The sequence below is a fragment of the Drosophila navojoa genome, chromosome 3 (genome assembly GCF_054131105.1).
Source record: "Drosophila navojoa isolate 15081-1374.11 chromosome 3, UAZ_NAV_1.0, whole genome shotgun sequence".
NCBI lineage: Eukaryota > Metazoa > Arthropoda > Insecta > Diptera > Drosophilidae > Drosophila > Drosophila navojoa.
Window position 1 is genome coordinate 8,863,277 of NC_142891.1, and position 226,288 is coordinate 9,089,564.

The following is a 226,288-nucleotide window of genomic DNA, read 5'->3' on the forward strand; positions in this document are numbered from 1 at the left end:
TTATATATTTGCTCTATTTTATTTATTTACAACTCGAATTTGACCTTCTGTTGCTGGCAGCTGTACGTTTATAGCTTGACCAGGACGTGTTAATCTGCCACACCAAGGATTTAGTAGCACCCGCTACCCACTAGCCGCTACCCTCTAACCTATCCCGGCCGCACTTAAGGCAAAACTTTGCACAGTCAACCGCAAAAACACAACACACAGATCGATTTTCTGTCTTGTGCATTTTCTTAACAACACTTTTCCTTTTTCCCCATATAGTTGTTGTTGCTGTTGCACTTTGCGTTCGTACTCTCCATCTTTTCGCTCTGGACTCTGCACATTGCAATTGGGCTGGGGCTTGCCAATGCCATTGTTTGACTTGGGCTAATACGAGCTGAGCTGAGCTGCCTTTGCCATGGCCGTTGGCAGCCTTTGCCTTCGTCTGTCTCTCGGCCACTGCATCCTTCAGCTGCTCTTCTCTAAGAATACAACTGAGATTTCCGAGACGTCCAGCACGTTCGATTCGAACGGTGGCTCGGTCCGAAATGTACCAAGATTAAATATTTGCACGGTCAAAATCATCGACAGCTCAGGGAGCTCTGACAGCACATGGAATATGCAACTAATCATCTGATGTCTACAATGTGCCCCACCATAAATATTTCACATGCTCTCATGTAAAGGCCCTTGATGCATTCTGTGCAAATATTCAAGCAATGTGTGTGTGTGAGTGTGTGTCAGTGTGTCCGTGTGCGAGTGTGTGTTTCAGAGTAGCCCTTGAGTATTTGATCGACTTTGTCCAAGGGCTTTTTACAACATTTATTTTCGTAGTTCCTGTATTAACACTAATGAATAGCAATGCCAACTTGATCTACAATTAGTGTTCCGAAATGATACAACAATGTTAAGGAAGTGACAAAACTAAAAATGAATTCTCATTCTCGTGCAGTGAGTCGTTCAGTAAACATCTAGTGAAAAGTTCTCTAAAAAATTATAAAATTTTATTTAATTTTTTTTTATTGTGAAAAAGTAAAAAGTGAATTTTTTTTCTTGTGAATTGTGAAGTGCTGCAAAAAAAAAAAAAAGAAGGAAAAACAAGCGATGCATAACAAAAGCTAAGTGAAATTTCTTTATTTTATATTGATATTTCTATAACATATTTAACAAATCCCATACGAAACTTTCTAGAATTTCTCATAACCTTAAAACAAATTCTCATTTTGCCAACTGAAATCTTTATCGCACTTCAAGAAACTTTATGCAATAACTATTCAAGTTTTATGTGACTTTTTTTGGGGTACTTTCTGGCAAAAAAAAAAAAACTTTTTCCAATGCAATTGCTTATTGCAGGCACTTAAACCATCGAATGGTGTCTCACAATGTCGTCGGCGAGTCTGCATGATTTAAAAGCTGATTTAGTTAGCAGATTTAATTGTGCTGCTAGCCCAAAAGAAAACTATAAGCTGATTAAATAAGTGTGTGTGAGAGAGAGAGAACGAAAAAGAGAAAGGAAAGAAGGGAGCGTAGTCCTAGTTAAACGGCCCATTAAACAAGCTGCACACGGCATTTAGTTTTTGCCGCAGGCCTAATTGGCCTCATTATGTGTACAGAAATTGCGTTGCTCATTTGCGATTAACCTCACGTAGGGCATAACTAAAAAAAAAAAATGAAAGTGGAAGCATTTAACCATACACAAAAAGGAATTATTGAATAGCTGCAGAGTTCATACACTAGCAGGGGAAGTATGTGCTGGATTTTGGCAAACAAACGAAATTACTTTTAAAAATTCTCCCCAAAGTCAATTTTCATTTTTTTGACAGCGGTTTCATGACATTCAATTGTAGGCCTACCATATGTCAAAATTCTTCTAGAACTTTGAATGAATTGAAAGCATACGGAAATTTATAAAATTAATAAATCATAAATAAAATTAAATTGAAATTTATAATACAAATTATAAAAAATTAAACGAATTAAAAAATGATCAATAATAATTTATAATAAAAGTTCCGAAAGTATTTACATTATATAAAAATATATTTATAATTTTTTTTTTTATATATTATTTTTTATTTTAAATATTTTTATATTTTCAATTAAATTAAGTATTTTTTATTTTTAGCTATTTAAACAATATTTAAATATATTTTATTTAAGTTCAAAATTAAAATGCAAAACTTATTAACAACCAATAATAATTGTAAAAAATATAATATTTGTAAAACAATAAAATATTTAAAAAAAATTTATATTCACACCAGACATTTTTCGCGCTGTGTCCCATCAGTAGGATTTTTTAAGAGTATAAAAAAGAGCTAATTCATTTTTTCTTCTACAAATCAAGACCAAATTATGCATGATATCATCTCCCATAGACAGTCAGTGGCATTGCTGATTTTGTTCAACAATTTTTGCACACATACACACACTGCCGGCGGCATTATCTTTTGTGTGCTTTTATCAGACCCGACATTTAGAGGAATTCAGCGCACGGCATTAACCGCATTTGTATTCTGCCAAAGAACCAGCTAATTTCGCGTTGAGTTGAATATATGTACATACACATAGCCGCAGGTAAAGCAATACCAACAGGAGAACAGGAGGGAAAAAAAAGAAGAAAGAAATTATGTATAATATGATGAGTGAGAGAGAGGGAAGAAGTGAAGCCAATTGGTACCAGTGAAGTATTAATTACCTTTGCCAAAGGCGCATAGAAAGAGTAAGAGTGTTGATAAACGGGAGCAGATGTTGCCAGTGGCAATCAACAGTGTTAATAAATACTCCACATATCGGGCTGCTCTTTTTTAGGTTGTCTTCTAGCAAGTCATTTATAAAAAGACTTGAATTTTCAGTATACATACATATAATTTGCAAAAAGGAAAACCAAGCTCTGTTATAAGCTTTTCCATTTTCAATAAGCATTTTTGCTTTTGTCGCATTGTTCAGCACTGCTTCATTAATGTTAATGTCAGCCCTTTTAAAGCGCGCTGCGTTTCGTTAAGACTCGCCGGGCCAGCTAGCCCAAGGTGGTCTATTAAATTTGTATATATTAATATCAGTAACCAAACTCATTTTCCATAGCTCTCTGAAGCGGCCAACATTTTCTTTTATGCTTGGTAAAAATGTTTGCCTTTTGAGATTATGAATAGCTAAGCTAATCCTCCAGCTGTGCTGTGTTTAGCAGCTTAGCATGTGAATGTATGAGTTCTGTAATATACATATGTATGTATGTATACATGAATGTAGAGGAGCAGCATTTTAAATGGAAAAATAATGTTTAGTATTTTCAATGCTGTTTAGTATTTTTCAGCACTACTTAGTATTGTTACAATTTCGTTTTCCTTTCAACTTTTTTTTATCGATGAAAAGATATCCGAAAACATTTTATAAATTTCATTGCAAAATTTTTATAACAATGTTTTTTTTACGGTTTACTTTTAGTAATAAAGACAAATTTTCTTATTTATCATTTTATATTCGAGCTGTATAAACAATACTAATATTATTTAATATTTATATTATTTATTATTTCCATATTATTATTATAACATTTATTTTTAATTTTAATTTTTTGTATTTTTTTTAGCTGTAATAATTTTTTGTTATATTTATTTAAATTAAATTATTTTATATACATAATTTTATTTTGCTTTGTTTTATTAAATTATATTTTTAATTTTGAGTTTTATTTATTTTAACATTAGTTTTTATTCAATATTATCCACCCTTCTATGATGTTCCATTTCCTTTCTCTTGCGTTAATGAAATACAAATTTATACATATATTCAGAAGGCTCAACCCTAGCTTAGCATTCTCCATTTATTAAAATTTTTCAACTAGCATAAATAACGGGTGAGAGAATTTATGCAATCATTTTTGGCATTTAAGAAGCATTTTGTCAACAACGAAACGAAAAGTGTGTGTGTGAGAGAGAGAGAGAGAGAGAGAAGAAAAAATTATAAGCAAATGCGATTTAACATATTAAAGCCATAAAACGCTTTGGGCCGCGCTTGCGTTGTATGCCCCGCCGGGCGGGCGGTATATGCAACATTCGGTGGCAGCAAACGCCAACCGGAGCCGCGCGAAAAGCAGAGCTCATGCTGACATTGTTTATAAGATTAAAAACAGCGCAGCCAACGCAACAGTAAAATAAAAAAAAAAAAAAAAGAAGTGTAGTAAAATGTCTGGCTGGCTGACTGCCTGGCGGACTTTTCACTCAAGTCTGCCTGGCCTTCCTCCTCCTCCTCCTCCTGCCCCACCCATTCCCGCTACTCAAAAAACTTGCTATAGAAATATGTCACAGCATGTGAAAGTGAGAGACAGCGACAAAAAAAAAAATTAAACCGAGGTGTAATATCCTGCTTGACAAACACAACAACAACAGAACAATGTGTTGCGAGCACAGGATGCCAAAAACATATATATATATATATATATATCAAGCCATGGCAAATGCGAACGCACTGCAGGTGGTCGCTACCCAGGCAGGCAGCTCCTTTGCACTTTCTTTTGCCATTTCTAGTGCGCTTTATTAAAAAATACTGAATATATATAGAGCATGATTACGGATGCTTGTTGACCAAACTGTCAAATTGGCAGATCGCAAGCGACGCAGCTGCCATCAATCTCCAGCAGTTGACTAGCCAAAGCGAATCGACTTGGCCACAGGACATTTGCTCATTTGTTTAGACGATTCGTGTCTGTCAATATGCCAAATTGTGTTCGCACCACAAGCAACCAGCAGCCAGCAGCCCTACTGAGGCCTGACTGAGCATTCGATTGTCTTGCATTTGCTGCCTCTAATCAGGCATTGGGCATGGGGCTAACTAATGCGTGAGAATTGCAACAATTGAAGCGAGTTTTCTTTATCAGATCTGTTCATTAGGCTTTGCTGCACTTTCTACAACATTTTCATTTGGCAACAAAATACGTTACTTGCCTCAACAAGTGCAAGAAATTATTATATTTATTGCGAAGTACAACTTTCTGGCAACACTGTAAAATATGTGAAGCCTGGTCACACCTAATTTTAGGCCTTCGGCTTTGTGTCTTTAAGCTATTGCTGTCGCTATGAAATCGCAATACATGCAGTCAGTCACAAAAGTATTCGTCTCTAGGGGTCCCACATATACAATATAAACAACATATCTGCTTCTTTTACAAATGCTTAAATAAAATTTCCAATTTGTTGTCTCTTTTTACTCTTTCACAAATGTTTAAATCAAATCTCCCACAATATTCTATCCATCTACTTAAAATTCTCTTTAATTTTGCCAATTATTTTATGCTGTTAATCAACTTTAATGTTCCTTTTTAAAAAGTGAACCTCAGCAAAGATAATTTCGACTACAAATCGAATATTTCGGCAATTCTTTTTCGCAAATATCAAAAAAAGCTTATCTACAGGCAAACCGTAAAAAATAGGAAAACAAACTCTCAATAAATAATATAAACTTTTAATGCCGAATGCATCACAGTGTTGGGCATACAAATCCGCTTATACTAGCAGCCGCCAGAGCTGAGGGAAGGCAAAACTATGAGAGGAGAGAGGAGGAGGGTAACAGCCAGTCGTCAATCCAGGCAGAGCGAGCGAGCGAGCGGGTTGCATCAGCAGGAAGTCAGCTAGTCGGCGAGCAACAATTCAAGCAGCCTTGGCAAAAGCCATCCAGTCCATTCACACATTCATTCATTCAGGTCTGTCTGTCTGTCTGTCCGTCAGTCAGTCGTCACTTCATGTGCTCGCTCGAAATGAAAAAGAATGATGCAAGTCGTAAGTGACGGTGGGTAAAATTGCAAAAATATGAACGACGCCGACGCCAAATGATTCGTTCAGCTAGTTCAGATGCTTCAGCCAGTGCTTGCTTCTCTTAGCGTTGATTCTTCACTAGCAACAGCAACAACATCAACAGCAACAACAGGAGCAAACAGCACGTTGACTGTCATATTAATGCCACGTTGAGGCAAATTTAGCGGCGAGTGTTTGTCACTCTTGAAGTCGCTGGCGAATTGCCGTTGCGCTTTGATTGAATTTCCCTTTGAGGCGCCAATAAGCTAATTTGTCGCTTAGCAGCACTCAAATTTGATTTAAAAAGTAAACTATTTATTGCTCAACTATTTAGATACTTTGTGCAGCTAAAGCAGATTGTTGATGCAGTCAGAAAGTAGTTTTTGTTGTCTAAGATATTTATTATTGTCTAAAGGTGCAAATAAAATGATGTTAGCAGTCTTAATATAACAATAAAAAACAAAATAAAAAATCAGAATATAAAAAAAAAGTTTAGTAACTAAATATATTATTAAGAATTTAGATATGTATTTTTTTTTTTTTTTTGAAAATAAGTTAACTTAACTAAAAAAATAATAATAAAAAAAAAATAAAAACATTTATAAAATATATTTAAAAAAATATATAAAAAATACAAACAAAAATAGTTATAAATATATTAAAAAATATATAAAAAATATAAACAAATAATAAAAATAAAAATAATAATAAAAAATAAAAAATTGAAATAAAATAAACAACATGTTAAACAAGAAATATATTACATTTTTAATTAAAAATTATTAAAAACATTCGAAATAGATTTTAAGTTTCATAAAGAGAAAAACAAAAATAAATAAAATAATTGATAGATAAAATAAAACATAACATAAATCTTCGTGTGAACTTTGACTAAATATAAATATGTACTATTTTTATTTACAAATAAATAACTAAGCATATCCACTTTCGTTCATATTTCCCATGCCATTGATGCCCTATCAAAACAACACACTCTAATGGGTATACAATTGGATAATCATGTTTATGGCCCTCAGTTGCGAAGGCATATTTTAAAAAGATTTAATGCACATTCAGTTTGTTCAATTGCACAGATTTGCATTTGCCTCGCATTCGCATTCGTTTTCGCATTGAATTAATCATGCACTCTCTCCCACGCCCACTCATTTCCGTTTTGGCAATCGTTAAAACTCAGTTATCGACTGCAGTCGCACAGCTACAACAATTTTCCACTCAGTCCCGTGCGCTATTCATTTAGTATGGCTTGGCTTCCGTTTACTTGAGCTAACATTAAAAAGAAGGCAAACATTTTTGAGTTAATATGCAAAGAGACAGAGAGAAAGTGAATCAAAGCGAAAATGCAAATTAAATTTCTCACATTTTGTTGTGCATGTTTTTTTAGTCTACCTCTCTCTCGCTCTTCCTCCCTTTTCTCTCATATGAGACAACATTTATTCCCCTGTGGGTAATGAGATTTAAAGGCATCTCTCAAAGGGCAGACATAAATAAATTGCATTGAGAATGCTGCAGTTGCAGCAGGAAGCAGCAAGAAAAAAAAAATACCTACAAATTTGTGCACTCAAATATTAAATGGAAATTCTCAATTGTGCAACATGCTCTCAGTTACACATAATATATGTATATTTCAGTCGGAGAAGCATTTAAGTAGCATATCAACTGTATGACATGATGCAGTTGAATTATGGACAAGAAGCTAGCAATACGAGAAAAGCAAAATAATTGTCTCTGCATTTCCTTTCATTCAGCTCAACTATTTAAAAAGCATTTTTGAATTTTAAATAAATTAGTATTTAAAAGAGAAAGGCAACTGAAACGAAAATACGTTGTAATGGGAATTATTTCATTACAAACTGTAAATCCTCTTAACAACAATTATAACGAATAGTAATCAAATATTAACTGAACTGGAAGACGAAAAGAAACAGAGAGAACGCTGCATAAAATAAAAAACTTAACTGCATTCTCTGCAATAAATGCAGCAGAACCTTCACTTTTATTTGTATATTTATTTAAAAATATTCTTAACATTTATATTCTTAATTTTTTCCTCTATCTTACATCAATTTCAATTTCAATCGATCAACTGCAAGAACTTGCACCAATTTCTCATCAATTTGATTGCATTTACAGTTTCCATCCGAATGTTTGTATGTGTTTGCCCCTCCCGCTCCCGTTTTTCGTTATCCAAACATTACTGTCCAAATATATAAACTAATTTGCGTGTTGGTTTTGTCACGCGTTTGCATCCATCAACGTGGAAAACTGTCAAAATTTTGGACACAAGTACTAACATACATACATATAGAGAGAGAGAGAGAGAGAGGGAGGAGGAGGCGTGCTAGCTTGAGCTGCAAAGAGCAGAAAAATATTTTTCCACTGCATTAGAGCCAAACATAGCGAAAATAGCGTAGCCAAAGCCAATGTCAGACATGTGAATGTCGCGCGCTCTGACCAACAGCAGGAGCAGGAGTAGCAGGAGTAGCAGGAGCAGGAGTAGCAGGAGCAGCAGCAGGAAGCTGATGCACTAATTACAAACATGTCAGCAGTGGCTGGCTGGTCGGGTCACGGCTATAGGTAGTTGAGCGGAAAGTGAAGAGAGGCGGGTTGGGGGAGTAGATGTCGGATTCCACTCATCATAATCAACGCGATGCTGCAAACTTGACTTCATTTCGCTGGCAACTTTTGGCCTGATGGCACATCAGCGGCTTTTGCACTGGTCCAGTTGTAATTTGGCAGCACATTTTGCCAACATGAAATTTGATTTTGACACAAACACAGACACAGACTCAGACACACACACACGTTAGACAGCCGGCAGTGTGTTAGATAATTATGATGCATGTGCCGAGTGAGGAGGAGAGAGAACTTACGTATAGACGCTTGGTTCGTTGAACCTTTCTGGCTTGACACAGCCATAATACAATGGCCAAGCAGCTGCCTTTTGTTTGACAAGCTCGCCAAAAAGGACACAGAACAATTGTAGTTTAGAATTTATTAAGTGCTTCCTGCTGAGGCAGTCAAGACGATGAGCCACGATGCCAGGATGCACTTACAACTGTTGCCACAGGCTTTTAACTCCATGCATATCACACGCCTCCCGGCTGCCGCCTCCACCTACCGGCTCTCCCTTGGCCACATCTTCGTATCCTATCTATGGATACTTTGTTTTGTACGTGTTTGTCCATTTATGCTGCTCATATTTTAGCCAAAGTTCGTCCTCTTCCTGTCATGTTGCTAGCTGTGTGTCGTGTCTATGTATGTGTGTACTACAAAGTGCACTTAATGCAAATGCCTAGTCTTTTAATTGAGCTGCTCTTGCGTGATAGATAGACCTCTGGCATTACAAGTTCTATCCCACATGAATCTCCCTGCCTTCTGTCCACATTTCGTCGCCCAAACTTGGCTGCATTGACATAATTTAATTAAATTTCATGCTCAATCACCGATAATTTGTTATTTAAAAATTATTATAATTGATAAATTTGTGGAATCTGTGCGTCAGCAATGACATTCACTATAAATATTATTGAGGGCAGTTAAGAGCTAATATGTAAAACTTGTGATTAGCTTCGAATATCATTTAACTTGATAATCAATGGTTTCATTCACTGACAGATAAATTGCTTGGCTAATTGAATAAATGCAATTGAAATATCAATCCCAATATTAGCCAATAAATAAGCAAGTGACAATCGGTTGTAGCCGACTTGCAGATATCCTACTAAACAGGGATTTTTTGGTTTACGAAAATGGTTTTTAGTGAGGTATGCTAAGAAATAATTTGTAAAGGTCGAATGAATGCATTTAAAATTAATTCCAATCTTATTTAATGAAGCAGTAAAAGCTTTGAATATATTCTTTGATTTCTTCATATGCTTAAAGAAAGCTCACTCTCTATCGGGTATGCTCTATTTGACAATGAACATCATGTCGATCGTTATAATATGACTCACAAGTTAAGAAATCAGTTAACCAGAGCTAGCATTCTTTTATACTAGAAGAGGAAAGAGAGCTCATCTGGCCAAATGCTACCGATATTAGCCTCCCTCTAGAGTGTGCAGAAGTCGGTAGAAGGTCTAATTTGCTCCGATAAAAGCAATGAACCTCTAGCTCACAGTCACTTTTTACTATATTTCTTCGTTTTGACTTTATTTGTCTCTGAGATCAAAGGATTCTTCGCCAACCCCAACCACACAGATCAGCTGCATAGACAACTTTCTCTTTTTCTATATTCAAAATCAGCAGATAGTCAATTTGCTTGTTATCCTTTTTGTCTCTAGCTACCCTTTGGCATTGCTTGGGAAGTATTCTACTATGCCGTTAATCTGCAATAGAAGCCCATAAGGGTATTTGGAAATACTGATATTAAATCCACTATCAGCTGATGCTCCTGGTCAAGAATATAAATATATAGAAAAAATTACATATTTTATATTCCCACAATAAATATGTAATGAAATACAAAATATTTAATTAACACTTCTAAAAAACTATTCGCGTCTAAACTAAATGTTTATTCGCTAATCATCACAAAATTAAAAAGAAAATGTATGCATGGCAAATATAATAAATGAAATTATAGGCACATTGACATACATTTTGAAACTTAGCGTGTGAAAACAAGAGTTTTCAATTAAAATACAAAATTGAAATTAATTGCAATTTTTGTATTACAAGCGAGTGTGTGTATGTGTGTGTGTGTGTAGCCAAATTGTTTGGCAATTTGTTCATTTTTCGATTCATTTTTTCACTGTTAACGAGCGATGGAGAGCAGCACAACTACGCAAACACTCAATCAAATACACTCGCAAGGCAACACTTGTGCATTCTCTCACCTAATTAGTTGTCATTTTGCAATGGAAATTCGTTGTTGTTGTTGTTGTTGGATGGACAACAACATTTTTGCCCTACAGCTAAAAAAAAAAAACAACAACTGCAGCAGCAGCAGCAGCCTTTGGGCTCACACAAATTTGCATGACGTTTTGTATTTAAATATTTATGAAAACTATTCATGACAAAAGTTGTAGCCCTCGTTTCCGTCTGGTTTGTTTTCATTTCACAGTTTTCTTTGCCTATTTTGCATATATTTGTGTCGTCTTTCTCTCTCTGTATATGTGTGCGACTGTGTGTGTGTGAACCATGTTAAATTAGTTTAGAAATTGTTGCCGCAATAAATATATTTGCATTTTCGTCGCTCCAACAATCTGTGAATCTATGGCATATGCATACAATATGTTTTTGCTGACCCAACTCATTGTGTGAAGCTTGTAATTATGTTCAAGTCTTTCTGTATGTTACATGTGTGTGTGTGTGTGTGTGTGTGTGTGTGTATTGGCCAGGAGACTGCATTTCAGTTCCTTAAGGGTCGGCGTTCCAGCAGCCAAATTGCTAACATTTTTGAAATTAATATAAAACTTCAAATCAACTGTTTGAAATCTGCTTTTCGGGCTGTGGGAAATGTCAAATTAAATATAAGAATGTATGCAACTAAGCATATAATCCCCTGCCTTTGGTAGTTCATATCTTGTGGTCTTTTCATCCGATCTACAAGTGGAATGCCTTGTTCGACGCATATTTATTCATAGTATCAAATTACATCCAAAAATAGCCCCTGACTGTTGAATCTTCGGACGAATGCATACCAAACCAAAACATATAAAAATACCGAAAAAATACTGAAAAAATACTGACTTAATAGTTCATATCTTGTGGACTTCTTATTTTCAAGGTATTCCCCTAGTTTGACGAATATTTATCAAATTACATTCAAAAATACTGAAAAAATACTCTGGGTAGTTTATATTTTACAAAAATATCCCTAGACCTTTGAAGTTTCGGACGAATGCACATAACCGAAAAATACCAAAAAATATTAAAAATGACCAAACAATAACTTTGCAATGGCACTTACTCTTGTATTCGTCACCTGGTTTTCGAACGATATATTATTATATGAATTCTGTTAAAAAAAAAATTAATAAAAAATAATCACTCAATAACTGAAAAAAAAATAATAACAATAATTATATTATAATTATAAATTTATGATCATAATTAAATTATAAATAAAAGATTTGTTCATTGAACTCTTTTATTTAGATCTTCTATTTGATTATTTAATAACTGCCTCGACATTTTTATGAAGTATCACTGCATTTGAAGCATTTACCAAACTCCAACTTTAACTCCCGTTTGCCCTATCGAAATTTCGCATTTTCACAAACTCAAGTGCCACAAGGTTGGATCACAAAGCTCCCACTCGTAAATGCGCTCCATTAAATGCATCATTTCGAAATAGTTGCCACGCAATCACAGCTACAATCGAGTGCGTCCTGCCTCAACGCCTTGATGCTGCTGCTCCTGCTGCTCCTTCTGCTCCTTCTACTCCTCCTGCTGCTGCGTGGTATGCAACAAGTTCCCATTTTTCCTGCGCTCCTTATGCAATTATTTTCGCACAAAAGTTTACACGCAACTTTGACTTTTGCCTTCGTGAGAACAGTGAAGTGTTCTCTCCACTATATTTTTTGTTGGCTTCTTTTATGTATGCGCGTATCCATTTCACGTGCTGCTTGCCCGCAGGCAAGCGTTTGCCAACGGATTTGTCACGTGCCATTTGCGGGATTGTTTTCACGCTGCTTTCTGTAAATCCAGCACACCTACCCAAAAAAGGAGCTAAGCTACGCGAACATTATATACATATATATTATGTATGTATGTGCATAGGAATGCAGTGGAATTTAAATTATTATGCCCGCCACGTGATAATACTTCCGTTGAGCGTGCATTTCTGCATTTATAGTTGCCTAAGAGAATTCTAAGCAGCACTCAAAAATAAATTAATAATTTTCAAGCAATTATAAATCAATATAATGATGTATTGCTTCTTAAGTGATAGTTAATATGCTTAAATTCATAAATTACTAATAAATTATAAATTTGATTACGCTTTAAGTCAATATAAAAGTATTTACTTCTTAAATTATAAATAAAAGGCTTAAATTAATAAATTTTTAATTATTAATGAATTACAAATTATTATAAATTAATATAAAGATCCTTCATAAATAACAAATTTAATTACGCTATTAATTATAAAAATATATTTAGTAATTCATTATAATATTTTATTTTCGACATTCTCGACTAAAATCCCTTATACTAGAAAGAAACGTTTGCCATTGTTGGCTGCATAATGCATATTTAATTTTACTGTTAAATATTGCATGAATTAGCAACAAAAGTATCAGATCAGAAATAGGCTCTGCTATTCAATGTATTTATAAATTCAATTTTATTTAATTAAATACAATGCATAAACAGAAATATTAGTTGCTCTTTTACAAACCAGAACCCCTTAAGTAACTTTCCTATAATTTGGTAAAAAGCCACAACACCGCTCACAATTCACCTCTAGCACGTCGATAAAGCAGTTGTTCAAGCTCCCCTTTCTGATTCCAAAGTTTCAACACGCAGAACTCACCACATGTTCAACCCCGCCACTTCAAGGAACTCACCACAAATTGAGTCTAGCAAACTCAATAAACTCACCACCTACTCTGCCCCTTACTTTGGAGTCTCGGCTCTTTGCCGGCAAGCACCTGTTGCATGCCTAGAGTATAATTTTCACCTCTGCCGTAATACGAATGAGGAAAGTTTGTTCGGCTCCCTCCCGCCCTCCTGCTGCCCTTCGGCTGAGCAAACATGCGCAAAGAGTGTGCATTAAGCCGATTCGCGTCTCATTTTCGGCCAACAAATTTATTTGCTCGATGCGATTTTTGACCTAACTGCATTAATAGCAAATACCAAATCGGATGGATATGCTTTATAGAATGTCCTTCATATGAAATCAACAATTATGAGAGCCTAAGACGAAATAGATTTGTTATTAATATTAATTTAATTAATTAATTTTTAATGTTGTTTACTGCATATGCATTTCTTTTATTAGTTTGCATCATATTTTTGTTTGTAAATATTCAACTATTTATATCAATATGTTTATTATTCCGTTGCCTTTTAATTATATTTGCTTCCTTCATTTGTTTATGTTTTATTCGCAAGGATTTAACTGCATTCAAGTTTCAGCTGTGTTCAGACACAAAAAATCTGAACTAATTATTATATAATTTTAATAATTAACTTAAAAATAAAAACTTAACATCTTTAATTTTTTAATAATTTATAAAAATACCTGCTGTTTCTATTTTATTCTTTTAATCATATTAAGAGCAAGGAAAAGGTTAGAGTGGATTTTTTTCAGTTATTATTATATTTATATACAAATGTTTTTCTTTTACTTTTCGCAGAACAAAACTCAAATTCTCCCATTTGATTACTACTATGTCTTTACGCACTCACGCACACTAACTAATTTAAGGCCATTTGAGCATCATTTTCTGCAAAGTTTTCTCTTTCAAGCAATTTTCGTTCATTTAGTAAAAAGTTTACTCAAATCTGTTTTTTAATGCAATTTTTGGTTTTTTGCTGCCAAACTAATGCAATAACATTCAATGGTCAAATACAGTTATTGTCGCTAGCTATTGTTGTTGTTGTTTTTAATTTTTTGTTTGTCTCATTCATTGGTTTTCCGTTATTGAGCTGGCGTTTTTTCCACGTTGTTTACTTTTGTGACTTGTTTTTCGTAAATTTTTATAGAGTACATAAAAGCTTTTGGCCGGAATTCTCTTGGCCAAATACGGTCATTCCCATATATGCTATTGGGATTATTTCAATTATTTTTTTGTCTTTTTATATATTTGTATAATTCGCATTTAAATACGAAATGGGCGGCAGCTGCCTCTGCTGCATTCTTTGCTTTTTTGTTCCTGTTTGTCAATGTTTCCATTTGGCAATTAATGGAAATATTGTTTGGAATATACCTTTAAACAAAACCATATCAAATTTAATTTTGTCAATTGCGTTTTTGCCTCTTCTTCTTTTTCTCTTTTTTTTTGTAATTTTTTGGTGGTTTCGATTTTTATTTTTATATGTTTTTTAGCCCATTACAAAGTTATTGGTTTGTGGCATTTTCAATTAATGTCATTGCGTGTTTTCAATTTGTTTAAATCCAATTTGCAATGTTAAGCAAATGTGTTTGCGGTTTTTATTTAGCTCGATTTTCCTTTTGCGTTTCGCTATTTAAATAGCTTTGGTTGACATTAAAAACAAAAATGAAAATAGAATTGAACGTAAATGAATATTAATATTCATAGAGTTCATAAAGTTTATTGGCTGGCTTTATTATGAGCTTGTGGCCGCAGTCCAAGTGGAATGGTCTTAATCAACGCAATTAATGTTGTCTACATAAAAAGATTCTTCACCAATAAATAGAATTAATAGTTTTCTGAAGATATTCCATTTGATTTTAAATTAAATCCAGCCGGGGCACAAATTTATTTTACAATGAATAATAGATAATATAATTTTGCTTCAGTAGTCTTTCATCATTATTACAGTTGAAAATGAGAAAAAAAAATAATGTACTGCGATTATATAATTATTATACCAGATTATATAATTATATATATATATTATAATTATTATTATTATACCTTCCAAAAGACTTTATAAGAAAGTAAATATATTATCTAACTAATCTTAAAGTTGTTTTTAATGCACTTTAATGACTTTAAAAGTAAAATCACCCTTTCTATAATATTCGCATCTTGGAACTATATTTAAGTTTTATTATACATTGAAAAAGTTTCCAACAACTTTGTAAAGCTCTTTGTCATCTTAAGTTGAGTTTCATTACTATAAACGGTAATTGTTCTATTAAGAACTGAAGCTGGATTCAAATTCTTTGAGACTTTTCTTACTTGTTTAGTAAGAGGTTAAAAGTTCAACTGAGCCAATAATTATGCTTAATAATGATGCCTACTTGATGATTAAAGCTTGATTTAATGAGCTTTAAAACTCTTTTGCTTAGAGATTGCTCTCTTTCTATAAGCTTTATAGCATAAGATCATGAATAAATCAAGCAAAAAATCATGACAAATATTTTATAAAATTCTAGTATAACAGCTTTTCATTTGGCATTTTTGTCAACTTTATAAATAGGTACCAAATACATCTGCTTCGCCTTTTCTTAGGCTTTTGCTTAAGCAACTAAAAGAAACCGCTCCACTTTCTAAATTATTTTCCTTTATTTATACGACTTTTCAATTGTCTAAGCTCTTGCTTAATGAACTAAAAAGATTCTTACTCTCATACCCAGACAGCTTTCCATATATTCATATTCACCTTCTTTATTCTACGACCTTTCCTTAATTTAAGTTTCGACCTTGTTTTGAAAGCAACGCAGCTAAAATAACTAACCAAATATCTGTGTCTCGCTTGTTACACTAATTAATTAACCTACTAGCCCAAAGCTCGCTATCCTGCGCCCTTCGTCTGCCAATTAAAAACGCAATAAATCATCGAACGTTAGGCAAATTTTAGGTGCACATCGAATTATTCAAGTAAAGCCAAAAGAAATGGAAAACTATTGAAAAGCTCGCGCAACAGCAGCGGGTGGACGGAGCTAGATATATATACATACATATGTATAATGGGTCGACTCGCTGTTCAGTCTGAAAGGCGCGCCGCCGCCGCAGCCAGTGTTGTAATCGTGATCATAATAATCCTAATAATAATAATGGCCATTAGGGAAACGTTGAACCGGCAAACCATTTTGGCCATTGAATACAAGTCGTGCGGAAATTATTCATTATAAATGTGGAGTACACGCCGACTGTGGGCGGGAATGGGAGAGAGAGAGAGAGAGAGAGAGAGAGGGCCCTGTGGGTGTGTCAGGTGAGGGCCAAGTGCTTGGGTGCTTGGAAACCTGCAGCCAAAAAGCCAGCAAATCAATTCACAAAAACGTGAGCAACGATTCGCCTTGAATGCATTGCATAAGCCTGGCCCGAGAGTGAGACAGAGACAGAGTGCGAGGGAAGAGTTGGAGTAGGAGTTGGAAAGAGGTCGAATTGTGGGCCACGTGCTTTTTGTATTTGCTTGCGGCATGCAAAACTATTTGCGGAATTCGAACGGCTGACGATTCGAGTAGCGAAATGCGTGTCTATATCGTATTACATGCAAATGCATACACATATATACGATATTTAGATATTGTATTTCTCTGCTAGCTTAATGAATTTAGTTCGGCGTGCGCCTGCTGACAAGCGCAACGAAATAAACCGAATTAAATGGCTAACAACATTGGGACAGCTTTAAGCTGTGCGAGCGGGATGGCGATAGGTAGATGCTGATGATGAGTTTGGGCAACAGTTTAGCAAATTATACGCGCAGCATAAGTCAGGATTATCACTTCAGCAGGAAGCAGAAGGATGCAGTCAAGTGAGAGCGGCGCGCGGAAAAGCGCACAAGTTAAAGAAATAAAGCAAAGCCAGGCAAAACGAAAGAAAAGAACATGAATAAAATGAAAAAAAAAAGGAAATAGAAAATAAAATAAAATTCCACACTAAATCGTTGTAAGCGTGTTAAACGAGAGAAATGACCAGCTACGCCCACTTTTCATCCTTCTTACATGATAGCTTGTGTGTGTGTGTGTGTAGTCGAAGGACATGCTTAGTTCTTCGTTATCATCATCATCATCAGGCAGGCCTCGGCTAGCCTCACTTCATCCAAAGGCCACTTGTCAATGGGAGTGCCCATTGTGCGAAGCTGTTGCTCAAAGTTATTTTCTTCTTTTTGTTCACATCCCTCTCTGGATTTTTCTTTGCTTTCCATTTTCATTTCCTCCCATTTTCATGCGCTTTTGATATCATACTTATTTCTCTTCTATTTGCCTATCATTATCTGTTTAATGTCTAAAATGCTTACTTCATTTTAAGCATATTGTTGTCCCTTCTTTTAGGAATGCTCAACATTTTTCTTCCTTCTCTGCTCCTCTTTTTCTCTGCTTTTTTTTGTGCCTTTTGCTATTTAAAGTTTCCTTTTCAATTGGTATTTAATCTATATAATAAAAGTGAATTTTGCCTTTTTGATATTTTTATGCTCACTTTTAATTAAATTTGTATTTAAATATTTCATTTAGCTTTTTATTCGTCTTTTGATAAATATCAGAACTTCATAGATGAGACATAAACATTTTTATCAAATTGTTTTCTGAAGGCAAGGCATTTTTTAGGGCGCCTGTATTTATTTTTGTGACCTTAAAAGTTTTTTAAATTTATTCCACAAAAGTATATGAATATTAATAATAATTATTTTTATTTTTAATTTTATTTTAAATTTATTCCACAAATGTATATAAATATTAATAATAATTATTTTGAATAAATAATTTGGTGTTGCCATGAGAAGTATTATCACCTGCTATAGCTATTTCTTAAAATAAAAAATTCCCTTTTTTATGAGCAATATGCTTTGAGAATCATATTCAAGTATAGATTCAATAGGCTTCTTTTATTTATTTTTGTTATCCACCCAAAACTAAGAAGTATGATTACAATATATGCCACGGATTTTCCTTTTCATAGCTTCTACTCAACTTAAGAAACAATTTTAATCTACTATAATTATTATGAGAAAAAACTTATAGTCAATTATATATATTTTTAAAGCATTGCTTTTGCAGATATTCCTGTATTTCCTATTAGCTATCTCCAGCATTTATAGCTCCTATCTTTAGTCTTTTAGCTTGCTTCAGACTCTGTCTGAAATTATACATAAAATGCTAGCTGCCCCTCTAGCGTTGCCCTGCCCTCGCCTGATTGTGATCGCATTTACTGGCAACTCCACCCTCTGGCAGCTCTTCCCTGCCCCTCCCTTTCCACCTGCCCGATAAACAGTGCAACTGTATTGCGATTGTGAGTGGCAGGAAACTTTGTAGCTGGCTTTTTATGCCCACAATAACCGCAACAAAAAAACTTTTTAGTCCACTTGACTCAAAATGCGCTTTACAGGTGCCACACACCTAACTGATTGAAAAAGGGGCTAGAAGAGCAGGAGGAGGGAGGAGGGAGGAGGTCGGTCGAGCGATCTGACCGGGCAATGTGCAGCACACAGTTCAATTGAATTCAAAGTGTTTTTGCACTTAAAAGTTTCAACTTTAATCCTTCAATAATATTATGGGTAAAGTGCAAAGTTTAAGCTGCACGAACCACCAGTGGCAGCAGCCCCAACAGCCCCCTAGCAGCAGCAGCAGCTGATGACCGCCTCCTGCACTCTCCTCAACCCTCTTTTCACCTCACCTGTCGGGCAGTCAGTCAACCAGCTCTCAATTATAGGCAAAACGCATCGAATTGTGGCCTGTGGCCATGGAAAAGGCGCGCACACAAATTGCCGCGCGGCTCATTGGCCAAGTTTAGAGCCGCTTTTAGCGTAATTTGCATTATTAAATCCCTTACATGAGGCCGGCACAATTGCCCTGTACTAACGCATTCCATTCGGTGTGTAGGCTCAGACAATAAGCCATATTTCGGCACACAAGGCTAAGCACACTTAACCCATTTAAGGCATTTCAATTTACAGCAATTCTCATTGCATATATCCGCCTCCTGCTGCTCCTGCTGCTGCTGCTGCTTCTCCTGCTGCTGCTGCTGCTTCTCCTGCTGCTGCTTGCTGTTAACATTTTTGTTTATTTGCATTTCCATTCTATGGCATAATTAGTTAATTGACATCAATTGCTGCCTCGCGGTTTCTTCCATGGCTCACCTCGGTGGTTTTCATGTACTATATACATATTGGTTTTACATATATGCATATATATGTACCTACATATATATTGCTCATTTGTCAAAAAGTGATTTGAAGGTTGACTGCGCTCATTTTGTAAGCATTTTGACTGTTGACTTTTGTGGCTTTGAAGCTCAAGCTTCAGCCGAATTTTCTAGTTGAATTGGCAACTTTAAACAATTAATTTATGCTGCAGGAGTACTGCCTAATACATATTGATTCAATAATATTGATTCATACATATTGATTCACTAAATAGAAAACTCCGCAGTTCCTTCAATCTTCAAAAGCTTGGTTGCTAATAATTATAATATTATATGATATTATACGCAAAAATGCTAGTAATAATAACTTATCCCTTAATTTATACTTTCTTATATTTATACTATTGGAGATAAAACAGATTAAACCAAAAATACAATAGATCAATGAATATATGAAGATATATTACTAAAGTAATAAAAATAAAATGGCAGATGCTTGAAATAATAAAATTAAACAAGAGTGAAATCTCTTGGAAATCTAGGGAAGAGTTCATATTCTTATTCAATCTCATTTCAGGTCTCCAACTTTAAATGGTGGTGACAAGGGATAATTTCATATTCCAGCTCATTCCAATCAAATGCATTCTCATGCAATTCATTCCAATGCAATCCAATGCTACGCTTCTATTTATACACAGTAAATTTGAGATCCCTTTCTTCGAAGGGCAACTAAGAAAAAGTTCATATTCCAATTCATTCTAATCCAATCCAATTTATTCCATTTCATTTCAATCCATTCTTCTTTATGCATATTAAATTTGAGGTTCAGTTATTAATAATTCAAGTAAAATTATCTAATACGACTAGCTTATCACCCTGATCAAGTATACATACAATATGGGGTCTGCCACGCCTATTCTACCTTTTACTTTTCATTCCCCAACAAAATTGTGTTCTAATTTCTCAGTTTCCCTGATTTTAATGGAACAATTGAAATGGAATTTTATAAAATTACTCACCTTTGAAAATGATTGAACAGCTATTGGATTTTATATATCCGAGAGGTAGAAAAATATCTGTAAAAAAAAAGTGGAAGTAGAATTAATACTTTATTTCATTTTGAGTAGCCATAAAATTGGTATAAGATCGCAGTTCTTTGTTTTTTTATCATTTATGATTAATTTATCTATTACTTATATTCATAAATATTGTGTAAGCCCTCTATGAATATACTCCATCAGCTCTTCTAAGCAAAGTTTATGATTAATCAACTTGATTTAGATCCTCTTTCGCCCTTTTCTTTATTGAATAAAGAGAGTTTCCCATAGTTTCACTTGGCAATTTCAGCACTTCTCTGTCAGCTCATTCACATTTTTAACCAAATTGAAGTCAATTAGTTAAGCACTTTATGAATAAACTGAAGCAATAGTAGAGTAGACTGACAGAAGCAGGCAGAGCGCAGGCTGGCGGGAAAGCATTTCTGGGCCAGGGCTAGCTCAGTTACCACAATTGTGGGACTGGCTGAGGCAACAGCAACAACAACAATAGCAACAACATTTTCTGGTTGCAGCAAAGTTGTTTTCACGCATCCAAGTCCAGACTTTGGCTAGAATAGCAAGCAAATTGACAGCTTTGTTTCAGGCAACTGCCTTTGGGCTAAGGTGTAGTGCTGCTGCTGCAGCTGCTGCTAGTTGTGCATTTGTGTTTGTGTATGTGTGTGAGTGTCTGTTGTGTGTTTGTGTCTGGCTAATCAAATGCTTTGCTTTGAGCTACTGTTTACGGTTACGGTTACCTCAACTAAACCAAATGTAAGCTGATATTTCACTTGCTCCTCGGGGTCGGCCTAAAAGCAGAAGGAGGGAGGCAGCACAGCAGTCTTTGGTTTTGCTTCTGCCTCCTGCTATCTCTTCGATGCTTCTTCGATTGCTGCTGCTCTTACTGTCCGGGGCTAATCAAAAAGCAAAAATGCTAAAATCTTCTTTGTCATCATATGTCTAACACCCGCCGCCCGTTAGCACTCGCAAAAGCCTTGCAAATTTGCATAGGCGTTGATTTTGGGCGGTAACACGCACAAGGACGAACAACGCACGCACAGCGTTTATATACATAGAGGTGTGTATCGGTGTGTGTGTGTGTGCCTTGATGCTGGGCGCATCAATCAAAGGATTACATATCGAAAGTGGAAAAAACGAAGAAGATAAACGAAAAACACCAAAGCCTCTCGATTGTGAAAAAGAAAGCGAGAAAGAGAGGGAGAGAGAAGGGAGATGGGTGTCGGAACAAGAGACTCTGCTATGGCATGCCATTTGAATGCAAAATAGAGCACATGCTATATAGCTAACATATATAGCTGCACGTTCTGATAACATGTCAAAAGTTGCTCATGTACATGAAATTTAAAGCATTCTCTTTGCATATGAAAGCTGCTTCTGTGGCCGCTGCCGCTGCCGCTGCCGCTGCTTCTGCTTCTGCCTCTGCCTCCATTGTGATACATCAATCACCGAAAAAATGGAGAAACCTCCCGCTGAGCTAATGAGTGTTGGCAGTTGTCAAGTGGTTGTGCGAGGGCGTGGGCGGGGGCGGGGCGGTGTCGTGCAGGTATTGTTGTTAACATGCCGCACGCAAAAAAAAAAAAAAAAAAAACCGCAATAAAATTGAGCGTTGAAGCATTAATTAAAATGTTGACATGTGATGCAGAAAAAAAAAGAGATTCATATAAAAATATATTTTTATACATAAAAAATATATATTTTTATTTATATTTATACAGACAAATAACAATTTTGTGATGAAATAACATTTGCTTTTGAAAAGCTCCCAAATATAGCCATAAATAAATTGTATAATAAATCGGATTTTCGAAGGAGAGAGCAACTGCATCTGAAATATGCAAATAAACCTGATGCTGGCAGTAAAAATATGCGATCAACGTGAGTTGAAAGCCAAAATACGAAAATACAAATGAGATGAGAGAGACGAGAGAGCAGCCATGAAAAAATGATAATTAAGAAAAAGTTGAATATATATAATTTATATATTTATATACAGAATAGATAGCGTAAAGTAAATAAGTTATATAGAATATACATATATAGACTAAAGTAAATTGAATATGTGGAGAAATTAACTAGTACAAAGAAAAATCGTAGATCATAAGAATAAGTAATAAGATAAATATCCTTTTTAATGGTAACCAAATATATAATAAATAAATCAATCAATAAATAAAGAAGTAAATAAATAAATAAATAAATAAATGAATAAATGAATAAATAAATGAATAAATTAAATTAATAAATAAATGAATAAATTAAATTAATAAATAAATAAATACATAAATCAATGAATAAATGAATAAATAAATACATATATAAATAAATAAATGAATAAATTAATAAATGAATAAAATAATAAATGAATAAATAAATAAATGAAGAAATAAATGAATAAATGAATAAATAAATGAACAAATTAATTAATTTATTCAAAAATAAATAAATAAATAAATAAAAATGAATGAATAATAAATAAATTAATAAATAAATTAATAAATAAATAATAATAGATAAATAAATGAATAAAGAATTAAATACTAAATAAATTAAATTTAAAAAAATAATAAATAAATAATTAAATGCTTAAATATCCCTTTTTCTTGCTGATCGAATGGTAATATATAAATAAAAAATATAACTAAATATGAATAGATGGATAGATTAATAGCTAAATAGATAAATAATGTAACAAACGACTGCTTCAAGATAAATATCTTTTAAATATGCGAAAAATATAATAGATACAAAATATAATAAATATTCATGTTTAAATTCCTTTAATTCCTCCTATCATCCCGCCATTTAATTTACGAATATCCTTTTTGCGAGCAGATTAAATATAATAAATAAATAAATATATTATATATATATATATATATATATATATATATATATATATATATATATATATATATATATATATATATATGTATATGTGCATAACAAATAATAGATAAATTTAAATAATATTTTTGATATATGCGAATCAAATATAATAAATGTTTTATTTTTATGTCTTAAATTCCTCATTAATATTGTCCTCCTATTATAAGCAAAATATCCCTTATCCAAATATAAATAAAGTAATAAATTTTTGATTCAAGACTAATATGCTTATATATAGTGGATAAATATAATCATATCTTACATCTATGGATAAAATATAAGACATATCCTCATATCTCAATTCTCAATTCCTCATCAATATCCTCCCATCTAAGTTACAAGATAAATATGCATTAGCCCTGCAGAGATCAAATTCAATAAATTCAAATGGAGTTCATCTCTTTTGCTAACAATCGAATTACAATTTATCTTCCCAATTATTGAAAACGTTTTCGACCACAATTCGTTAGTGACAAATTCGTGCGGTGTGTGTGTGTGTGTGTGTGTGAACGTAATTATTTTCAATGTAGAGTCCGTTGTATGCATGGCAACCAATATTGTAGCAGCACTTCTAGAGACCCCCCCTTCCCCCCTCGCCCCCTCCACAGAGCATACGTCCAAATGTTTCGGGGCAGCAGTTGCCAGACGCCCGCACACATACTACAGTCGCATTAATCTTGTAATTAATTAAACCAAAGTCCAACCATAAGCACAAAAAGTGACTACTTAAGCCATTTTGTCTCGAAAGCTAACACATGGCTCACGCACACACACACACACACGCACAGAGAGAGAAAGTCAGATGGCAGTTGGGCAGTCAAGTAAGTGGCATATGGACAAGCGTGTGGGGCATTAACATTGGCCACACACGCGGCACATTTACTGAGTGACAAGCCGTTGCCCCCTCCTGACGGCCTTCTCCCCTTCCACCGCTCACTCAATGCCCAGTCCAAAAAGCAAATGAAACATTTACGGAGCGGAAACGGAAACAGCGGCCTGAACCGTGTGCGTGTGTGTGTGTGTGTATTTGTCGTTAAATGTAATGGAGGGGAGGAGCGAGAGAGAGAGAGCGAGAAAGAGAGAGAGAGAGAGAGAAGAGGGAGAAAGCCTTCATATCCAGCACATGGCCATAGCAGAGGCAAGCCGAGACTATTGTTTGCAGTCTCGAGTGTGCCACCTGTTGTTGTTATTGTTATTGTTGTTGTATAATTGTTATACACAATTAGAGGTCGTGAATGAGACTTGAGAAAGAGAAAGGAAGGGAATGAGAGGTGAGTGAATAACTAATTAAGGCAAACAAAACTGAAAACAAGTCAATTTATGTAGCAAAAATAAAAAAAATAAAAAGAAATTACATGCGTGCTCTTGGCAATTGATGCATTCAATTAGGTATAAATTAACACGTGTGTGTGTGTGCATTTACCTGGTGACTGAACTAATCATTACAGATAATTCGAATTGATATATTGAGAGACGGGGTATGAGTGGGCTAGCGAATTCTGAGAGTTTTTTTTAGACAATATTGTTCACATGTCTAATAATTATCATGGATACAATAAAAATATGTGCTTTGAATAAAATTTAAATATATATAAATACACATAATCAAATAGGTAATATACTAACAAATATTTTTCTATTCAACATTTCCTCTAAAACAATAGTATGAATCTTTTGAGCAATGTACTCGATGTATTTAAATTAAATTGATGAATAAGTCAAATAATTAAGTTAATTAAAAAAATAATTAGAAAAAATTACTATTATTATTGATATAAATAATTATTATTATCAATATTATAATTATTATTTTTATTATTATTATTATTAATATTATTATTATTATTTTTTTTTTTTATTATTATTATTATTAATGATAAGTATCAATATTATTATTAATTATTATTTTTAATATTATTATTATAGTATATATGGCGATTACATTAGAAATTTTTTTATATTTTTGTATCGTTATTTAAAATTTTAATATTTTATTTCTATATCCATATAACGGCTCTACAATCATATTTAAGATATAAGTTCTTCATTTTCGACCGTAGTCAAAACAAAAACAACAAATTAAACATCGCGCATCGCATCCGTATTGTAATTACAATAACAAAGGCTCCCACAACAACTACAACAACAACAGCAACAACAACTCCACTCTTTACCTTCACATGTCCATGTTCAACGTTGAGCTTCATTTGCATATGTCTCTCATTTTTGCTCTTTCTTGTTTTTCGTTTTTTCGTAGTCTGTTCTTTTCTTTGCTTTTCTGCTGTTTTTGCTGCGGCCTACAGCATGACCGACACGCCCCTGTTACTTTACGCCCTGCCCGCACTTTTATTTATCTTTTGTTCGCTGCGCACTTAACATGCAACATGTAAAATGCATTCAAGTTGCATTCGTTACGCCCATTGGCACTGAAGTTACCGTAGTTTCTGCATATGGCTTAAATATCGGTAGTACATATATTAATTTAATCGAATATTGAGATTGCAATTTTTTAATTAATTAATTAAAATTAATTAAAAAACTAATTGGAGATCTGTTATTATTTAAAAAAAACAAAATTACAATATATTTTGTTAAAGTAAATTAGTTTTCCGATGATTTTCAATCAGGTATTGAAAAGAAAAGCTTTTTAGTAAAATTTAGCTGATACGTAGCTTGTTTTTTTAATAATGTGAAAATTATAAATTTTTTTAAATATTATTCACTATCATTAAGTACGGTTTTAATTGAGATTATTTACTTTAAAAGAGTTTGTAAAAATATTAAATAAATAAGTTAGTAATGCTCGATTATAATATAAAAATTATATTTATAATATTTAAAATCAATTTATCTGAATTAAGCATTTATATAAAAATGTTTAATAACTCAAAAAATATTTAATTTAAAATTTAAAAAATAATAATAAGTACTATACAAATACGTAATGTTAAATATACATATATAAAAAACTATTTTTTTAAGTATTTTTTTTAATATTTGCTTATATTTATAGTAAATACAAAGTACACTCTAAAATATATACTACATATTAAATTTCAGTTGCTGTGTGATTTAATTAAATAATTTTCTACCGACACATTTTTTTTTTTTTTTAAATAATATATGTTCACTATACAATTTTCACTGCACGCTCTTTTATTATTTGCTGTCATATTTAACGCATTTCTTTGTTGCTCTTAATTAAAAAACTTTTGGAAAAATATATATAAATATTTTAAAACCTGTTTTTTTCTTGTCCTAGAGTAATAAATACTATACTCAAAGCCACTATGTGATTGATTTTAATATATTAAGTTTCAGTTTGCTGTGAGCAATTATTTTTTACCAACATTTTTTGCTTTTAATATACAATCAATATGTGTGTATATGTGTGTGTTTCATTATTTGCTGTCATATTCAACGCGCATTTCTTTGTTACGATCATCCATTGAAATCAATTGCAGGTGCACGTCCATCACGGGCGTTAATATTTTGCTGTCGGAAATTAACACACTTTCCGTTTCCGCTGTGTGGCGCTCACACACACACACACACATACACAACATTCACACGCACGCACACATACAAACACTGGTATAATTTATTCATATTCGGCAGCCATTTCCTTCTGGCCTACAGTTTTTCTTACCTCAGCAATGGCGCATTTTCTTTGGTTTTCGTTTTTTCTTTAGCTGCCGCTGCGAAATGTGCTAAATAAAAATTAATGACTGCCGGAAGCGAATTGTAATCAACGGGCCGAGCGGTCAGTCGAGCGTGGCAGTAATAAAAATACAACAACAACAACAACAATGGCAAGCATAAATGGCCAACAACAAAGCCAACTGGACGTTCATGGCCAAAAGTCTGCGAGCTTTTCGGCTGATTTTTCTTCTCTTTTTCGCTTTATTTGCGCTCGCTTTCAGCCGCCATACTTAATATGCGCCTGTATGTGTGTGTGTGTGTGTGTGTCAATCAATTTGCGTCTTTATTTGGCCGCCACTTATGAAATTTTAACCCGCTGCCGCTGAGTTTTTCTTATGTTTAACAACGATTTGCAAATAATCAATCAAATTTAACAAATCGATTTTGAGCGTTCGAGAGATTATGACAATACCAGCAACAGCAACAGCAACAGCAGCAGCTGCTGCTGACAGCCATTTTGTTGTTGCTGGGCGCCTTTGTTGTTGTCTTCACCAGCTGGTTAAGCAACAGATTGAGTAGAGCATCCAATCACCTGCTGCGCCTCTCAGTCCCCTACCCCAGCAGCCGTCTCAGCTCAACTTTCTATTCAGGCAAACACGTCTGTTGTCTGCCCTCTGATGCTGACGCAAAACTCTCCAGGCATTGTTCTCGAGGTTATTGCAAATTCTTAGGGGCGACCTGCTCGAAACGAAATTGCATGTGTCCAGCGCTTGCTTATCAGAGAATGAGCGTAAAGAGATTTTATGATTGCTTTTAAATGCACCAAATTCTCCGTTTCTCCTTTGCGTCGAGTGCTTCGTAGCTAGCACACACACGCACACACACACAATGGTGTATATGTACACTTGCAAAGGGTATTACAGCTTGAGGCGAAAGAGCGGTGCTCACACTTCTGCTTAGTCATTACTCTTACAATCCACAAAGGTCTCTTTGTGAAGCTGCTAAATTATCACTTTGTGAACACTCAAACCAAGAGAACATAATGAAAGAAAGCGCTGCGAAACACGAGTTCGCCGCAAACGTATTTCACTCAATCCAAATCACTACAAAACTTTGGACTCACAATGCATGCTATATTCTATGTAATTGCATGCACTGCTTAGTTACCACTCATTGATTGAGTGTACGAAGCTGCAGTCCCATGCAGAATATTTTTTGCTCAGATTACTTAGCTGCCACAGCATAACAATAAATCCCTTTCCCTTTCATATTTGGCAGTATTTACTTACTTCATAAAGGCTTCATATTCATATTCGCACACACGCACGCAAACGATTAAAAATATCAACGATTACACAGAACAAACGCGCACAGACTAAATCGCTTTATTAAGGCTTTGGCTAATTCACGCTCTTAAGCTGCACTGCTTGTTCCCATTCTTGCCTTTGACTCTCAGTTAAATTTACAACTGCTGTTGCTGTGCTTTCTCTTCTTCACTCACAGCTGAGTTATTGTTGCTCTTCCCTTTGCACTCAAAACAGTGCTCGCTTTGCAAATTCCAATCACTTCATTAACGGTGTTTACTCTCTTGAGCTATTGCGTGTTATTCCTTTTGCTCGCTCATCGCCTTGCTTGGCTTGAGGATCTAAACTGGTATTGAATGCATATTATGCGCTCTCCTGTGGATTCTATTGTGTAGCTTGTTTTTGTTGCTGAGTGAATCGTAAGTCTGTAAGGCATCTAGCGCAAGAGCGCGTGCTTTTGTATGTGTGTAATTATGCATGTGTGTGTCGATGTGTACGTGTATGTTATTCTCCACACAACTTTGTTAAATGCTGCTCTTGCAGATGAAATTTCATTATTTTCAGATGATGTACTTATTTTGAAAATAAATGTTTTTCGGATCATTTGAAAAAAACCTGTACATTTAAAAAACATCTGTATATAATTATTGTTGTGTATGTATATTGGCTTTCTCCAAACCTGGCTTTCTCCATTCCATTCCACACCTGGCCTTTACAGGTGAGCTGCGCAACACGTGTCTGCCTTTGGTTTAAGCTCTCAGCCCGCAACAACACATTCGTATTATGCAGATTCGGATTTGCGCGAACAAGCGAAATCAATTCAAACTGTCATATAAAGACACGTACATATATGTATGTGTATATATATAAAACAAATTCAAGCCCTTCAAATGTTTTCATTGCCTAAAACTATTTGTAATGTTGCATAATGTGCTAAAGGATTTGCCAAAAAAAAAAAAAATGGTTTTTATTTGGCTTTAAATGCTAAGAGAGAAATAACTTTGTCAGCTTTAACTGTTAAAAGTTCATGCAAATAAAAGAAGCACTATTTACGAAAATTTACAATATTCAAAATATAATATTTATAATAAAAAATAGTATATTTTATAATTGATATAAAGTATTTTAAGTGTTCTCTGCTTTTCAGCATAGTGCAGTTTATTATCCTTAATATTTACAGATGTAAATTTCTATATTTGATAGCCACTTAAAATATTAAAATTTTCTACATTATTTATGTTCATATTTCGCCGTAGAATCGACCATTTTTTTACGCCTACACAATGCCTTTGTTTTGTGGCACAGGAAATCAAACTTGAATATGTCAACAAATTTACATCTTTAATGCAATCACTGCCACGCCCACCACAACAACGCCTCAAAAATCAGTGCCAGAAAGCAATCAACAAAATATCAACAATTTTTCGTTGTGCTTTTGCGTTGGCGCAAACAAAAAGCGCAAACCAGCCGAGAAAAATGAAGTCAAGAGTGAGTAAGAGAGATAGATAGAGAAGAGGGGAGGGTGAGCAGAGGGCAGTGCTAGCTCAAAGGACAGTTTTACACGGTACCAGCGGCCACGCCTCCCGCCCTCGCCTGCCCCTGGGCAACCCAACTGTGACACTCGACGCAGCAAACCATGAATATTTTAGTAAACGTCGCGCTTTGACTTTGAATCTCACACAGCTGGCAGAGTGTGAGCGAGAGAGGGAGATAGAGGGAGCAGCTGGTGTGTAGCTCTGCAGAGAAAAGGGTTACGCAGCATTCTCGACAATTTACGCCATTTTCGAAAAAAAAAAAAAAAACAGAAGAAAAAAGTTTTGGTTTTTTATTCGCGCGCTGCCCAGGCCAGATTTTAGTTTTCAGTTTTTCGAAAAATGTGCAAAGTTTTGCGGGTGTCGACAAGGTCTCTCGGCCATGCTGCTGTGGGCGGCTTGTTGGCATTGGGGGCGTGGCGGGGCGTGGCGTTTGAATTACGTTATTGCCTAGAAGTATGCTTTGGTGTTTTGCGGTTGAAAAAGTTTCAATTGCGTGGGTCGTCGACGCCGACGTCGACGTCGACGCCGTCCACGTCCACAGCGGTCCTTAGCTGCGTTCGCACATTTTATTAAATAAATTGCAGCAGGAGGACATTCGCTCCTTGTCATTTTGTTATTCACAAAAAAAAATAGAGGGGAATATGAAATATCAAAAAGGGTTCCCCCCCCCCCAGCATTTCCCAAGTGCCGAAGTGTTAAATAAACAAAGCGCTGCGTGGCACACCGAGTAAACAAATTGAAAAGTTTAACCTCCTCGTGCACTGAGAGTTTATTATAATATGGAATACTGAATTCGCAGACATAAAATGTATTCAATATGCGATGAACAAACATTTGAATCGGGGTGAAGAAATCAGATGAATTAAATGGATTTGATGTGAAATACATTAGATAAAAGAGGATATCTTTTAGAAATATTCGTAATAAAAAACATAAGTGGATCTTTTCAATCAGAAATAATCTGCAAAAAATTTAAATATTGTATTTAATTTAAATATTATATTTTAAATATAAATGAACATGGACTACAAGCTTTTATACTTAAGTCAATTAATATAAGAATTTAATCGCTTAATAAATTAAAATCTCTTAAATGTGATGAGCCGTTTCAGCCAAGTCAATTAAGCCAATTAGATCAAAAGAAATACTTAAATAAAAACTCTGTATAATATCTTAAGCAAAAAATGCACCTCAAATACACAGACGTACACACAGACACACACAGACGTACACGCAGACGCACACACAGACACACACACAGCCCACACGTGCTTTCGATATTTTCTTCGAAATCTTTTGCTCCTCTGATTCCATGTGAAATCAAATACAACAGTATGAGGGGAGACACAAAGAGAGAAAGAAAGAGCGAGAGAGTGAGCGAAAAAAAGAAACCCATATAACAAAGCAGGCTGTTAAACAATTCAATTAGGCCAACAACAAAACAAAAAACCGTAAATTGGCAAAAAAAAAGTACAGATAAAACGCAGACATAACAAGAAAAGGAGAAAGAGAGAGAGAGAGAGAGTGAGACGACAGTGAAGCAGCTGAAATGAACTAGTTGAAAATTATCTGAACATTTCGTGCAAATGGAAGCAGAAAACTCAGTTTTGCCGCAGTCAACTGTTTTTATTATTATTTTTATCTAGGCCTCTGTGTGGCTGCATACTAACAGCAGGCATTTAACTAATTACAATAATTAATTAGGACTAACAACTGGAAGGCGGCAAATGGAATGCAGCCAGGGCAACTTCACGTTGCAAGAGTCGAAGCAAACCAAGTTGTTTGGCAGACAGAGGCATAATGCACAGACACACACACACACACACGCTCATTTACAGGCAACAGACACGCACACGTGTGTCTGCGAGCCAGACAAAATCTGGCGATAATCCCAAGGCATATGTACATAAGTCTGCATTAAAGCTTATGCTAAATGCTGTTGATGGTGTGTATGTTTTTTAGAATGTATTTAAAATTACCATACAATGGGTGTACACATGTATGTACATACATATGTATGTATGTGCTGTTCCAGTTGCACCACAATAACATCTTGGATCGTTTAGTTGCGCACACAATCTGCACTGCTCGCACCTTGCCTATTCTTCTACCTCAGCCAAATGAAATCGAAATAAGAGCTACCTATCTCTTTCCTGTCTGCGAGTGTATATTCATGCGCTCAATTCGTAAAAGCTTCATGGAATTCTAAGCAGCAACAGCAGCCGCTTACGTTGCTCGGTTAACACTCAAACTGAAACAACAAAATGAAAGAAAGAGCAGCAAAACACTAATTCGCCGCAAACATAATATTTACGTCACAACTAAGGTGTTACTCTGCTCCTTGCACTAACAACTGAGCTGCTGCTCTCCTTGCACTTATAACACTGCTCGCTTTGCAATGCCGCTATTAACAGTGTTCACTCTCTTTAGCTGTCAGGTGCTACTTCGTTTTGCTCTCTTAACGCCTCTGCTCAATTTATCTTAGCGATCTAAGTTGTGTTCCACGCCGTGATGCTCTCTTCTGTGGATTCTAATTTATTGTTTAATGTCGTAACTAAGAGCGGCGTAAGGCTATAGGGCTTGCAAGTATTCGTGCATTTAGATTCATTTCTTACAAATAAATTTTGTGAGTAAGCTTTGAAACTTTAAACTTTAAGCTTTAATCGATATTCAATGCCCGCGCAGATTTTCACTATTTGTTTTTTATTTTTGTAACAAGCAGCAGAAATCAAGGCAATTGCATATAAAATGTAAAGCATAGTAAAGTAGTTGGAAAATAATATAAAACATCAGTAAACAATCTGCATTTCTTAGACGCAGACGTAGACGCAGACGCCGATTGCTGGGACGAACGGACACAGACATAGACAATGAATAAAGCATTGCCAAAGAAGGATACGCAAAGGCAAAGTCACGAATGGGTGCATCGTAGCGTAGCATGTGTGTGTGAGTGTGTGTGTGTGGCTGGTATGGATGCATGTGTGTGTATGCTAAACACATGAGTGAGCCAGCGAGAGAGAGAGAGAGAGAGAGAGAGTCTTGAGACTGCACTGATAAATAATAAATCTAAGACATACGCAGAGTGTGGAATCTATCGTTGTTTCAATCTACATATAATACGTATGTATGTATATATGTATATGGCCTTAAGCTAAGAGAACTAAATGTATATGTATGTATGTATGTGTATATAATAAAATATATAAATTCTTGAGCCTTTAGATGTTCGGTATTTATAACTTTATTTTAATTATTATTTTTTTAGCTTTATGTTGTAATAATAAATTTTTTCATATATGTATGTATATATATTTAATACTTTATATCTATAGAATATATATTTATATAGGATCATTTATAAGTGTATATATACATGTGTATATATAGTTGTTCCTATATGTATATATGTATGTGACATGCTTGTAATGGCTGTTTTATGTTTGCTTTGTGGTCTGTCGATAAGCAAAAGGCGACAAAACTGAAACAGCAAAACTTTTGCCTCCAGCCATGTCGAATGCATGCCAAAAGTCCTACTGCAGCTTCATCTGGGATAGCCCAAAACTATATGCCGAATGGGCTATGCTGCAGTAAGGTAAAACTATTTAACTTACAACAAATATTTAACTTCAATTATCTACAGTTGATAAATGTTTGTGATATTTTCCTTTGCTAAAGTAAATAAATATCAATAGATATGTATATTAATTGTATAAATGTACGTATTTGGCATAAATTTATAACCGATAAATATCGATATTCAACTTCAATCTTGCAAGCCTATGCAATTAAAATGTATGATCACAAGAGATGTTGCTCTAGGGACTATTGCAAGAACACTTACATTTGATCTTTCAACCGATAAATATCGATATTAAGTTTCTCTGATATAAGCAATAAATTTCGATTTCTCGACTGCATAGTAAAGAAACTTCAGGCATTATTACAGGGTATCTACGTCGTGTGCCCCCTCTCAATAAATTGTCACCCTTTTGGCCTGTTATTATTATTGTTGCAATGCGATAGTTGTTATTGTTGGCGGCTTGTTTTGACACAAAGCAGCGTAAAGCTTGGCCCGTAAAACTTTTCGCTGCTCCCAACTTTTGGCAGCACGCATAGCGAACGAATCCTTTGCACTTTGACAGTGTGTGAGTGTCTGTGTGTGTGTGACTGTGAGTGAGTGTGAGATTGCAGAACGTGTGCATAATTTGACTAAAAAGAGCGAGAGAGAGAGAGAGTGCGAAAAAGAGTGAGAGGGAAGAGACAGCGTGTGATTGAGAGAGATAGACCCAGTGAGCGAGACAGAGAGAGAGAGAGAGCGGCTAGAGTCTGTCCAGCCCAGTGACCACAAAAACTGCCAGCCAGTCTAGGCCCCTGGCCAGTCAACCTCCTGGGCTCCCACTTTGGGCTCGTCGTCCTTTATGCATTTTGCTTATAATTAAGCCTCGTCCTGAACAGCAGCGGCAGCCGCTGCGTGGTTGGCAATAAGTGTTGGCATGTGGTTAGTGTTGTTGCAATTTGTTGGGCAGTTTGTGCTGCGCATTTTTTGCAGCTTAATTTGCACAATTAACGTGGCAATAAACTTGATGCGCAAACATTTAAGGGATTACAGCAAAGACGACTCTCAAGGACCCAAAGTAATTTGAACGAGTTAATAATTGTCATTAATTTAAGCAGCCATTGTTAAAGACTGTTCTAGATTCTTGATTTTGGATATCACTTGACGTAAATCTAGGAAACACATAGTACGAATAAATGAATGAATTTTGTAAATTTTGCTACTGACAAATGGTTAGACGGAGTACATGATAAAGGAGCATTGACTGATGAAAGGAGATGATATGAGATCAATGGGGCTGTAAATTAGTCAGACAACGCCGAGAGACAGCCTGAAAGAGAGATTGATAAGGAAGACGAATTATATGAAACACAAGACGTAAGACAGCTCAGAATGAGAGAGAGAGAGAGAGAGAGAGGGGGGGATAGAAACACAGAATGACAATGATACAAAAATCGGAATGCGAGAGAACACAGAATGAGATAGAAAACAGAGAGTAATATTCAAATAAGAATGAAAGCGAGAATGGGAGAGATCTTATTAAAGCGAGGAAGAGGGAACAAGATTAGGAAATGTACTGAAAAATAAAACGAGAGTGAAAACTGACTACGGAAAACAAAGTCAGAGATTGAAGGAATCATAGTGTAAGGTTGGAGACGATTGGAAAGTTGTGAATAAGAGAGAGAGAGAGAGAGAGAGTGAGAGAACCAAGGTGAACTAAGGGGGATAAAGAGGCAAAGAACGATTCATGTGGAGAAGGCTGGAACGGCTGGATGGAAAATGAATGAGAATGAGAGGTGAATGACGTGAAAGTGAGAGAGTGAGCGAAAGAGAAGTGAGGCAAAAGCTGAACAGAGAGAAGAAAGCAAGGGATCGTGAGCGAATGCGAGGACAAGGAATAGACAGCACCAGAGATCGTAAGAATGAAATGGAATGAGAGAGAGAGAGAGAGAGAAAGAGAGAAAGAGAGAACGAGTGAACTAAGGGGGATAAAGGAAAATTAATGAGAATGAGACGTGAATGACGTGAATGACGTGTAAGTGAGAGAGTGAGCAGAGAGAAGTGAGAAAGTTGAACAGAGGGAAGAAAGCAAAGGATCGTGAGCGAATGCGAGGACAAGGAATAGACAGCACCAGAGATCGTAAGAATGAAATGGAGAGAGATAGAGAGATAGAGAGAGAGAGAGAGAGAGAGAGAGAGAGAGATATAGAGAGGAGGCGAGTGAATGCAACTGAGAATGAGTAAAAGTGAAAGATAAACGAATGATGAACTGCAAATGAGAGAGACTTAGGTTCAATTTAATGTGACCAAATGCCGAGTTAATCATGAACTAAGCCCAAGAAACGCGTAGAGATAGCTTGTCATGCTGTGGGGCTTTGTGGAAGTCGGGGACAAGCCAAGGGTTTACTATGGCTCATTTCACACAGAAATTGTGCGGCAACGAAAATGGCCAAAGGATAATCACAAAGGCAATGAGCCGAGCCATGCAGAGACAACGCACACGCACACACACACACACATGTGTGAGTAATATTTTTCTATGGTTTTTCACTTATTTGTCGGGTTTCTTCTACAATTTATTTGCAGCTTGTGCAATAAATTGATTTTTGATTAATTAAAATATTTATTTCGCTGGGCAATTAAATGATCAATGTTATTTATGAGCGAGCCTGCCATCTTAGCAGCGGCCGTCGTAATAGCCGCAGGAGATGCGTTAAATGTGCATTTATGTACGGCCGGAATTACGCATACGCAGCGTGGGCAGCCTCAGAGAGAGAGAGAGAGAGAGAGAGGATGTCCGGCGTGTGTGTGTGGGGGGGGGGACACATTAATAAATTTCCAAGTGTTTGAATTCCCGTACATGGTTTATTTTATGGCTGCCTCAGCCTTACCACGCACATGTGTGCAGTGCGCGCAAAGTAGCCCGGATATATAACTGGCGGTAAGATATTGTTGTCGTACTGCCGTGCGTGTGTGTGTGTGTGAGTGGCCATAAAACACTCGAGAGAGTTATGTGTCCTTCTACTGGCACTCGGTCGCCAGCCAGCTAAATGCATTGGTATGCGTTGCGTAACGAAAAACAATTAGCTCTGCGGCCAGGAACGAACAAGAAAACCAAAAAGAAGCAAACGAAAACAAGTTGAAATAAAAATCAAGCAAAAAAACCAAACAACGGCCGGAAACACGAGAGTCGCAGCTAAAGTTTTATATGACTTGTTTTCGTGTCTCTCTCTCTGTCTGTGTGTGTGTGTGTGTGTGTGTGTGTGTGGGCCTTATCACTTTTATACTTTGTTAGCCAGCTGCCCCCGTTGAGTGATTGCAGCTTGGCAATCGAGTCCACGGATGACGACGACAACAATGTTCCATCGAGCCAGCCGCACGCACGTCGCTCATAAGAGTTCGCTTCACTTTGGCCAGGGACTCAATTAATTGAAGTTTTATTGCCTGATTGAATTTGGCTATATGTACGTGTGTGTGTGTGTGTGTTTGTGTTGGTGCAATTGGCCCACAATAAAAGTGGAATCAAATTGATTGATTGTTAACGTGCTTGAGAAAAAGTTACCCAAATGCGTTAGTTATCAAAATGTTTTATATGTGAATGCGGCGATGCTTGACCAGAAAATAAAGTTAATAAAGTTCGAGCGGCATGTGAAGAGGGGCGTGGCAACAAGTTGTACAGCCAATTGAAACATATTCGTTTCATTATCATTGGCGGTATATAATTACTTTTGAATATAGGCAGAAAGAAAATTAATTGAAATGTTTTTAATATTGTTCTGTGTGCTTTTATATTTATTGGAGAGATTACATAATGCATAAAATTATTGTTAATTAGCAATTAAATTATTTATAATACATATATATATTTTTTTTAAATATGCTGAATATATGTATTTATATTTCTTAGAACATTTTATCTGCCTATATATATATATATATTTATATTAATATTATTTATTTATTTCATAAAATTATTGTTAATTAGCAATTAACTTATTAATAATAAATATATATATTTTCAAATATGCTGGATATATCTATATTTCAATATATCTATATTCTCTATATATATTATTACATATATATTATTATACATATATAATAATTTTGTTTTATTTTTTTGTATATATAATTTAATTATACATACATATATGCATACATATTTATATTAAAATAATTATTTTTATTCGTCATCAATGCTCATTAATTGTATTTCATGTGCTCTTCCACTAAAAAAAAAATTCCAGATTTATGCGTTGTCTTTAAATAATTAAATAAAATTATTTATTTATAATTTCTTTTATATTAAATTTATTCAGTTTACGATTCCGCTCTCTAGAAATTTATTGAAATTCTTTCAATTGTTGATTCAATTAAGCTATAATTTCATTACATTTCATTTTATTTTCCTTTCGTTCTTTCTGCATTTTTCAGTGCTTTGACCGTAATTGAATCTTCAATAATTCTTTTGATTTATCAATTTATTTTTATTTATTTATTTTTTTTTTTTTTTTTTTTTTTTTTTTTTCAATGAAATACTATTTAAGAACTTAAACCTTATATAATTTTTAATTAATCCTATTGAATTTCATTTACTAAATTTTATTGTTTTATATCGACGAATTTCGCATCAAATGAAACCGACTTAATATAGGAATTGCAGCAATTGATAAGTCAAATACACTTTGATTTGCTTTAATATATTAACAAAAAAAATAATAATAATAATAATAAAATAATGTTCAGATTCAAAATTTGTTTAAGGCTATCCATATAAATATTTTTTTTTTATAATATCTAAATCACAGCAAGAATGATGTATATGTATATCAATCTATCGAATAATTCATAATTTAGGTCAACCTGATTTCAGTTATCTAGTTACATATGTAGTGGGGAGGGCGAATAACTGTAATTGCCCAACTGTGATCAAGTGCTGTCCCAATTATGTTTTTTTTTTTAGGTATAAGACTTGGGGGTCTTTCTTTAAACTAAGCACTTGAACTTCATTCCCCCTATTCATTTCATAATTTTTTCCTCGCCATGTTAGTTATATATGTAGATATGTATGTATATTTATATACCAAATGTGTCTCATTAATGTTTCACACTTAATCCCATCGTCTCCGACTGTCTGTCACCTCGAGAATATTTAACAAGAGTGTGTGTCCTTGGCTTAGCTTCTATTGCTCGCTCAGCAGCTATCTATCTATATTTCATTTCCTATAAACCCATGAGATGGCATGCAGCAGTCGGAGCAACCGCAGCGTGAGCCATGACAAGCAGAAGTAGCTGGCAATGGCCGTAATATAGTAAATACCAAACTAAGTAATCCTTTAATACCTTTTAGTTGCAGCAGCTCCAGTGCCGGCAACTGCATTTCGAATACCTTATTTACTTTATAGCCAAGGCAGAGCTCGAGCCATAGCAAAGCTATTTTAGTCGCTTACCTACCTTTCCAGCTGACTTTAATCAGTGGCATTCTTCGATAGAGTCCTGCAGCGTGCAATCGTCCTGCTGCTCCTGCACTCAATTCGTTTTCTTTATTTTCGCAGCCAGACGGAAGTCATGTGTGCCGGTTGCGCACATCCTTTATGTGCGCTCAAAAGGAGCACATATTTAAACACACACACCCAGACATTCCTGAAATATATATATATAATCTCTCTCTATATATATATATATATATAGGGTGGATAATCGCTTTACAATCAGACAGGAAGCTATTGCAAGCATGATTGTTTCCGCGAAACGTGTTTGCCGCTGCTCCTGCCGCTGCCGCTCCTGCTGCTGCAAATATTCTTCGAAATGAGATACAATTCAAGGAAATCTACTTTCAACAAGTCCAGGTTTTTAGGCAGTCTGGGTGGGACAGGTCAAGTCCGCTGGGTGTAGGGTATATCCGCACTTGTGCACTTCCTAGGAAATGTTTACGTTCCGAAGCGGTGAAATAATATATAAATTTGTCCTTGAATTGAAATGTTTTTGACAATTAATTTTAGGGAAAATTTTGCGTCTTTACAAAATTTTCATTAGAGATCAGGATATTCTATTTAAATATATAAATATGTATGCATGTATGTATATCACAACTAATTTACCCCTTAACTTCTATTGGCACATCTTACTATATTGCACAGTTTCTCCTATATCATCTTAAATACTTTACTTAGATTATTTATTTATTTTAGTAAAATATAAATTAAATAAATAAAATTTATACCAAAAACAAATAAATGGAATTGCAATTTACCAAATTCAGCAGAAATGTAAATAAAAACTCGAATAAACTTTTCAGCTGCACTCGTGCATCATTTTTATAAATAAGCATATATCATTTATCCCATCAGCTAAGCTGAGTCTGTCCTTTACTTATCAATTTAATAAAATAAATATATTCATATATTCATTATATTTTAGACATCTTCTACTTGTTCTATAAAGCTGATCTATTGGTTTCTTGGGTTCTTTATTAATTCATTGTGACTTTAGCTAAATATAATAATGATGGCCCACAGTTCTCTTGCCAAATATGACATATCATACATATAATATATAAAATTATGAAAATACTATTAGCATTAATATAGCTGTATTAATCATTTTTACATATATTACAAAGCATATATATTAATGCACAGATTTCTTAGTTAGTATATATTTAGCCTTTAGCCAAGCTCCATGTTTTCTTCAGCTGGGATCCTTGTAGTTAATAGGTTTCTATCTATATGTATATTTTATCTATATGAATAGATTTTACCCAATGGAACTTCGTATACTATATATTCTAGGCTTCTATAATCACATAGTTTAATCGGATATTACTAACATTAAACGTATATAAGTACATGTCTTACATAATTCTATCACGAATAGTAGTTCTTTAGATATACTTTGGGATGACTTTAGTAGTAATTCCTTTAAAAAACAGTGCATCTGTCATTTATAGTTGTAGCTCTTGCCTATTTCACTAAAAGCAATTTAAGCAATCATAGAGTTTATAAGGAATCCACATCGCTCAAATGAATCATTCAGCTTAACGTCTTCTGACCTTAGACTCAACATCTTATCTTAAGGCTAAACATCCACTCTGCCAATTTCGTGTGCCATGTAAAAGGCCATTTGAAACAAGTGCACAGCTCAACAGAGGGAGCAAATGAGAAAGAGAGAGAGATAGAGCAGGGGGCAGACCACAAATAAATTACCCTGGCACGTTGAAGATTTGTTAATAAAGATAAATTTACTTATCGTTTATCTTGATTATGCAAAATGCCTAAGTGAAAATTCAAAGAACAGGCGAATGGCCGTCGGGTCACACCTTCCTCCTTTGCTGGGGGAAAATTCAGCTGCGCCTAAAAACTTTTCCATTTCCTTCATTTCCCATGCCACGAGAGCCCCGTTTGTTTCATTTGTGTAATAGGAGGAACAGTGGCTGGAGCGGGCGCCATAAGGTGGTGGCCCCCGTCCACCATCAACCATGTATATAAACAAAATACATATTTCAATGTTTTATAATAAATTAAATAACTTGTCGGTCGATCTTGAGCATCGGCCAAAAAAGCGGACATTCTTTGGGCAACTGCAAAGCGAAGCCAACACAATGTTTGCCAACAGCCGTAAAGCAGTCGGCAGGAGGGGAGAGAGAGACAGTGAGAGAAGGGAGTGGACTATGCTAGAGGCATGTCGTCTAGTAGAGGCCAGTCAAAATGAAGTCTGGCAACAGGACTCCAACTGCTGGCGCCCCAACAGCGCCTCCTGCTTACAGCTGCTGATTAAGTCTTTAGTCTTTTGGTAGTTTTAGTTTTTGAGAAGATTTTTCGCAAGCCCTGCGACAATTTGGGCACAGTGGGCATGGCAGAGGTTTTTTAATGTGACATTCATGAGGAACCTACAGCAGTTTCTCTACTTTCATTAGGTTCCACAAGACTTAATCAGTTTCAAAGGTCTACCTAGGTTCCACATGCTGGCTAGACTCCAGAAATGTGTCTAGATTTGACTAAATTTAACTGTATTCCACATAATTAACTAGGCTCCACAGCTGTTCCACGAACGTGTCTAGATTTGACATTTTAGTTTGTTCCACAAATGTAACTAGGTTCCAGCTGTCTCTAGCTTCCACAAGAGAAGTTAAATTCCATAATAAATGCCAGTTACGGCAATTATTACTAGGATCCAGAAGTGATACTAGGATCCACAAGCGCTAATAAGATTCACATGTATTGCTGGGATTCAGAAGTATTATCCGAATACACACGTGTTACTGGGATACACAAGTGTTACCGGGATCCACAAGTTTTAATAGCGGTTCACAAGTGTTTTTGAAATCCACAAGTTTTTTTGGAGTCCACATATGTCATTGGAATCCTCTTGTGTTATAGGGATTCACAAGTCTTATTTTGTTCCACAAATACTAGTGGAATGCATAAGTGTTTATTTGGTATTATTTGGTATGTTACAAATTTTACTAGACTCTTACAAGACTCCACAAAGGTTCCTTGTTCCATGCTTTCACAAGCATAAAATTTCTTCAATCTAAATCTGATTGGATTCCACAAGCCTAATTATATTCCAAAATAATATCTAGAATCCACAAATGTGATCAAAGACTCGTACAGTTACAACAAAGCAATCTCAAATCTTAATTTGCCCATTAAGTAATCATTAAGATTTTAAGAAAGATAAATAATAAATAAGGAATTAGGATAGAGATAAATACTTCCATGCATTAACATCCTTCAAATATCTAAGCAGATTCCCATTAAGCAAATTCCGATCACACTTTTTCTTCCAGGAAACTCCAAATTTTCCCCAGTGGAGTAAAATACAACAAAAACAAAAGAATTTTAAAATAATTTACTGTGCTCTCTGTGTGTGTACAACAAAGAAAACAAAAATACGATAAAGAAGAGAAACTGTTTATACATTTATTATGCAATTTTATGGCCAAAAAACCAAGTGCAAATAGTTTGCGGACTTTGGAGCCAAGAGTATATGTGTAGCCCTCTACAGAGGTGGGTGGGGCTAGACCCCAAAAGCCAACAACTCAATCAACATGGCAACTGGACAGAGCAAAGTTCGACTTAACGATTAAGATGTGAATGGGTGTGTGAGTGTGTGTGTGTGTGTGTGCTGGGTGTGGCTGTATTGGTCATTTAGAGGCTGTGTAGACCCGTTTGGGGTTCACTCTCGTCTTGCTTTAAAATTTGCTGTCGACTGTTGTTTGGCAAAGGTTTTTATTTATTGGCATATAAACCACAAATGGCAAACATGCCAAGATGCCAACACGCACGGTAGGACTGAGAGAGAGAGAGAGAGAGAGGAGGTACACAGTTAGCAGAGAGCAAGGGAGACAGCATACATAAATATTTCATGTCCTGACTTTCAATTTCTAGTTGACCTGGCTTTGTGCTCGCCAGCTTCTTTCCCAGCCATTCCATTCGATTTGTTTGTTTGTTTCGAATGAGAAACCACTTGATTTCGATATGTTTTATTTATGCGCACGATTATTATTTTGCTTTTTCCCAGCATATATATATGTATGTATGTATGTGTGTGTGTGCATAAAGATGTTCTGCTTTCACCTAAAGGCATTTTATCATATAATCCCAATTCCTGTTGCTTGCTTGGCTCATTGGTTTTCGGTTTTGATGCGGGTTCATTGTATCCCCGGAGAGTATTTTGTGCATGAATTGTAGTTCTTTTCCACCTCCTCCTCCTTCTTCTTCTTCTTCTTCTATTTTTCTCGTGTTTTTAAACCATTTTATTATCGTATTTATTGCTCATCATGTTTACTAGCATATTTGATAAGCGGCATAATATTAAATCGCTTTTAACTTCTACATGACTTGTCTTTGCTTTCAGCTTATTGATTTGACCCACATTTATGACAAAAACACACACACACACAAAGAGAAATAAAGATATTCAATTGCACTTAATCAAGTGCTTTAACAAATGAGTATTCCCTTAGATTAAATTATCAATAGAGAATTGAAATCTCGGTTTTAAATTCAATTATATTCATTTTTGCCCAAAGCTTCCATTTTATTTGGCTTTAACAAAAAGCTTGAATCGTTTTACGATTCGGATTAAATATTTAAAGAATTTATTTAGTTAGTGAGAAATTAAAAACTTTTCATTGTTTATAAACTATTATGTATACAATTTCAACTATCCAATTATAATTGATTATTAATTGGGGTTTAATGAAAGCCTTAAATTGCTTTATTTATTTTTGTAATGATGAAAAATAAAACAATTATTCCACTTAAATATGTCGCAGTGGGTAAAGTCTTCGTGCCACAGAGTATAATTTTATTAGGGAACCCTGGGACAAATCCAGAAACTTTAAGTCTTGAGCAAAAAAAATTAAAAATTCTGGAAATAATTTATATATTTCTATTTAACATTATAGATTATATATTGCAATAACATTTATTTCTCTCAGCGCTCCTTTTTTCTTTCATTCAGAGCGCATTCAATCACGAAGTAAAAAAATCTTAGTTGAATTGGGTCTACATTGGACTCTAAGCTAAGCCGAACAAAGCTCCCTACTCTTTATAGTCCTAAACGCCTCCACTTTTGATCTTCTCATACCATTGCCATTTCGTTTCATTTCAGCGTCAGTCATCAAAGAGCTCAGCCGTCTGTTTCATTTTCATTATTTCCCCCACCTTTTAGCAAAGATCTCCCGGCTGGATTTTAAGCTTTGCATCCTCACTAGGCTATGAAATATTACTAAAGTTAAATTCCTCTACGCTCTTTAAGGAGCATTTCGGTTGAATTGAAAAGAACAGCATATTTTATTATTGGGCAATTCTATTAAATATCCCTCTGTTTAGTTTGTATTATTTCGCACTTGCTGTGTGTTTATAATATCAACTCTAGTGCTCTAGTGTTTATAATATCATTTGCTGCTGTTGAATTGCCTTCATAAAAAATGATTAATGCAATCATATTAATAATAATCCATTAGAGGTCTCAAAATTCATATTCTTTGAATTTGAATTTTTATTTCAGACAGTTGACTTATTATTTGAGACAATTGCGACTAACATAAAAGTAAATAAAGTGACTATGCTTACATTCATATTGCTTAGCTAGAAACTAATAAAAAAAAAATGTATATGAACATTTTATTTTATTTATTAGACATCATAAACTTAAGCCTTCTGCTTTATATATCGTATATAAATTATAAATTAAGTTACTGATATTCCTATTCCAAGTTCCAATAGTATTTAATTTATAACATGTTGCCTCCTACATCTCGGAGTTTCCAATAAAAAAAATTGAGCTGGTCGCCTATCTATGGCTTCACTTAGAGGAAGTATTTACTATTAATCTCCTCAGCTGCAACTGTGAGCGAGCACAGGCAGAGCCCGACAATTCAATCCCTCTTATAGATGCCATACACATCTTAACAAAAATTCTTTTTCAGATAAATTTCAATTCCAAACTCGCATCAAAAGTATTTCAGGCTCTCACCGTCTCCTGCCAAAACGCTCTCGTCGAAAACTTTTCACGAGTGAGTCTGTTTGCTATCTGCTTTAAGCTGTTGCCACTTTTATGACTCTTGACGCGTATACGAAATTAGCCAAGTTTGTGTGTCCAGACGTGGCTGGAAGCAACATATGGCCAAGTTTATTTACTCATCGTGCGAAAGACGGGAAATAATAGCTAATAAAGCCAGCAATAAATGAAACTAATGTGATTACGTATACGCCCTGTTATATGCAAAAATAATTACACATACGCCACGTTGTGCTGGCCAAGTTTTTATGCATATCTTATCTGATGGCAAAAATTGAAATTGAAATTTAATTTGATTTCTTGTTACGCATAAATTGTGAATTGTTTATATTTGTATTCAATTTTTTTTATTTCTTCCTTTTTTTTGCTTACTCCGATTTATGTATATATAAAAATTGGATATATATATTTATATTTTCTGCACTGCAAATGCATTTCGTTTTAATTATGCAAATTGAATTCCAGTCAGGCATAAATATGCCTCACTGACTGAGGCAAAGTCTTGTGCCTGCTCTCACTCTAACTCTCTCTCTCTCTCTAGCTATCTCTGCTGGGTCAGTTGATTTGCATTTACTTTTGAATTTTTATTATTAAATTAGCACTTATGCAAATGTTTTCTTGGAAAATGTTCCATTTGATGTTGACTCTAAAAATTTGCCACATAAACTTAGTTTTCATCACTTTTTGCACATAGAAGGAGGGGGAGAGCGAGAGAGTGAGGTTATCAAATGCATTAGCAGCCGCATGAATATGCATAAAAATGTTCGAGTGCTGCACGCTCAACCAAACACACATTGCCAATTGAAATGGAATGCGGCATAAATGATGAGTGTGTGAGTGTTCCTGAATCGTCTCCATTAAATCTAAGCTTAAATTCATATCCAAGTTTTTAGCTGCCAAGCTTCACTGTCAGCTACTTTTAGGCTCTCAGCAACAACGACGGCTGCAGTCGAAAAAAAAAAAAAAACATTTTTGTTGTTCTAAAAGAAGGTCACAAAGTACCAACTGTGTCTAGCCTCAATCTGTGTGTGTATTTGTGTGTGTGTGTTTGCCTGTAGACCAACTCAATTGACATTTTTGTCTGCAGATAAAAAAAAAAACAGAACTTCATCTGTCCAGGACTATTTTTATTATTATTATTGCCTGGCAATAATTTTACAAAAATGAACTCAAATTGTCCTTTAGCTCGTGGGCTCCTGCATTTACCATTCGAGTCTGCTAAATAACTCTTAATTGCAACGTATTGAAGTTAACTTTTTAGGCTGCTCAAATCGTTGCGCAATTAGCAACTTTTTGTGTTTGCCTCAACTGAAATAGTTTGTCATATTCAGAAATGATTTACTTGTGTATGGGGGGGAGGCACACTCATTATATAAACAAGACAGGCAAGAGACATTTGCCGGCAGTTATGTTGATTTTTTTTTTTTTTTTTTTTTTTTTAATTACCTTATTTCATGTTTGTATAAACTGTAAACTATTCAAATTAGCAGAAAGTTTAGCAAACTCAATTTAAGTTGCAATAGCGGCCAACGAAATGATAATGAGCTTTGTTATTAAATCTTAACCAAAGCGCATTTTCCTATAGACCATTATGCTTACATTTTTGCTATGGCAAATAACTATTAATTTACAATTTTAGCTTGCTCATTTTCAATTAAATAAATTCATATTGCACCAGCAAAATAAAATAAAATTTTCTTCATTTAAAATGTTTATCTGATATCATTTTAATCTTATATCTTAACTTCCCACATTTTTATTCTCATATTTTATACTTATTTATTGATATATATTTATGATATTTATTGATTTATTGTGTAGATTTAACTATAAAAATATTTATTAAAAATGTTAATATATTTTATTAATAATTAACAATGATTATATAATATTTATAATATTATTATTATTATTATTATTATTAATATTATTATTAATATTATTATTAATATTATTATTTATGTATATTTATTTATTTAATTTTATTTGTATCAAAATGTCATATTAATTTATTTATTCCATAATCAAGGCACAGAGTATATGCTCCCCAGGCATTGCTCCCAAATGCGTATTTTATATTAAATATACATTTTCAATTGAATTTCTTTATCATAACAAAGCCAGACTTTATTATTGATAAACATTTAGTCTCTTTTCGTTTGCCACAAATTGTTACTTTCGGCTTTTGCTGCTTTTGAAGCATTTATCGAATTTATCATTACGTATAATTAATTTAATTGTTAATATATTATGGAAAGCACAAAAGCTCAATGGTGTGTGCACCAAATCTCTCATTAATTCTCTCACTCGCTATCTGTCTCTGTCTGTCTTTGCTATATATTGCTGTCTCTCTTTAGCTTCATTTGGCGCCAGCTTTTGTTTACTCGTATTACAGGTATTTAGTTCCCACTAAGAACAGCCCCCGACTCTATCGATTATATATATGTATATATGTATATATACATATATATCTATTCATGTTCATAAAGTTGGAAATTAACTTTTGGCCGAATGTGTTGTGCGAGTAATTTGAATGCATTGCATTTAATGCTATTATATTGCATAATTAAACCACTTGGCCTTTGATTAATGATGCAGATTAAATGGAAGGCCATAATTCTGTTTGAGTTTTAGTTAGTTTTGTTTAAATTATTTATTAGATTTTACTTTTCATTTAATGACCCCAGCCCAGCCACCCAAAGCGCTCTAAACATGAAAAGTCATTTTAATTAAAATTAATATCAAACGAAGTGCATTTTACTTAATTGAAAAAAATAATTTTATACGGCTCAGATGTGAGGGGCTAGATCTAATTGAATAGAATAAATATTTTCTTTTTTTATAAAGGCGTATATATATATATAAATCTAAATGAATAGAATAATGCCTTTTTTATAGAGGCGTATATATATTGTACTTTAAATTTTATCTGTTTTTAAATGCTTTGTGTGTGTGTTAGATAGGGAATGGTTTTTTAGTTTTATTCACCAAGCCGAATTCAGTTTTTTGGTTTCGGTCTCAAGATTTGCGCCATTCCAAACTATTCTATAATGCCGAATAAATAATTATTTGTGTTAAGATTTTCTCCATTTTAGACCATACCATAATGGTTTATATAATCAATTATATATCCAAATAATTGCTGTACAAAATGTTCTAAATATATATAAAATATTTATATTAGAATTCTTCTTAGCTTTCAGCAAAAACAAAATCGATTTCTTTTATCTTTTCCCACTGTCATAATTATTTTTACATTAATAATATTAGTATTTCTTAGCTTCTTCAATCAGTGTCTTTTTATAAATAAAGTTGCATTTCCCTCAAGCTAACATTATCACAGCTTCTTTAAAATGGCATTAAAATGTAATAATTTCAATTCAATAAGTAAATATATTTTAACAGAAAATTAAAACAAACAAAAAATTAATAAAAATGAAAGAAAATGTTTAAGTAATTATTTTTGAAGCTAGATTTCTTCTTAGAAATCTTCCAAGTCCCACACAACTTTATATATGCCATATTGCCTAAAGTCTTCAATCTTTTCAAGCTGATCCTTTTCATAGGCGCAGCATCTCAACTCAGCTAAATTCAAATTGAAATTCAAATGAAAAGTTTCAGCTTTGTTACGCACAATCTAAACTTTTGGCAGCTGACAACTGGCAGAGAGACAGACGGCAGCTTATCAAATTATTATTTGCATGGCTCGTGTTAGCCTTCAACGTTAATTAATAAATTTAGAACAGCTTCACTCCGCTTGAGTTCTCGAGTGAAACAATTCAAATATTCAATTGAAATCGACGCAAATAGATCTGAAGTCAGATTTGACCAAATGCAATTAGCTGTCCCTGGTCAGAGTCTCTGGTTAATGGTCCGGGCTCTGTGTGTACATTTTGGCTTTTGGCGGAATTTTGGTTAGCATGCATAAATCATGAAACCAAAAGCTGAAATTTACACAAGAGAGATACGTGCGTGTGAGTGTGGGAGTGCGTGTGTGTGTGTGTGAAAATGGAACATTTATAATGGCATAGAAATTGCTTGACACACACGCAGCAGCAACAGTCAGAGGGGGACGACGGGGAAGGGTTAAGAGGGGTACTAAATGTGTGCTCCTCTCGGACTACACGCATAAATCTCAGCACAATTTTGGAAATCTCATTGACAATTGGAAATGTGACCAAAATCGTGCATTTCCCTAATATGCTCCCACTTGCCCCATAGCCCCCTCTCTTTCTCTCTGCGCAAATTGAAAATACATTTTACACAATTACAAATTGCATTGCAATTGATTTATCACGCACAAACGCACGAAGGTCACGCTTGCCACATAAATTTTGGACACACCAGCCTGGCAGTTGGAATCTCTGAGCCCCCGCACATACACACACACACACACCCTCCAGAGAGAGAGCAGGCACCGTCAAGACAAGAGCAGCCTTAAATGGCCTGGCTGCAATTTGCCAAAGTTTTCGAGCCTCTCACATTCGTTTTGGGTGCGCCTTTAGCGTCCCCTCCCTTCGCCTCCTGAGCATATTCTTGTTAAGCCTTTGCCTTAATGCGCTTAGCACTCTTTGATAAAAAGTAAATCCCACCGTAGAGTTACAGATATCAGGGAATCACTTCGCACGCAAACATTTTATCAGGCTGCATTAAATTGCATAAAATATATGCGAAAAAGTTAGCCAAGTCCCCTCTCCCACCTCCCCTGCGTCGTCTGCTGGCCATAAAGCAGTCCGATCCGAATGCCTACGTGACTTACATTGGACATGGGACTGACTCTCTTGTTGCTGAATTTAGCCTGACCACTGCTGGCATTTCTTCAAGAATGCGACGCAATTCAATTTCACGTTTTTTCTTTACATTTTATCCGCGTTCCGCAAATCAATTTCAATCTAATTTCTCTGTAGAAGATTAATTCCTGCAAATGGAAAGATCTGATTTTGTTGCTGGTAGGGATATGCATATATATAGAATGAATGTATTGTATGAATATATTGAATGAATATATCGAATGAATTTTTACGACATATTCATATACTACCATATACTAAATACTGTTATATAAATACTGAATACTAATAAACTTAAGATTTATTTCTAGTTGTATAATTACTAAAGACTGTGCTTAATACTAATTATTAGCAAACTTATGTACATATATTATTATTATCAAATACTGTTACATAATGCCTTATAGGCTAAATTTTTTTATTTATTCTTAAAAATACTATACATAGTATTAAAAATACTTAATACTAACAATACATACTGCTAACTACTATTATGAATAATACCTACTACTACTAACAAACTTAAACTTAGTTTTTACTAATTTCTATTTCCTTTTTTTCCAAATCCCTTTCTATAATAATTATTATAATTATTATCACACTAAAATTCAAGAAAGACGTACCGTACCTGACAATTCTGTATTAGTATATTAATGTTATATTTGCATGTTTGTATGTTACTTTTATTATTTATTTATTTTATTATTATATTTATTATTATTTCATATTTTTTCGTCGTTTCTAAATTATAAGCAAACATTTCATAAGAGCTTCTTAATAAATGGAAGCAAATCCGGTTTAATGCAACCTAAGCGGAAATTCATTGTGGGAACACCCAAAACATTCACAGTTCCATGTTAATGCAATTAACTCATGCTTCGTATATGCGAGTTAGAGGGGTGTCTTGACACACTCATGAAACTGGTCGCAGTTTCCCTTAACTTGTACTCTATTGTGTTTAAATACGATAGTTAATTTGTAAATGTGTATTCATTTTTATAAAAGTAAAGGCGCGAAAGGTTCTTTCCTATATGTTATTCATGTTTTTGATTACCAATTGATTTCTATCCATCCTTCTTTCCTTTGCTTTCCTTTCCTTAATTCTATATCCCTCTTATTTCCTTTTCTTTCCTTTCTTTAATTCTATATCCCTATTTCTATTTACCTATAGTTTTATCTCATTTGTAAAAATCCTGAATTCTATCCATCCCAATTTTCGTCTACTTTAACTACAATATTTTTCAATTTCTATCTATATATCTCTATATTCACCTCCTTTGCATTTATTTACCCTTAATTTACATCCTCACTTCCTCTCAATCTGTGATTGCTTCTTTATATCAGCTATCTAATTTATTTATCCATATTAGGGTATTTCAGTTTCGAATTAGGTTTGACAATTTACTTGCCATGTCCCGTTGTCGTTCTATGCGTTTATATCTTACTTATGTATGTACATATGTGCATTCGGTTGTGTGTGTGCTTGTCTTGTGTACATATGTAGTCGCATCTACGCCTGTAAATAAATGATAATCGCTGGGGTCTGTCGCTGCATGACTATGACTCAACTGCACAGAAAAGCTGAACGGAACTGTTCTGGTCTGTTCAGCACTGTGCTGTCCATCTGTCCAACTGACTACTTTGGCTGATTGTTGTGTGCTGCGGACAGCAGCAGCAGCAGCAATAGCAGCAACAGCCAATGCAACGACAACAACTACAGCAGCAATGGAGGAGTTAGTCTACATAAATGACATTTTATTTAGTACGTGTTGCATGCTGCAAATACCTTTTGTGAGAAAAAATGTTGTTTATTATTGTAAAATATTTTTGCTCGCCTGGGAATTTGTGATATGGTATATATATATAGGGGTGTGTCTTATGCACAAAGGGAATACCGCTATTCAATTTAAATAGAAAGCAATCAACAAAGCATCGATAAGGGCCTTATACACAATATGCTTTCACTGCCCATAAAGATATATAAATATTGATATGGTATTCTTATTATAATGGATAATAAATAACTTTTAATGTGCACCGCAGACTTGTAAAAGGTAATTTAATTACGTATACCGAAAATTTCATTTATATCAATAAATGCTGTTTTAATGAGAAATAATCGGAAAATTGTCAGGCGTATATTAACAATAACAGCTCACATATACATATATACATATATATTTATATAAATATATATATGAACCCACATAGACAAACATGTGCACCCACAACAGCCATCCACACCGACTGTTATACAAGTTCAATTGAATTGAGGTCATATTCATGAGTTTTACACTTTTTTGCCATTGGCATTTCGACTATAATAAACCATATGTGAAAATTGTATTTATGCATGCATATTTTATTTTTAATTTTTGAATTTAATAAGCTAGCTTATACATATACATATTTTTTATGTATTAATTATAATTGTTCTGTTTATTAATATTAACTTTTATATTAATATTTAATTTTATATTTTTTTATGTCACTCTGTTTTTTTTTTATAATATATCTTTATTATATTGTTAAGAATATTTGTGCTTAATTACATGATTTATTAATATTATTTTATATTATTATATTATTTTTTTTTTTTTTTTCAATTTATTTTATTTATTTTTTATCAATTCTGTTTTTAAATTTTATTATTAAAGTTTAATTTGGTTTTTATTTTGTTACTGTTTTACTTAAAAATAAATTATGAAATAATATTTTTTATATTTCTTTCTTTAATTAATCATGTTATTTTTCTGATATTTAATAATTATAATGTATTTTTATATATTTTTTGTTTCTTTTGACTTTTTTCATTTACTTTATTTAAATATTATAATAACATTTTTTAACTGAACTATATTTACTTTTTATTTATTTTTAATTTTTAATTTCATTTTAATTTTTTTAGGTACACATTTCTTTTAGTTTTATTTTTTATATTTTGTATTTACATTTTTTTATGTATTTATTTCTTTTTGTTTTATTTTATTTATAATTTTTTTTATTATTATTATTTTTTTTTTTTTATTATTTTAATTCTTTTATTTGTTTCTTTAGTAATTTATGACTTTGGCATTAACTGCCATCTGTTGTAAGTTTTTGGTATCATTCATCTAGATTGCTGGGTTTTGGCAGCCTTAGCTCAACTGGGTGACTGTAGTATCATCCCACTCCTAGCTTTTCACCATAAAGCTTCGTGAAAGCTCATGTAGCTTAAATCCTTTTTAAGAACCTGTCTAACAGTGGCGTCCAAAATATTGGAGCCAGCAGGTTTAAGGCATCTGTTTAAATATTATGCTGAATATATTTTGAAATGTGTTAAATTTATAAAATTAATTTTTATTTGCAGACAAATGTATGTAACTATAGTTTTAATGTTCTACAAGATTTTTTTTATTATATATTGATGTATTATAGCTGATTGTATTTTGTTTAAAAAGTTTCTTTTTACGTTTTCTTTAATATTTAATATATGAAATATTATTTTCTTTCATTTCTTATTTAATTAAGCTTTCGTAGTTTTTGTTTGCTTTTCTATATTTTATTGAAAAAATTGTGTGCCACCAACAGAATCAACATTTGACATCACAATTATTGACTCAGTTGTTGTTTTTATATTGAATGCATGTGTGCGTGTGTGTGGTGTTTTTGTCTGTGTGGAGAGGCAATCGCTATTGTTGTTGCTGGCTTAGTTTGTGGTATCAATTGCATAATGCATGAGCATCAGCCACTAATACATACACACTCTGGCAGCAGCTCTGCTGTGTAAGCATATGAATATTCATGCATTCACACACACACACACACAAACACTCACTCATACACTCAATAAAACACACCTTCCTTAGAACTAACCTGCCATGTGCTGACAATAGTGCCAATCGTCGCATGAATGTCTCTGCGAATTGCATAGAGCCCTGATACGTCTCTCTCGAATGGCTGTAGCTAGTGACCAGCATTTAAGTGGATTTAGGTCCTTTTAGTACTTTATACACATACATATGCGAGCACTCTCCCTCGCAGTATGTATAGCCGCATTTAGTAGAATATTTGCTTTGGTCTTGTCTTTTGCGTTTGCCTTCGCCCTTCGCCTTCATTGTTGACATTTTAATTAGTTACATAATGACAGTTACTTAGTATAGCTCGACACGTTTTTCTTGCGTTCCACTTTGGAACCCCTTTCTTTCTTTCTCGTGTGCCTTAGCTTTCTCGAAGGTGAAAGGCATCACTGCTGCTCGGATGACAAAGAGCTGCGCCTTTTCGAGTAATTTCTATGACTAATGAAGTGAATACTACATGAGTGAGCGCAGTTAGCTCTGCCTGTTGCTGTGGAATGAAAATTCACTTTTGTGTAATTGCAATATTTATGCTAAGAAATTAGATGACAAGTTTCATGTCATTTATTACAAAGTCTTGGCAAGTAGCTATGTGGGAGGCTGTAGTCATATATTATTATTTATAGAGCTAAAGCCAGTCTTAGACATTACAAATTTATATCTGTAGTATTATGACAATATTTTTATATGATAATATTATTATGCCATACACACTAAGCAATATACTTGCTCTGAGGCAGTTTATTTTAGTTTGAACCTTAGATAATATCACACAACATACTCTCTCCATGGGCATAGTATACTTAAATATTCTCCTTCTCTATTGGTGCTATTGTTTACATCACTTGTGTCTTCATCTTATTAGCATTAACTTATTAATGATAATTAACTTTTATATTCATTTAATGATTTAAGTTTATATACATACAACCATAAATGTCGCTCATTATGGCATCTTTTAGTTGAGATTAAAATAATTCTCAATCAATTAGCATCAGCATTTTATTAAAGTAACTTTTTTGTATTCCTATGGCAATTACAAGGCTTTGCTTCGTTTATTCGTTAAACTATACACTAAAATATCCACTCTTGGCCCCTCTTCCTTACTGGCTTCCTCTACCTCTCTTGTTCCCTCTCACTCCCACTCACTCTCATTATCTCCCTTTCACTTTCACTATCCCTCCCTTTTTCCTTATCCCTGCTGCACCCTTTCATCCCTATCACTTCTCCTAGCCCTCCCACTCACTTCCACGATCCTCCCCGCTCACTCCCCAATATCCTACTCTCTCTCTCTCTTATTTTCCCTATCTTCCCCTTGCTCACTCCTATCCCCCACTCTCTTTCTCTTTATCCCTCTCACTCTCACTCCCACTGCCCCTTTCCTCTTCGTCTCTCTCACTATCTCTCTTTCTCCCCCTTCTCTTTATCCCTGCTATCTGCCTCTATCCCTCGTTCCGTATCCTCCTTCCCCCCTGTTCCATCACTTCCTCTCGCTCTCTCATCCCTCGCTTCCCCTTTCACCCACTCTCTCTGTCTCACTGCCGTTTTTTCTACCTCTCTCTTTCCAACTTAAACGAATGTCATTTAACATTTCTTGATATCGTCACGATTTCCAAATTTTCCGCCAGCCGACAAAAAAGTCGAATATCATTTAGCCCGCTGCACGAGTTGCTATCGTGACTTTACTGGTTTTTATGCCCATGTTTTTCAGAGTTCTGCCACCTTTTTTCTCTTGTTGGTTTTTCTCTGCATAGCCAACCGCCAACATCCAAGTTTTCTGAGGCAAAAAATTGAAATAATAGTCGTTACTGTGACTGGGCGCAACTGCGTGAGTGGTTGGCAGAGCATATCCATAAATCATACAACGCCCATCATCCGTCAAGGCCACTCGCCTGCCTAGTCCTGCTCTGTCAGCTTGGCCAAGCCGAGCGACGTCTAGATGCCAAAAGGTTTTTGTCAACGTCCCGTCATGTCAATGGAAATTAATTGCAGCAGCAACGACTCGAAACTGAAGCTTAAAGCCAAGGGCAGAGCTGAGCATAAGCAACTGGGCGTATACTTAATTTCAGTTAGCAAGCAATATTTTTGCGGCTCATTAAATTTAATTTAGTTATCTACAGATTTTCTAGCCAACAAAGCAATTATCGATTTCGAACAACAATTGCTATTTATAGCCTGACCTGTTTGGCAGCCAGCACGCTTTACTTTGCATAAACTTTGAACATTTAACCCAAAACTGAAAAGCAATTCATTTAAGCTCAAGTATTTCGACCAAAAATACAAGAGAGAAATCCCATACAAAAGAGCCTCAGCAAATTAATTGAAGATGCTGCCAACGCAGTTTTCATTGAAAAGATAAATTACGGAAAGTGCCAGAGACAAAGATTGCCAGATGTGAAAAGAAGAAAAGCGAATGTCACACAGATTATTTAATACTCTTGTTGATAAGCCGAGATTAGGGCATCAAATAAATTATTTCATTTAGTACCCAACTGCCGAGATTAGCTAATTTAATAATGCCCTGAAAGAAGAGAGAGCAAGTGAATTTCTTATACAATTATATATGACATTCGATGTAAGGATTTAGCTTATTTGATGAACTATAACTCTACTGTTACTTAAGATTTATTTATAAGATTAAAAATTACTCAAAAATTCTAATACTATGTATTTTACATCTTATATATGTACCTATATACGCCACACTCCAACAGGACCTATAATTCTTTGTAATATTTAGATATGATGAAACATAATATGAAAATATGATAATGATATATGATGTATAAATGATATGATATAAAATATATGCTATGATATGTTATTTGAAATTAATATGTGATCTAATGATATGATGTATGATGAATAAAATGACAATAAATGAGAATATGTTATGGCGATATAAGAATATGGTAGATGATGGAATATATATGAATATGGAATATATATGAATATGATTATATGATATAGATATGATGTAATATGCTGTACTAACATGGTCTCGTATAATGCGAACGATATATGTATGATGTTATGATATGATATGTAGATATGTGAATGATTTGGCAACTCTCTCAAATGAAAATACTAAGTTAATAATACACCCAATTATCTTGATATACATCAAATTAGGAGAGCAATTATATACAAGTAGTATAATTATTATGAAGAAACTACGATCTAACATTGGGAAAATTCAATCACTATGCCGTAACAATGACAATAGAGATAATACTTATCATCTTAAGCATGACTTTAAATTTTAAAACCAGCCCTATTCATCAAATTATATTGGAGTATTTCATTTCCTATTTTATGTCTTTAATCAATCTTTCAAATATGCGAAAATCATATACCTTTTTCAAGAAATTTTTAAATCTACGCAAAAATACGATACATATAGATTATACAGATTTTTATGCTAATTATTCCATGTATATATAATTTTGTCTACATCCTCTGCCAAACAATTTTGATTCCCCGGCAAACCCAGTTTCACTCTACAAAAAAGAGAAATTGTAAAAATTCGAGGCAAATTCAAAAGCTCTCACGCCTAATTAAAAAGAATGCGAAACTTGGCCCGATTTAATGGATAGAAAGCCAACATTAAGGTCAATTCGTAATTTGGCAATGAATAAAGATGCTACCACGCCCTCCGCCCTCTGCTGACCACCTTCCTCTCCCACTGACCGCTCTATAACAAGCCGTTAGAATACGCTGCCAATGCCAATGCAGAGGCCAAAGTTGATGCCGAAACAATTATGGATTAGCATTTCAGGCAATTTCTGTGGATTCAAACAACGCACAGCTTGTGGCCAAAAGTAGCTTAAAGCTGCTCGAAAATGTGGCTCAAATCACAAATGAAATTTGTTCTGCCCTAAGCCAGCAGCCCGCAGAGCTGATGAGCATTAAGTGCCTTAAGCTGACTTTCTTGTTGCTGGCCCAAAAAACATAAAAGTTAATTAACATGAGTGCGTGACTAATTAAGTAGCGTAAAGAGTGAAGGGCTTATGAAATATGGAAAGAGTTTTGCCAGTCAAAAGTTATTCGAGATGTTCTTTCGAACACTTTAAAATTTTAATTTTAATTTATTGATGAAAAGTTTGCGAAGTGGAATGTGGAATTTAAATTAGTTGTTATAGATAGAACCCATTGAGGGAGCCTTGCGTGTGAAGTGTTCGACATTTGAGTATGAATGTTTTGATTCGACTTACATTAAGCCCAAGTCACATTTGGTATTGAAGAAAAACGTTTCAGCCTTTGATTCAATTTGCTTTAATTATATTAGTTCCTTTGATGCTCTTATTTTAGCTGCTAGTTTAAAAATATTAATGATATCACTTTATGAAAGCAAGTCTTCCTTTCACAAGGGCTCCGACACCAATGCATTCATGAGCTTAAGAGATCAAAAGACAAAGGGAACGACAGAGACGAGAGGTATAGACTGTTGAGTTTCATCAACATTTTACCTATACTACCACTACTCCAGCTCCATATAAATACTTACTGGGTAGATCTTGAGTAAGGCTCACAATCAATGGCCTAAACTGTTGCTCGTCGTCCAATATATTTACCAATACTACTCTACCTAGTCGAGTATCATATAATAATGCCTCGCTTTTCGGGATCAATACGTTTATACAGGGGTTTTCGGTATTAAAGTCAACATATACATACATCATAATCAATTAAATAGATTATAGGAGAAATATGTATGCTATCATACACTAATTTAATCACCTATATTAAATATTTGTACATTTTTATGAATATGCCGATGATATTCAAAAATATTTTTCCTTGCACCCTTAGCTTTAAATTAAATTCTGGCACATCTATAATATCTTTTACTATTAAAACATTTCCAGATGCTCACTATATTCACATCTACTATTCAATTTATTTACAAATGCAGAGTAATATTTTCTATATACCTTATAACATATTCTCAATTCTTAATATACTACATGAATATTATTATTAATAATTAAAGCATTAGCGTATTTATAAACTTTTAGCCGCATTAGATATTCAGTCTCTTCTTAATCTATTCAGTATTTTACAGCATTAGCATTGCATAAAATGTTTATACATTATAACTTGCATCTCATTTAAAATCACTTCACGTTTCAAGCTCATGTATTACCCAATACATTTACATGTTTATGCATGCTTAAAAGTTGTATTTGTCATTTCAATAATTAAATATCGCTCGACTCTAAAACAAATTTGCGGTTTTCATTTTATAATAAACGTATCAATGACATAACTGATTTATTTGATTTATTATTGTTGTTTTCTGCGAATGACCCAATTGCAAATTAGCCAAATGTATAAATTAATTAATGAGGACATATCCGATTTACCTTACTCAAACGGCGACAGCTTATGCATGTGTGTTGCGTGTGTGTGTGGGTGTGTGTGTTTGTTTTGTTTGTGTGTGTGCATAAATATGGTATAACAACAATGTGTCAGCGACAGAGCTTTTCATGCCCATGTGTGTGTGTGTGTGCGTTTGCGGGAGACACGAAAAAGGATACAAGGACACACGTAAAAGTGGCCATAATTTACGGCCATAAGCACAGCAAATGGGCACAAGTTCATAAATTATCGTCAAGCGGCGAAGGATATGCAGGAGGAGGACGAGCAGCAGGACTCGCCCAGCCGCCACGTTAGCTCGTTGCAAATTTATGTAGTACGAAGTGCTCTGCACTCTTTTCTCTTGTTAACTGATATGCAATTAAACATTGCGGGCGCTGATGAGTGTGATGCGAAAGTTTGTTCGCTCTGGCAACTCGTCGCTGTCAGAGCTCATGTCAGAGGACATGCACCGTGCCTTGTCACATATAATATAATAGAAAAACGGAAACTTTTTTCGACACATAACGAGGTTGTTTGGTCGTCGTCCCCCCCGCAGCACATTTTCCCCAACTCTCTCTCTCTCTCTCTGGTCGCTTCGATTGTTTCCGCTGACTGGGCACGTTCACGTTTTTGCGCCATCGACAGCAACATTTCGGCTCGCTCGCGGCGACTTGCGGTCGATCCTGATCGAATGCTGGGCCATTGTCCTGACCGGCCCTGTTCAGCCCTCTGCCACACATGAAACAGCGTCAGCCAACTGTAAATAACAAGCACAGGCGACGGGGGAGGGGCATGGTCAACATGACGACGACACCAACAGCACAATTGTGTGTCCTCTCCTGTCTTCTCATAAATTGATTCAGTTCAGCTCTCAAAGGACTCGATTGCAATTCAATGCCAAGCACGAGCCCCTAAAAATATCAACGGAATGCCATTGTGCAATAAACGTGTAAAATATTCATGTCAAAAAATTGTCACACAAGAGCAAACATATACGCACACACACACACACAATTAAACTTTTGGCACTGGGCCAATGCTACAAACTGGCAAACGGCATTTGACGCGGCTGTCAGGATCTTTACAATTTTTTTTCGGTTATTCTTGTTGTTGTTGTTGTTGTTGGTGACCGTTGCCAAGAGCAGCGCGAAAGTGAAATGAAAAATGGGTAACAGCTCAAGCAATTGATGGGCATTCGCCTATGCCAACGACAGGGTGTTCCATAAGGGAATACTCGAAAAGCTTCTTGAATTGTGAAGTACTCTTTCAGTGCACTGAATACAGGGTGCTCTGTGTTAAATAATTGTAGAGAAATTGTGATAAAATGTACTATGGCTCATTCGAGAGTTTAGTAGATATTTAAAATAGTATAGTCTGTGCTTAGTATGTTAAAAATAATTTATACATAAATATGGAGAACTTTGTAGATTCGCAACCTTGAATTATATTTTACCTACTCAAGTATTTATTTATATATTTATTTTGTATTTTATTAATATTTATATATATTTCATATAATATATTTTATTTCTTTTCTATTAAATCAAAATTTATATTTATTTAAATTTTAGGTTATTTATGTTAAATAATATTAAAATTGATAGTTAATTATTTACTTATTTATTTTGATCAACTTTATATTATATTTTTCATATAAATATCTTATTTTTTTTATATAATATTAACATTTATATTTACTCATTTATTTATTAATATTGAATCCTAAAATTATTTTATTATTTATTTATATTATTTTACTTAAATATTTTATTTGTAAAATTATTTTAATTTTGTCTAATATTTTTTAATGTATTATTATCATTAAATTATAATTACTTATTTATTTATTAATATTGAATCTTAAAATATTTTACTTAAATACTTAAATATTTTATTTGCTATTTTTTTTTTTAATTTTGTCTAAAATTTTTTAATGTATTATTATAATTAAATTATTGTTTTATTTACTATAAGCCAATTATCTCATAATTATTTTCCTTTTATTAACTTTATATATTTATTATTAAATATCCATTTCAATCTGAACTTTTTCTGTTTTATGAAACCTTCTCGAAATAAAAACACCCTCTATGGCTAGCCAATGCATTTTCAGTTTTATTTTCGTATCATTTTCCTGATTATCAATTCCATTTTCATTCGTTCACTCAAACAAACGCAAGTTCATATAACTGTTGTTTTTGTTTTTCGACTGGAAAATATTGTCCCGAATTGCCCTCAGGGGAGCGAGCGCACAGCATGAAATTCGAAAGAAAAAACAAAGAAATATGCTGTAAAAAACTTTGCAGTTGCTAGAAACTTTTTACTATGATATGCGAGACATTTCGATGCGATTCGATTCGATTCCATTCGATTGGGTCTTGCTGCGGTCTGTCAATAGCTAAAGTTTGTGTGCTGCCCCACAGCAGTTCCGCCTGAATAGTTGAGGCTATGCTTTGGCGACTAATTAGTAATTCAGTTAACCAAATATGGGTGGTTAACTGTAATTACGCGGCGTGCCCAGCAGCAGCAGCAGCCGCAGTAGCAGTAGCAGTAGCAGCATCAAAGCATGTCAGTTACACGCGCTGCCAAGTGCGCCACACTTATGTCCCTATGTCTGTCGCATTATCAGATGTGGCCCAGTCCGTCCAGCGACACGCGGCTCATAAATTTCATGCAAATGAAATGCACACGGAGCAACTTTATGGGGTGAACAAAATATACAGAGAGAGAGAGAGGCAGAGGGAGAGGGAGAGAGAGAGGCTCAACCTCTTTTGTGATACGAGGCGGACCAAAAAGTTTCACGACATGTCTTTATAGCGCACCCAACCACACCCTGACAAACACACACACGCACACACACACAATCTTTGTGGCAGTTGCGTGTTTTGGCGTCTGCCACAAATTATGCTCATTATCATGTAGAGCAGCAGCAGCAGCAGCAGCAGGTCGTGCGCCTCGCTTGGCTTGGGCAAGGGCTTCTGCTTCAGCTTCAGCTTGGTCTTGGGCTGCCCTCAAAAGTATGCTATGCGAAATAAAAATGCCAGCTCGTAATTAAGCCTACCTCGGCACCAGCTAAAACATGGCAACAGAGGCGATAAAACGAATTTAAAATACCCTTGGGGCCCATACGCACAGCAGATTGAATTTGAAATTAAATAACGAACTTTAAATACCCTTGGGCATATAGAAAGATTGAGATATTTGCCACCCTTTTATTGTAAAAATAAGTTTAAATACCTCGGGGAATGTGTAGCGCTATGTAGTATAAAAGAAACTTTGTCTAGGGAGAAATCTTAAAGCAAGAACAGGAAAGAAATTTAATGAAGTTTAAATGATTAAGGAATAATAATTCCTCGACTTCACTTTCCATATTCCCTAACAAATTCAGAGCTCCTCAACTGTATACACTTTCCCAATGCCACTGACAGGTGATGTTTGTGTGGTTTGCTTTGTACTCTGCCAACTGCAGGCGACTGCACTAAAAAGTGTCCTTCATCATGTGATCCTTGTGCAGCTGATTGTTGTAGTTTTGTGTTTCGTGCTGTTTAAGAGTAAAACGCTGTTGAGTTCATTAAAAATTTGACTAAGTACGTTGTCATACTGCTCATCATGAGCCTCAGTGTCACAATCATCATTCGCCTCGCTGCGTACACCTCGTCGAGCCACTTCGTTCTTCTACTCTAACATGTCTTCATAGTGCCAGTGACAATGCCAGTGCCGACAGCAGAGCAGCCTACTTGAACTGTGCATATACGAGTGGCATCTACACACATACATACATACAAATATTTATATATGTTTGTGTACTTTCGTTTATCGCATTAAGCTTTCAGCGTCGCATAGAAATATGAAAATGATTTCGCCACGAATTGACGCCAAAATATGGCCGCAGCCTAATTTGGATTTATGAAGCATTAACAGCAATGGCAACAAAACAGGAAACGGAAATACATAAATTATTCAGCGTATTAAATGAGCTTAACGGTAATTCATAGCACTTAAATTGCGATACTCAATAGCAATTGATATTAAATGCTAATTGAAAATATACTTTCAAGCCCACTCGTGATTTCAGCCCCCTTCGAATGCTATCAATATTTTTGCTATGTTAAAATATGCATGAAGTGGGGGAGACGACAAAAATTCCATTAATTACATGTGCATGCTAGCTTTTTTAATATTTATAGACATTATTAATTAAAACACAATCAATTCAAAGCAATTCTATATAAATACATATATAAAATATTATTATATATAGTAAAAAGACTGTCAAATAAAAAATATAGATATAAAATAAATTACTTCTATATCGAATCAAATAAATAACTATAAAAATTAAAGTCATATTGAAACTGTTCAATTTTTAATAATAAAGTAATATATTTTTATTTAATATTGTAATATAATAAAATTAATATTGTAATATAATAAGTTAATTTTAGTGAATAAATGAAGGAAATAAGTGAATGTGCTGCAATAATATGATATATGTGCTACAATATGAAGTGAAGAGAGATTATATTGATTGTTTGAGTGACTGCATGATATATGAATAGATCAAAAAGTTTTGCTAAAATAATATTACTGAATAAATATTATATTCTATATTATATTCTATATTATATCTTAAAAAAAACCAAATATTAATAAATCAATTAAAAAATATATTTATCGTTGGAAAGAAGAAAAGTATTTAATATTTATATGATTAAAATGTTATAGAAATTTATTTTATAAACTATTTATAATTTAGATGCATTCAGGACTTATTTATACACTTTAAATAATATTAAATAATTAATTAAATGAAAAAAATTAATGTTTAATAAATAATAAAAAAAAAATGGCAACTCAATAAAACCGCCAAGCCAAAAGATAATATCAAAATATTATTGAATGAAAGCCACATAAAAAATGCTGACAATAATATTTTATAGCAATTCGTGTGCTCACGCTGCTCTCTCTCTGTCACTCTCTCTCTCTCTCTCTCTCCAGAGAGAGAGCCTGCTTCTCAGCACAGCATATACGCGCTCTGTTATGAATATGCGGCGCAAAGCGTAGCAGGCAATAGGTAGAAGAAGCAGCAGCAGGCAATGGAATGCCGTTGTATGTGGTGCTACGAAATCCCTCATGTGAAAATCAATAGAGGATACCGCTGAACAGCTGAGCCGCCGCCTGGCCGACAATGTAAACAGACGAAAGAGCGAGAGAGCAGAGAACGAGAGAGCAGTAGAGTATGAGAGAGTGTAACTATAAATAGGGCAAGAGTTGCACGTTCTCTCTCTCTCTCTCGCTCTCTGGGTCTGGGGAAAATTTCGTGACAGTATTTAGTAAAATTTTTGCGTTTTTCCACTTTAGTCAAACGCAGCTCTTCAACGTTGGCGGTAGCCGAATATCAAGCGGATCAACCTCGGCACACCACAACACACTAACACACATTAACACATACACACATACACAGACACACACATATATATGTATATCATATAAATAAATATATATATACACACACACATAGCAACGCGCCGCGACAGTGTGTGCCATATGTGTAATCAAAACGTAGCCCCGCCGCAACTAAGAGCAAAAGTTTATATATAGAAAATTTCAACGCGCACAGCTGAGGGAAAACTAAATTCGTTGTGCAGCTGAAAATAAATTTTGAACGGAAAACGAGCAACAAACAACAACAACAACAAGACAACATCTAGCACAATTTATACAAAACGTGAATTTCTCGTAACTAGATTTTCAACTTAATTCCTGCAATATTTCGCAAATATTACGCATACGCCGCGTGTGCTGGAAAAGTATTTAACTGACGTAAAAAAAAAAAGAAAGAAAGAAAGAAAGAAAATAACGTGTGGCGCCAGCGTCGGCGTCGCTGCTGACGTCGCGACTCCACCCAAAATTGTATACCAAATTTGGTAGCAAATGCAGTGAGTTAGTTAGTAACGCTGAGTGGAGTGAGTGCGTGTGTGCGAGTGAGTGTCTCTGAGTGTGTATTTCGGTTGTGCACAACCACAGCCAAGGAGTAACACAACAAATACACGTTTGAAACATGCCAGCAAAATGTTTGGTACATGCGAAAAGTTGATGACACATTTTGCTGTCATTTTGACCGCATTTCTGGCCGCTCAGCCTCTGTTATTGCTGCTCATTTGCGGTCCCCCAGCGACGCGGCATGCCGGCCCCGCCTCTTCCACATTTATGGTGCACGCCTCTGCCGCGGATGAAGCGTAAGTGGCAAAAGCCAAAAATTTGTTTATCAAAATTTTGATAGATATTCTTTTCGAGTTATATATATTTATTTTTGTTACCAAGTTTTATTAAATGGATAAGTCCATAAGTCCATTAAAGGGCGTGTTAGCCATCATCTTCATCATTATCATTATCATCATCAGCAACATCGTCTCTCTCTCAGCCTCGCCCTCGTCGCTCGTTAATTTTTCGTACATTTTATGCTGATTTTTTTTGTTCGCTGTTTTTTGTTGCTTTTGTTTTTGTTTTTGTTTTTGGCAGCCACCTCACGTTTCTTATTGGGAATGCGCTGCGTGTCAAGCGTTCGGCATGTGGGCTTTAGGAATTCCTCTTAGGGTATGCAGCGCACATCCTTATGTTAATGACAATTTATTGCTCTTATCGCAAATATTGAGACACTCGCAGAAGCTTAATGCATATGATTTTCAGCCTGACATATAATTTTGGGTTTGAGGCTGAAGTGGATTTTTATATGCGCTCTCCCTCATCACTGAGTCACAGAAAAATGGAATTTTGGCGTCGTTTCTAGAGAAGCGCATATTTACTTTAGCGCTTAACAAAGAAATATGCGAAACACTTCAAAAAATAAAAACAATTTGTTGAGTTTCCCTTCCAGTGGAAAATAAAATGAAATTGCCTGCCAGAGTACTTGAGTTAATAAATAAAGCTTAAATGGAAGCTTTACTTGGAGTTGAGGCATCGCAATTGCTAGAGAAATATGTGAACGTTGAAGACATTCGTAGATATTTAAAAGAAATCTTGTAAGAGACTTGCACTTAACAGATTTGGGTAGTCTCTGAAGGACATGAGCAGCTTACATTATTATGACATATTATAGAAATCTTGCAGTCTAAACTTATACCAAATATATTTAATCTTACACTCGCATGCTTCAATCATTGCCTAGAATCCATAAACAAATTTTTAATCTTATTTAAAATAAATCAAATGAGAATAGTCCATGGCCCTTCAGCTTTTACGAATATGACATTCAAGCTGACTTGAGTATGGCTACAATAATTTCTATTCCTATAATATAATATAATTCCTATCATTTCTATCCCTATAAAATAATAGTAAATAATGTTTATCATATATATAACGTCATATACCTTATATGACATACAGTCAACATAGCTTCTTTGCATTCTTAAACTTTGCCCGTTAAAAAACTGTTGCGGCTTATAAATTTGATTTTCATGAGCACAAACTTTCATTTCAACCAAAACTTTGTTTCAACTTGTACTTCAAATAACGTCTACAGACAATGTTTAGCTATTTCCCATATTTTAATATTAAATTGATCAAATATTTGCAATATAATATGATACGATTTCTTAATCAATACTAGCATTCCATTCTAAACTAACCCATGTACGACATCCAGTAAAAATTATTTTGCAATAAGTTGAATTCTATTTCTTCACTATACAAAATTGCATAAAATTTCACTTATTATTTGATAATTATTATTACTATTTAATTCATTTTTTAGCTTAAGAGATCTACAATTTTTCGTTGTCAAAGTTTCCAGATTTTAGTGTGAATAAGAATAGAAATCTCTGTATCTAAAGGCCTTTATATAGCATATGTAAATAAACTACTATACTATAAATTAAACTTTTATTAATTATCTGAATTCTTTTACTAACATAACTAACTTAACTTAAAGTTCTATATCATATCGTCATTAGCTTAATTCAAATACTGTAGTTAACGCAATTGCATAATAATTCAACCTAATAGTCATATAATTTTTAAGTCAGTTATTTAAGCTTAAAATTGTTTAACTTTATCAAAGTAGCTTGATAGTAGATAATAAATAATATATGCAAATATGTATATTTATATATATATATATATACATATATATATTTAAAATATATATTCTATTGGCATCTACACTAACGTAAGCACTGTATATAAACATTAAAGCACATCAAAAAAAGTTAAAAATGATATTTAAATATATACCAAATAACATTTTCATATTCACAACAAACTTGGCTAAGTCTAGCCTTAATATGCAGTATTTTTAGGACAGACGACATTGCAAAATAAGTTCACTTATTATAGCTCATTGCCATGTTAATATAGTAACTGACTTTAACCTCGTGTTAATCCCCTATATATATATACATACAATTTTAATATATACCTCATGTTATTATTTTATTCCTCATTTTAATGTCCCTCGTAGCGCCTTAATAGGTCGCCTAGAACTCATTGTAATATTTTGGTTCCCCCGTTTTTTCTGCTTTTTAGCCCATTGCGTGCTTTAGGCGCTTTTGTCTTTTGTTTCCAATTTTCATTTTAGCGCTCGCATGGTTGTGCGCTTATGTGTATGTGTATGTGTATGTGCGTGTGTGTGTGTGTGCGTGTTCTTGTATGTGTTTGAGTGTGCGTCAACGTATTTGCCCACAATTTCGGCAGCTGCCGTCGACCTTTTAGCTACTTATTGCCCCAGCTTTCATTTTATTTTGTTTTTTATCTTACGCACTTTTCATAAGTCACATAAAAGAATTATTTGTCTGACATGCTGACTCTGGGGAGGACGCCGCAGCAGCGGGCAGGTACCTCAAACATCTTTATACGCGTTATGCATATTTTATTAGGGAGGGCATTTCGTCTAACTTGCTGCTGCCTGCCAAAAAAGAGTCGGCGTTCTATTAATTTGATGCCATCAAAAGGCGAAGGCAAAGGCCAACAGCGAAGGCGTGTCACTTGTTCTAAATGGACAAGCAAATACAATTAGTAGTGGGTAAATGTAATTAAATCAAATAGTCAATAGAATTAACATTGTTTAAATATTACAGTTTGACATGCACTGACCACAGAGTTGCCTTAGCTAATTCGATATATTCCAAAAAGTTCAGGGAGGAAAAAAAACAATATACGTTCTAATTACTTAGCAATTTATGCATTTAGCCAGATTACTAAAATGAACATTTTTGGGGCTTGCCAAATGCTCTATGATATCATCGTGGCGAATACAAAGCGAAAAGGTATATATGTATATACAGAATTCGTTTATATGTTTGTTTATATATATATATATTTTTTTTTAATTTTTAATTTAATCAGCTCAAGTTGGGCATCATAATTTAGAGCTTGACAGTTCTTTTTAATATTTAAAAATTAAACGGAAATTTTGGTTACAAAAAGAAGGAAATTAATACATATAAAATATATATGGTATATACGCTGCCATATCCGAACTAAGCAGCTTTTTGTCATGCCTATTGAATGGACATTCTATTTTAATTATTAACGATTTGAATTTGGCTACACAGTAGCTGAGCAAACAAAGCGATCTTTTGAATTTTATGGAGTATTTCGTCTGCTAATTACATTTTTTATAGATAAATATCCACATTTTTTAGTTTCAGCTAAATTTTACTTTGTCAAAATACTTTAAAATGACCAAGAATATAATTTAAATTTTATTCTCAAATTTTACTTTTTTAAATTATATTTAGAAATTGTACGTTTCATTTTATATATTTATCGTCGATTTCTGTGTATTTAGAAACGGAGGCCGCTTACTTTTAAATACTTTTCTTCTTTATTCCATTTCTCTTAACGAAACAAAATGTAATAGATCTAGGAAGCTCGCTTATCTTATCTTATTTCAGAAACGCATTCGGCTATTCACATAATATGAGCTGTTTATTATTATTTATTTTATATATTTAGTTTTTGTTTTGTATCATGTAAACTTCTATATTTAAACTATATATTTTACTACTTGCTTGTTTGTCCCTCTCCCAAGTAGATTCTCATCAGCCATGTAAGAAATTCCCTATCTAGCCTTATTTTCACTTTCCATTCATTGTTATATCCACGTTTTCCCACGCTTGAATCTATTTATCAAAATAAAGAAATCCGCACGAAAAGAAGCCACATAAATCTATTTCTCGACTTGTCTCTCAATCAATCCCAGGCCAAACAAATTTCAAGTTCTAACAAAATTTATTGCCGGCAAATGCACAAAATGTGGCTTTAATGTGGCTAAGTGGCAAAATACTATATAATTTATGTGTTCGTGGAATATCGAATGCAATATTTTATGCGCTGCTTCTTTTTTTCGCACTGAAGCATTGCGCACACATTAATAGACAATGACCATAAAAAAAATCAATGTAAATTTGCAAAGAAAAAAACCCAGAAAAAAAGACATAAAAATGAAACAAACAAAATATATACAAATAAATATATACAGATATACATATATTTATGTGTAAAATTCAAGCGAAATACAAAGGCGAAAAATTGGCTAGCCCAACTAGCGAGAATTTACGCCCACAACGCCCACGAGCCAGACAAGAGTCGTCCGATTCAGTGCAGATAAGGGCTGAGTTTATTCAGCATAAACAAAAAAAAAAAAAGAAAAGAAAAAAAAAACTATGTGTGAGCTCAGCTGGCCACAAAGGAATGTTGCAAATTTAATTGAACAACTCCAAAAAGAAACACAACAACAGGAACAACAATGGCAACAATACAGCTACAACAATAAGCAAACAACAACAATTAAACTTGAGCTGGGAGCGTTCGGCGGCACTTGAACTATGTCAAAGGCAAAGCGGCAAAGGCGCCAATGGGTGGCACCCACCACAGCATAGAAAGAGAACGACGAAAGACAGAGACAGTAGTGAGGCGAGCATAGAGGAGGGATAGAATTGAAAGCTCTCAAGTTTCAGTAGATATAGAGACGAAGAAGTTTTGGCCTGGGCTATGCGCATGAGAATGATTGAAACAAATTACTTTCACAGCTCAGACAGTTGTCTTGCCTTTGCAGAAATACACCAATAAGTAGTGCAGAGCGCCTTTCTATGCGATTCTCAGAATCAATACTTAAGTAACTCAAGTAGCACAGAAGATTTTGGTTAGTTAAATATAATAGTTAAGAAGGAGCACGTTGTTGATGGTGTAAAGTTGCTGTGTTATTGAATACGTTTTCTCTTAGTGTCTATTTCGATCGCAATTTCGGGCTTGCCCTACCCTAACTCTGCTTTGATACTAAAATAAAGAGGGATTTGACTATTCCGATACATTTTACATCAATTTCATTTGGCGCTACTTAAAAGTTATCTCTGCCTATTTTTCATAGTTGTTTATTGTTACTAATATCAATATCTCATATGTATTTATCACTTCTCTACCATTCTCGTCTCTTATATTTATTTTTTGCTAACGCTTTTTCTGCTCATGTCTCAATTCAAGTTGTAAAAGCCGTTTAGTTATGTTTCTCCTATTTCTACACCTATAATATCTTCAACCCTCTCTTGCTCGATCCCTCATTTCTCTTTCTAAGTCTCTCATGCATATTATTGTCTGTCCTATTTAACTTTCTTTTCCTCTTACTCTCCCAAGTCCTTTTCTATTTTACTCACACGCTTAAAAGTATTGTCTTTCTATGTGATTCTCATCAATCAAACTTTTTACTTTAGTTGTATAGTGTGTGATATTGTTCAAACTCTTAAATATTTTAAGCATAAATGATCTTTTGTATGATCTTTGTATAAGATGTACCTTAATATATCTGCTATAAACATTTGTTTTAATGGTATTTCTAACAATTGTGTTATTTTAATGAATCATTTTTACAAAATAAATTTTGCAACTGTTAATATTTAAAAATACTTGAAGAATCTTCTATATATATTATATAGTGATTATGGTAGTCTTAATTGCTGCGTTCAACTAATATAATTGCTTTTATAGCGCTCACATTTATTTAAGAGCATATTCCATTTAAGAGCTTTTTAAAATTAAGAGCTTTTAGCGAAAGTATGCGCGCGCATTGGCTGGGCACTTGTTGATTTCACACACACACGCACACGCACGCACCCTCTCTCTCTCACTCACACACACACATAAGCAAATGCCAAGCACAGCTGTTTCTGTTCGCTGACACCGTCGCCGCGTTGACTGCGCTGCTGCTTAGGCTGGCTTTGCTTGGGCTACTTTCCTTAACACACCGACACACACACACCCACACCAATACACACGCAGCCGTATGAACACCTTTTTAGCCGTGCTCGTTACCAACACACTCGTGTCTGACATGTGAGCTAATTAAATTAGTGGCCTTGTTGTACTTGTACGTCGACAGGTGGTTGACATTTCTTTTCGGTCCATTTGTGTGACGATTGCCTGTTGGCGTTGCCAGACTGTTGCAATTTTAAAGAAAGCGGGAGGAATTTATTTACATACATAGTATATATATTTATATTTATATATATAAATAAAGAAATAGATAATATAATATACAAAAAATAAACGAGAACTGAATAATATAAAAAAATTAATAAATTAGCTAGAGTTTTTATTGTAGGATTTTCCTGTAATATAAGCCTAAGGCTTAGTGGAAAAAGTTTATGAAATAATATTTGCCAGAAAGATCCCAGTCAAGAATTAAGAATAAATAATTTATTTTTCTTTAATTTCCAACCCATTTTCACCTATATAAGCTCCCACATTATGGTAGAGCAGCTTTCGTTCTTCAGTTCGTATATTATTTCTTAAATATTATCAATACACAAAGAAATTTCATTTAGTTTTCTAATGCGTTCCGCATTTTTTCTTTTGTGTTTTGCAGCGTTGGCAAATGGGCGACCCAGTTTGGAGACGAGCTATTCCTGCTGGCCCAGAAGATAACCAAATCGCAGCAGATTAAAGAGAAATACAAGGAATACAATGCTCGAGTTGAGCTCAAAAATGGCAGCGAACTAATTAAATCGATAACAGCGAATGTGGGCAAAATGTTGGCGCGCAAAATGGATGCCGTGCGCTGCATACAGGAGAAGGCCGAGAGTGTCAATGAGAACTTCGAATTCAATCTGACCTATGCGGAGACTAACTTCACCTACTACTCGAGCAAGTACTCGCCATTCAATGGCAATAGCTCCGAGGAGCTGGAGTCCAATGTTAAGGAGTATGAGTATATGTATCGCGAGATGATGCTAAATCCGGACACACATTTCTACAATATTTCCGTGGACACGGAGCACAGTTCGGTGCATGTGCCCTCAAATGTTTGGGATCGTGCGCCGAATGTGCTAAAGACGATTCAGTGGTCTGAGTATCTAGACGAGGTCTTCCGCCAGAACTATCAGTCCGATCCGGCTCTGTCTTGGCAATATTTTGGCTCCGATACGGGCATATTGCGTCATTATCCCGCCGCACAGTGGTACGATTCGCGTGCGAATAAACTGGACGCCGATACGTATGATTGCCGCAAACGGTCGTGGTACATAGAGACGGCCACCTGTTCCAAGGATATTGTCATCTTGCTGGACCATTCGGGCTCAATGACAGGACATCGCCATCATGTGGCCAAGTTCACAATACGCAGCATATTGGATACGTTCTCCAATAACGATTTCTTCACCATTTTCCGCTATTCGAACGATGTACAGGGCATTATACCCTGTTTCAAGGACGCTCTGGTACAGGCGACACCCGAAAATATCGATGTCTTCAATACGGCCATAGCCGAACTGGACGATCCCGAGGGCTATGCGAATCTAACGCTGGCCTACGAGCACGCCTTTCAAATACTACGCAACTATTATATCAATCGAAGGTGCAACGAGACCTCCACCTGCAACCAGGCCATAATGCTGGTCACCGATGGCGTGGCGGGCAATACGACCGATATTTTCGAGAAGTACAACTGGGGCAACGGAGAGAACGGCACCTCACGCATGAATGTGCGCATCTTTACCTATCTACTGGGCAAGGAGGTGACCAAGGTGCGCGAGATTCAATGGATGGCCTGCTTGAATCGTGGCTACTATTCGCATGTGCAAACACTGGATGAAGTCCACGAGGAAGTGCTCAAATATGTCGATGTCATAGCTACGCCTCTCGTGCTGCAGAATGAGCAGCATCCGCCCACCTGGACGCATGCATTTACGGATAAAACGGTAAGCATTATTGAGTAAGAAGAGAACCCGGCTTGACAAAGAATTCCCTCTTTGCAGTATGATCCTTTGAATTCGAATGAGCGACGACCGCGTCTTATGATAGCCGTTGGTGTGCCAGCCTTTGATCGCTCCTATCGGCACGAGAACAGCACTAAAAGACGGGCACGTCTCCTGGGTGTAGCCGGCACAGATGTGCCCGTCGAGGACATAGACAAATTGACGTTGCCCTACAAGGTAGGTGTCACAGGAAGTTATTTGCTGAATCATATTGAAATAACTATTCATTAACTCCAGCTGGGCGTTAATGGCTATTCATTTGTGGTGTCCAACAATGGCTACGTACTACTGCATCCGGATCTGCGGCCTCTTGGTGTAAGCTGCCCCCATCCAAACCAAAATCTTCATTTATTAACAAATTTATATATCTATTTGCAGTCCAACAACAAAATGAATCCCAACTATAATAGCATTGACTTTACCGAAGTGGAGCATTTGTTTGAGGATCAGAATCCCCGAGAGCCGGGTGAATCCATTCTAAACATACGCAGCTCCATGGTCCATAACGAAGCCAAGGAATTTAAAAATATTCCGGTCAAGTTCCATTATGACAAAATGCGTCGTGTGTCGGAGGAGAAACAGGATTATTTCTTTGCTCCATTACCCAATACACCTTTCACTTTGGGCATTGTTATGCCAAGTGACTATGGCAAGACTTGGATCAAGGTGGGCGACGAGGTGGACAAGAACAAGCACATGAAGGTCAACATATCCGATTTCTTCATTGGCGAAAACTGGAAAGTGCATCCGGATTGGTAAGTGGCAAAATAATTCAAAGTCTTACTTTGGTAGATCTAAAAGTATAACCTTTGCAGGGTCTATTGCAAGTATCACTATCTGGAGGGTCACGAATTCAAAACACCTGAAGCGGAGCTGCGCGAGTTTTTGGAAAAGATGATGAAACCCGATTGGAAATGGCCCGAACAATATGCCGAGGACGAATCCGATTGGGATGACAAGGACGACTGTAAGTATTTTAAGAAGTCAATCTAGAATCGCTTTTAATCCCTCTACAATTTCAGTAAACTGTGGTCGCAAAACGCTCAGCGACGATGCCTACTACTGCAACAAGGAGCTAGTCCATTTGCTCATTTTCGATGCCAAGGTGACCAATTTCAGTTACGGCGTATGGAAGTTCGAGAACGAACAGGAGCGTCAGCTCATTGAACGCTTTGGTGCCACATTGAGGTTTGTGGCCACCATGAGCGGGCTGACACGCTGGCAGTTCATCTTTGGCGAGGTGGAAGTGGATACGGATCGGGAATTTGGCGATTATCATACAACAGCCATCGATGAGACCTGGTACAAGAGCGCCATACTGCAGCATCATCAGGATAATACCGAAAGCTTTGTTTACTCGGTCAAACACTACAACGATCCGCTCGAAGACAGCGATCTCAAGGTGACCGCCTCGCATGCCATCTTTCCCCGAGATGGCGGCAAAGAGGCGCCCGCCTGTGTCGTCGGTTTCCAGTTCTCGCATGCGCGCATGTGGGAACGCTTCTTTAACATAACAGCCGTGGACAATGTGAGTGCAGGCGAAACCTAATCCAATAAATTTGTTTTTAATATTCTATTTATACACCCATCAACAGTGCAACAATTGCCTGCCCATCTGCACGGATGATGACGTCGATTGCGTTGTCATCGATAACAATGCGTACATTGTCGTCGGCCAAAACATAAATACGACCGGGAAATTCTTTGGCGAAATCCATGGCGATGTCATGGCCGCCATGGTTCAGAAGGGCATCTTCAAAAGCATCGAGGTCTATGACTACCAGGAGCTATGTAAAGTAGAGCCAACCACACTCAGCGATGGAAACAGTTTGCTGCATGTGAGTTTTAAGGGGTTAGAAGATGATGAAACTTTGCTGAAAACCCGGCTTAACTAGCAATAAATTGGGTCTGTCGGGCTGAGTTGGCTATCGAAGCAGACTGGCATTTAGACCAGAACTGACATTAAGACTAGGTTGGCTGTCGGACTAGATTAGCTGTCGTGCTACGTTGGCTGTCGGACTGCATTGGCTTTTGGTTGGATGTCGAACTAGACCAAACATTATGATTCAGTTGGCTTTTGGCTAGTGGACTAGACCAGACATTAAAATTTAGTTGGCTGTTGGACTAGGACTAGGCTGGCTGTCGGACTCGAATGGCTCTCGGAGTACATTGGCTCCTCAGTTCGAATTGGATGTTGGACTAGATTGGGTTTGGATTAAAATGGAAGTCAGATAGATTAGACTGAAATTCGAACTTGGTTGGCTGTCGGACTGCGCTGGCTGTTGGATTAGACTAGCTAATTCAAACTTGATTTTCCAAGTTACTATCGGACTATGTAGAAATTGCAATATTCCTATTTATGTCACTCATTACAGCCACTGCAACTACTGGGCCTAGTCTGGAAGTGGCTTATAGCGCATCTCTTCTTGACCTACCAGAGAGTTCAATGGTGGGTGGACGGAGCGCCGTGTAAGTTAACACAATTAAAATCAAGGAAAATTTCAATTAACATATGACTGCCATTGTCGATTAGTTTTGGAGTACTTGGACACTATTGAGGATGAGTATGTGGCCGTGGGCGACATTAATTCGGCATCGGCGGCTAAGCCCAAGGACGATGGTGACGATGGTGAGGCGATATTTCAAGAGCCCGAACCGGAACCGATCTACAAGCCGTGTGACATGCGCTCTACCCTGTACGCCCTGCAGCCCTCGGCATTGGTGGGCATCAATGATTCTATAAATGTGTCATCAACGCGTCCGTTCCATATCAAGAAAATACCCAACTCGAATCTGGTGATGGTGGTGGTCAATGTGCTGATGCCATCGCGCAGTATACGCCTAACCACCGAGCCGCAGCGTATAACTGAGTATGAGGAGGAATTTCCCTGCTACAAACTAAATATGAGTTTCTACGATAGGCGACGCATCGAGGAGTGTTTCACGGAGCACGAGGATGTGAGTGGAAGATAAAACCCATTAAATATCGATAATTTTATAACATTTTTTCTTTTTTTTTTTTCAGGAGGAACTTTTCACCTACTGCGGCAAAGCCTCGCGGCTGGGTCTGACGCTTCAGCTGCTGCCGCTGACCATAATTTTGATGTTTTACTTGACGCGCTGCTTTATGCGGGTTTAGTTTATACAATCTATATATATACACTAATGCGATCTGTTTGTTTTTAGATTGTAAACTATTGTGTAGTACAATTCTAGTCGAAGTTTAACAACCAAAGAAAAAAAACCAAAGCACAATCTTAAACAAGTTTAGCAACAGCCGAAACAAAAACAATTTCAACTTTTAGACTTAAAATATACGCCAAATGTTAAGGAAAACGAGAGTACGAAAAGGAGAGATATGTGTTTCTAGCAGCTCCTAAATAATATTTCTTAATTTCAATTCTTTACGAAAAAAAAAACTTTAGAATGATATTTATGTTTTATACTAGCAAAAAAAAAAGCCCACGTTTCATTAACTATTTTGGATAGTTTAAGCAAATGGTAAATACCTAATGCCAAATATTAACTAAAACTATGAAAGAGAAAAGTGTGAATGTAAACAAAAATAATTCAAATGACAATTATTTTTGTAATTTTATAAAATTAGTTGATTTTTTATAAAAGCGCGATGAAATGTAAACTTAAATGAAACACGAACAGATACACAAAATACACTATTTCGTCCCTTGGCCCAACCGAAAAATATATATATATACACTTATATATATGTATATAGTCTTTTGCAAAATTCATTAGCTTTTTCGTAAACAATCAAACGGATTTTTTAATGATCAATATTATATGATAATATATTGTATACTAGTATATATGATGCGTGGTGTATTCAATGTTTATATAGATATTTTGTTAACGGCTATTCAAAGTTTATATATGTTTTTTGTATATGTATTGTAATAATGTACCAAGTATTTGTTACGATTTTATCGTATTTGGTTTTCTCTTTTTTGAATAATGAAATAATATGCACTAAAATCTAATGTTAGCTTCGGTCTAGTCGAAGATCTAAATACCCTTGCAGTTGGAACTAAGTTGGATTATATATAGAGTTATATACATAGATATACATATATACAGAACTATAGACAAAGTGATCCGATTAAGTATATCTAAACCCATCAGGAAGGAAAGTTAGCTAAAAATTTATGATTTATATAGAATTCGTCTCGATATAGAACCCTAGTCTTACTGCAGGGGAATTTCTCTTATATAGGACCACCTGAAAAGTATGCAATACTTATTTCAAGAACCTCAGTTAACTTTGCACACTAACTATACCGATTTTTGTTAGCTAAGCAAAATTTAACATTTACACGAGCAAGAACTACAAACAAAAAAATACCAAACAAAAAACACAAGAACAACTAAAATACCAACCTAATTGCCTTTGTATCGTATTTGAAACATTTGATGAATTTATGCATAGGAAAGTAAAAATTTTGATGGTAGAGAGAGAGAGCAGCGTACGAAAGTACGAAAAAGTGGATGCGCGTGGGTGAAAAATGTTTTTTAAATTCTGTTTCTTATCGAATTTGAGACAACATTATTGAAATCAAAATGAAGATGGAAATTTTTTAAAACACAAACAGTTAACTATTAAATGTAATTTACAACTAAAAATAATATTAAAACAATTAAATATATATGTATAAAATAAAAAACACTAAAACTTAAACTGTTTACGCGAACTAATACAATATTTATTTTTTGGAGTGTTTAAACGTTGTAAGATGTAATAATAATAATAATAAAAAATAAAAAAAATGGTAATTCACATGGAATTGAAATTCAAAATTCAGCCATGTTTAAATATTACAACTATATAGATATATAGATATATATATAATACCGAAAAAAGTCCACTTAACTAAACAAAAAAAAAAAAAAACGCTAAAGATAATATTTAAAAAAATAGTAAATTAATGAAAATAATTTATGATTTCATTAGCGCAATGCATTAGTGCAGCAAACATTTTGGTGTTTAAAACAGAAACGGTTTAAAACTGAGACAAAAATCTTATTCACAAAATGTAAGGAAAATGAAAACAATTTTACAGCTAATAAGAAACAAAAGACCAATAAATGTTTAAATAATAAATGTAAGACTCTTGATGGATGGAAGGCTCTTGTGTGTGTATATAATATATAATACTATATAGAACTAAAATCTCTTTTTTACAGCTAATGGCTTGCTTCTTGGGCCTGTAACTAAGTTTCGCTGCTGCTAGTTAATACGGTCTTGAAATAATCACTGTCCAGCTGTTTAATATCCTTGGCGAATTGTGCCACCAGCTGGGTCAGATCCTCCACATTGATCTCCGTGTTGTTGCCAGCCGTCGATAGCTGCTCGATGGCCACTTGTATCTTGTCCAGCAGCGCTTTATCCGCCTCGTTTTGCTTGCCCGCATGCTCATCCTCGAATTCGTTGTACACCTCTTGGGCATTTTGCACCACCTGCTCGGGAAAATTGGCCAGGCGTGCCACCTGTATGCCAAAGCTCTTCTCCATGACGCCAGGTCGCACCTGATAGAGCAGCGTAAAATTATCCTCATCGGCCACGGCCGCCATGTGACAGTTCTTCACCGTGGGCAACGTTTCCGCCAGCTTGGTTATCTCGTGAAAGTGCGTGGCGAAGAGCGTGAAGCACTTCGTTTCCTTGGCCAGATGCTCGGCTATGGACCAAGCTATGCCGCAGCCCTCGTACGTGGATGTGCCACGCCCCAGCTCGTCGATGATCACCAGCGATTTGTCCGTTGCGGTCTGCATTTTAAGAAGATTCGATGTAAATATTGCTGATGTATAAATAAAGTTGTCTTTGCCCTTGTGTGCTCGATAAACTTAGCAGCGTCCGTTCTAATTCCTTGAATCTCCAGCAGAAATGGCCAAGTGTCATGGTAGGGTTTTAATTTGTTGATTTAAAGTCGTGTTGAAGGTTTAATACGCCTAAGACAAGTCATGCCAATCAGTGAGTAGAGTTCTCGGAGTTGAAATTTTTTATTTGAGTATATCGAAAGAACATCTAAACAGTGCAGAGTGAGAAGAGCCATGACTCCTGCTGATCTTGGAGCGGGAAGGGAAGCAAGTTGCCCATAGCTCGGAAATAGCTGTTCACCAGTTTTTGATGACTCGAACGTCGTCTTACTGACACTCTGAGAAATGTCTCAGAGAGCATCCGATTGCTCGTTCGGGATTGGTGGACGCTCTGGTTGTTTCCCGACCGTTTGGTTGAGTATATATTGGTATATATGTCAGGATTGTCTGCGCTATACATACGGATAGTGTACGTGAATTGACTGAGCGCTAACTTCTACTACTCCCTTTTCTCCTCTTAATTGAAAGAAAGCCAATACAATAACTAACAATAACAAAAACGAATAGAACCGCAGGCTTCTGCTTAGAGTGAGAGCGAATTGCTCAGACAGGGGATATTTATGGAATCAGTCTCTGCATCGCATACTAAAGGAACGCAGCAGATATTTGGCAACGCAGGAGTTTATGCATTTCGAGTCAATCGGGCAAAGATATATAATAGTAAAATTCCATGACTTACCCTGATAATGCCCGAAGTTTCAATCATTTCCACCATAAACGTGCTGAGGCCCTTAATGATATTATCACTGGCGCCAACGCGTCCCAGTATGGAGTCAACCATGCTGATCTTAGCCAGACTGCAGGGCACAAAGGCGCCAACGTGGGCCATTAGAACAGCTGTGCCGACAGAGCGTATATAGGTGCTCTTGCCGCCCATATTTGGACCGGTTATGATGAACATGTTGCATTTGTCTGGGGCAGAAAAGAAATATTAGTTATGGACATTCAAAAAATAATCCACGCAGACGACCCACCCTTCTCAAACTCCACACTGTTGGCTATAAAGCTAACATGCTCTTGCAGCTCCAAACATGGATGACGCACATCCTCCAGCAGCAGCTGGCCGGCGCCCTCGGGCAGCATCTTTGGGCGAACGTAAGGCGTTGGAGCGCTTCGTGCAGCTACGGCAAAACTGACCAAACAATCCAGCTGGGCGAGCTCATTGTTCAAGGAAGTTAATGGGGCGGCATAGCCCACAGCCACTTGGATAATCTCCTCGACAATTGACTGCTGTTGCTCCTCGTAGCGCGCACGCAAGCTGGTGAACTCATCGGCATAGCCTTCCAGCTTGTCGGAGGTGAATCGTACACCGCCCTTGATCACGTCCACAATGCGAAAGTTCTTGTTCTTGCGCAGCACCGAATCATCTTTGATTGTGGTGCGCAAATGATAGCCCAACTTGGCCACGTTTTCCAGCTTGATCAGCTTGCCATCCAGATCAAGTTCCTCGCTGCATTTGTCCCGAATGCGTTCCATTTTGTTATACAACTCCGTCATGGTCTGCTGTAGATCCATGAGGCGACCATCGAAGGTGCTCTTGACCAAATACTCGCCCTTCTCAATGGCCTCAAAGTCGACCACCTGCTCGACCATTTGCTTGAGGCCCGTCAGATCTTCCAGAAAACCCTTAAAGGGCGCACAGAGCACACTCTGTACTGTGCTGTGCCCAAGGCTAAGCAGCACTTGAAGGATTTTCGGTGTGCGCAATATAACTTGATAAATCCGAAACAGATCCTGCAAATTCGCCTTGCGGCGCATCAGTTTTTTAGTGAGCATTAGAATATCTGGTATACGCTTCAAATAGTCCAGACTGAGCGTATCTAGCGTCTCGGGCGACTCCAGCAGACACTGCACAATGTCGTGCCGATCATTGAGTATCTCGGCGCTGCGCAGCGGCTGCTTCACCCACTGCGCCATTAGACGATGACCCTGCGGCGTGCGACAATGATCCAGGACACCCAATATGCTCTGCCAGCGATACGAGGGCATGGACGGATGTGTGCCCGGCTTGGGCATAATGTTAAGGGCGGCCACAGCAGCGGAGTCCAAATGGACGAAGCTACAAGAGAAATAATTTATATTTGAATATTATTTATCAATTTTCAGTCCACACACCGCTTCAAATCCAATTGCTTGAGCTCGTAGTGCCCCAAATTGCCGGCATCGTTGACCAAATCTAAATATTTGATTGCCACGCGCAGTGCTTCGGCCGCTAGTTGCATTTGGAGCTCCTTCAGCCCGCTCGCATCCTCCTGCTGGCCCTTGGCAAAGCGCAGCAGACGATTCAGGTCCTGCAGTAGATCGTTGCGCTCAGCAGCGCTGCCTCGCTTCGGCACTGTGATCATTACACCATTACGCTCCAGCATGGCCTTTACAGCGGCATATTCACCATCGGCTGTTGGCAGAAGGCATTCCTTGGGGCCCAGCAGCACGACAGTGGCCTCCAGTTCGGTAAAGAAATCATCGTCCACAAATTCGAACAATTGGAATTGACAATCGTTCTGCTCCACAGCAGCCACACCCACACGCCGTTGTGCACCGCCCTCCAGTTTGATCTGCAGCGAAATAATGCTATTGCCCACGAGCACCTCCTTATTGGCAAACAGAATGTCCTCGAACTGCAGCAGATTGCCCGGCGAACCGCGATATTCCAGCTGCCATTCGTCGCGCTTCACATAAACCTCGACACGCAAATTGCGCACGAGCAGCAGCTCACGCACGGCCAGCTCAAAGTTGGGCTTGGACATGGCAACGAACTGCAGTGTCTCCTGTTTGTCGTCCGGCAGCAGCTTGTGCACATACGCCGTTGACTTGTAAACAATTTTCGCCACCTGTTCGCAGTCATCGCTGCCGTGCACCGTATAGCAATCGGTTTGATCATAAAATCGCACCGTTGTGCTCGGTTTCTATTGCAGTGAACGTTCAAATATGTTAATTAGGGCAATTAAATCAGAGCCAAACACTTCTCACTTACCTCGCCGAGTTTGTTGTGGAATTTTATAAAATTGCGACGCGCATTTGTATCTGTTTGGCGGAGGGTTTGCGTTATGATTAATCACTGAATTATGTTGTTTCTTATGGCTTACCTAAGCGCAGCACCGGCTCCTGTCTGCTAACTATTGATTTGCCTTCCATTTAATGGTTTTGCAATATTTTAAGCACTTTGTTTTAAACAATTTAACAATTTACGCGCCACTTTAGAAGAACGACGCGCGACTGCACTAGTGTTGGTAAACGATAGTGGGCAAAAGACAGCTGTGAGCTGAAATTCGCAAAATAGTGGAATGACACGTGCCAGCTGTGATTGCTGAACGACCTATTGGAATTGTGAGATTATACGGGATATTTCATTTGAATGCATTCAAGAATGTTTTAATGCATCTTTAATTCTTAATAGCAGAATGGCTTGGGCTTGTTAATAAACCGTTTTGTCATAGCGTTGCCATTATTTTATATTTTCTTTGCAAATCAAAACAATTTTTTTTTTATATAAATTACGAAAGCTTTATTTATACTGAATATCAATAATACTACTTTAATTGCTCTCATACTATAACCATGATACAACTAAATGATATCTACATAAATATGTATATATATATTGGAGACATTAACATTTAAATACTTAATTTGTTTTCAACTATGCCAAACTCTTTTCATTGATTGTTGCAAACCAAACAAAATACTGGAAATTCGAAACTTAATAAACCGTTATCAGGGAGCTTATCAATAGAAAATCTATATAGAGACAAATTCAGTCTAATTATTGCATTTTTTTTACCACCTGTAAGGTTCACAACTGCTTATCAAGCTTTGGCTGCTGCTGTTGCTCCTGCTTCAACAGCACAATGTCCCAGGCGCCGCCAACGCCATCCGCCTTGGAGCACAGATCCAAGCTAATGCGAGCACCCTCCTCCGCGGCGGAGGCACGCAAACAGGTGCCCTTAGCCATGTTGTAGACGGGGCTGTTGGCGTTCCTGGTGTGCCGCCACTGCTGATCGCCTAGCATCTCGTGGCACTTGTTGATCACGACCAGCGTATCGGCTGCCGCCTCCAAGCAGAACAGCTTATCCAATATAATTTCCGACTTCTCTGTCTCATACCATATTTGATTGGGCGCCCCTGGCTTGCAGAGCTGCAGCGTCAAGGAGCTGCCCTTCTTCCAGAAACCCTTCACTTTGGGCCCCACCACAGCGGCGCAGAGCTGGGTGCCTGCCAGCCGCAGCTGAAAGGAGTCCAAGTAGTTGCGCTTGCGCGAATGCCACGGTTGAAAGACGGGCGCCGAGCCGGACTTCTTGGACTCCTCGCCGGGCAAACGCAGCTCGGGGTACACATGCTTGAGGTACCAGCCAAAGTCCTTGCAGTGCAGACGCTCGCGTAGCTGTAGCCGCGCACTAATGTCTCCATAATCGTAGTCCTTCGGCACCTTCTCGTGTTTCAGGTAGAACTCCTTGTATTTATCCATCCAGACGTGAGCCAGACGCAGTGAATTCTTCAACATGGTATTCGCACCATCGGGAGCCGTATAGGGCCGACGCTTGCGAAAGATGTGACCGACCCGAGAGCAGGGCACAATCTTGATGGAACCGCCACATTGCCACACTCTGAACGAGATCTCTATGTTCTCGCCACCCCAGATATCCATGGCCATGTCGTATTCCCCAATGTGTTGAAAGTACAAACGATTCACGGCAAACAGGCCACCGGCCATGGTGGGCGAGCGGAAGGGTCCCTTGAAATCCTCCGGCACCTTCAGTGTGCCCTCTGGCAGATTCTCCCAGCGGAAGTGCAGACCCCAATTGAAGCCGCCGCGCACCAACGGACTGGGTGTATACTCAAACGTGTCCGCATTGATCAGATCGATGACGGGCACTGCCAGCGTTGAGTTCTCTGCTTTAACCAGACGCAGCAGCGGTTCCAGCCACTGGCGATTCACTTCGATGTGTGAGTCAAGGAAAACCAACACATCGCCGCTGGCATCGCGTGCTCCAATGACTCGGGATCGTATCAAACCCTCTCGTTGCTCGTTTCGCACATAACGCAAGTTGTCATACTTGAGGCGAGCATGCAGATCCGCCAGCAAATGGAATTCCAGCTCGGGCAAATCGCTGTTGTCGTCCACCAAAACGATCTCTTTCAACAGATGAGCGGGCGTACGCTCCAGCACGGTCTTAATGGAACGCATCAGCGTCATCTTGTGTTCGTTGTAGAAGCACATGATAATCGAAGCCTGAGGCAGCTGTTCCGATTCCAGCGTCTCACCACGCTCGCACACCTTGTGCCGCGTATCGGGTATATCCCGAAAGAGTCCAATATTGTTGGAGACGAGCGCATTGAAGGCATGGTGTTTGTAGCCAATATCACGTATGTACTTATCCTGCTTGTTGCGCACCACACCCAATAGCTCGAAGGGATCGACTGTGCCACTGCTCTGTGTGGCGTTCAGCGGAGATGCGGGCGAGCATCCTACTGTGACCTGGGCCTGGTAGCTCAGTTCGGCTCGGGGTGTGGCATTCGCACCACTATTAAAACGCCAGCCTGCCGCCGGTATGGAGTTACGCAGATGGTGCATGTAGGCCAAGAGCGCAAGCATCCATATTCCTGCAATTAGCAGCGTGCCGAAGGTGCAGGATTTGCATAGCAGTCGCTTAATTTGCATCATAGGTGGATTAATATGCGTGTTATGTGTATTTGGCGATCAATGCAGATATCATCGTAGTAGCGAGGTCACAGAAACCGGAATTTATGCCATGTCGTCAACGCAACTCTTGGTTTACCAACGCTGCCTTAATTAAAACAAATTAATTTGCATAAAAGAGTTGATATCGATAACAGCGCTGCCACCTGTGTATAGGCGCGTAATCGATTTGATTTTGAATTCGATAAATAAATTGTATTACAATTCTATTATATTTAATTAAAAGAATATTCTGCCACCTTTTGAAATAAAGCATTTGTTGTCATGGACGCCGCTGCCACTTTTGCTTTTGCACGCATTCGTTCACTTGGTGAGATTTAATAAACATTTCTATTCTATTTACAATATAAATAGATTTTCCTCAATATACATCAATCAATTAATAACTAATTAAAGAATAGTAAAACAATTTTTTGCCAGTACTGCCCTAAAAATACCCCCTTATTTTCTCCATTGCTGCGGCAAATGCTAAACTATTTACGTGCTTAGATTATTGACGGCGTTGCCACCTGGCTGGGCGCGCAGCTAACAGAGGTGAAGGCACCGCGCACTCGTTAGTGCAATGATTAGGAAAACTTGTTTTTCGTTTCTAGGGATTTATAAATATTGTTTTTCTTTATTATCTATAGCATTATGCGTTTAATACGTCTTTAATATTCATATAACATTGCTCGCTTTCGAATTTTTGCACGCTTACACAACATTCAACGAAATGAGCATAAAAGAAGTTACAAATACAATATTATAATATATACATAGTATTGCTAACAAATTGTGTTATAGAGAACAAAGAAAATGTGTAAAATGATTAATGCATAAAGTAAATATATAGAAATAAGAGATATTTGCCAACATTTGTATACTTTCACATTTGCACTTTCATTTGTAAATATCAAAACAGTTTCATAGATTTCATGTTTGCTTATTTTTCTGTTTTTTTTTTGCAATTAGAACATAATGCAACAGTTGAATGTAGATTATTCATTTTTCTATCAGTAGCTTATTAGATATTACACAGATATCTGAATGTCGGGGACGTTTATATATATTTTGGTTGTTTGTTCACACTTTTTCACGACTTAAACCAATCATTTAACTACATACATACATTGTATTCTTTTGTTTAGTTTTGATTTGTGTTCTACTCATTGCATGTTGTTTTAGATAGATTAGAAATCAATATGATTACGAGTTGCGCTAAAAATTAAATTTCGATTTTTATAACTATATATATGTATATATGTGTATGTGTGTGTGTGTCTAGAGAAATTTAATACATTTAACACGAGCACTGATCCTTGGCATGCGTTGCCTCGCTGCTGAGCGATGGTCGCGACGGCTGCGATGGTCGATGTTGTACACCCGATTCGGATGCATTTAAATCCAGGCGACCCTCCTGGATATTCTGATAGATCTTACGTGCCGTCTCCAAAAATGCCTCCTCCACATTTTGGCCACTGTTTTCAAATTACAAATTTACTTTAGTATCATATAAATCTATGTATAAATCAAGTTCAGAATTTACGTCATGGCGCTGGCTTCCAAAAACATGAGACCATTCTCGTCAGCAAACTCTTTAGCCTCCTCATAGGTTACCTCGCGTGTGCTCTCCAAATCAGATTTATTGCCAATTAGAAAGATCACCGTGCTGGGATTTGTGAGATTACGCGTATCGGTTAGCCAGCTACTCAAGTGATTATATGTAGAGCTACACAGATGGGACTTAATTAGTAGGAATATTTCAATTTCACTAATGTGACTCACCGCCTGGTTATGTCGTAAACCATTAAAGCACCAGCTGCACCACGATAATACGAACGTGTCACAGCACGAAAACGTTCCTGACCAGCCGTATCCCATATTTGTAATTTAATCTTCTTGTCATCCACCTCAATGATCCGTGTGCCAAACTCAACGCCAATCGTATGCGGGCAATTCGCCATAACTGCGGATGGGAAAAAGAGTTTAGTTGAAGTTTCGTATAGAGGATTTTCTAGTTACTGACATTTTTTCTCGGTGAACTGATGCAGCAGACAGGACTTGCCCACGCCCATGTCACCAATGATGATGTACTTAAATATATAGTTGTAGTTGTAAGGTGCTGCAGTCATATTGGGACCTGTAAAACGGTATTAGGCATATTTATTAGCAAATATTGATTTGATATATGTAAATTTTCCATTCGCACAATTTTCTATTAGGTAATCTATGCGTTCGTAGAGTTTGTTAACAACCCCACGCATCTTGTGCAGCTTTACATCCATTTCAGCCAATGACAGTTGAGACTTTATGAGTTTTATGTGTTTATTATTTGATATATATATGCCTATATGGAGAACTTAAGTGTCTGGCGACCTGGCTGCCTATCAGGCAATTGTAACGCTGCATTAATTCGTTTCAGTGTCGCTTCTGGACGACTTTTTCTGTTGTTGTTTTATTTTGTTTGTGGCATGTTGCCAGCGTGGTCGGGGGCTGTTCCCAATTGTGGGTCTAGTGCCTCATATTTAAACAGCCGTCTGTCCATTCAGTTTGTCTGTTGACTGAGCTAAAAACCGAGCGCTGTTTTATTGTTTGAAGAGTTGGGGTGCCGCGACTCTACTTTAAAGTTTGTCAGATAGTCGCAAAATAACGCTCCAAGTGCGCATATCATATTTCGAGTCGGAATGAGCAAAGGTTTTTGGTAAGAATGCCGAGCTATCAGAATTTGAAATGTGTTTTTATAGGAACGTAAATAATATTGAGTAATCTCCAAAATCAAGCAATAATTTTGCTCAACGCAAGGTCTACTTAGTTCTCGTAATAGAATCTAGTGTTAGTCTAGCTTCTATTTACCTATTCAACAAACAAGAATGCGAAGCTATTAGCACATTTGTTTAAAGATAAACGAAACTATTGTTGGGCAATTATAGTGGCAATATAATAAAATGCTGAATGCAGAGAGAATTTTCTTAAGAAAACTTCATTCTTAACTATTATTGAATATTATCTAAAGAACTTATATATTTAAATCTTTTCCTAATGATCTTCATTTAATATTAGCTGATGCTTGTCTATTAAACAAGCAATAAAAATTTATTAATTTATTGTCAAGTGTATACATAATATACATTATAGACCCTCGTCTTATCAGTCAATCGCACAGCTATGAATGAATGCGGTTTCAAAGATAAATAAAAACGGCGTACATATGTTGAATCACAAGAAAAAATAGAACTCTAATAAGAAGAATCAGAATTAAGTTCTTAATATATACTTGAGACGCTGATAAGAAGTTTTCAAATGTAGCAAATAATTATTATAAAATATGCGAAAATGTGCTCATGTGTGTGAAAATATTCCCTGTTGCATGCTGAAGCACCGTTATTTGATAAAAACACAAGGCGCGGTAACGTAGACTGCCACAACAACGACAACAACAACGGCAGCAACAACTTTTTGAGGGGTGTAGACCACAGCAGAGAGACTAATATCAATTACGAGAGCAGGATGGCAAGAGAGCGAGATGGGGAGATGCAGAGACTGGGCTGCCCTAACAACAACAGTAATAACAACAATAACAGCAACATAGCGAGTACTTTATGTAGTATAAGGGAAAGTTGTCATTACGGTACTCCCAGACGGCCCCAAACCATACCCCTGACACAAATACATTTACACAGCCACACATGCACACACATCGACACCCACAGTTACGTACATTCAGATTATTAGCTAAAGACGCAATCAAAAATGCAGCTTGATTTTAATTGGCTTAACAGCAACAACAATCTACATATTACTCACCGTTTTTCTTTAATTTTATTTGTTCTGTAATTTGGCTTCAACTAGGGAGCAGGAATGTAGGACTGCAACAACGAGCACGGGGGAGGGCTTTTAATGCTTCTGTGTGTATGCGTATCGCTCCTGTATTTGTTTATACTTCTAATCACACACAGGCGATGCCAGTCGTGTTTTGTGTTATGTTCGAGCGCAGCACAATTAGCATTAATATGCAGGAATATATATATAACACTAAACGATATAACTTTAATCTTCAACGATGAAAACTTTGCTGGGCAACTAGCAGCAAATATCTTTTGCGTTTTCTTGTTTGCAAATTTAGCAACGAGTTTATGGTGTTGCCAGACTATTCAATGGTGTACATATACATGGTAATCAAATTATCAGCTGTTCAGCACTTGCTGCGCAGTGCTGTAAAGTAACGTAGTTAGTTGGCTGCACAGCACTATCATACCGCACGTGTTCCCTTTTTGTTTATGCGCGATTTTATATTTTAAAATGCAGTAATGTTTGTCAACGAAGTGAACGATGTGAAAATCTACAACCTGAGCGCCGGCAAATCGGTGCCAGATGTAAGTACTAATAATTTTCACTTATGCAGTATTCAATTAAAGTTGGTTTTTTCTAAAGTGGCTCACCGATCGCCGCAAGCGCTCACAGCTGATGAAGAAGGTTGACTCGAGGCGGCAGATTGAGCTAATCCAAGACTTTGATATGCCCGGCGTCTGCACAAGCATACGCATGAGCCCCGATCAACAGTTCATACTGGCGACGGGCACATATAAGCCACGTGTCAAATGCTTTGAAGTTAGCAATTTGTCTATTAAATTCGAGCGCTGCTTCGACTCGGAGGTGACGACGTTCGAGGTCATCAGCGATGACTACAGCAAGCTGGTGTTTCTGCAATGCGATCGCTATGTAGAAATCCACGCGGCACACGGACGCCACTACAGACTGCGCATACCGCGCTTTGGGCGTGATATGAAGTACCATAAACCCAGCTGCGATATGTTCATTGTGGGCGTGGGTCGGGTATGTACTAGAAGACTATGACAATCTTATATGATATACCCATATAAACATTTCTCTTTCCATAGGACATATATCGTCTTAATCTGGAGCGTGGCCAGTTCCTGCAACCGTATGAATCGGATGCCAGCTGTCTTAATGCTTGCGAAGTAAACCCCGAGCATCATCTTCTGACTGTGGGCAGCAAAGAGGGAACCGTCGAGGCGTGGGATCCGCGCACCAAACAGCGTTGCGCCACTTTGGATGTGGCCATGAAACTGCCGGGCGTTAAAGTGTTTCCCTCGGTCACAGCGCTCAAATTTCGCAATGGATTGCAAATGGGCGTGGGCACGGCTTCGGGACATGTGCTGCTGTATGATATACGCTCGCGCCAGCCACTACTAATCAAGGATCATCTCAATAAGGTGCCCATTAAACGGCTGGCATTTAATCCCTCACAGAATGCCGTCTATAGTTTAGATGAAGCGACTCTGAAGCTGTGGGATGAGCAGACCGGCAAACAGATTGCCTATGTGGAGTCCACATCATCATTCAATGACTTTTGCACCATTCCCGACACGGGCATGTTCTTCTTGGCACAGGAAGATGTCAAAATGATGACATACTATGTGCCTGCTATGGGTCCAGCGCCGCGTTGGTGCAGTTTCTTGGACAATCTAACTGAGGAGATTGAATCGGAGGTGGTGGAGAATGTCTACGACGATTATCAGTTCGTAACACAAAAGGAACTGGAAGAACTGGGCTTAGAGCATCTCATAGGCAGCAATCTGCTCAAAGGTTATATGCATGGGTATGTCTACTCAGTCTTCTCTTGGTTTTCTGTATTTAAAATCCTCTTCCATCCTTAGTTACTTTATGGACGTGCGCTTGTATAACAAAGCCAAGGCTGTTGTTGAGCCATTTGCCTTCGACCGCTTCCGCAAGGAGAAAGTGCGACAGGAGATCGAGAGTGAGCGCAAGTCGCGTCTGCAAATTGAGTCCAAGCTGCCCAAGGTTAACAAGGAGCTGGCGCTTAAGATTATGGACGAGCAGGCGAATCCCTCGAACAGCGCCAAGCAACGCAATATGCCCAGCTTGTTGCAGGACTCGCGTTTCAAGGCCATGTTCGAAAACACCGACTTTGCGATTAACAAGGAGGCCAAGGAATATCGACTGCTCGCGCCAGTGCTCAATCGCCTGGACAAATCGAAGGCGAAGGCGATCAAGCAGCGTATTGAAGTGGCGCCCGTTGCCGAGTTGCACGCGGAGGAAGCACAACCCCGAGAGGATAGTGACAATGATGAGGATCTGTTTGGTTTCGAGAAGAGCGATGGGGACAACGAGGAGAGCAGCGGTGATGACGCCTCTTCGGACGATGAGGATAGGCGCGAGTATGTCAAGGAAATGAAGCAGGCATACAAGCAGGTCAAGCGACAGCGCGAAGAAGAGGAGGAAGCAGAGCAGGAGGACGATGAAGAGGCTGATGGTCCAGATGATTATGCAGCGCCAATAGCGAACGGAAATGGAAATATTAAAGATCCAGCACCCAAGAAGAGCGCAAACTTCAAATTAACGCCTTTGGACTCAGATCGGGGCAACAGCGTGGCAGAGCAGCGCATCAAACAGGCCAGCCTGCAGGATCGCGTTCGCGTCATGTCCAGCCTGGAGGGCAATGTAACGAATGTGGGACGTTCCCTGGGCAATCGTCAGATGACCTTCGAGGTGAACAAAGAAAAGAAGGCCCAATACATGGCCAAAAAACGTGAGGCGGAGCTGAAAAAGCATCGAGACGAACGCCGAGGCATTGTGAGAAACATCAAATCCCTAAGATTGAAGAGGGTTAACTTTAAGTAGAAACATGTACATAATGGTTTAATTTATGTAAAAATTAGATTATAATAATTCATCATTGAAGACGGAAAAGCTTATTATGAACTCATTCTCGATCTGCGGCTGCGGAACATCTATATCAATACTCTTGAAGGGCTGCCGATCGACGAATTCCAATGGAATTATCTCAATGTCGTTCTCATAATTATTGTGCTCATCATAACAAGTTGAGCTCGATGCCATGCTCATTCCACTCTCCGATAATTGATCAACTGTTCGCTCCTCTTCCTCAGAGATCATATCGATGTCCGGCTCCTCCTCGTACGCTTCACTAGACTCTTCCATTTCCAGCTCATCGTTCTCAAAGCCCGAATCCTGTTCCTGCTGATTCGCCCAGTTGGCGCGCTCCCTGAACCCTACAAATCGAAGTGGCACAACTTTTACTTGACTGGATCGAATTCAGACGTCAGCTAGAACCTACCTAGATTTGGGTGCGGTGCATTCGTTATTAAATGCAGCAAGGCCTCTGTAACGGGTCCTGTTTTAGGCTCGGGCATTCTATCGAAATACAATTGGAAGAATTGCTCAGAATTTTCCAATTTCAGCGGATTTTCCGGTTTGCCCGTTTGGGTGCAAGCTAACAAAGCCGATTGCTCAGCTCCCATAGTTTAATTAATTTTTTTTAAAATATATGTTAAAAAGCAAATAATATTTTTATTTTTAAATAACATAAATTGGTTGTCCTAGTTTGGATTGTCCTTTTATTTTATTTGACAAGGGCTGACTTTTTCTAGCTTTTGCTCAACGAATGTTTAAAAACTGACAGCTAAATGAAACTATGTGGCAACGCTGCCAAGTCGTGGAAGCAGATTAGTAAAACGCCGTTAAAATTGAAAGCAAATTTATAGACATCTATGATTTGAGACTTGCAGGTCTAGAATATATTTAAATGTTTACATATATATAATACATTTTGCTAAACGGTTTTAGATTTGAAATAAAATATAAAATCAAAATAAATAATTATATATTTCATAAATTTGGTTCAACTTGATCAAATTTCATTAAGCCCATAAATTTTCTCTTTAACATTTCAATCAAAATATATTTGACATTCATTGGCGAATTTGCAGCAAATAGCTTTGATAATAGAATGCTGTTAATTGGCAATTGCCTGGCATTTGTTTGTTTATTTAGAGTGAGGCATTAGTCAGCATTTAGCGGCATTATAGAGTCGACTCTGGTATTCCTGAAGCAGCGTTTAAATATAAATAGCGAAGCTTTGTTTAAGCTCAGCTTTACTGGTTGAAAAGCTCTGCGCTGACCGGTCTATAAAGCTATTGTCTCCTATAGTTTCAGCACGGACCGGCTTTAATATGAATATTTATTTATTTTGGTATAAATAGGCAGCTGTGGTAGAATTTTCAGTTCATTTGGAGTTTTTCTTTAGTGCCGTGTGGTTTTTTCTTTCTATCTAAACGGTAGGTACAGATTTTTATAGTGCAGTGCCACAAAAATAAAAGAGACTATTATAAAATATAGTAAGATTAAAGCGTAGTGCCTTAAATATTTTTAAAATTATTGTTAAAATAAATAAAGTTGCGCTAAAAATAACAAATAAAAATAAACATTTAGCAGGACAACAATAAAAGTTCCAATACTTAAATAATAAATTTCCGAAGTCAACTTCATAATATTAATATTTACTATTATTTCTTTGCCAAGCATTGGCATTTTTTTAATAAAGCAATTATATACATATACATATATGTATAATTAATCAATTGTTTAATATTTTTCCCAGTTTCTCGCATTTAAGCATTGCGTGTTATTAAACAATGCTTTGTTAGTCTTCCATAGTTCATAGATTTATTTTGCTTCAAGCCTCAACGAACTCATAATTTTTTATATTTAGCATTATTTTTTTTTGCCAAAACATTACAAAACATCCAATAATTGAGGCTTTCGGTGCTTGGCAAACGGCAAATAAACGATGAGATTTTATTTAAACAAATCAGGCAACCGGTTTTTCTTTTTTTTTTGACAAATTAAACAACCAATGGCAACAGAAGACAAATTATCTTTAATGTAGCTAGACAAACGGCTGAACTTTAACATATAAACAACATACATATGCATATATAACTTATACATCTGGTATATCTATATATATACATATGTAAATCTGTGACTTGAGGCTGGGCTCAGTACCACGACAAACTGGCTTGACACTTTTTTTGTTCGATTTTTTTTCCATAATGATTCGCTCAGACAAGGTCTTTTGTGCTCGACTGCGTTGGCGTGCGAATGGACGGCTTTGACGACAGACCATATAACATCGAGCGAAGATCGTAGAACATAGATCAAGATTGAAGAAGAACCTAACGATTGTAGATTGTATATAGCATATATAGTATAGGATACTGATTATTATTTATTATATGTATATAGTCTATCATAGGTCGGTTATAATAAATTATACATCATAGATTGAAGATCCTACATCTTTAATCTATATTTGTATATGGTACATAGTCCATTTTTTCAGCTATGATATATTGGCCATTGTATATCGTAAATTTCATAAAGGCATATCGAAGAACGTAGATCGTGCATTTTATAGGATGTATAGGATAGTATATCGAAGATCGTAAATTCATATAGGTCATCGAATATCGTATATCGCTTATCGTTGAGAATCGTAGATCGTTATTCGTATATCATTGTTCGTAGTTCATCGTTTGCTGCTTAATAGGAAATTAATAAAAGGCCAACCGAATTAGTTGCCTTGAACTTGAAATGACGTTCAGGAAATGATTAGAGCAATTGAAACATTTCGCCCTGCCTCCTCCAGCCTCCGTCACGACGTAATAAATTATTTCATTTCTGCTCACAAAAGGCCCAGCTGAATGATCATTTCGATTTCAGTTGATGGAATCGCACTTTCATGGAAATGTACTGTAAACTGGTTTTCTTTATAATTTATTTTCGAATTTCGTAGAGCTCCAAAAACCAGTTATACATATGTATGGTTCGAATTTTGCTCTCTTATCTTTTTTTCTAAAGCTCTTTTTAAGCAGCATGCAAATGCAACTTGGCCAAGCTGATAATTATTGTGTTATACATGATATGTGTATGTGTATATAGGATTACGATTTATGGACGGGGCGTGCTTAAATTACTTAATTTTGGCAAGTCTCTAAAATATCTCTTGTGCGTTAGTTGAACCCGACTTTGGCATAGCCGCATATCGATTTTACTTCATTTGCCAAATATTCAAGGCTAAACGACGACTGCTGTTCAAAGTGCATCAATATAGAAACTTGTCGCTAAATTCTGGTTTTTAATTCATACATAAATTGTAAATGCAATATGGAGATAACATTTATACAGCCAGTTGGTCAAGCTGGCCAAGGGCAGTGCTAGGAAAATGAATAAAAGCTCATATATGAGAAAAGGTCGCACACATTGTTGTAAAAGTTAATTAATTAGCGAAACAAAACAAAACAAAACAAAACAGAAACAGGCCAATGCAATTAGCCTCTAAATTCAAATATTTATTAAACGGTTAACAGCGATTTGGGACCATATGTTAATTTTTAATAGAACGGATTACAGTAGAATTGACTGTTAAGAAGATAAAAGCAGCCGGTAACAGTTGTTCTTCGTATATTTGAATATACAATGCTGTTAGTTAACATAACCCATCAAAGCTACATTAATAGAAATTGTAAGTTATCATTGGCGGACTAATGTTATTATTAACAGAAACAAGCACAGCCTTTAGCAATTTACATTTTGTTATTTTAAGAGCAACAGTGAATAATGTATATTAACAGTATCCATCTCTGTCTTCTTCTTTCTACTGCAGACACCATGTTCCGTTTGCTACTAATTGCCGCATTTCTCGCTGTTAGCGTGCACGCCTACTCAGAGGGCGCACCAAAGGCCGCTTGCCGTGATCTGACCCCACAGCACGGAGCTGAGCTGCAGACCAAGAAGCCGCCATATAGTTTCTCGGGTCCCTCACATGTGCGTGGCGATCAGAAACTGACACTGACACTGGGCGGCGATCAGTTCCTGGGCTTCCTGATCCAAGCGCGCGACGGTCAGAATCGTGTGGTGGGTCAGTTCAAGGTGGTGGACACGCAGCACTCGCAAACCCTAGACTGCTCGGGACCACAGGTGAGAATATAACTATAAATACTTGAAGTGTATATGCAAATACTAATCATCGAACTTCTTTTTAGGACTCCTTGACCCATTTGAACGCCGTCAAAGGCAGCCCTCTGAGCGGCGTTACCTTCGAGTGGATCCCACCAGCAGGCTACAAGGGAAATGTCAAATTCATGGCCACAGTGGTGCAGACTGGCTTTGTCTACTGGGTGGGTCGCGTCACCAAGGACATTGATGTGGAGTAAATTGTATTGTTTTTCAAATTTCTTTTAACTTTTTTATTTCCGATATGTGTTCTCGTTTTTTCTAACTTACTTATTATTTTGTCCATTTGAAGGCTAATGGAATTTTTTGTGATACATATTTCATGATTTATGTACATGTTTAAACTTGTTCTTAACGGTCAGTTTGTCACATGCCTGTGTTAAAAAAAACAGTATTTTTGCACAATAAAAACAAATATGAAAAACAAACAAGAAAAATCGTTTAATATATTTATATTTAATTTAAATAATGTTTAAACCTTCATTCGTTTACTTACATATGTAGTTATTTACAAAACCTATATTTTAATATTTTTCAAATCGCGCGCCACTTTATGCAAAAGAAGCTAAGGCAGAGCTGTTATACATGCGCCATGTAAGCAGACTGCGTAGCGAAGCCACCAATCGGACCAAGACAAACATTGTGGCAACGCTGTACACTCAGCTGTTCGGTAACTTGTTCTGCGCGTACAGATTGTATCAGTTTTTAGTGTTTAATATAATAACAATTTCATCAGAACTTTCATCAAATATTTCGAATATGTTGCGCAATCTAACTCGTCGCTTTGATTGCGCGCTCAGACTGCAGCGGCAAACATATCCACACGCAGTGCGCTTGCTTAGCACAACAAATGTCAGCCGCGCGCTTTTTACACAATACGCCTGCGAGAGTCGCTTGAACAAAAAGCAGCCCACACTGTCCACCGCCGCCGCCGGCATCAGTATCCATGCAACGCCCACAGCGCATGAGGCGGATAATGAATATGTGCCGTATCGCACAGAGCTGGAGAGCGGCAGTCGCGCCAGTGCTTTGATTGCGGCGCTGCGCGAACGTTTTCGGCTCACCGACGAGGAGGCGCAGCGCATTCTGAGCGATGAGCAAGTGCGTCGTAGCTATCGCAGTCGTTGCATGACCAATGCGGTAGACAGGCTAATGCTGGAGGGCGTGACCAAGAAAAGCTTTTTGGAATATCCCTGGCTGTTGGTGCTCGATCAGCGTACGAATAAATCTATTATTTCAAATCCCTCATAATTATTATTCTAAATCCTTTTTTAGACCGTCTAGAACTAAAGCTGGAGCTGATCAAATCGATGCACATGCTCGACATTAATCACTTCGTGCCCTTTCTGCGTCTCACGGTGCCACGCCTACGCAAGCTGGTGGGCACCTTGAATGCGGAGACCAATGAATATCCGCAAAAGAATCGCGTTTACTATATCAGCGAAAAGCTCGGCGTCAGCCCCGAGATCGTCACAAAATATTTGTCGAAGCGACTCTTCATACTGGAAATGCCATATGAAATGTTCGAGAAGAATCTGGAGCACATGATCCACTATAATGTGTCACCCATTAACATACTGCGCGATCTGTGGGCCTTTCGCTATACACCCAAGTCTGTGGAACTGCGCCTGGAGCGCGCCCAACGTGCGAAAAAAGATAAGATAATGCCTTGGATGGTGCGCTGCCCGGAACCAATACTGCAACGGTAAATAAAAGGGAGATATTTGAGTTAGCAAGAGATTGAAAATGGGATTTCTTTCATATAAGGGTTTGTCAAAATTTCTAGACATCGGGAAACGGTGAACGAAGCCTACATCATTCATGATTATCTCTGAAGCTTACGCTAGGCTACTAGCAAGCCTTTACATGTACTCTTTATGTTAAGGTACATTACCGATTATATAAAACCTTTCGATATATTTTTATTTCCACAGCTCTCTAAAGCTCTCCTTGGATGAACTGCAGGTGCTGGGCGAATTCTCCTCCGTGGTGGAGTATTTGGCGCATCGCTTGGGCTTCAGTGTGACCGAAACAAAGGCAATTATGGATCGACATCCGCAGGTGCACACAGTGCGCGTTACAAAGGTTTGCCAATCGAATAGTTTGCCTTTATTTTTCGTAAATATAAATTACTGTAACTGCACTTTCCCGACAGATCAAAGAGGTGCTGGACTATTTGCTGGACGTTGCGAAATTCACACGCTTTGAAATTGCGCAAGTGCCGCGGATTTTGTGCCACAGCCTAAAGACCACACAAAAGCGCATGGAGGAGCTGCAGTCGCTGGGCTGTCGCCCCTCTACGCTGGTCATCCTGTGTCGCAGCAGACGGGAATATGAGAAGTTTTTGCAGCAATGGACCAGTCAGCATGGTGCGCCACAGCAGATCAACAGCAGTTAACGCGTAAGTAGGTCCACAATTTTAACTGTTGATCTTAAAGGGCCACTGATTTGCTTAGAGTTATATATGTATATAGTTTTTATTTCGAATTAAACTGCGATAAATTGTTGGCTTGCTATACAAATTCAGACTGTTAATAAATGGAAAAATCAATATCTATTGGAAGGCGAGCATTGATTATTTAGAGTTAGTCTCGAAGAAGCTGTTTCCTGATTAGTTTTCAGATTAGCAAAACTAATGGAACTGTAAATTTATTTATCAACTGAAGTTCAAGTCCGTCTTGTCTATGTTTCCTACACCTAGGTAAACTCTATATTTTGTGCTTGGCTTATATTACGTACTGATTAACCATTCAGTGGAAAATGCCCAAAAGCTTATCAACATATTTCTCTCTTCCCAAAGATTTCTTTCATGAATTTTATTTTCGACAGCAACATTTGAAATATTTGAATAATTCTCTTAATTTGTAAAGACATAAATACATATATGTATACATAATAATAATTAATGGAGCCAGGAGAATATTTGTAAATTTGTAAACAACTGGCTTAGCTAACATTTAAATACGTTTTGTGCTTCTTTGAATACCATTCAATAATTGTACTTGGAACAGAGCAGAGCGCTTAAGCCGGTGCCCCTTGATAGATCTTAGCGAGTGTGTGTTTTGCATAAACTTAGTGGCTAGAGAAGACATTGAGAACAGGTAAAGGATTGAACTTAGTTTTTAACAAATACATAAATATATAAAGCTAATTGTTGAAACATTTGAATACCATTTTTCTCGTAACGTTGCGACCGCTAAACAGAATAACTAAAAGCTAAGAACCTTTGTGTGTTAGCTTAGGAAATATCTTTGGTTTGGTAGCGCGTACATACATATATAAACATAGATAACTCAACTTATAGATCATATAGATTGTACTGTTATGACTTAGTCGCGTAGCGCACGGCGTCGCTCCCAGGCCACCTGCATGGACCAAATGCTCAGGGGCCGCATATAGCCAATGGAACGATAGCGTTTCTCGCCATAGAGCGCCTCTGGTGTTTCAAAGTTCATGCCGATGCGTTGAGACAAGGTCTTGTACATGCCGCCGGCTGTCTGGAAGGCCTCGTCGAACATGCCCTCCTGTATCATGGTTGCGGCCAGGGCGTAGACAACGCCTGGCCACACCTCCTCGGCCTGAATGGTGCTGTTGTCCACATGGCCCGGCTTCGACGGCTCACTGGCGTTTGCTATGAAGCCATTGGCGGCGCCAATGTTGCCATCGTGAAAGCCCATCACATTGTTGTCGTAAATGCGTTTCAAGGCGGTGCGCACATTCTCCTTCGGGTAGATCTCATAGTCAAAGCCGCACGACTTCAAATACCAATGGCCGCACAGCTGATCGGCCATGATCGTATCGCGATGATTGTGCGACAAATCGAAGCGATAGTAGCTGCCGTTCCATAGCTTCTCCTCCAGCGACCGTTTGCCCTTCTCCAATATGTCCTGGTAGCGCAAACAGTCGTTCGGCTGATCCAAAAGCGTGGCCATAACAGACATGGCCTGCAGTGCCGCCAGCCAGAGGCCGGAGCAATAGGCACTGGGTCCATCCATAACCCATGCATCGTAGGTTTGATCGGGCATTTTGGTGTTCTCAATGAGGCCATCATTATCCTTATCATACTCAATGGTGCGCTCCATGATGGCCTTGCAGGCGCCATACATGGACTTCAGATAGACCATGGCATCCATGAGATAAACCTTGCCATTCGTTTCATTGATGTACATGGAAGCAGATTTGCGATTCTCTGTAAAGTTGAGGAATTACATAGATTATATATATATATATTTGTTATTTTATATAGTGGAATTTCCGCCTACGCTGTTTGCCATCTGCCGAACTCTTGCGATTGTTGTCCTGGCTGTACTGCTCGTAGAGGCTCTCTTTGTCTATGAACTCAATGGAGCTGAATTTGCTGGCATTGTCCGCCTGCGCCTGGGCCAGCTCGTTGAGCACATAGTAGTCCCTGTAAACCTGTAGCACGAACTTTGTATTGAGATCCTTCCAGTCATTGACATCGTGGATGTTGTAGCAGTTGATGAGCGTGAAGGGCTCTATAAGTAAAAGAGTATTTCAATTAGGCAACTGATTTAGCGTAGCCCAACTACAACTACTTACCCTCATCGGGATCGCCCAGATCGTGTGGCACACAGTTCTTGATCTTGCGCGGCATCACTTTTCCGTCGTATAACATTTTCCGTGTATCATTCAGCTCGGCGCCAATTGCATCCTTGAAGTCGTACTGCAAACTGACTTGCAAATTGGGCCAGAGATGGGCCAAAGCGGGCGAGGCATAGAAGTGCACATCGTACGTATTGTACATTCTGTACTCGTGACCCTCCAGATAGCCGAAGCGGCCGTAGGCCAAGCGCGGATCATCGAAAGCCAGCTGGTTGCCCAGCGAAGAGTCGCACTTCAGCCAGATTGTGCCGCCGTCCGAGATGTAGTAGAGCTGATTGAATATGGCGCACTTGTACCAATCAGGCAGGCCCCTATGCATATGGGACAGAGATTAGCTGGGAATATATTGTATATGCTGTGTGCTGCGGACTCACTCATCATTGAGAATGGGTCGCTGCCAGGCATCGATAAGTCGCTCCCAGCTGGCGTACTGCTTCAATGCATATTCGCATATCCTGGGTCCGCACTCGCCGCTGTCATCGAAGTATTTGGTGTAGTAGCGCGTGTGGGTTTGCAGTTTGCGTGGAAACTGAATCTTGGGCATGTCCCAGGCCAGCACGAATTCCAGCTCATGCGATGCCTGCGGCTTGAGGGCCAACTGGGCGCAGACAGCGACGCCTATGTCCTTGGCTGTGAATGAGAAAAGGAAAGATTTAGATCGCTATAGACTTCATTAGATCTCAATCGAACCCACTTTTAAGCGTCTCCGACGTGGGCTGCTCGTTAAGCTGTCCGTACTCCTTGAGCTGGGCCCACAGCTGCTCGCCGCTGCCAGCCGGATCGAACTGCGGACAGCGCGTGATGCTGATCTCGGGCAGCACGCGACAGGCGAGATTATAGCTGCAGGGCATATCGCCAATTGTTTGCCTAATGGCCACGCCCTTGGCACTGCCCTCGGCGATGAGCTGCGATTCGGGATTGCCCTCCGCATCCTGCTTCTTGTTGCCCGTGCCGTTCTTGAAGGTGAACGTGATGGAGACCTTGCGCTCCTGATCGCAAACGTTTTGGACTGACCACACGAAGACGGCGCACGGCAGACTCGACTCCTTGTAGTCGTGCGGTATAACCGGAGAGATCTGGCGACAGACCAAGCGGACGCCATAGTGCGATAGATCGTATTCGGTCCAGGCGCGCGGATACAGACCCGTATAGCTGCACCGCGAGTCCTCGATATTCGAGTGCCAGGTGCTCAGCGGCTGTCGGTTCCGGCTGCAGCTGCAATGGGGCAGTTGACATTTAGTGCTCTGTGCCTCGGCCTCATCGGTCGAGGCATCAATATCGTTGTTGTTGGTGCTTGGTGTCTTAGTCTTTGCCTTGAATGATTTGGTGCTACACATTCCCAAATGGATGGCATATGGTTTGTTGTTGTTGTTGTTGTTGATGTTGTTGATCGACGCACGCGCGCGCGCGCAGAAGCAAAAGCAAACACAGACAGACAGCCCGAAAGCAAAAGCAAAAGTAAAAGCAAAAAGCCATATGGAGAGGCAATTTTCATTTCGTTTTATTTGTTTATTCCACATTTCCCCGTGTTCGTGATCATGGTGGTATTTTATTTGTTTAAAGTTTGTTATCAGGTGCAGCGAAAATGAGAGAGAAAAAAAACAACGAAATATTATGCTGTGAAATTATAATTGAAACTCGTTGACATTTGAATGTTAATTAGTGGAGACTTATCCGTTATGGGGGCATTCGTTAGAGTGTGGAGAAAGGTGTTCGTTTTAAATATTTCGAAAAGAGTTTCGGTTAGGAAAGTGTTACATTACAAATGGGAGAGACTATAAAATATATAGAAGTAAGGAGTAAAAGAAACTGTGAAGTATATATTGAGATGTAAACATTGTATATAGGGCAGAGTGATATACACAGCTAGAAACTAAATATTATAAAGTAATTTTATAGTTTTTACAACTGGAAATAGGGAGGTTAGGTTAATATAAGTGCATAACTTATATTGACGTGTACGTAGATAATACTGAAAACTCGCTTGGAATACAATTTTATAATGAATTTCAATTACTAGTTGAGCTAATTGAGGTAACAGATTATTTACATAGCTTACATTAATGTTAGTTAAGAACTCTTTTGTGATTCAACATTTCGAGCTTTTTCATGGAGATAATAAAGTGCGTTAAAATTAATAGACGACTATTGACTAAATATACTCAAGCTCAAACTTGAGCTGAATCATATTAAATTTTTAATAATCCCCACTGTTAACTGTAACAGCCTGCTACTGTTAAGCCTCAGGGATTTATTGGCGCTGTTACTGTTAAGCCATTAATCTTGGTTCACACTGTTAATGTAAATATAACATTAACATTAACATTTATATACTCGAATTTCGTCTACAATTTAAATTTTTGGATTGAACATATATAGTAAAGGAAATCAAAGTGTTTTACCCACAAGACTTGTTCTCAAAGCTGTGCAATATATGGTTTAACGTGATTTGACACGCTTTTAATATATAATTTTATTTATATAGGAAAAAAATAACAGCAATCATTGTAGCTCCCAGTCAGATCTTGAAAAAAGCCCGTCAACTCTCTTTTGCATCATGTGAACGAGCATTGAAGCTGAGCGAAATTAATGTCATTTCATGTTATAAATGTCGCTCGATTAGAGCTACACAGAACACAACACGGCTAAATATCACAATTCAAATTGAAGCTAAATATCCCAACTATTGCGTGTTTGTTAGATAGCACAAACAACTTTTAGAATGAAAAACATATTATAAACAGCACAAAGCTGAAATGCTGAAAACCAGAGACAAATATAATAAATAAAAGCAAGAGAAATGCGAAGCAATAAAGCAGAACAAATAAAACAGAAATCTGTTAAGCACAAATATTTGTGATTATGAAATGGTTGACTAAGAGTTCAATATTGATTAGTAAACACAGATTGACAGATGTTTGTGATGGACAAATTGTATGTTAGATAAAGCTAAATATATAAATATATCCAAATATGAAAGTAAATGTGGGAAGTGAAGGAACAAGTTTCATTTAAATAATATAGATTGATAGATATTTACAATAGTTGAAGTACAGGACACATATAGTAAGATATTTATGTATATGAAAGTATATAATATAGATTGATATTTGTGATAGACAAATTGAATGATAGATATATGAAGTTAGATTTTTGGCAAGTACAACTTTAAGTTAGATAAAGAATAGTTAGATTGAAGCGTAGTTCTCTACGTAACCGACTCACCTGCAACGGGAGAGCAAACTCTGAAATATGGTGCAGCCTTTGTGATCCTTGATGGTTACTATAAACTGATTGGCTTGCACCACATTGTACTCATAGATGCCCGGGCGCATTTGAAAGCGACAAAATTCGCCAGCATAGCCACGCCCAATGCTGCCGCCGCCAATGCCGCCAATGGGCACGCCATAGATCTGTTTGCCATTCTCCATATAGTAGTAGTCCATATAGACGCGACGACCTTCGCGCGACACCTTCCAATAGTAGGCAGCATATCTAAAAGAGAAAGAAAGAGAGAGAGAGAGAGAGAGAGCGAGATAGAAAACAGAGTATCAGATTTGTGCCACTCTAATGGACTCCCTCACTTCATCATGCCGTTGACGCTGATGTCACAAAAACTGCGTAAATGTTTGCCTAGCCCCAAACAGGGGTTGCCTACATACATACATACATAGTTGACTACATACATACATAGATCGAATTTAGGGCTAGTCACTGAAACATGCCAACCCGACGCAACCGCACTCACCCCGTCCCACCTCACTTTCGGAAGGTCACTCTCTCGGTGGTGCGAAAGTCAAGTGCATGGAACCAAGCCCAAGCGGCTGTAGGGTCAATGGCGCTGGGTTACCAGGCGGAAATGTCTAAGAGAACGAGAAACCGCCCTAGTGTTATGGACACATAAGTGCTGCGACACATGATGATTGTGTGGTCAATCGAGAGCCAAGTTTTACTTAACGGCAAGCTCACTTACATGCAACACTTTATCGTTGTTTCTGTAGCTAAAGGTAAGAGTTGGTTAATCAACTGAAGAACCAATTCTTTGGAACTTCATTATACATTTGACATGTAATTTAACATGATGTTGAAAAGTTGAATTCCTCTTATTATATAATCTCTTAATTTAGTTGTCAAATAAATAGTTCACTGAGATCTAGTATAAATCTAACTTTAAACAACATTACTAATACATTTTAATAGAGTCCCATATAACCGCTTGGTATATCTATCCGGCTTGATAAGTATTTATATGAAAACGAAATGTGCTCATCCAGTTGTTTATTATTTATCAACTCTCTTGCATTTACCTATGCGCATAGCGTTATTCAATTCTCTACCTCCGTTCTGGACAAACCCTTGCCACTTATGCTTTTAACAAGGCGTGACAGCACTTCACACTCACACACACACACACATACAAATACCTCTTGGCTGACTAACGGGCAGCTGTTTTGAATGTTAATAAGCAATTGTTTATTGCATATCGAATATTCATAAGCCCTCATGAATAATAGCTAGCAAAATAAGACTTAATGCGTGTCAAATACAACATTCTAACAATAGAAATAAAACTTAAATGAATCCATTAAATTTAGTCATTTGCAATCAGAATAATTCTCAGTACACATACACACATATCTCTACATCTCAAATGCCCATAAGCCCATGAGATAAAACTCATTTAAAACGCTTCTGCAGCGCATGGCACGCCTGATTGACTCAAAGGGATTTCCATTCCAGACGCGCTTCAATTTATTCAATTAATTTCAATTTAAAAATTAAATTTCTGTTCACAGATTATCCCCTCTTTATATACATACATACATATATATGTATATAAATGTTGTCTCTCGCTTTTTGCATTTTTTGTTTACAAAATAATTTGGTGAGTCCTCTTTAGCGACCACAGAGAGTGTGGTCAACCTCAAAATGTTGGCGGAGCTGCCAAGAAAATTCCATTTTCAGGCCGCGAGGCATTTGACTTTTTAATTGGCCCTCGAGAAGCACGCTATTTAGGTGAGCTTGAATTGTAGGCAGCGGCTCTAATGACACTTTTACGTGGAGGGTTTTTTGCTGTGTTGGTGTAAAGGTGGGATTGTAAGGCGTGGTCTTTTATAGCAACATGGACAAGGCTCAACTTGACTGTTATATTCGTTATATTATGATATGATGATTGATGTCATATAAGTTGGGTATATTAAATGTCAGGTGAAGTATCGATATGTTATCGATTACTAAAAAAAAATTAAGTGCAGCTTATCGACAAATTATTGTTATATACCAACGATAATTTAGCAATATTAATCAAGGATTTCATGTTATCGATAACATTTCGAAATCGCTTTCTTTGTATTTATATTAATTGTGAATTTAGAGAAACATTTACAAACACTTTAAAAATAATTTAATAGTTTATAAATGGCAAATTTTTCAGTGATTTGCAAACAAAAGAAATTTGCAATAAGTTATCGATATCCACTCGAGAAAAAACTTTGATGCTCTATTAAGTTTATCGTCTTTAAAAAGCATTCCTTAAAAATCAATCGATTTTGCTTATCGAAAATTAGTCTAAATACTCTCTGTAAACGTAAAACCTGTTCAAATTAATAGCTCATCTGACTTTTCAAACATTTATCGATAATATACAGTTGCAATATTTTTCTCGCATTCAATAGTTCTTGGTCCATATTCGACTAGTCGATTTTATTTTTTTATACTGATGTGTTACATTAATTTATCGATAACCTATCGATTTAATTTTGAAATATCTGGTATACAGTCACATTTATTATTCAAATGGAACGACGCAAATGACTTCACGACAATTGGAAATTTTAAAAGTTCACGCCTAAGGGCCGCATGGTCAAAGAATAAATATATATAATGGGGTTACACTCTGGTCTCTCCAAAAACTCGGACAATTGGAATTTACAAAAATTTGTTGTGCCTAGTAATTTGTTAAAGAATATCAACGAAAGTCTATGCTGCTGCTGCTGCTGTTGCCACAGTGAACCAAAACGAATTAGCACTGGACAAGAGTCGCATCGAGCCTCAGCAGGATGTAGTACGCTTGAGGTCCAGCTGGGAGTCGCCAGCGCCCACAAATTCGCTATTCGATCGCTTGATTACGCTGCGTTTGTCCATCGAGTCGTTGTCGTCGTCGTTGTCGCCATCAGCGGGTCCCATGGCGCCCATGCCGCCGACGAGCTCCTCCTCGCACAGCACCGAGGCCAGGAGTTGGGCCACGAACTCGGCGCGTTGGGCCAAGAATGTGATCTGCTCCTCGGGTGGACAGGGTGCAGTCGATGTGGCCGATAGGAACGGATAGCACAGATAACGCTCACGCTCCTGTTCCAGCTGCTTGGCCTCAGCTGTCGGCTGTTGTTGTTGTTGTTGCTGCTGTGGCTGCTGTTGTTGTGGCTGTGGCTCCTCCTCCTCGATGGTGCGCAACATGACCGCACCCGAGACGACATTCTGGCCCAGCAGCTCATTGGCGCCGTGTGCCAACTCACTGAACTCGACCAGACGCTGGCCGGGACTGGGTACCGGCATCGGGCCCGGGCCGGGTCCGCCGCGCAAACGCTGCACATGCACCTGCCGCACTCCGCTGGTTGGGAAGCTCTCCATTTGAATGCGTGGCGCTCGATGGCGCTGGGCACGCGTCACGCGCGTGATTTCACCGGGCGGATAGAAGGCGCGTCGCATATTCTCCGTCGCTGAATTGTGCCCGAAGAGATTGATGGTGCGTCCGTTGGTCGGCTGATTGGGCGCATGATTGGTGACGATGCGAAAGTTGCCCGGACGACTGCTGCGACTGGTGGGCAGCGGCTCATTGTATCTCATCATCTCGGAGAGCGTGGGATGGCCGCTCAGCTGATGAGGATGGTGCTGCTGCTGTTGCGGCTGGTGCTGAAGGGGCTGGTGATGCAGCTGCTGGTTCAACGGCAGCGGCGGTCTATCGAAGCTGAGACGCTGCCGGGCACGATCCAATAGGGACTGACGACGCACTTGGTCCGGTATCTGAAAATTACTGTCGACGTTGTGGTTACTGTTCGATGCCGTCAAGGTGTTGCCTTCGGCCACCCAGGGCGCCACCTCGACGGCGCCGGGCTTGGCAATGCGAAACATTAGCGGCGATATCGGATGCTCTCGCTGATAGCTGCCATTGGGATTGAGTGGCTCCAGGAAGAGATCCAGCGAGCCCTCGTTGCGGTTCATCAGTTCGTTGCGTGACGTTGCGGCCGAGGCGAATACGGCCAGCTGTTCGTCCTCTAGAAACAGGCGCACCGCCTGCTGTTGCTCGAATAGGGTGACCATGGTGGACACCAGCAGTGTGCTGGCGCCCACATGCTCGGCGGAGACATGCTCCAGAAATGTGGACTCATTGTAGCCCCACTGCTTGCAGTACGGACATCGATAGCTCTGCGGCGGATCGTTCAGGTATTCGCCACCAAAGTAGAGCTCAACGTCGCCCGGCGTGAGCACACACTTGACCGGATGATCGAATGGATGCTGAGCTGTGGTAAAATCATTGTCATAGCATTCCGCACACATATTAAAGTCCTGACAGCTCAGGCAACGATAACAGCGGCCCGTAAAGTCCACCTTACTGCAGCCCTTGCACACAATGTTCTCATGACGGTTCATCCTGTTATCTGTTTATGGTTCGAATCAGCCCTCTCATTCGAAAGTTCTTGGGTCAACACTCACCTAAATTCACATATATCAAGCGATAGGGAGCAATTGTTCCCATAAATATTCGCACACACAACGCTTTCACCGGGATAATTGAAATACATACGAAATTACAAAATAGCTGTAGCTCGTAGTAATAAATTGCTTGGGTCTTTTAACTGAGATTCGGAAATGATGTTTTTTACAAAAAAATTATTTTATGATTATAAACGCAAAGGTTTGGTTTGTTATGTTTGTAGAACAGTTTTTGAAGTTTCACCAAGTTGGAATTATTCTAAAAGTTAAATTTGAAAGAGGGAGAGAGAGAGAGAGGCAGTGGGAGAGAGAGAGAGAGAGAGAGAGAGAGAGGGAGAGAGAGAGAGAGACTGTATTTCTTCTTCAGAATTTACAAAGGTTCATAATCTGACTCAGTCTATCTAGTCGATCTCATCTGCCTAAAGCGCGCATTTAATAGCTTTAACTAGCTTAATTTAATATATAAAGTCAGATACGTTGTAATGTTTTTATTAGTTCGCCAGTTGTGCAACGAGAAACTACAAAGTTATAATTGAATTTCATTCCATTCCATCCACTTAGCCAGACATTCAGCCAGGCATCTAGGTTTATTCCATTCAGCTGCCCGCCCGTGCACATTGCAACAATATTTCCAACTTCATTTGTAATTTTACTGCAGGCAGTGGGGTTTGCACCTTTGCGAATTACCTTGCCGAGCCACCCAACTATGTCCGAGGGAGCAACGAGGAAAGAAATATTTTCATTCATACGCCCTATTAACGGGTAGTCCAGCTGGCAATTCAATTAAAAAAACTATTTTCATGTCAGCTCGGGACAGTTGCAAATGGAAACGACAAATTGACTTAGGAAACAGATAGATATTGCTCTATATATATGTAGATATACATATACAGATATGAGAGTTGATAAATTTGATAAATCAATTATTTTAAGCCTAATTGAATCATAAATATTTCAACTCATCACTCAGCAAATTCACAGAGTTTCTTATCAAAAACTTTGACGTATTTCTGTAAAAGTCTCATAAATCATTATTTTGAGTAAATAGACAAGAACTCTCTGTTAATACTCGCAGTCATCGACAGAAATTTCCGTTCATAAGATTCTCAGCCAAAAACGAAAATAAATATTTCATTCAAATGCATGCATGCTATTTTTACACAATTCCATAAAAATAAAATGCAGCCCGGAATTCGAAAACATATTTTTCAGCATTTCATTTGGCTATAAAATAGCAAGTAAATGAAAATTCTTCCCTAACAAAGCCAAAAATAAATAAAATGTGACAAGTCGGCAAACAAAAATAAAAAACTAAAAGGCAAATTTCAGGAGAAACTTAAGACGTGGAAAGAACTCCCCAAAGGCATAAAAATTGCTTTCATTTTATGGAGACACGAATGAAAGATTTGTACGTTTTCTAAGATGAAATGCCTCGCATGGAAAAACAATACGGAAAAGTGCTTTTGGGAGTTGCAGCCGGAATGCCTGGATGAACACGTCATTTGAGTGCAGGGCGAAGAAAAGGGGACTAAAATGAAATGAAGGAAGAGAAGTTTTTAGGGATTGGGCATGATCGACTAAGAATTGCTCTGGAATGGAATTGTTCTTAAGTTGGAAACGAGGACGATAATTGGTGACGGACGATGATTAGATTATATGGATTTTTTTCGTGGATTGTTTGTTATTATTATAGATTCATAATCCTAGCTAACTTAAAGCTGAGATAAATGTGAATTTAAGCAAACATATTGAGCTGTAATCTATAAAAGTATGCACATATCATCACATCTATTCAAAGGTGTTTTCGCCTCGCCATTTTCTAAATTTTTTAATAATTTCGAGACAACGAAAAATGATATATTGTAAGATATATGTTTTTTTTTTTTTTTTTTTTTTTTTCAGTGGTGGTTAAAGGAACTACAAATACCATCTGAAGAAAACTTTTTAAGGAAGCGAAGTTGGACTACAATAAAATTGAATAACAGAAAATGTATATAAAATATAAAAATTTGTATGGAAGTTTATATCATAAGGAAGTTAACTTATTCCCAAAAAATATGCTTTGTTGGAGAATGCCTCAGGAATAACTAAATTCTAATACACTATAAATTAGGTTAATTTAAAATGGAAATTAAAATTTAAGAAAATAAAGTTATACGACAAATTATGAATGAAGGATTTTGATTTATTTTTGTTGGATTACCGATAAACACAATTCTACAGGGTATCCAAAATGGCAACAATCGACAAGGAACACACATGCCGACAATTCATTGAGCTGCAGCAGCAGCAGAGGGAGCCAACGATCTACGGGAAACATTGCTTGGCTGGTTGCATGCCTCAGGCTGTTTCATGTGTGACAAGTTGCCAAGGAAGGAATCTGGCAGGATTCAGTGGAAGTCCTGACGCCCACAGCGCACAGCGCACAGCGACAAATTGCGACTAACTCGAGTACACATGTTATTCGCCTGGGCTACAAATTGATGCTATCTTTGATTGTGTGCAGAGCAACTGAAATAACAAAGAGCAGCCGGAATGGTTACATGGAATCCGCTCTGTATATGCAACTGGCTCGAGGTTTACTGCTTAGAGCTTATCAAAATCCAGCCATACTTGAAAAGCTTCTATGTGGCATACATATGTATATGTATATGTATCAAGGTTATACGCACTTTGCACAACTATTTCTAATCTTAGTTTCATTTTTGATTGAACAGCTGTGAAATGTTTTCAAGATTATTTCATTATTCATTATAAAAAATAGAAAGAAAAAAAAAAACCTTTCTCGGAATCTTCGCTTTTGGACAAAGTCATTTGTTCTACCGAGATATATATAGTATATCGTAATAATATTTGTTTTCTTATCATTATAGTTATTTGATATACCCAGATAAATAATTCTTTTTATCTAGTATACAAGTTCTAATCGAAAAGTATCACAAAAAAATTAACGTATAATCAAAGACAATAAAATACTTCAGAAATACCCGAAAATAAAGCTTTATCAAGCGTTAACGGCTATCCGCATGCAACAAGTCAGATTATACATGAATATGTATACTCCACATATGATAAGATTGGCATTAGTAATACCAACTAAAATATTTCATATACTTGACAAGGCTCACAAAAAATAATAATAATAGTATTTTACACATTCCCAGATAAGAGCAGAATGATACAATGCTCTGATATCTATGACTAACAAGCGAATTATTTTACGACTTTTAAAATGTGTGCACGCTATATATATTATATGCAAATAGACCCATAACACTAAAAGAAACTATTAGTAGATGAATGGCAAATATTTGAAAAGCAAACATAGAGGTTTTATTTAAAAGGTTATTTTTATCGATAATAATAAGGTCACCATTTTTTGTTGAATTAGAGATAAGAATAGGTAATACCTCAAAGCAAGAAATTAAAAAGGTAGAAAACGGCGGAAATGGGTTTTACTTTTATTTGATTAGCGATAAAAAAAAGGGTCAATTTATCATGGGGAATGAATTGTTGACAAAACTATGGTTTCTTAGAGTTCCAATATACGTTATATCAAAATTAATATACGTATTTATATATACATATGTATATTGTCAGCTCGAAATAGATATAATATATTTCCCTGTTTTTATTTTGATATTTAATGCGATCTCGCTATTTCTGATCTAGTTGAAAGTAGTCTTAAATTATATAACTGTAATAAAATATTTAATTATTAAATATGACATTTTTAATAATATATAATTAATATTATAGAATATCTAACAAGAGTATAAAATTTATACAAAATGAATGCTTGTAAATTCAATGAATTTATGCTGCTCTCTTCAAGAATATCCTTAAACAAAGTTCTATAAGATGTTGTCGAAGGCCTTGTTTGGTTGGTAAACTCCAAAGTATCTACTTTTCACTTAAGGAGAGTCCACTGTACAAAGTTTTATCAGATGTTTTGCAGTTCCTTAGATAGTTTCTAAGAAGCTGCAGCTGTGACCCACATTTGGATGTCAAATGCGAGCTACAAAAGCGAGTTCATTGCACTGGCTGAGCTTGGGGTAGTCCACGGTTGAGGTAGGCAGGGTGGTTGAGAATTTGGGGTAGCATTTGGGGCAGATAGGTCAGTTAGTAGTTCGCGTTGATTGCCTAGCTGGCTGTTCATAAAGGGCCAGAGCTGAGCCTTCGTGCCATGCTATTTGTTAAAGACCAAAAACGAAAAAAAAAGAGCGAATGCAAACAAAGTAGAAACACATATTCAGGTTTCTCTTCTTGTTCCCCCTTTTACATACATTTGTGTTCTGCCATAAATGTAGCCAGGACACGCTAACGGGCGCCCAAGTTGGCGCCAATGTGAAGCAGACAAACAGGATGAGAGGCGGGGCGGAGCGGGGCGGCCGACAGGGGCCGCGACAAAAGCAACAATTTGAGTTGTGGCGCCGCCAAAATGGGGCATGCCACAAGCCAAAGTCAACTGTGTTAGCCATGCACAGCGAGCGAGCGAGAGCGCTAATAAGGTCCTTATCAAAAGGACACAATTTCAATTTGAAGCAGCGCATATCGCAGCGCAATCAATTCTTGAGAATAGAAAAGCCAACAATGTAACGAAACTGAGATGAAAATTATAGTTCAAGACAAGTCAGGCAATGCTTATAGTTATCCTTTAGCTAGAGATGGAACTGGGCTAAGAACTTTTATATAAATATATGCAGGAGATGTTTTGTTTCCGATTTTCAGTAACTTAACTCGCTTAAGTAATAGATTAACTACACAATTATTATATTATATAACCTTAATAATAATATATATATTTTTTTTGTTTTTTTTTTATTTAAAAATAAAAAAAAATACAGTACATTATCATTAAATATATATTTTTCTTCAGCTTTAAAAATCATTTTAAGAATACAATTTTAGTAATTTTTATATAGTAAAATTTTTGCATATTCTTCAAGTTAAAATATAAATTCTTTACAATTAAATATATATTTTTTATAATATTATTATACCTTTTTTTAATTAAATATATATTTTTTATAATTAAGTATATATTTAATTTAAGTTTTTGTATATTTAAACAAATTATCCAAATTATCTATTAATTTCTTCTTGCTCAATTTAAAATTGATTAATAGTAGTTTTGTTATATTTATGACCTACCACATTGTTACCCTCTTCAGCTTTGTTTTATCGTGCTTTCTTTCTACAATAATTAGCAATACTCTAAATATCTTCAAACTCTCATCTCTAATGCGAAGGCTTTGCTTTTGGCGAATTAATATCATTTCGTTGGCGCCAAGCGCACCAAGAGTATTCAATTTATGAATAAATTTGTATGTGTGCGTAAATGTGTGCTTGTGTGAGTGTCATGTGTGTTTGTGTTCATATTGTTGCTATTCTCGCTGTGTATGTGTGACCAGGACCTGACGCTATATTTGGCACGCAAGGGCACGGATCGGGAGTGAGTTACCGTTGCTGCTCTGTTGTTGTCGGTGCTTATACTTAGGCCTAATATTGATTTCACATTATGTGCCTTAAATTAATTATTTACTCAGCTCTGTCCACTCGTGTCAGCATCTGCAGCGACCACGACAGTGACGGCTGCGTCGACGTCAGCTGCGGCGTTGACTCACTCACCTGCAAACGAGCGGAACCATCGGCAGCGATTGTTTTATCGATGGCCGTAAATTCTGATTGCGTTTCTCTGGCCAAACGTGATCGAACTTCAGTTTCAATCCGTAGCGCGGCACAGCGGTTAGTTCATTTGGTTCCGGTTCATGTTCGTGCTCCTTCTCCTGTTGCAGTTGCTCGGCATAGACGGCGCTGGCCGAATCCCCAGCGCCCACATCGTTGCCATTGGCCATTGTTGTTGTTGTTTCTGCTGCTGCTATTGGCGCTGCGATTGTGCGTGTGTTTTTTTTTGTTTTTTTTTTGGGCTTTTGACTAGTTTTGCTTTGGCTTTTGTTGACTTTGTGTGTGTGCTTTATGGGGCTAATTAACACAATTGCGTGCACTTCATATTATTTGCTTTATTGTTTTTATATTAAGGAATTACACACGCGCGCGACACAAACGACAGCAACAAGCATACACGACCGAACGCCGCAACAAATCAACTACAAATGAGCAAAACACGATGAGCGTAAAGCAAAAAAATTGAGAGAGAGCGCGAGAAAGAGAGCGCTAGCGTTAGAACTATCGTTGTGTGTGCCGGTTATCGATGTTTGGCTATTGCCAACCATAACAAAAAACAGCTGTTGTGTGCGATGGCTGCAATTTATGCCGGTATGACAGTGCGTAACTATCGTGCACGGTTTTAACAGATTTATTTGATTTAAAATAGGAAATCTAAATGTAAATGTAGTTTTGACAGGCTGTTTATGATAATATTGTAATGTAATGAATTTATTTATATCAATCAAAAAAGTTTTAAAAAGGCTGCACAATAGGTGCGCGCAGTTTTAAAATTTAAAAAAATGCTTTACGCGAAATTTGAGTAAGTTTTAAAAAGTAAAAATCAAATGCTTTGTAAATCAAAATGAGAAAACAACATGCAAAAATAATTTTCTTTTTATGTTTTCACATAATATTTATTACACTTCATCTAATTCAAGAATTCTGATAAAAAAAACTTGACACCAGATTATTTTAAATTTAAAAACAGGAAATATTTTTAAGTCAAACAAAAATTAAGTTTCTTGAGTGTTTTACAATATATTTATTACACTTCAAATGCTCGGCTAAACACAAATTGTTTTCTATTTGAGAGAGTTCAAGTATTTGGGACACAAACACTTTTTGCGGCGAGATTTAGAGAGGGGCGGATCCTTGTTTGGCTGTCCTTGATCCTTTTCTGTTACTATTATCGACTTGCTTACCTGCTGGGCCTCACTAAAGCGCTCAAAATGCGATTTCTCGGTGCATTTGGTGGTCATGAACTCGAAGAAATCAATATTGCGCACATGATAATGATAGCGATCCTTGAACTGGAAGTAATTCGGATAGACCTTGTGTCGCAGCATCGCCACATAGAGGCTGAGACGTTGCTGCTCCTGAAACATACGCCGCTTGTTCTCCAGATGATAGTTGCGCCAGCTGCGGTTGCTGATCTCCTTGTGGACGAGACCGCGTAGATGAGGATGCAAGTGGAAGATGAGCGCTCTACAAAGAGGTAATTAGAGATCGGGAATATCTTTAATCGTCAAGCCCAATAAACTCACTCGCTGAAGCGATGCTTGAGCTTGCGGAACTTGATTTTCTCGAAGGGATCCAGAAACAAATGGATGCGATCTGTATAGGCCAGCTGGGCAGGTATTTCCACAAAGATTCTATTTGGGGAATTAAACTGGAAAACCTGAAGAATATTTAATTGAAATCGCCTTACCTTGTGCTCATTACAGTGGCGAATTGTGGGACGTTGGGCGTTTCCGTCTTGGTGGGAAATCGTGGAAACTTGAGCATATCCTGATCGTAAAACTTTAATTTGGTTTCCATTTTGCTCGACATCGATTTCAGTTCCACGGGATCAATAAAAAAGTTGCCCGCACAAAAATTAAATGAGCCCATTGGAGGGACGGCCTTCATTAGCTCGATACCTATACGAATAAATAAATTAAAAATAATATATTTTAGCTAATATTTGAGATAGAATATCAGCATTAGCTAGTGCTCTACTCCTGATCTTTTCCTATTGGTATTTCTTACCCTTCTTACGACAGTCGTCCAGAGTGGCCTCCACAAAGTAGACGGTGCGCCATTTGGCGCAGGAGCATTTGATAAACTGGTGAAACTCTTCAACCCAGGACTGAAATGCGTTTGTCAAACTCTTTTGCAAATCCACGTTTAGCTGAATGTTGTCGCTGTTGGAAGAGAAAGATTGATTGATCGAGAAGTCCTTTTAAATTTAAAGCATCTCTTTCCAGAGCTATCACCCAATATAGATTTAGACTTCGTTCACTTACCGCTCTACATAAGTATTATCATCGCAGTTAAATTTACGCAAATTCGCTACAATCTCCAAACGATCCATTAGCATATCGATTTGAATATTGGGTGCTTGAATGGTCACCGCGGCGCTCTGATATGGAAATTTAAGTGTTCTCTTGCCACCGGTATATTTGGTCCATTCGTCGGGATCGGGCTCGGAGGATGTATCATCGCATATGGTTTCCTCTTCGATATCCTGCATATTTTCTCGCATCGACTCCTCCTCCAATTTATAGATGCGAACTTGTAAATTGTCAGTGGCATAGATGGTCGTATCCAACTTCAGATCTGCCTTATTGATGTGCGTAAAATTGAATTTGGTGCCGGCGTAATACTTGTTCTCGATCAAATACTCATCGGGCTCGTAAGCTGTGAAGCTATGATCATATACATACATATCCTCTGGCTCGATTTCCTGTACAAACTCGACTTCCTCGTCTTTCGATGTTGACTGAACTGAGTGATTTGATACCTGATGCTCCACAAACGAGCTACCGCCTGGTACATTTATATAGATGGTCTCCTGTGAAACATTTGTCGGCATATCAGCATTAAGTATGTATGTGTTCACTAACATTTCAATGTGGGTGTTGCAATATGATTAACAAATTGATAGTAAGGGCTATTCGTTTATCTATTTGTATTCCTAGTGGCAAGGGCAGATTTGCGATAGTAGTAGTAGATAGTAGATAGACAGGGAGACAGACAGACATACGAACAAGATATATAGGAAACCAATATGCATAGTTACATAAATCTGATGAATTCATTACGCTACTCAAGAATATATATACATATATGTATAAGGCTATATTTTAATATACATAATAACTTATGTACATCCATTAATTTATTTCTGTTCTATAGTTCTCTTAAGGACTAAAACGTTTTCCTCAATTTAAGGATATTTTATCCCATATTTATATATCAAACAGGCTAGATCTAGCGTAAAATAGGCTAAGCTGCCAACACTGGTGGACTCCTGCTTTAAATTGCCTTTGCAAACGCACACATATACAGTGAAATGTACTGCTACAAATCCAAACACACATGCTTACCATTGCCTGTGCAAAAACACACACACACATTTAAATACTTCTCCTATTGGCTATGCATAGGCAACACACATACACACATGCAAATGCTTTAAGCTGGCTTTTGCAAGTGCACTTTCTGCATACACACGCACACATACAAAAAACCTGTGCGTGTATGCTTAATGTAGTTGTAATTGTATTGTGAATGTATTTCGTGCCGTTTGCAGTGGCTTTGCTGGATGAGACGTTGCGCGATAACTTAATGAGTTACATGGCTGAGACCTGCGGCTCGAATCTCGTACAGAGTCAGTTTTATGTTTTGGATGTCTAATTATTTTTTTTTTTTAAACATAATTGACTGTCTTTGTAAGCATTGATGTAAATATCAAATAATCTCTAGTCTGTCAGACACTTGCAACTAATTTGCTTTCATGTTCAACTTTACCACATCCGAATCGACATCGGTATCTTTTTGCTTCTTCCTAGTCAAATGAGAGCTGCTCGAACTGATTTGCTTATCAATGTCGTCCTCGGCAATGCCCTGATCCCAATGCGCTGTTGTTCTGGTGGTGATCAAGGTGCCATCGCTGTGATAGCAGCGCAGCGAATCATGTGTCCAGACCATGCGCACTCCATCATCCCGCATCGCATAGCTCTCGTTGGCATAGTAATCATGCCATTCCGTTACCCGAATCGGCTTGCCGCACCGTATCTCATGGCCCTGCACGTGGACGACGCTGCCCAGCGATGTGGTCAGCTTCAGGTGCTTGAAGGTCAGATTGAATAGCTGCATGATGAATTCCAGAAACTTAATCTCCGCATCAATGCTGGCAAACAGAGCTGTGGCCTGGGCCAATTTCATTTGACGCGCCTCCAGCTTGGCCGCCCGTGCGGCTAGAGTTTCGGATGAGGTGGAGCCCGGCTCCTGCGAACGCCGCCCCTTCGCATCCGACCCGCCTACTGTGCGATTCGTCAACGATGTATTCCTCGGCTTACTCAACTTTTTGGCCGCGCATTTCGGCAAAGGCTTGTAGCTGCTGTACGTTGATTGGGTGGAGCAGGCATTGATGAAGCTCGGATCATCCTCAACTACGCCCTCGTCCTCCTCGACCACCTCCGGCGCGCTATACAATCGATAGACCTCACCATTATAGCGCATTATCATCACCATATCGTTGTTGGTATAGAAGGTGATGACGCAGCCGTAGGGCGTATGAACGCGCCGACTTTCGTTCAGCTCGCTCTGCTGACCCGACCACAAGTTCTCCACATGGGTGTCGTGGTAGTAGAGGGTCAAGCCATTCGGATAGTTGAGCACCGCCTTGGCGCATTCATCGGCCTTGGGACTTACACGCAAGCTAAGGCCATTCGGTGTCTGAAAGCGTATATTCGGCGATACATTATCCATTCTGCCCAGCTCGTTGGTCAGGTGCAACGTCTGCTTATCTATCTCCAGGGTGAGGCATTTGTTCATCTGCCTAAAGTTCCATTTCTCCTCGTAGAGCTTTATTAGGCCCTCTTCAAAGTAATATTTCGAGTTTTTCACATTGATCGTCTGCCGTGCATCATCCAAATTGTAGCCCTTGAGCATCGGATGATCCGGGCCTAGACCAATATATGTTGGCTTCTCAGAGTAATTTGTTTTGGAAGCTTCTCTGCGAAGTGTACTGATTCGCCCCGTGGAGTTGCGTACTGATTTATTGGACACACGAAAACTTTCCTTGCTCCTCAATCGGGAGAGTCGCGGTGACTTCGCCTTCGACGCAGTCTCTTTGGGCTCCACATCCTTTTTGGAGTCCGTCATCCTTTGGGCCTTTAGCGATTTGGGGCGTACGAACACGTTCGGCTGAACAATACTATAACGCTTCCGTGGCGGACAGCTATATGGCGTCGTGTTCGTCTCTTCAAAATCACTGGCAACGTCCAGACTTAAGGCACTCAGATGATCGGAATGCGTGTGTTCCCCCTTAACATCGATCGCTGTTTCAAACATCTGAGGCGTGACCAAATCCCTGAGAAACGCCTGCATCTCATAAAGCGTAAAGTCGCGAAAGCATAGACGTGTCGGTATAACCAATTGCTTCTCATTCTCAAAGACCTCGTTCTGGATGCGCCGAAATGAAAAAAGCCGTATATTTGGTTGAATTTCCTCGATATTATAGTTGTCATACTCATTGATCAGCTGTATAATGCGCTGGCACACCGAATCGTCCGTCAAATATAGTTGCCCGAATTTGGGCAAACGGCGCGGTTCCCCATCGCCATTATAGGGCGTATAGTAGAGCTTCTCTATGATGTAGCCCGAGCTGAAATAACGCCGCAGCACATTGTACTCCAAGCACGCATGATAGATATTTCGCATTAGGCTCTGATCCATGTAGGATATAACGCTCTCGAGCAGCGTATTCGCCTGCTCGACGAACAACAGCTCGTTTTTCATCAGCTTAATAATGCTCTTGAAGGCATTCGCATAGACCTTGATTTTATCCAGAGTTTTGGTATATAAATTCGATGTGGGATTTGCTAGCATCAGTACCTCCATTTCGGTCATCAAATCGCGCGGATTACCGAACGTACACATCAGTGACTCGAGGTACAAATAGACCGAGGCATCATCGTCGTGCACTGCCGGCATCTCAGCCTTCAAATAGTGTCCCTGAATGCTCAGAGAGTCGGCCATTTGGAAGCTGGACAACATGCTGGTGCTCGGACTCATTTTGACATCGATCTGACAGTACGGCTTCACATAGTACTCGTCATATTGCTCCCGCAACACTTTCATATCGTACAGAAACCAGGTGAGCTGGTCAAAAATATTCCTCGAATACCTGGCCGCCTGGCACATGGACATCTGCGGCAGCTGTTGCTGCATTATGCCAACGGGCTTTGTCGACACCCGCTTACGGAGCTTATAAATATCGGCCTGGATTGTCTCGATGGTCTCGCGGCGCTCCTTCTCGATACGTGGACGCGGCACCAGCACATCATAGGCACACTCCTTGGGCAGAAAGTGCACGATTCCACGCAACGGCTGATTCATTCTAAAGGTGAAGAAGTTATTGGCATATTACCTATAAAGGTGTATCAAAAGTGTGAGTGTAATTCAGATTAGGTCGTTCGCCTATTGCTAACTCGGACTACAAGTTGAAGATCGAACGTTGGACAGTTCCTTTTTAGCCCCGACTCAAGGGAATATGCGTATTGAACGTCGGAAAAACTTGAATGAATAACAGCTGTTTCTTCTAGTTTCACCTCAAGGAAATATGTAGAGTAAGAGAGTAAAAGAATCAGTAACCCAAAAGCCCGCTCTTCTTTCTAATAGCGACTAGTTTCAACACCTTTCAGATCTTTTGTGGAGTGTATTGAAAATCTAATACGAAATGTTAATCAGAGTAGATTTAGATTTAGATTTAGCCTAAGATCGCACTTTTTTCGAGTTCCAACCAAATCTTCATCATGTTATTCTAGAGCGAATTCTCAGCCCCAAAACCAGTCCAGAAACTAATATCATCCAACTTACGTGAGCAAAGTCTTGTAGAAATTATTTTGTAGGGTACCAATGATGACAATAAGTATTGTCGTGTTCGCAGGAGCATCTTTAATATACTGAAATTGAAGTGAAGATATAAAATTAGATTTGACAAGAAGACAAATTCATTTTGAGCCTTACCTGACGCTTGGACAGCGGTTGGCCCTTGCCCACTTTGTGGTGTTCCTTGGCCGTAACGCTGAAGCATGTGATTTTGGCCAACGAAACGGTGTCGGTGTCCTTGGACTTGGCAGAACGTTTCGACTCGGCTGGCTTCTCCTTTTTGGCGTCAGGCGATCGTATCTTTAGCTGGGCGGGCATACTCTTCTGATAGTACTTGAGCATATTGAAGCTCAGCTCCGCTTCAATCTTACGGGTTATGAACTCATATTCACGCAGGCAGCTCTCAATGCGCAACAGCGTATGGGTCATAGGATCGGTGGGTAAAAATTCTAGTGATAAACGCCCAAAATGCTGATCACACGAGGTAAATCAGTTGCAGCTCCGCTCACCTGACTGTCTGCCCTTGCCGCTGGTTCGAGTCTTCCTCCGGTTGGCCAAGCGATTATCCTCCAGTTCCGCATCCAGATCGATGACAAACAGAAATTGTCGCAGCCCGAGCTTGATCTGATTGATGTATTCATCTCGCACCGCTCGCAATCCGTTGTCATAGAAATTGACGCAGAAAATTTCGTAGCTGCCCGATGCTGATGAGGTCAGAGACTTTCGAGTGCTACGACGACCGCTATATTCTGTTCTTCGGGTACTTAATACACTCATTATGGCCAGTTTATTTTCGAATGTAACCGGTGTTTCAAAAATATAAAAACCGAAAATATCCCTTTGTTTCTGAAGGTTAAGGCAAATTCAACTGGCATTGAATGTGTATTATTATATTTATATATTTAACAAATTCCTAATAATTGTTTAGTTAATATCCAATTATTGGATTCTTTGTATCGAAAACTTGATATCAGCATTTTGAAATAATTTAATTAAAGCTAAAAAAGCTAAAATAGTAAGTTAAAGATCGAATCTTAGGTATCGAGATATTTGAAGGAGAAGATAGTGAACTAATGCTCAAGAGTCCGGAGACTCCTTCAAGAGGTTCGAAGAGAATTTGTAATGTTAATATAACATATTCCAATAGGTTTTATATGAAACATAATGATCAAATGGAAGCAGTCTAAATCCACATAATTATTATATAAAATATTTATATACCTATAGGGATTATATTTATATATAAGAAAAGAATCTACACAGCAAATAAATATATATTTATTACCAAAAAATTTTTTTTAATAAATCGTTTTATATTTTGGAACATTAAAACTTAAAATTAATTTATATGTAAGATTCTTAGGCTAAAAATGTGTTATGTACAAATGAATATGTATTTAAATTATGAACTACACTAATCGAAATATTTATGCGATATTGAAACGTGTTTTTAAATATAAATAGGTAATGTACAAATGGGAGATTCACAAGGTATACGATAAAAAAAAATTAAATAAAATCGATGCGCAAACTTAAAGCCTCTTTAAAATAAAAAAAATAAATTAAAAGTTAAATAAATTAAATATTTGTGTGGGACCTACTAATATATATAATATAATATATAATAATATATATGTATGTAGTATGTAAAATGCAGTCACTGGCTAAACGTATAGCTAGGTATATATTACTTATATGGCAGTGATATACTACGAACTGGACGTTGTCTAAGTCTAAGTCTAAAACTCCTATTTGATCACAATGCATTTGGAAAAGTTTTGGTGTGGCATCAACAACAGGAACCAGAAAACGTTCCGCGATCTCTACATATTTCGATATATTTCAATCATCGCTGGAGACAAGACACTCGCTGAGCAGCACATTGTGCAGATCATCCATATCGATCCAATCGCGTCTCTCATTGCGTATGGAGACATTACGTATGCAGCCCTTGAAGTTATCGCGGGACAACAAACAGCCACTCGGTGCAATATCTGAAATACAAATATGTATACAAGTTAAAGAAGTCCTTATATATAGACGTATCCTAGCCTAAGCTCACCTGGCAGTCCGCCTATGTAGAGGGGCGAACGTGTTTGCACCTTGCCCGCATTGCGTTGGCTCGACATGCTGATCGTGGCGGGCAGCTGATCGATCCTCAGCGCAATCTGCTCGCCGTCATAGAGCGCGGATATGTTGTGCCATTTATTGTCGCACAAAGCATATTTGTCCGGCAGCGTAGACTCCACGCGGAAGGGCACACCATCGCCCAGATCACATGAGAAAACGATCTGTAAGAGGGAGAGAGAGAGAAAGTACTTTGATAAATATGCGAAAAATTTGTAAAGTTTAGTAAAACTCACATTGCCATTGCTTAGCTCCAGCGAGAGCGAAGGAAAGTTGTTGGGCTCGGATACGCTTAGCAATATGCCGGATAGCTCAGAGGTGCGAAATTCCAATTCCAGTTCCAAATATTTGGCCACATGAAAGTTTCTCTCTGTAAGGGAAGACAATAAGCGTTAGAAATGATGTATGTAGAGGTAGTGAAAAGGAAAGGGAGGGAAACTAGCTCTACTTAAACAAGACAGAATGTTTCTATGGCATCTGAAAGCTCGGCTAGACTACGGATCTACAAATCTCAAATCTTAGATATTTACATGAGGAAATAATCCTCTATGATAACTATCATAACGAATTTACTCCATAAATATGTATACTTAGGATATGTCTATCTTATCTACTTTGATAGTGGATTATTTCCCTTAACAACACATAGAGCCCGCCCACTCACTGTATATGGCATAGGCATCGCCTGGGAAGTAACTGCCGCGCTCCACTTTCGGGAAACATTGTCCGACATTTGCGTGCTTGCCCGGACGTGCCAGATCCTGTGTGCTATTGTTGATGCTGAATCGCCGCAGACAGCCCTTGAAGGGCTCGAGGCGCATATAGAGCTCCGAGGGCACCTTGACCGGTGCCTGGGGCAGGCCGCCGACCAGCATGAGCTGTGAGGCGCCTATTTTCTTGGGCACCTTCATCTGGGCCGAGGTCTTTTGATCTGTGCGTCCAATCTCGACGCTCAGCGTAACCTTGCGATCGCGGCAGCTGATCGTAACCCGATGCCATTCGCCGTCGTTCAGCTTGGCGGTGAGCAGCAGCTCCTCGCGCCTCCGTCCGCGCACTATCAACACCAGCTGGCCATCCTTGAGCAGCAGGGTGACATAGTGCTTGGGCTTCTCCTTGCTGCCCGGCGATAAGTAGAGCATACCATTCGGATAGAACGAGCGGAACTCGAAGCTCAGCTGGAAGTTGCGTTGCCAGAAGTGACGCTCGGGCAGCTTCAGCTGCGAGTAGCTATAGAGTTCGTCGCCGAACTTGAAGGCATTCGGCTCGTAGGAGTAGCTCCCGATCTGTAAGCAAATGGAAAGGATCAATCGAAGCTTTTGCTTTGAAGCGAATGGGAACTTAACTCACCGCGACGACTTTGTGTTAGTTCTGAGCTTTTGTGAGCGAGCTTTCACAGCGTGAGGTTAAGAAATAATAAAATAACTGGCATGATTTTTGGTTTCTTTTTTCTTTTGTTAAAAATGTTCGTTCGCTTTTATTTAAAAATGTGATAACAAGTTGAAGAAGGCAAAAAGTTATTCGTATGATACATCAATGAAAGCAAAAACGTACACAAAGCGTTGATGAGTGAAAAATGTGATGTAAATATGTGATATCTATATATAAAAATGTATTTATAGATTTTTCCTTATGGGCTATATTTGAGCTTATAATATACAAAAGATATGTTATGAAAATATGAAATATTTACATAATAAGTGTGCTGTTGTCATGTGTAATTTAACATCCAAATGCGACCCAGAGCTTTTTGTGAAACTTAACATTTATTATACTTCTTAAATTTAACAAAGCTGGCTAACAAGAGCTTTAAGAAACTTTTAAACTGAAATGAATGGTTATATATAGTATTGAAGAGTTGATATCAAAACCAAACTAAATAGGTATGAAATAGAATGAATAAACATCTTTGTATTTGGAAGCTTTGAGAAATAGATTGAACAACATTTTAAATTCAATTGAGTGCTTTAAAAAATCAAGTGCTTGAAAGCTCTGAACTGAGACTAGGTATGTATATGTTAATCCAACTTGCATAATATCCTTATACATAACTGAGCAAGCTTGCAAGAGCTTTAATAAACTTAAAAAAGCTTTTGTAATCTTAAAAGTTATTAGCAATTGAAAAAGACTTTTATATGCCTTTCAACCAAATTTTTGCTCATTGTGAACCAACTTCCATTGAATGCTTAAATCTAGTTAAGCCAGCTTACAAGAGCTTTTCGAGCACACAAAACAGCTTTTGACTCTGTAAGCTAGCTTGTATGCCAACAAAGCATAAAAGCTTTAGCGAATGACATCGTTTGGTTAAATCTGAGGTTATATTTTGATGATTTTGTATGATTAATCCACATGTAGACCACATTGAGTAGCTATGTTTAGTAAGCTGAATTTGATTTATTTGTTTTTTTTTGTTTAGGCGAAATTAGTATACAAAAGAGCTTTTCTTGCAGCGCAGCGCTTGAAGCTTTTTGCGTAGCAGCTTTTGTGACATAATTGCTTAGCAACTAAAATCCTATAAGAACAAAAAGAAACATTGAAGTCGATCAGAATGTTGAGAGTTAGATAGCCACAAATCTCTGTATATAAATGATATATATATACGTGATATATACATGCAGTAAACCCACGCCCTCAATTTCCATTACCCACAAAATACCAGAGAATTCATATTACAAACTTACCCGCTTGCAGCCCTCCGGTGAGGCGGTGAAACTCTTCCCAATCATTGGCTCCGTCTTGAGCAGCACATCGTAGAGAGCGCCCTTGGGACTGCCCATGACTGGACCGTTGCGTCCGATCTGCACATTGACAAAGGTCAGGGCATCATTGAAATTGATCGTACGGTTATTGAACACCACATCCCGCACGGCACCCTCCAGCTTCACAAAGGTGGGCGCCAAGGGTGTGTAGATCTCGTGGGGCGGTGCACCGCCAATGTAGAGCCCGCCCGCATCCTGGGGTAGACTGATGATTGAGGGTGAGCCCGTCAGGGTGCGAACCTCCTGCAGTTCATCGTCCACCATCAACTCCAGGCGGCGTCCGGTCTTACTGAGATTGATCACATGCAACTCGCCATCGTTCAGCTGGCTGGCATTGGAGGACATCTTGATGAAGCTGCGGCCGGAATTGAGCCACACCTGCAGCTGGCCATCGACCAGACTCATCGAGTAGTTGCCCTTGATATCCTTGGCATCGTAGTCGCCAAGCACTTCGGGTGGATAGGCGGCCAGCAGCAGCAGACAATCGGCCTGAAGCGTGCGGAACACCAGAGCCACATTGGCACGCTTGCGCAGCGACTGCGATGGCAGCTCCAAGTAGCCATTGCCCGAGAAGCCAGCTCTGTGGAGGGGCAAAGCAAAGTTGGGTAAGTGAGCAGGCATTATGCATATCTATGTGTGTGCTTACTTTGTAATCATGTCCTTGCAGGAGGACTCCACGCCAAAGTATGTAGAGCTCTCGAGCGGATCATAGGTCTCGCCATTCACCTGCACATCCATCATGCAGCCGAGGAAGGGATTATCAGCGCCGGGTGCTTTAGTAGTGCCTGAAGTAAAGCCTGTGGAAATGAAAGTAAACGTGTGTGAGTATATATCTATATATATTATGAGCCTGGAGGTAAGAAATGGGTAGAATATATTATAGTTAGTCACTTTTTATATTAATATTATGTAATAAACTAACTAATTATAAATACAGTAGAATCCGGATATAACGACGCCTCTGGGAAACTTTAACTTTACTCATCAAAGTTTACTGGGAACTATAATTTTCGTCGTAATAACCGAACGGACGCTATAAGCGGAGTCTTTGTAACCACAGTCTACCGTATACGAAAACCAATTATGTATACGATATGTCTATAAGTCCGACTCAATTATAATATCTCAATGAATCCCATTATCTATGATAGACTCAGCCAATTGCCAATGCCCTACCTGGTGGCACGCCTCCCAGATAATACACCGCCTTGGACAGATCCGGCAGCATGTGACTCTTCACGGGCAATGTGGGTGCGCCGGAGATGGGGCGATCATTGTTCACGCGCAGCATTCCATTCTCGGTGCTGCGTCGTGTGGAGAACTCGCGCGCCGCCTCGATTTTGATCCACTGGCCGGTGTTGTACTTTTTGGTGGTATTTATCTCCAGCTTGGACTCGTCGCCATAATCGATGCGGAACATGATGCGACCGCGACTCAATGTGACCGAAACGGAGCGGTTCTAAGAGAGAGAGAGAGAGAGAGGTGAGAGGTGAGTGGATTGAAGGTAGTTGAAGTAAAGTCAATAGACTCACATTCTTGTCATCAACCGCCAGGAAGAGCAGCGCATTCTCGTCCAGCGTGCGGAAGGTCATCTGCAGCGCAAAGAGATTCTTGCGATAGGGGCGCGGTCGCGTCTTCTTCAGCTGCGCATAGCCGAGGCCATTGAAGTGCCGTGCCACCGAGGAGGCCGTTGATTCCCTGGCGCCAATCATGGCACCGCCACACCGTCCCTCGCTGCTGATGAAGTTCCATAGGCCCAGCGGTTTATTGTCCACCTCCACCTGGTGCACGACTACATTTAGACCCGGTGTTTGGTCCTTGGACGCCGGGCCGCCCAGCAAGATGCGCTCGTCGTGAGTCTGATAGAAACGCGTGTGCTCCGCATCCGTGGAGCCGGTAACCGGAGAGCCAGGCATCAAGGAGCCAAAGTTGTTCATGCGGCGCACCAGCAGGCTGCCCAGGTTCAGTGTGCGATTCGCTTCCACGTGATACCAGGCATCGTCGTATTTGGGATCGCGCGTCTGCACCTCGAGCGGATGCGTTATGGTCGCCGTGCTGCCGCCCAGATACCAAATCAGCCGCACATGCCTCCTGTACAGCTCCAAAGTGATGTGGCGACCCTCGCTGCCCTGCACGAGCAACAGCGGCGAGTTGCCCATGTGATTGGAGAGGCTGAAGCTCAAGCGCAGCGAATTGGAGGTGCTCAGGCCATAGGAGACGGGCAGATAGCTGCGACTGCACTTGGGGCCCAGCGACTCCAGCGAGACATCGATCTGGCCCAAGGAAAAACACATTTGAATCGAGTTATAGTAGAGCTGATGAGATCGTCCACTTACCGCCTCGGCTGCATGCCTAGCCTTGGCTATTTGATCCCTCAGCTGCTGCAGCTGGCTGGCCATGCTGTTGTTCCACTGCTCGAAGATCTGCTGCTCCTTGGCCGCCTGCTGCTCGATGTAGCTGAGCGAGACGTTGCCCAGCCGCAAGTTCGTTTTCGTCAGCGAGATATTCTCCTCGGCCATGCCCAGCTTGATCTCCCAGTCTGGCTCGAGCATGGCAAAGGACTTGCGCATATGCTGTATGGACTGCTGCAGCTCCTTCGCCCTCCTCAGCTCCTGGCGCATCTCGTCGCTGGTCTGCTGCGCCAGTTTCATGCTCTGCTGCGCATCGCGTCGCGCCGAGCCATTCCTGAGCAACTGCAGCTGGCTGGTGATGTTATTGCTGCGCTGTCCCGTCTCAAAGATGGTGCGCTTGATGCCCTCCACCTGCTGTTGCTGCTGCTGCAGCTTGCCCTTCAGAACGGTGGATTTTTGCATTTGCTGCAAGGCCTCACGCTGCAGCTGCTTGGAGCGCTGCAGCGAGTGCTTAGCACGTTCGATCATCGAGCTGCCGTCGCTGGGATAAAGTGTGCTTTGGGCCTCGAACACGCGCTCCTTGGCCAGCAGCGATGCCTGCTGAGCGGCTGCAATGGCCAGCGAAATGTTGCTGTGGGCGGAGCTGAGAGAGAGAGAGAGAGAGAGAGAGAGAGAGAGAGAGAGAGGCAGATTGGGTGAGTAAGGAGTGCTCTCGTTGGGCTATGGAATCACTACTCACCTGGCCAGCATGGCAATGCGTGCCGCATTGCGCGTCGGCTGGAATTGCTTGGCATATTCGTTGGAGCGTTCGAGCAGACGTGCTGCATGCTTCTCTGCCTTGGGTAGCCAATGCTTGCGCACCTCGCGCTGCAGCTCCAGCTCCACGAGAAGCGTCGCATTCAGCTGCGCTGCGGCCGCAGCCAGTTGACGTCGCTGCGCGTTCAGTTGCAATTGATGCTCAATGCTCGTTCGGAGATTTTTATGGCCGAGCTCAGTTTGACGTGGATTCAACTGTTGCTGTATGTGTTGGTCCAGTGCGCTCAGCTCCTGGTACTGCTCGGCCACATGGCCGCTGAGATTGCGCACATGCTCGAGCACATCCTCCGCCTCGCTCTCCACGTCCTGGGTGCGATCGAGGTGCAGCCGCATATCGGCCACACGATAATTGGTTTGATTCAGATCGCGCCAGAGCATCTCGAGGCGCGCTCGCTGATCGTAGGCCGCATCGGAGGCGTTGCCGGTGGCATAGAAGAGCTCCCAGGCGCAGTCGCTGGAGCTGCGAATGTCTTGGACCATGTGATGATGCTGCTGAATGGCTTCCAGATAGAATCGGGCCTGCTTCAGGGCCGTGGGCAGACTGAGATGATGGGCGCCCGTGCCATAGTTGCGCAAATCCTGCAAGGTCTGCATTTGCTCGCCACGCATTTTGCGCACGTCCTGCTGAAGGACCAGAGCCGACTCCTGCATCGACTGCAGCGCATGCTGTCGCTTGCCAATGGTGGCCAGAGCTTTCCGGGACTGGAACTTATTATTCTCCGCATGCGCATCCATCTTGAGCAGGGCGCCCACGTCATAGCCCAACAGCAGCTGCCGGGCCTGGCTAACGTCCTGTTGGCGGGCACGCCACTCCTTATAGGCGCGCTCGTACTCACTCAACTTGAGGTAAGGCGCCGGAATGCCCGTCAGGTCCATGTTGTGCAGCCCGCGGCGCAGCTTGTGCCCCACCAGCTCCACATAGTCCAGCAGCAGCAGCGTGCAGTTGTCGCAAACTGAAAAGACAAAGGGTTCACATCAATTGAAAATAGCTTCTACAGGGTATTTCACTTCGTATACTCACGCCTGCAGCCCTGGTCTTGCAGATGGTGGCGCTGTGCCATGCACTTATCGCACTTTAAGCCTGTGACACCCTCCCGGCAGTGGCACTGCCCCGTCTGCGCATCACAGCCCTCCGCCCGTAGGCCATCCACGTGGCAGTCGCACGCCTGGCAGCTGCTGTTCGGATACTGCATCGGATTGCCAAAGTAGCCCGGCTGACAGTGCTCGCACAGGCGGCCCGTGTAGCCGGGCTTGCAGACGCAGCTCACTTCGCCCTCGCGCACATTGCAGCCGCGTGCGAAATTGCGATTCGTCTCCGGGCAAGGGCAGGCCTGGCATCCGTGCCGTGAATTCGGATCTCCGTAGTAGCCATCGGCGCAGTGCTGGCAATGCGCACCGCCGCTATTATCGCGACAATTCTGCAAGAGAAATTTGCCAGGGTTACACAGTTGTGCAAAAATAAGTATGAAATGAATATATGAATAACAATAACACAAAATAATAATTATAATAAATAAACTTCATTTTTTCATATTTAAATTATGAATACATACATATATTCATAAAATTTTGCAACAAATTATAATATATTTAATATTTGACATGCATAAATATTAAAATTCAATTTGATTTCTCATACTAAATTCAATTTGCATAAAATTACTCAATTGTGCTTATTGGCAATGTGAGCTGCATACCGATTCTGGAAGGATCACAAAATCACTTGCCAGTTCCAATGAACCAGTTCGCAGCAAAATAAAGAGCGCGCTCAGCAGCTCAGTGAAAAAGCAAATGGCGACGCGAACAAGTGAAAAAGCGCGAAAATTATTCTAATCGGACTTAATTTAATTTAATTCAATTCAATATAAGTGCTAGTGCGAGTTTTAAATAGAATTTGATTAATTTTAATTGCTCGCGCGTATTTCTTACCAAACAAACGCCGGTTTCGCGATCGCAATCATTGCTGCGTCCATTGCAATGGCACGGAGCCGCGCGTCCAATTAGATCTTCAATGAAGACACTTTCCACGTCGCTGGTGTTGCGCCAACGGTAAAACGAGCGTCCCGGGTCCTGGCAGGAGAGTCCAGCGAAACGCTTGGGGCACTTGCACTGCTCCACGCCCTTGGCCAGCAGATTAGTGGAGCCCTGCACATAGATTGCAGCATCCATGTGAACACTGTGCAAGCTGTGAAAAGAATATATATGTATATTAAACAGGCAAAGTTCAACTTGTAATCTGCGAGAAACTTACACAACTTGCTGAAAATCAGCAAAGGCAAAGGCGCGCAGAAAGATATGCTTCACATTTTGCAGTGCCGCCATTAAGGTGCCGCGATCCACCGCCTGATTGTTCTGGTGGTATTTCCAATAGGATTCGTGGAGCGGCACGCGATGGGTCACATTCAGCGAGTACTCGAATTCCTCGTGCTCATAAAAGTCCAGAACCAACTTCGTGTGCGCGTGCAGCTGCACGAGCGGATACTGTGACAATATCTTCCTCTCCAGCGGCATCTGAGCGCCGTCGGTGATCAGGGAGAAGTAGAGATAGCCACCATAGCTGGTGGTGCGATCGCCGTAGAATTGTGGCGGCAGCTGGAAGTAGAGCGGCTGATAGAACTGCGTATAGGCGCCAATGGACACATTGCCCGTGGAGCGGGGCACGAGGCTCAAGTCATTCATTCGCTGTATTTCCGCATCCTCGCGATACGAGACGCTGCCCGCCATTTGGACGACGACAATGTACTCGAACTCGCCATTGGGCACGTGTTGTGGGCGCAATTGCTGCACGCTCAGATTACGCGCCTCCGGCATGCGAATGTGACCCCAGGAGAGTTCACTCTGCTCGCACTCAGCGGCGCGCCCGAAGCAGAAGCAACGGGTGCAGCCCTCGGGATTGAGTGCGGACAGGCCAAAGGTGCTCTGCATGCAGGTGTCGCACTTGAGGCCCACCACGAGAGATTTGCATGGGCACTGGCCGTTCGAGTCGCAGGCAATGAGTCCGTCCGCTCGCGTAAAGGAACCTTCTACGTCGCAGCCACAGCGCCGGCACTCCGGATAGCCAAAGTAGCCAACGGCACAGCTATTGCAAGTGCGTCCCGCATAGCCCTCACGGCACTGGCATTGCCCGCCCACGGTGGCGCACTGCTGTCCAATGGAGCCGATGTGATCGCATTCACACTCCCGACAACCGAGACGTGCCTGCCAGCCCCAGGTGCCGGGCACACACTGCCCACAGCCCAAGCCTCGCGTATATTTGGGGCATATGCAGCGGCCGTTGATCGGATCACAGACCTGACCCTCCGCTGCGCACGCGGCACACCGTTGGCAGCCATCCGTGCTGAAGCCATAGAAGCCTTCGGTGCACTCATTGCAATGCCGGCCCCCAACACCTATTTTGCAATCGCATTGGCCCGTCCACGGATTGCATTCGTTTCCGCGTGCTCCATGCGGATCGCATTGGCAGTCGTGACAGCCGACGCCCTGCGTCAGATTCCAGTGGCCCGGCTTGCACTTGTCGCAGCGACGCCCAGCCACGTTCAGCAGGCAGGAACATTGCCCGGTGCGCTTGTCGCAAGCCGTAGACAGAGAGCCCACTGGACTGCATTGGCAATCTGTAATGACAGGTAATGAGAAAATATTAAATATTAAATATTAAATATTAGAATATTGACTATAAGGCAGAAATTGATATATTGGAATATTATATATACTAAATAATTCATATGAACAGAAATAATTAATTAAAATTATTAAATTTCATAATCATTTCAAATATACGTAAAGATATAAATTGAATATGAAATTTCAACATTGGGATATTCAATCTAACGGCATTAGTTAATCACTTTATTTATATTTAATGAACATTAAATATTAAGAATATAAAGTGGGGACTCGGCTATATAAACTAATGAAATATTTTATTAATAATTTAATTATTTAATGATTTGAATATATATATTTTGCAATATATATTTTATAATTTACAATTTTAAATTTGCCTGAAATTCTCAGCTCATGCAATCTTTCATTTTTAAATCACAAATTAGTAATGCTCTAGAGTATAAGATCTTTTTCAGCAAATTTAATAAAATATTGTGGACAAAGATTTCATTAGGCACAAATCCATCAAAATTGTTTACCAGCAAAAACATTTATTTTTTTTTTTTCTTCTATTATAGTTTTATTGCAGCTTTTGTTGTTGACTCTATAGCGCATGTATAAAAAACATTGCACGCTATATTTCATTGCAGTAACTTGTTGATTTCTGGCAGTCGATAAAAGCCTGCGCCACTTAACACTTAAAAAAAAAAACGCGCCGCCCTATCCGCATAAATCTAAACGATCTTAACGATTCTAGCTTTAAGAGCTTTTAAAGTAAGCAATAATAAAAAAAATACGAATCAAAATAAAAAATTACCGAAAACACTTGCAAAATAATTTTGTTGTTGCCAATTATTCAGCTGTAATAAATGGGCATAAAATTTGCACGCATAAAAATGTGAAACACAAACTGTCAACAGGAAAATTTGAAAATGCCGCCAACACACAGACACGCTAGGAAAAGAAGAGAGAAAAACCAAAAATATGATAATTCATAAATATTAATAATATTTTTTTTTTGATTGGGGGCGCGCCAGATATTTGGCACATGGTTTTCAGCATGTGAATGTGACATTTACAAAATGTTTTTCTCAAATTTCGAGAGGTGCTGCTGCTGCTGCTGCTGCAGCATTAAACCAATCTATTTTGTCGCGTTTGTAATTTATGTTTCCTGACCAAGCAAAAAAGAGAAAAAATAATCAACAACATTTAACATTTTTTTGCTACATGCTGCATGTCTCATTATTCAATGACAAACTGGCGAAAAAAAAATCGAATGTTTAGCTGCATTCGAATGCAAATTAATGTGCCATTCATTAGCGCCGCTGCAATCGATCATTCGGCGCAGTTTGACAAGCACTGCGAAAGGTCAAAGCGCTTCAAATTGCCCATTATCAATGGCTTTCAAAATGCAGTTAACTGCAAAACTTGTTGTTTAATACCAAAGTTGATGTTAGCTCAAAAATAAACGCTCACATTACAAATTTGCATATGACTTGAACAATTTTCGGTTTTTTATGACACGGACAGAGTGTGGTATGCCACTTGTTTTGTGAGCAAGTTCAACACACTCGTGACTCCAATCCTCCAAAATGCCAGACTCGAATTTGTTTACTACACAGCACAAAAAAAAAAAAAAAAAAATGAAAGAAAAATACAACTACTAATCGAGCAAATATAATGCTCAAGCATAATTCAGTTGTCGAGACGTCTTAACGATGTCTGCCTTTAAGCCTCTATGGATATGGCCACATAAACTCCATTATTTTCACGATTTTCGCGTGCCTCCATAATGGAGACATACGGATTAGCGTGTGCCATATAAATCTGCTCGCGATACGACACCAATGCATGCTTGAATGCAAACATAATGAAAATTTACTGATGGAGTGGATGGGGACGGGGGAATCACAATCCAATGAAATAAGTAAATTCTTTAATATATGATAGAGAGATTCGCTACTTATTGTGTGGAGATTTAGTTTTCAAAGAGAGAAATCTGGACACGGTGTGAATTCTTAAGAGCAAACGCTTGAGGTATATGGGTTAATTTTCTGTTCTCACTGTTCTCATGCTTTTGCTCTTTTATATATACATATATATTATTATTCATATGCATCATATAAAACTTTTATTCAACTCCTCATTGCCCATTTTATATTCATTTTCTTTTTTCATCAATTTTTTGTATGCCAATGATTTCAGCTTTTATATGGCTCCTACTCAATTATAGTGAGCGCATCTTTGGGGATTTCATTTGTTATTCATTTCTGCACTCTTCGATTGTTGTTAAAGGCTATTTATAAGCTATCATGCTCATCAGAATGACTCCATATGTCACTGCTCAATTAATTTCTGCTTCATGTGATGATTCTATTTGTTAAGGTATAAAATTCTTCGATAAATTGTTCCTTTTTTTGCTGCTATATTTTAATATTCTCAACTGGACAATGACTCCACCTTCGACTACTCAATTTAATTATGTTCGCTGTGGTTAATGTATTCACTTCAACAGCTGAATTGACTTTGTGGGCGCCGCAAACACAACACCGGCAACCATTTATTATAACAAACAAAACGCTATAATTAGTGGTATACCCTGTAAATATAATGTTGGGTATGCAGACTGGGAAAGAGATATGCAGAAGAGCCAATAAAATGTAGGTTATATAGAGTATACATAGTAAATATATATTTATATAAGATTTTTATGTAAATATGTATACTGAAGAAATATAAGATGTTGCTAGATATTTAGAGAACTTTGTATAAGAATAAACGTAACTACAGGGTATCTTCAAGTCAATGCGAGCTGCACTCAAGTCAAATGCAATTTCCTGAACCGAGTTAACATTCGATTAATTTATGGGGCGCACGAAAACAATCGAGGAGACTCGCTTGAGTCGCGAGAACTGTGACTATTATGACGCTCCAGCGCCGAATTCGATCAAAGAAAGCATAAATAATTCCTATGGTCGCGCTGGTGGGAGTGGGAGTGGGGATTGGAATTGGGAAATGGCAACTGGGGACTGGTTGGTTGGTTGGTTGGTTGGCTGGTTGGCCGTCGAGGCTGGCAGGACCAGTCGCTGGCCGACCTGGCCGAGACAAAATGTATGCAAACGGGTTAATTAACTACGAAATTTCGAGCGCTAGGCTACGTGAGGCTATTAAAGCAAGCAAAGCAAAAGCACAGCCGGGTGGTCGATAGTCAGCTCTTTGCATCTCTACTGCTCGCTCTCTTTCTTTCTTTTTTTATTTGGGTCAACGGTGGGCGGTTAACGACACAATAACAACACGCCAAAAAAATAAAAAAGGCAACAACTGTTGCTGTTAACGCATTACGCCTGCATTTACTACCAACAGCTGCCGTTGGCCAACTTGCATTTTGACATTTCAAATGTCAACTTATACATAAATCTTGTACAGGCAGAGCTGCTCATTCACTCACTAACTCACTAAGTCAGTCAGTCGGTCAGTCAGTCCGTCCGTCAGTCTGGCTGTCTGTCAATCATATATGTAGTAAGCTACTCAATGAACGGTCAGCGCTTTACCACAAAGATTGTTATCGCTCTTGCCTACAGAGGCTTAATTGCCGTTTGATATGTGCAACTAATGTGTATTAAATGCACTCACTCTAATGGGGTATAATAATGCTTCATAAAGGATAGTTGTTACTCTACCAGCTCAGTTATAGGATTTACGTAGATATGCCAACAGAAGTTTAAGACAGAGAAGAAACTTTTATGCTATTCTCTTTTCAGTAAATGCGTAATAAAATGCATAAAAATAAGATTACAAATTCTTATCACAATTTAAAAAGTAATTTTTAAAAATGTATTATTATTTTTGTATTTATTATAGAATCTATTCTCAAATATAAAATCAGTTTAATATGCTCATAAAAGGTTTTATTATCAATTAATATATAAGTTAATAAAATATTTATAAAAGATATGTTTAATTTGCTCAGAAATTGTTTTATTATTTTTTTGTTTAATTTATTATTTATTTTATTTTTTTTATTTTTTATTATAGATTCTCTTTTCAAATATACAAAAAGTTTAATACACTCAGAAAAAGTTTTATTATGAATGAATATGTAAGTTAATAAAATATTTATAAAGGATATGTTTAATTTGCTCAGAAAAGGTTTTATCAATAATTAAAATATAATTTTATAAAATATATTATATATTTCTTTATTATATATTCAGAGCATCTAAAAGTCGTCTATGCAATATAATTGTCATTTTTTGGTATCTTAACAATTTTTTTTTTTTTTTTTTTTTTTTCATTTTACTGCTGATTGGAGATTTATGATAATTGATTGACCGCGTTGGCGCGAGTTTTTCTCTGGCAATCCGCACATTGCGCATACGCAACGTTGTCGGCTGGCTGCTAGATTGCAGAATAAATCATTGAATCAATATTTTGTCATGTCTGGAGTGAAAAACTGTTTGGCAGCCAAACACGTGCTCCACATTTGGGCTCCACATTGCAGCAAATTATTTATACATATATATAGTTTGTTTTTTTCATTCAATCGTAGAATGCAATTATGCTGTCAATTGCTCGTCATGTTCGTTTGTGGACTTTTGCAGAATTATTATTGTTTAATTGTTAATTTATTGCATGTTTTTTGTGATTTGTGACCGAATAGCATTAAAATATTGCATATTGCAGAGACTTTGTCTGTATTTCTCTAGGCAGCCTGCATGGCTGAAGGCCAATATCAAGGTGTGCAGCATGTGTTTTGACAGAGCTAGCTGAGCCGTTGTCAAATAAAATGTTGATTGCTGAATAATTTATTTATTTATTGCGGAATTCCACATTTTTTGTCATATGTAAAAAATTATCATATGCATTTTTTCATAATTTTATTTTTAAATCAAATTACGATTGTTGAGCATTTATTATTATTCTTTATGAGAATTAATACTTCTCTTTCTAGATTTGTTTTATAATAAGCATATATTCTCTCTCTTTAAAATAAATATTATATAGAGAGTTGAAATTAATGAAAAATATACTCAATAATAGTAATAATTTCAAAAAATAATAATTATTATTATTTACAAATATTTTTAACATACAACAAAACATTTATTAAAGAATTTATCACACACAATTAATTATGAAACTACTTTTAAACTCTTGGCTTTTTTTTATACTTCAACAAAGTGGAGCTTTAAATATAATATTAACATACTGTTAAAAGGACTTATTCAACATAAGTGCATTTTATTCAACATAAGTGCATTATAGATAGATAAACAACAGTTTAAAGTAATCTGCCCACAGTAGAAGCATAGAGACAACTAAAACAAATCCCACTCTAAATGCAGCTTTAAATAGTTGCTAAGTCTACCAAATCCATCAAGATCTAACACACACTGACAAACAGAGCCACAGTAAAATCTCATTAAATGTCACGCACAGTCACAAAGAGCACCGTTAAACGAACGGAAGTGCACTTTAACTGCCCACAGTGGGACCTTCCCCCACACTAACTACATTTGACCATAAAAGCCAAACTTGGAAGCTAAATAAAAAATACAAAAAAAATCTGAAAAACAAAACGCGCTCATTAATAAAACGCAAAACAAAGAATATTGTCAATAAAATTGACGAACGCTGTTGCAAGGCCCACGCATTGAACAGAAGACAAAAAAAAGAGACAGAAAAAAAGAAACATACATTGCCAGATCTTGTAACTGTCTGTGGGTGTTGCCGCAGTCTGTGTTGAGCGGCAGTCCAATGCCGCTCAAACTGTGGCATGACAAACGCATTTTGTGAAGAGTCGCCGACTTGAATCGTGATGCCCCATTGTAAACTTTAATGACATCATTTGCTCAGCAACGCATACGAATGAAGTGTGATTGAACCTTTTATTGCTTGGGCATCGACTTGCCTGGAGAGGTGGCAAAAGACAGCAGCAACAGCAGCAACATCAACTACTACTACAAGCCTTTCTCCTGAGAGGGTTTCAGTTTATGTTTTATGTTTGTTTTTTTCTCTGCGACAGCGTCTGTTTCATTCATGAAAATGCAAATGCTGCCAGCAGGCACTTGACAGCTGCAGCCAGTCAGAGAGCCTGCCTCAACATCGTTTGCAAACTTGGCCAAGTGGCTGGAGGCTCTGCTGCCAGTTGCCTGTTGCTCAGTCGCTCTGTGGCAGCAACCTACTCCACAGTCGTACTTACTACTATCTCTCCATGTCGCGTGCTATGGCATGTTCATATTTCTGCACATACATATATGTATTTAGCATACGCTTATAAAGTGAGGGTATCATGAGCGGGTCATAAAGCTAGCAAAAGAAAGCTGTGCTAAATGTAAATAAGAGTGCCTAAGGTATTTGTAATAGTTTACAACTCGGTTCGCCAGAGCATGTCTTGCTGCCTATAATTGTTTGTGAATCATAAAAACAACAAGACAAGATATGTTCAAAATTCAATTAGAGTAGTGAAATCTGTCGAAGATTTTTATGATGAACTGTACTTTTAAATATTTAATTTGTTTTTATATATAATTTTTAAATAACTTTATACATAAAAAAATTAAATAGCTTTAGATATTTAAATTATTAAAATAAAAATTCAGGTAGTAAAACCTCAAGATATATAGGTAAAACAGTACTTTAAATTATTTTTAAATTAAAAAAAAAAATACATATATATTTTGGAATAACTTAAAAAGGTCAATACTTTACTTTTAAATATTTATATATTAACAAATATTTATATATCTATTTAAATATTTAAAAGGTTTCAAATATTATATTATTATAGTTAAGAAATATTTCAAGATTCTATGAACAGATCTTTTTTACTCTTTGTTCAGATTATTAAATAAACTTTATCCAATCATCTATATATTATTCTAAGAATCTCTTTGGCAGACAAGTCCCGCAAGCGTATCAGAACTTCCTCTTTAATCAAACATTTAATATCTTCAGTCTTTATGCATATTTTTTCATGTTAACATTTTAAGTATTATTTTTTGTTTTTGTTTTATTTCTTCTTTTTTTATAGGATCGCGCAATCAATTTGAAAATTTTTGCGTTGGTTTTACCGGATTTATGAATGAATTTATTTTCGTCTATGCCTACCCGTTTTCTAGTAGTGCAGACTTGTCTGCCTGACTTCTCTTCTCTCTCTCTCTCCCTCTATCTCACCATCTCTTTTTCTCGCTAGCTTCCTGCACTCCCTTGTAGTTGGTTTTGTCTATCGCCATCCTGCGTCGATGTCGTCGCATTTGTCGTTTGTCGCCCCGTCTATAGGAAACTCTATGCAAATGTGGGCGGTTTGTGTGGTGCTGCCTACGCGCAACCCACAAAAAAGTGAGCAAAAAGGCCAAAAAAGAAAAAAAAAAATCTGCTTAAACTAGCTGGCGGATCTTTTAGCTGTCTGGCCAAAACTGTTGTTCATGGTCTTGGGTGCAGTTAGCTGTTACTATTCCTGCTACTCTCAATGATCATGATGATGATGGCGATAATCATGATGACAGTGGCACATGTGGCCCACTAAACGTATTTATAAATGGCTAAAAAATTGGTCATGCAAGTGAATTGCATTGTCTGCGATAGAGCGTAAACTCTCTTGTTTTAGACATTTTCGATGGATAAATGATCCTTTAAAGTCCTTCATATAATGTTGCGAGCATGCAAATAAATCTTTAGTTTTCTCCTTTAAGAGTAACATTATTTTGAAAGATCTTAAGATCTTGACTCTGAAACTTGCATTGCATTCATTGATCTGCCCAAGTACATCATAATATTGTATAATATTAATTAATTCCTTCACATCTGTCCTGAGCTTCATTTCATAAAGATTATCTTAATACAAGATCCTCCAAACGATCAGCACTCAATTTATGAACTGCAACGCCCATTGAAAACCTTTAATGAAGCAATTGCCATTAAGTTTAGCCAGATTTTTCTTGGCTACGCCCACCTGGTAACACCCACCCAGAAGGTAAGCTCCATCTACAGACAGATCTATCGTATGTGGCCTATATGCTTAGCTGGGCACACTTTCGCCCATCAAAAATGAACGCAGTCAAATGTTTGGCGGGTCTCAAATTGCATTTCCTGTCACTTGGCCGATCGTTTGGTCCAGCCCAGCCATGAATCTGGCACCCAGGCTAAAGTTTTTGGCCCCTAGATTTCATGGGTGTGTGCATATATGTATGTCTCATTCTATCTCTCTCTCTCATTCTCTTTCTTACATAGTATATGTGGGTCTAATATAGTTAGGCTCGGATCTGTCTGTCTGGCTCTGGTGCCTGCTTGCCTGCCTGCCAGCCTGGTCTATACGGTTTAGGCTGTCTGCCTGTTTGTCTGCCGGTCTGCGCGACATGCAAACTTACATGTGTGTCAGCCGAATGTTGTGGGTGTGTCTGTTTTTGGTTCATGATGTATGTGTGTGTGTGTGTGTAAGCGTGTGCCTGGCTAACAGCATCAGCTTCAACACCAACACCAATCCAGTTACAATTACATGACATATTGATGTTAAAATATATGTATATAAATTATTACAGAAGTTGAACAATATTTGGAAATCATTTAAATACTCTGAGAATTTGTAGAGTAGGCGTAATATGTTGAAGAAAATAAAAAAAGAATTTTGCATAAGTAATTAATAACAAAAATTAAAAATAAAAAATATAATAAATAAATTTACGAATATTAAAAAGAAAAATAAATATACATATGTATATATTATTTTTATTTTTAAACTTTTCACAATTTGTAAAAGTTTTAGTAGAAAACAATAATATACATGTATATATAATTATAAAGAAATTATTCAAGATATAAACAAATTGACATGACAAACACTTGAAACAATCCTTTTGGAAAACTATAAAAAAAAACTTGCTAAATTTTAAATTGCGAAACAAAAAGCAAATGCTAAAAAGGTTTACTTCGCTGATATTACTCAAGAAAAACTCTAAAGTTAAGGCCGTGACGTGTTTTTGCCTAATTGCAGTTGAATTTTAATTACAACAGGCGAACTCTAAGCAATTTTAATTAACTTTTTTTTTTGGCTTGTAGCTTGATCGAGGAGGGTGTGCGGCCAGAGGGAGTCGGGTTGAGTCTGAAACAGTGTCTGGCAATTTCTTATCTTTATTTGCGACATGTATTTTTAATTTAAGCGCGACTATCAAATATTTAAACTGCATCGCCAGCAACTCCCCATGGACAATGCCCCAAAGTGTTTTGTTAAATGCTATTCGGGCTTTATTTTTCATTTTATTTTATTTGTTAGTTTTTAGTCGCAGCAGCCCGAGCAGTTGTTGCTCTTCCAAAGACTTGAATCGCCGCCGGCTGCAGACTTTGTCTGGCCTTTTCGATAGCGTGCATAATTTTTGGGTCTGTAGCTGGTTTGGTTTAGTATATGTGTGTTTGCTTTTTGCTTTTTGGGCAAATAGTTTCGTTAATTGAAATAAAATTCAATTTGACGTTTTTATGGCATGTGGAGATAGTTTGGCTAAATACGTGAGAAGCTGCAGTTGCAGGCCAGACAGGCGAGAGCTCTCTGTGAGTGTGAAAGTTGCTTTTCGTTTATTTCTGTTGGAGATGCAACCCGTTTTATGCTCAATTTAAATAGTCTCGATATGCATTTGCTTTCAATACGACAAACATAATTTATGCATTGAGCATTCGAATGTGTGAAAAAGATTGCACATTTTTCAATAAATTTTCTTCATTGACTTGGCAATTGCAATGAGCATAGCTAGCAATGGGCGTCTGTATCGACAATATATATATAAGAATTTATTTTTAAATTGATTTTTAATGGTAACGATATATTCAAAAATAATTATACAAAAAAATGTAGTATGTGTTGAGCATATATAAACAAAATATATGTATTTATACATAAAAAAAATTCCGATTAATTCTGTTGAAAGTCTTAAGAGTCTTTATAAAGATAATAGCTTCTTAATATTATATCCTTACATTTTAATAATATTTTTTATGCTAATATTTATATGCTATAGATAAAAAATAACAAAAATATAATAAATGTTTATTATAATATTCAATAAACATTTATTATATTTTCAATATATTCAATAAACATTTATTATATTTTTGTTATTTTTTATTTTATAGACAATATCTTATTATGATCAAACTTCTGTATATAGAAACATTAACCAACTGCCGCTCACACACACACACACACACACACACACTCGCACACAGCACGTTGGCAGCTGTAAATTTCAGCAATTTTTTTGCGAGCGATAATATTTATTATTCAATTTTCATTAAATCTGATTATCAAACCCGTTTGCTAACAAATAAAAATGCAAGCAAATTATTTTTCTGACGCTTAAATTAAGCATTAATTTTTTTCCATTATTATTATTATTTTTGTTTTGGTTTTCGCCTTTTCGCAATGTTCATAAATATCTTTGCGAGCGCCGCCGTCAAACTATGTGAGAGAGATCATGTCGGGAAATAAGCGAAACATTTTTTAAGGTGTTGCTGCGCTTGTTGTGACAAGCGAATGGGGCGCGATATCGAAAAATGTTATGGAAGATAAGCAAAATAATGTTGGGTGCTTAACAGTTAACATGCTACACACACTAACACACACAGAGACAAATTTCCCATGGAGTGCAGCGTATAAAATTACAAATAAATGTCAAATTAGTGACTCAAAGCGAATGGCAGAACAGCAAAGATAAACGTGAAGATATAAAAGATATGCCAGACATGCATTATAAATCAATTTCCAATTAAAACTGAAAATTAAGAAGGCAGAAGAATATTGAAACAGCTAACGAATATTGAATACGCTTAAGTGGAGATAAATATGTGTGAGAGGTGGGAGGAAGGCGTTTTATATATGCTGACATATATATGGTTAAATTATATATCATAATTTTTAATACATAAAAAATTTATATGATATTTTACTTTTGTTTTAGGCTGATGTATATACATATATTACAAAAGATACAGAAATTCTTGTCAGTTAGGTCTTATGTCTAATATAAAAGTTCTTTGATAAGTTGTGAATGAAATGAGTGAAACTTTTGGTATAGAATGATTTAAGCCGAGGCGAATATTTACTAAAAATCTGTCAATATTTGGTTTACCAATATAATGCATTTTGATTCGGCTAGGCAACTACACACATTTCGGCTTCACTTCCCACTTCATTCTGCTCAAAAATCTATAAAGATTATCTCTAATCAAACACCTCAGCTTGAGTTTCTAACAAAGCTGAACTCAAAGGTTCCCCATACTCTCCACTCGATAGAGCATTGAAAGCAACGCAGTCAAACAAGCATACCGGAAATATGAAACCCTGTGTGTTCGACCACGTGTGGAGTTGCCGTTGAAGTGTTTCAGCGTTTTAGAGTTTCATTGAATGCGGTTAGATTGGAAATGAATCGAGGTTAATCAGCGCTAGAGAAATTTAAATAACATAAAGAAGAATTTCACTTTTAAACTGGCCCATTTTTTCTTGAACTGTTGCAGTCGCAGCATTTCAGTTCCATTTCATACATATGCATATATCGCCTATATATACTATGTAAGTCTCTCTGTCTGTCTAATATTTATAATATATTACTTTACAAAATAGCTTGTACTATATTCATATGTATATATATATAATTCGATTTTGGCCAGTCACGTTTTCATATTTATTTGGTAATTTGGAGTTGGAACGTTGAAATGCTCCAAACTCTGAGCTGCCCCCACAACGTGTGCCGGGTTGTCTAAGGTCAGAGACAGAGAGAGAAAGATGCTGTTGCGGCTGCTGTTGTTGCTGAACGCCTGCCCCGTGGGCCAAAATCAACAAACGCAAAACAGACATAAGTCTGAAATATGCCTGCAACAACAAAAACAATAACAAACAATCATAACAACAACAACAACAAGCTGGCGCCTCGGTCACTTTGATCTATGCACTTCAAATGATTTTTTTTCACTCTTGGCGTTGCCTTTTTTTTGTGCGCCGTCTTCAGTCTGATCGTCTTTTGGGATCTGCTGCTGTTGTTGTTGCTGTTGTTGTTGTTTGTGACGATGCGTAAACAACGAAGCGGCAGTTGAAATGAAACGGCAACTTTTTGGCCTGCCAGCTGAAGCGGCAAAAAAGTTGGCATACATATAGACAGACAGACATATGTATATGTATGTATAGGTATCTCTCTTCTTGCGGGCGTCAAAGTGGAGATAGTGGCAACAGCAACAGCAGCCGAAGAAACTTTGCAACCGTAAAAGTGTTCGCCTAAGTGGGACCTGTGGTAATGCTGATCTTTTGCAATCGAGGGAGACGAACGAACGTTTGAGGCATGGGCGGGCCTTTAAGATGTTTTCCTTTGATAGCAAGCATATGGGTTACAGGCTAGTTCTTGGTGTTGGTCTCTCTCTCTCTCTCTCTCTCTCTCTCTCTCTCTCTCTCTCTCTCTCTCTCTCTCTATCTTTGGTGAAATAATAATAATAATACTGGACTGGTCTATGTTTATAGTTGATATGCATGATTGACTAGATGGAACTATAATTTGCTTAGTTAATTGTAATAATTCAAGCTAATAAATAATAATAATTATTTGTCTAGAGTATCTGCAAGGATTTGATGGTAAAAACAATAAAAAAAAAATAAATAAATAATAGAATTTCTAAATTTTAAAATGGAGTACTTATGTAGATATAGTAATTGTATTGTTGCTAAGGGATTTACTTTATTGTGACATTAATTGAATACTTTCGAATATAAAATAATAAAATTAATATTCTATAAGAAGAACCAACTAAATGTCAATAGAATATGTGCAAAAGCTTTTGTAATATTCTGATATAAATAGAAAAATTCTTTATTTCCTTTTATTATTATTATTATTATTTATTTTTATTTATATATTTATAGGGATAGATGGGGGTGTATAGACGTAGAGTTATAGGTTAGGGAGGGAGAGGGATATGAGAGGGATATTTAGAGTAATGGAATTGTAGGGAGAGGGAGGAGGGAGAGGGAGAGGGATATTTAGAGTTGAGATGGATATTTATATTTATATATATTTATATTTATATTATATTTTATATTATATTATATATATTATATTTATTATATTTATAGTTTATTTATATTTATATTTATATTATATTATATTTCTATTTATATTTATCTTTATTTACTTTCTATTTATTTATATTTATATTTAAATTTATATATTTTTAAAAATTAAAAAATGTGCTATTTTTAGCAAATATATATTTTTTTAACTTTAATTTTTAAACAAAATTATTGTATTTATTTATTTTATTATTATTATTTTTTTTTTAACAAATATCTATGTCATACGCTCAACCATTTTCCGCTCATTTCCAGCTCTTTCAGTTGTCAATTTCGAGCTGACCCCTTGCCCAATTGACATGATATTTCGACTAGTCTTCTGTTTCAAGTTTCCAAAAATTGCGTTTTTTTTTTTTTTTCTTTTAATCCATAATGTGTTTAGCTCTTATGTCTCAGAGTTTTCGAGCTAGTGGAGCTTAATGTCAACTCAACAAGAGTCGTGTCTACAAGTTTGACACTTGCATTTGTCATTTGGCTCATTTGTTTGCTTTGGTTTTTGTTGTTTTGTTTCTCGCTTTTGTTTTATTTTGTTTGCCTGTCCATTTGCTACGCTTACGTTTTCAAGTTTGTAACTGTTACAGAATCGCTGCCCCGCACGCCTCTCATCTTGTCTTGTTTGTTTTCCTGTTTATTTCTGTTGAGATTTGTTTTTTTGCTGTTGTCTTTGGGGTGAAGCTTTATGCGCAATTAGCGCGCACATTGTTTGTTTTTGTGGCACGTTTTATTGTAATTAAAACAAAAACGGACTAGAAACATGTTGTCCACGAACCGCTAGATTAGTGCAGCATGTACATACATATGTAGGTGTAGCTCTGCAGCTCTGCAGCCTTTCGAAAGAGCTCAGATGCAGCAACTGTCAATACTTGTGGCAAGTAACTGGGATTTGTGGCAGCCTCTAGTCGACTTTATACGATGTGCCTGCACACTTTAAGAAGCTTGACACCCACAATTGCACTTAATACAATATATATATACATATGTATTCCATGTCAGCTAACTGTACTCCTCTTGCATACATCTCTCTGTCATTTTGGGCGCTAAGTCCAAAAACAGATTTGAAATGCGCCCACAGCACTAGACTGATCTAAACTATAAGCTCAACTAGATCTCTCCCTCTCCTTCTCCCTCTCTCTCTCTCTCTCTCTCTCTCTCTCTCTCCCTCTGTCTTCTGTCAGCATCATGCTCGTTTGCAACCATGTTCGTAGATTGCCGTCTGTCTGGCTGTCCGGCTGTCTCTCCAACAAAATGCTAATTGAGCGAACACTCCACAAGGCGCCAAACGTCCAAAATGCCGAGACAATCTATCAATAGACCCCCACAGCAACCCAATCAAATTGGCAAAAACAATTTTATTTTCCGATTTTCCTTGTGCATTTCAATGTAATTTGATTTGCTGGCAAATTTGCTGAGTGATTTGATTACATAAGAAATAGGAAAACGCGCGAGGGCAATCAAACGATTATTAATGAAGTATCAATAAATATTGCTCTAGCCATAATTATATTGGATTATTAATCAAATTTATTAATTTGCAAATGTAGCCGAAATTAATGATTAGAGTTTTAAATAAATATTTGGACGTTTTTGAAGGTGGTTTTAATTGAAAAGGTAAGGCTGGTAAAAGAAGAAAAAAGTGTATATATATCTACATTTTTTGTGACTGTTTATCATATGATTTATTGTTTAGAACCATAAATTGATCTCTAATTTGCATAATTCTAATAACCAAAATTTTTATTTATTTCTTCTAATATTATTTCATTTTAATTTACTTCTTTTGAATGACTAAAATTCAGAAAATAATTTTACACAAAAATTAAAAACAAAAAATTATTCGATATTAATATTATATTGCATATCGAAAGTATATATATACATCTTCAAGCCCTAGTCTGACTAATATAAATATATATACTATATATATAAATATACTTTTATGCAATATTTATACTACATATAACACCTTTCATAGACAGTTTATTTCAAAATAAAAATCTCCTACTAAATCAGTTCGCTGCTCCATGAATTCCATTAAGCTCGCCAACATTTTATGTGCAGACGAAAAAATATCTTTTATCTCACTCTCGATTGGACGCGAATATGCGTCTATATCTTTTATCTAAGGCGATTTGACTTGAATATATGACTCTATTAAAATCGATGCCGTCTCTTTTAAAACTCTTAAAAACTTCAACTTTCCGTTTTGTATTTATTTTTTGCATGTGCACCTACTAGAGCAGAGGTGCTTTTCGCGTCTGGGACATTTTGGCGCCTGTGCTGAGGCCATTCAAGCCGCTGGCAGTCAAAAATGCCAATTGCTTTTGGCCAATTAGGCAGGCTTTCTAAGTCAGTTCGGTTCGGCACGGCTCGGCTTCAGATGCCGCGAGAGGGTAATTATGTTGGCCAGATAGTCAATTGAGGTGCTCCGCGATAGCATGACGAGGTGACGAGCCTGCTCGCCCGTTTGCCATTTAAGTGGGCAAACACATTAGCTGCCATAAACGTGGCGAATGCAATTTTTATTAGCGTAATTAACACCTTTTTGCTGCCAGTACAGCAACAACTACGACAACTTCTATTTCTACTTTTGCCTCATCTTCTTCTTCTTCTTCTTTCTGCTTCTTTAATTTCTAAACTTTTATGCAGCGCCAAATGAATTTAATCGTGAGTGCGTCAATTTGCTTACCACGTTGCCTCGAGCGTTGTGTTGCTGGCGTCGCTGTTGGGCGGAGGGGTATGAAGTGCTGTGGCACCAGACGCATGCCCGGCGGACAGGGCGGCAGACTGTCCAGATTGTTGTACAGCACAATATTGTTGCTGCTGGGGTGTATGAGAAAGTGTTGCTGCTGCTGCTGTTGCTGTTGCTGCCGGCTCAGATTGCCAAAGAGTTGCTGCTGCTGTTGCTGCTGCTGCTGTTGCTGATAGTAAGTGGCAGCCGGCAGCGCAAAAGCATGTTGCTGTTGCTTAAGCGGTCGCGGGGTTATGGCAACAACATGCTGTTGCTGTTGCTGCTGCTGCTGCACGCCAGCAACATGTTGTTGCTGTTGCTGATAGCTGCTGTGCAGGCGCGTGTGATAACTGAAGTGTTGCTGCTGCTGCTGCTGCTGCTGCTGCTGTTGTTGTATCTTTGGTATTAGTGTTGTTGCTGTTGCACTGGTAGCAATTGTTGCTGTTGCAGTTGTGGTGCGTGTTGCATGCGTCACATTGCGCTGATAGTGATGCGGCCGCAATAGTTTGCGTCGCCTGTTGCTGCTGCTGTTACTGTTGCTCACAAATTTGCGACGCCATTTGTTGCGACGCACTGGTGTTGCTGTTGCCGTAGTTGTTGCAGTCGCAGCAGCAGCTGTTGCTGTCGCCGTGGCCGTGACAATTTCATTGAAATTGCTGCTTATATTGATATTTACACTGCTATTTACACTAGTTATTTGTTGTTGTTGTTGTTGTCGCTGCTGCTCTTGCTGTTGTTGCAACATGTTGCCCGCAGGCATCGCATGTTGCAGCGTGTGTGTTATGCAGACTAGATAGATGCATAAATGCAGCAATTTCGTTGCGACCGCAGCAACATTTCGCCGTTCATTGATGCGCTGACTTATTGACGCGTCTGGCATTTTGACAGTTCGTTTGTCAGACGCTGACATATTTCTCTAATCTGTTTCACTCCTCCCTCTCTCTCTCACTCACTCACTCACTCACTCACTCTTGCTGTGCTTTTCAATTAGTATTTGTTGCCTTTCAATGAGTTTTCACACATTTTGCGGTGCGTTTTCTTTGTGCTTGGTGTTTGCATTGAATGAGAGAACATTTTTTATTCTTTCTGTAAGTTCAGTTGGGCACAAAATTTTAATTACTTTTTGTTGAGTTGGAGAAGTTTTTCTCCCCCTTTTTTTTATAACAATTCATAGTTGCGGGCGAGTTACATCAAAGTTAGATAAAAATAAGAAATTTTCGGTTAAATTTCTGTATAATTAAAAAAAAAAAAATTATATATTCTTTTTATTACATTTTCACAAACTTTTCCAGCATTTTTGTTTACTCATTTAGCACAACCAATGCAAATAAAATTGCAGTAAATTCTGTTGGTTCATTGGTTTTTAGCCAAGAGCAACAAGTCGGCCATAAATGTTTCAACAAAACTTTTGACAATTTGTAAATAAACAAATGAAATTTTTACTAAAATCGAATTTGGAGCATAGACAAACAGGCAGACAGATATAGATGTATGTGTGTGTGTGTGTGCGTTTATGTGTTTGCCTAGCAAACTAATTAGTAAAGCTCTACAAGGGAAAAACAATAATGGCAAATACTTTCAACAATTGTTACAATTTGTATATTTGTTTTGACTGAAACGTACAAAAAATTGTATGACGAAAATAAACTATTATAGACAGCGGCACAGTTAAAAAGATATACAAAAAGAAAAATAATAAAGAAGATAAGTAGAATATAGCAAAGGAAACCACAAAATAGATATATCTGCAAACCAAAGAACCCTTCAGCTAAACAAATTGAAAGCTATACGAAAGGCATAAATTTGTGGCGCAAAACTCATAAACTTATGTCGAAAAGTTTATTATGAAATGTTTTAGATACATATATATATATATAGATACATATACATATGTATATATCTATGGCCCCAGTTAAGATTCTAGCGTCATCTGCTGATATTTTCCAGGAAACGCAGCTGCAAACGAAATTCGCATAGAACACAAAGCCATAGCCAAAGCCAGAGCACAGCAAAGGGAAACAAAATCAAATCATAAACTACAAAGTAGATCTGAAGCATCCAGAAAGCAAACAACAGCTGAAAGAAGCATTTTTAATAGAGATCGTGATGTAATAAATTTCAAATGGAACACAACTGCGAACCGTAAGCGAAACTACAATAAAAATCTTTGAAAACGGCTTTCGAAACTAGATGAGCTATACATAGATACACATGGATAAATGTAAATAATCTCGAGCCGAACAAATAGGCATTATTTCAGCAATCGAAGAGAGCCAGCCCGAACAAACGATCGTAAATAATCAAAAATGAACTGACAAATCAGCAAAAGGTGAATCCGAGACACAGAGAAAAGGCGCTGGGCATAAGTTGGGTCTAGTTGTTGCCAGGGTCAATGGATTTAGGTTTCCCTTTGCACACAAGTGGAAAATTAGTTAGAGAGGAGCAACAGCAGCAACAACAAACATCAGCGACAACAGCAACAACAACAACGGCAACAGCAACAACAATATACAACAAATTTGAAATAAGTGAGCTTTTGTTTTCCATTGAAATTTGGCGGCTTTTTGTTATTTGATCTTTTTTTAACAAAGCTAACAACAAACACCACAACAGCAACAACAATACATGAAACATTTTAAAACATTTTTTATTTGTATTTTTTTTTTTTTTTTTTCATAATTTTTTGTTTCTGTATTCTTAAGGCTGGCTTAGTCATTGTTGAGCATCTGAGCCGCATTTTGCGGCTACCTTATTTAAATTTCTCACATTACAATTAAATTGGACATTTGCCCGTTGCTCAACTTTGGACGGTGCTTTTATATCATTTTTACCTGGCTCACTTAACATTTTTGTAAGCGGCTCGTAGTGCCAAGTGCCTGAAATATGCCTGGCTATTTTGTGCTCTCTCTCTTTCTCTTCCTCTCTATTGCTCTCTCTCTCTTGCTTGCTTTGATCTGGCCCTGCCAAATTATTGTAAAATCTCAAATATGTCTGGGCTGTGCCCGTTTTTAATTAATTGTGAAATTGCGGCCTAATTGAATGTGGCACAGCCCGTTTATTTTATTTTCATTTTTTTTTTTTTTTTTTACTTTAAGTGACAAGAATTGTGTTTGTTTGCTCTTCTTTTTTATGCGCTGGTATAACAAATTCTGTTCTGTAGAATTTTTTTTATTTGTGCAAAAGATTAAAGTTGGCTAATTTTAATTAGTAGTTTTCTCTAAGCGAAACTTTAAAAGTTCTGATCTTTCGTTTTTAACTTTAATTAAAAAAAAAATATTTATGTTAAAAACTAAAATAAAATATTAATAATAATAAATAAAATATAATGATATATAATATTAAAATTAAAAAAAAAAAATAATATTAATAATAATAAATAAGAATTAAAAAAAAATGTATAAAAAATATAATAAAAACCTGTTTGACAAAAAAAGGGTATACATATATATTAATTTTAAAAACTTTAAAAATTTTTCAGAGAAAACTACAGGGCAAAAAAAAAAAAATAAAAAATAAATAAATAAAAAATATTGGAAAAATAATTTAAAAGTACAACAAAAACAAAATAACTTTACAGAATCTAAAAAATAAAAGAACAGGTCTTCCGATATATCAAGTACTACTTTTAAGATTTTATTTATATGTTAATACTTAATAATATATCACTGACTCATGATCAAAGGTCTTCTTTGTATTATAATCTAAGAAAGCTGTTAATTCGCTTAAGTCTCCTCCATTTACGAATCTTAATGCTAACTTTATTAGTACCAGTTTTGTTTTAGTCCATTCACTCAGCTCTACGCTATATAAAATTCTAGAGCTTTATGGCAAGCCTCTGACATTTGCCACCTGCCAGCCACCACTCGCAGCACTCGTCATCTCATACATCTTCATTTGTTTTGTTGGCTAACCCAATTACAAAACTGTTGAGCATTTCGCACAGTTCGCACCATTCACTCTCTATATACGGGCTGGCTGGCAAACTAATCTATTAACGCCTTACAAAATAAAACCAAATAAGTAGCAAACGTTGAGAATTGTGCAAAGTGCCGGTCGTAAACTATTTTAAATATCTGGCAGTGCAGCAGTGCAGCGAGCAGAGCAGCGCAGCGCCAATTGGGGCAGCCACCCGCTGATCCGTTTGATCAGTCTCGACTGGACATGGCCACATGTTGAGCGCTATAGGAATCATTTTTATGCTTGCCAACAAAATAAAAAGAGAGTATATTGGCTTTGTGAAATGCATGTGTATTGATGTCAGTCTGTTTATCAAAGCTAGATATTCGATTTGTTTTTATTATTTATTTATTATTTGTGATCTTTCTTTAACTTAACACTAAACACTTAGTAAATGTACCGAAACTAGAGACTTAAAATTTTAATTATATTTATATTTAAGCAGTCTATTATCAGATATAAAATTTTATAATTTTATTACTCCATCTTAAGCTTTCCGGAGCAAGAACTTTAAGATGTTAATCACTTATAAGAATTATGTATATAAATATATATGTATATACCTTTTTTACATATAAGAAATCTATATATTCCACAGAGCTAGATCCCTCCTCAACAGCTAGATATATAAATGTTATAAGATCTACTTCTCAAGCCCACAAATATCAGCATTTTTATCGTTAATCTAATCGATCTGATCTGAACGAGTATTAGGCAGTGGGCTAACTCGAGTTCAATATGTCTAAATGTTTTTTTTTCTGTCGATTTTTCAATCTCTTTGTATTTTGTTTATTTTTTTTCTATTGCATAATTGCAATTGAATTGTTTGGCACGTTTCGATTTCGTTTAATTGCACACTCTACAAACGGAGGGACAGAGAGGCAGGGGCAACTATATGTTAATGATTTGATTTAGTGCCTCATTGGCTACCATTTCGAACACATCAGCGTCATGTACAACCATAAATTTTATTAATGAAGACATTTTTTTTATTGCCTTTTATTTATTATTTTTTTTGCAATTCAAGTGTGTGTGTGTGTGTGTGTGTGGCGATGAGCCCCATTTGAATTGAACAATTTCCTAGTGAGCCCCATAAAGTGGGGCATATATATGGCTTGGCGCAGCGGGTGCTCAGTGAAAGGCTGCATTTGGGCTAAGAACAAGGGAACTGGGTCATGGAAATGGAGTTTATGTAATTGGTTGTTGTTGCTTTATGAGTCCCATTTGATTTGATCAGTGGTTTTTGTGATTAAAAATGATCAATGAAATCAAGTGAAAGCCTAGATTTAATGACAGAATTATAGATTGATGGAATTTGTTGGAAACATATTTTGTTTGATTGAATTTGTTTGGGAGTAATTATATGATGGCCGAGATTCTCAAAGAGAAATATGATGATCAGGCTGGAATTTAATTTATTAATTTATTTTTCCTTGTTTTAAAATTCTCAAAACTTTTTAGACTCAAGAAATTTGCTTAAAAACAAAAATAAATTAGAATAAATATATGAAAAATAATTTCTCTAAGTATACAATTAGAGATAATAATATAATAGTAATAGCTTGTCAAAAAATGTAATGGAAAAAGAATGCTTTGGATTATTTTGAATATTCTCTCGTTGCTTTGTTCCCTAAAATCCACATTTTAATGCAGTTGAAATTACGAAAGAATTTCCTGCAAGATCTTCCTTTGCTCATTAAGCAAACGTTTCAAACAGAAGCCGCAGCTGTCAGCACTAATTAAGCAAATGAGCTAAATCAATTATTGGTGGAAATTTGATATCGCTTAAAAAAAAGAAGAAGAAAATAAAAATATATCCTTTTTAGCTGCCAAGTCAGTGAAGTGTTAAAAATAGCCGCCAGCTAATTACGTAGAATTGTCACTTTTAATTAGAACAAATACGTAAAATACCCGATAGTCACACAGTCAACACACACACACACATACACACACACACCCAGACTAAAGCAAGTGACAACGCATTGTCAAGATAAAATAAAAAATATTTTTAACTAACAAAGTTGCGGGCAATTTACAGATCTAAGCAGCGACTGTTGCTTGGCTCCGCTTGAGGCGCAGCAAACGAGTTTGCCAGACTTTTAAATTTTGGGCTTAGACTGTAAAAAATTGCAATGCAACAGGATGGATGGCAGATGGCGAGGGGCGGTCGAGGGCTGCAAGCCCAGTAGCAACAGCTACGCATTGCAACAACAACAACAACAACAACAACATGGGGGGAACAAAATAATGAGCCCACATAAGAAATGACTTAATCGCTGGCGGCTTGTTAACCTCAGCTTGAATAGTTTGTTGCCGGGGCTCTTTAAGTAGCTGCACAAATAAAGATTTACAGCAATTTACTTGAAGGCCTTAACTCTTTGGACAGCCAGTCAATAATTTTCATTGTCCTCCTCCGCACCCTTGCCAGATTATAGGCTATGTGCGACGGGGGCTGGCTGTCTCATGTTGAGTGGGGCTGGGCATTGGGCGGCGCGGAGTGGAGGGGTCGAGGCAGCGACCACCGTCAGCGCCTTTGAGGAATTGCATAATTATAGCATTTTCCGGGACAAGCGAGCCCAGCAGACAACAGCAGCGGGCATGCAAAGGCGCTTGGCCCAGGTTCAGGCTAATTTGTATACCAAACCCCCAGACGTTTGTGTTTGTCCATATAATCTAGGTAATATGAGAGGCTGTGGATACTATAGCACTGCCATCAGTGTTGTCGCCTAACTAGCAGCAGTTATTTGAGAAGTCAAGTTGTTAAAGAGCTGAGAAACTTTTCAATTGATTTGCATAGAATCTGACATAAAATCTAAACAAATTTAGCTGCCAATCGAAAGATCTTTCTACAGAATTATTAAACAATTTTCTTTAATTTGGTAACAATTGTTTTTAGAGATATTTAAGAAGTCTAGTTGTTAAAGAGATGATCGAGTTTGGAATAATTTTATACGAGATCTAAGTAAAGTGAATCACCGATCAATAGATCAATCTAAAGAATATTTAATAAATTTATTCGAATTCGGTTACTATTGTTTACAAAGATGCTTAGGAAGTTTAGGCGTTGATGAGATGAGTAAAATTTAAGTTAAATTACAGAGATATACGATATAAGAATATGAACTATATAAAAATTAAAAAATAAACAGATTTAAAATAAAATAATATCTAGCAAACTTAGAGAATTATATTATTCGAGTCTAACTCTTACAACTTCTTAAACTTCTCTTTTGAAGAAAGGGCATTGCAATATCGTTACATGAAAAATTATATATTTCCGTTGCCTTCTGTGGTTATTTTATGTTTTTCTTAAGGCCCGTAGGCCTTGTCTGGCTTTAAATGTAGTATGTTGGAAAGTCAGTCTGTGCCTAGATGCCAAGCAGATGGAGAGTAGAGTCAAAGCGTCTTGTACAAATATTGTAATGGCATGATATTGATCTTGATTGTCAAGATCGCACACAGCATGATCGCAGTGTATGTTCGTTGTTCGTTGTTTGCGAGTTTCCTTCGGTATCGTTGTCGTTGTCGTTGTCTAGTCGAGAGTCGCGAGACGAGATTCGAAGAGAGTCGAAAAGTCTTAGAGTTCAAGCAAGTTGCATTGTTTAACTTTGACTTTGTGTCAGTTTTATGCCTGCTCGATAACGATCGCTGATCGTGGCTGCCGACTGTGTGTGTGTGTGAGTGTGTGTGTGTGTATTATGTGATTAATCGTGTGTGTCGCTGCATGGGAAAGGGTCGCCTGCAAGCGTAGAAAGTAGCACTCATATGCATATGAAACAAGCGCACTCGAACTCCAACTCCAGCTCGCACTCACTGACCAAAAACCAACTCAATCACTTGCCTCGAATGCACTTGTTTCGCTCGATCAAGCGACAGCAGCAGCTGCTGCAAACTTTCAAACTGATGTCCGTTGATTTGAGTGACAGACAGAAGTATGCTCTCTCTCTCTCTCTCGTCCTACCTCTCTATCTCTGCTCATTCTCTATCTCTCTATCTGTGTTCGCCTAGACGCCAGCAATTGAGGAAGTAATTAAAGTTAAAATTATAATGTTACTTCTATACGGATCGACCATTGATCTTCATGATATTTACCATATGTGGCTGTACCCTGCATTTGCTCTCGGCATAACAATTTAGATTTATGTGCATATTCTCAATATAATTTGCTAAATTTTTATTGCCTTTGTTCGATTGGGCGAAATGTTTGATCACTTGAAATGAAAGATTTAGAACTTGGTTGATCGCTAGCTGCAGATAAGCAATATGGAATAAATTTCTTTGACTTTGTCTTGTGTCAAGTAGAAATTGAAGCAATTGTAAAGTTCATACCAAATGACCTATCTATGTATTTATATAAACTGAGTTTCTATTTGAATCAACATATACAAATTCAGCTATAATTGAAATATAATCTCTCAATTCAAAGAATTTACTTGCTAGCTTTAAGTTTAGCTCTGCCTACAATCAAATATTATTCTACTCAACATTTTCACAGCAAATCCAACGATCAAGAACCAGAGAAAAGAAAAAACAGTTAAATCATAGGGTAACCATGTTTCGTTATGCTTCAGGCTTTGTTTTTTGCTTGCGGCTTTTGTGGGTTTGTGGTATGCCAATTTAAGTATTTCTTGCTTGATCTTTGATCTACAATTTGAAACGCAGAGCAATGTGAAGGAGCAACAGACAGTGAGAGAGGAGAGAGAGAGAAGGAGATAGACTGAGATCTGAGACTGAGTTGGGCGGCCGTTAGATCAGCGCGATGCGATCTTTTTTTCTTGTGTAGGGAGTTGCGCATAGTCAGAACTCGTTTTTATTAGAGTGAGAGCGGCGAAGGGAGTGAGAGAGTAAAATAGAGAGAGAGAGAGAGAGAGACGGGCTCGCCACAAAGAACAATGGAGAGGCGCCGCTTTCAAGTTCAAATCGTCGCTGAGGATCGGTAAGGAGCGCGCCTAATTGGGTCAGCCGGTCTCTCACTGTGGCTTGAGCCGTTTAATTGGATTACCGCCTTTTTATAATTTCTATAATTTTTGTACATACATAATTTATTATTATTATTATTATTTTTTTTTTTGGCAACACGCACCCAAAGAATTTCCCCTTTATTTACAAGTCAACAAACAAAAAAGAAAAAGAATAAGACAAGAGAAGAAAATGAAGAACTATGAGAAATAATAGAACGCCAAGCTTATCAGACGAGAGCAAATATTGCCCCATTGTTGCATTTGTCATCTGGCTAATGGAATGTCACATATATGCGCTTGTTGTTTCTGCTTTTATCTGTCAGTTGGGCAAATAGCGACCGACACCAAAAACAACGAGAAAATAAGAGCATCTAAGACAATGACAACTACTGTATGAGCTCTATGGTTACTTTGGGTTCCGGGAAGCCGGCTTCAGGCCAAGTTAAGCAGCAGTTGCAGCTCTATTAGCATTCCCAGAATTAAAAATAAAAAATAATAAAAACTAGTTGCAGCTACAAGCAGATGGGCAGAGAAAGAGATAAAGGGGGCAGCAGGAGGATGGGGCTAGGCCAAGTCGGGGACAGAGGAAACTCATCCATAAATCTGTGCAGAGTCGCCCATTAATCATCATGCATGTCCAAGCCAATCATCACTTGCAGCCGCATTTCAACAACAACAACTACAACAACTAGTGCCCGATAGTCCGCCGTCTAGACAATCAGCCACTAAATAGAGCTCTAGGGCGTTCCACTAATGAGTTATGGGCCTAGGCATTGTGTAATCTTTTGCGTCTATTAGCCATTGATTTGAACACCGATTTCGTACTTAGTATATAATCAGCTTTGCATTTGTAGGAGTAGTTCAGCATTTTGCCAACGCCGCCAAAACAGAAGACGCTTATTAATAGCTCTTTGTAATTACATATGTAAATGTGATTCGAAGCTGACTAAAACTGTTTAAGATTGAGAGCTATATGAAGGCAAATATTTGGATGGAAGTCGTCATCGGGGCTTGGGCCTGAGAATATCTCTTGATGAGCACTTGAATTCAGTTGCTGATTTATTGGATATGGAATGTCTGTCTGAATGCTTTAGCCAAACTTCAATTAAGAATCAAAAGACAACGTAAATAAATTATGGTTGAGAAATATTATTGCCTAACGAAGATTAAATATATTCGGTTAGGTAAATAAATTACGAATTAGGTTTAAACGATTTTGAAATCTTTGATATGTAAAGCTGGAGAAGTTTCATGAAAATGTGCCGTTGAGATGGAAGGTTTCAATAAAATTTTAAGAGGATTACCTTTGTAAAAACAACGTAATATTTTTTTATACAATATATGCTATAAAAATATATATTGGCAATCAAATGTTATCATTAAAATCTTTATAAGTAATACAAACAGCAAATCGAAGAGGTTTATGAAAATCATCTTAAAAAAAAACTTTTTTATGGTGGTAAAATGATTTTTCATATTAAAATGCCAAACTTCTGTTCAGACTCTCAAAGATTAGAGACATTATTTTGACCATATATTTTTTTTTCTTTTTTTTTAATACAGTTGATATTAAGTTATAATGCGTTTTTTTTTTTCTACGATTTTTCTTTTAATATCCGCAAAAATTCTGCCGCAACTATCAATTGTTATAAATATTTTCTCGCCCATTCTTCACACTTTGCTTACAGGAAATTCCTTTAGTGAATATCTCGCTGGCATTACATTATCATTATCTTTATGATCAGTATCATTATTATTATTGATTATTATTATTATTATTACAATTTTTGCACTCTCCATTCAATGTACGCCCAGCTAATGAACACCTTGCGCGCGTATTCTATAATCAAATAGTGGGCGTGTCACGATCGCGCGAATATTAAATCCAAAGACAACAACAACAACAAAAAAATGCAAAGAATACCAAGAGATAATAATCTGGCGTGGATCAAGCGATCAAATCAAATCAATTTTCTTTCTTTGCATTGCAAATTTGTGTTGTTGCTGCTGTTGTTGTTGTTGTTGTAGTGTTATCAACATCGGCGAATCGGATAGGTTCGGTCCGGTTCTGTCGAACGATCGATGAAGTCGCACGCTGCACAAATCAACATAATTGCCAACTGAGTGGCTCGCCCGCCCGTCCCGGCTCGTCCCGGCTCGTCTTCTCGCCTTCACGTTGCACGTTGAAACATGCAACCTGCAACTGGAGCGGAGCGCCAGTCACGTTGCGACTTCTTTAGCTGCGGCGCGTGCGTCGCAAATCAAGTGCAAAAATAGATCAATCAAGCGAGCAATCAATCGAATCGAATCGCTTCAATCGCCATGGCAAATGAAATGATTTTTCTTTTTTTTTTTGCGGCCTCTTCTCTTATTGCCGTTTCGTACGTGCCGCGACGTGCCGTCTCGCGTCGCGTTTGTCGTGTGTGAAATATATATTATAAAAAAAAAACTAAATAAATAAATTAATTACAGCAACTAACTTTAACTTTGCGGGGGTTCGTAATTGGCAGAATCAACAAAAAACAAATCTGAATGCTGATGCGATTGAATTTTAATTTATGTTTTTTGTTTTTCCTGTTCGGTTTTTGCCATTTCCGCAGAATTGCATACGGAGAAAAGATGATTGGCTGTGCGCGGCGTGTGCTGTGTCTTCTGTTGCCCGTTTATTTTTTTTTTTGCTTTCTGCATAAACAAATTTTAATATACACTCACACACATACACACACACACTGGTACACCGATACGTAACTCTAGACGAGACAATTTCGTTGTGGAAAACCGAACGATTGTCGTCATGTAACCAAACGCGCGCGTCGTCTCATTGCAACTGATCGCGATTTGTCCCAATCAGAGAATGTTGACCAAAAAGCCGAAAGCCGTTCGCTTCGAACATGTTGCACGCGTGTTGCTAGACGACGAGCACATGTTGCCAAGCGGCTGGCCACATGCTGCCAGCGACAAGTGCGTTAGCAACATAGCACAGATCGAAGTTGGCTTTTGAGATTTTTTTATCTGATGAAAAAATATAAATATTTTATATAAATAAATATAATTAAAATATTTATATTATATTATTTATATTATTATATTTTGAATAAATATAAATATAAATGTAAAACACATAAATAAATTTAAATATAGTTAAATATATATAAGTAAAATATATATATTTTTATTTTTAATAAATATAAATATAAATGTTAAACATATAACTAAATTAAACTATAGTTAAATCTTCGTAAAGTTTCAGAGAAAACTGAATAGTTTTAAATAGTTTCTTAACATATAAAAATATATAATTGATTCGTTTGCCTTTATCTATGTTAAGCCTCCGTTGTTCCGATTGTAGAGTATCTCTAATTAGATTTTATCTGCCAAACGTTCAATATTTATATAAAATATTTATATATGTATATTCGCGTTGAAGTGTTAATTCTAAGACTTCTGCTTCTGTGCAGAAACCGAGTGAATATTGTTTAAACACCTACATTTCTATTTTCATTTGATAATCTGGAATATGAAGCTTACATATAACTTAATTAAACTTTAAATAATATGCTGTTCATTCTGTAGATTACGTTTTAAGACTCTTCTTTAATTGAATTTTCTTTCATCACAGATAAGTTTGAAAATGCTTGAGAATTTCCTCTGCATCGTCCTTATACTAATTCCATAAATCTTCAGTGTTATCACACATTTATGTCCAATCTTTTGTTGTCAGATCTCTGCTGAGAGTTAAAGTCCTACTAGTAGCTCCCGAATAAGCCAACTAATCAACATAAAGCTAGAGGCTTTATGCTTGAGCTTAACTGTGCGAATGTGCACTTGAATCCAGTTATATATATGTATGTATATATATATATATATATATATATATATATATATGTGGCCCACTGATGTATTATCCATTGCGGCTGGCACTTAAATATTTTTCTTTTTATCACGCATCTGCTGTGATGCAATGGAAAAAATAAAAATAGTCAAGAAACTCGGCACAAGGAAAACATCTTACAAATTTTCCATAAGCAGCAGCAGCGACTACAAATAGCTTTGAGTGCTTCATATGGGCACCGCACCTTGCTACCAGCAGAAGAAGCAGCAGCAGCAGCAGCAGCAGCAGCAGCAGCAGGCCAATCCGCGCTAGACATGGCCAACAGCCCAGACAGACGGGCAGTGAGAGCCGTCTGGGACTAGGTCTGTTGCCACACAGCTTGGCGACAAGCATTTGGCTCTGGCTCTGGCTCTGCTTCTGCTCCTCGTTCTCTGTCTCTGTCTTTGGCTTTGGCATTCCATGTCACAAACGCAGTTATTTATGCGCTTCAGACCAAACCGACTGCCGGCAGTTCTATGACATTGTCACATGAACATGTCGCGTTAACCTTTCGCGCCAAAAACAACAACAACAACAGCAACACGAAACATATACAACATCAGCAGGAGCTTTTATAAATAAATGCTTCGAGAAAAACAAATCCTAAACTAACAAAAAAATAATGAAAATTATAAAAAGAAATAGAAAAACTTATTATTCCGCACTCTATGGAAAAACTGTCAATATTTTAATTGCCAAGCCTGAAAGTGCAGCCGGTTAGCGGCAGCAGCAGCAGCAGCAGCAGCTCTCCACCTGCATCACCTCCTTTAAGCTAGTTGTTGTTGTTGTTGTTGTGATTGCTGTTGCCATCAATGTCCACTGCGTGTGTCCGCATTCTGCGGGAAAATAATTTTTATATACCCTGTTCTACATATGAGAGGGTATGACGATTTATGAGATATATAAAAATAATGGCTTATCCATGGATTATCGATTATGAATATTATTACTATCCAAATGAGTATAGAAATAAGAACAACGTATATCACACATATAATTATCTATAAGATAGATAATTTGAGCTATATTTATTTGAGTCGGTATTTATCACCAAATCGTTATCAAATTAATATAAAATTTTAATATTAATATTATATGCATATTAAATATTATTAATTTTAATATTATATTACATATTTTTATTACAAGATTAATAATTACTTTATATATATTTTATACTTTATTAAACAATAATTCCATATATTTAGCCATGGAAATATTTTATTTTATATATTTTTATAGACCTCTCTCTCTCTGTCTCAAAGTCAAGAATAAGTGTTAAAACAGTTTACATTATTCTAAGTAAGTAATTTGCATATGTAAGTCTAGTAGAATATCCTTCACTCACTCTTTCTAGGGTATCTGCTAGGCTTAGCACTCACACTCAGAATGCACTTGTTTCTTCTTATTTTCTGCGACTTTTTCCAATAAAGTAAATGCTGCACGATGCGTGTGTCGCATTTTGATGCAAGTTTTTCGATTGGTTTTTCGTTGGCCTCAACTAGTTTGTTTTTGTTTAGCTTTACATTTCTTTATTTTGTTGTTGTTGCTGATTTTCTTTTTTTCGGCAGCAACTAAGTGAACGATAAAAATGTCAAAAACAACAAAATGCTCTCGAAATTATGGGCCATAATCGACGGGCAGCGCATAACAATAATCGGGCAGCAAAGTTTTCTAATTCCATTGAAATTGCGTCGAGACAACAGAAAACTTAATTAGGGGGGAATGGGGGCCCCCAATAAAAATTACGTATGCAAAATGAGACGCAGACACGGAGGGGAGCTGTCTGTAGATCAGACCCCACGCACCACGCACCACGCACCAACGTAACTGCATTTGCTCTGACTGCGTCGCGGACTCAATCAAGATTTGAAAAACTAAATTGGGATCGGGGTCTGGGTCTGCTGTGCAGTCTATAAGCATAAGACAACGAGCAACTTTTGATTCAACTTTTGATTCAATTCAAACAATTAAAAACACGTGCAAAGTCTATAAATATGAGGGACGAGAGGGCTGCATAATAGAGGCCTGGCTAAGAGCATTATGAAGTCATATTCTTAGGCAAAATAAGGTCAAGAGTTGATTAATCAGGCATGATGGAGCGTTAACTGTAAGAGTTTTGTCTAAACAAAAAGGCAAACACCTTGAGTTGAACAGAAAATTAGTATTATATAATATAGAATTATATAGATAAATGCTTAACAGGGTTTTAAATAGGGTTTTTGGGGCCGACATTATATGAATAAATGTATTCAAATATCGTAGATAAAGTAATTTTAGTATTGAATGTGATGTAAATATGTCAATATTTAAGTTTATCTATAAATATGCCATATAAGTATATAAACATATCAAAGCTAATAATAAAATTAACATTTCACATATATTTTATAATGATTAGAGCAATTTCTATTTGTTTGTAAAGCAATTTGAGCAATTAGATTTTACTTTGATTGCTAAACACATTTTGAATAATGATATTAACAATGTCATGAACATGTAATTTACATATATCTACCTATAAATTGTATTATATCTAGGAATCTCCATATTGTCTTACTTATAATCAAAATTCAAAGACTTGTCAGTCTGCTTGTTCTGTTTATAAGTTAGAGACATTTTTCGATTTATGACAATTTTTCATTTTTTATGTTTCTCTCTCCCCATCTCTATTGATCTCTTTCCCTTTCTCTCTCGAGCTCCATATTTTTCTATATTTGTCTATCATGCAAAAAAGAAATACATAAAAGTAACCTCACCTGCCACTAACTGCAACGTTCGCTGTCAAAGTCAAGCCCACGAAATACTCACACACACACGCACACACAATCACTTACACACTGAGCAACCGAAATCTCTTAAACCTCTAACTGGAAACTAACAATAAGTAAATGCAAAGATTTAAATCAGCTACAGATTTGTTGCGGCCACAAAACGAAGAAGAAAATTTAAAAAAAAAAAAACATTGCAGCAGGAGAGACATGTGGAGTACGCAGAGTGTAAAGCATAGGAAAAACTTTGGCCACAAACAGGAAATCCTACACACACACACACACAGACGTAAATTTTCATTGCTGTGCAGCAAATTATCAAAACGCCAACATCTTTTTGACAAACTGCGAACAGCTAGCGAAAGAGAGAGAGAGACAGTGAGAGAGAGAGAGAGTGAGTGAGAGAGAGAGAGATAGAACCCCTTCTAGACAATGGTCCCCGCTCTGGTCTATAGAATCAAGTGCAGCGAACAAGTCGCAGCTGTCTCTGGTGGTCCGCGCATCTCTCACTGAAGAGCGCACGAGTTGCCATTTGATACCCTATAGTCAGGAGTGGTGTGGGGTATAACGTTTGTTTATAAAATTATAAGAATTTTTAGCAAATTATCTGTATTCCTTATGTAGCTGGATAATATTTTTCTTATTTATTTTGACTACAAAATATTTTAAGGATTCTTAAATATTATATTGTTAATAAAGCTTAAGAGTTCTTAAAGCTTCAGAGAATAACAGCTGCATATGGTGCACTCAATATGATTTATAACCAAGATATATTTGGGCTCAAAAATCTTTAAGGGGTATGTAACATATATATATATATTCGCCTTTTAGTTACTTTACAGGGTATCTAGTAACCACTCTCTGTACAACCTTTCTAAAAAGTACTTTTTCTTCGTATGTTTTTCTGATTTGCTGCGATCGCAATCGGGCGCTGCCTTCATATATGTGGAAGAGAGAATGTTTCGGGTTGTATTCATTTTTTTTTGTTCTGAGCATTATTTACGGAGCAACGTCCATTACACGGCTCGTTGTGAGAGATGCGCTGCGACGATTGACGTGTCTTACTGTAATTTTTCATGCAATGATCTTAACTTGTGGCATCCGCATCGCCTCTCGTCTCTCGCCACTCTCGACTCCTACCTCCCCACTCAACGCATCGTTGACCTATTGAACCATAATAAATGCCGTCTTGTCGCACATGTGCCGAAAGGACCAAAAAGAGACAGCGTTTTGATTCTACTACCAAAATGAAAAAAAATTAAAAGAAAGAAAACTCTACCCAAGTCACGTTCTGGTCACTTCGAACCTGTTCTTGCCGCTACTTTTCTCGCATGAATCATTATTTGTTATGCCGAAAGCTTAAAGGCAGGAGGAGGAGGACGAAGAGAAGAAGGAGGAGGAGGAGGAGGCGAGGCAGGAGTGCGCAGGTATTCTCGTGTAGGACTCTTTGGGACAGCTGCAAGTTTGGCCAGTTGGTTACGCTTTGGGCGCAGTCGCCTCTGTCTCGTTTGCGATCATTTGTGATTGATACTATTTATTGGTTGTTTGGATCTTAGCCGGGCCAGAGGAGAACACAGAGACAGCGAGAGAGAGACAGAGAGAGAGAGAGAGAGAGAGAGAGAGTGAGGCTGTAGACGTTTTACGCATATGTGCTAGGGCTGTCGAGCTGACTTTGGAAGTAGATGATACGAAGTGAACGAATATATTCCTAACTTATATGAACAATATTTAGTTTTGAAGTTTTAAAAAATGTACTAACAGTGTGAAAAGTTTTTCCTTTAGGAGAATAATCATGGAAAATAATTTGAACTAGCTAAATTTATTTTTAAAATTGTATGTAAGAAATTGTGAAGGCATCAATGTTCTTCTACTCAAAACAAAAGTGTTCGCCAAATGGCAACTGGCAGTTTTTCTTATGATAAATATTTTATAAAAATTGATTGCTGAATTTAATTATGAATTGTTGTTTTTTATTTCTAATATAATGTACATTATACATTTATTTTTTTTTATTTTTCATATTTAATATTGCAATATAAATTTTATGATTTCATATTTCACCCAAGCTTCAACTATGATTTGTTCATTACTTTCTTCACTTGTATCAAGATAATTATGAAGTTGATTAAGAAACAATGTTATTATAATCTATACTTAAATTAATTTCTATATTTTCTCCTTTCAAAAAAACGTATTTTCTAAGTACATCTCTGAGCGCTGGCAACTCTGAAATCGCATTGAATTCTCCTTCTATAGTTCCTGGCTTTGGCTTACCCTTTCTTATACTAATCGCCCCATTCAGTATCTGAGAGTCTATTGATGAAAGAATTTCACCAGCGGCTGTCGTTGCCACTTTTTTCAATTTCTAGCGCTGCCCGGGCAGCTGCTCGGCTACAGCTCCACGGGCTTTATTATGGATTTAACTCGTGGAGCTGATTTTGTGCCTTCTTCTGTTTTTAGTATGTTTATCTATGTGTGTATGAACAGGCATGCGCGTATCCGGCCGGGCAATAAGAAAAGCGTGCGAAAAAGTGGGCGTCCTCGTCTTGGCGCAATCTTCGACCTTTTGATCTGTTTTCTAAGCCAGCGGCAGCAGCAGACGTCGACTGCGACTGCGACAGCGACAGCGACTGAAAGTGTTGGCAACATTTTTGTTTTGTTTTGTTTTTGTTTTTATGTCTACTGCAGCATTTGCGGCAGTTGCAACTTCCTTTGCGTGCCAAGTGCAAATGCATTACATTTTAACGTTACCTTTAATGTTGCTGCTGGCCCCCCTCTGTCGCTCTCTCTCTCTCTGTCTCTCTATAGACCGCCACCCGGCTGGCCCCCAGTCGCAACACGTTGCTGTCGTCTTGATTTTAATTGATTTTTCGGCTTGTTGTTGCACTCGTCGGCAAAGCTTTTGTGATTTTTGTTGTTTTCTGATATGAGAACATGCTGCTGTTGTTGTTGCTGTTGATGCTGCTGTATTGTTGTTGTTGTTGATGTTGTTGTTGCCATGGGCGAAAGTTGGTCAGGCAACAGTTGGGCAGAGTGAAAGGGGTTGTATGACTGTGGGGTCGGGGGCTAGCCACAACAAAACGTGCTGGCTAAAGTCTTTTCGTCTTTTGGCCAAGATTGCTTTTGGGTTCGACTAGGCATTTATCAAATATTTTGAAAAATAATCGGCTTAGATTGGCTAGATAACGATGAGTATCCACTTATAGAGTAGTTTTTACGATTGTATTATGTATATGTATAGACTTTTTATAATATAATAGTCAAATCTATAAAAGTCAACTGCATATTAAGTATACGAGAAGTTTACCCAGCCAGTGAAGTTTTAGTCATTTAAAACATATAGTGAATCTAGATAAATTTTTGTTACACAAATATTATGAATAGAAATCGTTTTAAAGTATTTATTTATTATTATTGCTATAATTTTTTGCTGTAATTAATTTATTAATAATATTAAATATTAGTAAATATAATTGGCTCTAAAAAGGTAAATTAATACAGGATATGAATTATTTCATATGTTTTTCTATTTAATATAACTAGCTTTTAACAGGAAAAATAACTAATATTATGAATAGAAAATTTAAAAAAAAAATAAATAAAATATTGAAATATCAATTGAAATTTCTATGAATTAATATTAAAATATATTTTGTTTTGATATGTACAAAAATATTTTTTGTTAAAAATTTAATCAATTTAATATCAAATTAATTTTAGAAAATTTTTTTTTTAATTTGCACTAATAAATACCATTTATTTAAAGCGTAAAAATTGCTCTAGAAATTACTTGTAGTTCAAAGTGTGAATATAATGGAAGGAAAAACAAAGTGAGGCAATTAATATAGGACTTTAAAATTAAAAATTGTCATCTTTACTTACTAAATTTTCGATTAGGTCTATCGAGCTAAAACTCTTATGATATTTATATCCATAAATACATAAATTATATATATATGCATGTATATATATTTGTATGCCTATATCATCTTCAGCATTTACCCTTAATGAATGAAACGAGTTCCGCTTGGGCATTGATCATAGCAAATGCTAGAAAGTTTGCTCTCTAATTTAAGCCAATCAATTATTCAGCTGACCTGCCAAAACAAACAGAAAAGCAAACGTCTTGAAGTTGCAACATGCAAGCTGCAACAAGTGGCAACTCCATTAAGAAAAGCAAACTGTATGAGTGTGTGTGTGTGTGGAGGAGCTGCATTTGAAATGGACTCCCGCCTTTTGGCAGCCACCAAAATTTATGGCGTCTGTCATCAATTGAAATTAGCAATTTTGTTTAATTGCAATTTACTTTTATTGAGCCAACAACAATTTCCGCTATGACCGAGGATGATCAACGTCGCTCGATCGTTCGGTCGCTCGTCGTTCGTCGGTTGTCGGAGGAGTTGTTAATTGCACTTGTGATTTACGTTGTCGAGTGTCAATACACGCAATCCCGAAACGCAGATCGTGGGCTGGATCATGGTTTTCAGTTTAAAGCGAATGCGCTTTGATTAAATGCATCTTCTCTCTCTCTCTCTCCGTCTCGCTGTGGTTGCGTGATGAAAGATGAGGCTGACTAGAAGAGTTTTAGATTGATGTTGTTGCAGGCGGCGATGACGGCCCATTAGAAAGTGCATCAGCTCACGCCCACCAAGATAGAGTGTGTGTGTGTGTGTGTGTGTGGACCTGGGTTCTGGTATCTAAATGCATTTGACATGTTTTTGCGGTCACATTCTGAGGCATAAAACTAATGGTACCGCAAACTACATACATTTAACTTTGGAAAACAAGTAAGAGGGCATTGGCGAGCATGCTCGACTGACAGATGCTCTGTAAGTGTCTGCGAAGCTCTTGTAAATGTATTTATAAATATATTTGTAGATATACTAGAATCAATAATATTTCATATTTATTAAAGTTTTCAATATATAATATATTAAATAAATATGGGCAGACGATTATCTGTAAGCAATAAACCAGGGCCTTCTATTTTTTTTTTATATTTATTAAAAATATTATATAATTTATAAATATATAATGTAATTTATACATAATATATAATTTATTACATCATATATTTTATATACATTTTCATATTATTTATATTTTATTAAAAAATACTAAAAAAAAGCTTTTAGATATCTTTATATATATCCTTGTTATAGTCCTATGATTTGATCAATAATTATTTTATTATACCAAATTATTTATTATTGTAAAATTTTAACAATTGAATATTTCTCATGATTCGAACTAGCTTCTCAGCAAAATACACATTGTCCATAGTTACAGGGTATAAGAACTATCATTCATTTTGGTTACTAAAGAGTTTTTTTACGATTTTTTAATGCTGAAAGCTTTGCATAACCGTAAAAAATGCAACAGTCGAGCCGCCGTCTCCCAAAAGCTGTGAACTGGGCTGGCTGCGTGAGCGGGGGGCGCAGTCGCAGACGATGAGTCAAAAGTTTTATGAGCCCCAACTCGAATAAAACGCCTAATTATAACGGTAAGCGTAGTTTTGCACGCCCAGCCATTAGAATTGGTGAGCTTTTGAAAGCTCTATGGTTTAGTGGGCCAAAGCTAAAGTCAGGCTTCATGTGCATGATTTGCGTTCGTGCGAAAGCAACAAAAATAAATACAGAAAAACTGTCACCTCAGTTGACATAAATTGCTCTATATGAATTACTATATGCACCGAGACCACACAGCTCTTAGTGAATATGACAGCTGGCCGGCAGATAGAGAATATATGTATATATACATATGTATATGGTGGTGCATCTACATATGTATGTAAGTTTGTTGTTGCCTGCGTCTCTTTTTGAAGTTGCAACAATATGACCAACTGCCGGCCTTCGTCCCCTGCCCCCTCCCATTTCCCTCTCTGTTTGCTGCGGAGACAGATGAGAAATGTTGGCAACTTTATCAAGAGCACAATTTAAATGTCAAGTTGATGACGTTACGTGTCTGTTGGCCTGCAGGCCAGAGGATGTTGGCGTTGTCGCCGTTGCCAGTTGCCTCTTGCATGGACCACAGCCAAGACAGATGACTTTAGCAGCTGGCCAAACGCAAGCCACGAAACGGAAGTGCAGCAGTCTAAACACATTCATATACTACGACTGCTGCTGCTGCTACAGTTGCAGTTGCAGTTGCTGCTGCTGCTGTTGCTCTCTGAGCAGTGCATGGGAAGTGCTAATCGGGCACAGCACGAAACACGACCGAAAGCCGTTTGCCTGATGAAGATGCGAGATGATGATGATGAAGCCACGCACCAGGAGGCCGGCTGCGAGGTGTGCGAATGCAAATGTTCCAGACAAATAGAAAACACACACACACACACACACACACAATGCGACTGAATAGTTGCTACGTAAATTATCATATACTCCGGGAAACATGAAAGATTATGAATAATATATGAATGGGGTGGGCAGTGCACAAATATGAGAACAAAAGGTGAATAGAAAGCATAAATAAGACACAATTTAGTTGCCTTGGGGCGAAGAATTTAATGCTAAACATTTAGTTTGGCTTAAATGGGTGCTTAAGAGGTATTCTTGAGTTACCAGAAAATTATAATCATAGAAGCGAATTATCTTAATGGCTTCATCTAGTTGCTGCTGCAATTAGCTAATATACTTAGCTAATAACTTTGTTAGGGTACAGCTATATTCCTAATAACTTCATATCTATTGATAATTTAGTTAAGAGCTGTTGTGAAATATGACAAATGAGTGATGAATAGTTTTGGAAATACTTCCAGAGTCTAATAATTGATTTAAATATATTAGCAAAGAAATTATATGCACAAGACATAGAATGGTATAGATATTAAATTATATTTATATATGATTATATTAAAAATTATCTTACATTACAAATTTGAATTCCATAAAATTCGATTAAACATGATAAAATCAAGCAATATCAAAATTTTTACCGTCCAATAATAAAAATATGTTTTTCTGAAGAATATTAATGTGCTGAACCCTATTCGGAATTCAGAATACTGCTATTGGATCTTCAAAATCATAACTAAATGCTTCTCTAATTGATGAACAATTTTACTAAGGATATACTAAAATTCTTTAAATGTTTGTTATCATTGTTTTTTTATGCATATTGAAATCTCAAAGACTTAAAAAACAAATTTAACAAATAAAATAAAAGCTTAATAGCTAATCACAAATATATTTCATAAATTTTGCTCTTGTGCTAAGTAAAATTAGTTTCTAAATATATTTGTTTACGTTATTATGATAAATTTCAAACACTCTTAATGATCCCTCGATAATTTTGTCATGAAAATATATCGTAGATTTGCAATATAAATATTTATATACACTCTATACATATCTATATCTATAGGCCTCTCAGCTAAGGTATTTTAGTTTTAGTTTAGTTCTCCTCCCGGCTGCCTCTTGCGATTCTGCTTCTCAGTTGATGCAGCACTCACAGTTCTCTAGTTATGAATGATTTGGGTGATTCATCATTGGCAGCTAAAGCGCAACAATGAAATGATGTGTGAATTAACGTGAATAAGGGGCAATGCTCGTTAGCTCAGCTTTATAACATGATTTGCTCAGTTGTTGCTGATGTTGCTGTTGCTCTTGACCGGCATGCAAAAGGGCTCGACCGGGCAACCGAGCGAACGAGTGGATGAGCGGATGAGCGAGCGATGGCCGAGAGTAACAAGATCATTAAAGTGCCGCATTTGCCAGCATAACCCAAATGCAGACACAGTAGCCACTGCAGTCATAAATAAGGCAGGAATCTGCCTCCCTCGGCCCTCTCTTTCACACTCTAGCTGTCTCCTTCTGGTTTCCGTAAAAATTATGAGTGAAGCGCAGGCTTGAGGTGAAGAGCATCGCAGCAAGTGAACGAAGGGAGCAGGGACGGAGTGGAGGCAGCAACAGTCGAAAAGCAAAGCATGTTGTGTCGTCCAACGGTTTGGCTTATCTTTTTGTTGTGCACCGCCTCGGGAGGTTAGTCACACATGCGCGGTGATAATTCAACACGGCAACATTAAATGGTAGCAACAACAGCAGCGGCGGCGGCAGCAGCAGCAGCAGCAGCAGCAACATGTTGCCGGTGTCTTGTTAGAGTTGGCTACGGCAACAGTTGTTGTTGGCGGCGCGAAATCGTGACAAAGTGCTGCCATTGTTAGGCGCAAATGAAGAAAATGCCATTGTGGAAAATCTCTTGATGCGCGAAAAACAATTGCCTCGCTTGTTGCAGTTGCTGCAGTTGTTGTCTGTTGCTGGTTGCAGTTGTTGCTGGTTGCTGGTTGCTTGCTACGCTTGTTGCATGTTGCTGCTGCCGTGAAAACGTTTGGCGCACGTTTTGTAATCAATCAATGCGCTGGTTGCTCCTGCTGCTGCCCCTGCTGCTCCTGCTGCTACTGCTGCTGGATAAGCAACGCGAAAATTGTTTTGGCCAGTATCTTTTTTGTTTTTTTTAGGCCAAACCAAAGCCTAACGACTTGACATTTGAACAAACAGCACATGTGAGTACTGGGAGGAAGAGCAAATAAGGGAAGGAGAGAGAGAGAGAGAAATGGGAGAGGAAGTTGAGTAAACTTCAAGAATATATTCAGATGAGCTTTATTTATGAATCAAGGATATGTAAATGAACCAAAGAAGAGAGATACAGATAAATGATACATAAATCATTATCATTATCATCATTAAATGATGGATGGTTGGAGTAAAGAAGAAGAGAAAGTCAGTTCAGAGAAGTTCTAAAAACTTTTTCATTGAAATAGATCATAGATTGGATCTATTAACATTATTATTACAATATATGAGATCATGCAATAATAATAATCATTCATAATATTAAATTGAAGCAAGATGACGAAGAGAAATACAGTTCGATAAATTTAGTTTCCACTTTATGCTAGCTTGAGTATTTTTTTTTCCCAATTTCAGACTTTTTGATTCATAAGAAAATATATAGTTATTCATTTCATTCTTCTACCAAATGCTTTAGATGTATACCTTCAATATTCTCCCTTCTCTCAGCTTCAATTCTCTCAAGATAAATTCGAAAAATCGCTGGCTTAGAACAATTCTCACAGTTTCTCATCTCTTACGGAGCCACTTTACGATCAGCTAAAAATCACAGTTACAGCAATAATTTGAACCAGCTCAGCTAATTTTATTCTTGCTTTCATCTTTTACACTATGACGATCTATCCAGCAGTCGTCACACCTGGCTTTCGGTTCGCCAGTAAATAAAAAAAAAAAATCAATACTGAGGCGCACATAAAAACACAAAATTTTCCCTGGCAGTCAATGAAAACTAAGCGCAGACAATTGCCAGCCATAAAGTTGTTTGATATTCATTCATAAAAGACAAACGAACACAAATAAACGAAACTATAACATAAATTATAAAGCCGAAAAAATTGGAAAATGGAAAATTGAAAATCGGATACGGGCATCCGCCGCGGACGGACGAACGGACGAATGGATGGCTGGGCCGCAGCTCATGAATGAAATGCAATTGAATTTATGTTTACTTCACGAGATTCTCAAACTTGGCTAATTTTATGGTTAGCTAATTTTTATGAACCGCTAAAGCGCTGCGGCAACGTGGAAAACCCAAATCAGAGAGCTCCCAGAGCTCTCAGCGTCGGCTCCGCGCACAGCCCACAGACGTTACAGTTGCCGTCAGCCATTTGACCCTAATGAACTGACATGCCGCAGCGACATGGCTGCTGCAGCCAGCGGCCAGCGGGCAGCGGGGGTGTGCGGGGCGTACGACGTGTGCGGGGTGCGGCGCTTGCGCATCCGCGGGGCGCCCACCGCACTTGGTTCATGTTGCAACTGAGGGAGTAAGAGAGAGAGAGTGAGAGAGAGAGACGCACACACACACTGAAACTCGCACAGTTTATTGACTGGAAATAATTTATTAATTACTCTGTGCCTTTTTGTTTTTAGTGCATTTTTGTGTGTGCGTGTGTGTGTGTGTGTGTGTGTGTGCTGCATACCTCGTAATTCATTGCAAATGGTTTAACGAGGCTACAGACTTTGTCTTGCTATGTAGGTGAGATCATTGTGGGGTCTATAGAAACCACATCATTTCTCAACAGAAATAACAATTTAGTGATAATATTTTCTTTTGGTTTTAAATAATTATGATTTTTGGCAAATTCTTTTCATGATGTTGTGCATCTGATGTACCGGAAATGTAAACATAAATATGAATAATAATTCATAATAATAAACTTGATGAAATATTTTTGGCATTGACATCTGTAACATAAATCAAGCTGATATAAACAAACATTTTCATTTTATTATTAATTTTTATTAAATTTATTTCTCATTTATCTCAACTAAATTAAAGAGTATTTTATGTTATGTAAGACATTATTGGATAGACGCTTTTCTCAGTAAAATTACTAAGATTTCTATTAAGCTATATATATTTGCCTAGATAAAACCTAGATGTAATAAATATAGATATATAAAATATATTTTGCAATAATACAGGGTAGCTCTCTAGTCAACTCTTTGGTCAGTTTTCACTCTCTCTCTCTACTCATATTGTACATTTTTATATTTTCTTAAATTAATTTGATTTCCTCAAACAAAGTATATAATACTTATGCTGCTGATAAGCTTTCTTCTTTTTTTTTTTTTTTTGAAGCTTCAGATTCAAATTGTATACACATATAGGAACATATATTTTTATTTAATTTTTTTTTTTTTGTATTCTGAATGTTTTGTAAGCTGTCTGATTAAACATTTGATTTTCATTTGTAAATTTCATTTACAATTCTCTATTTCATTCATGCATGTTTATGAAGTGTCAATAAAAGTGCAAATGAGGCGTACGTCGATGTGACAAAGCTGCCCTCAAATTGAGCTCAAATTTTACTCGTATAAATATGTAATCAAAAATGAAATTCGAGTGCATTAGAGAATATATAGTCGGAAGAAGATAGTGAATGAAAAATTTGTTTCATTCAATGTACATTGTGTAATTTTTGTTTATGGGTTTTGTTTCTTTAACTTAAATAAAAATTCGTTTCATTGAGAAGAGATTAATGAGAAAAATTCACATATGAAATGATGAAGTGAAATAGAAGCAGAATCTTTGAAGTATCTGAAATTTTAGATAAAGAGAAAAGCAGAAAAAGAAAGGCGAAGATCTTGTATATAAAGGAAAAAAAATTCTTTAAATATGTAAAGCTCACATTTTCACAGCAAAAATGAATTAATTAAATTTGCCAAAATGAAAAACTTTCCAGCAGAATAAATATTTGTATTTCTTGAACAGATATACAAAAGTATTTATTACTCCTATACAACATGATGATAAATCTAATGTTATGATGACCTCATCAGCTGAACTCTATTGATCCCACACACAAACAGCAGACTAGATAACTGCACAGACACGATTATTCCACTCCATCAGTTCTTTGCCCAATTCGGCTGAATGTGGCCATAAATCTCGGTGCCTTTGTGGCGAATACAGCGAGCGCTGGCAACAGCGATTTGCACTCGGAGAACATTTGTGTGTGGCAGCAATTAAAATCACACTGCAGCCCGATCGTGCCTGCAGCAGACGTGCTTAAAGGCCATCTCTTTGTTTTTGTTTTTGTTTTTGGACACTTTTCCGATAGAGCAACACAAACATGGCCAAGATAAAGATACAAAGTAGGGGAAGCAACTGCAGTTCACCGAGCGAGCGAGACAGCTCATAAATTAGTAAATCAGAAAGGTGTTTTATTATGTGTATGTGCCTCTCTCTTTTTCACTCTACCTCTCTCTCTCTCTCTCATTCCCTCTCTGGTCTAAAATTTGTGTGGCATTAATGGCTCTAAATTGTAAGCAAATTGTTCCTTGTTAGCGAGGACATTCATTAGTGTCAAATGCTTTGCATGTGTCCTCTCGCTTTGGCCAATTTCACTCTATTAACTGTTTTGGCCAGAGCGACAATTCGATTTACAGTTAGACGCTTTATGTCACAAGTCGCTGGGGAATTATTTGAAATTTATTGCCACGTGAGGCCGAGGATGCTCTCTTGCTCCATTTCCAGTCATCATTCGAGCCGAGATGCGTTGACAGGCCAACAACCACTTGTCACAGCAGTTGCTGTTGTCATTGCTGTTGTTGTTGTTGTTGTTGTTGTTGCTCCATTTTGTCCATTTAGACGCTTCTTGATTACCTTGCTGCGACATTGCGACTGGCCGGCCATTCGAGTCTCGGTCCCAAGTCTCGCCCCAAGCGTATAAAGTTGCTTTTTGTATTTGCAATTTTCTGCCTTGTCTTTGGCAATTGTGAAAAAGATACTAGCTACACACACACACACACTCACACGCATACACACTTGCCGTAAAGTAAAATGTTTTCGATTCATTTTTTTTTTTACCTGTTTACTATAATATTTTGTAATTGTTTTGGCCTAGTTAACAGCTGAAGCATCTCAAAGCGTTCGTGTTAAATATAAAGTTAGATGTAGATGTTAATATAAATGGTATATGGTATATATAGAAGATAGAAGATGGTATATAAAAGAAATAAGATGAATACAGAAGATACTATATACATACATAGATACATAGATATATAGATATGTAGGTATATAGATATATAGATATATAGATATATAGATATATAGATATATAGATATATAGATATATAGATACATAGATACAAAGATATATAGATATATAGATACATAGATACATTGATATCTAGATACATAGATTCAGAGATTCAGAGGTACATAGATATATATCCGTATGGCATATATTATAGAGCATAAATATGAATGGCATGAAGTGAGCTCAGACTTGAGAGTAAAATATCAACAAATTGATCTATCATTATTCATGTCGTACATTAAGATTTGATTTTCTCTATACCAGACGATTTTCCGATAGCTAATTTTCAAGCTATGTCCAATTATTTTCCCATGTGCAGCTCAAGACATTCTCACAAAATGAGACAGAAACTGGGGCACTTAAGGAGCTCATTTGCATTAACAATTTGGCAGTTGGCCTGGTCATTAGCGTCGACAGCGATAGCAACAACAGCAGCAACAACAGCAGCAACAACAGCAGCAGCAACAAACAGTAGCACGTGCGTTAGGCTAGCAAATTTATAGCCCACGCAGAAAACTTGCAAAAATTTAGATGTATATAAAAATCGAAACCAAAGTCTTTGGCTATCTAAGAAATTAAGCAGCAAACGGCGCATACATTTAGCCGCTGGTCATATTTTGTAATCAGTTCCATTTGCCGCTCACCAAAAGACATGCCACAGCAGCAACAGCAACTGCAGCCACAGCAGCAACAGGCGCAACCACAGCAATGCCTCAGACAGCATGGAGCCGACGACGCGATGTGGTGTCCAGTTTTCAGGCACCGCGCGAAACCACTTTGGCAATCCGAGTCAAGCGGCACATATTTTCCTGCCGTCTGTTGTTGTTGTTGTTGCTGCTGTGGTTGACATTTTTATGGTCATTGGTATGCCCAGCGACTGGGCAGACCCCAAAATAGAGAACAAAAACAAAAACAAATAAACCAAATCAAATCGAAAATCTAAATGCGAAATGCGAAAATTGTCATTGCCTTGCCCACCATTTGACTGTGGCTCCATCTCGACTTTGAATTTTGCGTTTTGTCCAAAAAGCCTGATTAGTGCAACAATTTGAAATATTTGTGTTAAATGCCTCGAAATTAATTGCAGTTGCTTGAGCTCGCTCTTGCGGCTGCCTCAAAGACAACCACAAAATGAAGTTATATCAATTTGGGGGAAAAAGGCAAATGATTTTCAGCTTGGCTTTGGCGGCGCCTTATATAAAAACTCTTGCAGTGAGTCAAATAATTTGATTAGGTGAGCCGATTTAGTATGGAAATGGAGAGGCAGTAGATGGAAAACACTAAGCAAAGTATCTAATGAGCTTCGAAAAGTCATTAAATGAATAGTTGCCATGTGCTACAACATACTTTGAATTTTTTAGGTGTTTATTGAAATTTCTATTTGGATAGTAAAAGCTAAATATAAGTACACTATTTAAATATTATTCCAATTTAATTTAATTCATTTAATTTAAATAAATTTAGTATACAAATAAATAAATAGATTTTTTTAGGATTTAAGATATTAAAAATTTTGGTTTCATTCGTATAAATATTTGAATAAAAAAACCTTTATAGTATCTTTTAGTCGCGCATTGCCAACTAAGAAAAAACATTTTGAAACCATTTTAAATCAATTTTTACTATTAAAACTGATTTGGCACATTCGTCAATGATTTTGTATCTATATTTTTTCTTAAGCTGCATCCTAGCAACATTTTTTTTTTTTTCACAGTTTAGCTGCTTTCAGCGCCAACTTTTAACAAAGCTCCATAAAAGTCGCTGAGCACTTCAAACGAGTCGCTTAATCACACTTTTCATAGCTAATCTAATATCTTGAGCCGCTGACTGGTCAACAATTTTTCTTGCAGCCACGCGGCGTGGGTGTTGGCTATGAAAGTGGTTGCATTTGTGAGGTTGCGGCTGCAGCTACTGTGCGGCTACTGTTGGGTATGAAAGTCAATTGTCATTTCGCTTCAGAAGATAGTGAGATGTAACGATAAGAGCAGGAGTAAACAGAGAAACAGAGAGAGAGAGAGAGAGAGAGAGAGACGCAGAGAAAAGTCAAAAGTTGACAGATTAAAGTGTCAGATTTATGGTCAAAGAATGTGCTAAAATGCTTAGCCACTGCTGCCCAGTGGCTGCCAAACTGTGGCATTAAACAAACACCAAACAATTCGTTAATTAAGCATAATGGCCAGTGGCTGTTGTTGTTGACTAAGCGGCTTTTGTCGCTTTGACCCCAAAAGCGCACAACAACAGCGTGCCACCAACACCTTGCAACATGTTGCAAGCAGCTCAAGCCTCTTCAATCAAGCTACATTTGCGACTCTTGACCCTAATGGCTTTTTTGTTGTTGTCTGTTCTTTTCCATTTTATTTTTATTTTATTTTTTTGTGTAATTTATTTACTTGTGATTATTTGTAGATTTTCTCATTTTTCGTCAAGTTTCGCACCAACAAAGTTTTAAATAATTTTAAACATTTATGCCGTCATAACTTAAATTCCAGCCACGTAAGGTCATAAATCATTTGTTTTCTTGTCGTGCGACTGTAAAGTTTAGCTGTTGCCTGCAATTGTTTTGCATAAATATCTTTGGTAGGGCCCCGAAAATGCAGTTAATACGAGATCTAGATGTGGGCTGTAGTATCCCTGCCTTTGTTTCAGGTGATCTGACTATGAGTTATAGAGTAGAATTATAGCTATAATAAATGTCTCTTGGGCAAATGTCGTTGAAGGTGGAGTGAATATTTTCTAGAAAGATTATATCTATATATATATAAATAATATAAAGTAACTAGAGCATGAAACAGAATTTTAATATTGAATAAATGATTTTTTGAATGTCTTCACAGATCATGTACAAAAATACATATAAAATATTATTCACATATTCATCATCATATCATCATTATCAGTCTAATCATTATTATATATTCAAGTCTAATTTGGTGTTCTATGCACACCCACTCCGCCCATTCATCTCACATGGAGCTCATTATCTGTGGCCATTGTAACCAGATATGCCTCATGGACTGCAGGCAGTTCGCCTTGAAGTTCAAGTCTTTGTTTTTTTCTTTTTCTATATCATTTTTTAACACCCGACAGACAAAAGGCGAAAAAAAGCAGTTATATTACAAGCTGTACTCAAATAACAATTTATTGTTTTGTAACGCGGCTGGACAACAAACCCAAAGTGCAGTTAAAAGAAACCACTCGACTGGGCTCTTCAACTACAACATTATTCTTCACTTTTTCTACACACATCTTCTCCAGCTTCTTCTTCTATTTCGTCGTTTACAACAGCTTGAGCGAGGTTTTGTACTTGAGCAGGAACTCGAATTGCATGGGACAGTTTTAATTTGAATTAGAATATTTAAACTATTTTAGAGGAGATTTAGTTAATTATTTCTGTTATTGTTATTCTGAACCTAGGTTGTACACGATTTGTCATGCTATTATCACTTAAGATGTTGGACAAAAACCTTTGATATCCAATAATTTAAAAAAGGATAAATTTATAAATTAAAAAATATAAATAAATAACAATGAGTAAAATATATGCTTAATGAGCACAATGAGTAAAATATATGCTTACATACATACATATATGCTTACAGCATACATTTAACTTATTGTTATTTATTTATTTATTTTTTTAAATTTATATATTTATCCTTTATTAAATTATATATTATATATAAGTTTAAATTTATTTTCCGCACTTCTTCATTTAATTTTCAAAGTGCGAGTCTTATTCACATTCAATTTTCACTCGAATTTTTGCTGCCTAAAATATTTGTAGTTTTTTGTATATTTTTTTTTTCTTTTTTTTGTAATTTTGTAAGGCTGCTTGCTCCCTATTAGTTTCAGGTAGTTAATTCTGGCATTTTATGGCTGCTTGGCTACTAACTTGTTTTTCGTTCTCCTTCTCTTCTTCTTCTCTGAGCTGTCAGTTAATTAGCTAATAAGCTATGCTCGAGCTGTGTAATTGATTTTCCGTAGAACTTCAGCAAGAAACTTCAGCTCTCGACTCAAGAGTATTACAAAGCAGAGCTAAAATTCAATTATGCGCTGCCTCTCTCGTATCTAACGCATTATATTGCTGAGCCACGCCCACCTTGGCGCCCTAAATGCACATCTGTGTTTTTTTTTTGGGAACACCAATCGATCAGAGTGCGTATATGGTATATATCATGCATATAGTATTATATATATATATGTATATACATATGTACATGAGTTTCTGGAATCTCTTAGCTTTGTTCTTAACCGCACTTGAGTGTAATTTCTTTGATGCGTGCAAAGGTCTGTGTGCGTTATAAATAACTTTTCCTAAAATTGTTATTATGATGGATTTTTCTAAATTTAACATTTTCCAATAATAGAAAAATTTTAATGTTCCTCAAAATATTTTGATATTTTTTTTATATAAAAATATTAAGAGATAGTCAATCGATATACATATATAAGTGAGGCATATTTATCTTACTTTAATAATATATGTATATATATTTTGTATACTGTAATATTCTGGTTTAAATCTGCTTTGAGGACTATCGCAATCAACTAGGAATACTTGTATTTTAAGCGCGTACTCACCTTCACAGGCTACAGTCTCGTCGTTCTCGTTGATTAGCTCCCAATCGCCATCGTTTTCGGCCAGACGCAGTGCAGCCAAATCCTCCAGCTGCTCGGCATTTACATTCATGCCAAAGTAGCCATCTAAGCACTCCGAGCACTTGACGCCCATGACGCCCACCTTGCAGATGCATTGTCCAGTTGTGGCATTGCAGTTGCCCAGGACAGCGGCGCCCAGTGCATCGCAATTGCAGGGCACGCACTGGCGCTCCACGTGGGCGTAGCCCACATCGCATTCGTTGCACTTCTGGCCGGCAAAGCGCGGCCGGCACAGGCACTGGCCATCGGTGCTGTCGCAGAGGCCGCTCTCGGAGCCCTCGGCGTAGCAGTGGCAGGGCTCGCAGCCGACGGCCGGGTCACCCCAGTAGCCTCGCTTGCAGCGCTCACAGTGCCAGCCCTCGGTGTTGCCGTGGCAGGTGATGCAGGCGCCGTTTGTGATGTTGCACGGGCCGCCGTCGCACTCGCAGCGCCGACAACTGTTGCCCAGCTCCAGAGGGTTGCCATAGTAGCCGTCGTCGCACACCTGACAGTGGTCGCCCGTGTAGCCCTCGGGGCATTGGGTGCATATATATTCCGCATGCTCAATCAGCTCGAATTGGGGATTTAGGTCCATGTAGTTGTAGCTCTTTAGCTGGCAGCTAGGCGAAAAGTTGTTCGAGTCCTCTGGCAGTGGGCAGGCGCAGCGTTTGCAGTCGTGGGGCGTGCCCTGCAGCGGATTGCCATAGAAACCGAGCTGGCAACGCTCGCAGCTGCAAAGAGACGGAAGTGAAAATGCAGCATTAGGTGTATGTATTGACTAAATTTTATTTGGCCTGAGTTGTGATGCGTTTAGTGTGAACTCAAACCAATCTGGTGAGAAGTGTGGCGTGTGGGCTTTGTGTGTGGATGGTAAATGAATTGTTTAAAATTGAATGTGGTGTCCTGTGTGGTGTGGGTATTACAACAGGTTTGTGTATGTAATAAAAGCAGTGCAATCCACTTGCACTTGCTCTCTTTTAAAAGCCGTGCATATGAAAATGATAAGAGCTGTAGAATGCAATGCACATGCATTCGTTTTCTTTCTAAATTAGCATGTATGCATGTGTGATTGTATTACATATGAAATTTGCTTATATGTGATTTGCTTATAGAAAGAGCCATCGCTTGCTCTTTGTTCTAGTACCATGCTGCAGTTAGTGGTGTGTGTCTAGGCTGATTAGTATGTTTATCATATCTGGTAGTGTGGATGCTATTTGACTTGTATATATGAAGATCTATGTAATGCAATTCTCTTGCATTAACGCTCTTCTTGAAAAGTTGTATGAAGATTTGTATTTGAATATGAATATGTTAAGATTCTGCTATATACTATATGTATATGTCTCTTGATTTTATTACTATCTTGTGATCACCACAATGTGTAGTTTGGACACACACCAGTGTCTGCAGGGTGCAGTATAATTGGAAGCTAATGTGGATATTATTTGGTTTGTGCAAATGATGAGCAATAAGTAATGCAATCCACTTGCATTTGAACTCTTTCTAACGACGCCTATGTAAATTACATGGTGAGAAACTGGTTCTTATTTAACTCTATTAAAAATCAAATTATCTGTTCCCATCATTGAAAATGGTTTGTGTCTCTGCTATCAAATGCATCAAATGCATTTTAATATGTATTTAAAATCTTACCGCTCTCCGTATGTGTTGTGCATGCAATCGCCGCAATTACCGCTCTGCAGATCGCACGAATTCGAGTGGCCATTACACGGACAGGGTATGCACTTGCCCAGTAGCCTATGATCCGTGGTGTTCTCGTAAATGCGCTTGTAGCCAAAGGCGCAGCTCTCGCAGGACAAGCCCGTGTAGCCAGCTGGGCAAACGCACTGCTCCACCTGGCTTGTGGCCTGGCCACCCAGTTCCAATCCGCCCGAGTAGATGACAGCATGCTCCAGCGACGTTTCCACCTGATCTGTGTGATATGCGGCGCGTATGAGCAGCGCATCGAGCGAGACCAGCACGGAGAGGAATTGTGCCCGGGTCACCGCCTCGCCATGATAATCGCCGCCCTCGGTGCGTCTGAGGCGCGTCTTTATGTCCTTCACAGCGGGCGGCACATGATACCAGCCCTGCTCCGTCAACGGGACATTCAGTGCCAGCTCCAGGCCCTCATAGGACTCATCCGCATAGGCTATCTTGAGGCCATTCTTGCCCCAGAGTATGACATTCGGTCCGGTTGTCGGCTTGCCCGAGGTGTCGCCCCGCATGACAACCCACGACAGCTGCAGCTGCAGCCTGGCGCCGTAGCTGGTCAGCCGATTGCCCAGATAGCCCGCCGGCGCCTGCCAGTAGATGGCCTCCACCTCGTCCAGCTCGTTGCCAAAGATCAGACGCTTCGTTTCGGCATCGACGGCCACGGCTATCGCCTGCGCCCGCTGTATGTCCGTCAGCCGCCAATCGTTCAGCGTTTCGAAGGCCAACGTCTGCAGCTTGGCGCTGTGGCAGGTCTCCGACACATGGGAGCACCAGCAGCGACTGCAGCCCTCCGCCTTCTGCTCACTCAAGTCAAAGTAGCCCACGGCACACTCGGAGCAGGTGTCGCCCTGCACATGCCCCTTGCACTGACAGCTGCCGGCACAGGCGCTGCCCGGAACAGTTCCACGAGAATCGCATTCGCAGCGTCGACAGTCATCGCCGTAGTGATTTGGAGCGCACTCCTCGCAATGGGGACCCTGAAATGTGGAGAATATTTATTATTAATATGATTTATAGTCAATTTTTAATATGAATATTTAAATCTCTTATCAATTAATGTTATTGATTACATTACAATTATTTTATTATTAATTTTAATATTAATTATGGTCTTTCAATCGATTTAGATCGTATTTATAATATAGAATATTTCTAATATAAACAATATCCAATAACTCATCATAAACTAACATGAATTTGTATTTCGCTTTTTGTTTTGTTAAATCGTTGCAAACGATTATCGATAAATAATTGATAGATATAATGCACAATGAGAATCGATAGCTAAATGTAATTGGATGACTATTTGCACCCAGGCTCACCTGAAATCCTTCCAGGCAATGACAGGCGCCACCCACAGGCGCACAGCTGCCCGTCGAGCGCTGCGGGTTGCAGGCACAGGGCAGACACGGTTCGGTAGGTGCAGCGCCCAGCTCCCTGTAGAAGCCGCCCGCACAGAACTCGCACTCGTTGCCCGCCGTATGGTTGCCACACTCTTGGCAAATGCCACGCTCGAGGAAGGCATCGTAGCTGCAGCTCTGCGCATGGCCGTTGCACTGGCAAATCTCGCACTCGCCGCCCGGCGACCAGGCGCGATCCTGGAACAGGGGACAGCACTCGTCGCACTGCAGGCCGCAGGTGTTGTGCTGGCAGGCGCACTGCAGCAGGCTGTAGGCATTGCCGGCGTCCACATCCTGCGTGCGATTCGCATGGCCGTGGCAGTCGAGGCGCGCGCTGACACGCAGCTGCTTGAGGCTGTAGAAGCTGCGCTTCTCCAGCGACTGCGAGTCGAGCAGCCAGTCGACGCTGTTGTCCAGATTGGCCGTCGAGTGCATGCCCTGTAAACGGATGCGCATAAAGCGGGCCGTGATGAACCGCATCAGCTCCGGCGTTTGCTCCTGCGCCCCCGGACGATTCTTCAGCAGCGACACATGCAGCTCGCCGTTCTCCAGCGGCAGCGGCTTCGAGTACTGCGTCGAGCAGATGACCTCGGTGTCGTTTTTGAAAATATATTTGCCATTGCGTCCGGGCAGATTGTAGCGTCGCTTGCAGTCCGCATCGCTGAGGCCAAAGTATTGCCAGGGCTCGTACGTAATGCCATCTATGGACTTTTCTAGTATCCACGAGGCGGGTCGCGGCGAATTGGCCGACTTGAGCATAACGAAAAAGATTTGATAGGTCTGAAAGTTGAGCAAAATTAAAGGAAATCAATTAATCAGAAATCATTTGGTAATTGTATTTAATATATATATATATACATATATTGATAAGAATGCACCAGAGTCATGAATGACACGTTTTAAAACTGATTTGTCAATGATTTCTTTTAAGGAAATATATATGTATAGATAGATAACAAAATATATTTATTTATTTATTATTACTCATATTGATATCTCAGATAATTCGCAAAAATAGCAATCGACCCCTCTGAGATTATATTTGAATATTTTTGATAAATGTTTCGCTACTGGTTTGATTCATAGTTATATTTTACTGCATAATCTCCTTAATAAATTTAATACATTTTTTGTATATATAAGTGCCCTTAATTTTAAGTAAATTTATATTCACTTACAAATGCTTTCAAACAAACTATTTTTTATTATTATTTATTATTACATTAAGTCCTTTACAATTTTAACTATCATATATATAATTTATTTAAAGATCTGTAATTCATGTTCCTGTTGTTTTTTCATATTTTTATTATTAAAATGTTTTCAAATATTAAATTTAAATATTATATGTTTATTTTTATTTTTATTAAGAATATTTCCTGTGTTTTTTTTTACATTATTATTGTTTTTTTTTAAATATTTTCATACGTTTATTTGATATATGTATATTTTTATTTATATTTATTTTTAATTTTATATATATATTTTTATATTTGTTTATTTATTATTATTATCATTTATTTTAATAAATTTTATATATATGTAAATAGAAATCCCAATATTCAATTTTTTTATACACTTTCCCCTTTCATCTCTTATATACATTTCGAGGCACTATCTAATTATCAATTGCATTTTCCTACATTTTCATCAAATCTTTAAATCCAATATACCCTAAATAGATGCAAACCTAATCTAAAATCGGAAATCTCTGTGTTCGCCTTGTGCTTGCATAATTTACCCTCAAAACATTGTTCGCTCAGTCGTATATTTGCACACTTACACGCATTAGCTAACTTTTTTATGCGCATTTATGGCCAAAGTGTTTAAGTTTGTTTTTAGCTTTTAGCAGTTGCTTTTTATTTGTATTTTGTTTTTGTTGCTAGTTACAAAAGCCGCAATTCGGTTTACAGTTTTACATTCACTGGCCGTGCTATAAATTAACTTGGCTGGCGCACAACGATGTTGTTCGCTGTCATTTTGCGGGCAAGGCGCTGATGTTTCCATTTAGTTTTATACATCTTTGCAACTGCAACTGCAGCAGGCGCAGCTTTATAGATTTCAGTGACTGCTGCTGTCGCCTGTTGCTGCGGGCGCTGTAAAAACTTTAACCCAACACCAGACTCGTGTCATAAATTCTGCTAGCTGTCAACAAACTACAAAAAAATAGGCAACTCCCAACACGCCCGGCAGCAGCAGCAGCAGCTGACATAAGATATATTTATACATATATTTATACACACAAATATATTGACTTTTGTATATTTTGAAAATTGTTTTGGCCAAAATGCCAAAAATGTCGCGTGTTGAGCGGCTATCGATTGGCAAAGATCTAGAGAAAAGCTTTGGCAACATCTATGGCCAATAAGCGGCATGTGTGCAAGGTGTGGCCTTTTGACCAGCTCTGGCCTGCTGGTAATTGATTATAAAACGTGGCTAAGCCAGTTGGCGCCATCTAGCGACATTTTCCAACAGCTACCCAAAATAAGAAAAACCCGCTCATAAGCCATGGCCAAAATGTCAGGCGCATTGCGATAAACACGGCGACAGGCGACATTCAACAACGAGTCTATCAAATTTCCAACAACAACAACGGCAACTACTACTACAGTAACAACAATTACAACAGCAACAACAACAACACATATTCGCGCACTAGCTTTTCCGATTCGCAGACGCTGATAAAACGCACGCAAAGCGCATTGGGAAAATTTGCCACTGGGAAGAGGAAAAAAGCAAAATATGCCGAAAAGCCAAATACTGCGCATGCGTGCGTCTGCCAGTGGCAATTTGCTTAGCCCGGTTTCGATTACAGCTCAGACTTGTGGCAGCTGAGAGACTGGAAAATACGCTCTAAGCATGTTAAAATTGAGGTACTACAATTTTAAGTTAAGAGAAAACTGAGTAACATGAGAAGTTTATTAGTTAAACAGGAAATCTTAAGACTTTGAAGAGCTGGTTTGATTCGCAAATACTCGAACTCAAAAATATACATATAATAAAAGAAAACTCAGGCTTTTAATACTCGGAAATATTTTCCTAGATTTATTTATATCATATTTATATTGAGTAGCGGAAAACAAACAAAATGATGATCTTAATTGTGGAAATTTTGTTTTGAAATCTCTAGGAAATTATGCTTGAAAATTTAGATTTCTTCTACAGAACTTCATGATCCATAATACAAATCAAAATTCTTACTTATCATCAAAAATCCTGTATATAACTCAAGAATCTCAAGAATAACCAAACAAATCTCTAAATACTACATTTGCATCATAATTCTTCTTCAATGCAGTATACCCCATTTCCTATTGTATATACAGCGTATATCAGCATCAGCTGCTAGCAGACGGCACAACATGTGCTGATAAGATTAGAATGAGATAGCAAATCAAATAGAGACAGCAAACGTAAGAAATTGCCAGGCCGAGGCAAATTAGTGAATGTCTTGGAAAATTTATTGCATGCTCTCCAATGATTTGTGAACCAGAGAAATGTGTGAATTTTATATACATATGCAGAGACGTGTGTAATATGAGTATATGCTCAAAACTAGCTTAGAAATTAGAAGAAAAAAAACTCATTTAACGGTAGCTGTTACAGGTGAGCAAGCAGCGCAGGAGGAGCTCAGTAGAGATGGCAATAAAATGAGGAAAATTCAATTAAAATTGCATTAAAACAAATTTAATGAAAAATAATATAAAAAGTTGTTTAATATTCGAAGAAAAATAAAAGTAATTTTATTTGAAAATAAAAATAAAAATTAATATTTTGTATAATAATTTCTATTTGTATATTAAAATTTAAATTACTTTCTAAATTAATGCTTATATACACCAGAAAAATAAATAGACATTTTTAATATTCATTCCGGAGACAGAAAAAATATATAATAATAAAGTAAAATCTACAAAAAAAATTTGAAATATAATTAATAAAAAGACAAAAAAAGTATAGGAAGATAGAAATTGAACTACAAAAAAAAAATAAATAAATAAATAAATAAAATAAAATAAATAAATAAATAAAATTAATTAAAATGTATAAAATAAAATGCTGAAGATTTCGCTCTTTTTAAATGAAAATCTATAATTTATATATTTATTAAGGTATTACCTTAAATAAAAAGAAATTAAATTTTGCAAGATCAAACTCAGAGAAGAGTTAAACAGAATTTTAGCTTAAAAAGCATTATAATGTTCTGCCAATTATTTAACTGTAACTGTTTGTGAGGAGAGTGCAAGCCTGCATTAACGCTGAAGCCGGCAGGCTAAGCGATAAGTTATCTCATGAAATTATGTTGTCTACGTCAATTGCACTAACCTTGATCGCAGATAAAGAGACGGGTCCAAAATGCAAGTGCAAGCGTGTGTGACTGCGACTTCCTGCTGCTGTTGCTGCTGCTGGGCCAGAGAAGAAACAAGTTGAGAGGAGCTATAGAGCCTCCATAGGGCTATGGCAGATCTGTAGAGATTGCAATCAGCAGCAACAGCAACAGCAGCAGCAAGTGGAGGCTGTCAGCCCTCGGGGCAGACAAGGCGGCACTTGACATTTTTATCAGCTGTGCGAATGACGGGCCAATTGACAAGCCAATAAAAACGTGTTGAGCAAATGCGAAAACAACCACAGAGAGAAACAAAGAGAGAGGGAGAGAAAGAGAGTAAGAGGCAGAGTGACACGAAGAGATAGATAGAGAAAAATTTCATGAAAGAAACGAAAAGCCATTCAAGACTTGTCCAATATTTGTTTAGCTATTCAAATTATTATTATATCTTAATATTTATGCAGCTGGATGATAACCCGTTCTCAGATGCCAGCTAGCTGATAAACCGCATGTCAAATTAGACAACAGAATGCTTAAAATATGCAAGTGAGACAACTTAATTGAATCGAAAGAGAAACTGACTTATGACTGAGATAAATAATCTATGTAAACAAGCGCCAACAAAATGCTAGACCATAATTTGTGTGCTCATTAATTATTTATTGCTCAATGAATAGAATCTATCGGGCGCAACGGCAAAGCACAGTTTTCTCATCGTCCGAATGCTAATTGAGGAAAATAGGAACAACTTGGTTTGGGCATAAAAATGAAAACAAAAATAAATAAGTTTGTTGCAGTCGGGTGGGTGCGACTGCACAATACTTTTTCATGGTTGAAAAACAGTTAAGTGAATTAGAATATTGATTAAAATTCTAGATGTAATATGAGCTAAGAAAAGACTCTATAGTTTATGGGTCTCATTGTAGATGAGTTCAGAGGGGGAGGTAATTTCTGAAAGAATTTTTATATACTTATATTCTATACTTCTATATACAGATACAGGCCAACATGAAAATATTGCATTTATATATTTATTTATTATTGAAAATTATATTTTAATTGTTATATTTCTATAGTAGCATAATACAAACAGCTGTCCAATATACTCTTTAGACAACAGTAAATCAAAATGCATCAAATCGTCGCATCGTAAACTTTAAAAATAAACAGGCGCGAAATTGTCTGAGACAGACAAGCGTCTGAGGCAGGCGGCCGAAAATAAAGAGAACAAGCAAAACAAATGAGATAGTTCGCATTTAGTTTGAGGCTAGTTTTTTTTATTATTATTTCATGTGTTTAGTGTCGGCCGTCATATGCACATTGCTCACATGTCTATTATCTACTCAATTTTATTTTTAATTTTTATTTCATTTATCCTTTTTGGTTTTGTTTTGTTTTTTGCAAATTTTTAAAAAACTTGCCTGGTGCCGCCCAAGAAATAGGTATAATATTATGGCTGGCACGTTTTTAGATAAGGCGGCCAAGCAAGCGAAGCGCATAATTCTTGTTGGCTTTTTTGGCTCATGTGGTGAATGAACCCACATAGCAGACAGAAGGTGGGCAATAAATACTCTAAATAGAATGGGGTATATGAGTGCAAAGGTCAGATTGGGGAGAGTTTTAAGATATGCTCTTCAATATATTGTCAGAGAAAGAGAGAGAGTGAGAGTTCTTGAGGATTAGAAAGGAAAGGAAGATGGGAAGAGATTGTCAATGTGTGGAAAATAATGAGAAGAAAGAGAGAGAGAGAGAGCGAGGCATGCGTGATCTACAGAATTAATTATAAAGAGAGAGAGAGAGGGAGAGAGATAGAAGATACAAGAAAGAAGATAATGAGAGAAGGAGAGAAAGATACAATTTTTCGAGCATAGAAGGAGAAGAGATAGGTAAAGAGTGAGAGATCAAGACTAAAATAAATAGAAAATAGAGAGAGATAGAATGAGAAAGACGAGCAGAGTAGAACAAGCTGAACGAAGAAGAAAAGATAGAGAGAGAGAGAGAGATAAACTGTAAGAAGATAACACAGCTGAATGGCTTCATTGCATATAAAGCCCCATGCATTCCATATTTTACTAGCTCTTCTTATTCTACGTTTTTATACCGAAAAAAAAACCAAGTTCAATTCAAGCAAAACTTTTTCGTTGTCGTTTTGGCCCACAACTTTTCTTATCGTAAAAGTGGCGCAATAAATGCAAACTGCACAAGCTGCAGGGAAATAAAAAACAAAGCGTACAGAGTTCTCAACAACCAACATACATATACAACAGGTGACTTAACTTGTCTTAAATAACAGCCAAGCGGTAAAGCCAGAATCAAATGGCTATTAGCCGGAAAGAGCGACATAAAAGGATTTCAAGCAAAGCTTCAATCACGTTAACAACGAAACCTTCCACTGATTTATGCAAATCTCAAACAACAACAACAACAACGACAACGACAACTACAACAATTTAGCCAACGAGCGAGAAGCATTCTGAAAAAGGCGAAACGTGGAAACAAAATACATTCGCAATAGCCAAAACAAATAAATAAATTGACCATTAAAATAATTGCAACGCCTAAATGCGTTGCGAGCGTGGCTTGTAACACGCTTTGCCTGCTGTTGTTGCTGTTGTTCTTGTTGTTGTTGCATTTGGCTGCAAATGTTGCAACAACTTGTCAAACATTTGAATTACAGTTACGTAAAGCCTGCCCCAAACAACAACAACTTTTGGCCAAATTTGGCTAAATTTAATGAAGCAATTAAATGGCTATAAAAATAAAGTAAAATACCAATTTTTTTTCCCTGTGTGTCTGGCTTGTTGATGTTGCCGCTTGGCAACCATTTACCGCAACTTTTGGTATTTTAAAGGCAATAAAATAAAATAGAATTTAAGTTAATTGAGTTTAAACAAAATTTTTACAAAGACTTGAACAGTTTGAAGCAAAAGTTTTTGATCTCATTCGCAGTTTTTATGGGTGCAGAGAATATTTAAATGTTTGTCAAATGATTGCTAAAAGCTAATCGCAAGTTTATATAATAAGAACAAATAGATATTTATATATATTTTTTTTTTAAATAAAGTAAAATAAATCAAAGATTATATTTATAACGTTTTTCTCTTATACTTTAATTATTTCAAAAAATATATTATATATTTTTTATAGACAATTTAAGATAAATTATATTTTTTGTTTGTTATTTTTGTAATCCCAGTTTATATACATATATTTAAAATTAATATATATTTATTTTTATTTTTATTATTATTTTATTTTTATTTTTTTTTGTATTTAATATTATGTATTAATGATAATTGAATTATTCATCATTTAAAAATATAAATATCAATTGCATCAATTAGTCAACGCCCACATCAAATTATACTCTAACTCCAGTAATTCTATAATAATTATTATAATTTTATATAATATACATAACTAAAAGTTTGACAGACACTGCTTGGAGTTGAATTTATCGCGATTCGCAGAATTCTCGCTAGACTTTCAATTAGTCACGCGCGCCTCAAAGTCATTGAAGCATAAATCTAGACATTGTTGTGGCCAAAGCGTGCGGCAAGCCAAGCTGACAGACCCACTGACAGCCTGACAGACAAACTGGCTGACTGAATGACTGAATGGCGGAATGACAGAATGACTGAATGACTGAATACCGAGCCAACCACTTGGCAGTCAGCTACGGCCGCTCTTGCAAAAGGCAATTCCAAACAAGCGAGAAAAATATTTTAAGCTGTCAAATCGTTGACACATGCCTGTCTCGCTCTTGTTGCTGCTTCTCATTGTAGTTGTTGTTGTTGTTGTTGGTGTTCCATGTTGCTGCTATTGTAAATCACTCGATTAGTCTAATTGTTAAAATCAAATCGCGCGACTCGAACAATTTTTGTCTCTCGCCCATGAAACGAATGTCAAGTTTCCGTCAGAGGTCATAAATTTGGTTTCCATGCGACTTCGTCGTCGTCGTCGTCTGTCGTCCACGAAGATTTGTTCTAATGTGTTTTTAAACAGTTGTGACAAATGCCTAAGAAACACACACGCACTAAATTAAACTACTAGAGAGGGCTAGAGGGGAGAGAGCGAGAATGGGAAATGGATATGGAAACGAGTGCTAATTGCCTGTGAAAATGGGCAGCTGATGCTGGTGCAAAGAACTAGCTGTCATGGCAACAAGTTTTTGGGGTATTATTTAAGTAATCGGTAGATGTTTTCCAAGTTTCCTGTCAAATTCTTCAATTCTCCAATGCCACATTATGGGAAATTTATAGAGAAATATTTGTAGTTCTCTTCCCTTGAGGATATATGTCGAGGAAGACTTACAAATTTGGTTGTTAGTTTTTTTCTTTGTCAATATGCTAGCCTTGAATCACAAACATTTCGAAAGTCTTCCTATCGAATAGAATTCATAAATCCTCCCATGGGAATTTTATATCGAAATATTTTAAGTTCTATTGACTTTGTTCAAAACTCTTTAAAAGCTTATTTTATTATTTATTTTTTTATTTATTATTATTATTATTATTATTATAATTTTTTTTTAATATGCTGTTCTTTAGTTCATTCATATTTTAAAATTGATTATTCGTCTATCATTATAAAGAATACATTCTTTTTTTTCTAATTCAAATTAGCATACATATTTCAAAATATTTGTTGTCTTTTATCCTAAGTCTTCGTATACTTTTCTTAAATTTTTGAACAATTTGAACAATATTTTATCAACTATCTTTACTTAATAAACTCATTTTAACAATCTCTTTCATTTCAGCTAAAGCTCTCTAAATATGTCTTCCATACAAAGTATTCCAACTCTTAAGAATGTAAGTCCAATTTTTTTTTTTATACTTTTCTACATTTCTACATTTTTGTGCCCTCTGGACCACCCAAAACTAAGTTTATCAATTGGTTTTTCTTGTTGCCATTTACCGCCTACGACTCTTTAAAATCGCATCTCGAGTGTTAATCGTGCGGTGAAGTGTTAATGGAAATTCCATTGGGGCTAAAAGGAGCCCCCCAACAATGTATTGCATTTCAGCACTTGCAGCTGCTCAGCTCAGCTAATGCATAATCATAATGAATCGCTTCATTATTACAATCAGCGTGATTATCGTGAACTTTCTCTCCACATAATGCGGCAAATGATGTGCTGCAGCAACCTCATCTGCTTAGCATCAACCGACACAAAGTTGACATTTCAAGTGCAGTTTGCACTCGAGACTTATCGTTGGGCTGTTGGCAATGCATGAGTTCAGCCATCGCCCCTTCCCAGTGATTTCCTCAATGTTTTGATATAATTCTTTCATTGCCATATGCCGCCACAGACAAGACAAAGATGCAGTCGAAGACCAAGACATAGCCAAGATTATGGAAGTATATACTTAATTAAAGCGTGCAGAGAACCGGGGCAGGCCGAACAGTTGACTTCCACTACGAACTCTCGGAGTCGGGGCCCTGATTTAAAATTAAAAACATGAAAGTAGATTTCCATTTGTTTGCGTCGAAGTTGAAATACGCTATGATTATGTGGATGATGTTAATTAGTTGTTGCTGTTAAATACAGTTGTTGATATTTCATACTCAGATATATAGGAAATAAATATTTATTATTTTATAGCTCAGCTTTGACTTATTTTGCTTCTATCAGAAACTTTTCTGGTTTGAGGTTATTACTTAAATTTTATTTGAGGCTCTTGGTTAAGAAATAAGAGCAGAAAAGAAGGTTAACTACATAAAAATATGATATTTCTATAAATAGTGATATAGAATAGTGTTTCTATGAGAGCCTTTATCTTTTAAATATATTATTTTTGATCTAAGCCAATTTAGAATATAATTTTCGTGCATTTATTTACAGCTACAAATTATTAAATAATATCTTTTAATACTGCCAAATATTTCCTTTTATACATTTCTTTTATATTTAAATATTTTCTACTATAGGGTTTTCTTTAAGTTATTTTTTATATAATATTATTTTTTTTATTTAAATTTGGTAAATTTAAAAAAATATTTAGTAGAAAAATATTTCTAAAATCTATAATTTAAATAATGAATTATAAATATTTTCTCTATAATATATAAATAATTTATGTCAGATATTCACAACATATATGTATACCTATACTACCTATAACCTATACTTCATATCTGTATAACTATAAACCTACTCAATGCCACAGTCATCGCACCCTTCCTTCGAGCATCAGGAGCAATGTTTTCACATATGCCTGCAAGTATGAAAGATTTATGACAGCCATGCGCTTCAAGAGAGAAGCGAGAGAGTTATTAATAAATAACGAACAGGAGCCGCAACTCGCCAACAGAGAGTCAGATAAATATTTAAATTGGATCCTATCCTAATTAACTTTGTCGGCTCTGCAGCATATGAAAAACGTGAACCAAAAAAATAAAACAGCAACCAAAAATAAAAGAGAATCACATCAAATTGAATTACCTTTTATGGCTGCGCTCTATGTAGATGTCAGACTACGTTCAGAGAGACAATTTTCAATTTTAACTACAATTGACACATGTTGAATTGAGTTTTTGGTCAGACGGCGACAGACCAAAAAAATACAAAATGAGACAAAAATTGTGTGATTTTTTTACTGTAATATTCCCATGACTTTTGTTTACACTCGACTCAGCCGAGGGCAGCGCCAGTCAATGGAATTTCCATAAAACAAGTGATGGCGAAATCATGGGCGGGGGGTGCAGGCGGAGCGGAGTAGTTGAAGGCGTCAACGCATCAACAGCATCTGTCAAAATTTACACGCTCTCTTTACTCTGATTTTTTTTTTTTTTTTGCACGAGCGAGAGATGTCTGCTGTCTGTGTCACAGGCTTTTTGATTTATTTTTTCTGATTTTTTCAGTGATTTCCTTTCCAAGTTTTGTTGCAATTGTTGTTGTTGTTGTTATTGTTGATGAAAGTGTCCAAAGTTCAAAAATGTGTTATGGGATATGGCAAGTGGCTGCTGCGGCAAACAAGTATTTTTTCCAGTGTTTAATATACAATGTATTTTTTAATAAATTTTACATTAAAATGATTTTTCATTTAAGTTGAATTGAAAGCGTTTCGAGTAAAATGATTTTTAATTTAAGTTGAAATTAAAAAGTTTCGAGTAATTGGAGTTGTAAAATTGGTTGAAAGAGATTTAAATTGAGATTTTTATGGGGAATTTATTTTTTTAATATAATATAAGCATATATACATGTACCGATTGAGCTGTAGATTTTGTTTGATGAATACTTTTACAAATTAAATTTTGAATATTAGTTAAAGTTAAAGATTTTATTAAGTAAACATTAAAAGTTTACTTTTGTACAACTATTAAATTCTCATATATGCCAATTTATTAAAATTGAATTTAAGCTTAGAATTTTTTTTTTTAATATTTCTGAATACTTTATGAATTTTTTATAAGCTTATTAACGTCATTACAATTAGTATTATTTTTTTTTTTAATTTTTTAAAAACACATTTACTTCTGTTTAGTTATTTTAATCACGTTTCTCAAACGACTCCCTCCACAAATAAAAATAAATACTTCATAATATTCCAGCACTTATATATAACTACACCAACATCATCTCAAGTCTCACTCACATTCAGATACTCTTTAAATCTGATTATAAATCCCCCCTACCCGGAAATCAATGTCTTGTCATTAATAACTGAAGAAAGTTGCGGCTTGGCCCGTAAGATGATATGACTTAATCAAAGCAGCATCAAAGTAAATTTACGTTTGCCATTTTGAGCATTAGAATGTAATACCTATTGACCGGTTCCAAACTCGATCGCAGCCCACTGTGATCATATTTCATGCGCACAGCGTCTAATGATCGGCGACAAGCGCCAGGGAGCACAGGGGAACATGGCTGGACGTCTCGATGGATGGATCATGGAACTGGGCGTTAAATCGCTTGTAAATGAGTGACAAGTCAGCGGCTTAATTACAAACTGGATCACAGCTCGACTGTCACATGGGATTAGTGAATGCCAGAGAAGTCGCAACATATCTCTGACCCAGACACGGACCCAGACCCAGAACACGACCCAGCACACTCACCTGCTTCAGATCCAGCGTGATGGTCACATACTCAAACTGACGGCCGCCCTGCAGCGTGGGCGATTGCCACCAGCTCTCCTCGAAGCTGCTGCTCGGCGAGATCAGCGACTCGATGGGTCGCTGCTTGGCCCGGTCGGAGCTGTGCGCATTGCAGGTGCCGCAGTGCTTGGCCCAATTCCGATGTGGATAGGCGTCGACCAGCTTGCAGTACTCCTCGGCACCGTTTTGGCCACAAGTTGCGTTCACTGAGATCGAGGCACGCGGCGCGACATTAAACAGCGGCGGATAGAGGCCGCCAGCGCTGATGGCCTCATCGGCCTGTTGAGTGTTGCGCAGGCGCATTTCTAGAAATGAAAAAAATATTTAAAAATTAAAATATCGTAATATATAGTGTAGTGTGTATTGAAAAATATATAAAAATATAATGAATAAAATAAATAAATATAAAAGTATATATATTTTTTTTTTCTCGTTAGATAAGTTTTAAGAGAAACGTATGACAGATAATAATTTAAGACTTTGAACTGAGATTTTTTATTTCAGCCATATTTAATATATCTGGTCTTCAGGAGCTTGTGAGGGTTCTTCAAGTTTTTCTTTCACTTCAGATTTGTTCTACCGAAACTCGATGCTCCCCAGCCTCAGTTTCAGTCAAAATCACTCGCACTCAATTGTACTCAGCTTTTTATACCCTGATTCTCTCTACTCTGTATTCCTTACAGCTCTGCAGGTCTAAGCTTAAGCTGTTATGGCCCTCTCTCTCTCTCTAACTCTGCCTCTTTCTCTGCTCCATCTGCTCCTTCTGCTCCCTCTAGTTTACACATCTTCAGTTCCAATTTGAGCTCTTCAATGTTTTCTGTTCCAGCCAACCGATTGCCTTTCAGAGCTCTTTTATTCTCTGCCCAGTTTATGGCTCTCCACTTCTAACTCAAAGCTCTCAATATGTTCTCTCTGGTCAATTCGGGCTTGCATTTTGTTACATATGCTGCACTCTTGACAGATTTTCCCATGTCAATCAATTAAATTGGTCAAACAAGTCAAGAACATGCCCTCATACACATTGGCCCATAAATCACCGAGAAACAGCTGCTGCTGCTGCTGCTCTCAGCTCCTGCTCACTGAGTTGCCATATTGATTGGTCTGCATTGCAAAAATATATCTCACGGATAGATAGCCAAAAAAGAGAAAAAACGCTAGGCAACAACAAAAACAAGACAGAAGCAAAAATAGACAAGGCAACTTTCGAGATAAAGTTTATCGCTGACCGTTGGTAGCAGCTGGACTCTGGGCCAGCAATGTTGACCTGGTATGCGATTTGCATGTTTGCTAGCTCAAAAATTGCAATTGTTGCTGTTTCTACCTCTGGCTCTGCCAGTCTACTGTACTTGTTGCAATTGTTGCTGCTGCTGTTGCTGCTGTTGTTGGTGTCAGCGTGTGGAGCTTTTGGCAAATGTCAACAAAAAGTTTTCCCATTTGTTTGCAGCAGGGAAAAATGTTGACGTAATTGCTGTGAAAATGCATATAAGTTTGAATACTCTGTTCAGAGATGCCTTGAAGTATATATGGGCCTATTTATGTGGGTAGAGTTTTTAAATGCTTCAAATTGGATTTGTAAGATTTGTATGCCTTAGTTCACAGCATAAAGGCTAGGCTCTCTATAACTGTCAACTATTTGAAACCAAATATATTTCATTTAAATGTATTTACATTTAACAAAAGGCGCACATACATATATAGCTAAAGAGAATTTAATAGAGGTCTGAGAGACATTGCTTTAAAGCTTACAATTGGAGAGCTATACCAAAGTCACTGAAAACCTAGATCTATTGAAATATTTAAGGAGATAATAAATATAACAATCTTATTTGTAATATAATTATATAATAATCATAGCTTACTCTAGAGTCTAATCTAACCTCTTTTTAGCTGTCTGCTAAGAGCGTATTTATCAAGTCTAATCCACAGCAAATATTCCAAAGACTTGTTTCATTTTACAACTTGAAAACTTTTGCGAAAACTTTAAAAAATTTGTGAATGTTTTGAGAAGGTTACGTGGAGAATACAAAAGAAAGAGAAAAGTTTACTTGGGTTGGCAAATGTGAAAAGTTTAGCCCGAAAGTTTAAGTGAATATATGTGAATTTCTAGTGACATTCTATGAGCAGCAGAGTCGCTTAAGTAGATAAACGAGATAGAGAAGTGGGCAAAACTTTTGCAGAGCGTTAGTCAAGGAAAATAATTTGGCTATAAATATTAAATGCAGCTTATATAATTATCATATAAAGGCAGCTTGATATACAATATAATATATAAATTTCTTGTATTAATTAATAAAGCAGACTAGTTAAGCTAACTTCTCATGCCTTTAGGAAAAACAAAAGACTTTCACTGAAAACTAATTCATTTTGAAGCCTAAACAAAGAGCCCTTCGTTTAGTCTGAAGTGCCCATATTGAAATGAGTTGAAGCAAGTGCTTAGAAAGTCAGGAAATTGGCTATGGGCCAAGCTGGGCCGGGCCAGGGCAAGGTGCGAAAAGTAGCCAAACGTAAGCAAGAAAAATTATCGGTGGCTGTCAAAATGCGGTGGAACACGCAAATGGCATTTAAATATTTTGACAAATAACAAATTTGCGGTAGCCAAAAAGAAAAAAGTTGACTCCACTCTCGGCACTCGAAACTGAATTTGTTATCTCTGTCTCAGCCCCTGTCCCTGCCCCTGCCTCCAGCTGCATTCGCCAGCTTGGTTGTGGGCAAGTTTTTCGTTTTCCATGCGCTGACAGCTTAAGTGAGAAAAGTTTTGCTGATTAAATGTTTTGACAAATTGAATGGCCACAGAAATATTTATGCATTGACCAAATGAATAACATGAACAACTTTCGAGTATGAAAAGAGAGGCAAAAGGGAAAATGCATAAATATTCATTTCAATAGCTGACCAATAGAATACAACTTGCGTCTGGCCAAGCCAATGCCCAGCTAATACCGTAAACAAACCATAAACATTTTGCAGCCAAGAAGAGAGATGCGCACAGAACGAACTGGAAACTTATCTTTTCCTGTTGACTTTTCCAAGAAACTATAGAGTATTGAAATGATTTTGAAGAGTTTGTCGTGATGGCTAAAAGGGGTGTTGGCATTAAATTTTATAATTAAAGCAAATTTATATATATATTTATATTGATGAGTAAGTGAATTTACAAGAGAGCGAGCACAAGAGAAAGGCAGAGCGAAGGTAAATTATATATGTATATATATATTCTCATTCCTAGGAGAAAATAAAAATTCTCTATATTATGTAAATCTTTAATTTATTGTTATTATTACATTATGATGGAATTTAGGCTTAAAAAAAAAAAATGGCATTTAATAAGTAAAACTAATATATATGGCAGCTCAATAATATTATATATTATTATTATTATTATATTATTAATTATTATTATTATTGTTATTATATTATTATATTATATTATATTATTTTATATTATATTATATATTTTCACGCTGCCGCCTATATATTATTATTTTGAAGGAATTCAAAAATGAAGAAAAGGGATATTGCAAAAATAGAATAGGTTTCAAAAGTTATTTTATAAATCTATACATTCTATAAATTTATAGAATTATAAAAAGAAAAGTATTTAAAAAAAAGTTAAGATATAAAATTTAATATAAAATTTATTTTAAAAAATATTAAAACAAAAGACAATTTGAGTTTGTTGATACCAAAGTAAACATAGAAATTGCACATTGCTTTTTGAAGATCCCTTAGTAATATAAAGCTTATAAATAATATAAATATGAAAGGGATTACTAAAAATAATAAAAAAAGTGAATGCTTAAATATTATCTTATTATATTAAATAAGATTTAATATAAATTATTTAATTCTATTACTCTGAAAAGAATCCACTATCCTAGCTAAATACAATAGAAACCACTGAGTAGGGCATTCAAAGTGCAGTATTTAAAAATTTAGTCATTGCAGCTGGTTCATGGCTTCTTTTTTTTTTATTTTTTGATTAATTGCGAACTATTATGGGCACACGCATGAGACTCGAATCTGGAAGCTGAGGAAGCTGAGCGACTGCCGTTGCCGTTGCAGATAGACAGCAGCTGTTGTTGTTATTATTATTGTTGCTGCTGTTGCTGCTGCTGTTGCTGTTGCTGCTGATGTTGCTACCTCGAACTCTCGCATAGTTGAAAGCATTTTACTGTTTTCTGCATTTTATTCATATCGAACCCGACCGACGCATAAAATACAAAAATATTTTCACTATTTTTGGTCTCTATCGAGTCCCGGTGCACAGCTGTGCATTGGATGTCGCCCCGGCTTGGGCTCAGAGTGTTCAGAGTTCCCTGCCTGGTTTCATTCGCTTCCATCTTGTTGGCTGGCTGGCTGGCTGGCAATTATGCATACATATAAACAGACAGTCGAGCCTGGCATAAATTACATCTCCACATATCTACCAAGAGCTAGCCAGCTAGCTGCTTATTAAGTTGTTCCCCTTTCCCATTCCACTTGAACCTCGAAAGAATGCAAATTGCTCAGCAGAAATGTACTTCCTGCCCAATTTGCTGGCAAGCAGGCAAAAATCGCTAAATGTCAGTTGCAGCAAAGGTTGAACTGTAGAGATAGAAACGGTAGCCAAATTGGCTGATGACGACACTCAATCAACTCGCCAAACAAAATACATTTCGTATCATAATAATAATGAAAAATTGCTGCTGCCCCCAAAAAGAGGCATAAAATAAAAGATTCATCCATCCCCACATGGAGACGGAGACTCAGGCCTCAGCCTCTTCTGATGGCTGTCTGCGGCGAGGCGGCAGCGTGACGAAAACAAACTTTATGCATCTTGACAGGCTGCACAGCTACCGGAGAATGGATGGTCGGATGGATGGATGGATGGATGGACGGTTGGTTGGCTGGAGCCAGTGAAACGGCAATCAAAATATGGCCATAAATAGGCGGCCAAAAACCAAAAGAGACGCGAAGAGTCAAAGACTTTGCTGAAACGGCTCAATTTCAAATGGCGACAATGGTTGCTGCTGCCGTCGCCCCAACAGACGTTGCCAAATAAATATATTCAATTTGTATGTATATTGAGGCAGCATATTTTCGACGAATTTTTCGGTTGCCCAATGAAATGTAATCAAATTTAATGCGCTGCACAGGAAATTGTTGTGGGCAAAAGAGAAGCCGAAGGGTGCTTTAAATCTAATTAAAGTGGTTTATTAAAAGAGGCAAAAGAGGAAATTGACGAATATTGATTTAAAAAAAAAAATTAAGAAGACTGAAGTCATGAAAATTGCATAGAAAGAAAATTCGTTTTATAAGTGAGACGATTCAATTATAAGCCAAATTTGTTAAAATTATACAGAAATTATAGAGAAGGGTGGAAGTGATAAAAAAAATAAATAAATAAAATAAAAAATAAAAAAATAAATAAAAAAATAAATAAAAAATAAAAAAAACAATAAAATGACAATATGCATGTGTGGGAGATGTTGAGGCTTTTCAGCGGTAATGTAAATATATAAAAATATATAAAGCACTGAGAATATTTCAGAGATGAGCGAGGTAACTGCTATTAGAATATGTATATATACATATATATTATGCATATTCGAATATATAAACTTTTTTTTTATACCCTGAACCCATTGAAAATGGGAAATCAGGGTATAATGGTTTTGTTAAAATGTATGTAACAGGCAGAAGGAGGCGTGGCAGACCCCACAAAGTATATATATTCTTGATCAGGGCGACGAGCTGAGTCGATTTAGCCCTGTCCGTCTGTCTGTCCGTCCGTCCGTCCGTCCGTCCGTCCGTCCGTCCGTCCGTCCGTCCGTCCGTCCGTCCGTCCGTCCGTATGTTTGAACGCGTCGATTTCAGAAGATATAAGAGCTAGAGACTTCAACTTTTTTTTTAAATGTCCGTAAAAACAGCGCGCATATCGAGTTTTTCACTAAAAAACGATAACTCATTCCGATACTTTTTTATCGATAAAAAACCTTATCGAAGATCACTTAAATAATTATATCTCTTACATCTTTCAAGCTAGAGTCTCCAAATTTAAAATGTATATTAAGATGTATTTTAGACAATTTCGGTTTTTGTTAAAATTTACCCCCCACCCCTAAATCCACCCCCTCACCCTCATCTTTGTAAAAGTCGTATATCAAATACTAGAGACTTGTGCTTCGGTATGCACATACATTTAAACATCATGATTACGTTCTGTAAGTTTCATTACGATCGTACGTCTAGAAATTAAATTATTCAACAAATAAGTTCTCATAATATTGCCAACACTGCAGCGCAACCCAAGCGCAATAGGTTATAAATTTAACTCCTACATTTTTAGAGCTATAGTCTCCAAATTTTAAAAGTATATTCCAATGCATTTTATACAATTTCGGTTTTTGTTATATTTTGGATACCGGCTCCAAATTCACCAGAATCCCCAGTGAAGGTCAGATTCTAGTATAGCTAATTGTGAATGATTTGATTTGATGTTTTCTTTTAAATGCCAAATATTCAATAGAATATGTAGATCATATGCTGAAAGTTTCATTAAATTCGGTTTAGTCAATCGACGTTAAAAAATAACAAAATGTTTGGCCAATTAACAAACGCACGTGCTGCAGCAACAGCAGTTTTCCAATACGTGTGCACACATACATTCAAACATCTTCTAGCACATTCTTATAATCACATCAGCAGTTAGTTTCGTTTAGTTCTGCTAGATGGCGTTGCATCAGTGAATCTATTTCAGTTTTGACATTGCAAATGAGAACAGAGGAGTGGCGTCATGGTAGAGGGCGCGGCGCTCGATCGCGAGGTCCCCGGTTCAAATCCTGCTGGGCGTATTGTAGTTTTCTTTTAATTGCTTCAAAACTTTTATATATTTGTGATTAAATTTCTCTTATATTTTTTCAAAAATCGAAATTGAAATTTTAACATTTTTATTAGATTGGTTGTTCTTGCACATTCTTAAAGTCACATCAGCAGTTAGTTTGACTTAGATTTGGTAGATGGCGCTGTAGCAGTGAATCTATTTCAGTTTTGAAGAACAGAAGGGTGGCGTCAAGGTAGAAAGCGCGGCGCTTGATCACAAGATCTCGGGCTCAAACCCGGAGCGTGTCGGAATTATCTCTTTTAATTGTTTCAAAATTTTTATTTATTTAATTAAATGAGTTTTCTATTTAATTTATATTTTTAAATACATCGAAATTGAAATTTGAACCATACTAAATGTGCTTTTCTATTATTTTGGTTCAGGGTAGTATCTAGTCGAGCACTCTCGACTAGAGTTTTCTTACTTGTTTAATTATTATTATTATTGTTTATTTATTTTTTATTTATATATAAAATTAAAAAATTTTACGCAAATATTTAGATGAGCTAGCAAGTTCTAAAAATATTCTGTTTATACAGCAAACCAATTTCCCATTATAACTTACAATATTAAATCATTGATAATAAAACTAAATCGTTGCTTTTTTTCTTGTATACTATGTTGGTTGAATGGATATGAGAACCGCTTAAAAAGACGCACTAGCAATCCTTCTATATAAAATATTAACAATTAATACGTTGAAGAATTATAAATAATAATTTAGCAAGTCGAAGGCGGCAGTTGGTTGTGCTTAATTTTTATCATGCCAATCTTAAATAAATAAAATAAATCTTGAGCAGTTAAACTCTACTTTAAATAAATATTTGGCTAATGAGAACTGCTCCCATCGGAAGTTACCTTACATTACTTAACGTGCATCACAGCCAGATTTTTTTCACTTATTTCGAAAGAATGAAATAAGATGCAAAACCGCTCAGAATATTCTTTAACGCCTTCAGATTTACTTTTCGAGTTAAGGTAACTTTGTGAATTATTGAAAGAGACCTGCGTGGCATGTGAAATGGATTTCGGAGTGAACTAAAGCGACACATTCAACACCTCATTGAGCATGTCACACGAACAATTTCCACGAACAGTTTTTCGCAACCAAATAGAAGAAAAATTCAATTCAAACATCCGCATTGCAGTTGGGACCAAAGCTGCTGTTGCTGGGCGGGAAATTTGTTCGTTCTTTTCATGCCTGAAAAATGCATCAGCTGCGAGAAGTTCGAGTGCAACGGAAAAGAGCTTAGTGCAACTTGGGCGACAGGTGACAGACCTGTGCGGCTCAAGTTCAGTTTTACGATGGGGCGGTCGAGGTTTACTTTTTTTTTGGGAAATACTTGAAAAATTAATGTACCCGCGCCGTGTTGTTGGCAGCCAAATGGTTGAGTGACTGACTGGGACTGGGAAAAGGGCCTAGACAAATGTCAAATATTTATTGAAAATCAACAATACACACGAGCATAAACAAACTGACAAACAAGCCGGACAGACTCAGCGACAAACGCAATTCCAAGAAAACATAAAAAAAAGAGATTGTGGAAAGAACGTAGAAGAACAACAAGCAACAAACTGACCAGAACTGAGGATGTTTGGACATGCATCAGCGCACCGCTGACTGCTGCAGCCACAGTCGAAGAGGATGCCGGTGCTGGAGTTGGAACAACATAAAAGCCGTACCGGGGCATCGAGTGCTTGGGGATGCTGCAGTTTGGTGGGTGCTTCAAAAGCTGCTGACCGATGGCTGGAAGCAACGTCCGAGCAGAGCGAGGGGGAGTGAGAGTGAGGGAACTGGTGTGAGAGGTAGAGCCGATCTACACTGAGCTACCGGCGTTCTGACGTGCTCAAGTACGGCACAGCTACAGAGTGTCCATGTATGTCTCTCTGTAAGTGTGTGTGTGTGTGTGTCTTTAGAAAAATATTTATGCATGCATGCCTCATGATCATCATGATCGTGCTCATAATGCTGTTGATTGTTGGTCGATGACTTTGGGCTCGGGTTATGCAAGTAATGCTTGATTTGGTATTGAAGACTGGTAGCAGCCACTTGGCGCTGTTTTGATGACTCACACACACACACACACACACACACACACACACACACACACACACATACACACTCACAATCAAGCTGCTTGTTGCGGGAGTTGGCAGCGAGACTAATTCGAGTGCCGCACATTGGGTGGCTGTTGCAGAGAGGTGTCAACACATGCACACAACCAACCATCTTTGAGCGGGGCCAGGTGAGAAATGGTTAAATTAGCAAAATGGAAAGCAAATCAAAGAGGGCGAAAGGAACACGGTGGGAATTGTGTGCACTGTGATTGTGAGACGAGTGAGAAGTAATTAAGTAAATAAAAATATATTTCTAATGAACTGGCTTTTGTATATGAACAAAAATTATATATATAATGCATAATGAGCAAAATCACTTGATATGAAGACTTAATTAAATATGAAAGCTATGTGAAATCTTATAATTCAAATGTCGTATATTAAAATATAAATATATAAATAAATATACAAAAATATATTTTATTTACAAAGGCCTAAAGGAGCTGAAACATTTGAAGGAATAATAGCTATAATAATCTATTAATTATATTTAATTATTTCTGACTTAAAAATATAAACAAGTAAAGAATAATTTATTTATATAATTTATATATTTTATATTATTTATTTTAATTTAATTTTTTCTTTGCAATTTAAGAAAGACTCTAGCAGTTTCTTCCCCCTTGAACGACCACTGAGAAAAAAGATTTTTTATAAAAAGAGTATAATTATATGCTAATATACATACATGATTCTACAATTTTATTTTTTTATTTATTCTCAGCTGCTCTCTTTCACTTCTTTTGAAGTAATTCAAAGTCCATAACACCTTTTATACCAGAGATTTAATTCTAATTTTATTTTAAAAATATTTTCGCTGCCTGGTAATTTCTACCTAACGCCATCATTCTCACACATTATCAACATATTGTTAGCTTAAACAAAAATGATCCCTAGGCCAATTCATGCTCACACTCCGCTCAACTTATTGCCAACTCATTAAATGCTTGTAAATAAAGTCATTTTGTGTAAGATGCCGACGTTGACTAGACTTAGCTCAACTCTTTCAGAACCGGCAGCAGTTAACTGTTTAAGCCACACTCTTTAGAGCCATCCCGACAAGAGCTGTGTTAATTAAGCGACTTGCTACGCTTGAGCGCCAAAAGCAGTTGCCTCTTATCTAATCTCTGATCGGAATTGTGTAAGCTACTGGCCACGAAAAAAAAGAGAGAGAACAACAAGAAATCTGGCAAAGATCTCAGCGTATAGCGGTTCATTTAATAATTTAATAAGTGCCCCAGCATCACGAGAAATACTTTACGCTTAAAAATATTGGCGCCTGATCAATCGTTATTTCATATATATATTTGTGCACTAGCAGCTGCACTTGCAGCAATAATTATCACGATTTTTGTGCCCAAAACAAAAACCAAAACAAAATCCAACTCTTATCGAGCACTTGCAATCGCGTTCATTCATTAAGGCGTCGAAATATCCATTATCCCATGAGGGGTTTTTTCCCCTCGACAACAACAAATTTTTGCCCTGTCTCCATGTTTGCCAATCACTTGAAATGCATTTGCTTCGAGTCAAGTCGAGTTGAGTTGAGTTGAGTCGAGTCAAGTCGAGTTGACTCCACTCGCTTTTAGGAGTTCCGAATCAATATTGAAACAACCATACGTTAGCCAACACTGCACGCAACAGTTTTGGGGCCTCTCTGGCCTGCACTCATTACTAACGTCTGACTGGTTTGGCTTGGCTGCGCTTTCGGTTATTCGATATATTTTCAATTACATTTTTGGGGCGAGTCCCGAGACACGAGTCGCAAGTCCCAAGCAATCGCCCACACACTCGATTGGCTTGCAGTTCTCACTGTGTCTTAGCTGTTAATTTGTCATGAGCTGTCAGTTGTTATTAATAAATGAATGCATTCGGCTCTTGTATGCTGATGTTCATGCTGATGTTGTGTCTCGCATCATAATGTCATAATTAAATTTATATACTCATGACTCATGAGAGGCAACAGTAAAAGGAGCAGCAACAACAACTTGACAGAGGCCATGTCGCCGACATTGTCTAGACAGGCGGAGATTAACGCCTTAAAGGAAGTGCAAGAGTACGGTTTGATATTCATGTAGACATAATTTCAAATTAATTTATGTGATTTAAGGAATTTCAAGTAAAGAAAATTGCCATGGTTTTTGATGGGCCAAAAATAAGCACGGAATGTGTGAAATATATGCAGTGCATAGATATTATATTTTATGGCATGTGGAAGTAGTTTGTGGAGTTGGAATTTTATAGCTAATTTCGATTTTTATTCTATTGTGAGAACATGAGAATTATGTGGTCTAAACAGGCGTGTATATTTTCTCTATAGATAGACTCTATATAACTAGGTATGCATAAAAATTATTATTTCAGCAGTGAAATGAAATATTTTTCTATGGTTTTCTATCTCTTTCTTTGTCTATCTCTTTCACTTATCCTGTCAAATTATTTGTATTTATCTATCTATCCGTTTAAAGCTCTCTATTTATAATGATATCTCTTCCTCTATATATACCCATCTCTCTTACACATAATCATATCATTGTATTCAAATTCAATTAAGATTCTCTATTCAAACCCATCTAAGTACCTGTCACCTCTTCCAAAAAATACTCCCATCATTTCTATTCGTCTTACAAATCCGCCGCGATAAAGCTACGTCCAGCTCTTTTTATCTGTCTTTAAAGCGTCGCATCCTTCGTTTTATGATAGCAAATCGAATTAGAAAGAGAAGCAGTTAAATCAGTTGAATTTGCAGCGTTACTTCAGCGACAAATCACTTGCGAGTGCCCATAAAAACATTACATTTACGACCATGAACATTGGCATACATCTCAGGCAGCCAGCTGGCAGCCCCCAATTGAAGTGGGTCAGCCTACCCAAAGCTCAGCTCAGCTGCTAATCCGAGTGACAGTCATTAATGGCACACGCTGCAGGCGATCGGCGCTATAAACAAATTCATTTCGCTCGACACATTAAAAGCGAACAGCGTTTTCGACCTGGAACAAGTTTATAAAACACAAGAAAGAGTAAAATAGTGAAGGAGTGCATGACTTGGAGACACCCGGTATATACCTATATAGATATGTTGTAATAATAGCGGTACTTGATACTCATATTGAGTTGTAAATCTCTTTATAGATTCATACTAAATTTGGGACTAAAACATTAAGAGTGAAATAGGTACATATATTAGTTTTTTAAGGGAATGACTTTATATTGACTTTTGCAATGCATCAACTCATTTAACATCATTAACTAGACAAGTCCTTTTATTATTATTATTATTATTATTTTTATTATGCTTCAGAATTATGTTTTAGAAATGATTCTTATCAATATTAAGATAATAAGAAAAACGAGTAAGGAATAAAAAGACTTGATATCTAAGAAATATCATAAAATAGCCTAGCAAATGACATTCAAGGAAAAAGTTTCAAATTTCAAGTAACTCAAGATCAATACCCTGCCATAACAAACAGACCAAAGCTGTATTAAAACAGCTGCCTGATATTGATCTAGTCCAGCCTACTCTAACCCTCCTTCATATCCAAACACAACCCATTCTCATACCTTACAAAAAGCAAAGATTCAAATGTTTTTTGGTTATTTTAAAAATAAAATAAAAGTGCAATGCCAATCGAGTTGACTTGTTAGCTATTTAATTAGTACGTACGCCTCGCAACGTGTTAGCTTTTTAGCTGTTTTTTTGTTTTGTTTTCTTCGTTTTGGCTGTAAAAAGGCGCCGCCAGTTGCGAGCCTGGTGTCAGCCCACGAATGCCTCAGGCGCCGCTTGGCCATTTGATGGCGCCGCCAATTGTGGCCAACAGATGGTTGACTCTGGCCGACGACGGTTTTGGCCATATTGGCTATTGTTTTTTATGGCATATGCAATCCGTAATATCTAGTTGTCAAGCAATATGGCTGGTTAATAGTCGATTTGTATCTGTTGGCTACATTGAAGAAATTGCGTTAATTTGCTTGTTTACGTTGTTGTCCGCACCGTTGATGCTGTTGTTGTTGTTGTTGTTGTTGCTGTTGTTGTAGTTGAAGTAGATGTTGCATATCTCTGAGCTTGTTTTGACTCGCATTTTGTGTTTGTCTTTGTGTTTGTTTGCAGTTTCTTTATCGCCCGAGCGAACTAAGTAAACCAACCAGTTATCGGATATTGCAATTTGATAAGCGCTTATCCTGCGTCGCGTCACAAAAATGCTGCTTTTGATTAGCAATTAACGTTTTTATTGAACAAGCTGACTTCAAGCTGAGCTCAACCTGAAGTTTTCCTACTTATTTATCTCTTTGAGTGGCGTAACGGTGTAGCTATGGGTGGCTCCCCCAGCCGCCAGCAGCCAAGATGGTAATTTTCTAGTGTTGTTTAGTCACGACTCGCCAAAGTGGATTCAGCAAATGCGACAAGTGCATTGCAATTGCATTCAAATGCAAAATTGACTTGGCTGACACTGGCGAAACGGCGAGACGAAGTACATTTTTCCAATTATTGTTTAACAGCTATTTGTGCTTTCAATTAGTTTTATTGCATACATAGTTTGCTCAGTGTTTAGCAGGTTATTATAAAAATTTTATTTGATTTTTTAATTATCCTTTATGCTCATTTAAAAATCGTAAATGCAGAAGAATTAAAGAAAATTTAAATACTGTTTCTGTTCAGTTAAAATTTTAGTAATTTATATTATATATTTTTTTAAATTTATAATTTATGTGAATATAACAAATGATATAATTTTTTTAAATATTTAATTTAAATTTTATTTAATATTATAATTCTTCTTTTTTTTTATTTGTTGTAGTTTTTTTTCCAAGAATGTCTGCGATTTGTTTAAATAGATTTTTTTTAAATAGCTATACGCAATTTTAATTTTATTTATTATTATTTTTTTATATTATTTGATAAAGCTTTTCATTCTAAATAAAATTTTAATTTGAAGATTTTGTAGATGTAACTCTATTTATCAAACTTAAATAAGATTAGATTAATAAGCTTTTAATTAAATTGTGAAAGATTATGGGCTTGACATATGTAAATAAATAAATATAAAGTTAATTTAGAGGTATACACAGTGCCCTCGTTTTTATCTTATCGTAACTAATATTGATACAAATAATTTATTTAATAGAATATGTAGTATATAAATACTATGTAAACTTACACAAGTATCTATCATAATAATAGTATTCTAAATTATAAAATACAGAATATATACTAAATAAAACTGTTAAAAACAATTAAGTTCAAGTCCATTGAACATTTTTATTAGAATTTTACTATCAGCAAATAATATTTATGATTTTGTTAATTATTGTGACTTCATCTTTATTAACATACCTTTAGAATATTTAAAAAATAAAATGTATTTTTAAGCATAGTTGACATATAAAATATTTAAATAACTATTTATTGCTGTAGACAAAAAATATAAATATAAATATATGGAATATACAAAAAATTCTTTCAGAAATAACTGAAGGTCATATTTGAGCACATAGAATACAATTGCCAGATGAACACATTTATGTTTCTTTAGACTCAAGCTCACCATCATTAATACAGCTTAGCTATATTTTTAAATAAATCTTATAGCTCTATTTGACTCGTTGGCCGACTATTCAACATTGCTCAAGGATGCATGTGAAAGCCGCAAATAATTATGACGGGGCTGACGTAATATTTGGTACTAAAAAAACTGCGCAAACAAATCAAATTTTTGCATTTGAAATTCAAGCGAAAAATGTACTTAAGTATTCAGCTCAGTTATTTTAATTAAAGAAATGCCAATAACTGTGCGGACATTTGGCTTTTGAATTCGAGCAACAACTGGCAACGGGCAACAGGCAACCGGCAACAGGCAACTGGTTTTCAACAACAGCAAAAGCAACAACAATAACAAATCGACTTCGAGGCGTATTAATTAAGCAATTTGTCAAGCGACGCGTCGATCCAGAGACGCTGAGACACTGATATACCGACTGAGCTGAGTTGGATCACTATCCCAGTTGGATCACTTTGCATGTCGCATGTCAATTTCTCTGTGGCTCATCGAGTCGTGTGTGTTTGGTTGCGTTATTTGGAACACTAATCATGACGGCGTGCCCCCGAAATGTTTCAATCCTTTTAGAGTCAAATCTCGGGGGCAGCTGTCAGAGATGCAACCCCAAGCAAAAGAAAAGCCGCCACACGGCAGTCAACATCTTCTGCATCCGTATCTGGCAACTGGAAAAGTATTTCGGGCCTGAAGGCTGAACCTGATCTTGAGCTCTTAACGTGTCTGCAAACAATTTGTTTTGTCGGGCATTTTCACTGTGCCGGCTTGACAGCAGGTTTTTCATTCTAGCTCTGGCATTTAAATAGCTACTCTCTTCGTCTGACGCCCACACCCAATGGGCGTGGCTGCCTAACTACTTGCCGTTGTGCCAATAAATAAAGAAAGAGAGAGAAGAAGTTTTCGTAAAAAACTAAAATTTTTCCCGCTAAATTTTCTCCTGTCGATGCGTGAGTCATGCGTTAAGGCACGTCTCAGCAGCTGTCCATCAGTTCCATCCATCTAGATGTCTGCTGCTGTTGTTGTTGTTGTTGCTTCCAGCTTGTAAATAGTCTACGTGCTGATGGATATGCCCCCAACACGCATTCAAAATAGACTGGGCGAAAAGTTGTCGTCAATTGTCGGCACATTTGTTAAATTGTCAGACATTCGGATATCCAACTCTGTGGAGGAACTGCAGTCTAGAATTACAAAATGTTTTCAGTGAAGGCAAAGAGCGACAAGGGGAGAGCACAAAAGAGTTTGTATAGCTTCTTGCGATGAGTCATTAATCGGATGTTGATTTGATGTAGTAACACGACGAAGGGAATCCCTTGAGCACATGTGCCTCATGTTTGTTATATTTTTATAGCAAAATATGTAGCATGGCATATCGTTTGCAATGGCATACGAATTTTTCCATTATTATTCATTTTATGTTGAATACTTAAATTAATACTCAAAGCTAATCATTAAATCATTATCAAAATGATCATTTTGTTTTATTTTTAATTACTATTATCCTGATTATTATTCTAAAAATTATTAGCTTTATGATATTTATTATTATTTAATAAATATACAACTGTTTAACAGTTTGAATTTGTAGTAATAATTAATAATAATATACAATAATAATATTGTAATAATTAATAATAAATGTTATATTAATGCTCTTTAACAAAATAATTATTTAATAAATATACAATTGTTTAACAGTTTAAATTTTGTAGAATATTTTACAATGCTGTCCATATGTGTATTTACCACAAGTAGAAGAGGCAAGTCTAAACACCACTAGATTGTCGTATGCGAATGAAGAATCGCCTCAGCAGACTTCCCTTTTATATAGAACGACTCGCATTCACACCGAGAAAAAGACTCGAGCTCAACTCTTGAGCTCTTCATTGCATTAGTATCGATCGTTGGTTTGCCTCTATAAAACACGATTGGAATTGAGCGCCAGCCTTTGTCTGAGCTAGTATCTTACACACAGGCAATGAGTACCCACATATTTTCTGTTCTCCTTATATAAATACTAAATAGAAGAGGCCACCTATTCACCTGACTTGTGCTCTTTGCTTAGTTCTCTGAGTTAATCATTTATAGATTTTTATAGGCAGCAATTCTAATCAGAACAGGCTTCATTAAAAGTATATAAGTGTCAATATATAATTATATAATATAATAATATATAAATACATTATTTATGATTGTTATGCATTCAGTTGCTTTCATTTAAAAATATAAATTTATATTTATATTATTATTATTATTATTTTTATATTTTTTATATTATTATTATTATTTTTATATTTTTTATATTATTATTATTAAATATGTACTATTCAAAATAAAATATTTTCTTTACCAATTTTAAAATGTTCAGCTACAGATTTTTCGCAAATTAAATATGCGTTTTTATTTTAACTAAATATTAGTTTTTATATTTTAAATAACTACATTTTGCTTTTACAAAAATATTTCGGCTATAGGCGTATTCTTAACAACATGATCTTAAGCAGTGGAAATGCAATAATTATAAAGATTACAGGTTTCAAGAAATCTTCTTCCATCTTGTAAAAGTTTGTATTGGGGCAAATCTCTCGCTGGGCTTCTTTAGCTTCAACACTTATCATTCGATATGCGCCAAAATAAAATTGCTCCTCTAATATTCAGTTTTCATTGCGGAAGTAAACTCTAACTTAATTTAACAATAGAATTTAGATGCAATGTTGCCCATATTTAGTGCAGCATAGACTATAAAAAAAAGCAAATTTAAACAAATACAGGAAAATTTTCGAGTAACAGTTGAAAATTCGACATAAATTTCAATACCAGATGTGTTTACGGTGCCAACTTCATCAAAGGGCGAGCTGGAGAGCAATCCACATCCTGGATGCATTTACGCCAAAATCGAAATCAAAACACTTTTCCAGAAAGAACTTTTTCAAAGGGAAAACCCGCAGGCAAATAAACAGTTTGAATGAATGAATTTCTTCATTAAGCATAATTTTGGAGCGTTTCCAGCGATATCAAATATTTAGACAACACTTTCAAGCGTTCCCAAAAGTCAATAATCAATTTAAATATATATTTTTTGGGAATTCAATCTGATGCAGCATAAGGTGTCCATGTGTTGACATGATACCAAAATATTTGCTACGCTTATGGAACGCGTTCGAAGAAGTGGAAAAGTAGGAAAGCTAGAGGAAAAGGCAACAGGTAAAAAGTGTTATCAGATATCAATTGAGTTATGGGGCTCGATATGAGTTTTGGACATTCTTCACCAAAACAGATGATGTGTATTTAGCTTATCAAATGGATCGAGGAAAGTCGATATGCTGGGCAGCTGAATGAAATGCATTGCGAGTATTTACTTTGAGCGCCAGTGCCGGGTAAACCTGTCGCCAGCGCAACACAGTTTTTTTTTATCAATGAAGTTCAATGACAGCTGTTGTTGGCCGCTTTCGATCAACGATCGTTTATCAGCTTAAATATTGACAAATGGCTCGATAAAGATGCCGCTGGCAGTGCGACATAGACATTGAATGTATTCACCTCGGATTCAGATAGTGTTAAACACGTTGCGCTGACATTGATGGCTGTTTAAGCCCGATAACTGATGTAAGATGGACGAGAGTTGAGTTGCTATGAAATGACAGCTTTAAAGATGAGGCGCGACACCAGACACAAGCTAAGTGTGAACAGAATTCTTAAAAAGGTTTGAAGAAATTAAGTAAATTTATGAGTTGCTAAATGCCTTTGCATGTTTGCTTATTACGAAGCTGAGAAAACTGATTTTATTATGATTAGGAAAGCGAAGGAGGAAATATTCAATATTCAATTTAATGAAATGTAAATTGCGTTTATGTTTATTTCAGAAATTGGCAAACAAAATATGAATTTTTATTTAAAAAAAAAAATAGATATGTATGCATAGTAGAAATATTTAATAATATAATATATATATATTATTTAATAATATATATATAATATAATAATATTTGATAATATTAAACACATATCTATAAAAGTTAAGTGAAGACAGCGAAGATGCTTAATTTTCTTAAATTCAGCCTTCCAACAAAATTATTATTATTATTATATCTATGACTAAAAAAACTTTTAATTTAATTATTTAATTTTTTAATTAATTAGTTTTTAATATTTGTTATAAGCCATTATTATTTCTAGGAAGTTCCAAATGCTTCTTGTTTTTTAAGCAGTAAATTATTCTTTTAAAATGACTGATATATCCTAAACTTTAAGCACAAGTATTCCATCCTCAACACACTCGAGAAAATGTCTCGGACTCAAACAATGCTCCCCAACAAACTAAGCACTTTCGATGTTGGCTTGCCTTGAACTATTATGAATTATTACCTATTTATAATAGGAACAAATGAATTATACCTAAACAGAATTCATATCGCATTCCATTTAACATTTTCCACTTAATATATTTCCTCAGTAGTCCACATAATCTTTAATAGACTTCCAGAGAATCCATTTAATGAGCTGCAGAAGGTTTTGTTACCCACGCCCAACATTACTCATAATATATCTTTCTTCTGCTGTTGTGGGGCTCTCTAGAAACTTTCTTCATAACCTTTGCATTGATTACTCAATCGTCGCGCAATTCTCAGACATCTCTCGCGATCATTATCAGCACATTAGGTAGACTTGAAAAAAAAATAATACATTGCTGCGCTCTTTCGTTGACCCAATTGTATTGAGACTAGGATCAGAATTTATTGGAACTGCTGCCCAATGCATTTCCATCTCTTGTGCTTATCTGAAGTGTCTGGGCTAACGAGCAACGTATTTGTTTCTTCCACGGGCTGCACATCAACAGTCGAGCGGTGCGCCGCTGACCCGTTATATGTTCCGGTGGCCCCAAACAAACAACAGCGGACTGTACCGGGGTCTGCTTACTGTTGCCTGCCGTCTGCCCTATGTCGTCTGCCGTCTGGTTGTCGGCGTCAATCTCTTATCAAAACTTGGCCTATTACATTAATTTATGGCCAAACGCCAGTGGGGCACTTCAAAGCTTTTGTCGAATCGCCCAGGAACCATCAGATCGATCTGCCAGCAATTAAGCATAAGTTTATTGCCAGCCAAGCCGAAATGATGCTCCGAGTTATGTAAACAGCGCCATGAATAGTTCTACATACTCGCTGGGAGTTTGAGAGGAATTCCTATAGATCATTTAGTTTGACTTCGATTTACCGGCGTAAAGTTATAGCTTAGTTCGCTATACTCTGTAGGCGTTATGAAACGGGATATGATGGACAGTAGATTATAGTTGTAGAAAACTATATTTGTATTCTTAATCCGGGTTTAATAATTATTGATAAACATGAAACTGCTCAATTTATTTTGCTGAGATTAAGTGAATCCACTTTTTGGAAAATTAATAAATTGTCTTCCTTTTTCTTTGTATTTAAATATATTCTTACTTTCTTTTTCTCTCTCTCCCTATCTCTCTCATTATGTTATTTGGATTTTCTCTCAGTATTGCTCTCATTCTCTTTCACTCTTAAAAATGCCTTCTTACTTTCTTGCTCTCTCATTCCGTCTGACTCTTAGTCTTGCTCTCCATCTCTCAACCCCAATGTCAGTGAAAAAGAAAATTCTTACAGGGTATCTCTCTATCATTCCTTTTGTGCTCAACATTCCAACTTCTTTTAAATTCTCTACAAATTTTGTTTATTTATGGAAGTTATGTACCGCTACAAATTGCGTCGTGTTTTAATGTTTGTTGTTGTGGTATTTATGAATCTCAAACAAAATGTTTACATCGTATTTCGCTTTGTTGTTGGCCTGTTCTATAAATGAATAAAATGCATGTTTTGCCCTTTAGTTTTATATCCTTAAGTGGTTTATTTATTGGAACTTTAGTTCAAAAGCGCGCTCGCAATTTGTATAGGATATATTAGGTTTCCATATCATATTACCAGACCTAACAACCTCGTCCAATCCATTGTATTCAGTCAGCTTTTGTTTATTTTTTAATGAGTACCCCAATTGCCTGAGCATCATCTACTGCATGTTTATTGTTTTTTGGAGTTTTGACATGTGTATCTGCATTTCGACTGCCCTCGCAGATCATATTCAGGAATTTTTTAAAATTGTATTCAGATAGGATATTAATCTACTTTTTTTCTTATAAACCTTTCCTGCTCTACATAATTTTTACAAATATTTAATTTCATTGGATGCAGCTGTCATTCCCAGTTACTCTTTGCCAGTAACTGTGTGCAAAATGTGTTGCATAAACAACAACAAGGTGAGGCCAGGTGTTGGCTCCAGGTGTTTCCGTTGGCACATTAAAGCCAATGATCTATAAACTGCATTTCGATAAATTATCACAACAAAGGGCGCTGCAGTCGAGATGCAACAGAAGTGGATACAGTTGGGAGCTGTGAGAGATTCGTGAAGGGCACTCAAAATAATCAAGCATGTGGCGAAACACTTTGTGTGCGCTGAGAGAAATACTTTTGAATGGGAAACTGTAAAAGTAAATGAGAAATTTTTAATACTCTTCGATTGAACAGACTTTCAACAAAAGGCGGTGTGAATAGGTTTATGCATTCAGTTTTAATTAAATGAATAGGAATTTGATTGAAATATATACACATATTTACATATATAAACTTGAGATAATAGCAAGAGGGACTAATAATTTATAATTTATAATCAACATAAATAAATATATATTTTAATTCCTGACATTAAATAAAATTCATAAATAAATATTTATATCACACTTTCAAAAGATTCGCTCAATAATAACAAGTAAGAAAGCTCTAGTCGAGACTGCTCGACTACGAGATCCCCTGAACCCTACAAGCAACTGATATTTCAAAAATTATTAGCAAACACACACGCACACACACACACACACGCATACATACAAATACACGCACACACACACGCATACAAACAAACACACGCATACACACACTCACATATACAGGCGATTGCGCTTGGGTTGCGCTGCAGTGTTGGCAATATAATGAAAACTTATTTGTTGAATAATTTAATTTCTAGACGTACGATCGTAATGAAACTTTCAGAACGTATTCATAATGTTAAAATGTATGTGTATACCGAAGCACAAGTCTCTAGTATTCGATATACGACTTTTACAAAGATGAGGGTGAGGGGGTGAATTTAGGTGTGGGGGGTAAATTTTAACAAAAACCGAAATTGTATAAAATTCATCTTAATATACATTTTAAATTTGGAGACTCTAGCTTGAAAGGTGTAGGAGATATAATTATTTAAGTGATCTTCGATAAGGTTTTTTATCGATAAAAAAATATCGGAATGAGTTATCGTTTTTTAGTGATAAACTCGATCTGCGCGTGATATATACGGACATTTTAAAAAAAAGTTGAAGTCTCTAGCTCTTATATCTTCTGAAATCGACGCGTTCATACATACGGACGGACGGACGGACGGACGGACGGACAGACAGACGGACAGGGCCAAATCGACTCAGCTTGTCGTCCTGATCAAGAATATATATACTTTGTGGGGTCTGCCACGCCTCCTTCTGCCTGTTACATACTTTTAACAAAACCATTATACCCTGATTTCCCATTTTCAATGGGTTCAGGGTATAAAAATAAAAGCAGAAAGCAGTTAACACTCAATTAAATCAACTTTCGATCAAGTCATCAAAAATAAAGCCTGGAACTTTTTGAACAGCTGTCGATAATGAATGCAAATCGAATGCGTTTAGATTAGTTTTCCAAATCATTCAATTGCAAATTGCAAATAGGAAAAAAAAAAATAAAGAAACAAGTTGGCAGCAGTTGCCGTGCCGCTAAGTCAAGTGGGCAGCGCCTTGAGCAGTCAGAGGCAGCGAATTGATAGAGCAAATTATTGACGATTAAACGGCGTGTTGACTCCATTTACAAAGGCGAAACGCTGCGCGAGAGGAGTAGGATAAATGCAACAGCTATTGGCATTAATTGATTGATGGCTTGTTTAGATTACTGAAAATGAAAGTTCGCCACGAAATGGGTCAACAAGAGGCAGTCAGAGAGATACATAGTAGCCAAGTTAAAGATACATTTACAAATCCAGATACAGATACATTTGGGATTGAGCCCACGCCAAGCTGCATTTCCTTTGTTGTTGTTGTTGTTGTTGTTGTTATTGTTGTTGCTGTGCTTTGAGCCATGGCTAATCAGCGCACGCACTCACACTTTATCAGCTCATTAGCTGGGCATATACATACACATATGCATATAGATAGATATACATATATACGATTCTCCAAGTCATGATATTTACACACGGCAAGCCGGGAAAGCTGCTGTTTGCCCATTCAGTAGTATAAAAGAAAGGAAAAGACAACTGTTTGAAGAATGCATTCTTCAATGCATCCATTTTTCAATTCTTCATTGATTTTGTATATTTTTCTTCTTCTTCTGCTTTTTTGTTTGCTTCTTGTTAACTGCATTACACAATGCGCCGAGTGCTGGAAATTCAGATTTGTGGGAAAATGCTACAGAGAGTTCGGAAATAACTTCTCTATCTCCTCCACCTCCTCCACCCGTTAGCCCTTGCTTTTGCCTCTGCTCGAGCTGTCATTGACTTTTATTTGTTTTTAATTTTTTATTGACATGTGAAGATTTTTTTTTTTTTTTTTTTGTAGAAGTTTAGTGAACTTTTCCTGTTGGTTTTCCATTGCCTTTTACGCTTCAACTTCGCCTTGGCTCAAGCAGCGTGTTGAAAAGCAAAAGTTTTTTCAATCCATTTTTTAGTGTTATCAATTGTGTTGTGCTTGCTGAAAATGTGCATTTGCTAAGGGCATTTCCGAGGAAATGTTGCAAGTCTAGCTTGTGCATAATCTTGAGGTAGAGGGAGGTGAGACTGTGGAGTCTGTGATTGCTTTGATAGATTTGTTGCTTGATGGCTTGAAAAGTTTTGCATAACAATTTTTCTTTTTATAAATTTTATCAGGTCGAATATAAAAAAAAGTTTTTAACTAGTTTCATTTTACGATAATCATCTTTCATAAAATATTTTACGGCTGGCTTACGTAAAGGTATTTTAATTTATTATTTAAAAATGATTGATTTAAATACAATTTTCTTATTTCTTACAATGACAACAATTTCAGCTCTTGGACCTTTAAAATTAATGATATTAGAATCTATATGAAAATTCTTTTTTAGCCATATCTTTCAAAGAAAGTTGTTTACCTTCAGCTAAATTTACTTTCACAATATTTAAATCAATATTTCTTCCACATTTATTCAAATTTACAACAAATCAATATGATCTGCTCAGATTTTATTGATCCCACAACAGAATGCAAGCTCGTCAAATGTTAAGAGCCCATGTTTCGCTCAGTGTGCGCGCTTGAATAAATAATCATAGCATTGAAAAGTTATTGGGAATATTTCTCATCAGAAATCATAAAATTCATTAATATATAATTCTCTCGCTTTTATCTGACTGGGTCAGCTGTGTTTTCGAAGCGCTTAGAACGCTGTCAACAAACGTCAACATAAACAAATGATTATCATAAAACTTCTTAACAATCTATTAGTAAGTCGTAAGCTGGCTCCAGGGAAGTGCGCGAACCACAGGAATGCATCTTCTTCGGCTTCGGCTTTGGCTTCTTCTGCCTCTTCTTCTTCAGTTTTGGGTCCATAACAAATTTCAACGACTCGACACGATAAGCCACTTAATTTTTATAACCAGTTCGGCCAGAACACACAATGTATTCGGACCTACGTCGACTGCTCTGGTCAACACCTATGCGAACCGCCAGCTGGAACATGTGTTCCTATTAGCGCGTGTTGCGGTTCCTGTCCCTGACATACAATATATGCGTATGTACATATACATATATACCTATGCATGTATGTATGTGTGCCATATGACAACGCACGCAACTAGTTTATCCATTATATGTGTACTCCAGTGGGCTATGTGCCTCTAACAATTGGCCATTGTCTGCATTGTTGTTGTTGCTGGCGTTGTTAGGGCATCTTCTTTGGGCACGACCACAATTACCCGAGTGTAGAAGAGTAGGCGGCATCATGCTAAAGCCTGGCGCTATTGTCCTCTCGCTAAGGGGTCACATGTGTGTGTGCCTCTCAGTCGATCTCAAACAAAATGACCTGAAGTGCACACACAAACACAAACAGCCCTTCCATTCTATGTTCTATTACTCTCCAGAGAGCTGTACCTTCTATAGCGCATATGCCTTTTCAGTTTGGGTTTATCCATTTTACACTTTGATTGGTTTTGTTATCGAATTTTAAGTTTGTTTTGTGTGTAAATGATTTAAATTGCTATTCTATTATACTGATTTCTTTTGCTTTGCCTAACGGTTCGTTTGTGCGTGTTTTATAAGTGATAATGTAAAGTTAATAATTTGTTAATATTTATATCATATCATAGGGAAAGTAAATGCTGTTCTCTTAATAGATTATTAGTTTAGATAATTATTTTCAAAATAATAAACTTATAACTTTGAATATTAAAACTTAAAATACTATATTAAAATATTAAAATATACTCATTAATTCCATATTCCATTCCAAATTCCACATTCCTTAATACAAATAGTTGATGGAGAAATTTAAATAAAATCATATATAAAGTTTCTTTAATTTTCCTCAATTTCATGCTCCATTAAGTAAATAAAAATATTTCAAAAATGTAATTGATTGATATTAAGAATTCTTTCTAAATTTGATTTTTAAATCATGGATTTTTAACAGTTTATATGGAATATATAATTTAAATATTCTTCAAATCTCATCTCAGTTGAAGATAAAAAAAATTAAATGGCAGTACAAAAATGCGCTTAAAATGATCTATTTATAGACTCTTATAAACTCGACTATTATCGATAGTAAAAACTAAATAAAATATATATTTTTAGCTACAAACAAAACTAAAATCGAACGATTTTTTATTGTAATCTATTTGGTGCATATAAAATGAAATTTTATAGAAGAGCGTGCCTTTAGTTTTATAGCTTTCTAGTTTGTCTGGCAGCTGTGTAGCTATGCAGATCGTACGCCTAATAGGCAAAGTTCACATGACAAAGCAGCAGCACAAGAAGAACAAATGCTGTGCATGGGGCATGCAGCGTGGGGCAGCAACAACAACAACAACAACAACGGCAACAACAAGAGTCAAGACAACGGCAAAGGCAACGACAACATTGCTCGTCCATAACTGGACCTCTCACGTAATAACGTATAGAATTACTTGTAAAAATATATATATATATATATAAAGTATAAGAAAATAAGTAAAAGAAAAAAATAAGGAGAAGAAGAAGCAGCAGAAATCTCTTCCTCCTGTCACAACTTTCACATGAAAGTTCTTTCAACTTGAGCGCCCAAATATGGATGCGCGTTGGACACGTTGGACACGACATGGCCAACAGAGTCAAAGCCAGAGCCAGAGCCAGAGCCAGAGCCAGAGCCAGAGCCAGAGCCAGGGCCAGGGCCAGAACAAGGAAGCCGCAATAACGAGGCGGACTCTACCAGCCTCTAACCAATCGATCAAAGCCATATTTAGAATGCATTGTGGTGCAGCTCTTATGCATTAGGCACTCGCTTATGGCTGCCACAACTTACCATTGGCATTCGATTTGCCGTCCGTTCTCTGGAGCCGTCCGTTCCGTCCGCGCTGCTTGGACTTCTTGCCATTTCTGATCTCTGAGGAAGCAGCTGCCATGTCTGATTCGCCGCTGCCAATGTTACTTTCAATCAGGAGGCCACTTTTGGTTTTACGACGACGCGTGCCCTGACCACCGCGACTCGTGGAGCTGGATTTGCGTTGGGTGATCCGTTCGCCCGTCCAGGACACAATGCTCGCCTCCAGCTGCTCCACGGAGCTGACATTGAGTGTCTCTGTGCTGTATTCCTTGAGCATTTGGGCCGGTGGCAGCACAACGAGTCGTTGCTTCAATTGCTTGGCACGCCGGCCCTCAACCTCAGCAGTCAGCAGGCAGGTGAGCAGGAGTAGGAACAGCATTGTGCTTGTTGGCAGGATAAGGCAGCATTTTGCGCAATTGCTTAGCTTGCGCTCTTTTATTTTCACTTTCATTTTTCGCAGAGGAATTTGGCTAAGCACAGACTTGAATTCAATTTAAGCACATTTTACACTTCACTTGACTTTGAAACTAATTAAAAATATTTTATTGCTTTCCCAAGACCCTTTTTTATTTTCTATTAATTTGGCTTAACACCAAGTTGCACACTCAAGCACATTTCCCAGAATTTTCATTCATAATTTTATTTGATTTTTTATTTCTATTTCTTTTGCGTTGCCTTTTTACAAATTTATTTTTTTTGTAATTTTTTTTTTTTTAGAATTTCCGCTTGTCAGTAGTCGTCGCGACGTTTTGCTTCTCTTTTTGTGGCTGACTTTTATTTGTATTATTTGTTGTACACATTTCCTTTTGCACACTCTATAAGACTCGCACTTCTCTAATTCTCTTCATTTCTCATTTATTTGACGCACATTTTTGCGCTATTTAATTTTATTTCTGTTGCAGCCAGGCGACAGCGACAAATTTTTCTTTGGCTATTTTCGTATATCCTCAGCGCAAGTGCAACAAAACAAATAAAACACACAATTTATATCAATATACACACACATATATACACAGATGCACATATGTAGGCACGATTTGTGATTGCAGTTGCATAAAGCACTTTCGCTTTTATTTATTATTGCACTGCATTATCATTGGCATTATTCGCATGACACACTCGCTTATCAGCGTCAAATACTAACTAGTAGTAGTTGCGGATGGGAAAGAACTCTCCGACTGCGATCGAGACGTACCGACAAATTACGATCTTTGAACAAAAAACTGAACGAACTCTTTGAGTGCGTGAAGCGATTGCCGCGTCCTACACAAACGACCGTCAAAACCAAACTGAAGCGAACGATCGTGCCGGCTTGACGATCGTGCCGCCTGTTCGTTGCACTCAGTGATGCTCATTTGGCTTGACAGGCCAATAAGCTAAGAGACCGGAAATGTATGTACGCTAGCATGGAACGTATTCAGGAAAGAGCGAAGAATGTTAAAAATACAGCAAAGACTCAAGATTTTTTAAACTGTTTCTAAGTAGTCCTAAGATTTTCATATATTATGCAGCATTTTTAGTTATTATTAAATTTTTATTGTAGTATTTTTAGTAGGTGCAATTATTTTGCAATTTGTAATGTAAATAGTAATATATATAGGCATATTAAACTTTTTATATATTCGTTAATGTTGTGTTCCCTATTACTTGAGCTTAAATACTGTTAATATTTTATACAAATTTGAGTCTAATTCACTGATAAGTAGCTTTATGCTACGTATGCATATAATCAACTAATACTATATATATATATATATTTAACAATATTATTTTTATATACATATAATAATATTTAATAAATAATAAATAATTACTATTTTTATAAATCCAGCTATAAAAGGCTATCTAGTCTGCACTCATTGCATGTGGCACTGGGATTGCATTCGTTATGTTTGTGGAACGTATTAGGCATGATCTTGCCGTGGGCTATAGCACAGCATAGTTGCAATAGCAGACATTCTAGAAGAACTAAACATATAGTTGAAGTACTATAAAGGACTAGTATATGCATTAAATGAGCTGTTAAATTTAAATTAAATATATTAATTTGAGCTATTTAAATTAAATGGAATTTGTATAAGGTAAATGGTATGGTAGGGCTTAGTGTCAATTTTCGGTAACTTATTAAAATGAAAATTCTGTTAAAATATAAAGGACAATTTTGTAAGTAATTTCTTTGTAACATTTTTTTGAATTATGCATTTAAAGTTCACACAAATATTTATTCTATATTATTTAATACTTTTTTTTAAATTTAAATATCATTTAATATATGTATTTATTCTATATTATTTAATTCTAGTTAAAATTTAAATATCATTATAAATTTAACTCGAATTTCTTTAACACCTAACATATTCTTGTAAGAAGTACATATATTTTTATATATGTATTATACTTATACTTACGCTTCTTCTTCTTTAGTTCTTAAATTTTTATTTTATACATATAAAGGGTGTGCATAAATAATATTTTGTTAATTATAAACATTTTCCATTCTCTATCATATTGAGAAAACTTAGCTCAATCCTCTTTTTGGCGTTCAACGGTCTTTGTTTAACTTGTCTATTTTCCTGCTAACGAATCGCTCATTCTCTCTCTCTCCCACTCACGCTCTCTCCTTCTCTTCTTTTCGATGCCGGCTTTAGTCTGTCCGCTAGTGCTTACCTGTTGAGTTCTTCAGTGTTATTCTATGGCCCGTGACTTTACAGGTACTTCGAGTATATATGGCTGTGCGTATTGGGTTCAATGGGATTTTCCGGTGCGCTAAACAAAAACATTTGCTTTGTCCGTCCGCTCGCAGGCACCTTGCTCGCCTGCTAGCTGGCTTGCTTGCGCCCTTAGCTCCTTTTTGTTGTCTCGCATTTTACACTTTATTGTTTGGCATTAAATTCGTTTTGACAGTTGCCAGTTAGAGACAAACGGACGGAACGGAAGGACGGTAAGGGGCGTCAGCAGCGCTGTCGCAACGGGCATTCCTGATTATCCTTGCGGCGCGTTTGTTGTGTGTGTGTGTGTGTGTGTATGTGTGCGTGTGTGTTTATTTTTTGTCCTCCTTCCGCCACGCAGCAGGTGATGATGCAGCCACAACGAATGGCGGCACTTAACGCCACGGCAGGCGTACCGAATGCATATCTTATGTTGCGAAAGGTAGATGAAACGCATTCGCCATATCGTATGCAATCCTTGGCGCACGTTTCATGTTGCCCGCTGGCTATTTGCAACTCAATTCGTGGCACTCGCATAAATATCGCCAGCTCAAAAGGCAGCGCCTAATAAGTTCACCACGCCAAAATGTATCTGCGCGTACGTTCCTTGTATCTGATGCAATTTGTTGCAGCCGAGCACAAAGGGCATTTGTCGAAGCGTGAAACAGCAGTTTCACGAGCTGCTGCTGCTGCTGCTGCAGCAATTGCAGCACCCCCTTCATGCCCTTGGCTGGTTTGGGACGGTTTCGAATTCTGCCGACAAGGATTAAATCGGCCGCCCTTTGTCTGCGCCGTTTAAATTGGTTCGTTTACCAAATGAAGCAAAGTGCGGCAACGAGTTGAGCCAACAAGTACGAGTGCTCGAGGTATAAGCGACTGACTATGAGATACCCTAAGTAGCGCAGCGAGCTGATATAATCTGATGTCTGGTTAGACTTTATGCAGGATCTTCTATATCATTTTGTTCTTTCACTCTATCTGTTCCCTCATCTATAGAAGAAGTCAGCAAGAATGACAGCTGTGCTCATAAGAATAGTAACACCACTGAGCACTACATTTTTGGAT

At 37.1% G+C, this 226,288-nt stretch overlaps 12 protein-coding genes and 1 long non-coding RNA gene across 17 annotated transcripts; 5 read left to right on the forward strand and 8 right to left on the reverse strand.

Moving 5' to 3' along the window:
• Positions 1–15,899: 15,899 nt before the first annotated feature.
• Positions 15,900–17,249, forward strand: LOC149091689 (uncharacterized). Its single transcript, XR_016196483.1, has 2 exons — positions 15,900–16,529; positions 16,563–17,249. It is a non-coding gene; the product is annotated as an uncharacterized LOC149091689 (long non-coding RNA).
• Positions 17,250–64,730: 47,481 nt separating this feature from the next.
• On the forward strand, positions 64,731–76,454 carry Ca-Ma2d (Ca[2+] channel Muscle-specific alpha2/delta subunit). The gene is made up of 11 exons (XM_030387127.2): positions 64,731–65,195; positions 71,819–73,148; positions 73,206–73,382; positions 73,443–73,520; positions 73,584–73,960; positions 74,021–74,172; positions 74,228–74,733; positions 74,801–75,043; positions 75,581–75,674; positions 75,739–76,163; positions 76,231–76,454. The coding sequence occupies exons 1-11, from the start codon at positions 65,029–65,031 to the stop codon at positions 76,342–76,344; spliced, it is 3,663 nt and encodes a 1,220-aa protein (XP_030242987.1). The 5' UTR covers positions 64,731–65,028; the 3' UTR covers positions 76,345–76,454.
• Positions 76,455–77,893: 1,439 nt separating this feature from the next.
• On the reverse strand, positions 77,894–82,342 carry spel1 (DNA mismatch repair protein spel1). The gene is made up of 6 exons (XM_030387129.2): positions 82,181–82,342; positions 82,069–82,118; positions 81,210–82,000; positions 80,069–81,153; positions 79,774–80,006; positions 77,894–78,983 (listed from the first exon to the last, which is right to left on the reverse strand). The coding sequence occupies exons 1-6, from the start codon at positions 82,227–82,229 to the stop codon at positions 78,432–78,434; spliced, it is 2,760 nt and encodes a 919-aa protein (XP_030242989.1). The 5' UTR covers positions 82,230–82,342; the 3' UTR covers positions 77,894–78,431.
• A 229-nt stretch (positions 82,343–82,571) lies between these two features.
• Pgant35A (polypeptide N-acetylgalactosaminyltransferase 35A) lies at positions 82,572–84,977 on the reverse strand. Its single transcript, XM_030387131.2, has one exon. It carries the CDS (start codon positions 84,754–84,756, stop codon positions 82,888–82,890), a length of 1,869 nt encoding a protein of 622 aa, XP_030242991.1. The 5' UTR covers positions 84,757–84,977; the 3' UTR covers positions 82,572–82,887.
• A 391-nt stretch (positions 84,978–85,368) lies between these two features.
• Positions 85,369–88,896, reverse strand: Rab14 (RAS oncogene family member Rab14). 2 transcript variants are annotated; one of them, XM_030387133.2, is made up of 5 exons: positions 88,576–88,896; positions 86,798–86,911; positions 86,557–86,737; positions 86,318–86,500; positions 85,369–86,249 (listed from the first exon to the last, which is right to left on the reverse strand). In XM_030387133.2, exons 2-5 carry the CDS (start codon positions 86,901–86,903, stop codon positions 86,072–86,074), a joined length of 648 nt encoding a protein of 215 aa, XP_030242993.1. In that variant the 5' UTR covers positions 86,904–86,911; positions 88,576–88,896; the 3' UTR covers positions 85,369–86,071. The 2 variants fall into 2 exon arrangements, with proteins under 2 accessions (XP_030242993.1, XP_030242992.1); XM_030387132.2 differs by lacking the exon at positions 88,576–88,896 and adding an exon at positions 86,981–87,189.
• Positions 88,897–88,976: 80 nt separating this feature from the next.
• l(2)34Fd (nucleolar protein 10 lethal (2) 34Fd) lies at positions 88,977–91,489 on the forward strand. Its single transcript, XM_030387130.2, has 4 exons — positions 88,977–89,144; positions 89,203–89,604; positions 89,670–90,391; positions 90,450–91,489. Exons 1-4 carry the CDS (start codon positions 89,079–89,081, stop codon positions 91,432–91,434), a joined length of 2,175 nt encoding a protein of 724 aa, XP_030242990.1. The 5' UTR covers positions 88,977–89,078; the 3' UTR covers positions 91,435–91,489.
• Positions 91,440–92,242, reverse strand: LOC115563709 (uncharacterized). The gene is made up of 2 exons (XM_030387134.2): positions 91,892–92,242; positions 91,440–91,826 (listed from the first exon to the last, which is right to left on the reverse strand). Exons 1-2 carry the CDS (start codon positions 92,073–92,075, stop codon positions 91,474–91,476), a joined length of 537 nt encoding a protein of 178 aa, XP_030242994.1. The 5' UTR covers positions 92,076–92,242; the 3' UTR covers positions 91,440–91,473.
• A 3,044-nt stretch (positions 92,243–95,286) lies between these two features.
• l(2)34Fc (reeler domain-containing lethal (2) 34Fc) lies at positions 95,287–96,068 on the forward strand. The gene is made up of 2 exons (XM_030387142.2): positions 95,287–95,595; positions 95,661–96,068. The coding sequence occupies exons 1-2, from the start codon at positions 95,287–95,289 to the stop codon at positions 95,829–95,831; spliced, it is 480 nt and encodes a 159-aa protein (XP_030243002.2). The 3' UTR covers positions 95,832–96,068.
• Positions 96,069–96,261: 193 nt separating this feature from the next.
• On the forward strand, positions 96,262–98,182 carry mTTF (mitochondrial transcription termination factor). The gene is made up of 4 exons (XM_030387140.2): positions 96,262–96,847; positions 96,907–97,336; positions 97,566–97,716; positions 97,787–98,182. The coding sequence occupies exons 1-4, from the start codon at positions 96,391–96,393 to the stop codon at positions 98,027–98,029; spliced, it is 1,281 nt and encodes a 426-aa protein (XP_030243000.1). The 5' UTR covers positions 96,262–96,390; the 3' UTR covers positions 98,030–98,182.
• Positions 98,183–98,429: 247 nt separating this feature from the next.
• On the reverse strand, positions 98,430–114,090 carry LOC115563712 (non-lysosomal glucosylceramidase). 2 transcript variants are annotated; one of them, XM_030387138.2, is made up of 7 exons: positions 113,596–114,090; positions 103,480–103,749; positions 100,949–101,469; positions 100,629–100,884; positions 100,192–100,565; positions 99,894–100,127; positions 98,430–99,820 (listed from the first exon to the last, which is right to left on the reverse strand). In XM_030387138.2, the coding sequence occupies exons 1-7, from the start codon at positions 113,820–113,822 to the stop codon at positions 98,961–98,963; spliced, it is 2,742 nt and encodes a 913-aa protein (XP_030242998.1). In that variant the 5' UTR covers positions 113,823–114,090; the 3' UTR covers positions 98,430–98,960. The 2 variants fall into 2 exon arrangements, with proteins under 2 accessions (XP_030242998.1, XP_030242997.1); XM_030387137.2 differs by having other exon boundaries at positions 100,949–101,583.
• Positions 105,930–108,150, reverse strand: LOC115563713 (uncharacterized). The gene is made up of 2 exons (XM_030387139.2): positions 107,965–108,150; positions 105,930–107,909 (listed from the first exon to the last, which is right to left on the reverse strand). Exons 1-2 carry the CDS (start codon positions 108,005–108,007, stop codon positions 106,306–106,308), a joined length of 1,647 nt encoding a protein of 548 aa, XP_030242999.1. The 5' UTR covers positions 108,008–108,150; the 3' UTR covers positions 105,930–106,305.
• Positions 114,091–114,652: 562 nt separating the features above from the next.
• Positions 114,653–121,406, reverse strand: ms(2)34Fe (male sterile (2) 34Fe). The gene is made up of 9 exons (XM_030387141.2): positions 121,023–121,406; positions 120,652–120,962; positions 120,502–120,587; positions 117,427–120,022; positions 115,920–116,467; positions 115,663–115,817; positions 115,343–115,553; positions 115,179–115,286; positions 114,653–115,119 (listed from the first exon to the last, which is right to left on the reverse strand). Exons 1-9 carry the CDS (start codon positions 121,288–121,290, stop codon positions 114,717–114,719), a joined length of 4,686 nt encoding a protein of 1,561 aa, XP_030243001.1. The 5' UTR covers positions 121,291–121,406; the 3' UTR covers positions 114,653–114,716.
• A 457-nt stretch (positions 121,407–121,863) lies between these two features.
• On the reverse strand, positions 121,864–223,793 carry wb (wing blister). Of its 3 annotated transcripts, XM_089258679.1 has the most exons (18): positions 222,495–223,793; positions 196,321–196,664; positions 183,852–184,709; positions 182,467–183,506; positions 180,757–181,544; positions 130,815–132,174; positions 130,493–130,748; positions 129,585–129,981; positions 128,487–129,516; positions 127,733–128,390; positions 126,929–127,669; positions 126,573–126,855; positions 126,043–126,193; positions 125,319–125,976; positions 123,305–123,923; positions 122,877–123,010; positions 122,576–122,804; positions 121,864–122,507 (listed from the first exon to the last, which is right to left on the reverse strand). In XM_089258679.1, the coding sequence occupies exons 1-18, from the start codon at positions 222,964–222,966 to the stop codon at positions 122,356–122,358; spliced, it is 10,170 nt and encodes a 3,389-aa protein (XP_089114805.1). In that variant the 5' UTR covers positions 222,967–223,793; the 3' UTR covers positions 121,864–122,355. The 3 variants fall into 3 exon arrangements, with proteins under 3 accessions (XP_089114805.1, XP_089114806.1, XP_089114807.1); XM_089258680.1 differs by lacking the exons at positions 121,864–122,507; positions 122,576–122,804; positions 122,877–123,010 and adding an exon at positions 123,988–124,027 and having other exon boundaries at positions 123,718–123,923; XM_089258681.1 differs by lacking the exons at positions 121,864–122,507; positions 122,576–122,804; positions 122,877–123,010; positions 123,305–123,923 and adding an exon at positions 124,710–125,149.
• Positions 223,794–226,288: the final 2,495 nt, after the last annotated feature.

Excerpts from the sequence above, each read along its gene's own strand:
- Ca-Ma2d (XM_030387127.2), top strand. The coding sequence starts at position 65,029 with ATGTTTGGTACATGCGAAAAGTTGATGACACATTTTGCTGTCATTTTG. Across the intron at positions 73,149-73,205 it reads ATGCATTTACGGATAAAACG|TATGATCCTTTGAATTCGAA; the intron begins GTAAGCATTATT and ends CCCTCTTTGCAG. Across the intron at positions 73,961-74,020 it reads TGGAAAGTGCATCCGGATTG|GGTCTATTGCAAGTATCACT; the intron begins GTAAGTGGCAAA and ends TAACCTTTGCAG.
- spel1 (XM_030387129.2), bottom strand. The coding sequence starts at position 82,229 with ATGGAAGGCAAATCAATAGTTAGCAGACAGGAGCCGGTGCTGCGCTTA. Across the intron at positions 81,154-81,209 it reads AAGCAATTGGATTTGAAGCG|CTTCGTCCATTTGGACTCCG; the intron begins GTGTGTGGACTG and ends TTTCTCTTGTAG. Across the intron at positions 78,984-79,773 it reads AAACTTCGGGCATTATCAGG|ACCGCAACGGACAAATCGCT; the intron begins GTAAGTCATGGA and ends CTTAAAATGCAG.
- Pgant35A (XM_030387131.2), bottom strand. The coding sequence starts at position 84,756 with ATGATGCAAATTAAGCGACTGCTATGCAAATCCTGCACCTTCGGCACG.
- Rab14 (XM_030387132.2), bottom strand. The coding sequence starts at position 87,056 with ATGGATGTAAAGCTGCACAAGATGCGTGGGGTTGTTAACAAACTCTAC. Across the intron at positions 86,501-86,556 it reads GTTTACGACATAACCAGGCG|CTCTACATATAATCACTTGA; the intron begins GTGAGTCACATT and ends CCATCTGTGTAG. Across the intron at positions 86,250-86,317 it reads TTGGAAGCCAGCGCCATGAC|TGGCCAAAATGTGGAGGAGG; the intron begins GTAAATTCTGAA and ends ATTTGAAAACAG.
- LOC115563709 (XM_030387134.2), bottom strand. The coding sequence starts at position 92,075 with ATGGGAGCTGAGCAATCGGCTTTGTTAGCTTGCACCCAAACGGGCAAA. Across the intron at positions 91,827-91,891 it reads TGCACCGCACCCAAATCTAG|GGTTCAGGGAGCGCGCCAAC; the intron begins GTAGGTTCTAGC and ends TTCGATTTGTAG.
- mTTF (XM_030387140.2), top strand. The coding sequence starts at position 96,391 with ATGTTGCGCAATCTAACTCGTCGCTTTGATTGCGCGCTCAGACTGCAG. Across the intron at positions 97,337-97,565 it reads CCGGAACCAATACTGCAACG|CTCTCTAAAGCTCTCCTTGG; the intron begins GTAAATAAAAGG and ends TTATTTCCACAG. Across the intron at positions 97,717-97,786 it reads ACACAGTGCGCGTTACAAAG|ATCAAAGAGGTGCTGGACTA; the intron begins GTTTGCCAATCG and ends CTTTCCCGACAG.
- LOC115563713 (XM_030387139.2), bottom strand. The coding sequence starts at position 108,007 with ATGGGAACAATTGCTCCCTATCGCTTGATATATGTGAATTTAG. Across the intron at positions 107,910-107,964 it reads CTTGATATATGTGAATTTAG|ATAACAGGATGAACCGTCAT; the intron begins GTGAGTGTTGAC and ends AACCATAAACAG.
- LOC115563712 (XM_030387137.2), bottom strand. The coding sequence starts at position 113,822 with ATGGCCAATGGCAACGATGTGGGCGCTGGGGATTCGGCCAGCGCCGTC. Across the intron at positions 101,584-103,479 it reads AGTTTGCTCTCCCGTTGCAG|CACCAAATCATTCAAGGCAA; the intron begins GTGAGTCGGTTA and ends GGGAATGTGTAG. Across the intron at positions 100,566-100,628 it reads CGACCCATTCTCAATGATGA|GGGCCTGCCTGATTGGTACA; the intron begins GTGAGTCCGCAG and ends CCATATGCATAG.
- wb (XM_089258679.1), bottom strand. The coding sequence starts at position 222,966 with ATGAAAGTGAAAATAAAAGAGCGCAAGCTAAGCAATTGCGCAAAATGC. Across the intron at positions 130,749-130,814 it reads GCTGATTTTCAGCAAGTTGT|CTTGCACAGTGTTCACATGG; the intron begins GTAAGTTTCTCG and ends TTCTTTTCACAG. Across the intron at positions 122,805-122,876 it reads TGGAGCTAAGCAATGGCAAT|ATCGTTTTCTCATGTGATCT; the intron begins GTGAGTTTTACT and ends TCCCTCTTACAG.